This window comes from Biomphalaria glabrata, chromosome 2 (assembly GCF_947242115.1).
Source record: "Biomphalaria glabrata chromosome 2, xgBioGlab47.1, whole genome shotgun sequence".
In the NCBI taxonomy this organism is placed as follows: domain Eukaryota; kingdom Metazoa; phylum Mollusca; class Gastropoda; family Planorbidae; genus Biomphalaria; species Biomphalaria glabrata.
The window spans coordinates 19157693-19446050 of record NC_074712.1 but is presented as its reverse complement, the minus strand read 5'-3'; the positions used below and the strand labels follow the sequence as shown (position 1 = coordinate 19446050).

At 36.2% G+C, this 288358-nt stretch overlaps 5 protein-coding genes across 19 annotated transcripts; 4 read left to right on the top strand and 1 right to left on the bottom strand.

Annotated features, from left to right (window-relative positions):
* The first annotated feature begins 3405 nt into the window (after positions 1-3405).
* Positions 3406-34423, top strand: LOC106052123 (glutamine--fructose-6-phosphate aminotransferase [isomerizing] 2-like). Of its 5 annotated transcripts, XM_056019580.1 has the most exons (23): positions 3440-3557; positions 4862-5032; positions 10592-10687; positions 11782-11889; positions 12297-12392; positions 12595-12720; positions 13352-13410; positions 14234-14368; positions 14470-14531; positions 15156-15235; positions 15997-16014; positions 18432-18540; positions 19154-19317; positions 20102-20295; positions 20638-20758; positions 21423-21580; positions 23386-23500; positions 24189-24316; positions 25085-25213; positions 26556-26594; positions 27306-27467; positions 30521-30599; positions 33207-34423. In XM_056019580.1, exons 3-22 carry the CDS (start codon positions 10681-10683, stop codon positions 30563-30565), a joined length of 2055 nt encoding a protein of 684 aa, XP_055875555.1. In that variant the 5' UTR covers positions 3440-3557; positions 4862-5032; positions 10592-10680; the 3' UTR covers positions 30566-30599; positions 33207-34423. The 5 variants fall into 5 exon arrangements, with proteins under 5 accessions (XP_055875554.1, XP_055875558.1, XP_055875557.1 ...); XM_056019579.1 differs by lacking the exon at positions 4862-5032 and having other exon boundaries at positions 3406-3557; XM_056019581.1 differs by lacking the exons at positions 3440-3557; positions 4862-5032 and adding an exon at positions 4555-4704.
* Positions 34424-36401: 1978 nt separating this feature from the next.
* On the bottom strand, positions 36402-55838 carry LOC106052127 (SUN domain-containing protein 2-like). 2 transcript variants are annotated; one of them, XM_056019584.1, is made up of 12 exons: positions 55453-55838; positions 55238-55258; positions 52922-52945; positions 43816-43839; positions 41784-41805; positions 40603-41033; positions 39975-40069; positions 39723-39807; positions 39036-39145; positions 38287-38454; positions 37490-37582; positions 36402-37217 (listed from the first exon to the last, which is right to left on the bottom strand). In XM_056019584.1, exons 6-12 carry the CDS (start codon positions 40976-40978, stop codon positions 37059-37061), a joined length of 1086 nt encoding a protein of 361 aa, XP_055875559.1. In that variant the 5' UTR covers positions 40979-41033; positions 41784-41805; positions 43816-43839; positions 52922-52945; positions 55238-55258; positions 55453-55838; the 3' UTR covers positions 36402-37058. The 2 variants fall into 2 exon arrangements, with proteins under 2 accessions (XP_055875559.1, XP_013062844.2); XM_013207390.2 differs by having other exon boundaries at positions 40927-41033; positions 55453-55829.
* A 21113-nt stretch (positions 55839-76951) lies between these two features.
* LOC106052126 (prolyl 4-hydroxylase subunit alpha-1-like) lies at positions 76952-104466 on the top strand. 6 transcript variants are annotated; one of them, XM_056019575.1, is made up of 15 exons: positions 76977-77192; positions 77623-77698; positions 81250-81449; positions 89244-89398; positions 90638-90799; positions 91486-91673; positions 93051-93102; positions 93215-93393; positions 93910-94083; positions 94870-94940; positions 95113-95212; positions 95446-95499; positions 98549-98614; positions 99225-99293; positions 101547-104466. In XM_056019575.1, the coding sequence occupies exons 3-15, from the start codon at positions 81286-81288 to the stop codon at positions 101712-101714; spliced, it is 1602 nt and encodes a 533-aa protein (XP_055875550.1). In that variant the 5' UTR covers positions 76977-77192; positions 77623-77698; positions 81250-81285; the 3' UTR covers positions 101715-104466. The 6 variants fall into 6 exon arrangements, with proteins under 6 accessions (XP_055875548.1, XP_055875549.1, XP_055875547.1 ...); XM_056019577.1 differs by having other exon boundaries at positions 77012-77126; XM_056019573.1 differs by lacking the exons at positions 77623-77698; positions 98549-98614 and adding an exon at positions 97995-98057 and having other exon boundaries at positions 76952-77126.
* A 5197-nt stretch (positions 104467-109663) lies between these two features.
* Positions 109664-128954, top strand: LOC106052125 (uncharacterized). Of its 2 annotated transcripts, none has more exons than XM_056019571.1 (8): positions 109664-109857; positions 110008-110041; positions 113436-113518; positions 115660-115786; positions 116859-116939; positions 118364-118525; positions 125674-125839; positions 128630-128954. In XM_056019571.1, the coding sequence occupies exons 2-8, from the start codon at positions 110024-110026 to the stop codon at positions 128821-128823; spliced, it is 831 nt and encodes a 276-aa protein (XP_055875546.1). In that variant the 5' UTR covers positions 109664-109857; positions 110008-110023; the 3' UTR covers positions 128824-128954. The 2 variants fall into 2 exon arrangements, with proteins under 2 accessions (XP_055875546.1, XP_055875545.1); XM_056019570.1 differs by having other exon boundaries at positions 109665-109857; positions 115660-115790; positions 116863-116939; positions 128630-128953.
* An 8710-nt stretch (positions 128955-137664) lies between these two features.
* LOC106051190 (uncharacterized) lies at positions 137665-255923 on the top strand. 4 transcript variants are annotated; one of them, XM_056019567.1, is made up of 7 exons: positions 137665-137874; positions 163218-163291; positions 173181-173325; positions 174409-174489; positions 176670-176831; positions 251612-251777; positions 255647-255923. In XM_056019567.1, exons 1-7 carry the CDS (start codon positions 137857-137859, stop codon positions 255838-255840), a joined length of 840 nt encoding a protein of 279 aa, XP_055875542.1. In that variant the 5' UTR covers positions 137665-137856; the 3' UTR covers positions 255841-255923. The 4 variants fall into 4 exon arrangements, 3 of the variants coding, with proteins under 3 accessions (XP_055875542.1, XP_055875544.1, XP_055875541.1); XM_056019569.1 differs by lacking the exons at positions 251612-251777; positions 255647-255923 and adding exons at positions 177637-177772; positions 184864-185242 and having other exon boundaries at positions 137667-137874; XM_056019566.1 differs by lacking the exons at positions 251612-251777; positions 255647-255923 and adding exons at positions 177607-177772; positions 184864-185242 and having other exon boundaries at positions 137668-137874.
* The last annotated feature ends 32435 nt before the right edge of the window (positions 255924-288358 follow it).

Below are 288358 nucleotides of genomic sequence, written 5' to 3'. Positions count from 1 at the left end.
CCCACCATAAACTTTCAAGTGGGGGGGGGGCGGTCCTATTTATTTGTAGAAATCACAGCTTGCTAACAGAATCAATTAAATATCTATATGATTAAAACTTTTTATTGGTATTTTAACAGGTCTTTATATTATGTCGTTCATCTTTGGCCGATTGGAAGGGGAGGAGCGAATACCTCTACTGCCCTTCCCATCTAAACCCTTTGAGTGGGGGGGGGGCGGTCCTACTTTTATGGAGAAATCATAATATGTGAACAAAATTAGTCGAATATCTATATAATATAAATAGGTGGAAGTGCGATACATTCAATCACCTTCCCTCCATAGGACAAACCAATACCTTTTACTTTTGTATTATAGTAAGAAATTACAAAATAAAAAAAAATCTGTCACTAATATAATTTATATATGCTATAAAGTAAATTCTTATATCGAGTCGCCCAACCCCTATTCTTTGATGCAAAATGCAATCATTAGCAGAAATTATAAAAAGGAGCGAGGATTAATCGTTTTCATTTTACCGCCCTTCCCCTTTCAAGACAGAGTTTGTGTAATTTCAGATGAATTTATCATAACTATTTTAAGAAAGACTTTGCTTTGGAAAAGTTATAATTCAAACGAAATTTTTCAATATATCAGTCACGGTTGAGATGAGTTCAAAAGCCAGATAATCTTTTCCTAGTCGACTTTTTCCAACCTTTACTCTATCTCATATTTTTCTAGTTAAATAAATTTAGGACTATAACTCACAATTTATGCTTACATTTTATTGAATATTATTAATCGAATTTTTTTTTTCGGCGGCGATCCTCAAACCCTTAATCTAAATATGTTGGGTATCTTATCTTTTGAAAGAACAAATCGGTTGTATTTGCAATGTATTAAGGGACTATAAATTCATATTAGAATATTTGAATATTTTTCCATATTATTCAAAAGGCCCTTTATAATAGAATGAAAAATGAGCTGTAGGTCAGGAGAATGCGTTACTGCAGTGAAGAATGCCAAAAAAACGCTTTTAGCGTTGAGGTTTCGCCCCGAACCTCACTGATGAATAATAAGCTGTAGATGTCAGGAGAATGCGTTTCTGCAGTGAAGAATGCAAGAAAACGCTTTTGGAGTCGGGGCTTCGCCCCGAACCCCACTAATAAATAATGAGCTGTAGATGTCAGGAAAATGCGTTTCAGCCGTGAAAAATGCAAGGAAACGATTTTGGCGTCAAAGCTTCGCCCCGAACCCCACTGATAAACAATGAGCTGTAGATGTCAGGAGAATGCGTTTCTGCCGTGAAAAATGGAAGAAAACGCTTTTTGCGTCGGGGCTTCGCCCCGAACCCCACTGATAAATAATGAGCTGTAGATGTCAGGAGAAAGCGTTTCTGCAGTGAAAAATGCAAGAAAGCACTTTTGATTGTCGGGGCTTCGCCCCGAACCCCACTGATTAAACTTACAGCGCTTTCCCAGACCCCCAAGCGTGTAAGAGAAAGGCCTCAACATGACTGGGTTTTTTTTTCGCCGAAGATTGAGAAACAGTCTTATTTTATTCTCATATATCGAATATATATATATATGCTGTACGCACGTTTGTGCATAGGGTTAGGGTTTACTGGGCGTTAGGGTTAGGGTTTGGAAAAAAAATCGCCCCCCCCACTCCAAAATTCTGGATCCGCCAGTGCATGCATGTTAACCAATGACTTAAATTCTGCCAAGTCATTGGTTTTCCTGGTTGGCTCAGGCAACCCATTCCATATGCTGTAATAGTACTAGGGAGAAAAAGCTTGTAATTTTTTTTCTAGCATATGGATCTAGGAATGTGCCTTTATCTTTGTGCCCTTCTGAGTATTTTATTAGATTTTGTTTTTGTATTTGAAAATTATGATTTAGTGTTTTTATGTATTGTTACGAATCTCACTATCCAGGCTCTCTGCAAACTGCACCATACACCACTAACTTAAAGAACTTGACAACTCAGGGCTCCAAAGTAACGTAGCACTTTAATGTAAATAAGTAACAGCCAATACTGTACAATTGGCAACACGTACACTGTACAAATATCTCTCCGATAACACCGTTCCGCCGTATCAACTCTTGCACTGGCCTCTCCGTCTCGTTCCGGGCTTGCACTGGGTTCAACAGTTCAGGACTGACTTCACACACTAGGCTCGTTGTGTCGGACTCGATCACAGACCAAGATCAAGAGCCGTTCGTCTCAACTGTACTTGACAGTACTCCGCACTGAACCGTCGTAATGCTCCGTACAGAACCACGCCGTTGAACTGTGCTGTAGTGAATCTTCTGTCGTGAACCCCTTTTCTGAACCGTCTTGACTGCAACACCGCCGCTCTTTATATAGGGTCCCTACTGGCCTTCTAGAACCGGACAGAACGCCGCTCGACGTTTCTAGGTGGTCAGATGACTACAACTCTCGTGACGCTACTGAGCTCTGTTCACGACGTCGATCCTTCCCGAACCATCCTGTTGACACACGACTCGGCTGACCGTCGTAACTCGTCATGGTTGACCGCTCGTCTAGCGCTGGCCTGGGGCGATTTGCGTCGTCTGACTACATTCACACAACTACCCCCATCTGTGCCACCACCAGGTTTATAACAGTATAATTGCTAGTTTACTTTTTTAAGTCTTCCTATCCTGAAGGCTTTCTGAATTAAGTGTACTAAATTAAAGTGTTAATCAAGTTAAATGTGAATATTCGTTGTTATGAATCTCACTGCTCTATTTTGTGTCCTGTTCCAGTTTCTTAATGTTATCTTGAGTTGAGGGGTCCCAGACAGAGGTTGCATATTCTATTATTGGCCTAACCAAGGTTAAATAACGTGTACATTTTAGTTTTATGCTCCTATTTGATTTATAGAAAGTTGTTTTAATAAACTATAATGCTTTGTTTTTTTTTTATCTCATGTCATATATGATGTCATATGTCAAAATGCAGGGCCCCTAAAAAGGTCAAGCCCCCGATCCTCCAAATCCCTAGCTACGCCACTGCTAAGAGGATGAATGTATATATATAATATGTACAAACACAAAGAGGAACAACTGACTATAAAAAAAAAAATACACGCAGTTTAAAAAAATGCAATTGTTTTTTTTTGTTTGATATCATTAATTAACTTGCCAATTTTAAATTGCCAATTTCTTGATCTTATTTATAGGCATACCCATAATCCAGATCTAGATAGATATATATAACTAATAACTATATATTGTTACGCGAACTGTCACAGTTAATGGACAGAAGCCACTTATAAAATTTTATTCCGGGTTTAGACGGCCCCTTCGACATACACGGAGCACGTTTTAGATCTACTTTGACGATTTCACTGACCTATATGCCGAACTAACAATCTGTGTTTTTAATTTTGTATAGGCCTGGCTACTTTTTTTTTTTTTTTTGGCTTCTCTAGGAAACAGGAAACAATCCTTAATCTATAATAATACATCGTCGTTGACTTGAAATAGATCTAGATCTTAGATAGGATCATAGGACATAGGTTGATAGGTCTATAGATCTATATCTAGTCTAGTTATCTAGACCTAGAATAGGTATTAGTTTGGTATTAGTTTACGTGACTTACCTAGTCTAGATTATTTATATTCTTCTATAGAATCTAAGAATGCCAGTATTGATGAGTATTGAGTCATTGACTCATTGAGTATAGAGTGAATAAAGTATTAGACAGTCACAGACTATTATATTATTATAATAAATTATATTATAATTATTATAGTATAAAAACTATATATCTAGATCTATATAATTATAATAATAATTATATTAATAATAGTAGAAATTATCAATCAAGTATGGGTCCCAAGCAGTGCTTTTTTTGTAAAAATAAAATAGTATAGGTGCTGGCACTGCTGGTACTCAGTGACGATGAGTGATGGATTGCCTAACTTTAAACTACAAATAAATTAATAATAAATGTTAATATAGATCTACAAGAAAAGTAATTCTTTTTGTAGTGTATCCATCTAGAATCTAGACTAGTCTACTCTAGAGTTAGAGATTATATTCTAGAATCTAGAATTCTAGATCTACTATAAATATACAACAGAGTGACAGTTTTGAGTTTACACTCTATCTACAGTGTATCTACTATCTATCTACTGTTACAACACAATAAACTGACTACACTTATTAATTTGTACATCACTGTACTAAAGTACTAAACTCTACTATCTGCTTCACTTGAGGACTCACTCCACCCGGATTGACTTCATGGTAGACTAACAGTCCCGGTCTCCTCGCTGTCCTGTACTGAACTCTTTACACACTCTGTCTCTGGTCCACAAAGGCTTTCGATCACATCCGTAACTCGGTCATATTTGCATGTATACTGTACTAGTACTGTCCTTTGTCTATTGACACAGTTGACTGCCATGCTTGTGTTACATGTGTCAGTTGGTCACAAACAAAATTAACTCTATCGCTTTGCCAATACAGTTACAGCTGTAGTCTATGGTAGAAGTAGAGAGACTGTCTCTAACTAGACTAGATCTAGAGTCTATTTATAACAAGACTTAACTAAATATTACCTAGCAAAAAACTATAGATGCTACATCTAGATCTAGTACTACAGGAGCTTATATCTATATAGTATATATACCTTATATGTATACTACATGTAGAGAGCAAGCTTACTACTAGCTAGGTTTATAAAAGTCTGTGTCTTAACTGTCTGTGTAGGTATGTCAGCACTGTTCAAATGGATTTGGTATTAATTGAAATCAGATTTATTTTGGTCCACTATTACATAGTTGAAAACCTAGTCTAGCCATTATGTTAATATTAAAGATCTAGTAGGCTAGTAAGTGTTTTTATTTCATTTTACGAATCCTAACAGCCTTCCTTCTACATGCTGGAAGATCAATCAGCTGCTAAAAATATGAAACTGAAGTGTCCTGAAATACTGATTATTTTGCTTCTCGTGAAAGAAAGACAACCTACATCAGACTTCAAGGGATTGCAGCACAAAAAAACAACAACCCCTAGATACTTCTATTTGAAATCTCAGGTGACTTTTCAAAGCATCTTGGAGGAATAAAAGAATAGCTGAAAGAATTTTTGGACACATTGATAAGATGTCAACAGCATATGACATGCTTATCAGTGGTAAACAAACATCACACCACTTGACATGCAGCGTACAACAACTATAAGATGTATACAAACAAACATCGTAATTGAGAATATTGTTTAAAAAAAGTTAAAAGCCAGAAACACCATGGAGCTATCATCTCAGAAGAATAATCTAAACCTGAATTTCTTGTTAGAATTACTAAAAAAAAATAGCACTCAGGTTTTTGAGTTATTTGCTTATAGCTAATAGAGATGAAAAGTCACAGATAAGCAACTTGAATGCTGTGGAGATTAAAAAAAAGGAAGACACAGGAACTTGTCTACCAAGGCCTCTAACACAATGTATGATGTTAGAAAGCTGAATAGTCTCTCCAAAAGTACATATATTCATTTAATATTAAGTATATTTATTAAAGAACTGGTTCTAAATGCCTTCTAGATGAACTGTCCCAGTTAGTTTTCTCAATGCATCCTCCTAGTTTTTCTACAGCCTCTTCCGACCACATCTTGACATTTTTATTACTCATTTTGTTGTTTAATGAGTAGGTTTGTAATTAGGTATCTGACCATACTAGTGTATGGTCAGATTCCTCAAGTGGTAACAAACTTTTTACTTTTGTTAGCCTGCTTAATGTTTACGTAACATTTGTTGAGCGTTCTACCTTGCCTTGTGGGGAGGGAGACATACTGGCAATAGTTTGGCAGTGTGTTGTCTATATTTAGGTTGTTGAAATCTCCAGTTATGATACAAACAGAGACTGGGTGTTTTGATTCTACATTGTGAAGCACATCAAAAATTGCGTCCGACGCAATCGGCTGTATCAGCCATCGGTGGTATGTACACAACAATAATACACACCTGTGTGAATTCTCTAGGCAAGTAGTAAGGCCTAAGTGTGACACACTTAAGTTCAATGTTAGGGTCACAAATTGTATTCCTGATGTTCACATTCTTGGCGTTGCAATATTCCTTGTTTATGTAGATTGCGAGTCCTCCTCCTTTTGACTTCCCACTATTAATTGTTCTGTCTGCTCTATAAATGTAAAATTATCGTGATCAACAGAAGAGTCCGGGTATCATATCATTGAGCCAGGTTTCAATGAAACACATTAAGGAACACTCTCTAAATTGATACAGATGTTCACAGCAACTCATCACATCACATCCATTTAAACATTGAGAACTGACATAAATGAACTAACAGAAACTGTTAACTCGTATCTATTATTCTATGGAAACAATAAGTTCTGGATGACCAAAAAAATCAAACACCTTATTATTGAAAAGAAAACAAAGTATAAGGCTAGCAACGAAGAGTTCATAAATGCTAAAAATGCACTGAAAAAGCAAAAATTGAAGGGAAAAAAACGTACCAAGAAAAAATTGAAAATTTCTTTGGAAATAAGTCAAAAGCACGCTGGGAAGGATTAAAGAAAATAACAGGCTGTGCCTCAAGACGAGAACGATTTTCAGTGGATGATGAGGAGAAATTCGCCTACGAACTAAATGATTTTTATTCTCGTTTTGACAAAGAAGATTTTGTTGACCTACAAAAATAAATTTTCAACACTCTGACCAAAGGAAAACAAGAACCCTACGTCAATTTTGTAACTGAAGATGAGGTGACCTTTATTATTTAGAAGGGTAAATGTAACAAAAGCTTCTGGACCAGATAAAATTAGTGGCAAGCAGATCAAGCTATGTGTGGAACAAATCTCTTTTATCTTCTCTCACATCTTTAACCACTTGTTGCAAACATGTGAAATTCCACACATCTGGAAAACTTCAGAGATTGTACCAGTAGGCCTACCAAAGAAACCAATTATAGAATAGCTTAAATGACTTCCGCCTAGTAGCACTAACACCTATAGTTATGAAATGTTTTGAAAAATATATGCTTAAACAACTTGTAGCAAAAGTCAATAATAGCCTAGACCAGCGTGTGTATTATATTTATGTTACATAATTAAGTCACAATTTGAAATGTATGACTAAGCATGGAAAACGTTAGACTACAGTCTTTGATATAGTAAACTACATTGCTAAAAAATATTGTTGTAACAGCACTCTCAAACAAGCCAATGTCATTACGAATGTTGAGAGTGTTTCTGATGTACCAGTTCAGGAATTCTAAGGACAGACTTTGCAAGATCACAATGAATAACATCTTCAGCGTCAGTCTATCATTCAGTCTATTTCTGAATTTAGACTTGATAACTAGAAAACTGTTTCGCAATGATATGTTGTTAAAAATGGAAGAAGAAGGCGCAAAACAATCTCAGATAGAACGGAAGATGTCAGCAAGCACTTGATTCAAAATTGTGGAACTAACATTCAAAATAAATAATTTTTAGCTGCATCGCTATTGATGTAATGCTGGTGGCAGTGTCTTCTTTGCTAATACATATCCATGAATCCTACAGTAAGTTTCAAAACTGACATCCGAATTTAGATTTTTTGACTCCATGAGCTTTAAAACTAAAAAATTGGATGTCCTTATTGCAAAAGCTTAGACGTCTTTGTTTGCTCTGACTTCATAAAGCCAGACCGCAAAAAATCATCATTATATTTACTTTTCTAACATTCTTTTGTTCAAGATCCATGTTCATGGAATGTTCCGTAATGAATATTTTACCTTCAATAACATGGACTAGAAAACAATTATGTATTAATAGTTCCTATTACTAGTTTCAAGATTATCTTAAATCTTCACCATTGAAATAATGTTTGATTCCGCAATGGAGTTATTCAATGTGTTTGAAAAAAGAAGTAACTACCAAAGGAAAGAAAAGGCTACCTTCAAGCAATGATGTTACACTCACTAAAAGTGCTCTCTGTATCGTCTAGTAAAAAGTTTGTGTTTTAAACTATGTCTACCCCAATTTTTATTTCGTTTAATTGACGCTTCACAATCGTTTAATGAGGTATCTGAAATTTCCTAATCTGCCCTTTACTTTATACCTTAGATTGTAATTGTAGACCATCTATGGTACAAATGTATTTGTTACAGCACGTAGGAAATGACCAAACAAAATATTTCAATGAAAAATTGACAAAAAAACAAAATTTCCGATGGTCTTAGACGACCCCTGGCAAATAGTCATTCGACCCCCAAAGGGGTCACGACCCACAGGTTGAGAACCCCTTGCCTAGACCCTCACCAGTTTGCATATAAAACAGCCAGGGTAACTTAGGGTGCAATTCTATTGCTTTTGGACCTGCTTTATAAGCATCTCGATACACCCAAAATATATGCACGAGTGCTCTTCGTAGATTTCTCCTCGACTTTCAATACCATACAGCCACATCTAATAATAAACAAACTGAGTAACTTAAATGTCAGCCCATATGTACAAGCATGGGTTCTAAACTTTTTAACCCAACGTCCTCAGTATGTTAAAGTCAACACCACCAAATCGTCAACTCGAGTACTATGTACAGGTGCCCCACAAGGTTGTGTAATTTCTCCTGTACTGTATACTCTTTCCACTAATGACATAAGAAGCATCTATGATTCAGTTAAACTCATTAAATTCGCTGATGACTCTGCCATAGTTGGTCTTATTTCATGAGATGAAACTCAGTATCGAAGCATGATAGATGAGTTTACAAACTGGTGCACTGTCAACTATCTAGAACTGAATGTCACAAAAACTAAAGAAATCATAATAGATTTCAGAAAGGAAAAACAGATGATACACAAACTCAAGATAAAGACCACACCAATACAACAAGTGCAATCTTATAAATATCTAGGTGTCATCAAAGATAACAAGCTCTCAAGGGAAGACCACCTTGGAACTCTGGCAAAGAAAACAGCCCAGCGACTATTCTTCCTATACAAACTCAATAGCTTTAAACTAAACAGGAAGATCTTAGACAATTTTTACAGTGCGACAATGCAAAATCTGCTAACATATGGAATAATTTGTTGGCAAGGCAACGCTTCATCTAAACTGTTGCACTGCCTAGAAAACATTATAAAGAGGGCATCAAAAATTACACGCACAACATTAGCATATTTGAATGAACTTTATGAACAGAAATGTCTAAGAAAAATCGGAAAAATCTTGGAAGACAACAGCCACCCGCTCCATCATAACTATGTCAGGTCGTTGCGAAGTGGGCTACTACAGTCAATCAAGACAAGAACAGAGCGGTACAAAAACTCGTTCGTACTTTACTCGGACAGACTATATCAATGCCAGCCATTGATCAGGAAACATGAAAATGACCAAGATGCCTGTGTGTAATCACTGAATGAACTCTTTATGTTGTGTCTGTTCTATTTATGTGTATATTTCTGTTGTGTTGTCTTTATATGAGAAAAGAGTCCTTGTAATCACAACAAATTTTCTTATGGATCAATAAAGCAGTCTAAGTCTTAGTCTGTCTTAACATCCCGTCAAGCTTCATCTAGCTTCCTAACAACCTTCACTTCCAGAATCTATGTGAATTGGTTCCTATGTACTATTTTAGTTTTTGGAAACTTTTGCTTCGCCTTCACCAAATCTGTGTTATATGTTTTAGACTCTTAATGGCAGAGTTGGAAAAAAAGTTCAAATCATGGAGCTGGGTTTTAAAAGTTAAAAAATATCACAAAGGAAGGCATTGGCAACAGAGTCAATATTAAAGCACTAGGACCTTATAAGGAACTACAACTCTTTTTAATAGAAACAGTACCAGAGTACAAAAAAAGAGTCAGGCAATGTATGAGACACATAGAATTGTAGGAAATAGAGGAATTTTGTATGAGTCAATACATTTTGACAAGAGTGAAAAGGTGGAGACAAATTATAGCCCCTTTTATTTGTCTCATGGGAATACTACTTAGTGTAGAAAGATAAACATATTTCTGTCTTTCTCCTCCTATTACTGTGAATACAACAATCTGTAGAATTTACTCTCAAATTTGTACTTAAGCCATAAATGAAATTCAACTTTTGCTGGCATAGTAGAATACAGAAACCACTCATGTTAATTCCAATTTTATTTGGCTGTGAAGAAGATGTTATTCTTCAAAAATCTTCATAGTTTGAGCATGATTTAATAGGTCAAGCTGAGAAGGATTTTTGAAAATGTAGTTAAATGTAGCATCATCTTTACATGTACAATGTAGGACTGGAAATAAAATTGAGATTAAGATTAATAATTAGCTGTTACTAGAAAGTCAGATATTTATTTGATCTGATGGACTTCTATGCAATACATTTGGCAGCAACTTAATAGCGGATCCTTCACTGTTGATTTTTTCTCAAGGTTCAATCCTAAAGCCTAAAGCACCGCAAGGCAGCAGAGATTTGAAAGAGTATCTCTCACCTATTTGAGTTGTCTCACTACTAGATCTCACTGTATAAGAGACTAAGTACCAGTTGAAGCACTTTTGTCTGGCTATACATTATAGCATCAATTTGTGTCATTTTACTTTTTGCTTAGATACTTTCAAAAACAACAGCTAATATTTTAAAATCCAATTTTCATATCCAATGACAGGTTTAAAAAAACATTAACAAACTGAAGACAACAAAAAGCTTGAGCACTTGATAGTTCAGTTCTGGTGAAGTCAATCAAAGAATAACAACATGTGTGGTGAGTACAGCAATAATAAATTATTACCATGTTGGGCTCACTTGTCATACTCTGAACTGTCAACACTCGTAATATAAACAGTTTATAGTGCTACAATTCATACTCTGGACAATCATGTTCACACTCCTAAGTGTATCAACCATTAGCTTTATTATGTATATCAAGTTCTCCTTTCAGTCCTTTGTAATCTATTGGGCAAATGCCATAAAGATCATCTGTTTCTGTGGCCCAAAGTTAATGAGGGTGTCATGTGACCAGCACAATGACTTACTGCCTTTACTTTTCCCCAGTTAATGTCACTTACTCCATTAGAGCTGGGTGGATTCAGAGGCACCCTAAAGATCCTGAATTTAAGTCTTCATCAGGATTCAAACCCGGGACCCCCTAATTTGGAAGCCAAGCACTTTACCACTCAACCACTATGCCTCCATTACATATATATATATATATATATATATACTATGGACAATCATGTTCACACTCACAAGTGTATCAATCATTAGCTTTATTATGTATATCAAGTTCCCCTTTCAGTCCTTTGCAATCTATTGGGCTAATGCTGTAAAGGTAATCTGTTTCTGTGTTCAATAATTTACATGCCCAGGTCTCTGTCAAATTTTCTCACCCATTAGCTTAACATAACAAATTACTTAGTGGGGTTTATGAGCAAATATTTAATTTAGATTTAGATTAAATTATTCATTGTCACAATGTTTCAACAATTGTGTAACATATTTGTTGCATACATATCAAATATACTCCTTTACAAGGTGCAATGTTGCACGAGCTAAAAAACAAAATGCTTCACACCTTGCCATCTAAGCAACAATGACCTCATTGGCATCATCTTTGCCTCAAACACATCTTAGACTGACATGGCTCAACACTGAAATTTTGCTAAACCAAAGTTATCTCTCTATAAATACACAGACTTTAAAAAAAAATAAATTTTGATAAACAAAAAAATAATGTCAATAACTTAGCCTAAATGTGTACAACAGACATTGTTGAAAACCAGCTCACACTATGGCAAGAGAGTCAGGGTAAAATGACAAATAACAAAACAAACTTGTAAAAACTTATTTTTTCCTTAGGTATTTTTGCATATCTCAATTATTTGGTGCCTGCAACCAGAAAAGAAATATTAGATATACTCATCAATGGCTTGAAGCGCATGGAATATAGAGGTTATGACTCTGCAGGTAACCTAAATACTCATAAACTTTGATTTTAAATATAGTATAATTTTAGAACTTGGAGCTGGTCTTCTGACTCCAAGTGATAACCATTACCTAATAATGAAATGCTAGTTTGTAAGTATAAAAACTATTAGTATACTTTTTTTATAGCAATGCAGGATGTTAACTTTATATAAACATTGTTTCACTTTGATATCATATGAAAGTGGTTGTCATCACATTTCAATGAACTAACTACCATAGCTTTTTTTTTTCTTTGTACCTGATGGACACAGATCCTTTTTTTCTCTACTTCTCTTTTTGTTTTTCCTTTTACAAAATAAAACAAAATTCACAATTTTTGCTAACAAAAACACAGAGCAATCTAATTTAAGACACAATTTAAAACCCATTGTGTCATTGCTGTCTAGGTATAGCAGTTGAAGGCTCAGACAGTGAAGACAACTGTTCTGTAAAGATCATCAAACAAACTGGGAAAGTTGCAGCATTAGAAAAGTTGTTGCTTGGTGAGTCTGTTCAAACATAAACTAGGTTCTTGTGTCGTAGGAATAAAAGCAAAAAAACTAAATGGAAGAACAAGAAAAAAATATAAATTACTATTTTTTTAAAATTTTGTAATAGTTTATTTCTTTCTCTATAATAATGGAAAAGTTGTTGGTTGCAGTGTAGCATAAAACTCTTATTAATCCACTCTTGTCTTTCTTTCAGAGACTAAAGATTTGGACTATGATAAGATTTATAACATCCATGTTGGTATTGCACACACCCGTTGGGCTACACATGGCCAGCCAAGTCCAGTGAATGCACACCCTCACAGATCTGACCCTAATAATGGTGAATATCTATACAGATACAATTTATAACAATGATGTAAATTTCTGTTGTTGTTGTATGTGCAATCAGTGTTTATATGATAAGAAAATATATTACATTAATCACTAGTTATGCTCCTTTTCATTCAGTCTGTGTTTAATTTTTTACAAAGCTTGTATCAACTCACTTTGTCTGTCTTGTAAAAAGTTTGAACATGTTTTTTCCCATTTTTCCATTCTCTGATCAAGTTAAAACTTTGCACAATTATTCATTGAACCTGACAAGACATGAATCAATCAAAAAAATTAACCAATTAGTTAATTATTTGTTGGGGATTAACTATTTTGTATGACCTCAAAATAAAGGGAATACATGCTACTTAAAGAGAGATATGGATGTATATATGGATTTAATCCCCTTATTACGTTTTGACACATTTTTTTCTCCCACGATCAAGTTGAAATTATGCATAATTATTCATAGTCAATGACAATACACAAATCAATCCAAAAATTAACAAATTAGTTAATTAACTTTGTTTTATATAGCAGACAAGGAGTAAATGCCAGTAATTAGCAGTTCTTTCCCTTGGATAAGCTTTGCTTTTAAAAAAGTTGTTATTTTTCCTTTTGCTTATTTTTTCTACCATCAGAGTTTGCCATTATCCACAATGGGATTATCACCAACTACAAGGACATTAAGTCTTTTTTGGTAAGTACATAGATTTAGTCTTTAAATGAACTTTTGTGGCATATCCCATATTTGTGATAATGGGCAGGGACATTGTCACATTAAGGAAGTCAGCAAAGAAGATTGATACAAATGATGGTCAAGGTCAAGGCCTGTTTGATGGGGAAAATGTACAAAAATAAATACAAATAATGTGTTAGAAATGTAAACGAAAAAAAAAAGTTTTTTCCGATATTAAAATAGTAACCATTTTTTTAAAATTAATTAACTTAGCTCAGAAACAATGGCTATCATCTTACGTAATGTAATACCTATTAAATCAAGTTTAAAAAAAAAAATTAATTAATTAAAAATTTTAAATGCTTTCTAAACCAACACACAAAATTTAATGTTACATTGACCATATTTCCATTCTCCTTTATAGCCACCACCAACACATTTTACTTTCAAAATTGTAGATGAAATAAATGATACAGAGAATGAGAGAATAGGAACAAAGATTTTTTTAACCTTTTTATGATCTCTTTTGTTTTATACATTGCCTTATAGATAACACTATATGATAACATTATAAGTAAATTGACAAATAAATGCCTGGTGACATAAATGTGAATATCTATGAATTTATTTTAAAAATTTAACTGAAATAAATGATACAGAGAATGAAAGAATAGAAACAAAGTTTTTTTATTTTTTTTATGATATCTTTTGTTTTATACATTGCCTTATGTCCACTACAGATAACACTCTAAATAAATTGACAAATGCCTGATGACATAATATAAATGGAAATATCTATGAATAAATTTCAATAAAAGCTTGACTATTTATTCTGACACTGCAGTTACAAAAAGGATTTCAGTTTGAGTCTGAGACAGACACAGAAGTTGTGGCCAAACTTATCAAACATTTATATGACACCCATCTTGGCCAGAGTCTCAAGTTTAGTGAACTGATTGAGATGACCATTGCCCAGTTGGTTAGTTTTTCTTTAACTACATTTTCATTAGCTTCTGTATGTTGCATTCAATGCATTTCTTTTTAATTGTTTGAAATTATTGTTGGCACCCTCATTTGCAGGAAGGGGCTTTTGCTATAGCTGTCATGAGTAAACATTATCCAGGGGACATAGTGGCCACAAGGTAGGAAGCACATTCTTGACAAGACTTTCTTGCTTAAACATTTAGTTCATTTCTTTTTTTTTAAATTTAATGCTTTACTTACTTAGCTCACTCCAGCCAAATGAATAGCTAAGGTAAATGGATTATTATAGTTGACAGGCTTGAACAAGGTGATTTAGTTTATAATAAAAATAAATTTGACAGATTTCTATTTAGTGATGGTTAGAAGGGTTGTACTTGTTCATTCTATGTGTGCATGGTTCCTGGATTCATCCAAAATTTGTTTGGATTAGTTAGTATGTATAGTTCAAGACTTCAAGTTTAATGGAGACCAGAATCCAATCTGTGACAAATAGTTTACTGAATGTATAGGAACAAAGGAATAAAATTACATCTTCTTATTTCTTCCCATCTGAATGTCAGTAGCCCATTCGATTTTTGAGATTCTCAGGGACAGCTATTTTAATACAAGCATTAAACCTGTTAATTAATGTCAGCTGATTTTTTTTAAATTAAAAAAAGTTTAAAAAATCATTTTTATTCTTATACATATGTTTAACTCTTCATCTTGAGTTTGAATTTTATTTTGACAACCTGCATATTACATTGTGGGTAATTATTGTTCTATATTATAATTATCACTAGACGGGGAAGTCCACTTTTAATTGGTGTGAAAAGTAAAACCAAACTGAGCACAGACCATGTTCCTATACTGTTTGCCAAAGGTGAGCCCATTTCAGTCAGATATTGTATGTCAGTTGCTGCTTGTTAATAAAATTCTTTGCTTAGATATTTGTTAATTTAGTATAGAAAGCTTCTCATAGCAGATTTATTTTTAATGGCAAGACAAACATATAATCACCATCTAATTTTCTGTGTGTATTTGATTGTTTAATAATTATGTTAAGTTGTGCAAGCCTCTATCCTAAAAAAAAAATGAATTGTTAATTTGTTCTATTTTTTTAGCGGCATGTGTATTAAACATCTCAGCGAGATGTATTATTAAAGTTTGGTTGCATCAATACCTCTAATTACTGAAATCATCATGAACATTGTTTTCAACTGTTTAACACTTCTTAACTTACGTCATTTCTCAAATAGTCGAAAACTTGTTTGTTATTGGTTCACCATTTCAATTGTGTTCTGAACTGTTTGTACTTCATTTACTTGACCACATTTATCTTTCCATTCTTGTCTTTCCTTATCCTTACACTTCAACCAAAAGGTGGGGTGGGAGGGGGGGGGCAATGTATTGGATTATCTGTGGCTAGGTCTGGGGTCTGATAAAATGTTAAGGGTTCTTGTCGTTCAGTTACTTTTACTTCCACATTTCTAACCCACTTTTTCTGACCTTTACATCAGTTCATTTTCCAACGTTCATGTTAGGGTTTAATAAAAGCAAATATTAATGAAGTGATGACAAATAAATATTGATTAATAATATAATTTAAGGTTTTAATTTTGATAATTCTAATATCATTTGCAGCACCACTTCTTGACAAAAGTAAGGTTTATGCTTTGGGACTCATATTTAGTTTCTTATCTTGCTTCCTAAGATTTTTTAATATCTGCATATAGCTATTTTATAAACAGCTATAATACAAGGGCCTTTGCAAGTTGCTGTAATTTCTAAAGATTTTCGCTTTGAGTAAAAAGGTTTTAAGATCAGAAGGTTTAATAATCTATTTAAATTTTTAATTACCTTTTTTTTTCTTTTTTGTTTTGTTTTTGTGGAAGTTATAAAAAAATTGTATTAGTAATGATGTAGCAACCATTGTACTTTGAGGAAAGATGAGCTCTGAGTCAGTAACATTTAGAGATCTGAGTCAGTAACATTTAGAGATCTGAGTCAGTAACATTTAGAGATCTGAGTCAGTAACATTTAGAGCTCTGAGTCAGTAACATTTAGAGATCTGAGTCAGTAACATTTAGAGATCTGAGTCAGTAACATTTACAGAAATCTGAAAGAAAGAAGGGGGAAAAAATATAAAGGCTAAAAACCCCCAGAAGATATGGTTTAAAGCAGAACAGCTTGTTCTGAACTAATTTTGTTGTTTTTCAGGAATCCTTTACAAAATAGATATTTGTGATTAAGTTGAATATCTTGGTGTGTGTGGTGGGGGGGTGGAGGGATTGAACCTGGCTGATCTTAATGTTTCAGCTTGAAACAATTGAACATGGCTACATATTTGGAAAAAAAGATTTATACTACAACTCAACTATTACAATGAATGCTCATAAATAATATTTTGGATAATAATAAAATTTCTGACAAAATCATTTTCACAATTTTTAACTATGGAGAAAATGATTGAAACAAATCTAATCCTTTTGGGTGTGACGTTTAGAAAAACATTTTTTTTTTAATCTTCGATGCATTAATTAAGTTTTAGCTTTTTGTAGAGTACAATAGTGTTCCTTTAATTTAATTATTGACCCTTTTTTTTTTTGCCTATCAATTTTTTTTCTCTTTCTGCCCAAATAAATTCAGTTTCTAACACCAAAACTTAAACTTTTAAATAACAGACTTATAGTCGTACCTCTATGTTTATGTTCACATTGACACATCCTTTTATACATGAAGTAAAAAAATGTGATTACTAGACAGGAATTTCCTTCTAATGTTATCTCTGATATATCACAATTTCCTTTTTAAAAAAAGCCTTTGTTAATCCCTTAAAAACGACATAATGAACCTTTGTACCACACCTTGCTGAGGCTCATTGCCACACCTTGCTCAGGTTGATCTGAATGTTGACAGGTGTTTACATAGAGTTTCATATAATCAATCTAGCATTTTTTTCTTTTTATATTCTTTCACTTTTATCACCAACGGACACTGTGTTATTTATTTACATTTTTTATGGGTAAGTGGGGTATTATTAGGTATTATTTTTTTTCTATTCAGTCAATTTTTTCTAAGTGATAGCATTATATTTTTTTTACAATCTACATTTATTTTCTAAATTTGTTGACAATTTTTTTTTTTTACATAATTTATATATATGTTTTATATGTGCACATTAATTTTTTTTTTTAGAAACAGTTTCACTGCTTAAAAAAATTACACCCTGTATATAGCAATAAATGTATTTGTTCAGAGCTGACAAACTAACCTTCAGTATTTGATATCATTGAATGCTTCATACACCACAAAAACATTTGAGGATTGCGGCTAAAAAAATTTAATTATTGGAAATGGAATTAATCATTAACGTTTGAAATACAGGTTACAATAATTATATCGACTTTAAATGCTTTAAAAAAAATTTAAATAAATAATTAGCATTACTGATACTGAAGTTTACACCATTCTAATTTGTATGGCTATACAGAACTTGCCAACTAAAAACATTAATTTTTATGGGATTTCAATCAGTGAGTGAATGCATCTTTTGATAAAACTGTTATAATATTTAGAGAAAGGCTTAGATTTCATAATTGTATAACTTTGTTAAAATATTTAAAAGTAAGTATTTCACTAAATATATGTAATAACATCCTTCAAGACTGTACAAAGTCAGAAAATCTGATTTCTATACACAAATTAAAGTAAAAAATAGACAATCTGATTTCTATACACAAATTAAAGTAAAAAATAGTCAGACAATCTGATTTCTATGCACAGATTAAAGTAAAAACAGTGTCTAAGATTAATGCTAAAAATGACCTTTGTAATGATTTAAAACCTTAAAATTTCTTGTCATTAAGTGTACAATATTTACATTGAAATATTTGTTTAAAATTATGTGAATACATACACATACATTTTTAGTAACTATAACTGGATAATTTTTGCTTTTAGTTAAGAAACAAGTTTATAAAGTGACAGAATGTTTCTTGTTTGGTCTTTAAAATAATTTTTTCAGGTATGCTTAATTAGTTTATGTATATTTTAATCTTTACATATCTGCTAATCAGGTCATAGAGGATTTCTGGGTAGTAGTCGTGGACGTAGAGATGAGGATACTGAATACATGCCAGTGGGACCTCACAAAGAGATTGAGTATTTTATAGCATCTGATGCCAGGTATTATACAAATTATATTTACTTTGTTTCTTTATTTCACTTTCTTTTTGTATTTATTTTTCTTACAAACTTTTCTTACTACAATTTTTTTTTAATTTAATGACTGTGTTTTTTAAATATTTTTTCTAAACTTCTCTATGTTTTTTTTTCCCAATGTACTCTGGTTTTACATTTTTCTGCCTATTCTAGTGCTAATTTTATAAGTACCAGACCCTTTATTCTCTTTCTCTATTCTCACTGTCAATAGTTTTCTTAATTTTGTCTTATTTTTTTTTTATAGTTCAATTTTACTTTGTTCTAGAATAGTCTTTGATAGTCTTTGTCTTAACTTTTTGTATCCTTTTTTTTTCTCTGTTCATTTTTCACTTGTTCTGTGTTACCAGTTTTATATTTAGTTTCTTTTCTTTGAAATACAATATCACGGTTATATTTGTATGCAGTGTTACACATGTAGTTTGGATGAAGGCTGTTGATGTTATGTATTGTATTGCTAAATATAGCCAGTTTATGTATTGTTTTACTAAATATAGCTAGCTTATGTTATGTATTGTTTCACTAAATATATATATATATAGATATGTTGTCTATTTTAATATCTTTCCCTCTGTGCCAGTGCTTTCATAGAGCATACAAACCAAGTCATCTTTCTAGAAGAGAATGATGTTGCATCCGTCCATGAAGGTGTCCTCAACATACACAGAGTATCCAAGAGTTTAGATGACAGGACATTCAGGGAAGTGTGCACCTTGAAGATGGAGATTGAGCAAATTATGAAAGGTAACTGTGTGTTTTACTTAATAGAGTTATCTTTTCTTCTGTGCATGGCTTTAGCTTGGATTGTTTCATACTGAAAAGAAATCTTAAGAAAATTACTTTTGAGTAGCAGCCTTAAGCTTATTTTTTAAAATTATTTTGATTGCTTTTATGTAGTGTATCTTTCATGCTTCTGGGAGAAGGTTTCTGTGCTGCATTTAGGCGCTTGGCAAACACAACTCTGCTCAAGTTGAGATTTAAACTCACGCCCTCTTGTTAGGCTGCCAAGCCGTAGCCAAGTGGTTTTGGCCTTTCAGGCACACATCCCACATTTACTAGTTCATATTTATTGTTTTCTAAAGGCGGAATGTTGTTTAACAGATTTTCAACATGCACATCAACACTCTGATCTAGAATGTTTAACAAAAGTTTAGTGTTAACCAATTGTATTTGCACGCTGTGTATTTTGTTTGACTTTACTAGGCCAACTAAATATGTGTCTATTATATATGAGGAATTTAAAACTGAAAATAAAACAAAAACTTGTTTTTTTAACCTACAATTATTTGATTAGATCTTTCAATGAAAGTACTGTTGGTCTCCTTTCTACTAAGCTGCAGGCAAAACTCCTTTTTTTTAAGAGCCTTGTACACAATCACCAAAATTATTTTTGAGCCTACTAAATTAACCTGCCAATCACTGCAATGATGAGAGGTGCAGAAATGAAATATCCAAAGTTTAATTGAAATTTTTACTAGAAGTGCATCCTTAACTAATCTGATAGAGTGTTTACAATGTTGTGATACAGGAAGCTTCAGTTCATTCATGCAGAAAGAAATCTTTGAGCAGCCTGAATCAGTAGTGAACACCATGAGGGGGAGAGTGAACTTTGAGACCAAGGAAGTGGTGCTTGGAGGCATCAAGGACTACATGTCTGAAATCAGGCGCTGCAGGCGACTTTTGTTTATAGCATGTGGTACCAGCTACCACAGCGCAGTGGCTGTAAGTATAATGACTTCAAGAACTGCATGATTTTTTTTATAGTTTTTTTTTTAAATAAATAAAAAATATGATCTAAATGTCATTTGAATAACTATAACTATATGAAATTAAAACAACAAACAAATAAAAACCCTTAAGTATTCTTTATTTGATTTAGAATACTACTTTTCATAAAAAAATATAAAGAAATAAAAAGAATACAAATTCCAGTTCAAGCTTATTGTTTCCTAAAAATGGTTTTTAACATTTAAACTGGCAAACTCAAACTTTTTTAGAGATATTTTTAGGAGAGAATAACCAGAGGGGAAATAATTCAATGTGGAATTATTATAAACTCTGCAGACTCGTCAGTTGCTGGAGGAATTAACTGAACTTCCAGTGATGGTTGAGTTGGCAAGTGACTTCCTAGACAGAAACACTCCCATCTTTAGAGATGATGTGGTCTTCTTTCTGAGTCAGTCAGGTCAGCATGAAGCTGTTTGGTTACTGTTTTATATCAGCTTTTCTTTTTTACAGACTTTTCAAGTTAGACTCTTTTTAACTATACAACATAATGATTCATGGAGACAGTACACCTAAGAAAATAAAAAACAACAACATAGGATTGTATGATAATAGTACATTATTGTGATAACTTGTTTGAAATCATGTGGCAGCTTATTAGTCTACTTCACATCTGAAGAATGTGTGTTCAAATCCTTGGATTTGTATATAAAGATGAACTTGTAACTGCTAGTTTGGTTTAGGTATCCTGAGTTAATGAGTCTGAATGGCTATTTGGTATTCTAGAAACAATTTTTTTAAAGGTATGTGACAGCTAAATTTAAAAATTGGAGCTCGTAATTCTTACAACACTCTAACTGCTAGCTTGGCTTAGGTATACCGAGTTCATTTGTCTCGAAATGGGTATTACGGATTCTACATACAAATGTTAAGACAGCATTTGTCTCTCTATAGATCTCAAAATACCTTCATGTTCTGTTGGCAACACACAATTTTGAACAAGATTTTAATCTTAAAAGGACTTTTGTTTATACCAACACATTTGTACACTTCTGACACACTTGTACACTACTGACACACTTGTACACTACTGACACACTTGTTAATACAACTTATATTTTCAGGTGAGACAGCTGATACTCTCCTTGCCTTAAGGTATTGTAAACAAAGAGGGGCTCTCATTGTTGGCATCACAAACGTCGTAGGATCTAGTATCTCTAGGGAGTCCAACTGTGGTGTGCATATCAATGCAGGTCCTGAGATTGGTGTAGCTAGTACTAAGGTCAGCATACAACCTTTTATTTCTCCAATTATTATTAATTTAGTAATTGTAAATCTGACTTGTTTCTTAAACAAAATGTTTGTAAGATTTTTAAAGTAATAATTTCATTTACTAATTGTGACATAATGGGGAAATAACTATTTTTGATTACTTGTAAAGACAGGAGTGATTCTCTTACGTAGTTTATAAAAGGCCTTGCAAACTGTGCTTAGTTGCCACTTGCTCCTGAGTTACCAGCTAGACCACTTGACCTGTGTTGTGAATAGTATTTTCTTATGTTAGTGGTCGTGTGTCATGGGGTACTCAGAGAAGTGTGCCCTGCTCTGGAGATCTTTGGGCTAAGTATATCTTTAGTATTATTGTATTTTATATAATGTATTTATTAGTACATATAGCCTCAAATGATTTCCAGGCAGTATATTTTTACCCTGATGTTCTGCATCCTGGGGTACTCCCAAATGTGACATATTTTTGTAACCTTTCTCTGAGGGATTCAACCTGTATTGAATCATCAGTTGGGGCTTTACATATTTTTATAGCCTTGTCTCTGAGGGATTCAACCTGTATTGAATCATCAGATGGGCTTTACCGAACGGATGTCTATAGGTGGGATTCTATGAAGCTTGTAGGCTCATAGGTTTCCCTGAAGCCTATAGTTCATCATGACCCTTTTGGTTTTTTTTTGGCTAAAAATGGCTATTGTCAGCCTGAAGCCTGTAACCCCAGAATGGTCAAAAGTGGTCATGTGTTGTCCTGAGGCCTTTATTTTTCTTCACTGATGTGTGATCTCCAGAATGTGACGATAATGTAACATATGACTAGGTCTGTGTGCCATACTATTTTTGAGTATCTTTTGTTTACTTTTTTGTTGTGTCGGCCTGTGAGTTGATGGCCATTTATTTACACATTTATTTTACTCATGTAAATAAACTTTGTATATATGTTTACCTGCGACTTTGTAAAGTCTTTTGTTGCATACATTAGTTAATTGTATACCTGGAGGTTATACTTAATAACCTAGGCAGTTCAAGAAGGGACCAACATGCCAGCACACTTTTAACACTGATCTGTTGATCTAAACTATCCAAATCTAGCTATAATTCTAATTGAATATTTTTAGCTATACCCACTAATAGGTAAATTAATTGATCAAAATTTTGTTATATTGAGTGGGGTGCTCTTTTAGAATCAATCCCCATTAATATGTAACATGGGATACTCTTACAAGCAACCTCATTTCATTTGTGACACTAATCTAGTCCTATAGCTTATTTATCATTAAAAAAATATTCAAATATCAAGTTACAATAAAATATAATTTTTTAGCATTGAGCTAAAATTTCTTTAAAAAAAAAACAAAAAACATGTCTTAATAAATTTGTCCTAGCCTTAGATTTCAAGATATTTGTGTTGTGTAATCTGTTCTTCATGTACATTCATCATTTGAATTCTATAAAGAAATTGGTTTCTAAAGCACATCTTGTATTCTATTGTATGTATGTTCAGTGGCTTATGGTCAAACCTCTTTTGTGAGGCTTTGGAAGGAGGGAATATCTAGGGGAAGGCTTCTGGGGTGCTTTTAACTGGTCAGCTCAAGTAGGATTGGTAGCCAAGTGGTTTATAATACTCAGCAACATCCCACATTCTTAACAAGTCTAGTGAATAAAAGCTTCAGATTGATTGGGCACCTGATAGTACCACCCATTCATCATTGTAATATCTACTAGTATAGTATGAATTTATCAATGCAATATGCAGTATTATTTGTAAGTCTTATTATAACTATCTAAACTAAATCATTGCAGGCCTACACAAGTCAGTTTATTGCCCTTGTTCTCTTTGCTCTTGTCATGAGTGAGGACAGAATCTCCATGCAGCAGAGAAGGCATGAGATTATTGAAGGCTTACAGTGCTTGCCAGGTTAGCTATTTATTACTATATACCAATTGTCCACTTTGTTTTTTACAGGTCCTAAATTATAAAAAAAAACAAAAAAAAAACAAATGTCAACAGTTAATCAAATTACTATAGTTTTTTTTTTTTCAGACATGTTTTAAAAAAAAAATAATTTTTTATTAAAAGATCTGCATTGGAATTAGAAATGTATTTAAAGAAATAGTGTATACAAAATCTTTGATTAGTTCACCTCATCAGACAACCTGTTTTAATATTCATAAAGGCTTTTGGAAAACATTCCTTGTTCCATATGATGGTAAAAATTTGTACATATACTCTTTCTTCCCTAGTGCTGTTAGAGCATGGAATGGGTTGCCTGAGTCAGCCAGGAAAACTATTGACTTGGCAGAGTTTAAGTCATTAATTAATGTGCATGACTACTACTAGATTGACCTAGGGACACACGTTGGATGTAATCATCTTCTTTTTTGAAGTAACATCTGTATTTTATAAGATAAGACAAAGATTATATTAAAATCTAATCATAAATAACAGTCCTAGTCCTATCAGCCCTAGTCCTATCAGCCCTAGTCCTACTGTCCTACTCCTATCATAGCTAAACCACAAGTTTTGAAAATAAATTTATTTCTAAAATGTCAGTTTGTTAAAAAAAAGTGAAAGCCTCACCACATTTGGCATTTATTTTCTACAGAGCAGATCAAAACAGTTTTGGCCTTAGATGAGAAAATCCACAAGCTTGCCAATGAGCTGTACACCCAGAAATCTCTTCTTGTTATGGGGCGTGGTTATAATTATGCAACTTGCTTAGAGGGAGCATTGGTGAGAATAGCTTTTATTTTTCTTTGTTAACATAAAGAAAGCTCTTGAAATTGAGCAATGAGAACAAAATGTTTTTAATTTTATGTTTAGGCTATAGAGCTTAGGTTTTAAGGCTAGACAGTCAGGCCTGATTTTTTAGGTTTTAGAGCTAGCTTCTGAAACAGTCAGGTCTGATTTTATAGTAAATATCTGTGCAAAATAAAAAAATGTTCATTTAAAACCAAACTGTGATTTTTTTAATCTAATAGATTTAACTCAGGATAATCTGCATTATAATTTAATAAAAAAATAAATACAAATCATATCTCACAGGATCTTGGTTAGAGTTAAAAAAATGAATTTACTTAAGTTCACTACAGTTCTGTGCACATAGCCAGATACTGAACTAGGTTTTTGTTTTATTTTAAACATCTTGGATGACAGGGCTAGGAGGTTTAGGTTCAGAAATGAGATTATTATGTTTTTGCCCAAACCTTCTAGTGGAGGTCCAGGAAGGACACCGGGCAAGATTTGAACTGGGGATTATCTGGATCACAGTCTGAAGTGCGTACCACACAAACAGTTTTATTAGCTTTAATACACTTTCTAGACCGCTTTCATTATACATTTATATGTCTATAGATAACACTCATACTGTCTAGCTTAAAATGTATCTGAATAATCTTGGATGCATTGAATAAAAACTTTAAAATGTTTGCTCTGCTGGACCAATGAATTATTTCAGTTGTTATAGTCTCAATGTACTCTTGGATGTTCTCTCCTGTCTAGAAAATTAAAGAGCTGACCTACATGCATTCTGAGGGTATACTTGCTGGAGAGTTGAAGCATGGACCACTGGCCCTAGTAGACAAAGCCATGCCTGTACTGATGGTCTGCACCAAAGACAAAGTCTATTCTGTAAGAGTTACTGCAGTTTTAGAAGAATAGTTTTTAGTTTATTTGTGTTTCATTTGTTGTTTTTAACTGTTTTTCTAACATAGCTATTAGACTAGAATATAAAGACTATTGAGAGAAGAAAGTATTATGAAACTGAATGGCTCCCACGAAGACTTCAAGTATTGATCACCGACTAAGTAACAATATCTGTCTGAACAGCCAGGTCCCTGTAAAAAAGCCTTTTAGATCATTAGAATTATCTGGACATGTTTCACTACCAAAGCAGGATGTTTTGGCGCGAAGGTCCTTTTGGCGCAGCCGTTTTGGTGCATGGGACATTTTGGCATGAAATGTTTTGGTCACATTATTTACATTCATTGTATTACTTCTTTACAAAGAATGAGACATATCTATGTTTTGTATGTGTGTTTGTGTCGAACGTATTTTTCATACACAGAACAAGAGATATTTTTTTCCGTTCTTTTTGGTATTTAAGTTTGTTATTTTATTATTGTGGAATCACTAATATTACACAAGACCAGGCTGCCATCCATACTTCACAGTATGCGTGCATGAAATAGTTAAAGTTATTAAGACTTTTTTTTTCTTGTGGAAAAGGGGGGGGGGGGTAGAATGTATACATTGTTTTTCTTGGCATAATATAGTGAACAAATCTGTTTATAATACATTTTTAAACACATTTTAAAGTGAAAAACATGAGTAGTTTTTTGTGCATTATATATAAGTTATTTGTGTAATTATTTTTTATATCTGCTAACAAAACTTATTAATATAACTATAACAAATCTGTTAATCAATGTGACTTATCATTTACTGCATGTAAATGTGTGTTTGTGTTTCACATCATTATCTACATCAGTATCTTAACTTGTTTGGAAATTAAACTTATTTGTCAATTCTTTTTTTAAAATGTCTTTTGGAAAGAAATTGAAGAATGTCATACAGTGCGCTTAGCAGAACTCACATATAATTATAGGGGAGGGGATAGCATGTCATTACCATTCAGGAATCTGACTTATTATATATTCATGAAATAAGCAAAACCTTTATAAAAAAAATTCACTGGATGGTGTAAGAATTCATACTATGTATACAGTATTATAGTAGAGAGAAATAAACATTGATATAAAAGCAACATGCTTATCATCAAATTATTTCTCGCGCCAAAACGTCCCATGCGCCAAAAGTCACGTATCGTTCACTACCTAGTGTTACATGGTTTAAAAGTTTCTAACCTCCACTTGTGCTGAACTATAAGGCTTATAGGGTTTCAGCGTCTATTAAAACAATCTATTCGTTATTCTTTTGTATCATTTTATTGATTCACTTTGTTTCTTTTCAGAAATGTGTCAATGCCTTAGAGCAAGTGAAAGCCAGACATGTAAGTATTAACATGACAGGATAATTTTTACTTTAATCTACGAGAAAAAAAAAGAGATTAGCTCTGTATTGTCTTAGCCTTACTTCCTTTAGTCTGTTGGACTATTGTTGCACCATGCAAGATTTGTCGACGGCCTTTCTCCATTCCTCCCTGTCTTTTGCCTTGGATGGAACCTCTTTCAATGGCAGGCCTGTCCATTCTTTTATGTTGTCTTCCCATCGCTTGTCTCCATTGAGGATCCATAAAGCAATATAATCTGAAAAAAAAAAAAAGCAGAAACATATTAGATGTTCCTCTGGAAATAAAAGAACACAGACATGTTTGTAAATTTTTTTTACATGTTTTGGATGTTCATTCAGAGTTGAAGATAATTTACTTCCTAGTCCAAACCTCCCACAGAATGACTGGGGATGGGAGAAGGCAAGGTTTGAACCTGGGACCATCTCCATAAGGCCAAACAACAGTCCAGGGTGCTAACCGCACGACCAGGCAACCATCCATGTCCATGACATGTCAGAGTTACCTTCAACAGGAAACTTTAAAAGTTACTTAATGCAACTCTCTGCAACAATAGTAGCCCACTAATTCAAATAGTTGAAAGTCCTTAAAATATTTTTTTTTATTGTATTGTGTTATAGTTATATTTGTCTCAATAGAACTTAGTATTCAAAAGTAATGACTGATAATCCAGTCTTTTTATGTCTTCTTCAGGGCAACCCAATACTTATATGCACAGAGGGGGATAAAGAGATTCAGTCCATGTCTAACCATTACGTGGAGGTGCCCCACACCATCGACTGCTTGCAGGGAGTCTTGACAGTCATCCCAATGCAGTTGTTGTCTTTGCATATAGCAGAGCTGAGAAAGCTAGATGTAAGTACACAAGGGAGGGATTACATTTTCTTTGTTCTTTGGGTTAATTCTCTTTTAATTTATTTGTTTCATTGAAATTAATAGACCTCCCAGGATCTATAATGTAAAACAACAATGCAAAAACAAACAAAATGATTGAGAATTAGCTTTAATGTTAGGTAGCATTTCAAATCCATTTCCACCTATTTAAACTAGTGATTTCATTTTGATTTATAAATAAAAGTAGAAGGAAATGGTCCATCTTAAACGATGGAGTAGATTCATAGGAATCTAATATACTCAAGCAAATACTTGATACATATAACAAGAATTTAAGGTGTCTATCCTGGCTACAATGGATACTTCAGTTGAGAAATTTGAGCAATTAACTGCTATGCTGGCCATGAGATATTTTTGTTCGCCTTTGGCTAAAGAAACCTATCAACTTTTAATCCCCTGCCCCATAGATTGCTAAATTCGAAAGGGAATTCATTTTTTTTTTTTTAATTTTATTTGCCATCAAATTTGTGAAAATGAAAAATGTGTAGCATTGTATTCAAAGCTAATGTTTTGTTGTTTTTTTTTGTTCCATTAACATGTATAACCAAATAACTTTATAGATTAGAACTTTTAGTCTGTATGCTTAAGTACTTTTGCTCAGTGTTTGTTCTCAAACTTAAAACAAACAAAAAACTATTGATACAGTAGTGTTGTTATCTAAAGTGATGTTTTGATTCTGTTGAAATGAAAGTTTTCAAGTAAATTATTGAATTTATAAGAAGATAAGATGATAACCATTGTATGGGAGAGGGGTTGGGTCAAAGTCCCTTGATTCTATAAACTAGTGATATTTTACCATAAAAATATTTTTGAGTGTTCAATTTTTTTGCCTCTTAATATATATATATATATATATATATAAAGAATAATGTTGTGTACTTCTATCTTTTGTTATTTGTCTGTTGGCAAAACTGAAATGAGTCTCTTATTGTAAACTGTATTTGTGCTTTTGTTTCCTTTAATTGTTTTCTTAGTATATCTGCTTTTTGCTTACAATTTGTTTAACTTGGTTTTCTTGGTCTTTTAGTGTGACCTGCCTAATGGTAGATTTGTTTCTCACCTTCACATGTACTAATAATTATTTTGTATATACAATAGGTCAGTGATAGAATGTAGGTCAGTGATAGAATGTAGGTCAGTGATAGAATGTAGGTCAGTGATAGAATGTAGGGTAGCGAGAAAGTATAGGTCAGTGATAGAATGTATCACTATCACTACTTTTGCCCCGAAAATATTTCAATTGCAAAAGTTCCCATTTTCAATTTAGGCTTAACTATTAACTATGTTGATTATGTTTGAAAAGAAATAAAACATAAAGAAAAAACTCTTGCAAATATTTTTGCATTTTTGTCCATATAGAAAAATTTGCCATACAGCTGGTTAAAGGCAGATTGAGCAAGTCTTTGTATACTAGACTATTTGCACATTGTTCAGTATGTTGTCCTTTTTTTTTTAATGATTACATGGTGTCCAACTTCACAGTGAATGAAACCCTACATTAACGTTAATTAGTCTAGATGGGCTGTGCTTATTCAGATATTTAGCGTGGAACAAACTTCCAATCTTCCAGACTTAAGATAATTTGTCTTACTTGAAACAGCTTTCTACTAAGAGAAGTTGTGTTTATATTGGCAGCTTGTTTATATTTTTGTTTTACACAATTTATGATCAAAGATAAGAAAGCAAAAGTAAAATAGGTCTTCAGAATACATTTGTTAAATGCAGAATGTGTTACTTAGCATGCTGATCACAATCAATAGCACTTGTCTTTCATTTCTGCTTTTATATGGCTTGTCAAAAGATTCAAATCTAGTTCTACTGCACACACAATGAACTTGGTCTATGTTCATAGTTATGTCACTTAATCCCCTGACACTTCATTCACTTAAGCCCAATAAATTAATGCCCCTAGTCTTTAATCCAAGAAGTATAACTAATATATAATTATCAAATTAATGATGTTAAAATGAAAAGTAGCTAGTAAAGTACCCCTTTTAGACCTTGCGATCTACAGGTCAGATGATGTAAAGGTCATCTGTTTCTATGGCCAGTGGTTAATTTACTAGGCCCAATGTTTCCTGTTGGACCTATTGTAGACCTACTTCATGAGCTGAATTTTGAGGTTGGACAGATGGAAATGTCAGGATGTTAAAATAAGTCAAAACTGCAATGAGCAGCATAAACATAGAGATGTTTGTGAGATTAAATGAGTGAGAATGGTGTACTATAATCCATACTATAACTGCAGCAATACACAATGCTTTTTAAAAGAGATTAAATGTCTGAGGATTAAGTGACAATTGATTCCTGTCTAGTATGTGTGTGTTGTGACACTATGTTGTTCACATTGCTAAATTGCTTTGATTCTTTTAGTCATTAACATTATTATCCAAATTTGTGCTGTACAGAAAGAAATTTTCATATAACTAATTGTTATTTCATTTTTAATTTACAACCATTTTTCTTAATTCACCATTCAATCAGTTCACCATTTAGTTAGTTCACCATTCAATCAGTTCATCATTCAATCAGTTCATCATTTAATCAGTTCACTATTTAATTAGCTCACCATTTAATTAGTTCACCATTTAATCAGTTCATCATTTAATCAGTTCAATATTTAATTAGCTCACCATTTAATCAGCTCACCATTTAATCAGTTCACCATTTAATCAGTTCACCATTTAATCAGTTCACCATTTAATCAGTTCACCATTTAATCAGTTCACCATTTAATCAGGGCTTGGGACTGCAAGGCATCGCACACACAAATGTGGTGTAGTAAACAACAAAAATTTAAACTTCAGTTTCTTTTTCTTTTTTAATTTTATCTTACAAGAATCCAGATATTTTCATGGCCCTCTACAAGAATTCAAACATGTTGCATTCGACACGAATTTTCATGAGTGTAATGCACTCTGTTGAACACTGGACACTTAGAGACCTGGAGCTGTGAAATAGAAATGTATTTGTGTACTTCTCTTTAACATTGACTTGCTGTTTTCAACTCCTAGGTGGACTGTCCACGAAACCTGGCTAAATCAGTCACTGTGGAATAAATTATGCTAATATCAAGGTCCATCAGCTCTATCTGTAAGATTGTAGCACGTTTTAATTTGAACTCTGTGTTGCCTTTAACTGTTGTGTGTGGAGAATTCAATTCAAAGATCAAGCATTTTCTAAGCATTATTACTTAATTATAAAAAAAAATATAATTAATTGACAATTTTGTAACATTTTTGTTACATGAGAGTGTCAAAACACTGCAGGTAGACCAGTATATAGACTTATCCAAGTTTTATATCTCAATGCTTTTAAATCACATTTGCACAAGGAATATAATCTTACTCGTCATATATAAACCTGAATTCATCAAGTTTTACTTACAAGATTTGATTATTTCAAGTTTGACTTACAAGATTTGATTATTTCAAGCTTTACTTATAACATTTGTTTGGCTGTATATTTTGTTTGTTGGTAGTTCAAATGATAGCTAAGATAAAAATTTCATTTCAGAAAACCAAATTTTTGTTTCTATGTCATGTTTTTGATTGTATGCTAGAATTGTTGTCAAGGCTGAAATAGAGCATGGCTTGCGAACAATGGTGGCTCTTCCACTGTCCTTTGAAGTGTTAATCATGAAAGGGAGTTCCAAATCTGGGCATAGAATGTCTAATAATGTACTTGTATTTTCTAAAACATTTTTGTTATTGCTTTTCATAGTTAAGCTTTCTCACTTATTTGAATATCTTTCATATACTGTGGAATACAAATTAATTTCACTGACATTTACAATCTGTAAATCTTAATTTGATTATCCCCTGAGAAATAATGAAAAACTACACATTTCGAATAAAGCATCACATTTGTGTGAATCTATTCTTTTAGCATATGAGCTCAGAGTCCACTTTGTATTACCTGATTAGTAGGGATTAATAAAATTAGTATTTGAAAAAATTTAATATTTAACCAGTAAAGTTATTTATTAAAGATATTTCCATCAAGTATTTTAGATGATCTCCCTTGCTAGTTGGCTTACATACAGATGTGTACACTGGCTCGGAGAAGACAATCATTATTGTTGTCTCTTTCTGTTTAAATCTATGACAGGAAGTGTGACTTCGGAAATCTCTGTGATAAAGTAATCCCATTGTATTGTGGACATCACTGATGTTTTTTTTTGTCATTGTGATGTGTCTATGTCATTGGAAACATCACTGATGTATTTTGTCATTGTGATGTGTCTATGTCATTGGAAACATCATTGACACTTTTGTCATTGTGATGTTTCTATGTCATTGGTGATATCATTGATGTCTTTTTGTCATTGTGATGTGTCTATGTCATTGTGATATGTCTATGTGATTGTAGACATCATTGATGTTTTTTGTCATTGTGATGTTTCTATGTCATTGGTGATATCATTGATGTCTTTTTGTCATTGTGATGTGCCTGTGCCATTGTGATGTGTCTATGTGATTGTAGACATCATTGATGTTTTTTGTCGTTGTGATGTGTCTATGTCATTGGAATGTGTCTAAACCATTTAATGCTGGTGGTGCCAAAACCTCTTCAAGCTTAATCCTATTGTATTGTGTGGTATTGACATACAGATGACAGAGATGGAAGTTGGTGGGAAAAATGTGACATTGTATAGCATGTTGCATGACATTTTTTGGATCACCTGAATACATCAAACTGATTTAAAAGTTGCCTTATCTTGAAATCTGCATGCAAAGTTTTGTGTGTGGCTTTTTTTTAAAGACAACATTAAGTTGCAATACAAAAACTATTTACAACTAAGCTATGTTCACCACCTCTACTTATCTCTTAGTCTGTTAAACTGTTAGGACATCCTATATCACAATAGGAGACCATTACAGCATGGACAGAAGCAAAAATAACAAATTCTTGAATTCACTCAATAACATTAAAGCTACAAAGTCAGTTTCACATTTCAAAATAAAGTATTTCATGTACTGTCTAAAATGTATAGATACTGATTAATAATAGCATGGAATAGGTCTAGTTGCTAACTGTGAATGGTAAAAGAAGATACCAGTACACAAGTCAATTAAAAGTAAGGTTAGACAGCTATTGAGATAGGGATACTTTATTATTATCAACACAAATAGATATACAACTAGTGAAATGGGTATTTCATTGTAGTTCAGCAATTGTCAGGTGAAAGCTAATTCAAAAGGTGCACTATTCAGGTAGTCTAATGTTTCAGTGAAAACAGAGTTTATTCATGTGTCACTATATTAGATTGTGCTTTTATTACTTCTTAACATGTATTTTTTATGTCTTTTGCATTTTTTCTTATGCTTTATTTTCATGTTTTGTTTATATTATCCTTAGGCTGTTGTTTTTGTTTTTGTGTTTCTGTTAATTTGTCTTATTCATGTTTTTCACATGTTTGTGTGTCTGTTTATTCTTGTATTTTTGTCTTATTTTTTCCTCATGTTTTCTAGTATTTTTACTGTCATGCTAGACATTTTATAATTGGCAATGGCTTTTTGTTTTATTGTATCTTTTATGTTTACATTATTTTATTATTTCTAATTTTTTTAATAACTTAATTAATAATACTGTTTAAAAAAACTTTTTTTCACCTGGCATAATCCCTTTATCCAAAGCAAAAAAACAAACAAACTCTTCTAAAATAATCTGATAGTTTTTAATTATTTTTCTTTACAGACGGACAGACCTCGTCACCTCCTGAAAACATACACAAGCTAAACAAAAGCTAAAAAAACATAGATCTATTGCTCACAGAATGTTAGGGTTTTAGTCCTTACAATTATTACTAATAATTTTCATGAAATGAAATATGAGATAGAATTACTTTCAAGTCAATTTGTTGAAACATCATCAGTTAAAAAAAAAAGATTTGGCAGGATTGGATAGCTGTAAGCTTTGTTACTAGTATAAAATTGTTAGAATGGAAGTTTTCTAAGATCACAAGAAAGTTAACATTATTATTACTATTTTAGTGTTTATATATGCTTATGTTATACATTTGTAATCTTTTATGTTTTTGTTTTGTTTGCTTATGGGGTAATGTAATATTTTATTTTAAGCATTTTATTTGTATGAGGTGATCTTATTCTTTCTTAAACTTTACATTCAGAGTCTAGCCTAAGACTTTCAAGGTTAGATAACTCTGGTGTACTCTTTCTTTATTTCTGCTAATGGGAATCTCTCTCTTATTTTCTTTCAATTTTTAAATGTTTTAACTTGAACTTGTTTAACCAAACTTGACCTATTTAAGTGATTTCATGCATATGTTTTATCATGCTGTCTTCCAGTTTTTTTTTTCTTTTAAAATTATTTTGTCATTTTACATTTTTAGTGTTATTTAGCAAATATTTTAGAACATTTATCAAAGTATCTTTTTTTTTTTTGGAGAGTAAGTTTTAGTTTCCATTCAGCTCCCAGCAGCTCAATAGACAAGACTTGATGACCAGACCAGCTCAGTCATTTTGTTTTTTCAAGCTTCTTTTTCTTACAAAAATATGTGTTTTTAATTTAAAATGAATATTTTATTTTGTATAAAAACAACAGTGAATTAAAAAAAAATAATTTTTATTTTCATTATTACAATTATCTATGTCCATTTGGAAGTTTGACAATTGTTATGAGACTATAAACAAAACCATTGTTGTTTTTAGATTTGTTTTTCTTTTTAACTGTGTTATTAGATTTGTTTGCCTTTTATCTGTCTTATAACTGTTATGTTCTCAAAATGCCTTGAACCTACAATTTCTTTGTTAATAGTGCTCAATACATTCAGTTATTGCAATTCATGAGCTACTAAACTTCTGATCCAACTAGGACTGCGATTTGTTAAAGGGAAACAAAGTTCAAGGTTATCCCCCTTTATTGTGTCCATTTTTCTCCAATTTTTTTTTTTTCTGATTATGATAATAACAAAACTGTGCATTTGCAGTAGAAGGGCAAACTATTCTCAGCTGCACACACACACACACACACACACAGTTTTGCTCAAATGTGGAGGAACTATGTCCTCTGTTTTGAATTGTTAATTAGCATTAGGCACTTTTTTTTTAAACCTAGATTTCATGTTTGTGCAGGACCAACCTAATCATTAATTTGACAGTGATGTCATTGTTGGTTGTTTTATTCTTGTTAAATCTTTCTTTGAACTGGCTTTTTAAAAAATCTGGCAAAATGACAGTAATTGATTTGAACAAAATTGTCTTACTTTAGTAAAGCAAAATAAAGTACAATTTCATCTGTCTGAAAACAATTTATTTTGATAGCACTTACACTCATATTTTGGTAGCACTTACATTCATGTTTAAATTCAACCAAAATGAAGAATCTCAAGCTCAAAATCACTATTTATTTTTATTCAACTTTATGATTTACTTTTACAAATATATACATTTTTTTTGTTACCCTTAAAGTTGATTAATTCATGAATGGATAAGTTAGATTTTGTTTGATCAGTTGTCAAAGTGGCTATAAATATCTTTGCTAACTACTGCAGTGCAACAGGAGTTCAATCTCAGAGGTTAGTGTATTAGTGAAGATTTGATTTTGTACTTAACATGTTTGTGTTTTTCTTTGATTTATATTTACTTGATACATACTATTTATTTATTGAATAATATTGAATGTTGTTTATCAGAGATTGTAGTTGTATTTGCGTACTCTCTTTTCTACATTAGCATTCATCATCAAAGACTTTATAAAACAACCAAATAAATGAAGGATTATTTTCAAGCTGACTCAACTATTCTTTGATCCTAGCACAAGTCAGTAAATATTTCTTGACTTCTTAGACCTTTTTTTCAACCCTATGAAAGAAAATATATACATTCTGATGTGAACTAGATCTCTCCAGTAGTTCCAACATTAATGAGTCAGGAATTAACAAAACATGTCCATTGAGTGGATCTGATGACACTTTGGTCAGCTTAAGACTTTCACAATGATGGCATTGTCAAATGATATTACAACAGCTGTATTTTATTGTCATTCTAAATACTTTAAATTGTTTGTTGTCAGTTGTATAAAGTTGTTTAATAACATGATGTAATTGAATGTATACTTTTTTTTTTCTTGGACCAATCAAATAATCTTATAAACAACAAAATAAATGTGCTTGTGTTTGTTTTTTGTACACAGTGTACGCTTATTAATTATTCAAGAGATATAGAAATATTTTAAATGTCATCATTCTTATGTATTTTTATGTGTAATGCATAATTGCAGTTTCCTTAAGGATAACAAAGACTATTAAAAATTTGAATTAAATTTTAGACTCATAGGAAATTGTAAAACTAAGATTAGAATAAACATGACACCACATTTAGATAAAAGTATCCTTTCAACAGTTTGAACATTCTTACACTAACCTCAGTAACTAAGAATCAGTAGGATAGTATTTCCTTGTAGAATGTTCTCAGGTTGAATTAATCATAACAGAGCTCTTTCCTAATATTTTGTATAACTAAATGCCTATTTGTATGCCTTACTGAACTCTACCTTATAGATACACCAGTACCAGTAACTAAATCTTTTAATAGAGAAAAAAGTTGTTATGGTTTCAACAATGAACACAATAGATTCATTAGAAAAATTCTGCTAGAAAATAATAATTTTTTTTTATAGAACTATGAAAAGAATATCAAGAGAACCCATGACTGTAACATTAATTTAAATCATAACATAATCCATATTTCCTTACAGGCCCAACTCCTCATTCCTTAGCCTTATATATACATTTCCATTACATTGTGTACGTAATGAGCTGGAAGACTAACCCAATGACTTTTTTCTGACTTTGTACTATTTTTATTTTTAATTTTTAGACAATATCTCAAGAGAATGAAAATAAACAATGACTTACTAACCAAACAACTCTTGGTTGAATAGTATTAAATATTTATTAGCAAAATGAACTTATCCTAATTATGAATCTATGAGTGTGTATAGAGAATTGAACATAATGCACAGCAGGTCACATTACATTGGTAGCACAGGATACAAAACAGTGGAAGAAGGTGAAATATTCACTTAGTGGATAGAAGGACGACTCGGAATAAACATTAGACTTACACTAATGCAGAAAATATCGCAGTTCTTGTATAAATGCTTAGTTCAAATGGTAATAATACTAAAGTCATGGTATGGTAATGAAAAGAGAGAATCAAGTCTGTTACTTGATGCCATCGGAAGTAGAGTGACATAATTAGTTGCTTCAGTAGACTATTAAGACACCCCAACTAGAAGTATACTATTGCTGTACATTGGTTTGTAAATATCAACAAGAATGTAAGGGTGAGAAGTCATGTAAAAAATTGTGGTTATAAAATGAGTAAATGTTTTATAACAATGTCATCCCTTTTAGTGTGAACTGCTCCTAGCAACTACATCATGTATAAGATGAACATATAAAAACACAGTGATGCTGAAATAGATGAAACTCTGAGGAAATAAAATGCCAATATGTATTTGAAGACCCAATGACTATAATTAGTATCAGCTCTGACTGTATTGCAGAGGTCAGAGTTCACAAGGTCAGGCAGAAGGCTGTGGGTTCCCGTGCACTCGAAATCTGTAAATGCATGTGTACTCTTGATTGCCGTAATTGTTTAAAATCTTTAATGTGATAATACTGATGATAAGTTTGTTGGGTCCACATTTCTCTGGTGTTTCTTTCATCAGACAGTTTGGGTCCTGTGGGAAAAAAAAACAAAATTCTTGAGAGTGAAAATTTAAAAAAATATTCCCCCTCCCCTGCCCCTCAAATTTTTTTTTCCACTTAGATTTGAACTCAGGCTACAGTTTATATACACAATGCAATAGTACACAATCACATTGACATCCCAATATAGCAATGATGTAAGAATATTTCATACCAAAATTATTTTTTTTCTTATTCAATAGCAAATTATTACCAAGTAAAGAGCATTGTCTTACTAAATAGGTTAACTTGTACAAATGTGTACCTTTATGTGAAATAGTTGGATTGGATTTTCACCAATTTTATATGTAAATGATCCAAGAATGACATCTGGTGAATCTAAACCTCTTTCTTTACCCTATAGGAGGATGCAATACAAAATATGTTGAAACAGTATGACTTAGTTACTATAAGGATTAGTTGATTCCCATACTCAATTATCATATATTATTAACTTCTATGTGTTAATAGTTGAGATATTATCTAGTGTTAACTAACAATCACAGGCTCATACACACAATATTCATGTATGGCCTTACAATAATTTCACAATATTATATTTACTGATCATTTACTGATCATTAATAGTGGAGTCATTTCAGTCACCTAATTCACATTCATGTCTTTAGTATTTTTGTCTTTTTAGCTACTACATCTCAAAGTGTCTCTACAAATCAAATTTTAATAGTGATCAAGAGAATAAACTATTCATCTTTTAATTATATCAAACTGCTAATTATAATTTAATTTAGATAGCACTGTTAACAAACATAGTAGCGGAATTTCTAGGGATTGTTAGTCAAGTATGACCAGATTCTAGTTCTACATATCAGACTGTAACAGAATGCAATGGCTAATTCATCTAAACATGCAAACATATGGAACTATAAGCCAACATAAACCTAACGAAGGATGTCATTATCTACTCCTTTGAAGGCTGGTATGTAATGTATAAAATAAGATCAAACTTTTCTTAAGCAGCAATATTAAAAAGATCATGCCTTTAACAAGTGACTAGTTAGACTGAAAAAAAAAAAGAGTAAACTGTAGAACTATACTGACAATGATCATAAAATCCCTGGGTGCTGAATCCAATCTGCCAGCAACAGAAATTTCTTTTGGAATGTGTTCTAGGGTAACAGCGGTTACAACCACTGGCATAACCAGCTGTATGGTGACAAAGCCAAAGTTACCATTCATGGCCCAACAATTGCCTGGCTGAACATCTGGCTGTGACAAGGAACACAATACATTCATTATCGTTATAAACAGCTTTTGTATCACAACTTTATTTTATGATCACAAAGAATCTACAAGATACCCATCACAAAACTAACAGAACTCTTTTGTTCCAAGTACAATGAAATCACTAACTGCAACCAAAGATTACTTTGGTATTTATCATTTCTCCCCACCATTGTTATCCTCTCTTGTTTCATTTTATCCATAAATATTTTCTATTTAAATCAAAAGTAATTCTTCTTGTCATAATTGTAAGCTACCTGTGTGTTTGTTTCCCAACCTGTAAGGAATCATTAGAAACCCCTATATCTAATGATATCAATACTAAATACTTAAATAATCAATTGAATTTAATTAAATCACCCCAGTTGCACATGACAATCTGAAGTAGTTAACATGTAAAAAAAGAATAAGCATATAAACTTTTTTCTTAACAAAAAATCTGTTACAAAATACATGGTTTAGTTAAGGGAGATGTCTTCTTTACTTAAGGGAGACATTTTCTTTACTTAAGGGAGATGTCTTCTTTAATTAAAGGAGATGTCTTGTTGTCCAAGTCAAAACCTGACCTGAATGACTGAGCTAGGAGTTGAAGCATGGTACCAGGTAGGTAAATTGAAAACAGAGATCATGCCGAACTTGGAGTAGTAAGTTTCACTGCTGCATAAAACTGTTGCACCTAAAGTTCAATAAAACATTTTTAAAGTTGAATGTAAAGCAGCAGAAAATAATATTTGATGCTAGTATTATATGACTTTCGCTATCAGAACATTCTGAAACTTCTCTAATGCCTATCAGGAATTCTTGACAAAGTATTGCTTAGTTAATTTAACCTCCAAAACATTTCAAACAAGACTGCAGATGGAACTTATGTGCATTACAGCCCTCATATGTTTTAAAATCACGTATGCTGGCACAGGACTACAATGCAATGCTTAACCCACACCATGGCCCCACTAATGAGAGTGGTCACACCCCCAGTTGAAAATAAAGGATATCATCCTACTGCTCACCTCAAAAATAAGGACAAACTATCTGCTTGGAAACAATTAGAGTAAAATAATTTGGTTTATGTATTCTTATGACATGAATGCAGAGAGACTTATTTTTTAAACTTTACCCTGAACCTCAAATTAATTTCTCTCAAGTGAGTTAAAAAAAAATTTTTATACATTAGAATTGCATCAAGCTTTGTGAAACCGAGTCATCTCATTGCATTCTTTAATTTTACAAACAAAATAAGAAGAATGTCTCACCAGAAGACTCAAGAGCATAATCAGTTATACCTAAACGATCAGCACTGTATTTGTACAAGGCTTCTTCAACAATTTCTTGAGTGGTCTGAAACAAGAATAGCCCAAGATTCTTAATTGAATATTGTATTCATTTATTAACAAAACTATAATAATTTTTGTTTAGAATTCTGCATATAATATCCATTTATCCTTTATATAACAGATACTGAAATGAGTGTACCAGGGTCATTAATACAAAAGATATATACTCACCTTTAGCCATGAAGAAGGTAAAAATGTTTGAGCCAATATACGTAACAGTCTATAAAGCTGATATAGAAGTGTTAAGCCATACAGATACAAAAAACCTAGAAGACACCAAAATTTGTTTTTACTATATAATAATGCTTAATTACAATTACATTAAAGAACAAGACTCTATGACATTAAAAAATCACAAGGCTGTTTGACATTAAAGAATCAAGACTTTATGACATTAAAGAAACAAGACTTTATGACATTAAAGAAACAAGAGTAATGGCATCAATTTAAAAATACAAATGAAATTACTGAGCATCAAGAAAGAAATAAAAAATTAGACAAAGAAAAATTTTTTTTTGTTATTTTATCTTTATAATAACATCATTAGAACATCGAGAGATATATTACACATAATAACAACATTAGAACATCGAGAGATATATTACACATAATAACATCATTAGAACATCGAGAGATATATTACACATAATAACATCATTAGAACATCGAGAGATATATTACACATAATAACATCATTAGAACATCGAGAGATATATTACACATAATAACAACAATAATAGTATAAAAAAAAATATGCTCCCAATATCCCCCCCAGTAGTCGAGCCAGCACATGACCTACCAAGAAGTAAAAGAACACCTAAGATATATGACCTACCAAGAAGTAAAAGAACACCTAAGATATATGACCTACCAAGAAGTAAAAGAACACCTAAGATATATGACCTACCAAGAAGTAAAAGAACACCTAAGATATATGACCTACCAAGAAGTAAAAGAACACCTAAGATATATGACCTACCAAGAAGTAAAAGAACACCTAAGATATATGACCTACCAAGAAGTAAAAGAACACCTAAGATATATGACCTACCAAGAAGTAAAAGAACACCTAAGATATATGACCTACCAAGAAGTAAAAGAACACCTAAGATATATGACCTACCAAGAAGTAAAAGAACACCTAAGATATACAATGTACAACAACTGAAGTTCATGGGGTTTACTTTAGACAGCTGACAACTTAGTCTTTTGAGTAGCTCTCCAAGGGACCTGGCAAATAAAACCAAGTTATAAGATGTTGTCAAATAATAAAATAAATGTATAATTTAGGTGAAATTTTGTACAGCACATAGATTGCCATTGTATAGCAAATAGAATATCTTAACCTTTATCTAGCATTCACTTTTCAACAGAATATCTTAACCTATATTTAGCATTTACTTTTCACCTTTTTTTTAAACTATTATTTCCAATGGATAAGGAGTAGATATAATTAGTATGACAGTCGCAGATGTACATATCCTTTGTACCAATTAAAATAAGTATTTCTTAGTTGTATGCAAAATTAAGTGCCCCTTATAGATCTTTCTGTCTATGTGGCAGATAATGTTCAGATCATATGTTTCTATGGCTGACAGTTGCAAAAAGGTGTCATGTGGCCATCCCATTGATCAAACGCCTTTACTGTTTCCAAATAATCATAAAAATCTCCAAGTTTAAACACCCATCTACTAGTGCTTGTATGCAGCGTAGTACGAATGTAGAATGGTGCAAATACATTTTCAATACAACGAGGTAAAGGGAAGTAAAAAGTGGACAGGAAAAAATTATGTCCCTTTAAACTTTAAAGCAAGCCTGTAGTTGTTTGACTTTAAAAATGCTATGTCGTCAGACTACGAGCGACCACACCCCACCCACAATCCCATGCATAACAGTGATTCCTTTTTGATAATGATACAATCATTTAGAACTGTCCACATCAATACTCAGCCAGAATGAGACAATATTTTCTGTACTCACAGCCAAGACCGACCGCAACGTCCTGAAAAAAAAATTGTCAAGAAAGTAAAAAAAATATTTACCCTAACAAAATGTATTTTTTTTTAAAAGTAAAGTTCTCCCTTCAGACCATGTGATCTATAGGGCAGATGATGTAATGGTCATCTGTTTCTGTGGCTTAGGGTTAACAAGAGTGTCGTGTGGCCAGCGCAACGAACAACTACCTTTACTTTTACTCAAACTAATGTCAGGTACCCATTAGGGTAGCAAGACAGGACTCCTGTGGGGATGCCTAAGAGGGTGAGAATAGTGTAGGGTTGTAAGAGCTCACACAACCGGTTCATGCGCCGTCTTTCACGGTTAGCCTGGTAGAGAATAGGAATATGGAGGGGGTCCCGATGTACGCGGCATCCGGGCGAGTTTCTAGCCCGCGAGTCCAGAGTGACCGTGTCACTAGAAGTGAACGTCAAATAAAACACGAGTTTAACCCCGAGTCTGACCTCCCGCCAGACAGAATTGTGTACACTATGTTTGTAAGCCAGGCGCTTTACCACTCAGCTACCCCACCTCCTAACAAACCAAATATACAACAAGAAATGGCTTAGTTGAGAGCAAAATTCAAAATAGTTTCTTCCTACTTGGACAATAAAGATGCTCACTAATCAGCTACGGTATTAGTTAAGGCAGACAGGAAGAATCTATGAACTACAAAGTGACATCAACCACAGCCCTACCCCAATTCATGCAAAAAGTTCATTTAAAACATAACTTTTTGTGCTCACTACCACCCAATGCAGGAATTCCTGCTTGTAGCCTGAATATAGCCAGTAGGAACTTTGCTTAGTTTCTACATGTAGACAAAGAGATGAGAAATAAATGATGAGAGTCTAGTACTTTTGAATACCACCAGGGCCTGGCATTTAAATTTTGTTTCTTGTTACATCAAACTAATGCCAACAACAGGTGTATATATTCCTGCTCACATCAATCATGGCCAAAATGTTTATTGGAGGAATCAGATAGGAAAACAGAGAAAAGAACCCTAACCTTCAGTGGGTTCACAAATGACGAATCCAATGCACATGGTAAGAAAGATAGGTTCCCTTTGCCCCATCTGCCGAGCCAGTCCTCAAAACCATTTCACCCAGTGGGGAAAGTGTTCACATTGTGAAATTACTATACATTGTGTTTCTTAAGATGAGTGGATGCGGAAGTACTTTTTTAAACTTTAAAGACAAGCCTCTGATGGACTTTTCAGTTAACTTTGAATAATAACTACGTTGGGTGCGGTGGCTGAGTGGTTAAGCGCTTGGCTTCCAAACCTGGGTTCCTGGGCTCGAATCTCGGTGAAGACTCGGATTTTGAATTATTAGGGAGCCCCTGAGTCCAGCCAACTCTTATGGGTATTAGTTAGGGAAAGTAAAGGCGGTTGGTCGTTGTGCTGGCCACATGACACCTACTCGTGAACCGTTGGCCAAAGAAACGGATGACCTTAACATCATCTGCCCTATAGATTGCAAGGTCTAAAGAAAGGGAGACTACGTCCGAAGCTGATCCGAATTAAGAGAAAAAAAAACTAGAATCGAATCACTCACAGCTTCATATAGCATTCGTTATAGTTCTATTTTGATATCATTCAGTCTTATAATAAATTTCTGTACTTTCTAAATAAAATAATTTATAATTTATTAATTATTTATAATTTTTGGCGCGCTCTTCCAAAAACTTGCCATCACTGCTCTAGTTGGTGGATGACCTTCAGCGCAGATCCTCACGTTCCTAGCCTCTGGAAGAAATTATTTCCTTTGGCCAAGGATCTAAAGGGCTTTTGACAATTTGACATTGTGCTGTTACATTGTTCATTCATCACATTGGCAAAAACACAAAATTGTTGGTAGAAATGTTAAGAAAATATACAAAATAATAATTCCTAGTTCCTTATAAATGTCCATATTTTTAGTTGAAGCTATACATTTGTAATGTATTGTTTTCAAAGTGTTGTTTTTTTGTATGGCAAATGGTGAACTATTTTCGTGAAGCATTCTAAACTTACTAGCATTGCATCCACTTTCACAGCCTGGAGAAGAAAGGAACAACACATTTTACAAATTAGTTGTTAGTAGGGCTCTATTTAGTAAGTATTACAGACAAAAAGACAGGTTTTAATATTTTTAGTATGAATATAAGAAGTTATGTACTATTTCATTTCTAGGCTACCAAGCGGCGGTTAGTTTTTGACAGAAGAGGAGGGATACTTACTTAGGCGTAGCCAGGATTTTTTTCAGGGAGGGTTTTTTGTCGTACTAAAAAAAATGCATATTCAGAGGGTTATTCTCCTGTTACTCTTCTAATAAAAAATTGGAAGTCCAAAACCAAATCAGCTATTCACTGCATTTTATTAATGGAGCCCAGCAACTGGTATAAATTGATAACTATAGTTTTACTGTAGTTTTTTAGTGGACGAGGGTAAGGTAACTAGAAAACCGCTTCTGGCTACACTCATGAAACTTTGTATATGTAACTTTGCTTTTCCTTTCGATGGAAAGGAGGTTAACCTCAAAACCCTTCTTTGCTACTCTCATGTAAAAATTAGGTGACTGTAGTTTGCTTTAGTTTTAGATTAAAGGGGGTTGGGGGTTTAACGTCAAAAAAAAAACTCTGGAAAAAAAAGGGGTAAATTCAACCCCCCCCCCCTCTTGGCGACGCTCATGGAATTTGGTGACTGTCAGTTGCTTTATATTTTGTTTTATTGAAGAGGGGATTTTAAAATCACCCCTCCCCTTGGCTGCGCTGGTGTAATTGATGGTTTAACATTAAAATATTACCTACAATAAGCAAAATTAAAGAAAAAAATTCCACCTGCGGGGCGGCGGATTTAATTTTGGAGAGGGTTTGAGCCCCGACCCCCCTTTCAGCTACGCCCATGGATACTAAATTTAAGCTAGGCAGTGCTAGATTTACCTATAAGCAACATAGGCTATAGCCAAAATAGCTCCAGTGATATTTTAAATCATTTTGAAGAAAGAGCAAAGTGCTAAGTCTTCCCAGTAGTCAACATCGATGTCCATAGCTTTCTTTGTCTCCATGTCTTCACAAAGTGCTAAGTCTTCCCAGTAGTCAACATCGATGTCCATAGCTTTCTTTGTCACCATGTCTTCACAAAGTGCTAAGACTTCCCAGTAGTCAACATCGATGTCCATAGCTTTCTTCGTCACCATGTCTTCACAAAGTGCTAAGTCTTCCCAGTAGTCAACATCGATGTCCATAGCTTTCTTTGTCACCATGTCTTCACAAAGTGCTAAGACTTCGCAGTAGTCAACATCGATGTCCATAGCTTTCTTCGTCACCATGTCTTCACAAAGTGCTAAGTCTTCCCAGCAGTCAACATCGATGTCCATAGCTTTCTTTGTCACCATGTCTTCACAAAGTGCTAAGTCTTCCCAGCAGTCAACATCGATGTCCATAGCTTTCTTTGTCACCATGTCTTCACAAAGTGCTATGTCTTCCCAGCAGTCAACATCGATGTCCATAGCTTTCTTCGTCACCATGTCTTCACAAAGTGCTAAGTCTTCCCAGTAGTCAACATCGATGTCCATAGCTTTCTTTGTCACCATGTCTTCACAAAGTGCTAAGTCTTCCCAGCAGTCAACATCGATGTCCATAGCTTTCTTTGTCACCATGTCTTCATAAAGTGCTAAGTCTTCCCAGCAGTCAACATCGATGTCCATAGCTTTCTTTGTCACCATGTCTTCACAAAGTGCTATGTCTTCCCAGCAGTCAACATCGATGTCCATAGCTTTCTTCGTCACCATGTCTTCACAAAGTGCTAAGTCTTCCCAGTAGTCAACATCGATGTCCATAGCTTTCTTTGTCACCATGTCTTCACAAAGTGCTAAGTCTTCCCAGCAGTCAACATCGATGTCCATAGCTTTCTTTGTCACCATGTCTTCACAAAGTGCTAAGTCTTCCCAGCAGTCAACATCGATGTCCATAGCTTTCTTTGTCACCATGTCTTCACAAAGCTATGTCTTCCCAGCAGTCAACATCGATGTCCATAGCTTTCTTTGTCACCATGTCTTCACAAAGTGCTATGTCTTCCCAGCAGTCAACATCGATGTCCATAGCTTTCTTTGTCACCATGTCTTCACAAAGTGCTATGTCTTCCCAGCAGTCAACATCGATGTCCACTGCTTTGAGTACATCCAAAAAACTTGTGGGACGGCCAGATTTTTTTTCGCCTGTCGAGAGTTGTCAATAAAGGATGACTTTCGTTATACAATCATCGTCCATGACATCACCAAACGAAGGCAGCATTATCAGCGTATTGTTATAAACTTAGTGGTGGCACAGAGAGGGGTAGTGGTGTGTGTGTAGTCAGCCGACGCAAATCGTCCCAGGCCAGCGCTAGACGAGCGGTCAACCGTGACGAGCTACGACGGTCAGCCGAGTCGCGTGTCAACAGGACAGTTCGGGAAAGATCGCCGTCGTGAACAAGAGCTCAGGAGCGTCACGAGAGTTGTAGTCATCTGACCACCTAGAAACCTCGAGCGGCGTTCTGTCCGGTTCGAGAAGGCCAGTAGGGACCCTATATAAGAGCGGAGGCGACGCAGTCAAGACGGTTCAGAAAGCGGGTTCACGACAGGAGTTCAGAACACGGTCGACTACAGCACAGTTCAACGGTGTGGTTCTGTACGGAGCATTACGACGGTTTAGTGCGGAGTACTGTCAAGTACAGTTGAGACGAACGGCGTCTTGATCTTGGTCTGTGATCGAGTCCGACACAACGAGCCCAAGTGTGTGAAGTCAGTCCCGAACTGTTGAACCCAGTGCAAGCCCGGAACGAGACGGAGAGGCCAGTGCAAGACTTGATACGGCGGAACGGTGTTATTGGAGAGATATTTGTTATCGCAGAGCTATTTGTACTGTTCTACGTGCTGCCAATTTGTACAGTATTGGCTGTTATTTATGGACATTAAACCTTTACGTTATTTTGGAGCCCTGACTTGTCAAGTTCTTTAAGTTGGTGGTGTATGGTGCAGTTTGCAGAGAGCCTGGATAGTGAGATTCGTAACAACTGGTGTCAGAAGTGGGATCGGATCGGAATCGGATTGGATCGGATCTACTATGGCTCGTCTGAAACTGCTGTACGAACTTGAATTTAGAGTACTGAAGGAAGAACTCCGTGGACGAAGGCTGAAGGTATATGGTAACAAGGAAACTTTACAAGCACGCCTCCGAGAAGACATGTTGGAAGAAAAAGAAGATCCGGACACATATCTTTTTGAAGTCGAACCTAGCTTGCTGGAACAGCTCACCAGTATCATGGAGGAACAGATGGCAGCTATGCAGGGACAGATCGCCAGTAGCAAACAGGAGCAGATTGCAGCTATGCAGGGACAGATCGCCAGTAGCAAACAGGAGCAGATGGCAGCTATGAACTCGGGGCTGGAAAACACCAATTCCAAGATAGATGCCATGAACACCAAGATAGCCGCCATGAACCAACCCATACCTGCTGTGGAGGAGAGAATCATCAACTCAGACGTTCGTTCAGATGCTAAAACCAGAGAGAGGAGCCTTGGTGGTGATCATGAGGACCCATTGAAACCTGACGAAGCCGTTGAGAGACATATGCAAGTCGAGAGATACCAGCCAGGTCCGAACCTAGCAGACGTTGGTCCAGCTTCCAAGACTGGAGAGGAAAGTCCTGATGGTGGTAAAGAGAATCCAAGGCAGTCTGACGTTAACATTGATGGACATCTGAAAGACGAAAGTCATCGACAAGGTCTGAAACCAACAAGTGATTGGCCCGATACTGAGACGAAAGAGAGAGGTCCTGATGGTGGGGAAGAAAGCCGAATGGAGCCTGAAGCCGAAGGACCTTTGCACGAGGAGTGTTGCCAACCTGCCCCACGAACATGCCCTCCAGACAAGGCTGAAGATGATGATCTGTCCCACAATTCCCTGTCCTGTGGATTTGAAGCCCATCCCAGTCCTTCTTCGCAAAGCCCTATGAAGCCACCTCTTTTGCCAACGATCTTGGTATCCCCAGCCCTTACATCCTATACCTCTCCATGTGCCAAACGGCTGCCCTCAATACCGAACGACAAGAGAGCGACGCGACCACGACATCACTGCAGCCACATGAAGACCAACTGGTGGAGAAGAAGAAGGCTACTTTTGTTGAATGCAAGATGGATGACGATGCGATCACGAGGTCGATACAACCAGATGAAGGCTAACTGGAGGAAAAGAAGAAAACGTTTACTAAATTTGACGTGGGTGGCGATGAAAGCACGACGTCGAGGCAAACAGGTGAAGGCCAACTGGAGGAGAAGAAAGAAGCTGAATGCAACATGGATGGCTCCATCAAGCTCAAGAGGCAAGCCAACTGCCACCGATCGACCCCCACCTACAGCGATGAAACTTCACGGCCAATGCCATGATGTTCATTCTGTCCGGGACGGACAGATCTAAGGAGGGGGCAGTGTTATAAACTTGGTGGTGGCACAGAGAGGGGTAGTGGTGTGTGTGTAGTCAGCCGACGCAAATCGCCCCAGGCCAGCGCTAGACGAGCGGTCAACCGTGACGAGCTACGACGGTCAGCCGAGTCGCGTGTCAACAGGACAGTTCGGGAAAGATCGCCGTCGTGAACAAGAGCTCAGGAGCGTCACGAGAGTTGTAGTCATCTGACCACCTAGAAACCTCGAGCGGCGTTCTGTCCGGTTCGAGAAGGCCAGTAGGGACCCTATATAAGATCTTGGTCTGTGATCGAGTCCGACACAACGAGCCCAAGTGTGTGAAGTCAGTCCCGAACTGTTGAACCCAGTGCAAGCCCGGAACGAGACGGAGAGGCCAGTGCAAGACTTGATACGGCGGAACGGTGTTATTGGAGAGATATTTGTTATCGCAGAGCTATTTGTACTGTTCTACGTGCTGCCAATTTGTACAGTATTGGCTGTTATTTATGGACATTAAACCTTTACGTTATTTTGGAGCCCTGACTTGTCAAGTTCTTTAAGTTGGTGGTGTATGGTGCAGTTTGCAGAGAGCCTGGATAGTGAGATTCGTAACAGTATTGTAAAGATGATGGGAAGACCCGCTTGAGTGAGTATCTCAGTGTTACACACTCTCTCTTGCCATTTTCAGGATCCTCCGGAGACAGCACAAGTGAAATGAATTTAGTTTCGGCTCTTGCCGTACTGTAGCATGCTCAAAACACATGCCTTCTGGACCTCCATTTTGGTCATTGAAGTGAGCTTCCGGTTTTCACTATCTCTTGGTCTGAGTCAAGCAAAGGTCATCAAAGCCTTATTTTGTATCTTGTATGGCCATGTCATCTTGAATTAGACTTGAATTGTGGAGTCCAAGTAACAGAATTCATGCATGGTATTTAGCTTGTTTTCATCAATGAGGATGGAGGGTGGTTTTGTAGCGGCCCCAAAACGTTTGTTTTCTTCGTGCTAATGATAAGCTCATACTCTTTACAAGCCTGAGACAAGCGAGACATTAGTCACTTATGCTCTACCAGAGTATGTGCCACCGCCTCTGCGTCATATGCGAATAACATATCTCTAAAAAAGGTGGTTCTGATTTTTGTTTTGGTAAGGTGACACATGTTGATCATAGGGCGTAAAAAAATACAGACTCTGATCAGAAGTTGCAAAGCAATGGTGCTTTTAAACGTTATTAAATAAGACATTTTCAAAATAAATATAAAGAAAGAGAAAAGAAAAACGGTGTTTAAATTTAAATTGGTGCTAGCTTATCTCCCTCTAAGCTCTTATCTCCCTCTAAGCTGTGACTATGATCGTCCTATAGCTTCGTCATTTTGTGAGTCTGCTCCCTCTGAAACCACGTGACTACTTCATGGAAGTCTGATTCTCCTTGTAAAGTGTCGATCTTAGCAAGTTTGTCATAAGTTTTTTTCATAAGGATTTCTCTACGATTCGTTGTCAAAATTACACTTCACGTTTAAACATTTTTGTGTTTTCACTTTTGCTTGCTTTCTTTGGTTCACTACAGAGAATACTTCTCAGTAACAGCGTTAGTTTTTGGTAGAGACACACAAAAAGAAATCGACAATCTTTTGCATTTGTCGGTAAAGCACAAAAATTCTTCTGAAATAGGAAAATTTCGAGCATCGATCATTGTCTTCCTGGAATTCCAACATGAGGAATAGGACTTTGCCACAGTTAATCTCATCAAATAACTCATTATCATCGAATAGCAAATGGTGAAGTTTGAGCCCAAATAATCGCAGGCTTTCTGAAATGTTTTCCCAACAAAATGTGATTCTAATGTGTAGTGCTTCCGTGCCCACCAGACGGAAGGATCAAAACTCGGAGCTGCGATAGTCAAAGACGTTGACGCTGTCGAATTGGTGGCTTTCTCTCTCTAAAACACTCGTTACAATTATTATTAAAGTTAACGCTTTTTTTTTTAGCCAACCTGACGTCATTCAAAATAGTCGCGAGCGAACTTCATGGGGAGGAACATTTTCTTCTTTCCATGCATTGACAAAAGGGCACGATAGTAAGCCTGTGGGTGTCAGGTGTGTAAAAAGTCGTCCTGGCCAGATATACAGTGTCTAAGCAAGCATTGTAAGTATAGTGGTATTAACGAGGAGTTACTTAACACTCCCAAATTATTCAGAATATCGTTATCAAATGAAGACACTTGACGCAGGAGTAATGTTAAAGCTAACACGTTAGGAAATGTAAATCAACGTAATATTTATTTACAGTACAGTATGCTGTCTTAGCATGTTGTGTTTTTTTCCATTCTGGCGTAAAAATTGTCAATGTCTATCAGTAAATTGAATGTCAAGGACTAAATAAATAAAATAATGAGTAGGGGGTGTTTAGCTCTCCCTTAAAAGATAGGCCTGGACGTGTCTTTTACGCTAATATACACAAATCTGAACCTTGTACTTTTTTTCTGCAAAATAATTAGTTACTGGGCTATGAAATCTCGCGGCTTGTGTTCTATTTAGCAAAAGATCACTCGTTTAGGTGTGTGATCTTTAGTCCAGCTTACTAAATGAGATTGATATCCAAGTAACTCGGCACACGTGAAGAGGTGTGGCCTCTAGTCCAGCCAAGTGATTGAGATTTTTCTCTAGATAAGCAAACTCATTGTCCGTTACCCGTGCAGGGGTGTGGCTTGAAGTCAAGCCCGCTAATTCCAAGAGAATAGCTAAGGAAGATTTTCATTTTAAAACCCCTCCGAAATTTACTATAAAACACCCTCTTCAATATAAAAACGCAAATTACAACTGAAAATGCTATGAGCCAACTATCCGGCAGTGATATTCGACCGGAGCCGAATATGGCCGAATAAGAAAAAAGGCCGAATATTCAGCAGAAGCCTGAGCGACTATCCGGTGCACCCCTAATATATATATATCATGGGCGTAGCGAGGATTTTTTTTTAGAGGGGCTTCGGGGGATTTTTCTCCGCCATCTATCTATCTATCTATCTATCTATCTATCTATCTATCTATCTATCTATCTATCTATCTATCTATCTATCTATCTATCTATATATATATATATATATATGTTTGTGTGTGTGTATATAATTAATGTTTATTACATTCTGACTCTTCGTTCATTCGGAAGTCGTTTATTGTACCCTAGAATAGGTTATTCCTGGAGTGAGTGGAACAATTGTAGACTCCCCGCCCTTGATAGCAATGGGGTCTGGGGGAGCGCAGAGAGCCCCCCCCCCACCGCCAAGCACTATTTCCAGTATTGAAAGCATAAAAAATCCATATTCTGAGGTACCTACAGTGCATTATCCTGCTTTTAAAAAGTTTTATTTCAAAACATGTGCTCTTCTTACTGACTTAGATCCTCCCGCGCCGTTCGGCTCAGTGGGCGCAAGCTGTTTCCACAAAAATCTGTCACTAGCAATGTCGGAATACATGCCCCGCGAACCTCATGAGACGCTCTGTCACAACCTTACCAAGGGGTCGACTCCAAGTTCGGCATAGGATTTCCTTGATTTACACCCGATCTCTATAACTGACTCCTAAAATCCGTCTTAGTCATCTTTGTTGAGCCACATCTAGTCTTTTTCAATTTAGGCAGATGATTATCCACTGCACTTTATTAATGTAGTGCAGCCACTAGTAGAAATATGTAACCTCTCTTTGCTACGCTCTTGGAATTAAGTGACTGTAGTTTGCTTTAGATTTTATATCGAAAAAAGGAAGTTTTATTGTCAAAATCATCTGTTGGGGGATTTTAAACTAAAAAATCTCTTGAGTTTTTTTTTTAACAAATTCAAAACCCCATTTAGCTACGCTCATAGAATTTGATGGGTGTAGTTTTCTTTCGAATAATATTGAAGAGGGGTTTTCAATCTCAAAACTCTCTGAAGGGGGATTTTAAACTCAAAACCATCTGGAGTGGTTTTAAACTAAAAAAAAAAAGCCATCTGGAGGAGGGGGGTTCAAACTCAAAACCACCCTTTGGCTTGGCTAAGCTAAAAGAATTTTAGTGCTTAATTTACTTATTTTTTTATATTGAAAATGTATTATTTAGCACCAAACCCCGCTGAAGAGGGGTTTAAACTTAAAACCCCTTTGGTTACTCTCAAAGATTTTTGAGTGTGTAATTTGCTTTTTTATATTGCAGAGGTATTATTGCGTTTTTATATTGAAGAGGGTGTTTTAAATTGAAAATCTTCCTTAGCTAATCTCTTGGAATTAGGGGATTGTCGTTTGCATTTTTTTTTTTTGTTTTGTTTTAAACCATAACGATTCTAACAAAAAAATCAGTCATTTCGGGGAGGGGGTTTGAACCCCAACACCTCCCCGACTACGCCCATTATATATAATATATATAACAATTTATCATTGGGACAAGACCTAAGCTTAGTAAGCTTAGTAGAGCAAGCGGTATCCTAAAATAACATTCAATAATGAAAGAATGCTATCTTATAAATTATCGACATTTTTTCAAAAGATAAGATACGTCCTGCACATGTCCTGCATGCAAGTGAGAGACCTAAACTCTGCTAAGACATTGACTGATAAAGATTGATGTTATTTCTTATCTCTCAGAATAACAGAGATTGCATTCATTCATATTTGCTTTAACAAGAGCTTTTGATAATGTTTTTTTAAATGTATAAAATCTAAATCTACTCACTTTCGCTGGAGCTACTTGAACTAACTGAAAAAAAAATGAAAGCAGCCTTAAATCATTTATAAGTCATGTAATATATTGACGAGAGGAAACAAATGCCCAGTTAAAGAGAAAATAATGTTAAAATGTGTAATTTCTGCTTAAATTTTGATCTACTGTTTATATAGTTTACATATAATATATGTTCCTTAAAAAAAAAAAGAAATTTAATAGGCCTACTGGCTAAATAGAAAGGATTTTGACCTGGGATCTGAAGGATTTGTTTAACATTATTTGGACTTAGGTCCACCTACGCCGTTCGGGACTGAGGGTGGTAAGCTCTCTCCACATAAATCTGTCGTAGGCGGCATCACGATCTCTCCCCAGCTGGTGCCCACGGATTTTATGTTTCTAAGAAAGTGCGCTGAATAATGATTGCTATTGAAGATGTGAATCTTGGTCCTTAGGCTAATTGATTTCTTTTCCCAGATAGGCCGTCAATTTAGAAAAAGCTCCTGCTTTCGCCATCCGAGAGGAAACATTGTGATATGCACCTTCATCGCTTGTAGCCTAAATAGGGCAATTGTTCGATCTATACAAGCCCAATGCTAACTTGTTAACATGTAGCCAATACGCATAATTTTTTGGTTTTATCAAGAGACCGAGTTTGAGTTTGTCTCTAGTTTACCACGCCAATTAAAAAACAACAACAAAAAAAAAAAAACAACAACAATCAATTAAAAAACAACAACAATGGAAGCTGTATGCGGTGCCTTTACATATGAAGGATAATAATAAGATGAACGAAGACGTTGACAACATGCTGAGCTAGGATAATAGTCAAAGTTATTAAAACTTGTTTTTTGTGTGTGTGGGGGAGTATATTGCAGTAGTATATAGAGAACAGACAGTACAAAACCACCTCTTTCAGTATCTGTCATACTAACGTATCTCTCGAGTCATACAAAAGAAACTTTTCTTTCAGCTCAGGTGAAACCATATAGTTCTGGTATTCTAATGGAATAGTCAAAGTTGACCTATGCTCAGGCTAAGTGAGGAGCTCTTTGCATTTCATTTCTTCTTCGCTGAATTACTTTACGTAAAGTGTCTTTCTTAGGCAATTTTGCATCCACTACCGCTGAAGTTCCCCGTAGAGCGCTGTTTATGATACAAGATGGGATCTCTGTGGAAGAAGCAGCTCTCTTTCTAATTGTTGTTAAAATAGAGGCAGCCAGATACTGTGCAGCATCACTTCCATGGCTGTGCTGGCCTAGTTGATTTAGAATAAGGTCGTTATTTACAGCATCTGTGTGTAGACGAGCTCTACGTTCATTTTTAAGTTCACAGAAATTTTAACTGAAAACCTGGTGGCAGTCTATATAAACAATGGAAAACGTCCAGTCGAAGCGAGGAAAACATACAATATCGCACGTTTTTGAGGCATGTATGTATGTTGCTTATGCTTTGTATACGAGTTATTATAAGTAATATAATGCATTTTAAAATTTTGATTGTATGTCATTGTGGCGATAAGCCTTACATGACATATTGTCTTCACTACGACGCCGTTGTAATTGATGAGAATGCAGGCAGAATCCCATCTTGTTTTACACATTCACGCAGTCTTGTTCTGGATTAGCTTCTGCAAGATGACTTTGTCGTCAGGTACACCCAGCAGCACTGCATTGAGTAGTAACATGAATGTCAGAGCAAGGTATACTCATGGTCTTTGACTCATGACACCGCAGCTGAAATGCCGACTTGTGTCACAGAAGGAATTATAAGAGATTGTGGACCTCTGTAGTATCAGGAACAACAAAAGGTAAGGTGAACATTAAAGCTGACGTTCTTGGAAACTGGGTGACAAGTCTCCGCCTCATTAGATGGCAGTCGGTTGTACTATAAGAGAATAAGATGCTCGGTTTTAGTGACATGTTCTGTCGGATATTTCCGTCCAACGTTAAACTGACGAATGTTCTGGGAAACCTGGTCATAGATTCCATACCAACCATCATTTTGTCGTGAATCTTAGCAGTGCATCATTTTTTTGCTGCCATGAATTTTTTTTTACAATCATCCTGATTTAAGTTGATTTCAAAAGTTCAAAGAATTATGGGTCACAGCTTCCCATTTCAAAACTGAACCAACCAATGTCGAAAAGGTATAACCGGAAATGAAACGTTCAACCTTGATGGTAATTAATGAAGTTTGTGGCACTTCTTTGTATGAACAAAAAAAAGTACGGGCTAGCTTCCTAATATGCTAATGATTATGGCATGTCATTGATAATTTAAATATAATTAAAAAACAACATTACGTTTAAAACAGACCCAGGCTTACCGTCACAATCATCTGATTGAGCTGGAAAAAATAAATTGTCATTATTAAGAGTAACGCATATAAATAAGCTTACATATATGCTAATGGTTATGTGGTGCTAATGGTTATGTGGTACTAATGGTTATGTGGTGCTAATGGTTATGGGATGTCATTAATTATTTTTGATATACATAAAAAGAAATACTATTTCTAAGCTATAACAGACTCAAACTTACCTTCAACACGATCTGGAAAAAAGAAAAAGGAATAGACATTATTAAGACAAACGTTTCTAATGGGTAGGTCAAATAGGAACTTGACACTTTTATTTAAAGATTGTCATAGAGTGTCCTGATTAGCTGCAGTTCAGTAATCAAATCATAGAAAGAGAAAAAGAAAAACACAGTAAATGTAGACTAAATATTTTATATCCATATCTATAAGTTATCAGTAGTGGAAGCTTATAACAATTTTCAAACATTTTCGGCCTCTAGTTTCAGACCTTAAGGATAAAAGAGTTTCTCTCTCCCCCTTCCCAGATACATAAAGTCTATCTCGTAGGTTTGTCAGTTTTAAATTGCGCTTCCTTATAGATAGGAGACTTATTCACAAACTAGCGTCGTTGTCCCACCAGATTTATTTTGTGACGTACTGCGTACCGTCACCTTTTTCAATGTGGGGAAAAAGTATTAGGCATACTTTTCTGGCATTTTGACGTTTATTATTAATTTATTAGTAGTTAAAAGTTAAGCAATCCATCATTGAGTACCGGCAACTATTTTGTTACCAAAAAAAAAAGTACTGCAACTGCATATAAATATCTTTGGCTCATTGATTCATGATCTAGAATAAGATAATAGTTTGAGACCTTAATCTAGGAAGTGTGACTGCGCAACATAGAAAAAAAAGAGGAATTTCGAACACAAAACAAGAATACAAAGTCTGTGTTAAATTTAAAAACTTGGAACGAAACAAATAAAAAGTGAATGTTCAAAACTCAGATTCAGTAGGCCTAATGTAAATGAATGAAAAAAGGTGTTTAGTTATTCCAAGCCCGTCCAAGGACATAGCAAGGAAGAAATATGTAAAAAAAAAAGTTGAATTGGGAGAATGAAAGACAAACAAATCAGTGATGGCTTTAGATTATACTGAGTTTCAAATCCACAAAACTGAGATTTTCAAACTTCAACAAAAGTAGATGAGAAAAAAAAAGCGCTACTAAAATGCTACTCACCACGTTGCTGCAATGATTGAAATAATAAAAATAATGAAATATAAACTTAGATCAGATTATTATAAATTATTGGCCTTACTGCTAATCTGCTTTCTTAGTAAATTTGTTAAGAATTGCTAGAATTTGTTTCCCTAGTCTGATGATTGAAACACAAATGTAATCTGTTTAAATCGATATATTTATTCAGTGTATACAGTTCGTCGATCGTGGTTCGATGATGCCCACTTTTGCATTGGGGTTTTGTGCCCCCTCATGTGGCTGGTGAGACCTATGTGAGCCCGGAATGTTCGGCTGCACACTGGGCAGCTGGAGCTAGTGTCGCTGGCATTGCTTTTTTCCTCTGACGCTTTTCTTCTGCCAGCGCTGTTCTCTTGTCCTCTGCAATTTGTGCACCAGTTTTCACAGCGCGATGCCATGATGCTCTGTCATGTGCTTCTGCCTCCCAGGTAGCTGGGTCAAGGCTGAACGCTTTCAGAGAGGCTTTGAGGGTGTCCCTGAAACGTTTTCTTGTTTGCCTTGTGAGCGCTTTCCTTCCCTTATTTGGCAATACAGGAGTCGTATAGGATTAAGTATTAAAACTATGAACGAGCGGCATAATTTTTTGTTAATTAGCAACCCCCGAAAGGGGAAAGACGCTATTAGTTTTGTGTGAAATGTCTGTCCGTCTGTCCCGTTTAGATCTCGTAAACTAGAAAAGATAGTGTAAATCCGACATCAAAATATTTTAGACCATTCAAAGTTCTGATGCAACGGCTACTTTTTTCTTTTCTGAAAGCGAAAAAACCACTTATGCAAGCAGTTTTTTTCATAAAAATACACCACTTATACAACTATTAACTATTAAACACTCAAACACTTGAGGCTCTTTATTAGGGGAGACGACTGTTTTACATATTTTTAACACATTTATGCAAACGGTTGTAGATTTTTTGTCGAAAATTTTTGTTTTTATATTTGTATTGTTAAGTTATGTAAGTTCTGTTATATTAAGTACTATATTCACACACAAACAAATGTTTATTATTTTTTTAAAGAGAAAAAATTTATTTAGTATGCATGATAATTTAGACATAATTTAAAACGAATACTAATCTTGTAAACTGCATTTTTCTCACAAATTTCATATCCAAACTGGCGGTATAGATTTTTTCAATTCTTACGGATTCGAATTAGAGATTGAGCCTTTTCAAAAAAATTACATCAATTCTAAGACTTAGGGGAGGCGCTGTAGCTGAGCGGTAAAGCGCTTGGCTTCAAAACCGGGGGACCCGGGTTCGAATCCTGGTGATGACTGGGATTTTCAACTTCGGATTCCTTGGGCGCCTCTGAGTCCACCCAGCTCTAAAGGGTACTTGACATTAGTTGGGGAAAAGCAAAGGAGGTTGGTCGTTGTGCTGGCTACATGACACCCTCGTTAACCGTAGGCCACAAAAACAGATGAACTTTACATCATCTGCCCTACAGACCACAAGGTCTGAAAGGGGAACTAGTTAGGCCAAGTTCACATCTAACTTTACATTCAATTTCACCTATCCTTTGATCTGCTGGACCTTTGGGGCACTACACAAGATCTGTCAACCTTGTTTCTCCATTCTTATCAGTCATTTGTCTTTGATATAATTTCATTTGGATGTTCTTTCTGAAAATATTGAAGGCTGCCTGGGTGGACCACTTCGGGGGTCGATTTTGAGTTTGTGTTTCCACAGAAACTGTCTTTGTAACCTGGTTGTTAATTATGATGCCTATAAAAACTCAATAGTGAATAACAATTGGCAAATATGTCCTACTAAACATTTGACTAAACACGAGGTATTATGGTATTAAAGTCCTTTGCATCGAGGACTCCATTCTCGCTCACTAAATCCATTACAAATGCATGTTTCCACGTTTTGAGTTACTTCCGTCGAAAGGAGTTGAAAATTAAAAAGGCAAGGTACAATTTCTGAAACAAAAATAAAAAATTCTTGCCTAAAACAGAGAGTTAGCCATTTCATCCTCAGGCTCTTAGTCCATGGAGATTTTAACTCCATGTTTCTTAATACTCAAGACACTAAGCCTTTGCTTTTATGAGAATCCTTTTTAATGATGTCTCATTTGAGCTAAATCAGAAATCAATAACAAAACACACACACACACACACCTTCTTTTACCCGGAATAGCATCTGCATTTGCTAAATATATTGTAAATCAACTGTAATCATTATTAGTCTTAACAATATAATTATGGTTATGAATGTCATTAATTATTGGAAAAGATTTACACGTATGGCATAGCTTGACTCCAATCGGGAGGCCTATCTCCAATTTCAGGTTTGTAGATAATATAAACTTCAATGGAGAAATGCAGATATTACTTTAAAAACTGGGTGATGCAGCTAGAGCAATTTGCATAGAAATAAGTTTTGAAAAACAAAAAAAGCAAAGCACTAGTTTGTGGTGGAGTAATCGAGATATGGATTGGCAACGCTTCATCTAAACTCTAAACTGTTTCGCCGCTTAGACAGCCTTATTAAAAGAGCAACAGCCAAACGCTCAAACTACGTCACGTCATCGTGGGCGACTTCTGTAAATCAAGACCGAAACCGAACTGTACAAAAACTCGTTCGTACCTTACTCGGTCAGACTGTATCGGTCAGACTGTATCGGCCAGACTGTATCGGTCAGACTGTATCATCGCCACTCGTTGACCAGGAAACGTGAAAAAGATCAAGACGTCTGTGTGTAGTCACTGAACTCTTGATGTTTGTGTCTGTTCTATTTACGTGAATGTTTTTGTTGCTTTTATTTTGAGAAAAGAGTCCTTGTAATTTCCAATAAGGATCAATAAAGCAGTCTTAGTTTTAGCCTTAGATTTTGCATACAGTTGAATGACCAAATAAATTGACTTAGAGTCAAATATAACCACATATTAAGGATCAATAAAAGAGATAAAAACCAGCTTAGGCTTTGCATCCGCCGCCAAGCCTTAACTGAGAAATCTGGAAGAGTAACATCAGCTTCCATTAAAATTGCAACTGTTTTCTTTGTTAGTGGTCTCTGTACTCCTCTATGGTCGTGAACTTGGACACTGGACGCTAAGGCTGACGAAGAATTCAAGACTTTAATTAAATGCTAAATAAAACAATCTGGGTATCAGATACTCAAAAAAGAAAACTAACGAGTTAGCACTTTTACAAGTCAACACTGTGGCTGGCAAAAAGAAGAAATTCCTTGATGGTGTGAAGATACGAAAACAGAGCTGAAACTGTCATATTGCAAGACATGAGTGACATGAGTTACGTTCAAAAGTCATTCTGCAAGGTACAGTAGTGGTGGGGGGGGGGGAGCACTAATAGTCGTCGAAAGAAAAGCTGATTGGAAAATCTGAGAGAATGAACCGGCCTTTCTTTATATTGGATCTATCTGCTAAGAACAGCTGCTGACCAGGAGTGGAGGTATAGATCTATAAGTTTTTGCAAACTGTCATAGCACCTCTACGACGAAGGTCAAGGAAGGGTGATGCTACAATCATGTACATTATTGTTACTAGATTCTTTTATAACTCAATAATCTAGAAATGAATAGTCTTAGATTAGCTAGGATATAACTAGTTTAATTCTACATCTACCTCTGTTTCGTACCTGTGCCTGTGGACGTGGCGCTGGTGCACAACTGTGATTGTCGTGTCGCCGAGAACATTTAGATCCAGTTCCAGCAGCAGCTGAATCAGATCGTGTCCCAGATCTAGATCTAGATCTAGATTTAGCTCTAGGTCTAGTTGAAGTTTTAGGTCTAAGTCTAGGGTAACATTGACTTGCTGGAGGTTTTTTACATGATCTATATCTAGTTTCCCTACTCATTCTGTTCCTACGATAGGTCTAGATCTAGAGAGCGACAAGACAAATTCAATCTAGATTTAGAATAGATATATAGATCTAAATCTAATATGTATAAAGTATTTATATCCTCATAGAATTAGGAAACAATAAAAACATCAAAGAGTTGCTGTCATTTAATGTAAAATAGTCGCTTCCGGAATAGATCTAGCTCAAAATAGTTTGAAGCGGTAAAAAATATTTAAAAAATATATCGAAATCTTGATTCTACTAGTTAGGTTTTTCGACTGTAAAGTATATAATATATCTATCTTAGACTATCTAGATATAGATCTAGAAGAAAATATAAAAAAAATTATGTTATTTTAATAGTCTATATAGATTTAAATTCCATGCAAAATATGACTAGAATGGCTTAATTCATATTTGGAAAATAAAATGCCTATTGGATCTAGTTCTAAATACTGAATTACTCAGACATTAATGACTTCAAGAACTCACTGTACGCGGCCACGGGGAGATTTGAACATGCATTTCAGGGGTTTCCAGACTATCCCCTTAAGGGGACCAAAAGGGATGATAATGAACTTATGTACTTCCCAGAAATATATTTTGGAATTCAAAAGGGTCCTTCGGGAAATGAAATCGGCATTGACCAACTTAAGCCCTAAAAATATTTAAAGCCCTTGAAGGAAAGGTCAGTAAGACCAAAACAAAACAAAAAAAAAAAAGGTTTTTAGCCTGGGCAAGATTACTAGAGGTCCAGCATAAGGAAGACTTTTTATCAGGGGCGGACTGGCTATATGGGCAAACGGGCAAATGCCCGGTGGGCCGGTACCAAATGGGCCGGTCTGGTCGCGACCAAAGAAAAAAAAATTAAATGCAGACAACTTAAAAAATTAATTTTGTTTGAAATTCAATAAGACCAAAATTTAAGAATTACACTATACACTGTACGTGTTATCATTTGTAAAACGTTAGACCGTACTTTCTGCTATGCACGAGCGGCATGACCTTCAACACTACTTTGATGTCTTCGAGACTGTTTGGCCTGATCATTTTGATGGTCAGCATGGGCCTTTCATGGCACTCCTATTTTTGTTTTACTCCTTCCCTCACCCGTTTTTTTTGATGGTTCCAATGAAAGATAACGAAAAAGAGGGATGGGAGAGGTTAAGTTAGAAAACATTGATATAATTCGTCAAAAGGGGAGACAATTAGCTCGTTAATAAAACTTAATAGAAGTTAACTTAAACACATACACACAGCCGCGAAATAGCAAACCACCCAACTTATTCATAGCTCAATATGGGTATAACCGTATAAAGTTTCTAGTTTCAGCGATTTGAAAAGAAAAAAGTAAGTTTCTTGTTTATTTGTAATAACATAGATCTAAAAATACTACACTTAAGGCTTACAAAAAAAAAATTATTTTAATTAAAACATAAATCTAGATCGAAACTGATATTTATACCGTTATGATTATATAATTAATGGCAAACTTATGCTTAGTATGAAGTCATTGATGATGAAAATTATTACAATAATTTATATAGCGCTGTCACATCCGATATTTAATGAAAGATTCAGAATCATTTATATTTTAAATAATATATTCATATACAAATCGCGTTTTTGAGAATGTACTAGGACGAAACAGGAGCTTTTCACATTTAGAAGTACCTCTCTAATCGTTCTGCTTTCTCTTATCTTGTAAAGGAATATATATAGTTCGCCCATCGTAGTTCGATTATGACCACTTTGTCATCCAGGGGGCTGAGGGCCTTGCACTCGGGTTTTATGTCTCCTCGTGTGGCTGGTAAGACCTATGTGAGCCCGGAATGTTCGGCTGCACACTAGGCAGGTTATTCCAGCTGGAGCTAGTGTCATTGGCGTTGCTTTTCTTCTCTGGCGTTTTTCTTCTGCCATCTTTGTTCTCTTTTCCTCAGCAACCTGTGCGCCGGCTTTCACAGTGTCATGTGCCTCTGTCTGCCAGGTGGCTGGGTCTATGCTGAACCCCTTCAGAGAAGCTTTGAGGGTGTCCCTGAAGCGCTTTCTATGACCACCTTGCGAGCGCTTTCCTTAGCTTAGTTGGCCATACAAGAGTCGTTTAGGGATGAGGTGGTCTTCCATTCTGCATACATGTCCTGCCCATCGCAGCTGGGACTGCATCAGGATTGTGTGGATGCTTTGCAGACCCGCTCTTTGAAGGACTTCATTATCTGGTATTTTGTCTTGCCATTTGACATTCAGTATTTTTCACAGACATGTCGTGGTAGTGATTCAGTTTCTTTGCATGTTAACTGTACACTATCCATGTTTCTGAGCCATAGAGCAATGTAGGGAGGACGACGGCTCGATAGACCCCTAGTTTTGTATTTGTGGTGATACCACTTTAAAAGAATGGGTTGCCTGAGTCAGCCAGGAAAACCAATGACTTAGCATATTTTAAGTCACAGATCAACATGCATGACTAGATTGACACATGAAATGCGTAGGACCTAATTATTTTTATTTTTTTGAAGAAACGTCTGTAATCTATAAGTAATATCAAAAAGTTTGAATCTCATTAAGGCTGCTATTGTAGTGCTTATAGTTTTCAGACTACATCATGGGCGTAGCCAGGGGGGGGGTTTTGGGGTTCAAACCCCCCCCCGAAATGAAATCCCCCCCCCCTTGGGGGGGGGATCGGAATTTAGTGAATGATTTTTTGCTTTGATTTTGTTTATTTAAGTTGAGATTTTAATTCTAAACCATCAATTGCCCCAGCACAACCAATGGGGTTTTGAGTTTAAAACCCCTTACCAGGTGGTTTTGAGTTTAAAACCCCCTACCAGGGGGGTCCGAGTTTAAAAACCCCTACTAGGGGTTTTGTGTTTAAAACCCCCTACTAGGGGTTTTGAATTTTAAACCCCCTATTTGGGGTTTTTGCAGTTACCCCCCCCCCCCTCTTCTATAAAACAAAACAAAACAAAAATGCAAACGAAAATCCCATAATTCCAAGAGCACAGTTAAGGGAGATTTTGATTTTAAAACCCCCTCCAAAATTTACGATAAACCCCCTCTTCAATATATAAAAAAGTTAATTACGCACTCAAAATGTTATGAGCGTAGCTAAATGGGTTTTGACTTAGTTTTTAGTTTAAATCCCACTTCAGCGGGGTTTGAAGGTAAAAAAATACCTCTTTAATAATAAAAAAACAAAGCAAATTATACACTCAAATTGTTTTGAGTGTAGTCAAAGGGGTTTTGAGTTTAAACTCCCCTCCAGTGGAGTTTGAAGCTAAAAAGTACCTCTTCAATATAAATAAAAGCAAATTACTCACACTAAAATCTATGAACGCAGCCAAAGGGGTTTTGAGTTTAAACCCCCCGCCAGGGGGGGGGGGTTTGAAGCTAAAAAATACATCTTCAGTGTAAGAAAAAAAGCAAATTACGCACTCAAAATGCTATGAGCGTTGTCAAAAGTGGTTTTGAGTTTAAACCCCCATTCAGAGGGGTTTAATGCTAAAAATACCTCTTCAATATAAAAAAAAAAGCAAATTACACACTAAAATTATTTGAGCGTAGCCAATCCAATCGGGGGTTTTGAGTTTAAACCCCTCTTCTACAGATGGCGTTTGTTTAAAGTTTAAAACTCCTCCAGATGGTTTTGATTTTAAGATCCCCCTACAGAGCATTTTGAGGTGGAAAACCCCCAACAGATGATTTTGACGATAAAACTTCTCTTTTCAATATAAAATCTAAAGCAAACTACAGTCACTTAATTCCAAGAGCGTAATCAAGAGTGGTTACACATTTTACCAGGGGCTCCTTTAATAAACTGTAGTGATTAGTCATCTGCCGAAATTGAAAAACACTAAATGTGGCTCAACAAAGATGGCTAAGACAGATTTTAGTAGTCAGTTATAGAGATCGGGTTTAAATCAAGGAAATCCTATGCCGAACTGGGAGTCGAACCTTTAGTAAGATTGTGAGAGAGCGACGCATGAGGTTTGCGGGACATGTTCTCCGACAAAATGAATTACGCATAAGAAGAGTTGCAATGATATCCTAGTACAACTTGATGACACTCATTCATTGAGGTCCTCATGGCAGGTGGGAAGAGGTTTCAGACATTACCAGTGACAGATTTTTATGGAAACAGCTTGACGTCAAATGCTCTGAACGGCGCGGTAGGGTCTAAGTCAGTAAGAATAGCACATTAGGTTTTTGAAATAAAACTTTTTAATAGAAGGAAAATGCACTGTAGATACCTCAGAATATGCATTTTGTTGGCTTTCATTACCAGAAATAGTGCTTGGCGGCGGGGCTTCGCCCCGCGCTAGCGCTCCCCAGACCCCATTGCTAGTAATGGCAGGGAATCTACAATTTTATGGAAACAGCTTGACGGCAGATGCGCCAAACGTCGCGGGAGGGTCTAAGTCAGTAAGAATAGCACATTAGGTATTTGAAATAAAACTTTTTAATTTAGCAGGAAAATGCACTGTATATACTTCAGAATATGCATTTTGTTGGCTTTCAATATCAGAAATAGTGCTTGGCGGCGGGGCTTCGCCCCGCGCTGGGGGAGCTCCTAGCGCTCCCCCAGACCTCCTTGCTAGTATTGGCGGGGAATCTACAACTTTTCCACTAACTCATGGAAGAACCTATTCTAGGGCACAATAAACGTCTTCCGAAAGAATGAAGGGTCAGAATGCAATAAAGATTATTTACACACACACACATAAATACATATTAAAAAAAATCTCGGGGGGGGGGGGTCGGGGGGGGGGGAGAAAAAATCCCCCCCCCAAACCCCCCCCCGAAAAAAAATCCTGGCTACGCCCATGGACTACATACATGTATAAATAGAATACATTATGTAAGCCTACGAAAGCATACATCCAGTTTTCGATGCGTTATCAAACTTTATATATTTTGAATAGAATTAGGCTTACACCTATGTTAAAACACATAGGCGTAGCCGAGAGGGGAGGAGTTCAAACCATCACCGGCCTCAGATCTCATTGTCTGAAAGGGAAACTTTACTTACTTCCCCATTGCAGTCAACTTAAGCAAACTACAGTCACCAAATTTCATGAGCGTAGCCAAAAGGGGTTTTGTGGTCCCCCCCCCCCACCTACAATACAAAAACTAAATCATTTTACCTTTTTCTACCAGTCGCTGGACTCCACTGATTAGAAGATTTAGTTTTTGATTTTTTTAGCGGAAGAATAGCAGGCTAATTGCACTGTAGATACCTCAAAATATGCATTTTTTAAAACTTAAAATAACGTAAATAATGCTTGGATCCAAGGCATCGCCCCGGACCCCACTGGGGGAGCGTATAGCGCTCCCCCAGACTCCCTAGCTGTCCCTTGGCGGTGTATACTGCCTTTCACTTATTATAGGGAGTATTCTAGGGTAGAAAAAACGTTTGAAATAATGAAAGATAAGAATGTAATGAAGATTAATTACATATACACAGACACTAATATATATATTAATTTGGGAGAGGTTTAAAATCCCCCCCACACACACACACCGAAAATCACTTATTATAGGGAGTATTCTAGGGTAGAAAAAACGTTTGAAATAATGAAAGATAAGAATGTAATGAAGATTAATTACATATACACAGACACTAATATATATATTAATTTGGGAGAGGTTTAAAATCCCCCCCCCCCCCCCACACACACACCGAAAATATATGACAAGACATTTGTGGGCCGGTTTATATGGTAATGCCCGGGCCGGTTTTGATACCCAGTCCGCCCCTGCTTTTTATGTTACCCAACGCCTAAAGTGTGAAAATGTGTTTCTGAGCACCTTGCAGTCGCTGAGGATGTGTTCAAATGTTTCATCTTCCGTGTGACAGTGTCGACATCTAGGATAGTGGTTTTACCGGATCCTAGCGAAATAGGTTCCTATCGGACTTACTTTGACGGTTACACCAACACCCAACACTTTTAGTGGCTTAATGAAGTAGATACCTGACATTAGTTGGGCAGAAGTAAAGGCGGTTGGTCGCTGTGCTGGCCACACAAAACCGTTAACCTTGGGTGGGCCTCAGAAAGAGATAACTTTTATATCATCTGCCCTATAGATCGCATGGTCTGAAAGGGGAACTTTACTATTATAATACAGGTAGGGGCATATTACATTTTACAACTAATGATGACATTACACTCAAGGGCAGGCGTGTCAAACTCATTAAGGTGTATGGGCCGCATAAAAACTTACTATGACCTGAAGGGCCGCAGTCAAAAATCAGTTGGAAAACATAGCCTACTAGTTTTATATAAATAAGAAACAATACAATAAAATAAAATAATCAATGGTATACCTATACCTTAGTCATTATTATTATTATTTCGTCTATTAGAAATTACTATGATAGTATGATTACGAATTATTTTCGTTGTCCTAGGATACAAGTTTATTAATATCAGGTTTGATAGGCAACTAACACTTTCTTCGCAGATAACAAATTGTGATCAGATAATCTCGAACGGTGTTTTTGTAGCTTTCAATATGGAAAAGAACTGCTCACAGAGAAAGTAGCCAGAATTCTGTCTGCGAATTTCCGAAATTCAGCGACCGTTCAGATAAATAACTGTACAATTTTGGCACAACCACTTCTTTCAACAGAATCTGACTGCAATTCTATCATTAGCATTTTTATGAGCAAATGAAAATGGAGATACAAACAACGAAACTTCTTGCTCGTATGAAACAAAGTCACGAAAACGTTCATTGAAAGCATCAAATAACGATTCCAAGTGTAGGACATATTTACCACATGTTGCAGTCGTATTTAATCTTTTTAGTTCCTGGCACGTTGAGAAGTAAACAAGATTTTCTTGTGATATTTGGTTTATCCACAGTTGTAACTTTTCTTGAAAGAACTTCACATCATCTCACGCAGTTGTGACAATTTTGTCTTTACTTTGAAGTTTCAAATTCAAGTCTTGCAGGTGAGATCAACTGCTAATACCAAATTCCGAACCCATTTATCAGTTTGGAAATGTTCAACAGGTTCACCTTTAATGTTCAGAAACAATACAATTTCCTCACGCAGTGCAAAAAATCTCTTCAATACATTATGACAGTAGAGCCAGTGGACTTATGTGTAGTAGGTAACACAATCAAATTTGTGTCCAACGTATCCAGAAACAATGAAAATTGGCGATGATTTAAGCCACGGTCACGAATAAAATTGATAGTGACTGAAAATGGTTTTAGCACATGTCGGAACTTTAATTGCTTTGCACATAACGCTTCTTGGTGAATGATGCATTGAAAATTAGCAATTTTAAAATTAGCATCAGTCTCTCTTATTTTTGCAAGCAGCTTTGCACCATCACCATTTCTAACCCCAATCATGGTTGGTGTCCCATCCGTTGCTAGACTAGTTAGCTTTACCAAAGGTAAATTGTACTATAATATCACCTCCTATAATTTCTCAAAAAACATCCTCGCTTGTTGTGGTGTTATGCATAGAAAAGAGCTCAAGTAGTTCCTCGTGTATCTCAAAATTCCTGTCACAGGCCCTTATGAATATAGCCAATTGTGCTACACCCGTTACATCATGTGAGTCGAGAGCCAATGAAAAGAATTCAAAATCAGCTATTCTGTTCTTAAATTGTTTACACAAGTTGACTGACATGTCATTTATTTTATCTGCCAGTATGTTCCTAGATAATGTTATTTCTTTGAAGGCTTTCGCCTTTTCGACGTCGGCAGCTTTAACAAAACACCCCTTCATAAAATCACCTTCACTAAATGATTTTTAACAAATGTAAGTTTTAACTCTAACGTATTGGCTTATTTATTATGTGATTATTAACTATTAATAACAATTAAAAAGTGAACAAATCACTAAACTAAAGAGATAACTTGAAAGATAATTCGAAGTTAATAAGTAAACGAAATTTTGGAGAAATTATTTGTTTTAAAAAATCTGATCATTAAATAATAGTTAATAAGTTCAACGAAGTAGATTGTTAGTGTCACGAGTCGAGTCTGTGACCTATTTCGACCAGTGTCTAGAAGCGAGTTCAAACCAGTGCAAGTGTCCAGCGTAAAAAAGTTAATTTTAGATATCCAATCAAAGAAAGAGGTTAAGGGAAAAAAATAGCACACGTCAGCTTCTAGAAGGTCAAAGCTACTAAAATAATTATCTGAGAAGGTTCCATGATTCAGGAACGTACGATCAAAGAAAGTATAAATTAAGGGAAAGTCAGTTAGACGGGGTCCTCGCATAGTAGTAGTTCTTGTAGAGCGATGGTCCTCGCTCAGTCCTCGATTAGTAATACGTTTTGTGGTATTAGCGGGTCCATTAGTTAAAGTTTTATTAGTTGAAGTTGAAGTTATACTAAGTGAAGTTTCATGTATCATTTAAGTTTAATTTATGAAGTATCAAGTCAAGTTGTTATTGAATTGAGAAGTTAATTTTATGTGAAAGTTGAAGAAGTATTATTAAAGAAGTTTTAAGAAAATACAGAGAGATGTTTCTTTCTTCATTTCATTGAATTGTCAAGTTTGATAATATAATCCCCGGCCAGCCAGTCATCACAGTTAGGTTGTTTTGGGTTTGTTTTTTTTTTGCAGTAAATATTTTTGAAATATTTTTCCTGAAAAGTAGTGGTGACTGATAAACGCTTAATTTATTATTTTGATAATTCTTGAGGTGGCCAAGCGGGCCGCATGCAAAGTGGTCGGGGGCAAACGCTATGTTTGACATGCCTTCTCAAGGGTGTTATAAATTCTTAAAAGTCATCAACGACCATATTAATTAAATACATGTTTTATTCGGTCTTTTCTTTATACGAATGTAAATGGCATGTGAAATAATTTAACATTGAGAAAATCTAGTTCAGTTTCCATCAGTTATTTATCAGTTTCTGGAGTTTTTGTTTTTTCAGTGAGTAACTAATGTAGATGTGTCCTCCTGAGATCCGACATCTTCTTGGATTGAAGCACTATTTCTTAATTATTATAACTTACAAAATAAACAAAGGCCTAGTTTTTTCCAATAACACACTCCAAAAAATTGTTACAAAATCATTTTTTTAAAATAAATAATGAGATTCATCTAAAGATACAAACTGCTTGCATAGTTGGTTTTAAAAATTAAATATTTCGCTTTCAGAAAAGAAAGAAAGTAGACGTTGAATGGTCTAAAGTATCGTGATGTCGGATTTTCAATATCTTTTCTAGTTTACGAGATCTAACCGTGACGGACGGACGGACCACACAAAACTAATAGCGTCTATTCCCATTTCGGGGGGCGCTAAAAACGCATACAGAATAAATACGTTTTAAATGTGTAGAAAAAAAAACATCTTAAGATAGATAAGATAATTTTATTGGTCACAACAAATGGGAATTCAGTTTTACTACAATGTCCACACTACAACATTAAGTATACTTTTTTTTTGAAATTTTTATGTAATTTTTACCAGTAGAATCCCAAAGTCCAATTAAGTGAACACAAGTTTAAGTGGCCAGTATTTAAAACTGTAAATTTGAAATAGTTTTAAAAATTATTTTTGTAACCAGCAATGTTTAATCTAACATAATCACTCTATCAAATCATTACATTTTGTTTAATGCAGACTATTTAGAGTGAGATAGGAAATTGGAGACTCGATATATACCATTTTGAAAACAAGAAATCTAAAAATAATTGTAGAACTATTTTTCGCCAAATCAATTATTTATTGAATTCAAAATTTTTCTGTCAAAATGCAAAATCTTCGCAATAAATCGCGTAGTAGAGAATGTCCACATATATGGAAGTCAGGTCTCTGGAGGCCTTGAACTAAAAATGCGCTTTGTCACCCCTCCCCCTTCGGTCGCAATATCCATACCTACTGATCTGTTTACCTACCTGTAGCTGGGTTCCACTAATTACCTAGGCAAAATCTACGAGATTTCAAGCTTGAACAAATTAGAGCTACATATTTCATACGGTCCTTAACCCAAAAAATAAAACAAAACTTTAGTTAATTCAATGAGCGTAGCCAGGGGAGATTTGAGGTCCACCCACCACCCCCAAATAAAAAACTAACGCAAAACTTTAATATTTCTTGTAGTTAGGAGGAAAGAGGTTCAACAACATTTCCAATTGAAGTTGATGGGCACCATTAAAAAAAAAAAAGCAGATTACAGAAAATGCATTTTTTTAAATTACAAAATTACACTCTGTCTGTCTTGTAAAAAGTTTGTACACGTTATTTCGTTATTACCTAGTCTCGAATCAAGCTGAAATTTTGCATACCTATTTTCTTACCTGACAAAACAATAATCAATTTTTTTTTTAATTTTAATTAGCTTTTAGTAACTTTTTTGTTTTTGGTTTGATATCGAACAACTGAAAGAAATTGTATTAACTGATGTGATGGTATTAGTTGAATTATTCCCCTTTATACTTAACTTTAAAGTTTGAAACTAATAATACATAGGCTAATTATAAAACCTTCAATTTTCATTAGCACTTCTCTTGTACAGTGGTTAGTGTGTTGGATTCAGGAGGCTAGAGTCCTCGAGTTCGAATCCAAGTCGTTCAATTTATTTTAATAAATGCATTTAAAAAGCGATCATGGTAATATTCACCTAAATACCCTCTTTCTTTCTCCCATATCCTTTTCCTAACTAGTCCAGACAATTGATAGGATCATAGCGTTTAGAAAAAGCTCAGCCTAAAAGCATGAAAATGCGCTAAACAAAAACGGTAAAAATATTTATTATTGTTAGTCTAGAACTCTAGATCTATTACAAATTTAATTACATGAATGATCCAAACTAATTGATTCAATTGCACATAATATAAGCTTTTTATACTTTCTTGTTGAAATTCTGAGCACTTGAAAAAAAAAAAGTTGATGCTGATGGGTATTTACATACAGTCATTCCACGAAATCCGGAAAGAACTTATGCTTTCTTCAAGGGTACACAAGACTTGACCTGACTTACTTGACTTAGTCCCTTTGACCGAGACCAATCGTGACGTCGGAGCTTTGGCGTGGCTACGAAATTAGGACCAAACTGCCCAGAGGATATGACGTCGAAGGTCAGTGCTGAGGCCCTCTATAATGATTGGGTCTCGCTTTGATTCCAAGTGGAGCAATGGGCCGCTACAGTACTATGCCATCGGACTCTCCTCAGTGGGTCCATGCCCACCTTTCCTTCTTTGCTTCTTGGTCTACCGATCTCCTCCATCTTTGATTTACAATAATCTGACTTCCTAACAAAAAAATGAACGGACTTGGTGGTTGTAATAAACATTCTTTACGTAAATCTTAAAAAAGTATGTGTGTGTGTGAAAAATGGAGATTTTTTTTCCTCCCTCCTTTACTCCCCCCCCCCCGAAAAATAAGATAAGATAATATAACTTTATTGATCCAATCAAATGGAAATTCAGTTTGACTACAATTGACAATATCAGCGTAACTACTGTACAATAACAGTATAGATGAAAAATTCGAACATCATTCACACACGAAACACATACACATTCACAACCAGCACTTTATGAATTTGACTTCTATGAACTTCTCGATGACGACAGCTGATCTTGTAACACGCTACTCTGACCGAAAGTGGGATAAAGGAATTTTTAAATCTTTCTTTTTTAGTCCTAATGGAAAGGAGACGACCACTTCGTTCAGATCTGATGTAACAGTGGTTTGATGGTTACTTGATTCAGATCTGATGTAACAGTGGTTTAATGGTTAAATCCTGGCTACACCAATGAGTGAAGCGAACATGCTTAGCATCATAAAAAATTCTTACGAAATTTTGTTTAGCATTCGCAGCTTTAAAACTGATCACTCTGCTTGACAAACTATCAGACGCAGGGCCGGATTTAAGGGAAAGGGGGGGGGGCACCAGGGGGGCCTCCATAAGAAACGTGCCTCCACAAAAGAAATAAAGATATATTCGAATTTCGTCGGGTCAGAAACTTAACATTTTTTTTCGCATTTAAACGCTGGCAAAAATGTGATAAAGAAGTAAACGCTTTTAGCATGCTCGGAATACAACTCTTCATTTACGACAGTGCGTCTACCAAAGACCTTACCCTCCCATTAACTAAAAATATAGGCCTATCTATGAAACATATAATTTTAATGCATATTCAATGTTGTAAATTTGGAACTAGAGTCAGTGCGGTTAGCTCATGGTTTCACCCCCCAACCCGAACTTTCACGACAAAAATATCAATAAAAGCTATCGATGGTTTTTTAAACATATTATAGTGAGCTAATTACAAATTATACACCTTTCAAAATGAATGTTGATTCTATTTTAAAATTTCTTTGTATCTCTTTGTATGAATCGTTATTATTAAAATTAGAATTAGACTTAACTTCAACTAAACATGTTTTACTTTTTAGGCTTTAAAGACTTTTAGACTTTACAGAAACGGTTTTAAATGTTACTAGTGACGCCCACCTAGAGCTCATGCTCTCTTAGTCAGCTAATGAAATATGATGGAGCTCTGTGCACTGGCGGATCCAGAACTTTGGAGTGGGGGGGGGGGGGGCGATTTTTTTCCAAACCCTAACCCTAACGCCCAGTAAACCCTAACCCTATGCATAAACGTGCGTACAGCATATATATATATATATATATATATATATATATATATATATATATATATATATATATATATATATATATATATATATATATATATATATATATATATATATATTCGACATATGAGAATAAAATAAGACTGTTTCTCAATCTTCGGAGAAAAAAACAAAAAAAACAGTCTTTCTCTTGCAAGCTTGGGGGTCTGGGAGAGCGCTGTAAGCTTCTTCAGTGGGATTCGGGGCGAAGCCCCGACCCCCAAAAGCGTTTTCTTGCATTTTTCTCTGCAGAAACGCATTCTTCTGACAACTACAGCTCATTATTTATCAGTGAGGTTCGGGGCGACGCCCCGACGCCAAAAGCGTTTTCATGCATTTTTCACGGCTTAAACGCATTCTCCTGACATCTACAGCTCATTATTTATTAGTGGTGTTCGGGGCGAAGCCCCGACGCCAAAAGCGTTTTCTTGCATTTTTCTCTGCAGAAACGCATTCTTCTGACATCTACAGCTCATTATTTATCAGTGAGGTTCGGGGCGAAGCCCCGACGCCAAAAGCGTTTTCTTGCATTTTTCACTGCAGAAACGCATTCTTCTGACATCTACAGCTCATTATTTATCAGTGAGGTTCGGGGCGAAGCCCCGACGCCAAAAGCGTTTTCTTGCATTTTTCACGGCTTAAACGCATTCTCCTGACATCTACAGCTCATTATTTATTAGTGGTGTTCGGGGCGAAGCCCCGACGCCAAAAGCGTTTTCTTGTATTTTTCACTGCAGAAACGCATTGTTCTGACATCTACAGCTCATTATTTATCACTGGGGTTCGGGGCGAAGCCCCGACTCCAAAAGGGTTTCCTTGCATTTTTCACTGCAGAAACACATTCTTCTGACATCTACAGCTCATTATTTATCAGTGGGGTTCGGCCCCGACGCCAAAAGCGTTTCCTTGCATTTTTCACGGCTGAAACGCATTCTCCTGACATCTACAGCTTATTATTCATCAGTGAGGTTCGGGGCGAAGCCTCGACGCTAAAAGCGTTTTCTGGCATTCTTCACTGCAGTAACGCATTCTCCTGACCTACAGCTCATTATTCATTCTATTATAAAGTGCCATTTGAATAATGAGAAAAATATTCTAATATGAATTTATAGTCCCTTAATACATTGCAAATACAACTGATTTGTTCTTTGAAAAGATTAGATACCCCACACATTTAGATTAAGGTTTTGAGGATCGCCGCCGAAAAAAAAATTCGATTAATAATATTCAATAAAATTCTAGCATAAATTGTGAGTTATAGTCCTAAATTTATTTAACTAGAAAAATATGAGATAGTGTAAAGGTTGGAAAAAGTCGACTAGGAAAAGATTATCTGGCTTTTGAACTCATCTCAACCGTGACTGTTATATTATATATTCTTAAAATAGTTATGATAAATTCATGTCAAATTACACAAACTCTGTCTGGAAAGGGGAAGGGCGGTAAAATGAAAACGATTAATTCTCGCTCCTTTTTATAATTTCTGCTATTGATTGCATTTTGCATTAAAGAATAGGGGTTGGGCGACTCGATATAAGAATTTACTTTATAGCATATATAAATTATATTAGTGACAAATTTTTTTAAATTTTGTAATTTCTTACTATAATACAAAAAGAAAAAGTATTGATTTGTCCGATTGGGGGAAGGGGATTGCATGTATTGCACTTCCACCTGTTTATATAATATAGATATTCGACTAATTTTGTTCACATACTATGATTTCTCCATAAAAGTAGGACCGCCCCCCTCCCACTTAAAGGGTTTAGATGAGAAGGGCGGTGAAGGTATTCGCTCTTCCCCTTCCAATCGGCCAGCAGGTGAACGAAATTATACAAAGACCGGTTAAAATGCCAATAACAAGTTTTAATCATATAGATATTTAATTGATTCTGTTAGCAAGCTGTGATTTCTACAAATAAATAGGACCGCCCCCCCACTCGAAAGTTTATGGTGGGGGGGGCGGATTGATGCCATCGCCCCCTCCCGACCCTACCAAATCGTCCAAAATACTAGAAAGGGGGGGGGCGAATTAATCTAAAAATAGGTTGAAATATAAATAATTAGTATATATTATTAACATAAGTAATAAATTCGCATACAAATTGTGTGAATTCTATACTATAATTCGTCCGCCTCCCCCCCCTAAAAGGGGGGGGGGTCGGCCGAGTAGGGGGGGGGGGCGATCGCCCCTACCGCCCCCCCCCCTGGATCCGCCAGTGGCTCTGTGAGATAGGTTTGACGCGTATCCCCCACGAACCAAAGTTTTTCTGCATTTCAGAACTTTAGGAACTCATTCAAATGGATTTTCAGTGAACATTTTGCTCAAAGTAAGAAGATATCGGGTCAAATTTGACGTTGTTGTGAGACGGGCCAATATTAAAGTGAGAAGGCATTCGATGCATGACGCGTAGGACGTAATCATTTTTTTAAATAAAGTAACGTCTGTATTAGATAAGATAAGATGCATCGGGGTATGTAAGCTTCTAATGGGTTTGATCTTTCAGTTATCCTCGTGTTTAGACGTCTGGTAATGGTACGCCAATCTGAGGAAATGTGTCCGTTTTAACATAAGCAAAGCAGTCGTCACAAGAATTGTATTAACGAAGACCTATCAAACTGGTTTCTTCGAAAGAACTTTTCCATCGATCTTGTTGCTTACGTCATTCGCGAAAAAAAAAAAAGTCCCATTAACATTGTTTTCTTAAAATTTATCGGAGGCATCCCCGGATATAAAAAAAAATTATTTGTTCGCACCCCTTTAGCCTGCTAGGAACGTAGCCTAGTGCTGTAGGCTCTTACAGTGAGGTCTGGGTCGGTTTTAAGTATGTGAAAGTAGTGAAGAGCGCATCTTAAATAAAGTTAAAGTAAAAAGGGCTAGGTCGACATTGAAGTTTTTTCTTGCCGTCAGAGCGCACTATTCATCCAATTAAAAAAAAAAGTCGCAGTTCAAATTTAGTGTAATAAAGAAGGAGGCACTAGCAGTGGCCAATGAGGGATGTTAGTAGTACATAGAGGGCACCGTGCGCACGTACGTCTGTAATGGTGGAGATCGTCTTAAGACCTTCTCCGTCATAAGTAAAACGTCTTACCCAGTAGCCTAACTGTTTATTTTTGATCACACAAAAGTCGTCAATGTATTTGGAACATTCAAGAAAGTCAACAAGAATCACGCTTGCGGAGACGTTTTGAAATGTCTTCTTCAAAAAAGTTATTTTTTTTTTATTTGATATTGCTGCAGACGCTGCTCGCAAAAACAGTTTACATTATTACATTTTATATAGAATATGAAATGACGTCTCTTACTTGAAATAACTTTAAAAAAAATATTGGTCATAATGTCATTTTCCATTTTAAATATTCAAAGATGGATTAATAACTACAATAAAAATACCACTTTTCTTTATGCCTCTAGAAAAGTTAGGCTAATTGACCAGCTTCCCCCTCCCCCTTTATACAAGGATGTTGCACCCTTGTAAATGATTACTAAATGCGCCCCAGTTTGAAAAACGCTGACTGAGAGGATGAAATGGCGTGACTTAGACCTAATTTAATAAATTAGTTTCTAAAACGCTTGATTTGGCCGGCCCATTAGACCTACATTACACCTACGTTTGTACGAAGAAAAACCAACAACATAGGCTACATCTCCGTATATCAAACGTTAAAATGATTGGGTATCTAGTTACTAGATCTATCACTTTTTTTTTTTTTATTTGTCTGATTTTGCAAAAGGGTTTTAATTTTTTTAACTTGGGTGTCACCCGGTGCGGCCCGCACCCCCTTAAATTGTGACGCCCCTGGTCTAGATAAAGTTTGATAAACAGGTAGGCCTAGATCTACGTATTAAAATTAACGTATTTTCGTTTCATTATTATAGTCTAGTTCAACATAAAAATAACACTGTGTGTAAATATATAACTTTTTGATATAAGAACTTTGTCGAGACTTTAATAAAATATCAGGCTGCAAAAAACTAGCCAAATAGATACGGTAGGCTTACTCTGGAGTTTGAGAAGCTCGCAAGTGGGAGAAAAAAAAAAGGTAAACCTGGTGACTAGAGTACACTCGAGTTCTACACAGCTGTGAGCAACATAAGAAACGTACAGCGCTTCTTCCCATTGGCTCACGTTTGTCTAGAAACTTTCCAGATTTTAGTCACGTAGGCACAGAAATCTGCCAACGTGTTCATTGCTTGAATGATTCTATATTACCACTGTTACGTGGATTTGGAAGTACAACTACTGGACTACTAAACTAGAATACTAGGACGTCTAGATCTAGATCTAGCCTAAATCTAGGTGTAGACTCTTGATCTATCATAAATCTTTATCTAAATCTATTTAGATTATTTAGACATAAACTCTATATTGAGTCTAGATCTAGATCTAAGTTCTAGTCTAGTACAAAAATCATTAATAATAATAATAACACTTAGACTTAGTAGATCTATCTAGATCTAGAATTAGAATCTAGTTTCACTTAGACTTATCACTTAACTTTAATTTTAACACTAAAATAATGTCACTAACAGTACTAACACTAGTAGTAGTAGTACTAGTAGATCTAAAATCTAATAATAAATAACACTAATTGTGACTAATAACAGTTACAGATCTAGATCTATCTAGATCTAGCAGTAGATTAGTCTAGATTTAGAAATCTAAGTCTTAATACTTAATCCCATTCAATCATTTTTTTTATCAAGCTATTATTTTTATATAAATCTAGACTCATTCAATTCATTGGATTGGCTATTCTTAATTGTATAACTAGGACTGTCTGTCACTAGGTCTAGGGCCAGGGGGTAAGTAACAATCAACCACTTATTAAACGTATTTATACTTATTAGAATCTAGATCTAGATCAAGAATCTAGATCTAGATTATAATCTATTTCAAAAAATCTAGATATCAAGACTCTACTAATTTACTAATATAGTTATTATATAGAATCTAGAAGTAACTATTTATACTTATTTATAGATTCTAGATACCAGATTTAGATCTAAATATAAATTTTATTTTTTATTCTATAGTCTATACTGTCTATAGTATAGCGCTAGGCCTATATTCCTATATTCTATATCTATTATTATGTATTACACTAGATGACTACACTCTACTCTCTAGTAAGTAAATAAAGTTTGTAAATATTGACACTCATTGCGGAAATTGCCTAAATATTATATAATATATGATTATTATGATAGAGTTCTACTAATATTATATATATATATAATATATATATATATATATATATATCTACATATAGATAATCTAGTTATAGAAGAATCTATTAGATTTAGGAATCTAGATCTATAATACACTTCTATACTAGAAAATCTATATAGAAGTCATAGTATCTCTATACTTTCTAGTCGTCTTAATTCTAATCTAGGTCTAGATCTAGGACTAGAGTCTAGACTAGTCTAGAGATATCTAGAACTAGATGATCTAGATCTTGTAGACTATTATCTAGATCTACTTCTAGATCATTAGTAGATCTAGATTCGATAGGGCCCAATAGACAACTGAATGAGGTCCACAGAAAGATGAAAGTTGTTTTTTTTCTTCGTAAAAGCCAGTTTATCCCATTGAATAATTTAATTACTAATAAATTCCCCCTCACTATTGTTTTTAAAATGTTTCTATTATAATCAGTCTTCTATGATGCCGTGAATGAGTCAATGTATGATTGTTGACACAGCTTGGCAAAACAAATATCAATAACAGTCATAGTCTTGATACATAAGTCATGTAATATATCAAAAAATACTTATTTTACAAACATATTAACACTGGGTTCGATTTCTATACCATTTATAAACTTTATTATAATGCCTTTCAAGGTCTAGTAGGCCAAGTTTCGTTTTAAAGTTTCTTACCCACAACCCTGAGACTCCACGACATACTGACATAAGTATGGGTATCAATTAGTACATTTTATGTCTGATTATTAATTTAGACAGTGTTGCAATTAGTATTAGTTACATAGTTTTTCACATGCTCATCTGTTAGATTTAGGATGAATATTTTATGTGTAATCAGACATTTGAAGAAGAATGAACTGAGGCATGATGCTGTAAGAGAGGCAGCACAATCATATTTATATAAAATTTACAAAGTTATAAATATGCACCCAACCTGAAGATTCCAATTCAGATTATTTATAAATAGATTCTGTACAAAGACAACTGATCAACAACGATGTGTCATTTGTTTGATTGTGATTCACTGTGTTACCAAATTTAGCTTAACTAAAGTGCCATCTTGTAAAAAACTTGTTAACGTCATCAAACGTTAATTGACATTGTATGCCAATCAGTAGAAAATGAATATTATTGCAATGTGCCAACAGTGAATGAAAAAGCTTCTAAGTTTTCATATATTAATGCAAATATCGCGGAGCAAAAAAGCACAAATGGTTGTGGAGAGTTTGATTATGCGCCAGATTATGCAATTCGGACAGACTAATCAGGCTGTGTCGGGGGTCCGCTATAAATATCGTCTTCTATGGCATGTGAAGGGTCCCTGAACTAAAAAAGTTTTGAAAGCCTCTGTTTTAAATAGATAATATTATTAGATCTAGAGATTTTCTAGAATAGATTTACCTTCTTGTAGTTTTACTACATCTAGAAATCTTCTTTTTATTAAGTCATTTACAAACTTTTCTCTCTACTGTCAATAAAGGGGACTAATTCATCTTATTGTAATTTCAGTAAAGTAAAATTTCTTTCCCTTCTTTGAGATACCAAACAAAATAATTAATTACAAATAGTTAATAAACTAATTGGTTAATTTTTTTTAATTGATTCTTGTGTTGGGATGTAAAAGAAATAATTGTGCAAAATTTCAGCTTGATCCAAGATTGTGTGTGGGAGAAATAATGTGTACTAAGTTTTTACCAGACAGACAAGGTGCGTTGATATAAAGCTTTGTAAAAATTGATAGATTTTAAATAGATATATATCTATGTACTCTAAGGCTAGAGATCTAAATCTCTTGATTTAAAATCTTAGTAGTAGATATCTGATCTAGACCTAGATGTACTTCATGAAGCTAACCTTCATGATTACCTCTATAATACTAGATTTATCTAGATCAGACTTTTAGTAGATCTAGTAATTTATCTATGACTAGATCTTGATTCTATACATCCTGATGTGTTTATTGTCTAGATCTAGTACATGTCACTCAACCCTAGTTAGCTAGGTCTGGCTGTGACAGAGGCAAGGAGGGGGGAGGTGCCCCTAACATTAACAAGGTCCCAGAAGGAGCCCCGCTGCCAACATTTTCCTGCATTCTGAACTAAAAAAAAACATCATTCTCCTGACACCTACAATGCACTATTTCTCTTAGCAAGAGGAACATAGGTCTCATTTATAAAGTAATATTAAGATAAGGTGGGCGTTTCAGCTACAAGTTTAAAAGCCATTTTAGGCAGTACATGTATAACATGTGTACCTTTGTAATGACTTGACCATCTTACCATCATCCTTAGTTCAGCAAGACATCCTGTGCCTGTTTTGGTTAAGCAAAAGATGTCAACAGAAAGTTTTCTGTCTCTAGGGATAAATTTGACCATTCTGACATTAGAAATATGGGTAGTCTGTTTAATTCTACATTAGAAATATGGGTAGTCTGTATAATTCTACATTAGAAATATGGGTAGTCTGTATAATTCTACATTAGAAATATGGGTAGTCTGTATAATCACATTGTTGAAGGCATATTTTATTTAAATGTCTTTATATTCAAAAGAACGCTTTGAATTAATTTTATTCCAGTCTCGTCTGATGAAAACTGTATGAAAAATCCTACTTGAGAAAACATCGCTTAATTATTATTATTATTTATTTTGCGCATTGGTAATAATGTGGAATTTACTTTATTTTTAATCAAATATGGGCTAATATTCTACAGTGCAAATACAACAGAATTTTAAAAAATCAAAGATAAATTTGCTAACCCCACTGCCCACAGTAAGTGTCCCACTTTTTAAAGAAATGCTGTTTAAATGCGGGTAAATGCTTCAATACTACTACTAGCCTTCAATTTATAATATATACAGAAGATCTATTTCTCTATATATTTTATATATAATTCTATTATATATATCTGATCTGATTATTTTGTTACTAACTTTTTCCACATCTGTTCAAAGGGTGGATGAAAATATGGGAAATAACCTTGCAGTAACATTAAAAAAAAATTATTATTTAACAAAAAAAAAACCCATGTAATTTCTCTTTTAAAGTTAATCTATGTTTATGAATAAAATGAGTGAGATATTGATTGAGCTAGAGATTTTAACCTTTTATGTGCACAAAACATTACTGTTGAATGTTTGTTTCAGAGCAACAGCTACTGTGACAAATTGAGAAGGACAGTCATGTATTCCCTTATTTTCTTAGTTTTCCTTCTGGTTCAAACTAAGGCAGAACTGTTCACCTCAAGCGCTCACTTACAGACAGCATTGTATGCAGAGAGAGATATTGCAGATCTCCTGAAATCTTACATTCAGAGAGAAGAAGACAGGTTGTCTAGGATCAAACAGTAAGTTTTTGTTCTTAATACATATCAAATTATAGCTTTTTTTTTTTAAAATATCTTTTTGACAAGTTTTAATGTTGGATGATGAGGGTTAATTTCTAGTTTCAGGACTTAGTTGTTGAGCCACATTTTGTTAGTTTTTTTTTGCTTGAAACATTTGGAGTAATGTATAGAGTTTCAAAATCTGTAAAGTACTTTCAAGATTTTATTTTCCCCCCAAAAAAAACACAAAAAAAAAGAGAGATACAAGAAGCTTTACCTATTGATGATCAGGAAATGTTTTTTACTATCGTCAACCTTGATGAAAGAATAGAAGAGTCTCAGTTATAATTCACTCTACTCTTTTTTTTTCTTGAAAACTATAACTTTATCACTTGCATAGTGTCAGCATTTGTTAAGTTTGTACATAAAGAAAACAATTACTAGATATATTTTATTTTCTGTGAATGAACTACTGGGTTTTTCAATTTATTTACATGCACCTTGAGCATACATGTGTTTTTTTTAACAGGGAGTTAAATAAACATAGGAAACTAGTCGACCCACAGCATAGCATATGCCGCTATTTTGCAGGGCCAGCCTAAGGCCACTGTAAACCATGCGACAGCAGTGGGCCCGCACTTTCATAGGACTCGCGCTTATTTTAGGTGTAAATTATTAAATTAAGCCATTTAATAACTTATAACAGATTTCCAGCGGCTTCCTGATTTACCAGGAGCTCCTGGAAATCTCCTGAAATTGCAAAATATACAAAAAAGTCCTGGAAATCTCCAGAAATTTTAAAAATCTTTTGAAAACTCATAAAAATCTCCTGAAATATAGAGACAAAAAATTTACATTTTTGGGGTGTCATTCAATTTGGAAAACGCCAATCCTAAGCGCGATAAAAAAAAATGGCATTATGCAATACCCTTAATTGTGAAATCTGGTGAAAGAAGCTTCTCGTGCCTCAAACTAATGAAGAATTACTTGAGGTCAATAATTCTCGAAGATAGATTGAAAAATTTAGTAATTCTTGCTATTGAGTGTGATCTATGTAGGAAACAGAATTTTTATGATATACTGTATGACTTTGTTACACGCAAGACTCGTAATTCTGTACTTAGTAAAGAATGAATAAAATGCGAAGACAAATTTATTTTCTAATACAAACTCTTAATTTTCACTTATTATCCATATCCTTACCCAAACTTGGCCCTGCAAAATATGTTTCGCATAGGGCCCCACAATGGTTAAATTTGGCCCTTCTATTTAGTGACGAGTGAATACAGAGTAGATTACTTGTATCCCCCCCTTTTTTATTTGCCGCTAAAGTAACGTGGAGTAACTTGAAGAAATAAAAGAGTGATCTTTCCTTTACTTCTTGTCCAAACTGTTGAGCCATGAAGAGAATTATATATATAGATAATTATTAGGTGCTCTAAATGTGTTCCAGAGGAAGTATTTCCAACTGACAAAGTGCAACAACCCACAGGTTTCTTAAGTCCTCTAGTGCTTGTATCCTATGCAAAAGATAGTTTCTGCAGATATGCATGCCTAAGCTTTTTGGTAGAAATTTGGTCTAGAAAATTAATGAGTTAATACTTGTATTACAACAAAATAAAGTGGATAGTTGAAAATTTGTATCTTTTAATGCTAAAATTAAATAAATGGAGGTAATAATAGTTACTCTCAAAAAGCAGTTTTTCAAAGATTTTACCCTTCATGCTTATATACTAGAAATAAATGGGGAGGTGTAAGATGGTTATTGTATTGTAGCCTTTATGGATACATCCAAAAGAAATAGAGGTGGAGAGAAATGAATCTAAAAATATAATTGTTTGTTTCAAAATAAAGTTGAGATATTAGTTTTTGTTTTCTTATATCCTCTACAGCTACAATAAATATAGGTAATTAAAGTAATTCAAACAATATCAACACCCAAAGCTAAAAAGAATAAGCTTTTGAAAAACACTTTGCATAAAAACACTTTGTTAAGATACTGATTTATACATAAGAAAGATGTGCTCTAATAATTTTCTATCAGTTTTATGCGAAAGCAACCCTATACAATTTATATGAAAAATGAGTTCATGTGGTTTCTCTGTATGGGTAACAATAGAATCGATTCCTGGTCTTATAAGTCAGTAGTTTTCATTTGACTTGCAAGTAAAATAATTCACATTGTTCCATGAAGTCAGAGTTGGCCTGATGGAATAAAAGGGCGAATCTTTAAAGAATGTGCTGAACAACTAGCTGAACCTTTCCAAGATATTTTTTCTACTTCATTACTAAACCATGAGGTACCACCTGTGTGGAAGTCATCTATAATTGTACCTGTGCCAAAGGTTTCCAAACCGAAGGAAATGAATGACTATAGACCTGTTTCACTTACTTCCATTGTGTCTAAATGTTTAGAAAAATTGGTTAAAATGTTTCTTCTGAATGACCTTTGTAATAAGTTAGACCCTTTACAATTTGCTTACCAAAAGGGTAAAGGTGTAGACGATGCCATCCTAAATATTTTAAACTGTGTCTACAAACATCTGGACTTACCGAACACTAAGATTGTTCTTTATTGATTTCTCATCAGCTTTTAACACTATACAACTTCATTTACTCATTGAAAAGATGAAAGCGTTGCAGATTAGTCCATACATAATATTATGGGCTAATGAATTTTTGACCCAGAGAGCTCAGAGGGTTAGGGTAAACAATGTTATATCTAATGAACGCATAGTTAACACAGGGGCGCCCCAGGGGGCTGTGACATCGCCATTGTGGTTCATTTTGTACACCAATGATTTTCAATCTGATAGTTCTTGTTGCTCCTTCACAAAATTCGCTGATGATGCGGCTCTTCTTGCCCTGCTCTCAGAGAGCTCAGACGTAAATGAGTATTTCAAAGAAATAGAACACATTGAAAAATACTGTAAAGATAATTTTTTATTATTAAATGTACAAAAACCCAAAGAAATGATAATCAATTTTCGTAGGGACAAGAAGGAAAATGATATTGTTTCCGTAGCTGGAGAGACTATTGAAATTGTGCAAACCTTTAAATACCTTGGTACTATCCTAGACAATAAACTAAATTTTACTGCAAATACTGATTATATCAGCACAAAAGGGCAGTAAAGATTACGATTATTAAGAAAACTGTCCTCGTTTAATGTTAGCGAAAAGGCCTTGGCTATGTTTTATCACGCTCACATCTGCAATATTTTAAGTTTCAATATCACTGCCTGGTATGGCAATCTGAGCATTAAAAATAAAAATAAACTTTATAGAATCCTAAATGCTGCTGGCAAAATCATTGGCAAAAAACAAACCCCATTTGGGCAGTTGTTTGAGACAAACATCTATAAAAAAGCTAACAAGATCCTCGAAATAAAGAATCACCCTTTGTGTCAGGATTTTGTGATTTTACCATCACAAAAGAGATACAAGACGGCGATAGCAAAGACAAACAGACACAAACACTCTTTTGTTCCCCTAGCAATCAAATCATCAAATAAGAACAATCTGGTATAAACTCTGTCACATGTAAATTATGAGTGAGTCTGGTGTGAACGTACACTTCGGTTTCTTATAGTTATGTTTTTTTGTTTGGTGTAATGCACAAATTGTAAGACAAATTTCCTTACGGATAATAAATATTATTATTATTATTATTATTATTATTTATGCAAATGAAGACAAAAGTTCTCAACCTCTGCACAAATAGCTATCTTGAACAAGGCTGGGCATAGATCTTATCTTGAGCTAGCCTGGGCAAAGATCTTATCTTGAGCTAGCCTGGGCATAGATCTTATCTTGAGCTAGCCTGGGCATAGATCTTATCTTGAACAAGGCTGGGCATAGATCTTATCTTGAGCTAGCCTGGGCAAAGATCTTATCTTGAGCAAGCCTGGGCATAGATCTTATCTTGAGCTAGCCTGGGCAAAGATCTTATCTTGAGCAAGCCTGGGCATAGATCTTATCTTGAGCTAGCCTGGGCATAGATCTAGATCTTATCTTGAGCTAGCCTGGGCAAAGATCTTATCTTGTGCTAGCCTGGGCATAGATCTTATCTTGAACAAGGCTGGGCATAGATCTTATCTTGAACAAGGCTGGGCATAGATCTTATCTTGAGCTAGCCTGGGCAAAGATCTTATCTTGAGCAAGCCTGGGCATAGATCTTATCTTGAGCTAGCCTGGGCATAGATCTAGATCTTATCTTGAGCTAGCCTGGGCATAGATCTTATCTTGAGCTAGCCTAGGCATAGATCTTATCTTGAACAAGCATGGGCATAGATCTAGATCTTATCTTGAACAAGCCTGGGCATAGATCTTATCTTGAACAAGCCTGGGCATAGATCTTATCTTGAGCTAGCCTGGGCATAGATCTTATCTTGAGCTAGCCTGGGCATAGATGTTATCTTGAACAAGGCTGGGCATAGATCTTATCTTGAGCTAGCCTGGGCATAGATCTTATCTTGAGCACGCCTGGGCATAGATCTTATCTTGAACAAGCCTGGGCATAGATCTTATCTTGAACATGCCTGGGCATAGATCTTATCTTGAACATGCCTGGGCATAGATCTTATCTTGAACATGCCTGGGCATAGATCTTATCTTGAGGAAGCCTGGGCATAGATCTTATCTTGAGCTAGCCTGGGCATAGATCTTATCTTGAACAAGCATGGGCATAGATCTAGATCTTATCTTGAACAAGGCTGGGCATAGATCTTATCTTGAGCACGCCTGGGCATAGATCTTATCTTGAACAAGCCTGGGCATAGATCTTATCTTGAACAAGCTTGGGCATAGATCTTATCTTGAACAAGCCTAGGCATAGATCTTATCTTGAGCACGCCTGGGCATAGATCTTATCTTGAACAAGCCTAGGCATAGATCTTATCTTGAGCACGCCTGGGCATAGATCTTATCTTGAACAAGCCTGGGCATAGATCTTATCTTGAACAAGCTTGGGTATAGATCTTATCTTGAACAAGCCTGGGCAAAGATCTTATCTTGAGCACGCCTGGGCATAGATCTTATCTTGAACAAGCTTGGACATAGATCTTATCTTGAACAAGCCTGGGCAAAGATCTTATTTTAAGCTAGCCAGTTCATGCAGTGGCATCATTCTGTGTTAGTCTTGACATCACCAACTAAAATACTTATTGTGTAAACTTAGTCAAACTTGCTTTTTGATAGCTAGCAGAGTTGATGGGTGGACTTGTGTGTGTGCTTGAGGGAAGTGACATTTTGGCTCTTCAATTTAGATCTAGTAGGAGTATATCTGTATTTCACATGTAACATACACTATCAATTTGGCATACTTTGATTTATGCTACATCTATAATTAGAGGGCTTCACTATTTTGTCATTGGATCAGATAATTTTTTTTTTTTGGTGATATGACATTCTTAATCTTTGGCCTACTTTCCCTGATGTGTATCATAACCCCCTTCTTTTTTTTTTCTTTCTTTTTTTTTTGCCTTGTTTGTAAATGTTTTTCTGCATTAATGCATACACAAGATAGTTCTGGGTGACAGTGATATAAATCTATCTAGATCTAGCTGGAGGGTGGCTTGCTTCACTGATGTCAATTAAAAAAAAAAAAACTTTCTATTCTAACAGCTTCCCAAATTAATGTGTAACAAGCTGAGAACGCTACAAGTTATGAGACTCAAATATCAAGTTATTTGAGCTCTTTTATAAATTCATGGGCACTGTGTGTGTCTTTAACTTTCTAATGGTATTTGAATAACCTATTAGAAAAAAGTAAACTCCATAGTTGACTGGTGGGTTGGCTCAGATAAAGAGTGCTGTGAGGTCTACCAATTAGATCATAAAAAGACTGTTGCAAGCTATTGTGTAAAGGTTATCTAACTCCTCCATCTCATAGGACTGTTGAAATTGAAGCAAATATCTGAAAAAGATTAAGTCCTGACATGTTATAAGTTAAATCTATAAGCTGTTATACAAATCCAAAGTACACTTAAACTTTAAAGCAACTTGTAACCAGCTAAATATGCTGTCTACTAATAGTTTTATTATATTAAATTATATAAAAAATCTAGATTAATTTTCTGCTTCAAACAAACCTTTGCATACACTAACCATAACTGAGTGCCTTGGTAAGTCATTTATTTTAGTCTTACTTAAAAAGTTGTTCATCTTTTGTATAGCCCCATGGGTGCTCTATTCCACAACTTGGAACGTCCAGTAGAGACATTTTAACAATTCCATAGTTTACCCTTGCATAATGTTGTTTCATTTTTTAGGATTAGTACTATTTCAGTGAATGCAATTTTGAGTCGTAAGAATTATCCTACATAATCTGCATCTAAGATCAATGAAACTAAAAGTAAATCTATGCCAACTGTCACCATGGCTTGGCAGTGGATTAGGTTAATGGACACATACTCTTGTTTCAATTGAGTGTGTAGACTAGTTTTCTGGACATATATATATATATTGCTAGCTTACAATACGTATCACACACAAACACCATTTAGGCCCAGTCGATAGACTATCCTTGATAGGTGTTTCCAACAAGTACTTGGTTCAGAAGACTAGCCATACCACTGACCTGTACAGCTTGTGAGTCACATTGCTCAGTAGGTGTTGGATTCAGTGAAAGGAGTGGAGACAGTCCTGTGTAGGCAGGAGGGGTACAGAGCTTGAGAGGAGTGAACTTGCTTGACCTTTAACCCTATACTACTAAGAGCTCAGACTGCAATTAGTTGTTTTATTTTTTAATAGTGTTCTAAACAAAGAGTGGCTGACATGCAAGTAGATTGAGTTGAGTTGAGTACCAATTGAAAGATTAACTCCAAATCAACAAACCATTGTAAATTGTTTACACTTTGTTTTTAGAACATCTTATTTGTTAAGTATAAAGTCTTTGAATTATTTGGTTTAATCCTCTTAGTCCTTATGCTTCCCCTAGTGATATAATACATTTTAGTTTGTCTATTCTTTGTGTGCTGTCTCTAGTACTTTGTACTATTTTAAAATGTCATCTTCAATTACACTTACATTTTAATAGCCAAAGACATTTATTGGAACTAATTTCTGAATTAAAACAAGTTGGAAGTTTTCTCATGGTAGCTGATAACACAAAGAAAGTTGTCTTTATATGTTGATAGAACTAATCCAGTTTAGATGGACTAGAACATAAGATTACATTGTAGTTGTGTGACTAGCGGCCACTAGGGTCACTTGACAGTGTCCTTCCCATCACTCATGGCAGCTGATGAGAGGCTATTACATTTCTGGACATGAGTGTGACACAAGAATACTTCACACTTGTTCAGCCCTGGAGGTGCTGCTACTGGAAGCCATTTTCAATTACTGCCCACTTCCCCAGCTTGATGGATTGTAACATGACCCTGTCTTCCATCTGATCACATCATTCTGAGCTTGTTTGTGTGTGTGTGAGTCTCTCATTTCTGCAAAACCAGACATTGTTAATAAGGCAGGTTTATAGAAGTGATATAAACTATGACAGTCTAGCACAAATGTCTTTGGTTGAATTGGAAGGGGAAATTCATTAATAATAAAAACACAACAAAATCCAAAATATAACATGAACAAATGGAGGTGGTGTAGAAAAATTATTTTGTTTAATAAAATCCTCTTTTTTAATGATCCCAATGCTATGTACTCATGTGAAAATGGACTTGACTTATTCTAGGCTATTGAGTTGCCATCTAAGTACTTTGTTGCTTGACCTCACATATATGGATTTAACTTGTTTAAAGCATACTATTTTTTTTTGTTCACCAACATTAGTTTTTATTTCCTCTTTTCTTTATTTGCTAGACTGGCTGAAGATTATGAAGAGCACAGCAAACTGGCTTTGCAGAACCTGGACAAGTATCTTGGAAACCCCATCAATGCTTTCCTCTTGATCAAAAGGTTCACACTGGACTGGGACCGAGATGTTATTCCTGTCTTGGTCAACAACAGTTGGGATTGTGAGTGGATGTAATCAATACTTTTTTCATTACCTGAAGCCATCTCTGTAACATGGGATGATTTGTTTTGTCCCTCTAATGTTTCCCTCCGATGATGTCATGCTCCCCATGCACTCAATCAAAGTCTAGCTTTGTCTGAGAGTTTTATTTCCTGTCTGATTCTGTTTAATTCTGTGTTGTTGTTTTTCTGCCTTTGGCCTTAAAGCAAGTGGTCCTCAACCATTTTAGCAGTCACTCTTTTTTTTTTACTTCGTATAAATTCAAGACTAAGTATTTGGATAAAAGAGGAAAATAATAAAGCAATGTTACTGGGTTAAAAAATGCTTTAAATAATTGCAACTTTTTTTTTTTACCTTCTAAAATCTCACTTTGTAGTAGTTTATGTAAGGTATTTGTTTTTGAATCAGAAGATTAAGAAAGATTTTCAAAATTTTCTTGAATTTGAAGTCCCAGCAAATCTGACACATATGGAGCTGTTTTATCTACTGGGTGTCAATAGTAATTCTTTTTTTTTTTTGGCGTGCACATTCCTTTTGAGAATACATTTTCTTTAGGCTTAAAGTAAACATCTTGTCATATGTGACTATTTTATCATGAATATTATGTTTTCTTTTTCCCCACAGTATGAAACTTTATAAGATTGCCATTAGTGGACATAAGCTGTTAAGGATTAGAAAATATAGAGTAATTTAAATATAGAATTGTTCACTTTAGTTAGCATCAGTTAATTAGTGATGTGATGCACAGAATAACGTGCTAGAATAGCTACACATTAAGTAAACATTTGGCTCTAGTCTTTAGTGGAGTAACCATCATTATTCTAGTGTTAGTGAAATGATGGCTAATTTTAGAGTAAACAACAGAATTTGACTATGATAATCCTCCTTTTATCTCTAAATAAATATTAGTTGATGTTCTGCAATCTGTTTCAAGTATATCTTAACTATTGCTTTGTTTTGATGTGTTGAAATCTCTTACAAAGTACTACAAAATACTTTAGTATTTTGAACAAATCAATAATTTCTTCAAGATCTGCAAACTAAAGAAAATAACAAATAGAACGAAAGAAAACATACTCATTTTTTACACCCACTATTGAAATATAAAAATTTCACTTATAGCTATGCTGTTAGGAAAGGTGGGGTGGTTGTGGGTAAATAAATATAAATGAAAATACAAGATTTTTGTCTACGTTTGTGGTGGCACTGATTGCCTAACATGTATTCTCTATTACTCTAGCCATGTACAAAGAAATAGAGCAGGTGCGGTCAGACTTGCCAAGCCATGAGGATCTGAAAGGGGCTGCCTCTGCTCTGATGCGTCTGCAGGACACTTACCAGCTGGACACTTCTAAGGTGGCCCAAGGAGATCTGAGAGGAATAGTCTCCCCTGTGTTATCAGGTACTTAATCAGTTTCATTTTTAGATTGGCAAGGAAAGGATAAGAATGGGCATTAAAAACAAAGTAAAAAAAAAAATACTTATTATTTAAAAAAACAACAAAAACTAAATGAAAGACATGAACAAATGCATGTTGGGAAAAAAATTCTATTAGAGCTGGTTGGACTCCTCGCAACTTGATATATGGTTACTGTTGCCAAATAAACATTTGCTTGGGCCACTTTGCAACAAAGTAAAATGTTCAGTAACGTAATTGAAAAAAAATTTTTCCCTGTTTTTTTGGTTCAATTTTTTTAATGTCTGGAGAATTGTTTAAATCATAAGATAGAATTATATTTTACAATTTGGAGTTGCTTTGTACATTTTGTTTGATCATGTCTTGCTCTATTTAGTACAATTATGCATTGGTTTGTTTAGTTAATATTAGCCAATCTGACTTAATATATTTGTACATGTATGCATTGGTTTGCTAATATTAGCCAGTCTGACTTAATCTATTTAGTACATTTATGCATTGGTTTGTTCTGTTAATATTAGCCAATCTGACTTAATAATGCATCTTCACTCAAACTAAACTTTGCATTGACACAAATCATAAATCCATTCATATTGTAGTTTGTGTTTGCTAGCTCTGTGCCATAACTTGCATGTTCTTGTGTTTTAACACTTTCACTTTCCTAACACCAGCCGAGGAATGCTTTGAGCTGGGCCGCCTCTCTTATAACCAGGGTGACTACTACCACACTATGCTGTGGATGGAGCAGGCCTGGGACAAGCAGGAGAAGGCTGGGGGTGAAGGGAGCAAAGATTTTTTGGAAGACCTGGAAGACGCAAAAGTTGAAATCTTAGATTACTTAGCATTTTCTTATTATAAGGTGAGTGTGTGCTGTATCACTAGTGCCTGTGCTGTGTCTTTCAGTAGTAGGCTTGAGACTTCACTGGTGATGTGGGATCTTTCAAAGTTTAAAAAAGGCATGCCTATTGGATCAGTTATCTTTTTAAAGTTTGAATATGTCATTTCTTTTTTGCATCAAGATGTTTAATGAGGAAGCCTATAATTTTAGCTTTATTTACTAATATTGTGTTTTATTGTTTGATAAGCATCATCTAATATAGGTGAAAGACACAGTCTTACTCATCTAAGGAATTTTACAAACAAAAGCATGTAGAATGTTTCCCTTGATAGACTCTAGAAAAAAATGTGTGCTTCATATATCTCACCATGAGCAGCCATGTCAGTAGGAAAGTTCTGGATTATTTGAATGGATATGGTGAACTAACATGTGTAACATACTCTGTGCATCTGTATCTGAGTATGAGTTGTCTAACCCTGCATGAAATCTAGGCTGAAGCACCTTGCCTTGTGCTACGCTGTTTACACTCTGATCTCAACTTGCTTCAGCCGATGAATGCTTCCTCCTGGGACGTCTCAGTTACATAGAGAATGACTGGTACCACAGTAACTTGTGGATGCAGGAAGCATTGGTCAGGGAAGAGAAGGAGGAGATCAAGTCAGTCAGCAGGGCTGACACGCTGGACTACTTGGCTTACACATATGCTGCGGTGAGTGCTTGAAAATGATTGTGTGTTGCTTACCTCACATCTGGGCGATTTGATGTTGGATGTGGCCACTCTATGGTCTCATAGCTACTGTTCAACTGCTGGAGGTTTATTCCTTATCAGTTTTGTTTGTTGTTTTTTTTTTCACCTTTTTTTTGCTTTTCTTTGTTAGAATTGTTTCAGAAGTTTGGAAATATCAGTTTAACACAGGACACTTATATCATGTTCTGATACTTGGATATTGCTAGCACATAGTGAAAGTGTTACAATAGGGAAATCATTCAAGCACATTCTGTTTCTCCAATTTTTTAGAGATTTATTTGTACATTGTTAATTAATTTAAAAGTTTGGACCTTATGCTAGGTCACTCTCAAGAATCAATCTATTAAACATTATACACTGTCACCTTATTTTTCATTAAGAGACTAAATAGTATTAAGATAAACAAACTCAAATGATTTTCTTAAAACCTATTTTTTTTTTTTTTTGAGCTATTAGTTAGATAGTTAAAAGTCTACGGCATTGTGTTGTTTTAGATTAATTCAAACTTCACTAAGTTACCCAGCATTTTAGAATAATGGAGTTACTAATTCAATATTTGTAAAGTACAGATTTATCACATTTATAGTTAGGAATATAAATAATTTGAAATAATAGTTTTGTTTTCACAATCTATATCATTTTACTTTCAGCTGGGTGATGTGGCTCAAGCCCTGGAACTTACCAAGGAACTTTTAACCTTAGGTTAGAATTGTGTGCAGTTATGTCTATAATTATTTGAATAGTTATTTGTTATAATACTGAAATATGTTCAAAAGAAACTATTGATGATGAGATACACCATGCCCTCTTACAGATCCTAACCATGAGAGAGCATTGAATAATAAAAAGTATTTTGAAGCAATGCTTCGTGACGAGCCCAGGAAGACAAGATCAGCAGAGGAGAAGCCCGGATACCAGTTAAATCGAGATGAGTACAGAAATTCAGAGGAGTTTCTGACTTATGAGGCTTTATGTCGAGGAGAAACTACCATGGTAGTTATATTAAAACTTTTGACTCTAACTTTGCTAAGTATAGATCTAGTTCATGTCCCAATATTTATAATTTAAACCGATCAGAACAATAAAAAAAAAATTGTTACATTATTTCCATTGAAATTGTAGCAGCAGTAACAAATTAGGAATAAAAACAAGTATATGACTAGTAGTAAAACTAAATCAGAGACTGTCCTTGCAATAGGCAGCTGTATAAAACGTCATAAAGAGTAAATCTCAAAGCAGTTCTATTTTTAAGACAGTTATTGTCATTAACAAAAATTACACCCCCTATAGTAGCAGATGTGGAGGATTTGATGCTATTTTCCCATTGCTCAGGCATTAAAATAGCCTATAGTCTAAGCAGCAGAAAGCTGATTACAAGAATAAGAATGTAAGAATATTTTTACAAAAATATTTGCTTCTTCTCAAAAATGTTTCAGTTTGATAATATTTCCATTTATACATTTATGTAGTTTTAATTTTATTTTAAACTATGTTTTTGTTGGTCTGCAGCCTTTGAAAAATGCCCATCTATTGACCTGCAGATATGTCACCAACAATCACCCTCTATTATTGATTCAGCCAATCAAGGAAGAGACTGTTCACCTGGATCCCTGGATTGTAGTATATTACAATGTAATGAGTGATGAGGAGATTAGCACAATTAAACATTTGGCTACCCCAAGGGTAAGGTGAACAAAAAACCCAACCGAAACTGAATGTGCTTTTGAAATTTCTACATTACGTTGTATTATAGCTCTAGAAGTCTTGAGGGTGCAAATAGTAAAAAAAAAGTAAAGTTCCCCTTTAAAACTTTTGCCATCTATGGTGCAGTTGATGTAAAGGGTCAGCACAATGACCTACTACCTATACTTATGCCCAACTAATGTCAAGAATACATTAGAACTGGGTGGACTCAGGTGCCCAAAGATCCCAAAATTTAAAGTCCCAGTCCGCATCAGGATTTGAACCCGGGACCCCTGTTTGGAAGTCAAATGCTTTACCACTCACCCACCCTGCCTCCTTAGGGTGCAAAGAGAAAACAGTAATCTAAAAAAAAAACTAATTAATAAATTGAGTGTAGATGTCGACTATTCTGAATGATGAACATTAATTGCACATTTAATAACATGTTTCATTATTGTTTATCTATAATGATTGACCTTAAAAAAATGATTTTGATAGTTAACCAAAGAAAAGAATGTTCCATATAGTATTGTGTTCCTTTACAGCACAAGTGTATTGTAAATGTTTGTATGATAAACACATTTTATATTCTGAATGAATTAGCACAGTTATGGGGTTTTAAATTATGTTACAAAAAGTTTAACTATGTGTCAGGAGGCTTTTTGTTTTGTTAAGTCAGGTTTGCATACAAATAGATTAAATGTGACTGTGTCCATTCCTGTTTATATCTTCATGAACCAAATGGAATGAGTTGACTTAAAATGTGTTTCTACTTATTCTCTACAGTTAAATAGAGCAACAGTGCAAAATTCTAAGACTGGAGCTTTAGAGACTGCCAACTATAGAATTAGTAAAAGGTACGAGGAAACATCTTTGCATTCTTTTTCCTTTATGAATTTTACATTCTAATAGTAAGGATTTTGTAAAATTGTTTTCTAAAAGTAAGATTTTCAAAGGCTATGTATTAATGTTTGCATTTTAGAATTAAGTGTCAAATAAAACATTAAACTATACAATATTTTTCTCTAGTGCTTGGCTTCGTGGAGAGGAGCACCCAGTTGTGGAGAGACTTAATCAAAGAATGGAAGCTATCACTGGATTGGACTTAAATACAGCTGAAGAGCTGCAGGTGGGTGGGGGGGCTGAGTACTTTTTATGAGTCTATATAGGCTTACAGGCTTTAATTATTTTTGTAGACTGACTAAAAGACTAAGTAATAAAAAGTTAGGTAATAAAATTGTGCTATACTTGAAAGTAAGGGGATTGTTGGGCTTAGGAAGTCAGTAGTAACTTGTTTGCCTTGCATTTCTGAACATTTTGTTTGTAGTTAATTTATCTTTATTATTTTATATTTTGTTTCAGATTGCTAATTATGGATTAGGTGGTCATTATGAGCCTCATTTTGACTATGCAAGGGTAGGTACATTTTTATAAACAATTTTATATTGTTGACTTGTAAATTTGTATGTGCTTATGGTGAGGTCTTGTGCATCTTTTTTGAAGCCAAGCTTTCTATATAACTTGATCATATTGTGAGGGAATTTTTTTTAGTTAAATTATACCTTTTACTTTGTTTGTCTAAATTGATGATAATTATTAGAGATGCAAAATTAACTCTTTGACTCCAGAATTATTTAGTATGTTTGAACAGTATTAATATTTTCACCCTTTCGGAGATTGAAAAAAATGTTTAAGTTTATTTAAGGGCTACTATACATACGTCACGGTTCCAGTTAGTACTCAAGGAACATTTATGCCAAGTTTTATCAAGATTGGTCAAACGGTTTTGATTTTTATGTGCGACATACACCCATACATACATACATAAGCCTTACTTTCTGCGTTATAGTATACTAGTCGACCGGCGGTGTAGCATACGCCGCTATTTTGCAGGGCCGGCCATAGGCCACAGCAACCTATCCGACTGCAGTGGGCCCCACACTTTCATAGGACCCGTGCTAATTCTATGTGTAAATTATTAAATAAAACCATTTTATAACTTATAACAGATTTCTCGCAGCCGCCTGTTTTACCAGGAGCTCCTGAAAATCTCCTGAAATTGCAAAATATATGAAAAAGTCATGGAAATCTCTGGAAATTATTAAAAATCTTTTGAAAAGTCATACAAATCTCATGAAATATATAGACAAAAATTGTCATTTTGGGGTATCATTCAATATGGAAAACACCAATACTACAGGCGATAAATAAAAATGGCATTATGCATTAGCTGTAATTGTGTAATCTGGTGAAAGAAGCTTCACGTGCCTCAAACTAATGAAGAATTACTTGAGGTCAACAATTCTCATAGATAGATTGAAACATTAATGTATTGTTGCTATTGAGCGTGATCTATGTAGGAAATGAAATTTTCATGATACATTCTATGACCTCGCTACATGTAAGGCTTGTAAAGTTCGTGAAATAACTCTATCCGCAGAAATAAAAGAGTGATCTTTACTTCTTCTTCTCGTCCAAACTCTTGAGTGAAGAAGAGAATTTTATCTATAGACTAGTTGGATATTGCCTGTGGGCCTCAGTTTGTGTATTACTAATCTAGTGGATTGGTTTTATATATATGTCAAACTAAGATAATGTTCCTTTCAAGTTTTTGTCTTTTGCCACGAAAATAAGTTTTGCGAAAATGGGTTTACCCGTTAAGCAGATACATCCATATCTATTAAAAAACGAAAGTAGCGCGAGATGAATGAAATATAAAGTACAATTAAAACGGGTTTACCCTATTTGTTAAATAAATGGGATTATAAAGTACGTCAGGATGTCTAAATTCGCAAATATAAGGAACAAATTTATGTAAAAATACTTTTGAAACACAAATTTGAAGGTTAATTTTATTAAATAATGAAATCAATAGACTATATTTGTATTTTCATGTGTCAAAGTAAAAAAACTATCTGTGCAAAGTGTAGTTCTTAAAATTAGATCTAGATTCTTTCGTTTTAAAACCCATAAAAAGGAAATGACATGCTGATGAAAATTTTTTTTTTCAATATTTCTTTTTATTTTCACCTAACTTGATATATAAGACATTTAAAAACACATCAAATGATTGTCTTTAGCTCATTATCCATATCATTACTATCCAGATCAATCTAAAATAAAATAGAGCTTTTTAAGCCCCCACTTTATAAACATCTCTAGCACTGACGCGCACTAGGGCCGGGTCAAACCAATGCTAGGAGTGTCGTTATGGAGTCAAAGAGTTAATTCAATACAGTTATGATGGAAACCTTTTACTATTTCTTTTTAAAAAAAACCCAACAAAACTGTTAGATTGTTGTAGGTTAAAAGTAGCTCTTTCAGGCCTTCCAGTCTATGGGGCACATGATGTAAAGGTTATCTGTTTCTTTGGTTGGTGGTTAATGAGGTTATCATGTGGCCAGCACAACTACCAAACTGGCTTTATTTTCCACAACTAATGTCAGATACCAATAGATTTGGGTCAGCTCAAGAAAAGAAAAGATTTGAATAAAGAATTAGTTATTTATCATATTATTTTTCACTGGCACAACTTGTCACCTCACACAGTAACAAATGTTTCACTCTTTGATGTGCTTCATTACTTGTTAAGTTCATCACCTGGGAGTCTGTGTTATCTCACTCCATTTCATTCAACTGTATATCACTTGAATCATTGGAGCCAATCCTTTGACATTGAATCATCAAGCCAAGTATCATCTCATTACAAGACTGAAGAAGTTACGTTTGTGCTACTCTATCCCTTCAGTCACACAGCTTATTGGAGTCAGTCATGTCCCCTGGACTCAATCATGTAACCTAGTCTTAAAAGAAACATTTTTTGACCCACTCTCTCATTTTGTTTGTTTTCATATGGGACACAAAAATCTAAAGATTTTAAGGAGAGGCACACATTGTATGTTGTCTTTCAGGGAAGGAGGCTTAGTGCATTTGAGCTGGCAAATGGGAACCGTGTTGCCACATTTCTAACCTATGTAAGTTGTGAAATACAAAACTTGCAGTGCCTTTGCTTTGTGTGTCTTGTAATGCACACAACATGAAACATAAGATGCTCAATGTATTTCTCCCAGTCACCATACTGTCAGCTACTAAATTTGTTCTGTGCATTACAAAGCTTTGTCACACAGCTGCTGGGTGCTGATGCAATAATGAGACAGTCAGTTGAAGATTTAGCTTTACATATTGCAATAATTCATCAGGCATAGTATTCAATTTGTATGTAATGGGAGGGGGGGGGGAGTAATTAGATTAATTTTAATTGATTTTTACATTTTTCTAGCACATTCCTGTTGAGTTTTTGATATTTTTAGACTTGATGAAGCCAATAAATTCTTAACCAGTCCAGGAGAAAACATGTTAAATTATCAGCTGACTGTTTTATTATTTTAAAACATTTATAGTTCTAGATTTAATATTTAGGCTAATTGTACATTTCTTACTCCTGGCTGCATGGATCATATTGTAGAAAGAAGAAAAAGATGCTTTCAAGTCTCTGGGAACTGGTAACAGAATAGCCACTTTTTTAAACTATGTAAGTTTCTAGATCTGATAAAAACTCAATATTTTCAGCAGATGATGTTTTGACTTGTTTTCATTATTTGAGGACATTCAAATAACAAACTAAGTTGTACACTTCCAATAGTTAAAGTGGCATGCTGGGAAGGCAGTGGATAGGCTGGACTGTCAAATAAAAGTGTAATTTTTTAAATATAAATCAGTCTGGCTGTTTGGTTATTCATTGATTAAAAGCCTTTTTTTTTCAATTCACCCATATAAATGAAATTTTAAATTATTTACAAATTTAATGCTTTATTTATATTTTGTGGTATTGCTTTTTATTTCATTTGTCTACTGTACCCACTCACTGTTTTACATCTAGGCAAAGTTACAGGTACACATAATATATATAGCCGTCCTTAAATGTCTCTGAATATATTGTTATTGAACTATAAATGAAAGTCTTTCTGATCATGTTGTTTTAATGTCATCTTCCTTACCATTAAGGACTTTAAACTGCCCCACAAAATACATAAAGAACGATAGAGCCTAAAAATAAAAATATCTAATTTGTAGACAGTGTTTTTTTTATTTTTCTACATTAGATATGATCAGTTTACTAAATACATTATATCTCTCTTTAGATGTCTGATGTTGAGGCTGGTGGTGCTACAGTATTTCCTTACCTTGGATTGAAACTATTTCCTAGAAAGGTTTGTATTACTTGGAAAAACATGTACAGATTCAATGTAAAAAAAAAAAGGATCTCTGCAACAAAAATGACTTGTCTATTCCTCTTCTTCTTCTAGCCAGCTTTTTACTGCTAAGCTGTGAGCTCTTTTGCAGACTGTGCCAAGGAAAAATAGTATGCTGGGCTGTAGTGGTAGTAGAGTCTGCCTAAGGTGCATTAGGAAGGGGCATTCAAAAAGGATATGGGTGCAGTGTCTACAAAGGGGGAGTTGTGGGGAGTTTTTGTTATTAAGATGGTAATGTAACAGAGGTGTGTGTCTTGTTCTAAGTTGAAAGATAGTAGATTGCTCTTTGTGGGGGAGGAAGTTAATACTGTCCCGTTTGTTAGGCATGGTCATTTCTTTGTACATGACTCTGCCTGTTTCCTGATGCCAATTGATTGAGCCACTCCTCTTTGTGATTATTGACTAACATTGACCTTAGGGTGAGGTACAGGTTTATCTGGTTATTCCATAGATTAGCATGCCTTTGATACTTCATCAGCCTTTTTATTTCCCATGATGCCAATGTGTCCGGGAATCCACTGTTTGATATTTAATTTTGACATCATCTGATGTATTATCTTAATTAGTGTTATCAACTCTCTTGGGCTGTTTGGGGTGCTGCTGTTAAGTGCTTGCAGAGTGAATTACGAGTCTGAAAAGACAACAATTTCTGATGGTGATTGTACTCCTTCATGTAATTTGTTTTCGACTGTCTTCAATGCTATTGTAATTGCCTCAATTTCGGCTTGGAAGTTTTAGCAGTAGTCATCACAGGGTGCACTTATTTCAAAGTTTTTATTTTTGGGGAAGGCACCAAGACCAGCATTGATGGTGGCTTTAAAGGCCGATCGTCTGTCTATATATGGATAGCTGTCTTTGGATAACTTTCAATTGTTTCAAGCGTGCCTACTTTGAGCTCCAGTGGATTAAATTCTTTTCTTACAGTATTATTTAATAAATGTGATTTAATGGTTTGTTGTTTGTAGTTAAGTCCAGGAGTTATGTTTTAAAATCTGGTAATTTTTTCTCTGTTTTTGAGTAGATGGTGTTTTAGGGCTAGTCAGTGAGTTGGAGCAGAGTTCTTTGCTTTTTTTGCTTGTTTTTCCTATTTCTCTGTGTTAGTAGTTTATTAGGATGGTCGTCCTCCAATCCTCTGTATCTCTCAGTAGCTTCTAATGCTGCGCTGTTGGGCCTTAACTTAAGAGGTTTACTATTGGAGTTTATTTCACAGGCTTCTGTAGGAGTAGTTCTCTTACTTACACTGATAAGATGCAAGGCTTGGTTTTGGATTGTGTCTAATGATGATTGATAGGTTTTGTTGGTGGCTACTTTTATGGATAGTTATCCATTACAGATCTGACGTATACAGTGTATAACTGTCTTAAGGTTTTCTTTTCAGCTCCCCATGATGTTCCTGCTAGGTGTTTACTTTTATTTTTCTATAAAAGTGTGTAGATTGAAGAAGTAATAATGAGAAAGCCAAGACTTAGCAATCTTAAAGTTACTATTGCAAACCTCTGTGTACAAAGAAACTTAAGTAGTGTAACAGATGAGGCTTAAGAATAGTTCTTAGAAGTTTGTCATTGGAGTGAAAAAAACAACAAACTTAGCTCTTGCCTCATAATTAAGACAAATGACATCATTACAATAGCATGTAAAGCAAGAAGACACATTAAATAGTAGCTATTCAGAACAAAGCCCCAGTCTTATAAAAAAAAAAATAATTAACAATAACCCATAAAAAAAACATACCCAAAAGTAGATTTGTAAAAGAGAAATCCTCCACCCATTTGCATTGGCTATCTTGTCTCATGACTTAAGCTATCTAGCATTTTGTTCAAAGCTTATATCAACCCACTCTGTCTGGTACAAAGTTTGTACATGTTTTTTCTCCCACACCCAATCTCAGATCATGTTGAAATTTTGTACAATTATTTCTTTTACCTGACAACACAAGAATCGATAAAAAAAATTTTACCTATCAGTTAATTAAATATTGGTATTAATAATAAGTTGTGGTATAAGCTGAGTTAGTCACCTTTATAGGGCGCTGCTTTAAATTGTAATGAACAATCTATAACTATACAATAATTTTCTAGTCATAGAAAGAAAAACAATTGGTAAAAATATTATTAATTGGACAGATTTATTGTTGTTGGTCTAGATCTATTACAAATTTATTAACACGTAGAAGCTTTGTTTTTTTTTTTTAAAGTATTTTTATTTTCTCAGGGCAATGCAGCATTCTGGTATAACTTGTACAAAAGTGGGGAAGGCATTTTTAACACACGCCATGCTGCCTGTCCAGTGCTGGTTGGCTCCAAGTGGGTGGCCAACAAGTGGATTCATGAAAGAGGCCAGGAGTTTAGGCGCCCCTGCAGCTTAAGTGAATATGAATGACAGCAATTAGATTCCTTTTAACATAAACTTTTAAAGAAATTCCTTATGAGCGATGTCAAAACCACTATTATATTTTTACTTTCTTTTTGTATGAATTATTAGATGAAAGTGTGTCACTGATTGTAATTCTGTTCAACTAAACCACTGAGTGATATGTATTCACTTAGACTCTTTGGAAGAACATTTTCATGAAGTTAACTTTGTTCAAGCTGTCTTTCTTCTCTTTTAACTTATACAGACATGGCTGTGTAGTAGAATCAACATTTTTCCGTCCAGTTTTGAAAATTGATTCTACATTCTGTCTTTTTTTTGGAAGGCTTTTTTTTTAAAATCTTAGATTTGGTAAAACATCAATTTATTTGGATAAAATTGTGTTGACATAATGCATGATTTATAAATTGTGCTAAGAAAATGTTATATCTAAAAAAATTCTGTCCTGTAGTTCTTTGCTTTCAGAAGCTCTGAAATTTCTTTACCTGAAATGCTACCACTATGTAGAGTTTTATTGTGCTCTAGTTTTAGATTTTTTAAAATGCTAGACATTGATTGTCATTGCTTTCATTCCAAATGTGTGTAAAACAAAAAATGTGACTCATTTTCATCTGCTGAACTTTGAACACAGTCCAGGTAAAATTCTTATATCCAGCTACTAGTTAATGTCAAGTTTCCTCAAGTCTCCACAGTCATGAATTCTCACAGACCTACTTAAGGGTTGATTTGTTTTTGGAATAGTTTTATTCAAACTGAGACAGTCATTTCAAATGTGTGACATGTCAGTTTGACCATATCAGAAATTGTTGTACATTGAGAAACATATTGTGAATTTTGTAGAAGCTTTTCTTAGAACTTCATGCCATGTTTGTGAAATTTTACTGTTACTTCAATGTTTGTGACCACATGAACAACACATTGTTAGGTTGTACTCCCTAAACTGGATTGGTTTTTTTTGTTTTTTGCATAGTTGAGCCTCATTTATTGAATTTCTATTGTGAACAATTTTTTAAAATACATTGTTATACATTTTTTATACTAGACCTGCTGAATATTTGTATTTGACTCTTGTGATTAGCACTGCTGAAGTTTTCTTATAGAGTTTTAACTAGGCTCAATCTTTTATCATGGTGCTATGTTGCTGATCTATATTGTTGAATATTTTGATATGAATGAGTTTTCAGATATGTCCTTGATAAGCTGTTAGCCAAGTAATTTTGATATAAGCATTGTGTAAGAATTGGATTGATTAAAATATTTAGACTTTACTTGGTAAGCTAATCAATTAGTTACTTTAATTAAATGATATTCACTTTATTTGGCCATTTTGCTTTCAGTCTTAATAATTGGCTCATTGCTCAGCAGCCTATGTAGCATCACTGTGCCATAAATCAAACTTTATTCAGTTCATGTTCTTCATTGTGTGTTTTGTGTTACTAACTTCAATATTCTTAAGTGCAAATAAACTGAAAGAAAAATGCTCTATAATTTTTTAGCCAACATACTTGCACTACTTTCCATTTGCCTTAATTACCAAAGAGAAAATGTGAGAAAAAAAAAAATCAAAATTAAGTATCCAATGTCACAAAATTTGGTTTTGTTCTTGCTTGAGTGTTATGGAAAGTGAGTAATCATGTACATGGTTAATATTTTGTACTGATGCCAGAACCATGTAGTATTTTTCCATTGACTTTGTTTCAGTTTGTTTTCCCATAGATAATTTATGCATATTATTAAGGATAATGGAAATGTGTGTGGTAAAAAAAAAGCAACGGTGATTACAAATGTTGTGCATCAAGGATTGGCCTCTTTAGTCACACAAGAAGTTGCAAAGGGAAAAGATCGTCTCTCTCGGGAGAGATGTAAAATGCATGCCATAGAGAGAATGGAAATGTGTCCCATCTTTATCTTCTTTACTTACAGGTGTGAGCTGCTTGTAAATTGATTACTCTAGTAAACAGCTAGTTAACATTATTTCTAAGGATGTCACACCTTTTAAGAAAAAGTTTTTTTTCCAAGAGAAATATCTTTGTAAAAAAAATGTGTTCATTTAGATGTTTATTATATGAATTTCTTTTCTATTTTTATAATAATACAATTTCCATTTACACTTTTTTTGTTTCTATGTTATGATGTCAGTATCAGCTAGTTTATTGTAGTTTATAGTTAGATTGGTAAGTGTCTTGCTGTTAATGTGACAGTAATGGTACCATGATTATTTATTGTACATTTGACTATTTGATCCACAAATAATATTGTTATGTTTTTTGTAGGAGCTTTTATGAATGAAACATGATATCTTTTTAATATACATCCATCATTTGAGGATGTTTGCATTTGCAGTGTCCTTTTTATATGACCTAAATCTCCACTTTTCATAGGCTAGTGAAGTAGTGATCTGACCTAGGCCAGGGGTGTGATTACTTTTCAAAACAAGAGTTCTTTTTTTGTTGCTGATTAAAGTTCAAACTGGAACTTTTTGCTAAAAGAATTGAATATTTTGTATTCCATTCCTTTAACTTCCTAAGCAGGGGTACATGAATAGGCACATAATTTGTGAGACAAACTTGCTTCCATACTTCATAGGTTGAAAAAGGTCCCATGGTCAACCAGTCTATAGCAATATTCTCTTGTCTTCCACTGTTAACATAAACTTGATTTTTTTTTACTTCATTTTATCAAGAGAACAAACATTGAGCACTTTGTTTTATCTTCTGCTAGTATTCTAAAAATCCGAATCAAATAAAAGATCCAAACGAAATCAGTGAATGTTATTGTTCTATATGTTGGTTGAGCTTCTTGCTGCCTTCATTGGTTTGAATGTTTCATTAGCTTACAGTTCTTGAAGTGGAGCTTACCATCGGAGTCACGGAAACTTTTGGCATTCTGAAAGCAAACCTTTTTGTTTTTTAAAAGTAGAAATAGAATTTGGCAGTGGCGTTACTAGGGTGCGTTAAAATGAATATTGATTCTATTTCAAATTTTTGGGAGTATTTTTTTCTATGAATCGTTACTATAAAAAGTAGAATTAGACTTCAACGAAACATGTTTTCTTTTTTTTAGGCTTTAAAGACTTATAGACTTTACAGAAAAGGTTTTACATTTTACTAGTGACGCCCAACTAGACCAAAAAACAAAATACTCTCCTGCTCTCAGAGCTTTAGAAACTCATGGCTTTCTATGAAAGTTTTCTCTAAGTAAGAAGATTGCAGGTCAAACTAAATTGAACTAAGATGTTATAAGACGGGCCAATATTAAAGTAAAAGAGGCATTTGATGCAGCGAAGTATTCAGTTTCTAATGGGCTTGGTCTTTGTAAGTTCATCCTCATGATTAGCAAGACGTCTCGTAATGGGCCTGACTGAATAAATTGTCCGTGAGAACGCAGTCGCTACCAACATTGCATCAACGAAAACGTACCGGGTATTAAAAACTTACTTGGACATTTTCTTGTTGCTTACGCCCTTCACACAAACATAAGTCCCAGTGTTTTCTTACACTCTATCTTAGGCGTCCCCAGTTGTCGAGGAACTTGAAACCTTATTTCCAAAAGTACCGTTGTAGGACACCAGTACACGAAAGTGTCCATTACAAACAGTCCAGGAGAACATCCAAACCTGTCACCGAAGTTCAAGGGGTGGGTTGACCTTCAACCTCTTCCCAACAATAATATTTTTTAAAAAATGAAGAAAACTAGTTACCACATAAGTGTTACAATGGGGGGGGGGTTCATAGGTTTAACCCCCCCTCCCCAATAGAAGACTTCACACTTTATGTTTTCCTTCTAGACCCTGGGCTCCATTCTTAAAGTAAATCTGTGAGAAAAACAAAAGCAAACTACAATCATCGAATTCCGTGTGTGTGTGTGTGGGGGGGGGGGGGGGTTGTATATTTCACACATTGATCTATTTTCCAACTAGTCTCTAGGCTCCATTCATAAAGCGAGTGGAGAGTAGTTTTGAAATTTTACCTGCAATTTTGTGTTTGTTACAAGAAAAGCAGGAGAATCTGTTGTAGATGTTTTAGATCAAAGCATTGTCTGTTAAGTTAGGGGCACTTTGTCTTCCTTGCAGCTTGACTTCGTTTTACAGCATTGTACCTCAGAATCTTGTTCTTAGTATTCTCCTGTTCTCTGAGAAAGTGAGAGATGAACTTGTAGACATTGAAGGGGGCCCTCAATAGACAGCTGAATTTGCATGGTGTCATCCCTCCACTGAATTGTTTGTTCGTGGTAGATTGTCTAACATTCCATAATGTTTTCGGAAATCTTGGAGTCACTCTTCCATTTAGTCTCTGTAGACCAGTCTAGTGTGCTTCCAATCGATTCCCTACAACACCTGGCCGAGCATCATTTAGTTCTTCCAATGCAATACCTAGGCAGGTGGAACAGTTGACGAGATCGCCATTTTAAATTAATCCTGACACACTTAAGTTTGCTAATGTAGCGACAAAAGACGCCCTGGTTTGATTAAAGAGAGCTGCCGCAGATATTCAAGATGTTTTTATTAGACTATAACACACACATCAACATAGACCTAAACCTTCAAAGGAGTCACCACATTTCAAAAACATATTTGTTAGCAAGTTATGCATTTTAAATAAAAATTGTAAGTACCCTTTTCCTCTGCAAATATGGCATACGTCCAAATCTAAAGATTTTAAAATATTGAAGAAGATAAAGACCTCAACAAAAAAATGCTGCCCAGGAACTTCACTTACTAAAATCCCCTACATCATTTATTAGCCCGCGCTTTTTTATTTTGCGCTATTTTGTCAGGAAATGTCGCGTTATTTTGTCGGCGCAATATTGACCTCACAGTTTTAATTAATTGATTATTTTTTCTGGGTAGGGCACGTATCCCGTATTGGAGACGAACGTATGCCAAAGGCAGTCTTTTTTTGTGAGCTAAAAGGTGGTCGACGTAACAGAGGCGCCCCACGGAAACGCTTCAAAGACCAGCTTAGGCGTCAACTTTCCTTGGCTGACATAGAAGAGACACTTGGTTGCATGCGGCCTTAGAACGAGACAGCTGGAGGTCACTCACGAAGGCAGCGGGATACACATTATAGACCAAAAGAAAATCCGCTGCCAGGACAAACGCAAACAAAATCAAAGCAAAAAAAATCAGTCACTAAGTTCCGCCCCACCCCCAATGATTGAAACCCCCCCCCCCCCCCCATTTTACCCATGTCTCAGATCCATATAGAAGGGTTGAGAGAACCATCGCTTGGTAGACATTGATTTTTGTAGGCAGGCGGAGCGATTTATTCCGCCAAACTCTCGCCTGAAGGCGTCCAAAAGCGCTAGACGGGTATCAACTTCCCTTGAAAGCGAGGCGTCATTTGATACTATACTACCTAGATATGTGAAGTGGTCTACCACGTTAAGGGGCTGTCCGTTTACGGTGATCCATTGGGGCTGAGTAGGTTTTATTGGGTGACTTCTGGAACATGATTCCCGTTTTAAGAGGTTTATAGATAAACCGAAAGAGGCGGCAGCATATTGCAAATTCGTTGACCGCGTTCTGGAGATCATGTTCATTGTGAGCTAGCAGGGCGCAATCATCGGCATAGAGAAGCTCCGTTATGATTATCTCTTTAGTCTACTAAGCTAAAAACCTAACTTCATAGTTGTTAGGTATAGTACTATAAACTTATTTCACATCAATTCCACGAAATATTTGGTTTAACTATGAGTTAAACTGTGTCGCCTCTAGATGTAGACTGAGTAACTACCTGCATCTACTTACAACAGAGTGGTAGCTGATGGATTACTTACTGAGCAGTTCTGAGCAGCTTTCTTCATCTGCTCCCATGTTATTCCAGTTCCCTCAGCTTCACTGATAACTGACCTCTTCCAGGTTTGCTTGGGTCTGCCCACTTCCCTTTCCTTGTGGGTTCCAGTCAAGTGCCTGCCTTGCAACACCGGTAGCTGGTTTTAGCAGGGTGTGTCCTATCCAGCTCCATTTTCGTTTTGTGATGTCTTGGGCTATGGGCTTTGTCTAGTTCTCTCCCAAAAATCGATAGTAGTTAGCTGATGGATGATACAGTGTAATTCCATGGTTGGGCTGGAATGTTTGATAGCTGATACGACCGACAAGCACATAACAGAGGTCTGACATATTATCTTATATAATACAGACGTTACTTCAAAAAAGAAGATGATTACCTTCTTTCACCATCTATAGCAGTGGTTCCCAAAGTAGTCTTTCGACGATGACTTCCAAGGGAGAGTGAAAATATGAATTGGGGTCTATGAGATGTAAACGGGGGTCCAAGATGGTGGGTCCCAATCTTTTACATTTTAAATCTGATATTCGAATTAAAAATTGTTCATTTATTTTTCATATCTTATTTGAACAGCTTAATTTAGTCTACAGGTGGCCAATACTTAACATGGCCGAATCTAATAAAGAAATGCAGACAGTATTTATTTGATATTTGGATTCCTTCCTTCCATGTCCAACAAGCTATTGAGGTAAATCGTTATGTGTCTTTAAAGTTGTACGTATTAATGGCGCTATGAAACTATCTTAGCTGGATGATCCACTGACCCGATGTCCATCAGATAAAATAGATACAGATTCGAAATACTTTCAAAACACTCAGAGAAATAGTTTATCTATGAAACAAGTCAGTTAAATAATCATAGCCCTATTTCCGCTGGATTAACTGTTGCTTTCAAATTAGATTTATAGAATTTAAAAACTCCGAAACAGTGTCAGAGAGTTTATCATTAATTAAGAACTTTCAACATTGCTTGCAACAGTACAATTGTTTTCAATAAAATACATAAGAAATATATTTTCTAATGTTGATAGGACTGTATCATTCATAATTTTATAATAATTAAGTAAAAAAAAAACATTGACAAAGTAGTTTCATAATTTTTTTTTAGTCGAGGCTTGACGGGCCATTTGTAAACAATCGGGCCACATTTTGGCCGGGGAAACGCTGTTGCCGATCCCTAAATCTACATGATTAGAAACTTCGTACCTAACGTGGTGCAGGCTGAAAACAAATGGGTCAAATACGGGTCAATACAGGTCAAATATGCATTTTAGGGACGCGATGGTGGTCTCCGAGTACAGAGCTGACGTAATTCTTCTGAACAGAGACATTGAAAGCGAAGTCTAAATTTAGCTCCCCGAGTACAGTCACTTAGCAGCAATACAATTTATAGAGGGCAAAACGCATTTGTTCATGTGTGTTGTCAGTGACATTGCCCCAAAAGATACCGGTTGAGAACCCTGGACCATTAAGAGCATTAAAAAGACAGTCCAGCGGGTCCAGATAGAAATTATATGATTTCGTTTTGCATTTGAAAGTAGAAATGGATTAAGTAGGGGGGGGGGGCTGTAAGATACATTTGTTCTATAACATAAACCATTGACTTCAGTCGTTATCAGAAATGAAGAATTTAATTGTAAATAAAATAAATGAGAAATGGACGAGCTCTCATCCAAATCACAAAAAAGATGACGCTTACTATAAGCTATCCCGACAAGACCAACGTCTAATCTTTCGACTCAGGACCGGACACAACAGAATGCGACAACACATGTACCGGAAGCTCAAAATTGGAACCAGTGAAATCTGCCCATGTGGAGTATCACCAGAAAATGCCGACCACGTCCTCCAAAACTGCTCTCTCTACCAAGAGGCCCGTATAAGACATTGGCCCCAAATCACCCCAATAGAAAGAAAACTATATGGAGAGCTCCCTGATTTGGAAACCACTGCGCAGTTCATCTCATGTATTGGTCTAGTCATATGAACACTCCAACATAACAATGAGAACGATGAAGAAGAAGAAGTCGTTATCAAAAGTAATCTGTCCGATTGATCGTGTGCTTGTGTGTTCATATGTGTTCCTTCGTTGGTGTGTGTGTATGCGCTTATTCCTTTATCAAAAAGACTTTTTATCAAGACAAAATAAAGATTTTTGTTGTGTTTTACAGTGGGCGTTTGCAGTCCTGAACTTTGGTTATCAGAGCTGGTTATCTATTGTCTACACTAGCCAGTTAAGAATAAAGAAAATGATCTTTATCGATGTCTCGATTATACTGAAGTCTTCATTCGATGTTTGATTTAAATTTCTTCCAAAACCTAGGTCCAATGTGAAAGAATTTATTATTTTATGACTAAACCAAGTGAGTTAATTGTAATATTGGTGTGTGTGTGTGTGTGTGTGTATGTGTGTGTGCTTGTGTGTGTGTTTTAAAGATACTCATCGAAGACATTTTAAGCCATCACTTATTTCTTAAGTGTTCAGTTTCCGTAATGACTTTGTTTATTTTCAGATGGATTATTTATAACATGAAAATCACGAGAATGGTAAGTAGATTGTTATTGTATATTAGAAGACGATCATTCCACAATCATGTGAAATGTACATGTCTTTTTACCTCGGATAGGCGAATTGAACTTGTGTCGGTATAGCAGACCTAACTTTTGAGGCTATATTTCTTGCTAGCCATATGTTACCCACGGCCTGCGGATTGTAATGTGCGTATCACTGTCGATATAGTCACTGAGAGTGTTTTGGAAACAATTAAACGAAATAATAATGCTATAAATAAAGCGAATGCGTGAATGTAAAAATAATATGAATGGAACTATAAAAATAGCTAATCGATTTAAATCCATTTAAAAAAAATAAAAAACATTTGCTTGTAGGCCTACATATATTTGAATAAAATATGAAATGAATGGAATTTATTTTCTATGTTCATGTGTTAAAGTAGAAAGTAGATTTATCATCTTTGAATTATATCTAGAGTTAGAGATAGATCTAGAGTTGGATATATGCTTCGAAAGATTTTCTTTCTGCGCGTGCTTGGAGCCTTCGCTCTGCGCATGTGTGACCTTTCTGTCTTCTCTAATGAAAGAAGCGAGCGATGAATTGGATATAAAGCACGTCAGGATGTCTAAATTCGCAGATATAAGGAACTAATTTATGTAGAAATGCTTTTGAAACACAAATATAAAGGTTAATCTTATTAAATAATGAAATGAATGGACTTTGTATTTTAATGTGTCAAAGTAAAAAATCTATCTTTGCAAAGTGTAGTTCTTAAAATTTGATGTAGATCCTTTCGATCTTGTCTCATGTAAACATGGCTATATGAACTAGATTCCCGAAATAGTAATAGTTTCATAGAGTTGGGCAACGTTGTTTTTATTTTTGAGCGTCTTAAGTTTTGAGGGCTACTTTACATACGGCATTGTTCCAGTTAGTATCCAAGGAACATATATGCCAAGTTTTATTAAGATTGGTCAAACGCTTTTGATTTCTATGCGGGCCATACACCCATACATACATACATACATAAATACATACATACATACATACATACATGCATGTTCTGTGTATTTTATTCATAATATGTTTCTCAGCCATCATTGCTGAGCCACGTTTAGCCTCTTTTCGACCTTTTTGGATGACTTCCAGGTATGGCAAGTGTAGGTGGCCGTTGGGACAGTGGTGGTGTTGATGAGATAATGAAATAAGCTCATTATTTGTTTCCCAAAATAGGTCATAGTTTTGATAAGAAGGCTTCTTCTTTCCCTATCCGACATGCAACATCGTAATATGCATTTCCATCCCTTGGGATAAAGCTGGTTAAATAGTTCAACTTTTCTATTTATTCAGGCTCCGTTTAACCAAGTTTAACGGCATGCTAGTTGACCTGTAAATAATACACATAACTTTGGTTTTAGAAACGTCCATCAATCTAATCACACACACACACAAAGAATAACCACCACTAAATCGTCTAGTATCTAAAAAAAAAAAAAAAAAAAAATTGTACAAATACAATCACGACATGATATATGTCTGCTAGTGTATCACATAGGTTAAGGTAAGGGTGACAGTCTCACCAAGGTACTTGAGTTTGGACCATCCTCTATTCCTCTAAGGCGCCCCCCATTCCTAACTTACACTAGAGAAGTCGTGAGTGTCTGCCTCTTTAACACTCGTTGTTTATCCGGCATGTCAAATATCTGACAGCTTTTTTTCTAAGTGATCTTGCTCATGTGCAGAGAGAGATCAGCGATTATTTCTCTCAATAATTGATAAGCATACCACATGTAACACTTTGTTCCCATGTATTTGTCAAGTTCCTCTTCAATCCTAGCGATCCATAGGGTAGATCAGTGTTTCCCAAACTTTTTCTCTAACGGACACTTCGCAGATCTGAGTATTTAGCGGAATACTGCTTATTTTAGAGACATTAATTCACGTGGTGGCCTGCAAGTTAATTATTCCAGCAGTTCGTGACACTAACTATTCAGGCCTTGCGGAACACAGTTTGGGAAACACTGGGTAGATGTTGTAAAGGCCATCTGTTTCTGTGGCCAAGTGGCGTAGTAAGTTACCCGTGGGCCCGGGTTCAAGAATATTTTGGTGCTCCCCCCTCTCCCCAATAAGACCAATGTGACAATCAGTATATTGACCAAAAGACACTCCAATGCAAGTAGAGTAAAATAATCTAATCACGTTTGAAGTTCAACTCTAACGCCAATTGAAAGTCAATGTTTGTTCAATAACAGAATGAAACAAGTTAACGGTGTTTCAAATGAATAAAGAAATGTTTCATGATTTCTAGTCGACTATTCTCCACATTTACAATCCTAAACTACTTCTAGGTGTCAAACGTTGAAACATTGATACAAACTTGTATCTAGTTCTACGTCCCTTATTTCACAGTAAATAGATCGAATATTATTTACAACCATTTTTCTGGCCTTCTAAGTAGCAAAGTAAGAAACCAGCGCGAAAGGCTTCTTTGGATACAACAACAATGCCCTGATGGAAAGCAGTTCCTTACATTAAAGCTATAAACAATAGTTGATGTTTTTTTGAAGACAATATACATTTTGGTACAACGTTCAGAATATTTTGAGGGAGCTATTTATAAATTCTGTTTATTAAAGGTTTTTACTAAAGTGTATTTATTTGTTCACTTTTGTGTGCCCCAAGTTTTCATGACGGCCCCAACTGTTCATGAGTCATGGACGCAAGCGTAATGAGCCCCTTTTGCGCCATTGTTGCTACGCTTCAGGCTGTGGGCCCCTAATGGCCGCGGGCCCGGTTTCATTGAATCCCTTCCCGCCAAGGATGATACGCAACTATCTATGGGCCCACGGTTAACGGGCGTGTTATGTGGCCAGTACAATGACCAACCGCCTTTACTTTTACCCAACTATAGTCAGGAACCGTTTAGAGTTTAATTAAAGGCGCCCTAAAAACCCAGAAATTAAGAATCTCAGTCTTCCCCAGGATTCAAACCCGTGATCCCTTGGTTCTTAAGCCAACCGTTTTACCACTTTACCTTGTTTCCCTATATATTTTACTTGAATTTTATGTTTGCATACAGCGCGATAACCCAATTTGAATTCTCTTTATAGCGTTGGGGAAATGGACCGTTTATTTATAGGAACCCTCATTCGTCCATTTTAAATTGATGCAGATAATAATCTCGTTTGCACATATTTATACATGGTGGTTCTTATTAATCAATAAAACAAAACATTCCGTTATTCAGACTTTCCGAGCTAAGAAATCTCATTGAAAAAAAGTATGGAGGATGTGTGGTCTGAATTTTTTTTTAATCTCATTTTTTTAAATAAAAGTTTCTTCCTCGTATAGCTTTAGAAGTACACCCCTATTGCACAGACCGTTATTATATATTATTTAAAAAAAATGTTTCCATTTTTTTTTCAGAGAGTTATCCAACTTAGAAGTAGCAGACATTCTTATGTGATTATATTTGTTGTCTCCCTTGTAACTATTATCTTTGTGTTTCGGTGAGTTGATTACATCAAAACGAGTGTATTAAAATGTATTTCTTGTTCGATATCATTGATACTTATTTTGATAAACATTTTTCTAATTTACCAAATGAATGACTCCTTTTGTAGCCATTTCTGCTGCTGTAGTTGGTGGTTAGTGGTTGGTGTGCAACTTTTGACTGTCGTTTCAATGGTCACAGGTTCGAACCGGTATAATTTTTGTACCGGTTATTTCTCCGGCTTCCCATTCTTGGATGAAGTTCAAACTTCACATAATTATTTATTGCACCTAACAAAATATAAATCAATCTAAAAATTGAATAATTATTTAATTAATTATTGGTAATTAATTATTTTGTTTGGTATCGAAAAACGGAAATAAATGCTATGTATTGAGAGATGTAGCTATATATGTAGAGTTATTGCCTTTATTACGTGTTGTACGCTCTTTAAACCCTAACCTTGCTCACATTTAGTCTATAGGAGTCAAATCTTGTTTCATCATCATCACGGGCGCAAGTAGCTTCAATAGAAATCCCCAGCATTGGTGCAGGAAAGAACCCTGTTCTGAGTACGGGGCTTCCTTGACCTAAAACATGGTGGGCAAACTACGGCCCGCAGAACGATTAAATCCGGTCCGCCACAGGATGTGTTAAAAGGCTTAAAAATAATAATTTCAGTCAAGCTTTTGATACAACTTGAGAAACCAGAAAACTCTGAAGTCAAACAGTTAGATGTACGACATGTTTGTATCAAATTTCGATGAACGTTTCTCATGCCTCAGTCACGTGACTGTTGATTGGGTGTTTAGTCCATGTAAACGTTTCCGAAATATAAAACTAGTCGTCAATGTAAAAAGTTTGTCATGCTTGCAAATATTATTTGTTCCAGTGCGCTTAGGTACTCACCCCAATCCCACACAATCTGTAGGTTCTAATGCGCTTTACTACACGAACATAAGATAACTTAATGCTGACAGTGAAAATGTTTGTTTGTAAAATGTTTTACATGTTTCGGATGTTCCTTCAGAGTTGAAGATAGTTTACTTCCTAGTCCAAAGCTCCCGCAGGACGAGGGGGGATGGGAGCGAGCAGGGTTTGAACCCGGGACCATCGATAAATTCAAACGACAGTCCAGCGTGCAAACCGCACGACCAGGCAGCCATACCGTTTTCGTAAGAATTAGGAGACGGAACATCTAAAAGTATCCCTCTTCCATGAGAAGAATGAGAAAATATGTCATATTTCAAGATTCGGGATGGAATCGAATTTTCCATTTTCCCAATCTTTTGTCCAATGAACCAATTAAATGATAAGGTAGAAACAAAAACAAAATTAGTTTGTTGATGATATTACACTCAAGATTTCAAGCATCAACTTCGTCTGTTTGACTATAATCTAGCGAAAAGTGACTTGCCGCATTCATCTAGCTAAAAGTGACTTGCCGCATTCATCTAGCTAAAAGTGACTTGCCACATTCATCTAGCTAAAAGTGACTTGCCACATTCATCTAGCTAAAAGTGACTTGCTACATTCATCTAGCTAAAAGTGACTTGCCACATTCATCTAGCTAAAAGTGACTTGCCACATTCATCTAGCTAAATGTGACTTGCCGCATTAATCTAGCTAAAAGTGACTTGCCACATTCATCTAGCTAAAAGTGACTTGCCACATTCATCTAGCTAAAAGTGACTTGCCGCATTCATCTAGCTAAAAGTGACTTGCGCATTCCACGAGGATCAATTCAATGAAAAAAGAGTAAGTTTTATGAAGATAATTTGAGACAATTTCCAGGCGAAATCCAGTTTTCCAGATTTAATAGCTCATGTTTAGAGAATGTGTGAAATCTTTGCATCTTTATACATTTATAAGCAGCTTTTTTTCAGTATTGATACTTAGAAAAAGCTTTGATAGATTAACCTTAGTTCACTCGTAAGAAAAACTACGCCTAAAATTGAACTAAATTATGGCAAACTGTTATCCAAACAATTGCATCTTCATGTATCGCATTAGTTTAATTTTGATATTAAATCGAATACTGGATTTAATTTATTTTTTTCTAGATGAAAATAAATTATGGCCCGCCAAATTGTTTAAAGTGAGTTTTTGCCCATCACTGACCTGAACTATTTCATCTATTTTTCTGTTTCACTGTAGCTCCAAGCTTCATGAGGATACACACAGCGATATCCTGCTCAAAGAAAGAAATGATTTATCTCACAGACTGAATGATATCTTGAGGCTATATGGTCAACAACATTGTGAACTATTGAAAATGAAAATGGTAGGTTATTTCTGTAAGCTTAAGCTATATTAAGAAACCCAAAATGATGATGGTGCCAGTAGATATTAGGCGCAGCGTTTTGGTGCGAGCCGATTTGGCGCAGCGTTTTTGTGCGAGTGGAATTGTTATGTTATCTCGTTTGTGTCTCTTGAATGAATGCGATGAGTGGATTGCATGCGCCTGTGTGCGGGTTGTAGTCATGTCTGCGCTGAGTTCGAATATATAGACAAATCACAGGAGACATCACAAGAAAGATGAACGTATAATAACACGGGGGGGGGGGTAGGGGGGAAATTGGGGGGATTTTTTCTCCCTCCCCCCATATATATGTATTAGGGCCGGACTGGTCATAGGAAGTAAGTAGGTAATTCAACTAATTTTGTTCACAAACTCTGATTTCTCCATCAAAGGACCTCCCTTACCCCACTCAAAGGGTTTAGGTGGTAAGGGCAGTAGATGTATTCTCCCCCCCCCCCACCCAATAGGCCAACAGGAAAACTACATAAGATAAAGATCGATTAAAATATCAATAACAAGGTTTAATCATGTAGATATTTAATTGCTTATGTTTATGTTAACAAGCTGTGATTTCCTTTAATAAATTGGACCGCCTCCCCCACTCGAAAGTTTATGGGGGGTGGGGGTGGGTGGGATTGATGCCATCGTCCCCTCCCCACCCCACCAAATCGGCCAACATACTAGAAGGGGGGAGGCGAAATAATCTAAAAATAGGTTTAAATATAAATAATTAGTAAATATTATTATCATAAGTAATAAATTCGTATACAAATTGTTTAATTTCTATACTAAAATTCGTCCGCCCCCCTCCCCTAGGATGCCGAATGGGGGGCGATTGCCCCTACCACTCCCCCCCCCCCCCGATACACCAGTGCCTCCATGACATATTGTAAGCCAAGAACAATGACATAATTTAAGATATGAACAGTTGAAACGGTCAAGGGGAAGTGATCTATTGTCCAAGGTTCAGCTTAATCTCAGGAGTCTGAATACCGAGACTTAGACCAAAGTCAAGGAAACTTGATTCAATTATTTTTTGTTTTTGTTCCTCAAGGAAGATTCTCGAGTATCTCAGCGTGGCGGTTGGTGTTGGTCAATGAGTAGTCCAGACAGCCAAGAGCACAAGTGGGATAAGGTAAAACAGATCATCGCAAGATATTCAACGATACATAAAATCTAAGAATAATCCGAGACACGTCTCTCTCTCTCTCTCTCTTTCCCTCACTCACACACACTCTCTCTCTCTCACTCACACACACACTCTCTCTAATCATTCGTTCACTCCAGACATTAATGTCTCATTATTATATATTTAATTATTATCTTTTTTTTTTGGCATCTTTATACACTCAAAGAATGTTTTATCTATTTTTGTCTTTCAGGGATTGTGGTGGTCAAGCTGGTCATCGTTCTAAACGAGAGTCTTGAAAATGCTGGTATTTTAAATTCTGAATGTAAAGACTTCTCCATTTCTTGATATTAGTTGCTGGAAGACGTGTTGGTCGTTGTGCTGACCACACAACACTAACGTTAATCCTTGTCCAAACAAACACACACCTTTTTTTATCTTACGCTAACTAGAAAGGTAGACAACTCTGAAAAGGTAAAGAAACGTGTCGAGAAGTAGCCAAGATGACTGAGAGGATCACGTGAGACAAGAGGTTCACGTGAGACAAGAGGATCACGTGAGACAAGAGGTTCACGTGAGACAAGAGGATCACGTGAGACAAGAGGATCACGTGAGACAAGAGGTTCACAGAATGCTTGCAAAATGCGACTTATAGACTGTTATCGACAATTAATTGGCCAAGAAATCTTATTTGGTTAAACTGTCTGTGGCATTTTACGTCTCGAGAGACGATCTTTTCCCTTTGCAACTTCTTGTGTGACTAAAGAGGCCAATCCTTGATACACAGCTGGGATCGCAGGTTGAGCATATGTAATCACCAGGCGCCGTTGCATTTTCATTCTTCTTTATGCTTCTGTAGTGTATGCAATCCGTGACCCTTCCTTTATGCTCTCTCTCCATGTGGATCTGTCCAGTGCCACCTCTTCCCAGCTGCTAGTGTCGATTTTGAAGAGCTTCATGTCGCGTTTGCATACATCCGTATAACGTAAGAGTGGGCGACCAGCGGCTCTCCTGCCTTCTATTAGGTTAAACTACTGACAGCAAATTTGCTTAATCCATTAATTCATTCATATACCTCATATACACCTCTTTCCATACACTCGTCTCCTTCCTCTGTCCATCCTTCCATTCGTTATCAAACCCTATCACACATTCTGTTATCTTTTCTTTTTCTACAGATAATTGTATCCCTTTGAGTCTCAGAACTTCCTAGAAGCTAATAGTCCACTTCCTCTCGTTCTTCGGTTCTTTGTCAAAGGCTGTTATTTGGCCAGCACAACAAACAACCACCCCTTTCTCATCCCACCAATGATTTGAGTGACCTCATATAAACAGGGCTCGAACCCGCGACTTTCTGATGCTTAGACACTCGACCACCCAATTCCTACATTTTTCAAAAACATATGTTTAATTATTTTTTTTTATTTCAGGGCTTTGCTAATGCCCTAAGCTCATTTCTGAAAGGTAAAACAGTGGGCAGTTTCGGGGATGGGCCAGGCGCTTACAAATCATACCTGGACTCACTGGGAGAAGTGAGAAACTATACAGCTTATGACGGAGCCCCATACATTGAGGACGTCACCAAAGGTCTGGTAGGTCATGTGATCGGTAGTATTTTTTTCCCCGTGGCAACGAGCTATTGGTCCAAACTGCCTCCAGGCTGTGAAGTTGAAGGTCAGTGCTCAGGCCTGCTATAACGATTGTCTCGGCCTGAAGATTCTATTTGAAGTCGTAAAAGCGATGGCTACATTTGTATTGACAATATAAGTCGTGTGACAATATAACAACATAACAACTACATTTCTCACAAATAAAAAAAAAATATATCTAATAATCCATTATTAAAATGGTCAATGTTTAAAAGGATATAATTGCATATAACAATACCAAATATGACAACGCCTTAGTGAAGGGGAAAATGAAGTAGGTATCAAACAAACAGCAGATGTGTTCCTCCAGTGCTGAGAAGGCAGCGTGGAAACACCTCACCTAAAATTATCTTTTTATTTTTAGCCTTCACTATTGCCCTCGAATAATGTAGGACAGACGCAGCAGGTATCTTCAATATGTCTGTATAATGTTTGCGTATAAGAAATAAAGATGTATTACTATCAGCTGGTCACTGGTATACAAGTAGGCCTACCTCCAAAGTACACATGACTTTTCACCATAGACTATATATATACAGGACTGCCAACTGTGCGCACCACACCTATATTATTCAATTAAATAAGTCCCGTACACCGAGGCGTCCTTGATTGCAGTGTAGTGTTAGAAGAATGACTTCCGGTGAATTAGTTTACTATATAAAGAAACCATTACTAAAGATAAACACTACGTTCAAAATATTTCTTAGTCATAATTTTGGTAACAGTGCGATAGACATAGCCAGATTTTATAACAACAAAATCTGATTTACCAACTTAAAAAAAGAGCATTTACATAGATAATGTTCTAACTAGTTTATATATATATAATTAAAAACCCATTAAGCACTTTTTTCCTAAAACAAATGATAGTAGTCTGTATGGTCGTATATGTAGATATAGTTTATAGCCATAGGTCACTAAGTCTGGGTCAAAGTTTACATGTTTACTACGTGTACAATTAATTTTTATTGAAGTAGGAACAATGATTCTAGAATTCTATTAAGTGAAGAAAAAATTTGTAACAATCAATTTTTTTTTATGGCTTTTAGAATAATTGGATGTTATTTAGGATTTAATTAGCTGAAAGTTTTATTCATATTTTTCAATAAGTCATAAATACACGATTGCTTGTAATTTTTAATGGCTTCATTCTCCATTAATATATATATATATATAGTGATGGGAACTAAACTAAATTTTTGTTAGTTAAAACTAAGTTTGAACTAAAAAAAAAGTATTTAAACTTTTAGTTAATCACAAATTGAAAAAATTAGTTAAACTAAACTAAGAAACTTTAGTTAAACTTTTACTAACTATTTTGACCTTTTTTAAGGACGAAACAGCCAAACATGAAAAATATAAAGCACAACCAATCTCTTTAGCAAAATGTAATAAACATTTATTTGTGCACATGAAAAAAGATTTAAATGTCTTTATGGGATAGATGTAGATCTTAATAGAATCACTAGAATGATACTATTATAGTAAGAAATTAGAAGTAATTGTCCAAGTTCTAATATAAGTTACCTTTAGAAGTAATGATAAAACTGCATGTTGACTCTCTAACTAACTCTAGATTCTAGAATATTCTGGATCTAATATCTTCTACAAACGAAATGATCAGAAATATAATCTGGATCTAGAATTAGATCTAGCTACTAGACCTAGATCAAATAATTAATATTTTAATCTAAAAATAATCTAAGAAATACTAGTTACTACTGATACTACTACTACTAGATCTAAAATCTAGATAGAGTCTCGTAGATATCTTAGTAACTCTAGATATTTTAGATTATTATAATTATGATTATAACTAGATATGGGTAATTAGATCTATATACTCTAGTAGATCATACTAGATCTAGATAGTAGATATAAGTATAATTATAATAGAAGTAGATATAGATCTAGTCTAGATTTAGTTAATTTAGTATTAGATCTAGATTCTAGTAGTGACGACTATTATTAGTTAGTATTATAGTCCTTATAGATCTATCATCTATGCATCTTAGGTCTTAGTATAATATGTAATCTAGAATAATCTAGATCTAATTCTAGAATAGTAGAATCTCTAAACTTAAACTAATAGATCTAGTCTAATAAAGTTACCAAATTTTAAATTTACATCTAGATCTAAGACTACTAAGAGTTAGACTCTACTTCAGACTAAAATAATTAAATATAGACTATTATGACTAGATCTATAGATCTAATAGTAGTAATAGACTAGACGTCACTAGACTCTAACTCAGTCTAGATCTATCTAGTAAAAAGTTTTAAAATAAAAAGAGTCGACATTTCTTTTAGATCTATAGTAAAGAAAAATAGCCTGCAGCTATACAGGAACACACTGGTGTTTAATAAAAAGCAGCAAAATGTAGATCTATAGAAGCAAGGAATTATCAGGATTTATCAAGCAGTGAAACTTGCTAGAAATATAATAAACACGTTTATTTTTCTCGCCTTTCAAATACCTTGAATTGGCGGGAATAGCGGCCATTATAGGGTAAAGGTCAAAAGGTTTTCTAATTACATGTGCACCCTCTAGTTTATTCTCATCTCTATTATTCATTATATATATTCTCCAAATTACATAGATCTAAATATTTATTGGTATGTATGTTAAAAAAGTTTGTTAAATTTGTAATTAAACTTTTTAGTTTGTAACTAAAAAAAAAATAATTAAACTAGGATTTTCACTAAACTTTTTTTTTTTAATTAAACTTTGGCCTTAACTAATTTTTTTTAGTTAAACTAAAAGTTAGCAACTTTTTAGTTAACTTTTGCCCATCACTATATATATATATATATATATATATATATATATATATATATATATATATATATATATATATATATATATATATATATAAAAGTTGGTAAAGATGTCAGTGTGTAGGCTCAGGGACTCACTATTGTTATTTTTTTTTGGCTGACTCACTCACAGACTTAACTTCTATCACCCATTATAGGCCTATAGGCTACCTAAGTAATAAATGACACTCTCAAAACTGTATTATAACCTATTATATCAATTTAGAGAGTGTTCCTTAATGTGTTTCACTGAAACCTGGCTCAATGATACGATACCCGACTCTTCTGTTGATCTCGATACATTTTACGTTTATAGAGCAGACAGAACAATTAATAGTGGGAAGTCAAAAGGAGGAGGACTCGCAATCTATATAAACAAGGAATACTGCAACGCCAATAATGTGAACATCAGGAATAAAATTTGTGACCCTAACATTGAACTTATGTGTGTCACACTTAGGCCTTACTACTTGCCTAGAGAATTCACCCAGGTGTGTGTTGTTGTTGTGTACATGCCACCGATGGCTGACACAGCGACTGCGCCGGAAATAATTTTTGATGTGCTTCACAATGTACTATCAAAAGACCCGGACTCTGTTTGTATCGTAACTGGAGATTTCAACAACCTAAATATTGACAACACACTGCCAAACTATTGCCAGTATGTCTCCCTCCCCACAAGGCAGGGTAGAACGCTCGATATACATTAAGCAGGCTTACAAATGTAAAAGTTTGTTCTCACTTGGAGAATCTGACCATGCATTGGGCCATCTTATACCAAATTACAAACATACTTTTAAAACTACAAAGAAAGTTATAAAAACGGTCAAGATGTGGTCTGAAGAGGCTGTAGAAAAACTACGAGGATGCATTGAGAAAACTAACTGGGAAATCTTTATTGAGAACTGTCCAGACATAAACGAACTAACAGAAACTGTTAACTAATATCTATCATTCTGCGAGGAGTTAACAATTCCAACAAAAACAATACAAGTCTATGGAAACAATAAGCCCTGGATTACCAAAAAAATCAAACACCCTATTACTGAAAAGAAAAAAAAGTATAAGGCTAGCAACGAAGAGTTTATAAATGCTAAAAATAAACTGAGAAAAGCAATAATTGAAGGGAAAAAAACATACAAAGAAAAAATTGAGAATTTCTTCGCAAAGAACAACTCAAAACAATGCTGGGAGGGATTAAAGAAAATAACAGGCTGCGCCTCAAAACGAGAACAAATTTTAGTGGCTGATGATGAGAAATTCGCCAACGAACTTAATTATTTTTATTCTCGTTTTGACAAAGAAGATTTTGTTGATCTACACAAAGAACTTTTCAACACTCTGTCCAAAGGAAAACAAGAGCCCTACGTCAATTTTGTAACTGAGGATGAAGTGACCTTATTATTTAAAAGAGTAGACGTAACAAAAGCTTCTGGACCAGACAAAATTAGTGGCAAGCTGATCAAGCTATGTGCGGAGCAAATTTCTTCTATCTTCTGTCATATCTTTAACCAGTCATTGCAAATTCCACACATCTTGAAAACTTCAGAAATCATACCAGTGCCTAAGAAACCAAAAATAGATTGCTTAAATGATTTCCGCCCAGTAGCACTAACACATATTGTTATGAAATGTTTTGAAAAATATATGCTTAAACAACTTGTAGCAAAAGTCAATAACAGCCTAGACCCTCACCAATTTGCATACAAAGGAGATAGAGGAACTGAGGATGCCATTCTATTGCTTTTGGACCAGCTTTATAAACATCTCGATATACCCAAAACATATGCATATGCACATATGTCCTCTTCGTAGATTTCTCATCGGCTTTGAATACCATACAGCCACATCTAATGATAAACAAACTGAGTAACTTAAATGTAAGCCCTTACTTACAAGCATGGGTTCTAAACTTTTTAACCCAACGGCCCCAGTATGTTAAAGTCAACAACACCAAATCGTCAACTCGAGTACAATGTACGGGTGCTCCACAAGGTTGTGTACTTTCTCCTGTACTATACACTCTTTACACTAATGACATAAGAAGCATCTATGACTCAGTTAAACTCATTAAATTCGCTGATGATACTGCCATAGTCTTATTTCAGGAGACGAAACTCAGTATCGAAGCTCGATAGAAGAGTTTACAAACTGGTGCACCGACAACTTTCTAGAACTGAATGTAACAGAAACTAAAGAACTTATAATAGATTTTAGAAAGAAAAAACAAACTATACGTGAACTGCAAATAAACACTACATCTATAGAACAAGTAAAGGCATATAAATATCTAGGCGTTATCATCAACAAGCTTTCATGGGAAGACCACCTTGGAACTCTGACAAAGAAAACAGCCCAGCGACTCTTTTTTCTATACAAACTCAACAGTTTTAAATTAAACAAGAAGATCCTTGAGACATTTTACGGCGCGACTATACAAAATCTGCTAACATACGGAATAAGTTGTTGGCAAGGAAACGCCTCATCTAAACTGTTGCGACGTATAGAAAACATCATTAAAAAAGCATCAAAAATTACACTCACAACATTACCACATTTAAAGGAACTTTTTGAACAAACGTGCCTAAGAAAAATCGAAAAAATCTTGGAAGACATCAGAACTACTCTAGGTCGTCGCGAAGTGGGCGACTGCTGTCAATCAAAACAAGAACGGAGCGGTACAAAAAACTCGTTCGAACCTCACTCGGTCAGACTCTATCACCGCCACTCATTGATCAGGGAACATGAAATGCACCAAGATACCTGTGTGTAGTCGCTGAATGAACTCTCTATGTTGTCTTTTGTATTTATGTGTATTTTTCTTTTGTGTTGTCTTTATATGAGAAATGAGTCCTTGTAATCACAACAAATTTCCGTAAGGATCAATAAAGCAGTCTTAGTCTTAGTCTTAGTCTTAGTATTGACTATTTCATTAATCGCTTATTTAACTAATATTAATAGTATACAATGTAAAAAGAAATTGTCAAATATGATGAAAAGAGAAATATATTATCAAAGCTGGCATTATCATTCAAACATCGTGAATGTCATAAAATAAGTTTATACCGGAAGTACCTCGGCTCACATTTTGGAGTTGAACGAAACTTATGCTTAGTTACCCTTAGTGTTGGCAGTCCTGTATATATATAGTCTATGCTTTTCACAAAGACTCAAGAACACTGTATAACAATAGAGGCTTATTCGATTTTTTTTTTCATCCAACAAAGAGATGTAGTCTGTGTTGTCTGTCCGTAGCTAATCTAAATAAACGACAGAATGATTGATTAAAAAAACCTGCTTTTTTATTTAAGCTATTCTAAACTTGTCACAATTTAGGTCGTGTTTTATGTGGCATTCAATGTCTTTCTGTCTGCTGCGTCTCTTAGAACACAACACGGTTTAACTATATAGAGGAACAGTTCCTTTATTTCTGCAGTTATTTCATGCAGTTGACACTTTAATAGGTTCATGGTAAATACATTTATGAAGAAAGAATTCTCTCTCTTTACGGGTTCGGACAGACTCAACTTAGTTGTTACAAATTACTACTTAAAAAATAATTTCCTTATTCTAATTAAATTTGCTAAACTAAATAATGGGTCACGCAAACAAGAAAATGCTACTAAAGCAAAAAAATAATATTGTGGCATTTGTTGCCTATATTTATTTAAAGATGATTATTCTATTCAGTGCTACAGAGAACGGTGCATTTCGGATTGATATTACTTGCTATAATGGAGGTCTAACTGATAGTTGATTGTACCGTCTTGTTTTTTTTTGTTTTAGCCACAGACTACGTACTGACATACAGTTTGGGAAAGATTGTTTGAAGCAATATTCATTTATAATCAATCACGTTATGGTTTCATATAGACTGTAATGCATGGACATATAAATCTTTTCAAATATTCGCAAGTCACACGTCAAAACGTCCAAAGGCCCACAACACACGTCCAAATGTCCAAGCCACACGTCCAAATGTCCACAATACGATTTCAAATGTCCACACATGTCCAAACATTCGTACCACACTACCCAATATCAACACTACACTTCCAAATGTCCACACCACATGTCGAAATGTCAACGCCACATGTTTAAAAGTCCACAACACACGTGGTCACAGCTGCTTTAGGAATTATTGATTCATTTCTTATCAGGTGAAACAACTGGCTCATTTCTTCCTTCTGAATGGCGAAACCTTTCGAAATGTAATAAAACGCCCATTGATCATTGGGTCTCTGCGTAGTCATGTGATTTATTGTACTTTTCAGGTAAAATTCTTAGATCTGACATCCCCCCAGTACGATGTGCCCATCTTTGACTGGGTGCTGAGTATAGAGGTCGGCGAACACATACCGCCCCAGTACGAGGACACTTACCTGGACAATTTGGCCCGGCACGCGAGAGAAGGCTTGATATTAAGCTGGGCAAGCCCAGGTGAGGAACAAATCCTGTTGATAACAACTGACTTTAATCTTAGAGTTACACATCCTAATGGCCGCAGTATAATGATGCAGTTATAAAAGTATTAAGCATTATGATGAATATAAACACATATAAGTGGTAGGCTTCTGAAACAAGGGACAAGGCCAGCCTTAGGCATGGGCAAACTAGGCAGTCCCCTAAGGTCTCCAATTAGTATGGGCGGCATTTATTTGTTCATTTATTTGTCGATTTAATTAAAGACTGGCAGGTTTGTAATAAATGCGTAATTTCCTTTTTTCGTTTGTGCAAAATGTCCGTCTGTCACACTCAGATCTAAAAAAAAACAGAAGAGAAATGAAAATATTATTTCACTATGCGATGCGGCTTGCAAAGTTTATGTGCAAGGGCTACTTTTGGTTTTCTAAAAGCAAACTGTTTAGTCTATAAAATTAATTATGCAAGCAATTTTTTTTCATAAAAATACACTAAATCTAAAACAAAGCATAAATGTAAGGGAGATAATGTTAAACTATGTTAACAAAGAAAGATATATATTTTTTTAATTTTCAGTATCACTAAGTCTAGTATATTTATAAAATGTACAAGAAATGTTCACAACAAATACAAATATTAGTTAGAGGTGTTTTTCTGATCAACTAGCTACTAAAATTAAAAGAAAACATTTATGTTTGTTTATTAAGGCTAAGAATGCACTTCGTATGTAAATATCACGCACATTTTTTAAAATGGACTAATTGTCCAGCGAATCTCGTTCAGTAGCGTTACGGCGGCGTCAAGACATGGAAGTAAACTAGTTCCCGCAAAATTATTAAATAATCAGATTTTATTTATTTTTTGTTTAGTGCCCCCATCAATGCGTTTTGTCTGTTGGTCGGTCTGTCCGTCACGTTTACATAAAAAAACACTATTAGCTATTGAAAATCTGATTTAACCTTTAATGTTGCAAATTGGAAATTAATAATTTTGTTTGGTATCTCAAACAAGGGAAAGAAATTGTAATTGACCGAAGTGGTGGTATGAGCTTAAAAGTAAATAAGATAAAAACAATACATAACTATTCAATCTTCTATAGTCATTAGCGCCTCATTAGCCGAGTGGTTATTATGTTGGCTTGAGGTGTGATATGTTTGATGAAGATTACATTTTTTTTCGTATGTCTATATTATTTTTAACTTACAACTAAAGCGAAGTTCGTATCAAAAATCTTTTTTAAAAACAACATTTGAACCAGTATTTCATTAAATGAGCTAATTAATAAATGGAAAATATATTTTAAAATGAGACATTAATACTTTTTTCATTATGAACTTAGATGCATTTTTTTAACCACTGCTCCAATCTATGTCTCCTTCTTAAAAACTTACCCCCCCCCCCCTGAAGCTTTTCATTTAAAAGTGGTGTAATTTTATGAAACATCTGCTTGCATAGTTTATTTTAAAAATTAAATGGTTCACTTTCGGAAAAAAAAGTAGCTGTTGTTTCAGAACTTTGAATGATGTAAAATACACATTTTGTTTCTGTCACTTCCCATTCTCAGATCAAGTTGAAGCTTTTCATCATTACTCATTATACTTGACAAAACATGAACCAATCAAAATATTAACCAATTTATTCACTAATTATTGGTAATTTTGTTTGATATTGAAATGATACAAATAAATGCTACCTAATAGGGGATCTGGATACATATTTATTCCCTTCAAGGCGTTTCGTAACGCTTTTTCATCCCATTCTCGTATCATGTTAAATTTTGCAAAGTTATTCATAGTCTGACAAGATACAAATGAATCCAAACAAAAACAACAACAAAAAACAACAACCAACTAAGCAACAATTAGTTAATCAATTAGTAGTAATTATTTTTTTTTTATAATGCAGACAGGGGAATAAATCCTGCCATATTGAGAGAAATGGCAGCAGTTAGCTTTTCTTTCCATTAGATAAGCTTTGTGTGTGTTTTTTTTTTCTTATTCTGTTTGTTACTTATATAAAAGGTACACTACTGTCAAGTAACAAAAAAAAAAAATGAAATGTCTTTTGGTTTATCGATATATACAATTACATTTTTCGCCTCATCTTAAATTTCTCTTATGGAGGGAGATGGGAGCCCACCAACATATTCTTGACTCCAGGCCCATTGGTACGTAGCTACGCCACTGAATAGATCGTGTGAACAACGAAACATCAAAGTTTTTTTTGTTTTTTTTTTATTCAATGGATACCAGCTCATATAGAACTAGAAGGAAATGAGAAGGCTGACACACTCGCCAAGAGTGGGAGAACTAACTCACAAATAAACTCTACACTCTATCCAGAAGAAATGAAGAAATTAATTGTAAATAAAATAAATGAGAAATGGACGAGGTCTCATCCAAATCACAAGAAAGATGACGCTTACTATAAGCTATCCCGACAAGACCAACGTCTAATCTTTCGACTCAGGACCGGACACAACAGAATGCGACAACACATGTACCGGAAGCTCAAAATTGGAACCAGTGAAATCTGCCCATGTGGAGTGTCATCAGAGAATGCCGACCACGTCCTCCAAAACTGCTCTCTTTACCAAGAGGCCCGTATAAGACAATGACCCTAAATCACCCCAATAGAAAGAAAACTATACAGAGAGCTCCCTGATTGGGAGACCAAAGCGCAGTTCATCTCATGTATTGGTCTAGTCATATGAACGCTCCAACATAACAATGAGAACGAAGAAAAAGAAGAAAAAAAGTTTTTTTAGTGGCCACGTAAAGCTATTCTTGTTTTTTTTTTCTTCCACAGGACAAAATGGTTTGTCTCACGTGAACACAAAGCCTCTAGCAGACGTGGTCCTCCAGATGAACAGAAGAGGCTTCACTTTGAACGTCAAGGCTGGAGAGCTCCTGAGAAATGCTTCGACTTTCTATTGGCTAAGGAATAATGTCAACGTGTATCACAGGGCTTCAATAACCTCCCTTGATGAGCTCAGAGCTTGAGAGTAAAATAAAGCTAGATTTAAATAAGATACTGCTACTCTAGTACTTCAGTCGTCTTTAGCCCCCCCCCTCCCCCCCCCTGTTGTGACAGGTGCTGCGCTGTTGATGTTTTCAAGAATTGCATTTACGTTCATTAATTTATTTATATAAGTAAAATAAAAATAATACAATTCGCTTCAAACTTTTTTCTTTTTTTTTTCTGTTCACTTACGTTGATAAGACCATATAATAATAAATTGTAATAGTAATTATAATAATATTAACAATCTTTATTATCCATGTAGGAATTCATTCCATTTCTGCATTTAAAAATACAATGCATTTTTTAAATACCTCTTAAGTAGTTCATTACAGTAAAGACAGTAATAGAAAAATATTGACATATTTTTTTTAAGGGCGGAAAAAAAGGGGGGGGGGCAGGAATCTATTAGACAGTATTGAGACGCACCTTAGTTGACGGACCTTGAACGCGACATTTAGTGACGTCACGGATTTGTGGGTTCTAGTTTATGTATCGTATTATTAGTCAGTTTGTGTTAGGTCTTCGAGACAACAACATCTCATTACGGACAGAGACTCTACTGAGGCTTTTGTGCATTAAACTTTATTCAAGTCACTAATGGTCTGGACTTCGTCCCCTAACCTAACTGATCTGTATATTCTTGTTCATAGGTAGTTTAAACGCATCTATTAATGAAGTCATATTGTTAGAGTTTTCTCAAACTTTAATTTGTGACGACGTCATGTAAAAAAAAAAATCCTGTTCGTCCCCCCCCCCTCTTTTCAGCCTGCTGGGAAGTCTAGCGGAGAACTGCTAGATCAACGTATATCTTGAAAACAAAAACGAATAAAATCGAGACCTTCGTTAGGCCAATAATAGAATATGCATCCATAGACTTATATATTATATCTAGACTGGAAAGCGGGAACAGATTCTTATCTGCGGCTGGTCGATTCACAGACTTATATATTTAGATTTTTATGTACGTAACTCATTTTGTAAGCTCTAAGGGAAGTCACCTCAATTAATCCTTTCTGTCTTAGAAAAGTGATGATCTTTAGTTTTCAAAGTTTAGAAATAATGCAAATTGTTTCTCGGATTTTCTTTTGAATGGGCTATTAATCACAGAACTATATATTCACGCTAATATATGAAACAAAGCTATTTCCTGTTAGTTTCCATTGTTTCAAAAATCCTAGATCGAAATAATTCATGTTGATTTATATCATCTTATGTATATTTAAATAGATTGGTTACCTAGATCTTTCTAGATTATGTATCTAAAAATTGGAAGATAATAACTATGAGACGAGAGTATTATTTTTGATGTTCAATAGGGTTTGTTGGACTAGTCCGTTTCGTTTCTTTGATTAAAAAGTATTGGGCCAGAAGTCGCTTTTTTTCCTATATATCTTTGTATTTTTCAGTTCTCTGAAATTTTAATTAAACTGACATTATTATGCTAAAAATTAAATTATATGTTACATAGGTTAGGGTTGAAAATAAACTTTACTTCTTGTAACTACTTTACAAAACAACGCCTTGTTTCAACTTAAAAAAAAATTCACATTTTTTGTAGTTTTAATAGATGTCCATGTCCTGTCTAGATACAATACATAAGTTTATGGTTGAAACTTTGCACAACTATTAATACGTAGAAAAAAGGGAGATACATTTTGCAGTACTGGGAGTTATTGCAGTAATAATGAGTTTCTTTCCCTAAAAAAAAAAAAGCTTTCACCACGCAATCTTTTACTCAGTGACAGTTTTTACTCAAGCACTACATAACAGAAAAAGAAGAGGTAAATAAAAGGATTGGAAGTGCATTAGGGGCGGACTGGCTCTATGGCAGGGGCGTAGCTAGGAATTTTCCATCTTTTGGGGGCCGGGTGGCTTGACTTCTTTTGGGGCCCCTGCATTTTGCGTAATATTTAATTTTTAATGTAAAAAAACACTCTCAAGTGGGGGCAGGGGTGATTTTCAAATTCTCCCCCTCCTCCCTCCACCCTAGCTACGCCACTGCTCTATGGGCAGGTGCGCAGGTACCCAATAGGACCGGTAGGGCCTTGGAAAAGGAGCATGAGTGCTAGTAAATTGTTTTAAGATGCTAGTTATACTATTCTTATTCAAAGCAACACTTTGAGCCTCGCCATTGAATAAGAACATCATCTTATATTTTGTTAAAGTCTTATACTAATGTCAATCATTGTCGTAAATAGTCTACATCCGCGTCTAGAGTGCTTCTAGTGGACATTAATTCCTTATACACACTAAACGATAAAGAAGAAACTTAAGGCCTTTATTTCTTATAGAGATCGACGTTAGTGTGAATATGTTCGTATCGATCTATGAAGGGACCAGCAACAACGTTCAAAGTCCTGTAGATGACATATCCAGTCACATACGATACATACATTTTTATTGTTTGAATGGAAATGTTGCATGGTCTCAGGTTGGTAACGCCACGAAGTCCTTGACAAATCACAATTATTATCTTGAAGTTTAGCAACGTGTTGATTGGAATCAAAAGAATCGAAAACGAAGCAACAGAAAATAAGTCAGATAGAAAGCAACTATTGATGGAATCCTGTGCAAACAAATGTAGTAAAAATATTAATGTTTTCATCAACTTTATGATGACAACATTTATGAATGAACAGGCTCAACGCCATTAGAAACACTAATATCAAGACTTAATTTGAAATACAAAGAGGTTTTGCTAAAATATAAAACACTCTTGACAGCAATTGTTTTACTGAACGTAAGGATATTAAATTACCTTCCAACAAGTGGACTTGATGTTCTGTTGTGTGTGCAGTCATTTCTAAGATGCAGACAGTTAAACTAGGTTTTCATGTTATTGTGCGTTCTACAGGGCAGATGATGTTAAGGTCATATGTTTCTTTGACCGGTTAACAAGCAGGGTGTCACGAGGCCAGCACAACGACCAACCGCCTTTCACCGCCTTTCAGTTATCCCTTAGTCTTTTGGACCGTTGGGGCTCCACACAAGATTAGTCAACCGTCTTTCTCCATTCCTCTCTGTCTTTTTCTTTGGATAGAACCTCTTTCGATAGCAGGCCCGTCTATTCTTGATCAAATTGTGTCACCGAGCCTAAGGTGTGATATATCTCATTTGAATAATATGTTTCACTTGTAAACACTAATACTATTTATTCATCATTCTTGTCCTAATAGTCATCCATTCATTAAATTGTTAAGCATACACTCTTGTTGTGAACTCATGTAAGTTAAACATACACTCTTGTTGTGAACTCATGTAAGTTAAACATACACTCTTGTTGTGAACTCATGTAAGTTAAACATACACTGTTGTTGTGAACTCATGTAAGTTAAACATACACTCTTGTTGTGAACTCATGTAAGTTAAACATACACTCTTGTTGTGAACTCATGTAAGTTAAACATACACTCTTGTTGTGAACTCATGTAAGTTAAACATACACTCTTGTTGTGAACTCATGTAAGTTAAACATACACTCTTGTTGTGAACTCATGTAAGTGAACTCCCCGTTATCATTACTAGTGTTCATGTTGAACGATTGTTGTTCAGTTGAATGTCATTTTGTCGATGTTTAGTTTGACATATTGTTACTCTTTGCTTTGGTTTATGCTGTTCGGTGGTGGGGAACCCAGCATGATAAGTCATACTCTAGACTTGTAAAACCCACTCTGACAGATATCTGGGTGGTTTTTAACCGTAATTGGTATTTAACAGCATTTTACATAAAAACGGAGAGGGTACGACCCGAATTCCAACGTGTGGCTCACGCCTCCTTGCTCACCACTCTGATAGTGAGGTACTTATAACTAAAAGAAGATTGTATAGTTATATATTGTTTGTTTCAATTTAGAGGTTCGCCCGTAAAGGGGACTAAATCTGCTTAAACCACAATTTTAGTCTAGTACAATTTCTTTCCCTTGTTTTAGATACAAAAAAGTGACAAATAATTAATTTTCGCTAGCTAATTAACTTATTTTTTAAATTTTTAAAAATTGATTCTTGTGTTGTCAGGTAAAAAAATATATTTGTGCAAAATTTCAGCTTGAAAGAGACAGACAGAGAGACAGACAGACAGACAGGCTTTGTAAAAAAATGATGTTAATTATTTTTCAGCATTTTAAGGATGATTAATTTGCAAAGAAATTCAACACCACACTTGCAGAGTATAAAACTATTCCAAAATAAAAGTTTATTTTTTAATTTTTATGGTTTTATTTCATTGAATGACAGGAAACTGGATGACGGATAATGTATTGTGGACTTTCGGGAAACGAATCCAAAAATAGCTAACTTGGTTTATCCTGTGTACAAAAAGTATTTAAATAAATTAGATCATACTTTTGTCACTGTACAGTACCGTAGAATTCATTATTTAAGCACGCTCACTTGTGGCTTAAAGAAATATGTATGTTATATTTATCTTAAATCTGGTCATTTTGTATGCGCCCAGGATTGTGGTCTCGATGGTCCCAGGTTTGAATCTTGCCCGCCGCCATCCTCCGCAGTCCTGTGTGAGATTTAAACTAGGATGCAATATTTCCTTCGAAAGGAACAGCAAAAACATGTTAAACAAAAAAATATTTTATTTCTTTTGCCATTCCAACAACAACCAAAACAAGATTACAAAAGACAGTTTGTGTGAAAACACAAACTCAAAATCGGCCCCCGAAGTGATCCACCCAGGCAGGCTTCAATATTTTCAGAAAGAACATCCGAATGAAATTATATCAAAGACAAATGGGAGATAAGAATGGAGAAAGAAGGTTAACAGATCTTGTGTAGTGCCCCAACGGTCCCGCAGATCAAAGGATAGGTGAAAGTGAATGTAAAGTTAGATGTGAACCTGGCCTAACTAGTTCCCCTTTCAGACAATGTGGTCATCTGTTTTTGTGGCCTACGGTTAACGAGGGTGTCATGTAGCCAGCACAACGACCAACCGCCGTTACTTTTCCCCAACTAATGTCAGGTACCCATTGGAGCTGAGTGGACTCAGAGGCGCCCAAAGATTCCAAAGTTGAAAATCCCAGTCTTCACCAGGATTCGAACCCGGGTCCCTGGCCTAACTTATACTTATCTAACCCTATACTTGTCTTAAAATTGATCTAATTGTTTTAAAAAAGTTCAATCGCTTATTCGAATCCTCAAAGAAAAAAAAAATACTTTCGCAATAAATAAAAGTTCAGAAAAATGAAATTTACAAATTAGCTTTTTCTCTTAAAATAGCTGCTTGCATAACTGATTTTAAAAATTAGATTTTTCTCTTTCAGAAAAAAAAAAGTAGCCGATGCATCAGAACTTTGAATGGTCTAAAATATTGTGATGTCGGATTTTCAATATCTTTTCTAGTTTACGAGATCTAAACGGGACGGACGGACAGACGGACAGACATTTCTCACAAAACTAATAGTGTATTTTCCCCTTTCGGGGGCCGCTAAAAAAACAACCCCAAAGATATTTGATAATAAAGAAATAATAATTTCATGTCACGATATGTACAATCATGTAAAAAAAAATGATCATAGAATGTATTTGGTTAAAAGTGATTTTTTAGCGTCCCCTTAAGAGGAATAGACGCTATTAGTTTTGTGTGGTGTGTCTGTCTGTCCGTCCGTCCGTCCATCCGTCCGTCCCGCTTGATCTCAGAAGCTAAAAGAGAAAATGAAAATCAGACATCATGATATTTTAGATCATTCAAAACTTTGATGAAACAGCTATTTTTTTAATTTTCCATTTAATTTTTACAATTATCTATGCAAGCATATTTTTAAAAAATTACACCACTTTTATATGAAAAACTTCAAGGCATGGGCGTAGCCAGGGGGGGGGGGCCCGGGGCTTTGAGTTTAAAACCCTCTACCAGAGATTTTTGCAGTTAAATCCCCCTCTTCTATAAAACAAAACAACAAAAAATGCAAACAACAATCCCCAAATTCCAACTGCACAGTTAAGTGAAGATTTTGATTTTAAAACCCCCTCCAAAATTTACGATAAACCCCCCTCTTCAATATAAAAAAAAAGCAAATCACACACTCAAAATTCTATGAGTGTAGCCGAAGGGGTTTTGAGTTTAACCCCCCCCCCTCCAGTTGTGTTTTCAAGGTAAAAAGTACCTCTTCAATATAAAAAAAAGCAAATTACACACTATAAAATCTATGAGCGTAGCCAAAGGGGTTTTGAGTTTAAATCCCCCTCCTCCAGATGGCTTTTTCTTTAAAGTTTAAAACCCCTCCATATGGTTTTAAGTTTAAAATTCCCATACAGAGGGTTTAGAGTTGAAAACCTCTCTCTTCAATATTATTTTAAAGCAAACTACAGTCACCAAATTCTATGATCGTAGCTAAATGGGTTTTGAATTTTAAAAAACCAAAAAAAACTCCAGATATTTTTTAGTTTAAAACCCCTCAACAGATGATTTGACGAAAAAAGCTCCAGTTTCGATATAAAATCTAAAGCGAAATACAGGCATGTAATTCCAAGAGCGTAGTCAAGAAAGGTTACACATTTCTACCAGTGGCTTGGGCTCCATTAATAAAGTGTGAATAGTCTTCTACCGAAATTGAAAAACACTAAATGTGGCTCAATAAAAGATGGCTAAGACAGATTTTAGGAGTCAGTTATAGAGATCGGGTCTAAATCAAAGAAAGCATATGCATAACTGGGAGTCGAATCCTTAGTAAGGTTGTGACAGAGCGTCGCATGAGGTTTTGCGGGACATTTTCTCCGACAAAATGAATTACGCAAAATAAGAGTTGCGGAAACAGCTTGCCGGAAAATGCACCGAACGGTGCGAGAGGGTCTAAGTCAGTAAGAATAGCACATTAGGTTTTTGAAATAAAACTTTTTAATAACAAGATAATGCACTGTAGATACCTCAGAATATGCATTTTGTTGTCTTTCAATACCAGAAATAGTTCTCGGCGGCGGGGCTCCGCCCCGCGCTGGGGGAACGCTGCGAGCTCCCCCAGTCCCCCTTGCTAGCAAGGGCGGGGAGTCTACAATAAGCAATAAACGTCTTCCGAAAGGGTCAGAATGTAATAAAGATTAATTATGTACACACAAACACACACACATACATATTTTTTTTCCGCCGGTTTTGGGGGGGGGGGCGGGGAGGAATCCCCCAACCCCCCCCCCCCCCGAAAAAAAATCCTGGCTACCCCCATGCTTCAAGGGATCAAAGTTTTTTTAAAAAGGTCATATACTTCTTCATTAATAACTCAAGCTTCATTCATAGATTTGCGCATTGTTAACAACAAATTTTTATCTAAGGTCACAATGGCAAAAGTATCAATGTATTATTATACAATATATTTTCCATTTATTAACTAACTCATGTAATGAAATACTGATTGAAATATTGTTGTTTTTTTATACGAACTACGCTTTAGTTTTAAGTTTTAAAAGAAACGAGCTACAGTTTTGACATATCCTCATTATACACTAGACAGTCTAAATGAGACTAAATAGAGCCCAGATCTAAATATATTGATAATAGATATATTATGAATGTAGAAGTGACCCGCATACGAACGACATAGTACACCATTACCAGGTACCAAATTTAAATGTATAGGCCTACTATTCCTGATCATAACATTGGCCTAGGTCTAGTAATTTTTAGATTAAACGTGCAAAGTTATACGAGTTCTAGTCTATATCTAGATTCTATAGTTATAGATCTAGTTCTAGTAGTTCGAGATCCAGATCTAGTTAGTATGAGAAACGGAAGGGGGAGATATTAATTTTTATTTGCGAGGGAGAAAAGTTTTAATTATTGTCACCCAAGTCATTTCTAGCTCACTACCATATTTATATATGTTTCTGCTCACTACCTAAAGTAGGTCAAGAATTTTTTTTTCGTGTTGCCAATGTATCTAATTTTGCAAGAAGAATAAATCTTTATTAGTTTCTCTTTATTACATGTGGCATTTTATTGATTTTGAATGTATGGATAAGGTAAATGATTATTATTTAAAAAAATATAAGTGTACGAAAAATGAATATATTGTTATAACCTTGCCATGCACAACGCCATCCAAGATAGTACAGAAGGTGCGCACTATTAGAGACAAGACTAAGTCGAATGTTGACAGTCAAAGAATAGAGAACGATTTCTGCCCTAGAGCCGAGATGAAGATGCTGTGTTGAAGGCAGATGTCCTATGTGTTTGTCATGTCTCCATGTAAATAAACATCTAGATCTTGTTGAGTTGCCTCCCTTCAGTTATTACAATATAAAGGCGCAGTGGCTGAGTGGTAAAGCGCTTGGATTCCGAACTGGGTTTCGTATTCCAGTGAAGACAGGGATTTTTCCATTCGGGATCTTCAGTACGCCTTGAGTCCACCCAGCTCTAATTATTTGTACCTGACATTAAATGGGGAAAAGTAAAGGTGGTTGATCGTTATTCTTGCCACATGACACCCTCGTTAACTGTGGGCCATAGAAACAGATGACCTTTACATCGTCACTAGGTTCGAAAGGTGAACTTGACTTAATGAATATATAAAAAACAACACTTGTAATTGAAAAAGTACTTTTATGTTTGATGAGAATTTATTTTGAAAAATGTAAACTTTAAAAGAGAAAAATTAATTTAATTTAATATTTATTTTATATTATAATAGTTATTATTATTATTTTAGTGCCCAATGATTTTTATATAATGATTTTTATATGTTATTACTTTCAACTATGAAAACAAGACTATGGTTTGAATATTCCTGGTCCATTGGTGAATTCGATGGGGGCCGCCTCTGAGTTTGTGTGATAACACAAACCCTCTGTTTAATCTCTTTGTAATCTTGTTTTATTTAAAAACGCGAGTCACACCACGATCTTATCCTGGCTGCAGTGTTTACTAGCAATCATCCTGCACACTAGTCGCTCGTAGACAGACAATCAGCGTGCGCGTGTCTAAACTAATAAATATTATCATTTCTTTCGCTTTCGAAATATAAAATAGCTTTTGAAATCTTTCTCTTGAGATAGTAAATTGTTAAGGCCAGACCATGAGTAGTCAACAATGGGTAAGTGCATTAATAATAACATATAACCTTGTTGAAATTAGTAATATTTGAGGGGAATTCTGTTGAACATAGAGCAAGATAGTAAGAACATGGGAACATTATAATTAGATGACCAAATGTACGGGGAAACAAGAGAACAAGATACAGAAGTCACTAGCTAGTCGACTTGAGACTGGGTCTGAGATATTAGTTCAGTTAACTTAGTATACATATAGAAAGAAGTCAGTTAATTTGATAGTCATTTAGATACAAGTCAGTTAATTTAGTAGTCATTTAGATACAATTCAGTTAATTTGGTAGTAATTTAGATACAAGTCAGTTAACTTGGTAGTCATTTAGATACAAGTCAGTTAATTTTATAGTCATTTAGATACAAGTCAGTTAATTTGATAGTCATTTAGATACAAGTCAGTTAATTTGATAGTCATTTAGATAGAAGTCAGTTAACCTGGTAGTCATTTAGATAGAAGTCAGTTAACCTGGTAGTCATGTAGAGAGAGGTCAGTTAACTTGGCAGTCATGTAGAGAGACGTCAGTTAACTTGGCAGTCATGTAGAGAGACGTCAGTTAACTTGGTAGTCATGTAGAGAGACGTCAGTTAACTTGGTAGTCATGTAGAGAGACGTCAGTTAACTTGGTAGTCATGTAGAGAGACGTCAGTTAACTTGGTAGTCATGTAGAGAGACGTCAGTTAACTTAGTAGTCATGTAGAGATACGTCAGTTAACTTGGTAGTCATGTAGAGAGACGTCAGTTAACTTGGTAGTCATGTAGAGAGACGTCAGTTAACTTGGTAGTCATGTAGAGAGACGTCAGTTAACTTGGTAGTCATGTAGAGAGAAGTCAGTTAATTTGGTAGTCATGTAGAGAGACGTCAGTTGACTTGGTAGTCATGTAGAGAGAAGTCAGTTAATTTGGTAGTCATGTAGAGAGACGTCAGTTAACTTGGTAGTCATGTAGAGAGACGTCAGTTAACTTGGTAGTCATGTAGAGAGAAGTCAGTTAATTTGGTAGTCATGTAGAGAGACGTCAGTTAACTTGGTAGTCATGTAGAGAGACGTCAGTTAACTTAGTAGTCATGTAGAGATACGTCAGTTAACTTGGTAGTCATGTAGAGAGACGTCAGTTAACTTGGTAGTCATGTAGAGAGACGTCAGTTAACTTGGTAGTCATGTAGAGAGAAGTCAGTTAATTTGGTAGTCATGTAGAGAGACGTCAGTTAACTTGGTAGTCATGTAGAGAGAAGTCAGTTAATTTGGTAGTCATGTAGAGAGACGTCAGTTAACTTGGTAGTCATGTAGAGAGACGTCAGTTAACTTGGTAGTCATGTAGAGAGACGTCAGTTAACTTGGTAGTCATGTAGAGAGACGTCAGTTAACTTGGTAGTCATGTAGAGAGACGTCAGTTAACTTGGTAGTCATGTAGAGAGACGTCAGTTAACTTGGTAGTCATGTAGAGATACGTCAGTTAACTTGGTAGTCATGTAGAGAGACGTCAGTTAACTTGGTAGTCATGTAGAGAGAAGTCAGTTAATTTGGTAGTCATGTAGAGAGACGTCAGTTAACTTGGTAGTCATGTAGAGAGAAGTCAGTTAATTTGGTAGTCATGTAGAGAGACGTCAGTTAACTTGGTAGTCATGTAGAGAGACGTCAGTTAACTTGGTAGTCATGTAGAGAGACGTCAGTTAACTTGGTAGTCATGTAGAGAGAAGTCAGTTAATTTGGTAGTCATGTAGAGAGACGTCAGTTAACTTGGTAGTCATGTAGAGAGACGTCAGTTAACTTGGTAGTCATGTAGAGAGACGTCAGTTAACTTGGTAGTCATGTAGAGAGACGTCAGTTAACTTGGTAGTCATGTAGAGAGACGTCAGTTAACTTGGTAGTCATGTAGAGAGACGTCAGTTAACTTAGTAGTCATGTAGAGATACGTCAGTTAACTTGGTAGTCATGTAGAGAGACGTCAGTTAACTTGGTAGTCATGTAGAGAGACGTCAGTTAACTTGGTAGTCATGTAGAGAGAAGTCAGTTAATTTGGTAGTCATGTAGAGAGACGTCAGTTAACTTGGTAGTCATGTAGAGAGAAGTCAGTTAATTTGGTAGTCATGTAGAGAGACGTCAGTTAACTTGGTAGTCATGTAGAGAGACGTCAGTTAACTTGGTAGTCATGTAGAGTGACGTCAGTTAACTTGGTAGTCATGTAGAGAGAAGTCAGTTAATTTGGTAGTCATGTAGAGAGACGTCAGTTAACTTGGTAGTCATGTAGAGAGACGTCAGTTAACTTGGTAGTCATGTAGAGATACGTCAGTTAACTTGGTAGTCATGTAGAGAGACGTCAGTTAACTTGGTAGTCATGTAGAGAGACATCAGTTAACTTGGTAGTCATGTAGAGATACGTCTGTAATTTAGTAGTCATGTAGAGAGACGTGAGTTAGCTTGGTAGTCATGTAGAGAGAAGTCAGTTAATTTGGTAGTCATGTAGAGAGACGTCAGTTAACTTGGTTGTCATGTAGAGAGACATCAGTTAACTTAGTAGTCATGTAGAGAGAAGTAAGTTAACTTGGTAGTCAGGTAGAGAGGTCAATTAACTTCACAGTCATTTAGAGAGACGTCATTGATTCGTTTTACAGTCAACCTAAGAGAGGTGAAGAAAATGGAGTTTTAAGAGAGCAATCATATCACTGCCTGCTGAAGTAACATTATATAATTCAAGCTATAGAGCATACGTTTTTAATTGCGTCTCACCGCCTTGTACTATGCTCCTCATATATATGCATTCATGTTGCACCATTGGTAAGCTGTAAGTTGATGTAAGTAAAGATCACGTGTACCTAATGAAGAGCTCAGCTGATTATGTGTGCTACACAATTCTACAGTCGCAAATAAGAAAGTTATCCACTCTTTGGACTCTGGACTGTAAAGCTGCAGAAAAGCTACGTTACAAGCATTTACAATAAATAAAATTTTTGGTCCTGACCACTCTCTTGTAATAATAATGAACACTAATTTTTTCCACTTGTTGTGGACGATGAAATACGAACAATTTAACCTCTTACCTATATTAAGTACAGGTAAACTAAGCCCCATTTTTAAGATCAAAACCCCAAAATGATTTTTTATTCTCACTTTCTACCAACCACGTATTTGAAAGACATTTTTGAGTCAAAAGAACAAAACAATATTTTTTTTCTTTCGCTAAACACTTTTTTGGTGTGTAACTTTCTTTCGTTCCATTGTGTTATTGAGGTATATTTCTTCATGTGATTTTCTTCTCTCTATATAATGCTTTTGTGGTTTCATGTCTGGTAAAAAGTTTGTAAACGCTATTTCTTTGACACCCAAGCACGGATCAAGCTGAAATTTGCAGTTATTTCTTGTACCTAAAAACACAAAAAATCAATTAAAAAAACAACAACCGATTTGTAAATCAATTATTGGTAATTAATTTTTTTTTTTGGTATCACGAAAAAGGGAAAGAAATTGTACTTGAATGTAGGGGTGAAATAAGCTGAATTAGTCCCCTTCATAGGTCACCACTTTAAAGGTAGTCTGTAAATAACAATAGAACAATATATACAGCAGTGGGGTACGGGAAGACATTGGAAGGGGTACGCGATTACACTCTTCGCAAATGAGCTTGAAAAACCATTTCCTTGATTGAAACAGAATTGAAAGGACAACATTTAACATGAACACAAAATCCATGCCAGATTTGTCGCACGCGGAAAAAGAGCAGTTGTTGAAATTGACTTCAGACTTCTTAACTATAAATAGACGTCCACATCTATCTGATTACAAATGCAACATGTGTGTGTATCCAGTTTAAAAGAAAACAAAATGTTGAAATACACCTTGTTGCCTTTTCCAACTACATATTTACGTAGAACTGGTTTTTCAGCATTTGTAGACATTAAGTAACAAAAAAAAAAAAAAAAGGGAAATGACTATGAGACGTGGAACAGAATGTCAGATCGAAATAATCATGGAACAAAATTAAACGATCTGTCATTTCAGCACAAACAATTGTATTCTTCTCATGCAGCTACATTTAGGAACAAAAAAGGAAGGCGGGGCTCCTCAATTATAGAAGGGCTAGACACATGTCAAATGTTTGGGAAACATTGCTATACAATCTTCTATTTTCATTGGCACCTCACTAGCAGAGTAGTTAGTGTGTCAGTGACGGCTTTAGGGAGAAAGCATAAAATAGCGCTAAACAAAAACAATTGATAAAAATATTTCTATTCGCAGAGATTTATTGTTGTTGGTCTAGATCTATTAAAAATTTAATTACATGACTAATCCAAACTAATTGATACAACTGTTGTTGGCCTCCTTCAGTCGTAGGAACGACTAGGGTTCATCTCGGAAAAAAAATGTATTTGACTGTGGAGCCCTATTTTGGAGAGACACTCCCGTCCACAAATATCGCAGGTCAAGGCGGCTTTCGCTTTGGTGGTAGAGGAGCTGGCCATTTCTCGTAAGGCACGCTTTTCTTCCAAAGCTGAGGCCCATGTTTTTGTCACTGCCCAGAGCTTTCTTGGCCACTGTCTTTTTCCAACGAGTGCGGTCTAAGGCTATGTCTTCCCAAGTTAAGGGAATTTTGGAGAACCAAGTTTTTGTTGAGCCAGACGCAAGTTGCCAGTAAAGTATGATTTTCAGGATGCGATTGTCCTCCATCCGGCGAACATGTCCGAGCCAGCGCAGGCGACGTTGATTGAAGACTGTAAAGATGCTGGGATGGCCCGTTTGTGCAAGGATCTCAGTATTGCACACTCTCTCTTGCCATGTGATATATTTAAGATCCTTCGGAGGCAGCGCAAGTGGAATGAGTTTAGTTTTCTCTCTTGCTTAGAGTAGGTAGTCCATGACTCACCGCCGTACATTAGCGTACTCTGAACGCATGCCCTGTAGACCTCCATTTTGGTCGCTGTTGTGAGCTTCCGGTTTTCCCAAACTCTTGGTCTGAGTCTAGCAAAGATCGATGCAGCCTTCCCTATGCGTTTTTTTTTATCTCCTCTTCTAGAGACAGGTCATCTTGAATTGTAGATCCAAGATAGCAGAATTCAATTATGGCATCCAATTAGCTATCGTCAATTATTCATTGTACCTGACAAGACAAGACATAAATAAAAAAAACAACAACAAAAACAAAACAAAACACAACAGCAATGGGTTTTTTGCTGCACATACAAATTATATATGTGTCCGACGCGAATAGCCCAATTTTTCAGTAAAAGAAATTATAAAAGTCATTTATCTATAGAAGAAGTTACGAAGGTTATATAATATAAAAACCACAGAACTATATATACTACAATAAATATAGGTATTTGCTTTCTATTTACAATTTATTTAGGTAGGTGATGTTTTACTATTACACACCAAGAATCTTAGTTAAGAAAAACTGAGGTTCGTTTTGTTGTGTAACGGTATTTGCTAACACCGTATAGATCTATATTACATCTCTTTATTAGTATAATTAAATCTGTATATTAAATTCTGTAGGAATGGATTGGTAAAATAGTAGATACAGAGCTACTAATTATAAATGACCTTATATATTTATGTTAATAAATTAAGTGGAATAGATCTATTGTTCTAGAACTTTAGAATCTACATATTTTTTGGCATCTCGTACAGTACAGCAGACAAATTTACAAAAGCCGTCAAGTCGCAATAGGTTCTGCGTATATGTATACAGTTCACTCCACTCACGGTTCTGCGTATAATGTAGGCGTATTCATATCACCACATTGGCACATGTGATTCGTAACTGTCGGACTATAAGAAGTCCCTCTATACTAGTCCATACCGGCGTTCGCAAGGACGAACTCATCATTAATCTTCGGAATCAGTGACATTGTCATTAAGTAGACTCTATATCTACATTTCAGATCGAATCTAGTTTAGAAAAAACAAATCCTGCGGGCGCCCATGAGGAGCAAGTACACAATTTTCTATTGGAAGTAATCGACATGTCACCATTATGTCTAATCTTGCCTTTTTGTCCCACATGAAACTGCTTGAGAATGGATAGGAGCGTAGTTGGGCATCTGAGCCTGGCCAAAATCCTCAATTAACCATTGACCGTGTCAAAAGCCTTAGTGAGGTCCATGAAGGCAGCGTATATATAGATTTATATAGTGTACTAGACTTATATCTAGTCTAAAATCAAGACTTTCTAAGACTCTAGATCAGTGATTCCCAAATTGGTCTATATAGACCCCCCAGGGGGTCTGCGAAAGGGAAAAAATAAATTGGGAGTCTACGAGATGTCCACGGGGGTCTACGATAATTGATTTCATTTAAGAAGGTCGTGACTTTAATTTTTACATCCCAATAATGTTATTCTTTCATACACCAATATATTATGTTTACCTAATCCATTAGATATTTATCCTGCTATTCAAACGAAAAATTGTTGTTTTAATTTCTATACTTATTTAAATAGCTTAATTTTGTCTACATGTAACTAGTGATGGGCAAAAGTTAACTAAAAAGTTGCTAACTTTTAGTTTAACTAAAAAAAAAATAGTTAAGGCCAAAGTTTAATTAAAAAAAAATAGTTTAGTTAAAATCCTAGTTTAATTAATTTTTTTTAGTTACAAACTAAAAAGTTTAATTACAAATTTTACAAACTTTTTTAACATACATACCAATAAATATTTAGATCTATGTAATTCGGAGAATATATATAATGAATGAGAGAGAGGAGAATAAACTAGATGGTGCACAGGTCACTAGAAAGCCTTTTGACCTTTACCCTATAATGGTCGCTATTCCCGCCAATTCAAGGTATTTGAAAGGCGAGAAAAATAAACGTGTTCATTATATTTCTAGCAAGTTTCGCTGCTTGATAAATCCTGATAATTCCTTGCTTCTATAGATCTACATTTTGCTGCTTTTTTTTATGTTAAACACCAGTGTGTTCCTGTATAGCTGCAGGCAAAGAATTTTGCTTTACTATAGATTAAAAGAAATGTCGACTCTTTTTATTTTAAAACTTTTTACTAGATAGATCTAAAGTTAGAGTCGAGTGACGTCTATTCTATTAGTATTAGTCTATTACAACTATTTAGTACTATTAGATCTATAGACATAATAGTCTATATTTAATTATTTTAGTCTTAAGTAGAGTCTAGTAACTCTTAGTAGTCTTAGTCTTAGCTCTAAATGTAAATTTAAAATTATACTAATTCAATAATATAGATCTATTAGTTTAGAGATTCTACTATTCTAGAATTAGAGTCAAGATTAGATCTAGATTACTTATTAGGCCTTAAGACCTAAGATGCAAAGATGATAGATCTATAATATTAATGACTATAATAAGCCTACTAATAATAGTATACTAGATCTAATACTAAATTAACTAAATCTAGACTAGATCTGCATCTAGTTCTGATACAATTATAGCCTACTTATATCTACTATCTAGATCTATTAGATCTAGATCTAGATCTAGTATTATCTACTAGAGTATATAGATCTAAATACCCATATCTAGTTATAATCATAATTATAATAATCTAAAATCTCTAGATAGCAGATAGATATATACTAGACTTTAGATTTAGATCTACATCTAGTAGTAGTAGTAACTAGTTTTTCTTAATTATTAAAATATGAATTATTTGATCTAGGTCTAGTAGCTAGATCTAATTCTAGATTCAGATTATATTTCTGATCATTTCGTTTGTAGAGGATATTAGTAATTAGATCCAGAATATTCTAGAGTTAGTTAGCGAGTCAACATGCAGTTTTATCATTACTTCTAGAAAGGTAACTTATATTAGAACTTGGACAATTACTTCTAGAGTCTAATTTCTTTCTATAATACTAGTATCATTATAGTCTAATCTAGTGATTCTATTAAGATCTACATCTATACCATTGTGACAAGTCAAAAACTCGCTGTCAGAGTCACTCAAAATTATCACAGCATTAATTATTATTTTTCATTATTTATTTATTTTATTTTAATTATTTCCCCATCCTACCCCTAAATTATTCACCCGCCACACCTTTTCCGCTCCAGGCTAGACTTAGTTGACCACATTGGAGATAGTTAAGGCGCGTCCTTTCATTTATCTTCCCTTGACCGGGGTAAAGATACACACAGACTCCTTGATCTTATCGCAGGATGTCTGACAGCCGCAGGGGGCACCACCTTGTGTGGAATGCAAGTCACTCCTCCACCCCCCTTTTCTCCTATGTCTCTCTTTGATCTAGGAGACCACGAGGACAAACACGCCCATTGACCTCCCAATGTGCGAATCCCATCTCTTGTCGGACTTCGCCCACGTGTAAGATAATTCTAAGCCTAGGACATTTCCTGTGTCCGCCCACATTCTCCAGGCCTGTATATAAGGTAAATCAAATCAAGTCAGACTCTCTCTCCTTTCTCATTATATCTGAGCTATCGAGTCTGGACTATATCATTTATTCCCCCTCCTAGAGGAATACCTGGTGCCTCCCTCAGGTGTCTGCCTTTTTATCTATTGGATTAATCACCTATTTGCTATCAAGAGTTACCTGCCTCTTTATGTGCTTTGTGCTATTCAGCACTGCACTTGCCTACTGAGATCTACTCAACTCCACTACTCGGCGCTATCGGCATTGCCCGCCTATTCGACAGCCCACCTGTCAAGCTATTAGGTGCGACGTCCCTATACATTCAGATCTGTGTGAGACGTCATAGCTACGCCAACCCTCTGCAACTCACTGGACATATCCTGTCAACTACGCTGCCCACGGCAGATCCGCTCTGCCCGCAGTAACCTTGTGCCCACGGTAGCCGGCCACCCGCCCTACTGTGCCCACTACAGATATTAGATTTTGGGGAGTGAGACTCCACAAGAACTATATCACCGGCGTCCCTCTATCCGCTACAGCGCCACCTCCAGCTGCAGAACCTCAAGCCAGGACACAGCCAGCTGCGACATCAACAGGAAAACCAGCTAAGTCAGAGGACAAAGTGACATACTCTCTTATTAGGTGCAAGAGTGATGATTAAAGCTAGTATTATTTAGAGATAGAAGCAAACCCTCCCCCTTTTTATTCTTATATGTATATTTATGTAAATAAATATTCTTCATTTTTAACTTTTGCATCTATCTTTCATTGCTTTGTCTCGTTGCGTGTCTGCTCCCGATTCATATGCTGATAGGTTGGTGTGTGATAGCTTTAAAAATAATCATCCCCTAGACATAAAACGCGCCAAACACACATCACATTTCCCCACCTGTCACAACCATAAAGACATTTAAATCTTTTTTCATGTGCACAAATAAATGTTTATTACATTTTGCTAGAGATTGGTTGTTGTTTATATTTTTCATGTTTGGCTGTTTCGTCCTTAAAAAAGGTCAAAATAGTTAGTAAAAGTTTAACTAAAGTTTCTTAGTTTAGTTTAACTAATTTTTTCAATTTGTGATTAACTAAAAGTTTAATTACTTTTTTTTTAGTTCAAACTTAGTTTTAGTTTAACTAAAAAAATTTAGTTTAGTTCCCATCACTACATGTAACTAATGTTTCACAAAAATAATGTAGATTTTACAACTTTGATTATTTAAAATTGGGATTCATTCCTTCCTTGTCAAACAAGCGGTTGCCTAAGTGCCCTTTTATGACGATATGAAACTAATTACACTAGAAGATCATTTGAGACAATGCCACCCTGACAAAACAGATGAAGATTTAAAAATCTTTCGAATACTTAAAGATAAATTTCAGAAAAGACCCACAGAATCTCTTAGACATCATATAGAGAAGATGATGGTTTGTGAGCGGCTTACAATATCTCTTTACTTATCGCAAAATACGGAAAACACTATAGATAAAACATTTATTTTACCACCTGTTGTAGTTTTAAAATCTGTTTTACACAAACCTATATCTGATTATTATTAAAAGTATTTCTTTAAGCAACAATATAGTTCATGGACTCATAGGTGGCATGAGTTGTAAAATTAAAAGCTTCTTATGCAATTCTTTTCAAACGAGTTTGGGATCAGGGGCGTCGCAGGCTCTGACAGGGTGTAGTGCTTTGTGTCTGCTCCTTATTTTTTTTCAGGGACGACCCACGAAACCTTTCCCATATTTGATATAGCTGCGAGGCAGCAGAGTTTTGCATTCATTTTTCCTTCTGCTAGGTAGGTAAAAAGCCAAGGTTAATGAGCCCTTCCCGCTCGAAGCTTACTGGTTGAGGTGACAGTTACTAGCTTTCGCTCCTTCTCCTTTTAGTAAAAACAGTTCCCAGCCCCAATATTTGAGCCACACTTGAAAGATCAAGAAATACACGAGAAACTGCTCTTTGCGAAAACTTTTACAATTAAGGCCAATTAATTAATTAATTAACTAATATTTAATGTTTGAAGGACTACTTAATAGAACAAGAAATTCCTATATGAAATATAATATTCATAGCAACAGATGATAAACTTTCTATAAAAAAACAACATATTTCCAGCGTGTTTAGTGATTCCAGTAATAAATATTAATTGTTATTTAATTGGTTTAAATTTGAATTTTATCAATAAAAAAGATAGATTTCTATAACTTACAGTGTCGCTTTAAATTAATTTTTCACTCTTTAACTAACTACAGTTAGAAATTAGTTGTTTTTTTTAAATGTTGATGAATTTAAAAATACAATACAAAATAAGCAGGGGGTCTACCGAAAATCAGAAAACATGGCAAGGGGTCTACGAGACAAAAAAGTTTGGGAACCACTGCTCTAGATCAAGACTGCCTAGAGTACCAATAAATTCTGATTATCTTAGATTCTGTTTCTACTATATTTATAACCTAGACATATTTTCTAGAAGTAGATCTATACTGATTCTATAGTTACAATTGGAATTCAACGTGAATATTTATGATTATATAGATATAAATTATAACTAGATTTGATAGATCTTTGAATATTATGACACTCCCTTTTGCGTGTGTGAGATCAATTTTTCAAAGCAACTATAATTAATGGACTTCATCTAAAACAAGTTCATTCATATATTCACATGCGATTTTTTTATATTTATAAGCTTAGCATTATTTCGGACCAATTCCCAAATCACTAAATTGGAAACCTTGGAGAGGCACCCACTCAGAACAAAAATCCACAAAACTGGCACAAAAAAAAAAACGTCTCAAAAGGATCAATTTCATACATGAATCTCTAAACCTAAAAAAGAAACACCAACTTGAAAAAAATACTCTGGAATCCTCGATACACTATAATGAATCTCCACCTTGGGACGAAAGCCCTCTTCCTACTATAAGGGACCATATTGAAAACATAAAAAGAAAATCTGATTACAGATCAACAGAGCTCAAGGAAATAGTGAACTGTTTTCTACATACCAATTATCCTAGCAATCAGTGGATCAGAGTTTACACGGATGGCTCAACCCATAAAGCCACCACAAATGGAGGAGCTGGAATACTTATCGAATGGCCAGATGGAGGAAAACTAGAAAAATCCATTGCAACTGGAGAGCTCTCTGACAGTCACAGAGCAGAAAGGGAAGCACTAGCACTATCTTCTACCATGCTAGCAAATCATCCAAGTTCCCCTCACAGTCAAATTGACTTTCTAACCGATACGAAAACAACCCTCCAAAGCTTGCAAAACTCTGATTCCTCTTATATTAAAAACCTCCGAACAGCATTTACAAAGCTCAACAACAACAGCAAAAAAACTGTTATTCAGTGGATACCAGCTCATATTACTAGAAGAAAATGAGAAGGCTAACACACTCGCCTAGAGTGGGAGAACTAACTCACTAATAAACTCTGCACTCTATCCAGAAGAATTGAAGAAATTAATCGTAAATAAAATAAATGAGAAGTGGACGAGCTCCCATCCAAATCACAAAAAAGATGACGCTTACTATAAGCTATCCCGACAAGACCAACGTCTAATCTTTCGACTCAGGACCGGACACAACAGAATGCGACAACACATGTACCGGAAGCTCAAAATTGGAACCAGTGAAATCTGCCCATGTGGAGTATCACAAGAGAATGCAGACCACGTCCTCCAAAACTGCTCTCTTTACCAAGAGGCCCGTATAAGACATTGGACTTAAATCACCCCAATAGAATGGAAACTATATGGAGAGCTCCATGATTTGGAAAGCACTGCGCAGTTCATCTCATGTATTGGTCTAGTCATATGAACACTCCAACATAACAATGAGAACGAAGAAGAAGAAGAAGAATTTCGGACCAATGTCTCACAGCGACTGATAAAAGAATTCGAGTATAAACATCAGGAGAAAACACGACCGCTTATTTCAAGAAAACATTAAGAAATTAAAACAGACACAAAATAGACAGTGAGTTTCATAAGACAAGAATATTCACAATTGATTACAGTAACACCTTTTTAAATAATCATTAAAAGTTTTAAAATCATAATTTTTAGCGGCTCCCGTAAGGGGAAAAAGCCGCTATTAGGTTTGTGCAAAATGTCCGTCTGTCCGTCTGTCTGTCTGTCCGTCTGTCCGTCTGTCACACTCAGATCTCGAAAACTAGAAGAGATATGAAAAATATTATTTCATCATTAAATGCGGCTTAAAAAGTTTAGGTTCAACGGCTACTTTTGGTTTTCTAAAAGCAAACCGTTTAATTTATAAAATTAATTATGCAAGCGATTTTTTCATAAAAATACACCAATTCTAAAACAATTACGTAAATATAAGGGAGGCAATGTTACAATATGCTAACAATGATGGACAATTGTTGTGTATTTTCATTATCACTAAGTCAAATATATTTTTAAAATGTACAGGAAATGTTTTTCGTTTAGTACCCCCATCCGAATAAAAGAAGATTATTTTTGTGCGTTTTGTCTGTTGGTCGGTCTGTCCGTCACGATTAGATTAACAAATAACACTAGAGGCTATTGTAAATCTGATTTAACCTTTTCTTTTTAAATCAGAAATATTGCAATAGTTTTAAGTATCTATAATAGATTGTTCCGGATGTTTTGTGAAAAACAAATCAATGCCAATGAATATTTGTTTGCTCTTCTAACTTATATTAGATTTTATTTCCATGCTTAAACGTTGCAAGAAACACATGATCTTTAATATATCGTTCCGGTTTTTTAATGTAAATAGCATATAAATGCTAAATAAAAATATCTATACTGATTTATATTTCATTAACTATAAAGTTGTTCCGGATCTTGTTTTATAAAAAAATAAATTATGTCAAATGATTGTTTGAAATCGCATAATTGACTAATATTACACTTATGTTCTTTGACACTACGTCACTATAGTTTATTTATCAATATCAATTGTTCCGAATTTTTAACTTAAAACAAATTTATGTCAAATAATTTTTTTTTTTCAAAAATATCGACAATAGGTTATTCAGGGTTTTAAAATAAGAAAGTAATTTACTAGAAACGATGATTGAAAATCACTTTTTAGACTTATTTTACAGTTAATTTTTTTGCCGAAACATAATAAAGGTTGTTTAATCGGTAAAGCATGTTCCGGATTTTGTTTCGAAAAAGAAATCGACCTACATTACCTTAATTTTCTTACAAATCGTCGCCAAAAATGATCCGAATTTGATATGAAAAATCTAATAACGCTAATAAATGTTTCAAATCCATCTTCTAATAAATAAAACAAATAATTTTCTCATTTACGAAAATTGTTTGTTCCGGATTTTTTATGAAAAATAGTTTAACTCTATTTATGTAAAATCGCACTTCTCTCTTACACTACATTTAACTTTCTAACCAAAACGTTAGAAAATCTAATTATCGTTGATATTATGCTCCGATTTTTAAGGAAAACAACTTCGTAACACCAAAGTATGGTTTGAAAAAATCTCCATAAGACTATGGTACATCTAATTTTCATAACAGACCATCCCACAAATTTAATAAACGGCATTTGATTAATCTGGAATTCTTATTTTCTCTCATAAATATATATAAACATCCGGAACAATCTATTATAGAAACTTAAAGCTAATGCGATGTTTCGGAAGGGAAATTAATTTTAATCAGATTTTCAATAGCTTTTAGGCTTTTTTTTTCTCGCTATTAACATAACGGACAGACAGACTGACAGACAAAACAAAAAAAAAGCGTCTTTAATCCTTTTATATATATATATATATATATATTAGGTCTAACTAGTCCATCAAATGAAATGCTAAAAGATCTCACTCGGTGCACCAATGTCTATGAACACTCGACAAGCTGCTCGTATAGATGACATTTTTTAGTCTAACTAGGACGTGTGACGTAATGGAATTTTTTTCCTTTGACGTCATATGGAGTTAATTCTTTAAATGAAATGCTAAACGATCTCACTCGGTGCTACAATGTCTATGAACACTCGACAAACTGCTCGTATAGATGACATTTTTTAGTCTAACTAGGCCGTGTGACGTAGTGGATTTTTTTCCTTTGACGTCATATTGAATAAGTTCTTTTAATGCTAAAACAACTCGGTATAGTAATGTTTATTAAACCTCGTAATGTGACTCGCATTTTAAAGACATAATAGTTAGATTTAGATCTAATCTAGATTTTTTGCACTAGATCTAGATTTTTTTACACTAGAGCTAGATTTTTTCCACTAGATCTAGATTTTTTTTTCTTACACTAGAGATAGATTATTAAAACTAGATTTAGATTTAAGTTCTAATTAAAATCATTATAGAATCTAGATCTAGAATTTGTTGGTCTAGTTTAGAATGTTTGTTGTTTTACATGGACGACGGGGGATAGGAACGGGCAGGGTTTGAACCTGGAACCATCGATGAATCCAAACGACAGTCCAGCGCGCAAACCGCACTACCAGACAGCCATAATTTAGACTAGATCAAGATCTATAATTTAAATTTCTAGGCTTAAAGTGTAGATTTTTATTTCTAAAGTCTAGATTGTCAATATGTCAATATTGCAATGTTATAAAATACTAAAACTAATGTACTATTTTAATATTTCATATTGCAATTAGTCTATTAATTGATTATCTAGTGTTTTTTTATATAAATCTTATCTAAATTATATCTACATTATCCCAAATATATATTTTAGATCTAGATCTAGTAGATATAGATATTAAGAGTGCTAAATTAGTAGTTTAATTTAGGTAGATCTTTATCCTCATTCTAGTTCCATTTAAATGAAAATGGTCAATTATCTAAAATCGCTCTTCTGACATATTGTACATATCCGGTAGTTGTCATTCCGTAATGTGTAGGTATATTATCAGTAGTAGGCTATTAGTTTGTAACCAGTTTGTCATTAGATTAAGAGCAATGCCTGGTCATGCGGGTAGCGCGCAGGACTGATTATCTCTACGGTCTCGGTTTCATACCCTGCTCTATGCCATCCTCAGTCGACCATTGAATATGCGGATCCGACAGGGATCCGTATCGCACGGGGGCCGCCTCTGAGTTTGTGTGGCAACACAAACTCTCTTTGTAATCTTGTTATTTTTACAATTATTTTTGTTTATGAAATTGTGTATCGGAAAATGCCATGTACTTGAAGTAAGTTAGTCCTTAAAAAAATACACAGGTCTTGGATAAAAGACTCAACAAATAAGATACTGTTAATGCGTAGTTTCACGCGCTAGTTTCAGGTCTTTTTTATTTTTATAGCCTCTATCGGGTTTTATCCCAACTACGCGTATTTTTGTGCAGATTTTTTTTCTCTGTCAGGCACACTTAAAATTATAGCATAATAATGTCAGCAGGGTGGGGGTTCTTGGAGGTTCAATTTAGTGACTGATTTTTATCTTTGATTTTTTTTTTTAGGTGAGATTTCAATACTAAACCATCACTTGCCCCAGCACAACCAACGCCTACCAGGGGGTTTTGAGTTTAAAACCCCCAACTAGGGGGTTCGAGTTTAAAACCCCCTAACAGGGGGGGGGTTTCGAGTTTAAAATTCCCTACCAGGGGTTTTTACAGTTAAATCCCCCTCTTCTATAAAAAAAAAATGCAAACGACAACCCCCAAATTCCAAGAGCACAGTTAATGAAGATTTTGATTTTAAAACCCCTCCAAAAATTTAGGATAAACCCCTCTTCAATATAAAAAAGCAAATTACTCACTCAAAATTCTATGAGCGTAGCCAAAAGGGTTTTGAGTTTACCCCCCTCCTCTTCGGTAGGGTTTGAAGCTAAAAAATACCTCTTCAATATAAAAAAGCAAATTACGCACTCAAAATGTTATGAGCTTAGTCAAAGGGGTTCTGAGTTTAAATTCCCTTCCAGTGAAGTTTGAAGCTAAAAAAGAACTCTTCAATATATAAAAAAAAGCAAATTGCTCTAAAATCTATGAGCGTAGCGAAAGGGGTTATGAGTTTAAACCCCCGCCAGCGGGGTTTGAAGCTAAAAAATATATCTTCAGTGTAAGAAAAAAAAGCAAATTACGCACTCAAAATGCGATGAGCGTTGCCAAAAGGGGTTTTGAGTTTAAACCCTACTTCAGAGGGGTTTGATGCTAAAATATACCTCTTCAATATAGCCAATCCAATTGGGGGTTTTGAGTTTAAACCCCTTATCTTATCTTATCTTATCTTATCTTATATAATACAGACGTTACTTCAAAAAAGAAGATGATTACGTCCTACGCGTCATGCATTTAGTCAGGCTAATTAACTAATGACTTAAATTCTGCCAAGTCACTGGTTTTCCTGGCTAGCTCAGGCAACCCATTCCACGCTCTAATAGCACTAGGGAAGAAGGAGTATTTGTACAAATTTGTCCTAGCATATGGGATGAGGAATGTGCCTTTATCTTTGTGTCTTTCAGAGTATTTTATTACATTTTGTTTTTGTATTTGAAGATTATGGTTCAGTGTTTTATGTATGATTGCTACTTTACTTTTGAGCCTTCTGTCCTGAAGGATTTCTAAATTTAGTGATTTTACTAAAGGTGTTACTCTAGTCAAATGTGAATATTCGTTTGTTATGAATCTCACTGCTCTATTTTGTGTCTGTTCCAGTTTCTTAATGTTTTCTTGAGTTGAGGGGTCCCAAACGGAGAATGCATATTCTGTTATTGGCCTAACCAAGGTTAAATAACATTTTAGTTTTATGTTCTTATTTGATTTATAGAAATTTCTTTTAATAAATCCTAATGCCTTGTTTGATTTTTTTGTAGACAGTTTTTCATTTATTATAACACCTAGGTATTTTGCGTTTTTAGTCTGTTTTACTGGTTTGCCATGAGTAAGATAAATGGAATTAATTTGTTTTAGTTTTTTTGTTACTCTTAACAACTGACATTTTTCTGGGTGGAAAGACATGCTCCAATTTGATTCCCATTTCTGTAATTCATCTAATTCTCTTTGTAAATTATCTGTGTCTTGTGTTGTTTTTATTGTTCTATATATTATGCAATCGTCTGCAAATAACCTGACTTTTGTTCCTGAAGTAATGCAATTTGGTAAATCATTTATGTAAATTAAAAATAGTTGTGGACCCAAGACTGTTCCTTGAGGTACACCTGAGTTTACTCTCCTACAGATGGTTTTTTTTAAAGTTTAAAACCCCTCCAGATGGTTAAGAGTCTAAGATCCCCCTACAGAGCATTTTGTGGAAAACTTCTATCTTCAATTATATTCTAAAGCAAACTACAGTTACTAAATTCTATTATCGTAGCTGAATGGGGTTTTGAATTTAAAAAAAACTCCAGATATATTTTAGTTTAAAACCTCCAACAGATGATTTTGACGATAAAACTTCTTTTTTCGATATAAAATCTAAAGCAAACTACAGTCACTTGATTCCAAGAGCGTATTCAAGAGATGTTACACATTTCTACTAGTGGCGGGGCTTAATTTATAAAGTGCAGTGAATAGTCATCTGCCGAAATTGAAAAACACTAAATATGGCTCAACAAAAATGGCTAAGACAGATTTTAGAAGTCAGTTATAGAGATCGGGTCCAAATCAAGGAAATCCTTTGCCGAACTGGGAGTCGACCCCTTAGTAAGATTATGACAGAGCGTCGCATGAGGTTTTCGGGACATGTTCTCCGACAAAATGAATTACGCATAAGAAGAGTTGCGATGACATCCTAGTACAACTTGACGCCACACATTCATGGAGGTCCTCATGGCAGGTTGGAAGAGGCTTCAGACATTACCAGTGACAGATTTTTATGGAAACAGCTTGACGGCAAATGCGCCGAACGGCGCGGGAGGGTCTAAGTCAATAAGAAAAGCACATTAGGTTTTTGAAATAAAACTTTTTAATAGCAGGAAAATGCACTGTAGATACCTCAGAATATGCATTTTGTTAACTTTCAATACCAGAAATAGTGCTTGGCGGCGGGGCTCCTAGCGCTCCCCCAGACACCTTGCTATTAATGGCGGGGATTCTACAATTTTCCCACTAACTCCAGGAAGAACCTATTCTAGGGCAAAGTAAAGAATGAAGGGTAAGAATGTAATAAAGATTATGTACACACTCACACACATAAATAAAAAAAATTCGAGGGGGAGGGTCGGGGGGGGGGGGAGAAAAAAATCCAACCCCCAAAACCCTCCCCGAAAAAAAATCCTGGCTACGCCCATGATATATATATTTGGATTTAGTCCCCTTAAAACACGTTCTGACAGGTTTTTTTCTCCCATTTCCCATTCTCGGATCAAGTTGAAATTTTGCATAATAATTCATAGTTGATGACAATACCCGAATCAATTCAAAAAATAACCAATTAGTTAATTAGTTATTAATTAATTTTCTTTTCTATAGCAGAAAGTGAGATAAACCCTGCAATTTTCAGACAAATCGTATTCTTTTTCTTTTCTATTGCTTGTTTTTCTGTTACAGTTCCTGTCAAAAAAGGCAGTACTTAAAAAAAAAAAGGTTGACACGTGTCGATACGGCTGTCAAATATAAGTGTCATAAAAATGGAGGAATTCTTGGCCAATACGCCATAAATGATTTTCGCCGTAACGGGAAAAAACTCAAGGTTGAAATTGTTCGAAGGGCATGGTAGTTTTCAGATAACACCGTGCCGGTTTAATTGCCGTACACTTGTCACTGAACTCCAGTGTCCATACTTGCCGTACACTTGTCACTGAACTCCAGTGTCCATACTTGACCAGTTGAACTACGAGTCTAAATGAATGCTTGTTTTCAGTCTATAATAGAGCTATGAGAGAGTTGTGTTTTCAGTTTATTTTGCCTAAGTATGACCTTTTTAGGGGGCGCGGTGGTCGAGTGGTTAAGCGCTTGGCTTCTGAACCTGAGGTCCTGGGTTCGAATTCCGGTGAAGACTGGGATTTTTAATTTCGGGATTTGTAGGGCGCCCCTGAGTCCAACCAACTCTAATGGGTACCTGACTTTAGTTGGGGAAAGTAAAGGTGTTAGGTCGTTGTGCTGGCCACATGACACCTTATTCTTTAACCGTTGGCCTAAGAAACAGATGACCTTAACATCGTCTACCCCATAGATCGCAAGGTTTGAGAGGGGAAACATTTTACTTTATATGGCCTTTTTGGTTTTCATTGCACTGTGAGAATGGTTGAGAGTGATTCTGAACACATTAGTACGTTGGTCGAGGACAGAGTTCTGCTATGGTACATAACATTATTCTAAAAACACCACACGGCTATGAGCAAAGTTTCATCTTTGATATTTGCCTTGATACGCATTTTGAAGCATTTATTTTGTAAATGTCTTAGAATATGAAACAATGTCTTTTACCTACAACCTTTACATTTTTGAAACACTGTTATTTGACTTAGTTAATATTGAAACATGGATTTGTAGCTTCTCAGCAAACCTATTTATTGTGACTTGAAAAAGTGAATTGACCGCCCCCATTGTCAAGACGTGGCGCCTCGATTTTTTGATGTATGTTTGTTTGCGAATAGGAAGGGGGTCGGAAGCATGCCAATATTATGATCTCCGGTGTGAATCCGACCTTATATAGCTTCTATGTTTTACACGGTTCTTTCAGAATGGAAGATTATTACATCCAAACCCAATACTTCAACAGCTAGTGACGGACAGGGTTAGAACTCGGGACCATTGACACGACAGTCCAGAGGATATACCAAATGGCCAGCCAGCCATCCAAAGTTCGCAAAATGCATTCATGAAATAGTCATTTTTTTTAATTTGGTGTGTGTGTGGGGCAGGTGGGGGAAGAATGTATTCTACATATACTATAGCATAGAGTATTAAAAGAAAAGGTCATTGTAAAAAGTTTTGTGTTTGATAAATAATGATCAAAACTTCTTGCCTAAAAAGCTGGGGCCAATAAGATCCGCGATAAAGATCCGCGATAAAAAGACTGCGCTAAAATGGGAATGGAGAGGGGTAAAATCTTTCATTTTAATTTCATTCTGATATTATTTCTGAAAATATTGAAACCTGCTTTGGTTGACCAGGAGCAGATTTTGAGTTTTGTTTCCACACAAACTGTCTTTGTAACCTTGTTTATTATTGGGTTCCAGCAAACAGCAGAAAACAGAAACTCATTGCCAATTTCAAATGGCAACTATTGTTTTGCTTTAGTTTTTTTTTTATTGGAAAAGGGATGTCACGTTGTAGATTATCTTGATCTGTATCACACCATCAATGATCGTGATTGCCGAGGATTCTAAAGTTGTCAGTTGATAAGATGATCATTTAGAAATTGCTAGTTGATAGGATGATCATATAGAAGTTGCCAATTGATAAGAGGGTCATCTAGATCTAGGAGTTATTATTTGACAATACGATCCAAGTATGTTCTATATTCAATAAAGAAACCTCTTCGTCTAAAAACAATTACTTTAATTCAGAACTTGAAAAAGCTATTCACAAATAATTACAATGGTTAAATGTATTTGAATATAATAACTGATCTACACAATAATATAACTGAGTCCTAATACAAAAGGTACATGTTCTCTATCTCACGTTTCATACAAGATTGATGTTATCACTAACACGTTCCAAAACAAGACTGATTAAAAAAATATAGAAATTTACAAAGCTTTGGGCGTTTTGCCATGTGACTCGTATCTCATTGCCGCTTGGTTGAAATCTGACCAATAAATGCAGCAACAATCAACAATTAACATTTCGAAGCCAATCATATACATTCTGAAACTGAATGTAAATGCATGCCTGGTTTTACCCGAGCCAGCTCAACTTCTGCCGATAAGCTAATAGACTGTTGCTAAATATAGATACAGTGTACGTGACACACACACATATATATATATATATATATATATATATATATATATATATATATATATATGTGTGTGTGTGTGCTGTTCGCGCATTTATGCATAGGGTTAGGGTTTTCTTGGGCGTTAGGGTTGGGGTTTGGAAAAAAATCGCCCCCACTCCCACTCCAAAGCTCTGGATCCACTAGTGCTTGGAGCTGACACACATCAGACGTAGACAATGGACCAAACCTTCAAGTCTACAAAAGATTGGTGTGTTCATGTACATATATATTTTTTTTTTTTCAAATCAATAGAACTCAATTTTGAATGCTAAGAAACCTTTGAGTCGTGTGTGGGAGAATTCCTTCTGAAGTAATTTTTGTCCAAATAAATTTTTTTGACGTCATTCGAAACAATTTCAATTATAAAAAGACGTAAGCCAAATTTTAAGAAATGTAATGGGAAATGTTTTCCTAACTATAAATATTCATGTCTCGTACCGTGGCCACTACATAGCAGTCGCAGCGCAAACCTGTGTGTCATCAGTCCTAGTGTGTCAAATCGCCGTACTGGAGTCATGGACTCTAATCTACTACGTCGCATAGGACGCACATTTTTGTTACTCAAATCACGACTAGATAGCGAGGTATTCCGAAATATTCGTCGACTTGGCATCGGGCGTAAACTGCCGACAGTTCGTGGGTCTAGGGCTGGGCGTCTTATTCGCCTATGGTATAACCCATCGCAATTCAACTCAACCGATACTTGTCACACAGTTTCCAGGACTCTTAACTGTGTTGTTAACCCCACCCCTACCCCTGTCATTTCTTCAACGACAGAGTTCAGCAGTTCCCTAAAAAACTGTGTTGTTAACAACCCCACCCCTATTGCTCCTCACACAACAGAGGTCAGATGTCCCCATCAAAAACCTATAATTCGTGATATAACTCCTCCGGTGTCTTCAAAATGTGCTACGCCTCTGGTGACTACATCCTCCAGTCTGCTTAAAATAATGCACCTGAACGCCCAGTCATGCAGTAACAAAGCTCTTGAGCTTGCAGACACCATCACTGATGATAGCTACGACATCGTTTTCCTTAGTGAGACATGGTTTAAAGAAGTTGGTGATGAGCCAAGAACCACTGAGCTAACGCCACCAGGCTTTATTTTAAAGAGTCTCCCTCGAAAAACAGGCAGCGGAGGTGGTCTAGCAATACTGTACAGAGATAGTCTAGCCAAGTATGTAACAATAAGACCTGACAGCTCAACGTACACCACCTTTGAGATGTGCCAGTTTCGCCTTTCCCACCACAGTAGAACACGGACTTTTATTTGCCTGTACCGCCCACCACCAAGCAAGAGAAATAAATTGAGAAAAAAAGTTTTCATCGAAGAGTTTCAAGACCTCCTTGACAGTCACATATCAACAAAAGATCTATTTGTCATAGGCGATGTGAACTTGCATTTTGACAGTGAAAATGAGACCTACGCGATGTCGCTGAAAAATGCGCTAAAGGATCGCAACTTACACCAACTGATAAATGTTCCGACACACATCAAAGGCCATACTCTTGACTGGATTGTTACAAATGTAAGTGAGCTTATAGCCAAACTCAATCTCTCAGACCGCGGCTTGTCAGATCATTTTCTTGTACACTTTGAAATGCGCCTATCAAAAGCAAAAAAGCCAAAGAAAAACGTGACTTTCCGTAAACTTAAAGGCATAGATATTGCCTTCTTCAAAATGGACGTGACCTCTTTGCTGTTGCAACAGAGCAACACAGACGTTCTCAGCAATTACAATTCTTGCTTGAAAAAGTTGATGGACAGCCATGCACCTCTTGTCACTCGTACAGTCTCAGTTAGGCCATCTGCACCCTAGTTGACGGAAGACATAAAGACTGCCAAACTTATTCGCCGACGTGCCGAACGTACATTTCAAAAGACAGGTCTGACGATACATCGACAAATATACATACTAGAAAAAAACCAAGGTTAACCGTATGATTAGAGACGCAAAAGCTAGTCATATTCGACAAAAAATCGAAACTTCTAATTCTTCAAAGGAGCTATTTAGGATCGCCGCTGAAATGTTAGGGGGAGCAAATAACGAACGTTTGCCGTCATCTATCCCAGTATCTGAACTTCCTGATTCCTTCAATAGATTCTTCATTGGGAAGATTGAGCAGATTAGAAATGACATGCCATCCCTCTCATCACAGCTTGACCACTCTCCAATTTTTCAAAATACTCCTTTTTGCGAGTTTCAGCGTGTATCTGAAGATTATGTCAAAAGTACTATTTTAAAGATGCCAAATAAGTCATGTGACCTTGATCCTATTCCAACTTCCTTGCTCCTTGAATGTTTAGATGAGCTTGTACCTACAATTACTAACATTGTGAACTCTTCACTGACTTCAGGCATTGTACCACAGCAATTTAAGCATGCACTTGTCAGACCCTTATTAAAGAAATCCAGTCTTGACCCGGAAAGTCTAAAAAACTATCGCCCGGTATCAAATCTTCCCTTCCTGTCAAAGCTTCTGGAGCGCATCGTGTTAGCGCAAATTCTTTCTCATCTTGAACAGTATTGTCTCTTGGAAGAATTTCAATCTGCATATAAGAAGTGCCGTAGCACAGAGACAGCAGTGGTCAGGGTACTAAACGACTTACTTCACAATTCCGACAAAGGCCACATATCAATACTTTACATGCTGGACTTGTCCGCAGCCTTTGATACGCTAGACCATGAAATTATGATGGCCAGATTCTCTGCAACTTTTGGTTTAGCAGGAGTCGTCCAAAAGTGGCTTGGATCCTACCTGACGGAACGCACCCAAAGTGTAGTTGTTAGCGGGACGGAATCAACAAGCTTACTTTTGAAGTACGGAGTACCCCAAGGATCAGTTCTAGGCCCAGTACTGTTCACTATGTACACATATCCACTCAGCGGTGTCATACGGCCAACCGGCATCTTATACCATTTCTTTGCCGATGACTCACAGTTATACGATTCATCAGTACCCTCAGAGGTGTCGCATCTGGCAGAGAAAATCAGTAGTACCGTTGAAAGGGTGAGCGATTGGATGGTTGAAAATAAACTCAAGATGAACGAAGACAAGACAGAAATAATTAAGATTGGCACTAGGAACAATGTCTCAAAAGTTGAAAGCACAGATTCTCTCTTTATCACGAACTGCCATGTTCCTTTTGTCCATGTAGTGCGGAATCTTGGAGTTTTCTTCGAATCAACACTATCTTTCGACCCACACATAAGTCAGCTCTGCAAAGGTCTTATCTGTAGCTGCGCAGATTAGGCCAGATCCGACCATATTTAACAACGAAGTCAACAAAAACGCTAGCTGTGGCATTCATACTCTCCCGCCTTGAATACTGCAACGCCGTGCTAGCAGATATACCTGATGACAAAATAGCCAAGCTGCAACGTATACAGAACAACGCCGCTCGAATAGTCCTTAAAAAAACTAGACAAGATTCTGCTACTACGCTCTTGTGCACGCTCCATTGGCTTCCCGTGAAAGCGAGAATCGATTACAAGGTCGCCACACTTTGTCATCAGTGTAAATATAACAATGAGATGCCCTTGTACCTTAGGGAACTGATTACTCCATATGTCCCCAGAGAGCCCTGCGCTCAATGGACTCAACGCTTTTAGTAGTGCCACGTTTCTCCCTCAAAAGCTACGGTCTGCGTGCTTTTTCAGTTCACGGACCAAAGGTTTGGAACTCACTCCCCATTGATCTCAGACAGACAACATGCTACACCACTTTTAAGAAGAACATTAAGACCTATCTGTTTACAACTTTTTTAGATTAACTGTCATTTTAGCTCTCGTGTTTTTGTTTGTAATGTTATTACAGCGCCTTGAGCCTACATTTTGTTTGTTAACAGCGCTTTATAAATAAGATTATTATTATTATTTATAAATAAATTATTATGTCTGAGATTTAGGAAAATCGTTAGAGTGCTTTTCTAAATACTAATAGCTTTACATCTTTTTCTGCCTATGAAGAGAATTCATGCTAATAGTAGAAATAAAAAAATATATACATATAAATCATCACCTAAAGAAAATAACCAAGTGTTTTAACTATGACCTGGATAGATGTAAAAGTCCAAACAACACCTTTAAATAATTTCATTTTTTTCTGTTCTAGAAATGGTTCGCAATTGTTATTGTTGTGATCTTTATCTGCCTTTTTATCAGCGGCCAGACTAAACAGTTTTACAGGTAAGGTAACATGTTTGATAATATTACTTATAGCTGAAGGGCTGGGGCTAGATGGTTCGAATCCTCAGAGCAAATAAAAAATTGGGGTCTTTTGAAAATATAATTTACTTTCTACATTTACTATGCATTTCCACGGTTAGCCCAGGGACCAAGGCGAAATGTATTTCATGGCCCCAAATTAAAAAAAAAAAACACCGAAAAAAATGCAATTTACTAAAAACCTACCAGTATGATCTCAATCTAAATAAACATATAATAAAAATAAATAAACACACACACACACACATTTATATATATATATATATATATATATATATATATATATATAAAATATATATATATATATATATATATATATATATATATATATATATATATAGATAGATAGATAGATAGATAGATAGATAGATAGATAGATAGATAGCGTCCGTAAATTTCGTAAACATTGGGGTTGGTCTTATAAACCTTTAACACAGATCAATTTTGATGGCAGCAGAGTCTCGAACAAAAGGGGAGTAATCCAAAGACTGGGAGATGTCTAGTTGGAGGAATCTTATTATCAGACTGTTTAGGTGTTCTTTAGTCATAAACATTCTAATACAAATTCTTGAAAGGCTGTAGCGACATTTCAACAGCAGTATTAAAACCATAATCGTGATTAAAAGTATTTATAGAAACCGAGACAGTATCCGGAACATTGTTTAAACATTTTTGAAATTCATTGGGTCAATATATTCAATATATTCATTGAGCGTAATATTCAAATCCGCTCAACATTTCATTAAATTGTTTTGGTCGAATTTTGAAATTTTTTGATGTTCTACAGAAATTCCAAGCGACCAAAGAGACGTTCCATTTGCTCAACAAGTGCTGTCAACTGCTTGATCTAAAATCATTGAAAATTTCACTCCATTTATTTTTGTTAAATCTGCCATCAATTATTTATTTATGCTTTATTGATCGGACTGTCGTCTCAAGCTTGTGTCAACTTGAAATGAGATTTCTAGTTGAATTCCTAATTCTTGAGCCGATTCACTGGCTGAAATGTTGATTGGATTCAAATACATTTTCATTTTATAAGCGGCCCCCGAAAGTGGAAAAGACGCTATTAGTTTTGTGTGGAATGTCTGTCCGTCTGTCCATCCGTCTGTCGTCCGTCCCGTTTAGATCTCGTAAACTAGAAAAGATAGTGAAAATCCGACATCAAAATATTTTAGACCATTCAAAGGTCTGATGCAACGGCTACTTTTTTAAAAATCACTTATGCAAGAAGTTTTTTCATAAAAATACACCACTTTTATAACTATTCACTATTAATAGTAACATATGCTGGAGGCAATTTAGTAGGCGAGATGACAATATACCATATTTTTAATATATGTATGAAAACGGTTATAGCTTCTTTGTCAAAAAAATCTTTTTTTTTTCATTTGTATTGCTAAGTTATGTAAGTTCAATCATACTAACTACTACATTTACACACAAAAAAATGTTTATTTTTTTAAGCGAAAAAAAATATTTTGTATGCATATAAGTTGGTCATAAATTAAAACAACAATTAATAAGTAGTTTTTCATATTATCGCGTTAACTGTTGCGTTCACATACCTGTGTATTTTTTATGAAAGTGTTTTTTTCTTGAGAAATGAGGGATTATCTTTTTACAAAATACAAACATCTTTTTACCAGAGATCGTTTTTTATAAAGACAGAAATGTTTTATTCTTGAGGAATAAGAGATTTGCCCTTTACAAAACAATTAGATCAATTAGATATTCATTATAAGACATCAGTTAGGCCAGGTTTACATCTAACTTCACATTCAATTCACCTATCCTTTGGTCTGCTGGACCACTGGGGCACCACACAAGATCCATCAACCTTCTTTCTCCATTCTTCTCTGTCATTTGTCTTTGATATAATTTCTTTCTGGTGTTCTTTCTCAAAATATTGAAACCTGCCTTTTTAACTGCCTGGGTGGACCACTTCGTGGACCGATTTTGAGTTAGTTTGTGTCTCCACACAAACTGTCTTTGTAACCTTGTTTTTCTCTTTCTTTTTTTTTTTTGTCTTGATGCGAGATTTCTCGATTACGTGCATAAAACGTTAACGAATTCTTGCTTTATAAATTTATATAAAATTTATGCTTTCAATATTTAAGTACAAATAACAGGTATCTTGTATACAGCGTACATGTTATGAGGCTATTGTATTGATAATTAATAATATGATAATTAATAACATATCTTTAGTTAGGCTATTTTTTGGTGTCACCATGTAGATAAACGTATACAAACTTCATAACCTATCAGTGTTTAGGCTCAAGTAGTAGTAATGGAAACAAGAAATATTTTTTTTAGTTCACAATTGAAGAAACTTTCCCTATTTTAATTGGTGACATAATTAACGCCCTTGTGGTTGACAGATGCGACGTATTGCTGATTATTTGCAATGATTCTTTTCAAGGACATGGGCGAGATATTGATGAAGGTACACCCCTCCTTCAGGGCTTATCTATTATTTTTTTCAAGACAGAAGGAGCCATATACACCCCTCTTCCAGGACGCATCCACTGTCTTTCGAGACACAAGGAGCCATATACACCCTTCTTTCTTGGTGAGTCCATTGTCTTTTGAGACAGAAGGAGCCATATACACCCTTCCTTCTAGAGGAATCCATTGTCGTTAATATTATGTTCCGATTTTTAAGAAAAACAACTTCCTAACAACAAAGTATGGTATGAAAATATCTCCACAAGGCAAGGAGCCATATACACCCTTCCTTCTAGGTGAATCCATTGTCTTTTGAGACAGAAGGAGCTATATACACCCTTCCTTCTAGGTGAATCCATTGTCTTTTGAGACAGAAGGAGCCATATACACATTTCCTTCTAGGTGAATCCATTGTCTTTTGAGACAGAAGGAGCTATATACACCCTTCCTTCTAGGTGAATCCATTGTCTTTTAAGACAGAAGGAGCTATATACACCCTTCCTTCTAGGTAAATCCATTGTCTTTTGAGACAGAAGGAGCCATATACACCCTTCCTTCTAGGTGAATCCATTGTCTTTTGAGACAGAAGGAGCCATATACACCATTTCTTGTAGGTGAATCCATTGTCTTTTGAGACAGTAGGAGCCATATACACCCCTTCTTCTGGGCGCATTCACTGTCTTTCGAGACAGAAGGAGCCATATACAACCCTCCTTCTACTATCTCCTGCAAAGTCAAGATAGCTGTGTGATCCAGTAGAGTTTTAGATGGAGCTAAAAGAGGGAAAAGATATCTATTAAAAAAAAAATCATAATTTGACCCTAATTAGCATCAGATAAACAATGCAAGGATCTCTAGCATGGACATACTCTGGTGTATACTTGTATTAGTCTATACGACATTAACCATTGCCTATGTAACAAACGTTGGAGGTGCACGAAATTATTAGCATAAGAGATTTCTCATTCTGTGCTGATACTTTGATCTTTACCATGTTTAATTTACCAACGCTAATCTCATTTGCAAGGTTTTTTTTTAATCTTTAATCAAATATATTAGCCTAGAAATTCTATATCTAGAATCTACAACGATTTTAATTAGAATATAAATCCAGATCTAGTTTAAAAAATCTAGATATACTGTAAACAAATCTAGATCTAGTTTTAAAAAAATCTAGATTAGATGTAAATCTAGCTATTATGCCTTTTTTTTATTACGAGTCAGATCACGAGGTTTAATAAACAATACTATACCGAGTTGTTTTAGTATTTAATTTGAAGAATTCATTTCATATGATGTCAAAGGAAAAAAATCCACTACGTCACAAGACCTAGTTAGACTAAAAATGTCTCATCAATACGATCAAAATGTCGAAGGATCATAGACATTGGTGCATCGAGTGAGTTCTTTTAGCATTTCATTATATCATTTATAATTATGCCATATGACTTCAAAAGTAAAAAAAAAAAAAAACTACGCCACACGCCTATTTAGACTAAAAATGTTTTCATCAATACAATCCAGTTATCGAAGGTTCATATACATTGGTGCACAGTCTTTTTTAGCGTTATATTTTTTTAAAATCCATTACGTCACAATGGGCTAGTAACAAAATATGTTTTTAATAGCACGAGAGATTTAACGAGGTTCAAACTTTTTGGTGCACCGAGTTTTAATAGAATTCATTAACAGATATATATATATTAGGATTAAAGCCCCATTTGTTGTGCGTTTTGTCCGTCAGTCTGTCTGTCCGTCATGTTAATTATCTAAAATCAAAACTAAAAGCTATTGAAAATTTGATTAACCTTTAATTTTCATTCCGAAACATCGCAATAGTTTTAAGTATCTATAACATATTGTTCCAGACACTGGCGGATCCAGGGGGGGGGTCGGACGAACTTTAGTATAGGATTCACACAGTTTGTATACGAATTTATTACTTATGTTAAAAATATATACTAATTATTTATATTTCAACCTATTTTTAGATTATTTCGCCCCCCCCTCTAGTATGTTGGCCGATTTGGTGGGGTCGGGAGGGGGCGATGGTATCAATCCGCCCCCCCCCCCTACACTTTCGAGTGGGGGGGGGCGGTCTATTTATTGGTAGAAATGACAGCCTGCTAACAAAATCAATTAAATATCTATATCCTTGTAACTTGTTATTGTTATTTTAACCGATCTTTATATTATGTCGTTCCCTGTTTGCCGATTGGTGGGGGGGGGGGACGAATACCTCTTCTGCCCTTCCCACCTAAACCCTTTGAGTGGGGGGGGGCGGTCCGTTTTTATGGAGAAATCATAGTTTGTGAACAAAATTAGTTGAATTAATATATACATTTTATATTATGTCGCTCCCTTTCTGGTATTTTGGCCGATTCGGCGGGGTGAGGGGGAGGGGCGATTGCATATACTGCCCTCCCCACTCTAGCCCTCTGAGTGCTGGGGGGGCGGTCCTATTTTTGTGGAGAATCATAGTTTGTGAATAAAATTAGTTGAATATCTATATAATATAAACTACGTATTGATATGTGACCCATTGTAAATATGTCGTACCACACTCTAATCTCAAATTGTATCATTAGTAAATTTAAATGAAAAAGGGTTGTACCAGGTGGGAGGGGCGATACATGCAATCGCATTTCCCCCATCGGACAAATCAATATTTTTTCTTTTTGTATTATAGTTAAGAAATTACAAAATTTAAAAAATCTGTCACTAATATAATTTATATCTATATTATAAAGTAGAATGTGAGGGGTATGTATGTATGTATGTATGTTACTTATAGACATCAAAACCGCTTGACCAATCTTGATAAAACTAGGCAGGAATGTTCCTTGGGTACCAACTTAGACCGTAGTGTATGTATTGTAGCGCTAAAACAAACTTACGACCCTAAAAAAAATAAAGTTGTCCGACTCTATTACAGCTATAGTATTTTATGGATCTAGGCCATGTCTACAATGTTGACATGAGAAAAGATAGAAAGGATTTAGACCTAGATCTAATTTTAAGAAATACACTTTGCGCAGATAGTTTTTTACTTTGACACATGAAAAGACAAAAGAAGATCCATTGATTTCATTATATAATAAAATTAACCTTCAATTTTGTGTTTCAAAAGCATTTTTTACATTAATTAGTTCCTTATATCAGTGATTACAGATTTCCTGACGAACATTCTTTCATTAGACAATTCCGTAATGAATCGCGTACTAAATATTAATTCGTTTAATTGTTTACTTTATAATCCCATCCCTAGATCTAAAACTCTAATCCAACTCTAAGATGATAAAACTTCTCTTCGCACAGATAGTTTTATACTTTAACACATAAATATATTAATTAAAGTCCATTCATTTCATATTTTGATCAAATAAACATTAAAATTTGGTTTTCTAAAGCTACATTCGTTTACGAAAGCTGCGAAGCCGAGTTGAGATAGGCCTAGATCTATATTCATTCATGAATCGCGTACTAAAAATTATTTCGTTTAATTGTTCACTTTATAATCCCATTTATTTAACAAAGCTATCGCTCTTTTCGTTTTTAATAGATAAGAATGTATCGACTTCGGGTAAATCATTTTCGCAAAACTAATTTTATTTTCGTAGCGAAAGAGAAATAACGTGAAAGGATCATTAGCTACGTTTAACATACATCTAAATCCAATCCACTAGATTATTCAAAAGCAAATGTTTTAATTTTAAAAAATGGATTTAAGCCTATTAGCTATTTCGATTTGATAGCTTCATTCACACTATTTTTACATTGACACATTCGCTTTACTTATTACATTATTATTTCGTTTAATTGTTTACAAAACACTCTCAGTGACTATATCGAAAGTAATGCGCAAATAAAGACCCGCGGGTCGCGGGTAACATGTCTAGTATACTATAAATTAAATTCTTATATCGATTATCGAGTCGCCCCATACCTATTCTTTAATGCCAAATGCAATCATTAGCAGAAATTAGTAAAGGAGCGAGGATTAATCGTTTTCACTCTACCGCCATTCCCATTTCCAGACAGAGTTTTTGTAATTTCACATGAAGTTATCATAAATATTTTAAGAAAGACTTTGCATTGGAAAAGTGAGAATTCAAACGAAATTTTTCAGTATAAGAGTCATGATTGAGATGAGTTCTAAACTCAAATAACATTTTCATAGTCGCCTTTTCCCAACCTTTACTCAATCTGATATTTTTCTAGCTAAATAAATTTGGGACTATTACTCACAATTTATACTAGAGTTTTCTTGAATACTATTTATCGAATAAGTTTTTTTTCGGCGGCGATCCTGAAAGCAAAAATCTAAATACGTGGGGTATCCTATCTTTTCAAGGAACAAATCGGTTTTATTTGCAATGTATTATGGGCCTATAAATTCAAATTAGAATATTTTTCAAGTACAACATTATTCGAAAGGTCGTTTTTTAATAGTATGAATAATGAGCTTCAAGTCAGGAGAATCGTTTCTGCAGTGAAGAATGCAAGAAAACGCTTTTGGCGTCGGGGCTTCGCCCCGAACTTCATTTATGGGTAATGAGTTGTAGATGTCAGGAGAATGCGTTTCTGCAATGAAGAATGCAAGAAAACGCTTTTGGCGTCGGGGCTTCGCCCCGAACTACATTGTGAAGAATGAGCTGTACTTCTCAGGAGAATGCGTATCTGCAGTCAAAAAAGCAAGAAAACGCTTATGTCGTCGGGGCTTCGCCCCGAACTTCAAACGAGAACCTTATAGCGCTGCCCCATTTGTTTTGTTTTTTGCCGAAGGTTGAGAAATGCTGCTTTTTTTATTCTCACATTTATATATATATATATATATATATATATATATATATATATATATATGTGTGTGTGTGCGTGCGTGTGTGTGTGTGTGTGCGTGCGCGCGCGCTGTATGCACGTTTATGCGTAGGGCTAGGGTTTACTGGGCGTTAGGGTTAGGGTTTGGAAAAAAATCGCCCCCCCCCCACTCCAAAGTTCTGGATCCGCTAGTGGTTCCAGATGTATGTATATATAGATAAAAAAAATAGAATTCTAGATAAATCGTATACCGTTAATTAAATTTTTGGAATGGTCTCGTATGAAAGTTAAATGTTCCATAGCCTTGTGGAGATATTTTCATACCATACTTTGTTGTTAGGACATAATATTAACGATAATTAGATTTTAAAACATTTAGCTAAAAAATATTAAATGTAATGTACGACAGAATTGAGATTTTACATAAATAGAGTTAGAATGTTTTTCATAAAATCTGGAACAATCGATATTCGTAAATGAGAAGTAGATTATTTGTTTTATTTAATAAAAGAGGGATTTCAAGCAGTTATTTGTGTTAGTAGATTTTCCATATAAAATTTGGAATAATTTTGGCGACGATTTGTAAGAAAATTTAAGTAATGTATGTTGATTTCTTTTTCGAAACTAAATCCGAATCATTCTTTTACAGATAAATAAAAATTCTGTAATTATGTAAAGAAAGTCTAAAAGTGTTTTTCATTAAACGTTTTTAGTAAACTACTTTCTGATTTTAAAATCCTGAACAACCTATTGTCGATATTTAAAAAAAAAATCATTTGACATACATTTGTTTTAAGTTGAAAATACGGAACAATTGGATATCGATATTTAAGCTATAGTGACTTATTGTACAAGAATATAAGGATAATGTAAGTCAATGATGTTATTTCAAATAACCATTTGACATATTTCTTTTTATAAAACAACATCCGGAACAACTTCATAGTTCTTCATAGTTCATAGGAAAGAAATTACATGTAATATAAGTTAGAAGAGCAAACAAACATTGGTTGGCATTGATTTGTTTTTTAAAAAAACATCTGGAACAATCTATTATAGATACTTAAAACTATTGCAATGTTTTGGACGGAATATTGAAGATTAAATCAGATTTTCAACAGCGTTTAGTGTTTTTTTTTTTGTTTTTTTTTTTATATAAACATGACGGACAGACCGACCATAAATCAAAACTCATAAAAAATAAGCGGCTTTTATCCTGATGAGGTCACTAAACAAAAAGTAAATAAAATCTGATTATTAAAAATGTTTTAAGACATTAGTTTAGCACCATATCATGCCGCGGCGTTACGCTACTGCACGAAAGTCGCTGCATAAAAAGTCCATTTAAAAAAATGTGTGTGATATTTACACACAAAGTGCATTCTTAGCTATTAAAAACAAAGTTAGAAGAGCAAACAAATATTCGCTGGTATTAATTTGTCTTTCACAAAACATCCGGAACAATCTATTATAGATACTTAAAACTATTGCAATATTCCTGAATGAAAAATTAAAAGTTAAATCAGATTTACAATAGCCTTTAGTGTTATTTGTTAATCTAATCGTGACGGACAGACCGACCAACAGACAAAACGCACAAAAATAAGCTTCTTTTATTCGGATGGGGGCACTAAACAAAAAATAAATAAAATCTGATTTTTTAAAAAAGTTTAAGGAATTGGTTTAGCACCATAGCATGTTGCGACGTTACGCTACTGCACGAAAGTCGCTGCATAAAAAGTCCATTTTAAAAAATGTGCGTGACATTAACATGCAAAGTGCATTATTAGTCTTTATAAACAAACAAAAAGGTTTTCTTTTAATTTTAGCGTTTTTCCTTATGGAAGCCGCTAAAAATTTCAATTATCTATATAAAACATTACTAAGGGACGTAGACAAGGGACATTATTATATTTATTTCAGTATTTCGCCAAAGACAACATAAGTAGGCTCCCTTACATTATTAACCTACGACGATACTCAAATAAAATCCTAATTAAACGTGTTATGCTTTAAAAGAAGGTTCATAAATTGAAACAATAACAAAACACAAAACGCTATTTATACTACTTTCTATAATAGGCAATACTCCCTTTATACAACTTATACAGCGATTTAATTTCTTTTCTTTTATAACAAATACATGTTAGATTACGAAAACAATGGAACATTTTTTTTACTCCGCCCCATTTCCCCCTTCCCCTCCTGGTTAAGCAAATGTAGGTCTAAAGATCCACTGTATACTATTCCAATGATAGGCTTTCAGATTTAGTGTTAGAAGACGATGCGCAAAATGTTCCTGAACATTAATTTATTAAAGTCTTCAAGGAATAATGCCTACATGCGGAAATAGCCGAAGACGTGTAGTCCGTTGAAGACAAATTCTAACGGTCAAGTTTTCAAGTGCGGCCAACGAGCTAGCAATTCTTTACCCAACGCTATACATCAACTGTCAAATTTCTAGCAAAATCGTTAAAGCTATTTTCTAGATACATATCCAGGTTCCATACAGGTTCCATGAAGTTATGAGCTGTATAGATGTATTGATAAAATACGTAATTATGTTTTTCTATTGCAACAGGAAGGATGATGTTAATGTAGTTCGTCAGACGATACAGGATGACGTCAGTCACATAAAGAAACAAAGAGATACTCTTTCACGTCTGCTGAACCAAATGAAACAAATGTACGGCCAACAAAGTTGTCAAATGATGAAACTTCAAAAGGTAAACAAACTTGTCTAATCTAATATTTTTAAGTTACGACATTTCTGCCTTGATAAACAGTTTTACTGAAAGTTTAGGTCAAAAGTAGTTCAAGTATTTTTTTTATAAGGTATTTGGAAAAATAGAAACTTTGAAAGATTATTTTTTATAAATTGTGTTACAAAGTGCGTTAACTTTCTACATTTTGTCTTCATTCTTTGATTTTGTCTTCATTCTTTGATTTTGTCTTCATTCTTTGATTTTGTCTTCATTCTTTGATTTTGTCTTTATTCTTTGATTTTGTCTTCCCATCGCTTTCTCTGCCCACCTCTTCTTTTTTCCTGGTACTGTTCCCTGAGGGAAGGTCTTTGCGAGTCACATGAAACTTGCGATATGGTCAACGTGGGGTCCAATTGCCATTGTGATCGTGTTCCAAATCTTCTCATTTAAGATGTGATTTGATAATACTTAGTATTCATAAATTACTCTCAACGTGGCTAGCGTTAGTTTTCTACTATCTTTTGCACTCTTCAATACCTTTGTTAATATAACCAATATCCTCAGTTAAATAGTAAGACCACAGTGATCTGAATGTATCATTATTTCTATTAATAAAGATGGAATATCTCTAAACGTCATAAATACTTTGTTCTTAAATACAGTTTTCAATTGATATTCTGTTTGAAGAATGAAACTCCCGTACACGATATAACTAGTTAAAACAAGTATTTTTTTCTTTATTATCTGTGACTTTTAAAATTCGGAAATCCAATTTTTATCTTTTTTTTCTAAAGTAGACCAACCTGTAGCTATAATTAATCGAGTATTTTGTTTAAAATTTGGTGATATTTCTATACAGCACAAACCTTAAGCATTTATTTTTGTGAACAATATTTTTAATAATAATTGTTATTATTATTAAAATGTGCAAAAAAAAAAGATAATAATTTTAAATCAACTATTAGACCTTGAAAAATAAAGGACACTACAATTCGACGGACACGATGACTTAAACCTGGGATTCGCTGTTGTTTTTTTCTTTTGATTTATAATTTTAATTCGTAGTTTATAGGTCGATGTCTTAACCCTAACTCTTTCTTTCAGAATGATTCCAAAGTATCGGCTAACGGAGGATGGTGCGAGGAAACCAGCAGACCTAACAGCAAGTCACATATAACAGATCCGGTAAGGGAATACCCGTGCACAGACAGTAGGGAACTATCCATAGGAAAGATTACTTTATTTCTTGTAAATACAGTATGGAAATATTAATATGAAAAGCTACTTTATTTCTTGTAAATAAGGTATGGAAATATCCATATGAAAAGCTACTTTATTTCTTGTAAATACAGTATGAAAATGTTCATATGAATGGCTACTTTATTTCTTGTCAATGATTTACCAACTTGTCAAATTCTTTCTTTCCACGCTTCACTTTGTCTTAATGTTTCTTTAGGCGGGATTGAGATAAAAGTCACGTTTGCATTTTGCCATCGCATACATCTGGGTATCAGATACCAGGAAAGGAAGATAAATGAGTTTGTACTTGTACAAGTCAATACTCTGGTTGGCATAGAATTCCTTAATACTGGGAAGAGACGAAACATGAGCTTGTTTGGGCATAGTGTAAGACATGACTCACTGTCCAATGCCATCAATCAAGATACAGTGGAGGGAGCACAAAGACAAGCTGGCTGGAGAACATCAAAGAATGGACCGTCTCTGTCTTGATATCCTGCTAAGAACAGTTGCTGACCGTGAAAAGTGGAAGGATTTGGTTACGCGAACAGTCACTGCACCCCAACGACGAGGCTCAAGGGACAGATGAGATACATCTTTAAATTTAATTCATACAACTCGCTCATCATTAGCATATGTATGGTAGTGCTGTTGAGAACTACTCATCAAGATCTGTGATATAATGTTTCAATTGCATTTGTTTTTGGGTCAAAAGGCCAAAGTTGAAAGATCGTTTTCGCTGGTTAATGAACAGCATTTTTCTCACAAAGAAAAAGCTTCAGAAAATATTACGCATGGGGTTCTACACATTTCTGTGCTCGAATGATGAAGTGCAAAAGTCACATCGTCAGAGAAATATGATGCTTTATATATTTATGAATAGCTTCTGATTATATCTCGTTTCCTTAAACGAATTCTAGACCAAATCTTTTTTGATATATCTGTCAAATATTTTTTACCCTCTTTTTATGTTTTAGTATTTCTTTACAATACCTCCATTCAACTTGAACCTTCGTGGAAACTAAAACATAAAGCCTTTGCTCAAAGCTAAAAAAAGCTATAAAGTGCTTTGTTGTTGCTCAACGAATTATTTTGTGTATGTCAGGTTTCAAAGGTTGTCATGGCCGGGGGTGTCAATGGGGATAAGCTCCCATTGTCTATAAAATACTCCTAAATGCATGCGTCTCAGATAGCCTTTGACAACTAAGTCCAGCACCTGGCCTGCTCGTGTGGCTTAGATACTAAGCCCGGCGAAACTGCTCTTACTAACAGGTGAAGGGGTGAAGGCGGATACCTGGCGTTACAAAACCGGGAGCTTTGGGCAGATAGAGCTCGTCAGCCTAGTAAGGCAGTTCATCTAGGAGAGGGGTACTCTGACTTCGGTAACAAGGCTTCAGGAGACAACCTCGAGGAAAAATCAGGGGTGAAGCTCCTTAGGCGTTGGGAGTAGCAACTTTGAAATTCCCTCCGACAGCTTCTGCAACTAAGTTGGTGCCAAATGTAACGCGAAGCGTTCCTTTCGATCTCATCAGCAAGGTCAAGAGAGGGACCATTACATATGGGTCACCCATGACCTCTTATCTAAGGCCCAGGAATGCGCCCCGGAGAGGATGATTCACCTGGGCGCATCCATTGTCTTCCGAGACATAAGTAGCCATATAATGTCAAGTAAAAAAGTTCACCTTTCAGACCTTGAGATCTATGGGGCAGATGATGTAAAGGCCATCTGTTTATGTGGCCCACGGTTGACGAGGGTGTCATGTGGCCAGCGCAACGACCAACCGCCTTTACTTTTCCCCGACCAATGTCAGGTACCCATTAGAGCTGGTTGCACTGGCGAAATAAAAAATTCCAGTCTTCACTAGGATTCCAACCAGGGACCCCGATTCAGAAGCAAAGCGCTTTATCGTTCAGCCACAGCGCCTCCTTTTGAGTGTGAGTTCTTTTTTGTGTGTCTGTTGTTTTTTTTTTATAGTGGTTTTACTATATGGATTGTTTTTGTTTTTCACATATAAAAAGAGTGGAAGCAATCCTAACGCCCATGCCTAGGTAGGGTCAATAAAGTAGCGGTCTTTGTCTTACATTCTGGTACTGATGAGTCATAATCAATTACCATATTTTTGCAGGAATTTGCTACTGCTCTTAGCAGGTTTTTGACCCAAAAAACAGTCGGAAGTTTTGGAGATGGGCCAGGAACATACAAGAAACTCTTGGATAGGCTTGGTCAGGTGAAAAGTTATTCTTCATTCGATGGGGCGCCATTTTGTGAGACCGTTACTGGAGGATTGGTAAGTGGGTAGTTCTTTTTTCTGTGTAATATAAAAACTTGACAATGAAAATGGCTCCATTAACAAAACAATTTTGTTATTCTAAAATTCACGACCAACTTGACATATTTATGTTAACTGCCAAGGAAATGTATTATACACTGTGGGCCGTAGTATCTAGCATTGAGTGATGGTCAGATGTGGACAACAGGCCGTAAATTGTGTACAACTGATCTAGGTCTTCGCGTAACGTTCGCTCTGTTATTTACTTAACACAAGAATGCCATTGTCTAAATCCAGTATAGCCATCAGTGGCGTAGCTAGGGTGGGGGATTAGGGGGAGAATTTAAAAACCCACCGGGCCTCAACTTGAGGGGAGGGGGCAAATAAGTGTCTTTTACATTAAAAATTAAATATTACGCAAAATGCAGGGGTCTCTAATGAGATCCGGGCCCCCAAATGATGGAAAATTGCTAGCTACAACCCTGATAGCTATAAACATAGAACTATTCAAATATTTAGTTATAAGTATGTCAATACATTCAGTTTCAAAGAAATGGTTCACTCGTTCACAGCACATTAACCAAAAAACAAATGCACACTTTTATGCGCAATTGAACTATTACAGGTCAGGGCGACTAGTTTTAACTTGTATGCTATGCGAAAGAGCATGAATTGCTTTGATGTGTCCTATTGATCAGAAAAGTATTAGTATTATCGCTAGCATAACTTTAGATAGTGACTTTAAGAAAATTAATTTTTATTGATAATATTGGTATTGTTAATGATAATTTAGGTGAGTTTTTTAGACTTGACTGCCCCACAGTACGGCCTTCCTATCTTCGACTGGATCGTCAGTATTGAAGTAGCAGAGCACATCCCGGCAAAGTTTGAAGAAATTTACCTGGACAATCTGGCCAGACATGCACGCGAAGGAATCATTCTCAGCTGGGCTGTGCCAGGTAAGCTTGGGAATCATACATATTGATAAAGTTCACGTGTGTGCTTGAAATTTATTATCTCTGTCTTCAGAACTAAGTCTGATCACCCAACTCCATTATATTGCTGGAGCTACTTTGTAAAATAAAACACTTTTATTCCTCAAAATGGAATCACGACAAGAAAATATAGAAAAATACTTTGAAAACTAGTGATAGGAACTAAACTAAATTTAAAAAGTTAAACTAAAACTAATTTTAAACTAAAATAAAGTAGTTAAACTAAAAGTTTATTATGAATTTTAAAATATAGTTAAACTAAACTAAGAAAAATTAATTAAACCATCCAAACTTTCAAAACGTTTTTTTTTCAAGGGGGTGATCTAGACCTAGGTAATCATCTGACTTTGCCTGAGTAAAGTTTGATCTAATTCTTTTAGCATTGTAGAAATGTTTCTCTATAATAAAATCAGTAATAAGAACGTTATTGCACACACACACACAAAATAATTTTAAAAAATGTAAATAAATATGTGTGCTTGTATTTTATCTTTGAATTAAAACCTTTAGAAAAGAAGAATACTTTAATTTTTTAAAACGTAAATTCAATTATTATATAACGGAAATTTTTACTTATACCGGTAAAGTTTGAAATCTCATCAAATAAAATAGATACAGAATTTCACATGAGATGTCGTAACCAGAGAATATATAGAAACGAAATTGTTGGAGTTTTATGAAACATTTGCCCTTCTAACTATTTTAGTGTAAATACATGCTTGACCGGTACGTGACGTTTTGGCGCCGCCGTTTTGGCCCCGCCGTTTTGGCGACGGGACGTTTTGGCGCCAGCCATTTTGGCGACGGGACGTTTTGGCGCGAGATATCATTTGACGATAATTTAATAAGCACGTATCTTTTATAACAATGTTTATTTCACTCTACCATAATATTGTATGTATAGTATGAATTCTAACACCGTTCAGTGAATTGTTGTTGTTTTTTAATTATAAAGGTTTTGCTTATTTCATGAATATAGGTCTATAATAAGTCAGATTCCTGAATCGTAATGACATGCTATATGTGAGTTCTGCTAATCGCACTGGATGACATTTTTGGATTTCTTTCCAAAAGATTTTTTTTTATTTGACATTAGTGTAATATACGAACAAGCTAAGTGTCACACTGTAATATAACAAAAACCATGTTAACATCTAAAGCTCTATTACGCTGAATGACGACAACAAATCCACACATAGTAAAGATCAAGACACGGAATGTGGTCAGTACAAACTCTAACGTGAAAAGATATATTTTGAGAAATTGGGTAGGGGTGATTTGGGTGACACATCTCACATTGACGCAGGTAGAGTTAAACAAATGAAGACAAGACCAGCACCGAGCACTGGTCGTTGGCGTCATGCGTCTGGCGATCATCTCCTTGGGAATGGTCATTACATGTGACACCTATCCTCCCCCTCTCTTCTGCTCACATTTCACTCCTTGTATATACTCTTTCCTCCACCCCTCCCCTCTCTCACGCGATTTTTGTTTTTAATTTTAAAGTAATTTCTGAAAAAACTTTTTTGAAAATAAAAGTGTGCCTCTTAATAAACACACATACACAAGCCAAAATGTTTATTAAAGAAAATGATGTGAAAAACAAACACACATTTACATTTAGTACGTGAAAAATATGTGTTAACACAAATACTCATGCAAAACATAGATATGAATAATTCTTTTAAAAGAAATAATACAATAAACGTACATAATGTATTTCGCGCCAAAACGTCCCGTCGCCAAAACGGCTCGCGCCAAAACGACCTTCGCGCCAAAACGGCGGGGCCAAAACGGCGTCGCCAAAACGGCGGCGCCAAAACGTCCTGCTTCGATGCTTGACTAACCAAGCCAATGTGTTACTTTCTTGTTTAGATCACTCACCTAACACTATTGCATAACCGTTAAACGCGCTAGGAAAATAATGCGGAGTTTGTCTTGTCAGTATGGACTGCACACAACAGTACACTAGGCCTACATGTGCACGTCTATCCGAACAGGTTGTTTTAATCAGTCGGTCACATGTACAGTCGATATACTTTTTGGGCAGGGAGGGTGTGTAACTATTTTAGTGTAAAGATGGAATTACGTACATGCTTGACTAACCATGTCAGTGTTATTTTCGTGTCTGACCACTCCACATTGAGCAAACACTATTGCATAAAGCGCAATAAAATAACACAGGGTGGTCTTGTAGTGTCATCGGATACACATGTACAGTAGGCTATACTAAGCATACACGTGGACGTCTGTCTGTACATGTTAAAATCAGTGGACACAGTCTATTTACTTCCATAACTTCTACCAGCATCTTACTTTACCCTCTTCAAATCCAGACTAACAAAATAATTGTTAACTGCATCATTTTTTTTTTGGATAAAGTTGTTGATATCACGTGACCAGAAAACAGGGATGTTGTATTTTAATCGCTACCACAAGTTGAAAAGTTTTACAAATTTTAATTAAACTTTGTAGTTGTAACTAATAAAAAATTGATTAAACTACGATTTTAACTAAAATATGTTTTTCTAATTCAACTTTGGCCTTTTTTAAAATTGTTTAGTTAAACTAAAAGTTTCTAACTTTTTAATTAACTTTTGCCCATCACTATTGAAAACAAATCTAATAGTTTGGATCAGTCATGTAATTAATTTTGTAACAGATCTAGATTTAAAAACAAAGCATTTATTATAAAAAAAAATTTTTTTAAAGTAGAACAACTTGAATTTGAACTTATTGTTCAACCCTTCTCAGGCTTCTCAAGCCAACACGATAACCAGAAGGTAGTGGCGAGCCTATGAACGAAGATTGTAAAGTTATCTATTGTTTCTATAGTGTCGTCCTATTGTTTAGGTTTTGTTTACTATGACCCAGACCTATAAAAGGGACTAATTCGGCTTTTACCATCACTTCATTCAAGTACAATTTCTTTTCTTTGTTTGAGAAACCAAACAAAATAATTAATTACCAATAGTTAATTAGCTAATAAGTTAATTTGTGTAATTTTTTAATTGATTCTTGTGTTGTCAGGTAAAATAAAAGAATCGTGCAAAATTTCAGCTTGATCCGAGATGGGGTGTGAGAGAAATCACGTGTACAAACTTTTTACCAGACAGAGTGAATTGATATAAGCTTTGTAAAAATATTAAACAAAATCTACACTAACACAATGTAATTAAAATTTTAATTTGACAAGTAGATTCACAAAACATAGACACAATAAAACCATGTTCTAAAACTCAACAACACCGATTATTCTCTTCTTTTTTGATATACCCAATAATTCCCAAGAAATAACTCGAAATCTTTTTGCTAGTACTATGGAAATTTCAGTGTCAAATATGAGCAAGGTATCATATTTGATCGACGCTATTTAATCATAAACAACATATTTATGCAAACAATTAAACCTTGATGCGTAATTATGTGTATCTTCTCGAATTATTTGCTATAAAGAACTCATTTTTATCAGAGACATTGACGAAGATTGACGCATACATTACGTGACAATATATTCGACGCGGGTGTGTGTGTGTCGGAGGGGATAAGAAAACCGCCAAGCGTGACGAAGGACGAGCTCCGACCTTGAGGAAGATTCAATGGCGGACTGGGTGTCAAGGTCGGCCTGGGCATTTCTATACAATCCGACCCACAAAAGTACATGCCATATAATAGGCATCGAATTATACATATCCTCAAAATCATTATGCTAAGTTTCATAATGTGACAAAAACTCCGTGAACTCTGTTTTAACTAAATGACACTTTAAATAGGATTTTTTTTAACGTGAAAAAAAATCATGCTACCATATAGGCCTGTATTAACATAAGCATGTACTTGATATATTCACATACAAAGGCTCGTTAAAATCCCCCATCAACGAACTATTAGACTGTGGATTACCCCTAGATTCATGATACACCCCTGTTATAGATGCAGAATTTTTAAGATATAACATTTATTGACAGGGGTGTATCATGTCACTATGCTGTCATTTACGTAAGGAGCTTGTGAATATAAAATATAATAATATATAAATAATATAATAATATAAATAATATATAAATAATAATATAAATAAATATATAATATATGCTTGTGCATATAAAAGATGTGTAAAGAATAGGCTGATAAGCATCATGACAAAAAGCAGAACATTTCATGGAGATGGCTGTTGATAAAGACAATCTACGAGTAAAGCCATAGCTCTCAATACTTATATATATATATATATATATATATATATATATATATATATATATATATATATATATATATATATATATATATATATAAAGGTTACAAAGACAGTTTGTGTGGAAACACAATCTTGAAATCGGCCCCCGAAGTGGTCCACCCAGGCAGGTAAAAAGGCATGTATTAATATTTTCAGAAAGAACATCAAAATGAAATTCTATCAAAGACAAATGAAAGAGAAGAATGGAGAAAGAAGGTTGACAGATCTTCTGTGGTGCCCCAGCGGTCCATCAGACCAAAGGATAGGTGAAGGGGAATGTGAAGTTAGATGTGAACTTGGCCTAACTGATGTCTTTTAATGAATATCTAACTGATGTAATTGTTTTGTAAAGGGTCAATCTCTTATTCAAATCCTCAAGAAAACAAGATTACAAAGACAGTTTGTGTGGAAAACATAAACTCAAAATTTGCCCCCGAAGTGATCCACCCAGGCAGGCTTCAATATTTTCAGAAAGAACATCCATATGACATTATATCAAAGACAAATGAGAGATAAGAATGGAGAAAGAAGGTTGACAGATCTTGTGTAGTGCCCCAACGGTACAGCTGATCAAAGGATAGGTGCAAGTGAATGCAAAGTTAGACGTGAACCTGGCCTAACTGGTTCTCCCTTTCAGACCTTGTGGGACTCTAGGGCAGATGATGTAAAGTTCATCTGTTTTTGTGGCCTACAGTTGACGAGGGTGTCATGTAGCCAGCACAACGACCAACCGCCTTTACTTTTCCCCAACTAATATCAGGTACCCATTGGAGCTGGGTGGACTCAGAGGCGCCTAAGGATTCCGAAGTAGAAAATCCCAGTCTTCACCAGGATTCGAACCCGGGTCCCCCGGTTCGGAAGCCAAGCGCTTTACCGCTCAGCTACCGCGCCTCTCCTGGCCTAACTGAAGTCTCATAATTGATGTAATTGTTTTGAAAAGGCTAAATCTTTTATTCGTATGTTAAAAAAAAAAATATTTTCGCAATAAAAAATTTTGCACAAAAATGACGTTTACAAGATTACTATTTGTTTTCATTAAGGTCTAACTTATAATGCATACTAATTAGCCTTTTCTCTTTAAAAAGCTTCTTGCATAACTGATTTAAAAATTAGATTTTTCGCTTTAAGAAAAAAAAAAAAAAACTGGCCGTTGCATCAGAACTTTGAATGGTCTAAAATATTGTGATGTCGGATTTTCAATATCTTTTCTAGTTTACGAGATCTAAATGGGACGGACGGACAGACGGACAGACATTTCGCACAAAACTAATAGCGTCTTTTCACCTTTCCGGGGCCACTAAAAACATTTCCGTAAAAAAAACAAAAAACAAACACTTCTTAGTAAAGTATACTATCTCTGTAGTGCAACACTGCAGTTCACGCGATAATATGAAAAACTACTTATTAATTGTTGTTTTAAATTATGTCCGATTTATATGCATACTAAATAGATTTTTTCTCTTTAAAATGTGTAAATGTAGTATCGATATGACAGAACTTACATAACTTAGCAATAATAAAAACAAATAATAAAAAAACAATTTTTTTCACACAAGATCTAAAACCATTTGCATAAATATGTTATAAATATGTTTAAATGCCACCTCACCTTCTAAAGAGCCTCTAGTGTTTGTTACTATTAATAGTGAATAGTTGTAAAAGTGGTGTATTTTTATGAAAACACTGCTTGCATAAGTGATTTAAAAAAAAATTATTATTTAAAAAATTAAATTTTTCGCTTTCAGAAAAGAAAAATGTAGCCGGTCTAAAATATTATGGTGTCAGATTTTCACTTTCTTTTCTAGGTTACGAGATCTAAACGGGACGGACGGACGGACAGACATTCCACACAAAACTAATAGCGTCTTTTCCCGTTTCAGAGGCGCTAAAAATGGAGAAAAAAAAATGAGACTATTTAGTATAAATTGCTTGTTGTTATATCCAAGTATCCAAGGTCCATTCTTTATAATCCATGTATAACATAAGAGAATAATGTACTTGATCATACTCATATAAGTAGGATTGAGTAAATCACAGTATTATCTAACATAAGAACTATACTGACCAACACATTAAGCATGACTGGAAAATGTTGGACTTGTAAAGTTAACTTAATGAAAGAGTTGTAAAATAGTTTAATTTTTTTATTTGGTGTAGCATTCTCATTAATTATATTTTATGAGGGAATTTCGCACATATTTAAACACTATATTTATATTGACATTTGCTTGAGATCAGAGGATAATGTACATTTCAGATGTAATACTTGGCAGTCCTTTTTTTTTTAAGCATGTCCATTTCGTGTGCAATCTAGGCAAAGTTTAAAAAGGCCAGTTAGTATGTCGACACGCGGACTGTCATAGAGGACTAACATAAATTCCATATATGCTGGAGGCTGGTGGACAGACTTTGGTTACAAATTTAGACGACGGAAGAAAACTGATATATACTTGACAGACTTATGGTACATATGTAGACGACGGAAGAAAAGTGAGATATAATGGATAGACTTATGGTACATATTTAGACGACGGAAGAAAAGTGAGATATACTGGACAGACTTATGGTACATATTTAGACGACGGAAGAAAATGGAGCTATATTGGACTTACTAAAATTGTATACATAAATAAGACGGACGTATAAACCAGACATGTGAGAAAGACTGTTGCAACACACCTGCAAGACAATGTCCAAACATAAACCACAAACATTGAATACATTCTATTTTTACTCAGATTATGTTTCGCTTGAGCCGATGATGTAATATATTTATACATATATTTCTGGTATTTCTATTTTCTGGTAACTATTTCAGGTCAAGGGGGATTATCTCACGTCAATAACAAAGCCATATCAGATGTCATCAAAGAAATGTCTAAAAGAGGTTTCCATATTGACATCCAAGCTGGCGAGCCACTCAGAAAAGCTTCATCTCTTGTATGGCTTCAAAAAAATGTTCATGTTTATTATAGAACTTTCAAAGAGACTTTGAGAGAGCTGGATGCTTGATTTCATTAAGAAAATACAAGTTTGTGTGTGTGTGTGTGTGTGTGTGGTGGGGCTTTTTTCTATAAAGAACTTGTTGCTTAATAAAGAGAACATAAGTATTTTTTACAGATTTAATTTGGTACCAATATTTACATGTCAATAATATATGTGACTCTCGTTTTGTATTAAATAGATATTTTAAGACACAGTTATGTTTTGTTTTGTTTTAAATCTGGTTTATAAATTTGTTTTTTTTTTGTATGTTCTCAATGAACTGAGATTTTTTTTCAAAGTTTTTTTTAATTATGTAAACAAGAACACTTATTTCAAAACAATATACAGACGTAACAAGTTAACATTGAGTTAAACCAGGGATCCAAGTGCATTCATATGGTGAGTCTTCCGTTCCATGACCACGTGACCATTACACTTTGAGCGTTTCGATGCTAGAAGTGGTGAAATCAAGACTGAACGTTCGCCTTTACATTCCACGCAGAACTGAATGATTGCTTCATTGAACAGACGAAACTAAAACATTTGCCATCTTTGACCTGCGGAATGAGTGTGTAGTCTTTGTTTTTTATTACAATTTCTATATGTAGTTGTGGAACAAAAAAGAAACTAGAATTGAGTTTCGAAAATATTTCCCAGCATGGGATTAAAAAAACGTATACTCAGATTGTAAACAGATAAAAAAAATGTTGACAATGTTGGATAATCAAAACTAGAATCTAGATGATACACCTGATTGCTAACTTTTATCATTTCTAAATTTTTGTACTGCGATTATTTGAACACTATTTATACGCGTGTTTGAAAGACAAAGAAGTCTGATGATTTCCCTTGTGTAACAAAAATTGCCCTACTACAGCAGTCATATTTATGACTTAATTAGAGTCTGGGTTTGAAAACGTTGAAACATGTTTTCCTATTTAGTTTTTAAAACATATTGTAAGGACTCTGCCTTGCGCACTGCCACCTTACACAATGCAGTGCAACATTTAGTACTTGACAAGAACACACTGATAATAAGGCAACACAGATTGTTGTGGTCACTGACTCAAAATCTGAACTACAGGCTTTGCAAAGCCCCGGACCATGGCCCCCCAATATCAACATTGTCATCATGGCTTCACATAACATTAAACAACACTATGGCACCCCTGTAATTATGCAGTGGGTACCGAGTCACATAGGTGTCACTGGCAACACAATTGCAGACTCTTTGGCCCACCAGGGAGGGCAAATTCCACCCACTGATCAGGCTGTAAGCTTTCATCAAGCCCTGGCTATAATACAAAAAACAAAAATGGGAAAGTGGTTTGAGTGCTGAGACAAGTCCCAAAAAGATCGTGGAGTCAGGGAGCGCATGAAGCGCCCTGACCGCACTTCCCCGTGGTGGAGGCTGTCCAGGCATGAGCAAGCTATTATAGCACAGTGCAGGACAGGCCACTGTCCTGTTGGCTCATATTTCTCGCGGCTATGGCCAAATTTTGATTCACGGTGCCCCCACTGCGGGGAAGAAGAGGAAACCGTGCCTCATATTCTATTTGACTGCCCCAGACTTTTTTTTGCTGATCTCCGTCTCGACAGGTCTGGGAAACCCAAAATTCTCGACCTGTATGTCGACATTTATGCACTACGCAAGACAGCAGGATTTGAGCCTCTCAAGCCCTCACTCTAATGGAATTTGATGATAATTATGCAAAGCACAAAGCGACAAGACGTAATTAAGGAGTCTAGTGTAAGTGAAATAGAGAACAAGCTAAATATAAAAATACTGTGCGTTTTTTTCGAAGGGATAGAACTCCACACTTACTACTTTGAATCTCAATAATGTAGAAGTTATTTTTAAAATATCAAACAAAATAATAAATTACTATTTTATAATAAACTAATTGGTTAATTATTAAAATCGATTCATGTATTTTTTTTTGGTCAAAAAAAAAAAAAACTGTTTAAAGTTTCAACTTTATCCGAGAATGAGTCTAAGTGAAATAACAATGGGACAAACCCTACATACATAGCCATATATGTGAATACAGAAGGATTAATTTCCTTTGCTGGTATCAAACACAATAATTAATCACCAGTTATTAATTAACTAACTGCTTAGTTATTTTCTTTTTATGAATTCACGAATTGTCTTCGACAATAAATAGTTTAAAATTTTTTAAAATTTCAACTTGATTCGAGAATGGGTGTGGGATAAAAAATTTTTTAACAGATTAACAGACAGACAGAGTGGATCTAAGCTTTGTGACAGACAGACAGAGAGGTTCTTAGCTTTGTGACAGACAGACAGAGTGGATCTAAGCTTTGTGACAGACAGACAGAGTAGATCTAAGCTTTGTGACAGACAGACTGAGTGGATCTAAGCTTTGTAACAGACAGACAGAGTGGATCTTAGCTTTGTGACAGTTAGACAGAGTGGATCTAAGCTTTGTGACAGACAGACAGAGTGGATCTAAGCTTTGTGACATACAGACAGAGTAGATCTAAGCTTTGTGACAGACAGACAGAGTGGATCTAAGCTTTGTGACAGACAGAGTGGAGCTAAGCTTTGTGACAGACAGACAGAGTGGATCTAAGCTTTGTGACAGACAGAGTGGATCAAAGCTTTGTAAAAAGACGCCTTCTTCGTCCTGCCATATAACTGGCGTGTGAGCATTGAGCTACTTATGGGAGGTTGGTCTGGAAAGTGAGGCTGGTGAACAAGTTAACCTAAGAAGAAAACTCCATGTGCGAACTCAAGGATTGATAGACACCGTTGGAATAAGTCATTATAAAGAAACATCCTTGAACGCTTCCTCGTTATCTACATCTGAGTTCTCTCCTATAAATTAACTAAAATAATTTACTTTACGAGTCGACCCGCGGAGTAGCATACGCCACTATTTAGTGACGGGTGAACACTTCCTGAAAGACACAGTTGTTGGGCAAACGACTGTGTGCGCATGCCTGGAGAGCAAGGAAGGCACGTGTGCGGGCAGGAGGGGGCGGAGGAGGATTAGAGATTCGGCGTGCGTGCGTGCGTGGTGTTTAGCATTTTTGTTTTATAATTTGTACATACAGACACAATCATTTACGCATCAATTTCCTTTATATGGGGAAATATGCTTTAAAACAAGCAAAATAGATTGCTTAATACAAAAAAACAAAACTTATTAGATAAAGTTATCTATTGGAAAGAACTGCTAATCACAGCCATTTATCTGAAGAAGACAGGGTTTATTTCACTGTCGAATCCAGGGGGGGGGGAAGGGCTGTAGGGACAATCGCCCCCCCCCCACTCTGCCGTTGGGGGCGGACGAATTTTAGTAGAGAAATACACAATTTATTTACGAATCCGTTACTCATGTTAATAATATATACTATTTATTTATATTTTAAACTAATTTTGGATTATATCGCCACTTCCTTCTAGTATGTTGGCCGATTTGGTGGGGCAGGGTAAGACGATTGCATTAATTCCGCCCCCCCCCCTCCGACCCTTTCTTTCGAGTGTAGGGGACGATCCATTTTGTTTTTACATAAATCACAGTTTGTTAACATAATTCGTTACATATCTATATGATAAAAGCTATTTATTAATATATACTGTAATAATTCTTTATCTGTAAGTCGTTCCCTTTCTCGTATTTTGACCGCTTCAGGGGCGGTCGGGAGTGGGGGGGGGTGGCGATTGCATCTACTTCCCTCACCACTTTTAACTTTTGAGGGGGGGCGGTCCAATTTTTAAGCAGAAATCATAGTGTGGGAACAAAAGTAGTTGAGAATCTTTATAATATTACTTATTGACATTATGTATATTATAAGGGTCACGGATTGCAGATGTCATACACAACAGAATCAGAAAGAAGGGTGAAAATGCAAAGGCGCCTGGCGATTGCATCTGCCCAACCTTCGATCGCAGCTCTTTAGTCACACAAGAAGTTTCAAAGGGAAAAGATCGTCTCTCGAGACGTAAAATGCCATAGAGATTGCCCGCGAATCATGTAGGACAGACGCAGCAGGTATCTTCAAAATGTCTTTATAATGTTTGCGTATAAGTCTAAAGAAATAAAGATGTATTACTATCAGCTGGTCACTGGTATACAAGTACCTCCAAAGTACACATGACTTTTCACAAAGACACAAGAACACTGTATAACAATAGAGGCTTATACAATTTTTTTTCTTCCAACAAAGATGTGTTGTCTGTCCGTAACTAATCTAAATGAACAATAGAAAGATTGATAAAAAATCTGCTTTTTTATTTAAGCTACTAGCCATATGTTACCCGCGGCCCGCGGGTCTCAATATGCGTGTTATTGATATAGTACATTAGAATAGTTTGTGGGAAGCGTGGTCGAGAGGCTGAGTACGCTTGAACTTGGCTTGGCTTGGCTACCTATGATGGGGGCTCGAGGCTCGACAATAATAATTACAAACAATTGGCAATGTTGGACTAATGCGTTTCGTTTCTTTGATTAAAAACTATGATCATAAATTGTGCCGGAAGTGCCTTTTTCCTTATATATCTTTTGCATTTTTCAGTTCTCTTTTTAAATTAAACTGACATTATTATGCTATAATTTTAAGTGTGCCTGATAGAGAAAAAATTCTGCACAAAAATAGGGGGAAAAAAGAGATGACCTGAAACTAGCGCGGGAAACCACACATTTACAGTACCTTTTTTGATGAGTCTTTTACCCAAGATCTGTAGGTTTTTATAAGACTAGCTTACTTCAAGTACCCGGCATTTTCCGATACACAATTTCACTCTGAAAAATAATTCAAGAAATAAAAAATGCTAAGCTTATAAATATAAAAAATCACACGTGAATATAAGAATGAACTTCTTTTATATCAAGTCCATTATTTATAGTTGCTTTGAAAAATTGATCTCACACATGCCATGGGCTTTGTCATAATAGTCATAGATCTATACAATCTAGTTATATTGTGTAATCTATATTATCTATATAATCATAAATACGTTGAATTAAAATTGTAACTATAGAATCAGTATAGATCTACTTCTAGAATATGTATCTAGGTCATGGGCGTAGCCAGGATTTTTTTCCGGGGGGGGGGGGGGGGGGTGGGGGGATTTTTTTTCTCCCCCACCCGACCCCCCCCCTCCGCGAATTTTTATGTTTGTGTGTGTGTGTAAATAATCTTTATTGCATTCTGACCCTTCATTCTTTAGGAAGACGTTTATTGTGCCCTAGAATAGGTTCTTCCATGAGTTAGTGGAAAAATTGTAGATTCCCCGCCAATACTAGCAAGGGGGTCTGGGGGAGCGCTAGGAGCTCCCCCAGCGCGGGGCGAAGCTCCGCCGCCAAGCACTATTTCTGGTATTGAAAGCCAACAAAATGCATATTCTGAGGTATCTACAGTGCTATTTCCTGCTATTAAAAAGTTTTATTTCAAAAATCTAAGGTGCTATTCTTACTGACTGAGACCCTCCCGCGCAGTTTGGCGCATTTGCCGTCAAGCTGTTTCCATAAAATTGAAGATTCCCTGCCATTACTAGCTATGGGGTCTGGGGAGCGCTAGCGCGTGGCGAAGCCTCGCCACCAATCACTATTTATCGTATTGAAAGCCAACAAAATGCATATTCTGAGGTATCTACAGTGCATTTTCCTGCTATTAAAAAGTTTTATTTCAAAAACCTAATGTGCTTTTCTTACTGACTTAAACCCTTCTTCGCCGTTCGGAGCATTTGACGTCAAGCTGTTTCCATAAAAATCTGTGACTTGTAATGTCTGAAGCCTCTCCCCACCTGCCATAAGGACCTCAATAAATGAGTGGCGTCAAGTTGTACTAGGATATCATTGCAACTCTTCTTATGCGTAATTCATTTTGTCGGAGGACATGTCCCGCAAACCTCATGCGTCGCTCTCTCACAATCATACTAAAGGGTCGACTCCCAGTTCGGCATAGGATTTCCTTGACTTAGACCCGATCTCTATAACTGACTCCTAAAATCTGTCTTAGCTATCTTTGTTGAGCCACATTTAGTGTTTTTCAATTTCAGCAGATGACTTTTCACTGCAGTTTATTAAGGGAGCCCTGCCACTGGTTTAAATGCGTAAGCACTCTTGAATACGCTCTTGGAATTAAGTGACTGTAGTTTGCTTTAGATTTTATATCGAAAAGAGAAAGAGAAGTTTTATCGTCAAAATCATCTGTTTGGGGTTTTCCACCTCAAAATGCTCTGTAGGGGGATCTTAAACTCAAAACCATCTGGAGGGGTTTTAAACTTTAAACAAACGCCATCTGTAGAGAGAGGGGTTTAAACTAAAATCCCTTTCTGGCAACGCTCATAGCATTTTGAGTGAGAAATTTGCTTTTTTTCTTACACTGAAGATGTATTTTTTAGCCTCAAAACCCCTTTGGCTGCGTTCATAGATTTTAGTGTGAGTAATTTGCTTTTATTTATATTGAAGAGTCACTTTTTAGCTTCAAACTCCACTTGAGGGGAGTTTAAACTCAAAACCCCTTTGTAGTCAACAGCTTAACAGTTTATCAAATGTGATAGCAGAACCTATTGCGACTTGACGGCTTTTGTAAATTTGTCTGCTGCTCTGTACGAGATGCCCAAAAAAATATGTAGATTCTAAAATTCTAGAACAATAGATAAAAAAGAAACAAATAAAAAACTTCGAATGGATGGTTTTGAGGTCATACGATGTGAATGAGTAGGCAATGGCACCGTATTAGTTTCAAAATCAACAATCGCAAAAAAAGAAATAAAACAAAAAAAAATTCTAGAACAATAGATCGAAAAGAAAAAAACTTCGAATGGATGGTTTTGAGGTCATACGAAGAGAATGTGTGGGCATTGACATCGCATTGGTTTCAAAATCAACCACCGCTGGAATTCGATGTCGGAATAATTTAAATCGGCACTCGCTGAACCTCCAAGAAAACATTTAACATCTATATTTAATTTATCTTGACATAATTTGTTTAGTATGGGAATGAAACCTAGGACTTGTGTGTCATTAGTGAGACGCTCTACAACTTGTTATTCAAATATGTGCAGCATTTTTTTTTAAATAAATGATTTAGTCTTTAGTCTTTTACAATACCTAGATCTGCATGTGTCTCATTTCAAACCTAATTTCAGTTATGTGTGCTTCTTAAAACAAGATTAGTTCTAGGCAGTGCTATTTATTATACAAGTCTCTCTTTGTTCGTATGAGCATGGAAAGAAATACATAATGTTGCTGTCTCTTTATTTACAGTCAAAAACTATAAAAATCATATAGGAAATGTTTACGTCGGATCTATTCAGACAAGGGTAAGGAGGCAGGATCTTTTGCTTTGATTGTAAACTACCGCATCAGGGCCGGACTTAAGGGAGGGCAGAATAGAGACTGTTTGAGTAGAAGACTTGACGACCATTTTCCCTGTAAGCAAAAGTTTAGACGATTTACTAAAGCGATATTCAGGGCGAAGCTCCGCCGCCAAGCACTATTTCTGATATTGAAAGCCAACAAAATGCATATTCTGAGGTTTCTACAGTGCATTTTCCTGCTATTAAAAAGTTTTATTTCAAAAACCTAATGTGCTATTCTTACCTACTGAGACCCTCCCGCGCCGTTTGGCGCATTTGCCGTCAAGCTGTTTCCATAAAATTGAAGATTCCCTGCCATTACTAGCAATGGGGTCTGGGGAGCGCTAGCGCGTGGCGAAGCTCCGCCACCAAGCACTATTTATGGTATTGAAAGCCAACAAAATGCATATTCTGAGGTATCTACAGTGCATTTTCCTGCTATCAAAAAGTTTTATTTCAAAAACCTAATGTGCTTTTCTTACTGACTTAAACCCTTCTTCGCCGTTCGGAGCATTTGACGTCAAGCTGTTTCCATAAAAATCTGTGACTTGTAATGTCTGAAGCCTCTCCCCACCTGCCATAAGGACCTCAATAAATGAGTGGCGTCAAGTTGTACTAGGATATCATTGCAACTCTTCTTATGCGTAATTCATTTTGTCGGAGGACATGTCCCGCAAACCTCATGCGTCGCTCTCTCACAATCATACTAAAGGGTCGACTCCCAGTTCGGCATAGGATTTCCTTGATTTAGACCCGATCTCTATAACTGACTCCTAAAATCTGTCTTAGCTATCTTTGTTGAGCCACATTTAGTGTTTTTCAATTTCAGCAGATGACTTTTCACTGCAGTTTATTAAGGGAGCCCTGCCACTGGTTTAAATGCGTAAGCACTCTTGAATACGCTCTTGGAATTAAGTGACTGTAGTTTGCTTTAGATTTTATATCGAAAAGAGAAAGAGAAGTTTTATCGTCAAAATCATCTGTTTGGGGTTTTCAACCTCAAAATGCTCTGTAGGGGGATCTTAAACTCAAAACCATCTGGAGGTTTTTAAACTTTAAACAAACGCCATCTGTAGAAGAGGGGTTTAAACTAAAATCCCTTTCTGGCAACGCTCATAGCATTTTGAGTGAGAAATTTGCTTTTTTTCTTACACTGAAGATGTATTTTTTAGCCTCAAAACCCCTTTGGCTGCGTTCATAGATTTTAGTGTGAGTAATTTGCTTTTATTTATATTGAAGAGGTACTTTTTAGCTTCAAACTCCACTTGAGGGGAGTTTAAACTCAAAACCCCTTTGTAGTCAACAGCTTAACAGTTTATCAAATGTGATAGCAGAACCTATTGCGACTTGACGGCTTTTGTAAATTTGTCTGCTGCTCTGTACGAGATGCCCAAAAAAATATGTAGATTCTAAAATTCTAGAACAATAGATAAAAAAGAAACAAATAAAAAACTTCGAATGGATGGTTTTGAGGTCATACGATGTGAATGAGTAGGCAATGGCACCGTATTAGTTTCAAAATCAACAATCGCAAAAAAAGAAATAAAACAAAAAAAAATTCTAGAACAATAGATCGAAAAGAAAAAAACTTCGAATGGATGGTTTTGAGGTCATACGAAGAGAATGTGTGGGCATTGACATCGCATTGGTTTCAAAATCAACCACCGCTGGAATTCGATGTCGGAATAATTTAAATCGGCACTCGCTGAACCTCCAAGAAAACATTTAACATCTATATTTAATTTATCTTGACATAATTTGTTTAGTATGGGAATGAAACCTAGGACTTGTGTGTCATTAGTGAGACGCTCTACAACTTGTTATTCAAATATGTGCAGCATTTTTTTTTAAATAAATGATTTAGTCTTTAGTCTTTTACAATACCTGGATCTGCATGTGTCTCATTTCAAACCTAATTTCAGTTATGTGTGCTTCTTAAAACAAGATTAGTTCTAGGCAGTGCTATTTATTATACAAGTCTCTCTTTGTTCGTATGAGCATGGAAAGAAATACATAATGTTGCTGTCTCTTTATTTACAGTCAAAAACTATAAAAATCATATAGGAAATGTTTACGTCGGATCTATTCAGACAAGGGTAAGGAGGCAGGATCTTTTGCTTTGATTGTAAACTACCGCATCAGGGCCGGACTTAAGGGAGGGCAGAATAGAGACTGTTTGAGTAGAAGACTTGACGACCATTTTCCCTGTAAGCAAAAGTTTAGACGATTTACTAAAGCGATATTCAGGGCGAAGCTCCGCCGCCAAGCACTATTTCTGATATTGAAAGCCAACAAAATGCATATTCTGAGGTTTCTACAGTGCATTTTCCTGCTATTAAAAAGTTTTATTTCAAAAACCTAATGTGCTATTCTTACCTACTGAGACCCTCCCGCGCCGTTTGGCGCATTTGCCGTCAAGCTGTTTCCATAAAATTGAAGATTCCCTGCCATTACTAGCAATGGGGTCTGGGGAGCGCTAGCGCGTGGCGAAGCTCCGCCACCAAGCACTATTTATGGTATTGAAAGCCAACAAAATGCATATTCTGAGGTATCTACAGTGCATTTTCCTGCTATCAAAAAGTTTTATTTCAAAAACCTAATGTGCTATTCTTACTGACTTAAACCCTACCGCACCGTTCGGAGCATTTGACGTCAAGCTGTTTCCATAAAAATCTGTCACTTGTAATGTCTGAAGCCTCTTCCCACCTGCCATAAGGACCTCAATAAATGAGTGGCGTCAAGTTGTACTAGGATATCATTGCAACTCTTCTTATGCGTAATTTATTTTGTCGGAGGACATGTCCCGCAAACCTCATGCTTCGCTCTCTCACAATCATACTAAAGGGTCGACTCCCAGTTCGGCATAGGATTTACTTGACTTAGACCCGATCTCTATAACTGACTCCTAAAATCTGTCTTAGCCATCTTTGTTGAGCCACATTTAGTGTTTTTCAATTTCGGCAGATGACTATTCACTGCAGTTTATTAAGGGAGCCCTGCCACTGGTTAAAATGTGTAACCACTCTTGAATACGCTCTTGGAATTAAGTGACTGTAGTTTACTTTAGATTTTATATCGAAAAAAGAAGTTTTATCGTCAAAATCATCTGTTTAAGGTTTTCCACCTCAAAATGCTCTGTAGGGGGATCTTAAACTCAAACCCATCTGGAGGGGTTTTAAACTTTAAAAAAACGCCATCTGTAGAAGAGGGGTTTAAACTCAAAACCCCTTTTGGCAACGCTCATAGCATTTTGAGTGAGAAATTTGCTTTTTTTCTTACACTAAAGATGTTTTTTTAGCCTCAAACCCCCCTGGAGAGGGGTTTAAACTAAAAACCCCTTTGGCTGCGTTCATAGATTTTAGTGTAAGTAATTTGCTTTTATTTATATTGAAGTGGTACTTTTTAGCTTCAAACTCCACTGGAATTCGATGTCGGAATAATTTAAATCGGCACTCGCTGAACCTCCCAGAAAACATTTAACATCTATATTTAATTTATCTTGACATAATTTGTTTTGTATGGGAATGAAACCTAGGACTTGTGTGTCATTAGTGAGACGCTCAACAACTTGTTATTCAAATATGTGCAGCATTTTTTTTTAAATAAATGATTCAGTCTTTAGTCTTTTACAATACCTAGATCTGCATGTGTCTCATTTCAAACCTAATTTTAGTTATGTGTGCTTCTTAAACAAGATTAGTTCTAGGCAGTGCTATTTATTATACAAGTCTCTCTTTGTTCGTATGAGCATGGAAAGAAATACATAATGTTGCTGTCTCTTTATTTACAGTCAAAAACTATAAAAATCATATAGGAAATGTTTACGTCGGATCTATTCAGACAAAAGGGTAAGGAGGCAGGATCTTTTGCTTTGATTGTAAACTACCGCATCAGGGCCGGACTTAAGGGAGGGCAGAATAGAGACTCTTTGAGTAGAAGACTCGACGACCATTTTCCCTGTAAAAAAAAGTTTAGACGATTTACTAAAGCGAAATTCATGGCGAAGCTCCGCCGCCAAGCACTATTTCTGATATTGAAAGCCAACAAAATGCATATTCTGAGGTATCTACAGTGCTATTTCCTGCTATTAAAAAGTTTTATTTCAAAAATCTAAGGTGCTATTCTTACTGACTGAGACCCTCCCGCGCCGTTTGGCGCATTTGCCGTCAAGCTGTTTCCATAAAATTGAAGATTCCCTGCCATTACTAGCAATGGGGTCTGGGGAGCGCTAGCGCGTGGCGAAGCCCTGCCACCAATCACTATTTATGGTATTGAAAGCCAACAAAATGCATATTCTGAGGTATCTACAGTGCATTTTCCTGCTATTAAAAAGTTTTATTTCAAAAACCTAATGTGCTATTCTTACTGACTTAAACCCTACTGCGCCGTTCGGAGCATTTGACGTCAAGCTGTTTCCATAAAAATCTGTAACTTGTAATGTCTAAAGCCTCTTCCCACCTTCCATAAGGACCTCAATAAATGAGTGGCGTCAAGTTGTACTAGGATATAATTGCAACTCTTCTTATGCGTAATTCATTTTGTCGGAGGACATGTCCCGCAAAACTTATGCGTCGCTCTCTCACAATCATACTAAAGGGTCGACTCCCAGTTCGGCATAGGATTTCCTTGACTTAGACCCGATCTCTATAACTGACTCCTAAAATCTGTCTTAGCCAATTTGTTGAGCCACATTTAGTGTTTTTCAATTTCGGCAGATGACTTTTCACTGCAGTTTATTAAGGGAGCCCTGCCACTGGTTTAAATGCGTAAGCACTCTTGAATACGCTCTTGGAATTAAGTGACTAGTTTGCTTTAGATTTTATATCCAAAAGAGAAGTTTTATCGTCAAAATCATCTGTTTGGGGTTTTCCACCTCAAAATGCTCTGTAGGGGGATCTTAAACTCAAAACCATCTTGAAGGGTTTAAAACTTTAAACAAACGCCATCTGTAGAAGAGGGGTTTAAACTCAAAACCTCTTTTGGCAACGCTCATAGCATTTTGAGTGAGAAATTTGCTTTTTTTCTTACACTGAAGATGTATTTTTTAGCCTCAAACCCCCCTGGAGGGGGGTTTAAACTCAAAACCCCTTTGGCTGCGTTCATAGATTTTAGTGTGAGTAATTTGCTTTTATTTATATTGAAGAGGTACTTTTAAGCTTCAAACTCCACTGGAGGGGAGTTTAAACTCAAAACCCCTTTGTAGTCAACAGCTTAACAGTTTATCAAATGTGATAGCAGAACCTATTGCGACTTGACGGCTTTTGTAAATTTGTCTGCTGCTCTGTACGAGATGCCAAAAAAAAAATATGTAGATTCTAAAATTCTAGAACAATAGATCACAAAGAAACAAATAATAAACTTCGAATGGATGGTTTTGAGGTCATACGATGTGAATGAGTGGACATTGGCACCGTATTAGTTTCAAAATCAACAATCGCAAAAAAAGAAATAAAACAAAAAAAATTCTAGAACAATAGATCGAAAAAAACAAACTTCGAATGGATGGTTTTGAGGTCATACGATGAGAATGTGTGGGCATTGGCATCGCATTGGTTTCAAAATCAACCACCGCTGGAATTCGATGTCGGAATAATTTAAATCGGCACTCGCTGAACCTCCCAGAAAACATTTAACATCTATATTTAATTTATCTTGACATAATTTGTTTAGTATGAGAATGAAACCTAGGACTTGTGTGTCATTAGTGAGACGCTCAACAACTTGTTATTCAAATATGTGCAGCATTTTTTTTTAAATAAATGATTCAGTCTTTAGTCTTTTACAATACCCAGATCTGCATGTGTCTCATTTCAAACCTAATTTCAGTTATGTGTGCTTCTTAAAACAAGATTAGTTCTAGGCAGTGCTATTTATTATACAAGTCTCTCTTTGTTCGTATGAGCATGGAAAGAAATACATAATGTTGCTGTCTCTTTATTTACAGTCAAAAACTATAAAAATCATATAGGAAATGTTTACGTCGGATCTATTGAGACAAGGGTAAGGAGGCAGGATCTTTTGCTTTGATTGTAAACTACCGCATCAGGGCCGGACTTAAGGGAGGGCAGAATAGAGACTCTTTGAGTAGAAGACTCGACGACCATTTTCCCTGTAAACAAAAGTTTAGACGATTTACTAAAGCGATATTCAGTTTTTTTAAAAGCGTCTGAAAAGCTGTGCGGACTAGCATGTGTGTTATAACTCTTGATTAGAGCTTAACAGTTTATCAAATTTGATAGCAGTCTGGGTGATAGCACACAAATTAGAGAATGAATTAGACATAGCTTAAGGGACCATTAAGACAAGCTCGACTCGAGCTAAATAGGAGATGGCATAAACACGGCTTGGTGTTGGACCGAATAGATGTTGGAATACAAGTGCCAGTGCTTTTTGTGCCTAAACTATAGACAGTATTATAAGCGCAAATTTTTAAAAGCACGGGATAAAAAGATATTATTAATGAAAATCTATTCGTTTTAAGACAAATTAGGAAGTAAGAAGCATGTAGTTAAATATTGGACTTTTAGTGTTATGTTAAATTTAATTTAGGTGACGGCCAGAGTCGGTAGTTCTATGGGGTGCAACCACTGCCTGCTACACAAGTATCTGAAAACGCTTCCCAGAAGCCCTAGCTTGCGTTTAATAATTCAGAGTTCCTAATCCGATTCTTCTTCTTCTTCCTCGTTACCATTGTTATGGTTGAGCGTTCAGATGATTGACCAATATATAAGATGAACTGCGTAGTGGTTTCCAAATCAGGGAGGTCCCCATATAGCTTTTATTCTATTGGGGTGTATTGGGGCTAGTGTCTTATACGAGCCTTATGGTAAAGAGAACTTTTTTTCAAGGACGTGGTCAGGATTCCCTGGTGACACTCCACATGTGCAAATTTCACTGGTTCCGATTTTGAGCTTCCGGTACATATGTTATCTCATTCTGTTGTTTCCAGTCCTGAGTCGAAAGATTAGACGTTGATCTTGTCGGGATAGTTTGTGTCACCGTTGTTATTTTAGATAGTATGAATGTGGCTGTAGTTATGTTTGATGCCGTGCTATTATTGTCGGTAAATCAATGTAGGCGTGGTGGTGACATTAGGTTCATGTTATAAATCACAGAATAAAGAAATGACGCTGGATGTAGCAGACACAAATAAGTTTAATATAACATCACATGGTGAATACGATATACAATTCGACCCAGGAATGGTCAGTATTAATCCAACAGAAATATCACCAATATAACAACTTAGTAACTATTCTATAACCAACTACTTTAAACATCTAACTCTACTGCTTGTATATTAAGTGACTCTATCAAGTGCTTGCTACAAGATCTCCATGTTGCCTGACTGCCTTTTACTCTCTGGTTCACCTAAGGTCAAAAGTGTTCACCCTAGGGCAACATGAGTTGTGAATAAGATTCACAATATTGAATTAACATTTACAATATAGAATTAGGGTTTCTACTCTATGGCACCAACTTTGAGGTGGTGACAGTTTGTAATAGGTATCATCTTTCTTGTGATTCGGATTAATCCGATTGAAAGTCTGAAAGTTTGTCTCTGCTGCTACAGGTTACACTGAATACACAAAGGACAAAAGAACAAAGTTGGCATAAAGGGACTTCGATAGGTTCATGGTGACAATATTTATGAAGAAAGAATTCTCTCTCTTTACGGGTTTGGTCAGACTCAACTTGATTGCTACAAATTACTTCTTAAGAAATAATTTCCTTATTCTAATTAAATTCGCTTAATTAAATAATGGATCACTATGCAAGCAATTTTTTCATAAAATGAACCAATTCTAAAACAATACATACATGTAACGGAGATAATGTTAAACAATGTATTTTCAGTATCACAATGTCAAATATATTTATAAAATGTACACAACAAATATAAATAACATTTACAAGTGTTTTTCTGGTCAACAAGCTGTTAAAATTAAAAGAAAACATTTATGTTTGTTTATAAAAGCTAAGAATGCACAAAGTATGTAAATAACACCCACATTTTTTTTTTATGGAATTTTTTTATGAAGCGAATTCCGTGCAGTAGCGTTACGGCCGCGGCAAGACATGAAACTAAACTAGTTCACGCAAAATTTTTAAATAATCAGATTTTTTTTTTTGCTTAGTGCCCCCATCAGGATAAAAGCCGCTTATTTTTATGCGTTTTGTATGTTGGTCGGTCTGTCCGTCACGTTTAGATAAAAAAAACAACAACACTAAAAGCTATTGAAAATCTGATTTAAATTTAATGTTCCTCCCGAAACATTGCAATTGGAAATTAATAATTTTGTTTGGTATCTCAAACAATAGAAAGAAATTGTACTTGACAGAAATGGTGGTATGAGCTGAATTAGTCCCCTTTATGGGTTGCCGTTCAAAAGTAAATTTGATACAAACAATACATAACTTTTCAATCTTCTATATGTGAGCTGGCGATCCTAGATTTAATTTTTTATCTATTTTTATCTGTATTTTAAGTTTTGTAAACTATCTAGGCTAGTGCTGAGTGCATGCCTGTCTCCCGCCAGCTCTTTTACTTTAGAAGTTAGTTGTACGAGTCATGACCTGGCTCTATAAATAGAAAGTGTGCGGTCAATTCTTTTTTTTTTCCGGTGTTGACCGTTGGTCAGTGTGATCATGTAGAAGAAATAGTTATTTAATTGTTGTGCTTATTTTCAGCTGGGACCGCCTGTAAGTTGAGAAATTGTTTTATTTTTACTTGATTAGGATTGATGGTTGTTAGATTGTTGTTAGATTGTTGTTAGATTGTTGTTAGATTGTTTAGATGTAAACGGATTAGTGCCGTGCATCTCAGGCTAATTACTTAGTTAGCCATTGTCTATGATGGAACCGGAAGGTCCATTAAGCTGGATAGCGTCACCCCTTCCCCCCCCCCCTTAGCTATCCCTAATAATCCCCTTATTGTTTTTCTATACTATGTCTATTTGTAAATATTATCTTATGTTTCTTATGTATTTTTATTAATATTTTATTGTTAGGATAACCGCTCTATTAAGTTGGCAATTTGTCCTACTTTTTAAATGAAAAAGATGGCTGCGCCCTAAGCATCGCTGTCATGGCGGCTTTTGTAGAGCCAAATCTAGCTTATATTTATGGTTGTCTAGCCTGACCTGTGTTGGTTGTGGCTTAGAAACTCATGTATTGCTTTTATTAGCTACATGTAGGTAATTGACATTACCTCATGCTTGTATTGGGAGTATGCGCTAGACTAGGTCTAGACCAGTCTAATTCAAGTAGTTCATTATTATTTTATTTTTCTTATCTGAATATTGTTTATATTTGTAATTGCAGGCTATAATTCCTGTCGTTACATCTACTGTAACTGTAGTTACGTCTACTGCTGTCGTTACGTACTGCTGCTGTTACGTCTACTACTGCCATTAGTCTGCCATCGCCTCATTGTACCTTTTTTGTATATTTTAAGCTTAGGTCTAGGGTAGTAATTGTAGTGATTTAGTTAGATAGTTGGTTTGGTTAGTTTGTTAGTGTTTGTAGTGGTGTAGTAGATTTAGAGGGTTTTAGTTAGTTGCGGAGTTCAGTTGTAGTGTTAGTGTATATGTTATATTTATTTGTGTATGTAAATAAAGTTTCTTTTTGTTTTATTTATCCTAAAGTAAAAGTTTCGTTATTGCTTTCTAATAGTTTAATTTAATTGTGCTGTCTGGTTGCTTAGGTGACTCTAGCCCCTTGGTCGCAGACCGAGGTGCACAGATTGGGCCCACCCAGTAGCGCAAACATCTGCCTACTGTATAAAATTTAATGTTGAGCAGCAGTAAGAATAGGTCCCCTCCCACTCGCGCCTGCCTGACCTGCTACATATAGTCATTAGCACCTGACTAGCCGAGTGGTTATTATGTTGACTTGAGGTGTAAAATGTAAGGGAACGATTACATTTTTTTCCGTATGTCTATATTATTTTTTAATTTCCAACTAAAGCGAAGTTCATATAAAAAATCTTTAAAAAAACACATTTGTACCAGTATTTCATTCAATGAGTTCATTAATAAATGGAAAATATATTTAAAATGAGACATTAATACTTTTTTCATTATGAACTTTGCATGCATTTATTTTTTTTTTTTAAACTTCAATTTATGAATGAAGCTTGAGTTATTAATGAAGTCTGTCACCTTCTAAAAACTTACCTCCCCTGAAGCTTTTCATTTAAAAGTGGTGTAATTTTATGAAAAATCTGCTTGCATTGCTTATTTAAAAAATTAAATGATTTAGTTTCGGAAAAAAAAAGTAGCCGTTGCTTCAGAACTTTGAATGTTCTAAAATACACATTTTGTTTCTGCCACTTCCCATTCTCAGATCAAGTTGAAACTTTTCTTAATCACACATTGTACTTGACAAAACATGAACCAATCAAAATATTAACCAATGTATTCACTAATTATTGGTCATTTTGTTTGATATCGAAATAGAGTGAATAAATGCTACCTAATGAGAGATGTGGATATCCATATATTCCCCTCAATTCGTTTCGTAACGTTTTTTTTTCTTCACATTCTCGTATCTTGTTCAATTTTGCATAATTAATCATAGTCTGACAAGATACAAATGAATAAAAACAACAACAACAACAAAACAACAACAAAAAAAAAACAACAACTAAACAACAATTAGTTAATCAATTAGTAGTAATTATTATTTTTTTTATAATGCAGACAGGAGAATAAATCCTGCCATATTGAGATAAATGGCAGCAATTAGCTTTTCTTTCCATTAGATAAGCTTTGTGTGTGTTTTTTTTCTTATTCTGTTTGTTACTAATATAAAAGGTACACTACTTCAAATAAAAAAAAAATGAAATGTCTTTTGGTTTAGCGATATATACAATTACATTTTTTGCCTCATCTTAAATTTCTCTTATGGAGGGAGATGGGAGCCCACCAACATATTCTTGACTCCAGGCCAATGGGTTTCCTAGCTACGCCACTAAATATATCGTGTGTACAACAAAACATCGATGTTTTTTTTTAATGGCCACGTAAAGCTTTTTTTTCACAGGACAAAATGGTTTGTCTCACGTGAACACAAAGCCTCTAGCAGACGTGGTCCTCCAGATGAACAGAATAGGCTTCACTTTGAACGTCAAGGCTGGAGAGCTCCTGAGAAATGCTTCGACTTTCTATTGGCTAAGGAATAATGTCAACGTGTATCACAGGGCTTCAATAACCTCCCTTGATGAGCTCAGAGCTTGAGAGTAAAATAAAGTTAAGATTCAAATAAGATACTGCTACTCTAGTACTTCAGTCGTCTTTAAGGGTCATCTGTTTTGACAGGTGCTGTGCCGTTATGTATTCAAGAATGTCAAGAATTGCATTTATGTTCATTAATTTATTTATAAAAATAACATAGAAATAATAAAATTTGTTTCAAGCTTTTTTCCTTTTTTTTTTCTGTTCACTTACGTTGATAAGCCCATAAAATAATAAAAACAGCAATACCTATTAAAAAATTAATAACAATCTTTATTATCCATGTAAAAATTTATTTTTAATTTCTGCATTTAAAAATACAATGCATTTTTGAAAATAGCGCATAAGTAGCTCATTACAGTAAAAATTCTCTTCATGGTTCAACAGTCTGGACAACAAGAAGTAAAGGAAAGATCACTCTTTTATTTCTACAAGTAGGACTAGAGTTACCCAACGTTACTTTAGCGTCGATAAAAAAGAGGGTAAGGGGAGAACAAGTAGTATTCACCCGTCACTAAAGAGCAGGGCTGGACCTTACAACTTTCATGGAAAGTTCAATCTTTTATGTCTTCAAGTCGGATTAGAGTTAGCCCACGTAACTTTAGCGGCGAAAAAAAAAAGTGAAAAAGGGGGGGGGGGGCCGAGAACAAGTAATCTACTCTGTATTCACTCGTCACTAAATAGCAGGGCCGGACTTGTGGGGCCGAATGCAAAACGGATTTTGCGGGGCCAAATTTGGGTATTGATACGGATAATAAGTGAAAATTAAGAGTTTGTATTAGAAAATAAATTGGTATTTGCATTTTATTCATTCTTTACTACATACAGAATGTCTTAACGAGCCTTGAGTGTAGCAAAGTTATAGAGTATATCATAATAATTCTGTTTCCTACATAGCCGGAGGATTTCTAGCTACCCGTCGCCTCAGCGTGGCCCTCCGGTGGAAACATCCAGAGGTGGATCTAGACAGGCTAAGAACGAGTAGCGAACCAGGCCTTCTAGCAGGTCTCCCTGGGTGAGCTTTTGTTTTTTTTATCTCACTCGGGGTGGGGATGGAACAAGTAACCTGCAACCCAGTCCAAAAAGTCCGCCACGCCGTTCCACAAAGGGGGTCGTCATCAGTTCCGGATTGCTGGATTGGCGGCCCTTGCACGGAACAGTGGCGGTTACAGTATAGGAATATGAGACAAGCTCCCCGCAGTTAGCGCTGTCCCTGACACTTATAGCGGGTGACTTAAGACTCGGGGACGGTGCGCTGTGTACACGGCACGGCCCGGTTTAACCAGTCAGTCAACCAATATGGCCGCCTACCGTTGGGTGCCCTCAGACAGGACAGGGGTGAAGAGCCCCATGTTCAGGCCTGGTGGTTGGATAAAAGCCTTTCTAACCATCAACGGGATAATGGCGCCTACGGCGCCGATTCCCTACTGGACTTCATCGAAGGTTTCCTACATAGATCACGCTCAATAGCAAGAATTACCAAATATTTCAATCTATCTTCGAGAATTGTTGACCTCAAGTAACTCTTCATTAGTTTGAGGCTAGATTCCACAATTACGGTTTTGTATAATGCTGTTTTTTTTTTATCGCGCGTAGGATTGGTGTTTTCCATATTGAAGGAATGACACCCCAAGATGACTATTTTTTGTCTATATATTTCAGGAGATTTTTATGAGTTTTCAAAAGATTTTAATAATTTCCGGACATTTCCAGGACTTTTACGTATTTTTTGCAATTTCATGGGGATTTTCAGGAGCTGGCCTGGTAAATCAGGGTGCTATGAAAGTGCGGGTCCCACAGCCGTCGCATAGGTTGCAATTGCCCTGCAAAACAGCGGTGTATGCTACGCCGTGGGTCGACTAGTAGAAAAATATTGACATTTTTTTTTTCAAAGGCGGAAGAAAAAGGGGGTGGGCGAGGAATCTATTATGTTAGACAGTATTGCGACCAACCATAGTTGACGGAGCTTGAACGCATATAGTGACATCATGGATTAGTGGGTTCTAGTTTAGGTATCGTATTATTAGTCAGTTGGTATTAGGACACTTCGAGGTAACAGCATCTTATTACGGACAGGGACTCGACTGAGGCCTTTCTGCATTAAACTTTATTCAAGTCACTAATGGTCTGGGCTGGGTTCTTTTAACCTAAATGACCTGTAGTCTTTGTTCATAAGTAGTTTAAACGCATCTATTAATTAAGTCATATTGTTACAGATTTTGTTTTAGAAACATCTATAGTTAGATTTACCTACAGCCTACATCGGCGAACGCTGAATTGCTGTGCAGACCTCCAGTTCATGTATTCAATGACTGGACTTTCACTCTATTTTGTTATCGGAACAAAAATTCAGCAAGGTAGATTTTCATTAAAGTTTTGTTCCTAAATGACAATCGCCTCCCCAGTCTTTGGTCATTTCGAATGCAAGGATTGAGCCTGCTTGACAATTTAATTAAAAAAAGACAAAGGAAGCGATATTAAGAAGTGTGGGGCGAAGCAGGGGTAAGAAGACAAGATAAAGTTACGAGAGAAAGACGACAGATGTACTTAGTGGCAACAAGCATACGAGGATTGCTGTCTGTGTTATGTACTTCAGACTGTCGTCACGAGTGGTCCCGTGTTCAAACCATGCCTATCTTCCGCCATTACAGTTTGTCTAGGACGCTTTAATCTACGATACTTGACAAGCTGCCATCATTTATGAGAGCCAACGGCGTCTACTAATAAGGTCAGAATAATTACTATTATTCAATTTTTTTATTTAGTAATTATAGTTGTACATATTGTCAAAGATGAACACATAACACAAAAGACAACAAAACGCTTGGATTAAACACCGAAAGTCAGCGCTCCTGCCTGAATGCACCACAGTATGTTGAACGAAAAGCCTCGGAGAAGTTAGCGTTACTAAGAAAGCTGGCCAGCACAAAGAGGGGTGCCAAAGCTTACATGCTACGCACATTGTACTTAGGGGCAGTCAGATCACAAATTGAATACAGCTATACAGTTCAAGTATACGCTAGTAAAACTGCCCTCGAATCACTCGACCGGGTACAAGTCTCTACGGTTCATTTGTGGCACCTTGAGGACAAGCCCAACAAACGCTTCTGAAATCTTAACTAACGTGGCACCCTTACATCTTAGGAGGGAGAGGGCAGTACTCACGGCCTACGAGCGCTACAAAAGGGCGACTCTAGGCTACCCACCTCAATTTTAGTGCGACAGTGGAGAGAGAGAGGAACCGCATCAAAATGCGATCGTTCCGTCATATTGCGGCCAATTTGTCTTACTCAGCTGGGCTCTCCACTGATAGAATCCCTATTAGGAGAATTAGTACGTGCCCTCCGTGGAGGAGATTGCCGGCCCCACAAATAAACCTATCCCTGTTAGGGCAAGAGGGAGCCACCAATAGGCGATTAACACCTGCCATTCTCCAAAATTTTGCATCCATATCCATAAAATCCTACCCATCAGATGTCATTTTCTGTTATACCGATGGGTCGGTAATGAGGGATCCCGACAGATCGGGGTATGGGGCCCTTATCGTCTACCCCGACCGGACTGAACCAGATAGGCTCTCTGGTCAATGCGGCTATGCCGCATGCTCCATGGATGCCGAACTCACAGGCCATTCGAGGCCATTAGGGCCCGAATGCTCCAACGCGAGACTAGCGCCACTACGGTCTCCAAGTTATGGGTGGCGGCGAAATAGGGTCACCCGTAATAGAAGAGGCAATCGGCGCCGCAGATAACATCCGCCGAGCTATTGGAGCTGTCGTTTTTATGCAGTGGGCGCCTTCACATTGCGGCGTGAGGGGCAATGAAACGGCAGACGCCCTCGCAAGGGAGGGTGCAATGGCAGTGTCAAGCTGAATGTCACTGGGTATAACTCTAGTGTGTAGTGACTTGTTGAGATCTCTTCTTGCCTCGTAATTATCAAACCTTTGCTCTGGCCACTTCAGCCATCGCGTAGCATTACTGTGTACTAAGCCTATGACACACTTACATGTAGATATCTAGAACGTAACTCCACAAATGCAGACGAGGAAAGTTTAATTACACAAAATAAATAACAATAAATACTGGCAGCTCATGCCATGTAGACAAAGTAATCACATCAATGATATATTAACAATATCAATCCAAAGAAATCTTTTAAGTTAACACTTGATCAAATTTGTCACAGTACACATTACAGACAGAGAAAATTATATTACAGCCACTCTCTGCTGGAGTTCTTCACTAACTGATTAACATTGACCCTTATTTTAGAGTCCCTAAAACTTATTCTCGTGCTTTCAGCACGGAATATTAAAATAGGTGACTGAGTGTCACTTCATGTCACAGGGGTTCTAAAACTGGACTGTGACAGGCAGCCACACACCTCGAAGCACCAAGCACGTACTTACAAGCAAAGGCACAAATCCGAGCAATCATTCATGAGAAGTGGTTAAAGTCCTGGGAGGAATCCTGGCAGCGCATGCGTTACCCAGATCGCGACGATCCATGGTGGCGACTGAGGAGGTCAGAGCAGTCAATAGTTGCGCAGTGCAGGACGGAACATTGTCCTATTGGGGCATACTTTGCCCGGTACCGCACTAACTTTGACTCCCGATGCCGTCACTGTGGAGAGAGCGTCGAAACAGTGACGCATGTCTTGTACGAGTGTCCCCAGCTCCGCGAGATAAGGGGGGACTTGCCTGTGCAGTCATTCGACTTGTATGGTATCTATGAGGCACTACGCCTGACGGCTAAGTTTCTTGCCAGAGCACTACGGGAGGATTAGTCCTTCCTGCTCTGATTTTTCAATAGGAGTTCATCTCAGGTGAAAGAAGCTTCTCGCGCCTCAAACTAATGAAGAATTACTTGAGGTCAACAATTCTCGAAGATAGATTGAAACTTTTGGTATTTTCAAACAAAAATATTTTATAATATACTGTATGGCTTCGCTACACGCAAGGCTCGTAAAGTAATTCTTTAGGTAGTAAAGAATGAATAAAATGTAAAGACGAAGTTATTTTTAAAGTACAATTTCTTAATTTTACTTATTATCCGTATCCATACTCAAAATGGGCCCCGCTAAATCCATTTCGCATAGAGCCCCACAATGGTTGAGTCCGGTCCTGCTATTTCGTGACGGGTGAATAGTACTTGTTCTCCCCTCCCCTCTTTTTTTTTCGCCGCTAAAGAAACGTGGGATAACTCTAGTCCGACTTGTAAAAATAAAGAGTGATCTTCCCATGACTTCTAGGTTACAATGATTACGTCCGGCCCTGCTATTAACTGACGGGTGAATACTATCTCCACACCTTTCTTTTTATCGACGCTGAAGTTACGTGAGGTAACTCTAATCCAACATGCAGAAATAAAAGAGTGATTTTTCCTTTACTTTTTCTTGTCCAAACTGTTGAGCCATGAAGAGAATTATATATATATATATATATATATATATATATATATATATATATATATATATATATATATATATATATATATATATATATATATATATATATATATATATTGCAGGGTCGGCATTAGGCCACTGCAACCTATGCAACCGCAGTGTGCCCCGCACTTTCATTGGACCCGAGCTAGTTCTAGGTGTAAATTATTAAATTAAACCATTTTATAACTTATAACAGAATTCCCGCAGTCTCCTGATTTACCAGGAGCTCATTGAAATCTCATGAAATTGCAGAATGTACACACAAAAAAGTCCTGGAAATCTCCGTAAATTATTAAAATCTCCTAAAATATATAGACAAAATTGTCATTTTGGGGTATCATTCAATATGGAAAACGCCAATCCTACGCGCGATAAATAAAAACGGCATTATGCCTCAGCCCTAATTGTGTAATCTGGTAAAATAGCTTCTCGCGCCTCAAACTAATGAAGAATTACTTGAGGTCAATAATTCTCAAAGATAGATTGAAACATTTGGTAATTCTTGATATTGAGCGTGATCTATGTAGGAAACAGAATTATTATGATATACTGTATGACTTTGCTACAGGCAAGGCCCCTAAAGTAATTCTGTACGCAGTAAAGAATGAATAAAATGCATAGACGAATTTATTTTCTAATACAAACTCTTAAATTTCACTAATTATCCGCTTCCCTACCCAAACTTGGCCCCGTGAAATCCGTTTTGCATAGGACCCCACAATGGTTAATCTCGGCCCTGCTATTTAGTGACGGGTGAATATACATAGTAGATTACTTTTTCTCTTTCCATGACTTCTTGGTCACAATGTTTAAGTCCGGTGCTGCTATTTAGTGTTTGTAAAATGTTTTACATGTTTCGGATGTTCCTTCACAGTTGAAGATAGTTTAATTCCTAGTCCAAAGCTCCCGCAGGACAAGGGGGGATGGGAGCGGGTAGGGTTTGAACCCGTGACTATCGATAAATCCAAACGACAGTCCAGCGCGCAAACCGCACCAGGTAGTCATCCGTAGTGAAGGGTGAATACTACTTGTTCTCCCCCCTCTTGTTTTTTCGTGGGGTAACTCTATCCGCAGAAATAGAAGAGTGATCTTTCCTTTACTTTTTCTCGTTTAAACTCTTGAGCCATGAAGATAATTATATATATAGATATAAAAATCGATATAATTTCAAAACATATTACATAGTAAGTGACAACTACTTGTACACGAGTGGCGGGTGGGGGTGATTTTTTTTGCGAACCCTAATCCTAAGTGTTTCTCAAACTTCGGTGAAAAAAAAAAGCCATGTTGAGGCCTTTCTTATAACAGCTAAGGGTCTGGGGAAGCGCTGTAAGCCCCGACGCCAAAAGCGTTTTCTTACATTCTTCAATGAAGAAACGCATTCTCCTGACGTCTACAGCTCATTATTCATCCTTTTAAAAGGCCCTTTTAAATAATGTTTTACTTGAAAAATATTCCAATATGAATTTATAGGACCTTACTGCATTGCAAATACAACCAATTGGTTCCTTGAAAAGATATCCCACATATTTGGATTTAGGCATTTAGGATCACTGCAGAAAAAAAATATTCGTAAAATAATATTTTAATAAAAAGCTCATTTGTAAGTGATACGTTTGTAACTTTGTTTTGTTAGTATTATAATTCAAAGCTCTAAACAAAAAATTTTGGAAGTAGGAAGAGAAATTAAGTGGACCAATTAGATTCTAATGTAATTTTTTTTTCATTTTTAGGATTCTGGCATATATTGTGAGTTATACTCCCAAATTTATTTATACAATAGAAAAATATCAGTATGAGTAAAGGTTGAAAAAAAGGTGACTAGGAAAATAAAAAAGTCTTTCTTAAAGTCTTTCTTAAAATAATTATGTATATCATGTGCAATTACATAAACTTTTCTGTTCTAAAACGTCATGTTTTCGTCTGGAAAGAGAAGGGGACAGTAGAGTGAAGACAATTAAGCCTCGCATTTTTCACTATTAGGCGATATTCGGCTCCGGTCGGATATCACTACCGGATAGTAAACCGGATAGTAAAAAGTACACCTATTTAATATGCATAAAGTGGACCTCGTTCCATTAATGTCTGTTGTAGAATGTATTAATGTTTATATTAAAACACAATAATGTGCTTAAAAATAGGGCCATTATGAATATGTACCAACATCGTTTATTATAAAGACAGAAATGTTTTATTCTTGAGGAATAAGAGATTTGCCCTTTACAAAACAATTAGATCAATTAGATATTCATTATAAGACATCAGTTAGGCCAAATTCACATCTAACTTCCCATTCACTTTCACCTATCCTTTGGTCTGCTGGACCGCTGGGGCACCACACAGGGTCTTTTAACTTTTTTATCCATATTTTCAATCATTTGTCTTTGATAGAATTTCAACCTGATAATATTGAGACCTGCCTTTTTATTTGCCTGGATGGAGCACTTCGGGGGCCGATTCTGAGTTTTTGTTTCCACACAAAATGTTTTTGTAACCTTGTTTACGATGACGGACGGACAAACAGACCGCACAAAACTAATAACGTCAATTTCACTTTTGGGAGCCATAGCCTATAGGTTTATCATGTGTACAAAAAGTATTTTATGAAAATAGATCATAATTTTGCCACTTTTCAGAACCGTAGAATCAATTATTTAAGCACTTTCGCTTTTAGCTCAAAGAAATTTGTACTTTAGATTTATTTGACGTCTGCTCATGTCGTCTCGATGGTCCCGGGCTTGAATCTTGCACGCGGGGGTCTCCCACAGTCCAACGGGAGGATTGGACCAGGATGTAATGATTAGTCGCTCGTAGACAGACAATTAGCGTGTGTGTTGTGATAGTAAGTATATGTGTTTTGCGTGGCTGGTAGTGCAGTGTGTGCCCCTGTGTATGAAATGACCAGTAGACCTTGAGTGTACATGCTTGAGTAAACAGCAGTGTGTCAGGGACAGTGTGTAAAAGGAAGTCGGAGTATAGAGAACAAGTGGCTGGAGTAAAGAGCATAAATAAGGACGAATAAAATCATTGTGTTTATTCAAGCTCGTGTTGTTTTAGTCTATTACATGTTTGTCTCGACCAATAAATGTCCTGTGACACCTTTAAAATGCAAAATTGGCTTTGGAATCTTTCTCTAGAGATAGTCAATTGTTAAGGCCAGACCATGAGTCGTCAACAATTGGTAAGTAAATTATTAATAAAAAAATAATAACCTTGTTGAAATGAGCAATATTCAAATTGAATTTTGCTGAACATAGAGCAAGATAGTAGGAACATTAATAATAACATGAGCTGATGTACAGGGGAACTAGAGAAGGAGATACAGAAGTCACTAGGTAGTCGACCTGAGACTGGGTCGGAGATCTTAGATCAGTTGACTTAGTAAGAAGTCAATTAACTTGGCAGTCATGTACAGAAGCTAGCTAATCTATTAGTCACGTAGAGAGACGTCAATTAACTTAGCAGTCATTAAGAGAGAAGTCAGTCAGCGCCCGCAAAGAGGTGCGAGGTGTCACACCTGCACCTTCTGGATTCTGAGTAGCCAAATTCTAGCCATTTTTTATTTGCAGCATCAAATCAATTAACTTCAAAGTAGCAACTGAACAATTAGTGGTTCCACTGAATTACAGTTGTAAGGATAAATCAATGCTTTAGTACTCTAGCTTAAGCTTACCCCATCAAATCAATTAACATGATTAAAGTAGTAACTTAACAAGCAGTACCTCTATGTCACAGTCCAGTTTTAGAACCCCTGTGACATGAAGTGACACTCAGTCACCTATTTTAATATTCCGTGCTGAAAGCACGAGAATAAGTTTTAGGGACTCTAAAATAAAGGTCAATGTTAAGCAGTTAGTGAAGAACTCCAGCAGAGAGTGGCTGTAATATAATTTTCTCTGTCTGTAATGTGTACTGTGACAAATTTGGTAAAGTGTTAACTTAAAAGATTTCTTTGAATTAATATTGTTAATATTTCATTGATGTGATTACTTTGTCTACATGGCATGAGCAGCCAGTATTTATCGTTATTTATTTTGTGTAATTAAACTTTCCTCGTCTGCATCTGTGGAGTTACGTTCTAGGTATCTACATGTAAGTGTGTCATATGCTTAGTATACAGTAATGCTACGCGATGGCTGAAGTGGCCAGAGCAAAGGTTTGATAACTACGAGGCAAGAAGAGATCTCAACACATCACTACACACTAGAGTTATACCCAGCAACATTCAGCTTGACATTTGCTGGCCAGTCGGGTGTATATCTTTACATAACGAACTCATGACATAAGAAGCCAGACATAAGAATACACAGGACTATTTCTCTCCCGCATGGCGTCCTAAGAACTGATACTAAATCGACAGATCCAAAACCTTCTATCCACGGCAAAACAAGTCACTATTGTTCCAGATAAGTCTATTTTTATTGATAGATCTAATAACTACATTTTGGATTTGGGGTATAAGCCAAGAGAAGACACCAACGCACATCGTGTCCAACACTAAATCCTAAAGCCTGTTCCATGTTTTGCTTATGGCCCAATGACGCTGACCTCGATATCAACTGTAAACAAGAAAAGGCTGTGTAGCACTGTGTTAGACTACAAAATAGGTCAACATTTGTTTACGATCTACGCTAGCATCTCAAAGCTTATACCAAGACAACACCTCGACATCCAAAGAGACAACAGAAGTGCCAGAACGTGGGTGAACCTCTAAGCAGAAGCAGAATCCCGTGTGCGGCTTACTATTAAGTCATTTCCATTGGATTATTTTATTTCTATCGACATCTTGTTCCAGTTTCAAGTACCTTTGGATTAGAACAAGTCATCGTGCTTGTGACAAGAGGGACAATAAGGGTGGCTACCTTATTTTTTTTTATTAGAGTTAGTCCCCTTTATTACTTGATTTAAGTCCCTGTTAACTGTGTACAATTGCCACTTCCTCTTCAGTCTTTGAGCTGACCACTGTCCATTATTGTGAACTAAATTTCCATAATGTTTATATGATAGTTTTTATGTTCTGCTCTGACTGTGTTAATCAAGAGGAGTGTGCCACTTTATAGGAATGTATCTTCCACTAACGAGCTAAGTAGACTTTATTTATTTGTTGTTAATAAGTTGGTTGATGTGAATATTATGTCTACTTAGTCTCTTATCCTTTCCTGTACATGTTTTTTTTTATAAAGACCAGATTTTGGTCGTAAAGTATGTGAAAGACAAACTTTTGTCTTGAGAAGAGACAGTTGTGTGTCTCATGGACTATTTTGATTCATGTATTATACTATTGTAATTCATTGTTTGTCTTGAGAAGAGACAGTTGTGTGTCTCATGGACTATTTTGATTCCTGTATTATACTATTGTAATTTATTGTTTGTCTTGAGAAGAGACAGTTGTGTGTCTCATGGACTATTTTGATTCCTATATTATATTATTGTAATTCATTGTTTGTTTTGAGCTGAGACACTATTGTGCCTCTGTTATGGCAGTTCTATAATGGTGTTGAACTGAACCGGCCCTACTATTTTGATTTTTTCTTCATTATTTGACTTGCCTTTGTTGGCCCTTATGCCCATTTTCTTTTAATGATCTTTTTATTATGTTCCTTAATAAACTCTTTATTAGTTGTAATGAAATCTCAAAGTTATTACTTGTATGTCTTAGTAAGTTATATATCTAGAGGTTATAATTAATAGCCTAGATAATATAATTTGGGACCACGAAGTACCACTGGACTAGCTTGCCAGTACAGCAGAGGTCACTGGTCTTATGACCTATATTAATTCTAGGTCACATGGGGGCTCGTGAACAGTGTGAAATAGTTTTTGTTTTTGTAAAGACCAGTGTGACTTCCCTAGAACCGTACTGAGATATTACAAGGACAGTAAACATAGTTGTTTTATTGGAGTAATTTTTTTTTATTGTATACTGTCAAATTTTGGAGTTATTTGATTTCATTCTTTTTTTTTGTATTTTTTACATTTGTTTTTCTTCTGTACCAGTATTATTTTAATTCTTCAGGTTTCTAAATCCTGAAAATGTCTGGAAAACAAAGTGAACTTCTGGACTTGTACGAGACAGGAAGGAAATTAGGTTACCAGAAGGAAGAACTTGAAGAATGGGTTGCCAGAGCTATCCGGCAAAACGAAGAAAGGGACGCAAGAGCAGAGGAGAGAAGAGAAAAGTTCAGAATGCAGGAAGAAGAAACACAGTTCAAAAGAAAAATGGAGGAACTGCAGGTGACAGCAAAAATCAAGATGGAGGAACACGAATCTAAGGCACGAATTGCAAAGGAGTCCAAAACAGCTGAAGCCAACGACGAACCCAACATCAGAAATACAAGGCGCACAAAAATGCAGAACTTTGTTGAAGGGACAGACAGAATGGATTCATTCATCCATAGGTTTGAAATGCTGATGAGGCTGGAAAGCGAATCCCAGAAAGAATGGGCCAGAGAACTCCTCAGCCTAGTGGGTGGAAGAGCACTAGATGCGCTGCAGGTGCTAAATGACAAGGACGTTGGAGACTACACCTTGCTGAAAAAGACTCTACTAGAGTTTTACCAATGCAGTGAGGACGACTATAGAAGTAAAGTCCACGCTCTGAAACCACCGAACGACGGCAATGAAACAATTTGTCGGTGAGGTGAAAGCTACTTTCGAGAAATGGTTTCAGTCCTCAGGCATTGAGGAATCTTTTGAGAACTTGAAACAGTTCATCATAATAGATAAAATAATTTCGTCGGCTGGGGAAAATCTCTTTGCATTCCTCCAAGAAAGAAAGCCCAGACATGTGGACGAAGTCCTGTGCCTATGCCAAAGATACGTTGCTGCTCATCCTGGCGAAAGTTTGCAAAAAGCTCCTGTGGATCAAGCAAGTGCATTGTTTGCCACAACGGAATCCAAATTTACAGAATCTAGTACAACAGATTCAAGACAGAGTATAAGATGCTATACATGTGGTAGATTTGGACACGTGGCGAAACAATGTAGAGACACAGGCAGAAGAATTTATAAGAAAAAGGAAGTAGTGGCTTATGTAGGCGGGCTAGATAACAACCTGTCACCATATGTCAGCCCTGCAATCGTAAACGGCCATTACATCCAGGCAGCCCTAAGAGATACAGGGGCCACAAAATGTGTAGTGTTGGCAAAGTTAGTGAATCCTAATCAATATTGTCGGAAACGTTGCAGAGTTCAAGGTTTTGGTGGCCACATTAAGAAGTATCCGACGGCCAAAGTACATATCAACTCCCCATACTTCAACGAATATGTGGAAGTAATAGTGGTGGATGAAGGACCATTTGAACTGCTGATAGGAAATGTTCCTAACATTGGTTTTCCAACAGAGTCTCAAATTACCAAATGGAAACAAACTTATAGCTGGTGGCCGAGACAAGTAGAAGTAGAGGATATGGAACAACTAAACCGATGTCATGAAAATACAAATGTTGTACAAGAAACGATACACCAAGTAGAAACCAGGCAACAAAAACTAATCCGAGAACAAAGAAATGATAAGAAAGATACTGACCAGATAGATGAGAAACCCAAACTTTCAGTTGACGTTTTCTGTAATCCATTTCAAAACGGCATACCATCAATAGCTGACCTTCGTGATAGCCAGATGAATGACAAGGAAATAGCCAACATCATCCACAAGCTACAAGGTGGCGATACAAAAATAGGCCAACAATATGCCATGCATAATGACATTCTTGTCAGAAAGTGGACAGAAAAATCATCACTTAATGGCAGCACTGACGAACAGACCCTTAAAATTATTGTCATACCTAATGTGTTCCGGTCTGAAATATTAAGGCTTGGTCATGACATCCCTATGTCCTGACACTTAGGGATTGACAAAACACGGCGACGCATATACAAACATTTCTACTGGCCAGGCATTAACAGAGAAATAGCTGAGTACTGCAGATCATGTCATGCCTGCCAAATCACGGGAAAGCCTAATCAATCGCCTCCAAAAGCGCCTCTTCAAGAGAATATAACACCAAAAGAACCATTTTCACACATCCTTATGGACTGTGTTGGTCCATTGCCAAGGTCAAAACGAGGGAACCAGTACCTTCTTACCATAATGTGCAAGACTACGCGCTATCCAGAGGCTGTACCATTGAGAAACATCAAGGCAACAACCATTGTGACAGCATTGTCAAAATTTATCACAACGTTCGGGTTGCCAAAGGTTATACAGACCGACCAAGGCAGCAATTTTATGTCAGACGTCTTCCAACAGGCACTTCGCCAGATGGGAATTGAACACTCGGTTTCAACGGCATATCATCCCGAAAGCCAGGGTGCCATCGAACGCTTTCACCAAACACTGAAAAACATGGTGAGAACGTACGCTGAGACCGAGACAAACACTTGGGATGAAAACATTAACTTCTTACTTTTTGCTCTACGCGATGCCCAGCAAGAATCGACATAGTTCAGTCCATTTGAACTTGTGTTTGGACACACGGTACGAAGTCCATTGAATATAATTAAAGAAAACTGGATACCAACTCAGGAGGAAACGAAAGACTTGAGTGTAAATGTTAGAGATATAAGGGACAAACTCTTTAGAATTAATGACTTGGCTTATAGCAATCTTAGAGAAAGCCAAAATAAATCCAAATCTATTTATGACAAGAAGGCCAAACAAAGACAGTTTAAAATAGGTGACAAAGTATTAGTGGAAACGGCAACGGAAGGTGATGCCCTTCAGAAAAGGTATGATGGGCCATACGAGGTAGTGGGCTGGAGTGATCGTTAAATGAACTTGTGTGTTACCCGTGCTTGTAATCGTGCTAGTATTTGTAATCGTGTTTGCATTATCGTGGTCTGTGAATCGTGACCAGTCTGTACTGTGTTATTGTGTGTATCAGTCGTGTTTTATTGAAATAAAGCCTTGTTTCTAAGGTTATGAATTGACTTAGTATATTACAATTTATTTCAATAAAACCATTCTTAAATGGACAAGTTTTTTTTTTTTTTTGGATGCTGATCCTAGTTCAACTAATGCTTCTGTTACATGGAAACATTGGATTTCTTGTTTTGACAGATTCGCAACGAAGGTAGGGGCTAGTGAAAGTGAACAGTTTGACCTGCTATGCAACTTTGTGTCTCCATCCTTATATCAGTATATTTCTACCTGTTCTAAATACTCAGAAGCAAAATCTATTCTTGAGAATTTATTTGTGAAGGCCCCTAATGAAACATTGGCCAGACATTTTCTTGCAACTTGCAAACAAGAAGTCGATCAAAGTCTTGATCAATTTGTACACAAGCTGAGAGTGATGGCCAGAGATTGTCAGTTCCGAGCTGTCAGTGCTGACAAAAATGAAGAGGACGCCATTCGCGATGCCTTTGTTAGCGGCATGCGTTCGAGTGTAATTAGACAGAGGCTACTTGAGAAAAGATTCCTTGACTTGAAAATGGCTTTAGATATTGCCAAGACTCTCGACATGGCCCAAAAAGAATCCAGTTCGTTTAGTACTCCTTCTCAATTGGTAGAGTCATCTCTTTCGTCATCGGCAATCTCAACCGAAGAAATGGTGGACTCAGAAACAATCGCAACAGTGAATACTAAATGTTTCTTTTGCGGAGGTAGTCGGCATCTCAGAGCGAAATGCCCTGCCAAAGACTGCATGTGTCCTTCGTGCGGGAAAAATGGACATTTTTCGAAGGTTTGCAGGTCTCGCAACACTCCTATAACCAAAACAAAAGTCAAAACATCTCTTAGCCACGAGATTAAAAGACAATCTTGTAAAGATTGTAGCTGCATTAAGGACTCTACATATCTAACATCATTAATTGCTACTTCGTCTGTACCTGGTTTAACTAAATCAACAGTACACATCTCTGTAAATGGCGTGAACCTAAAAGCCCTAATTGATACAGGTAGCGGGGAAAGCTACATTTCTTCAAATATACCAAGAGAGTACGATTGGTCAGTGACACGTTCAAAGCACAAAATTTCTATGACGTCATCTCAACTGTCAAGTGTCACAAGAGGCCACATGTTTGCATCGCTAAAATACAAAGGGGAAGTTTACAATCAATTCAAACTTTCGTTACTAGATGAACTTTGTACTGATATAGTGCTTGGGTTAGATTTCCTCGCATTACACAAAGAACTGACAATTCCATTCAACGGTGGTCGACCTGCATTTCATGTCTGCTCGCTCAATGCTGTTAAGGTAGAGGCACCACAATTGTTTGCAAATTTATCCCCTGATTGCAGACCTATTGCTACTAAATCTCGTCGTTACTCCTTCCAAGACACACAATTTATTAAAGCTGAAGTTGAGAGATTGATACGAAACGGTATCATTGAACCTTCTAAATCACCTTGGAGAGCTCAAGTCCTTGTCACGACCAATGAGCGGCACAAAAAGCGAATGGTCGTTGATTATAGCCAAACTATAAATAGATTTACTTACCTGGACGCTTACCCCATGCCTAGAGTGGATGAAATGGTGGAGAAAATTTCCAGGTATGAAATCTTTAGCAAACTGGATCTGGAGAGTGCTTATCACTAAATACCTATCCAACAGAGCGAAAAGAAGTACACAGCCTTCGAAGCTTGTGGTAAACTCTACCAGTTTTGCAGAATACCCTTTGGGGTCACTAACGGTGTAGCTTGCTTCCAGAAAACCATAGACACTATTATAGAAAAAGAAAAGTTGTCTGACACGTTTGCCTATGTCGACAATGTAACAATATGTGGTACAGATGTAGACTCCCATAACAAAAATCTGTTTCATTTTCAGAAGGTAGCTCTGGAATACGGAATAACTTTCAACGAAAGTAAAAGTGTATTTGCTACTAAGAAGGTAAAGCTGCTTGGATATGAAATATCCAAAGGGCATTTGAAGCCGGACCCTGATAGATTTCAAGCTCTGCGAGATTTGCCACCTCCAAAAGATCTGAAGTCTCAGAAAAGGATTGTAGGACTTTTGGCATATTATGCTCACTGGATACCAAATTTCTCCGACAAAATGTATCCTATAATGAAAAATCAAATTTTTCCTGTACCTACGGAAGTAAAAACAGCGTTGGAAGACTTGAAAGAAGAATTGCAGAAAGCAGCAATTTTCACCATAAAGTATGACCATCCTCTAATTGTGGAAACTGACGCTTCTGACATCGCAGTAGCTGCCACTTTAAATCAGGGGGCAAGACCTATTGCATTCTTCTCTAGAACTCGTTCACCTACTGAAAGGCATCAATCTGCCATAGAGAAAGAAGCCATTGCAATAATTGAAGCCATACGCAAATGGAAGCATTATTTGTGTGGCAATCATTTTACCCTTATTACGGACCAGCGGTCTATTTCATACATATTTAAAGACACTCATGACAAGAAAATTAAAAACGATAAGATACAAAGGTGGAAATTGGAACTGGCAAGCTTCAAGTTTGATATACAATATAGACCTGGGAACGCCAACACAGCAGCAGACACCTTGTCTAGAGGGCACTGTGCAACCATGACGAAACAAAGTAGCCTGAAGACGTACCATGACTACCTGTGTCATCCAGGTGTCACTAGACTTCTACATTATGTCAGGTCAAAGAACTTACCCTTCTCGGTTGAAGAGGTCAGACAGACCATTCAACAATGCAGAACCTGCAATAGAATTAAACCGCAATTTTATAAGGAATTTGCAGGTACGCTCATCAAGGCCACACAGCCGTTTGAAAGAATAAGTGTTGACTTTAAAGGTCCTTTGCCATCAGCTACTCGCAACAAGTATTTGTTAACAATGATTGACGAATATTCGCGGTTTCCATTCGCTTTTTCCTGTCCTGATATGACATCTAAGACAGTAATAAAGTGCTTCGACCAGTTATTTTTCCTCTTTGGAACACCCAGTTACATCCACTCTGATCGTGGCACATCATTTATGTCCACAGAAACTACAGAATATCTACATTCTAAGGGCATAGCCACTAGCAGGACAACGCCCTACAATGCCAAAGGAAATGGGCAAATAGAAAAGCTGAATAAAACATTGTGGCAGGCTATCTTATTAGCATTGGACTCAGGGAAGTTGGAACTATCACAGTGGGAATCTGTGTTGCCCCAGGCAGTTCACTCAATTCGATCATTACTGTGTACTTCTACTAATGAAACTCCACACGAACGGATCTTCAAATTCAACAGAAGATCGCCAACGGGAACATCCTTGCCTACTTGGCTACAGAACCCAGGCAAAGTATTACTAAAATCCCCTGTAAGATCTTCAAAATTTGACCCATTGGTACAAGAGGTTGAACTTATTAGCTGCAACCCACAGTACGCCCATATACGATTTCCAAACGGCCGGGAGGAGACAGTGTCGCTTAGGCACCTGGCGCCCAAGGAAAGTTCCATGAACGACTATTTCGAACCAGAGAACGGTATTCTGCCTCATGAGGTCGGTGACTCTTTGGATCTCTCACCAGGGAGTCGCTACGTGCCTGAAACTATCAGTAATTCACAGAGTCCCACCCCAATGATGTACAACCAGCCAGAAGTCATCAGTGACTCACAGGGGAGCCACCCAATGCCAGAGGCCAATATTGACTCGAGTCCCGTACAGGACAGTTACGACTTGCAAGGAGAAAAGTCTACACCAGAGATACCTCCGGATCCTTCCCTTCATACGCATGGTTATAACCTAAGACCCAGAAAGAAATAAAGGAGGGGCGCATGGTTATAACCTAAGACCCAGAAAGAAATAAAGGAGGGGTGAATGGAGTGATTGTTAAATGAACTTGTGTGTTACCCGTGCTTGTAATCGTGCTAGTATATGTAATCGTGTTCGCATTATCGTGGTCTGTGAATCGTGACCAGTCTGTACTGTGTTATTGTGTGTATCAGTCGTGTTTTATTGAAATAAAGCCTTGTTTCTAAGGTTATGAATTGACTTAGTATATTAAAGTATTATTGGAAACGGCAACGGAAGGTGATGCCCTTCAGAAAAGGTATGATGGGCCATACGAGGTAGTGGGCAAGGAAAGTGGTGTCAACTACACCGTACATGTCCCTGGTAAGAGAAAAGGAAAAATTCGCTGTCACATAAACAGGTTAAAGAAATTTCACGAAAGATCCTCAGATCAGGCAACTGTACTAGCTATTGTAAAGAGTTCAGTCCCCATGGGAAAAGAGAACCAGGTATATGCAGATACCGTTCTCGACAAAGAAATCCCTACAGTTAAGATAAAAAATTCTGAAGCCCTGTGTAAGTTGTCAGAAAAATTAGCACATCTAAGTCAACAAGAAAGGGAAGCAATCAGTGATTTAATCCAAGCGTACCCACAGTTGTTGTCTGATGTGCCTAAGCAGACAAACTTAGTGGTACATGAAGTTAACGTAGGGGATGCAACTCCTGTGAAGCAACACCCTTACAGACTACCTCTCGCCCAATCTCAATTCTTAACTTCTGAGATAAACTATATGCTGGAAAATAACATTATAGAAAGAAGTGAAAGCCCATGGAGCTCACCATGCGTGTTGGTACCTAAACCTGATGGTACATATAGATTCTGTACTGACTAAAGAAAGGTGAATCTAGTGACCAAAGCAGATGCATTCCCAATTCCCCGCATTGATGACTTAATCGATCGAGTTGGACAGGCCACCTATGTAACAAAAATCGATCTCATGTCCGGGTATTGGCAAGTTCCTTTATCGGAGGAGGCGAAACAGGTTTCTGCCTTTTGCACTTTTGATGGCCTATATCGGTACAAAGTTATGCCTTTTGGTATGAAAAACGCTACAGCTACTTTCCAGAGGTTGATGAACAAAGTTATTGCCGACATTCCAAACTGTTCGGCCTATCTTGATGATTTAGTCATATACCATGATGATTTTGATGCTCATCTGGCTTGTCTAAGGACTTTATTTCAAAAGCTGAAGAACTCTAATCTTACTATTAATCTTAACAAATGCGATTTCTGTAGAGCAGAAGTACAATATTTAGGCTACATTGTGGGTAACGGGAAAGTTAAACCTATTCAGGCTAAAGTGGAAGCCATTCAAGAGTACCCTGTACCTAAATCTTTAAAGGAGATCAGAAGGTTTTTAGGTATGACAGGATACTATCGTAAGCTTTGTTGTAATTATTCAATTATAGCTGTCCCATTAACTGACCTCCTAAAAGGGAAAAGGAAATTTCAGTGGAACACTTCTGCTCAAAGAGCTTTTGAAGAGCTGAAATGTGTTCTCAGTACAGCCCCAGTTTTAAAAGCAATTAACCATTCTAAATCTCTCATTTTGCATGTTGATGCATGTGACTCTGGGGTGGGTTCGGTCTTGACCCAAACCGATGAAACTGGTAATGAACACACAATATCATTCTTTTCCCAAAAATTTAAGTTGCATCAGATGCATTATAGCGTGGTAGAAAAGGAAGCACTGGGTCTTGTTTTAACAGTTCTTCATTTCAGCTACTATGTAAATAGTAATCTGTATCCTGTAACAGTATACACAGATCATAACCCCCTAACTTTCATTAACCAAATGAGGGGGAAGAATCAAAGAATATTGAGATGGAGTTTGACTCTCCAACCTTTTGATCTAAATATTGTACATGTAAAAGGGAAAGAGAATGTAGTTGCTGACGCTCTGTCAAGAGTGTAGATAACATAATACAGTTGAAGACAATCAGTCTACTGATACTTTTGTATTGTAAATAATGTTACTCAGACTTTTTCCTCTCCTTTGGATTAGAGGTGTTGTATAGACAAAGGATGATAATGTTATAAACCTGGTGGTGGCAACGATGGGGGTAGTGGTGTGTGTGTAGTCAGCCGACGCAAATCGCCCCAGGCCAGCGCTAGACAAGCGGTCAACCGTGACGAGTTACGACTGTCAGCCGAGACGAGTGTCAACACGGCGGTTCCGGAAGGATCGACGGCGGTCCGGGAAGGATCGACGTCGTGAACAGAGCTCAGGAGCGTCACGAGAGTTGTAGTCATCTGACCACCTAGAAACGTCGAGCGGCGTTCTGTCCGGTTCGAGAAGGCCAGTAGGGACCCTATATAAGAGCGGAGGCGACGCAGTCAAGACGGTTGAGAAAAGGGGCTCAATACAGCAAGGTTCACGACAGAAGGTTTAGAAAGGAGGTTTACGACAGAAGGTCCACTACAGTCCGGTCGACTACAGCACAGTTCAGCGGTGTGGTTCTGTACGGAGCATTACAACGGTTCAGTGCGGAGTACTGTCAAGTACAGTTGAGACGGCTGGCGTCTTGATCTTGGTCTGCGATCGAGTCCGACACAGCGAGCCTAGTGTGTGAAGTCAGTCCCGAACTGTTGAACCCAGTGCAAGCCCGGAACGAGACGGAGAGGCCAGTGCAAGACTTGATACGGCGGAACGGTGTTATCGCAGAGCTATTTGTACTGTTCTACGTGCTGCCAATTGTACAGTATTGGCTGTTATTTATGGGCATTAAACCTTTACGTTATTTTGGAGCCCTGAGTTGTCAAGTTCTTTAAGTTGGTGGTGTATGGTGCAGTTTGCAGAGAGCCTGGATAGTGAGATTCGTAACAATAATATTAAGCTGATGTAAATTTTGTTTTTGAAAAACTGTATCCTTTGTAAACAAGTTGAATGCCTTGTGCATCATATAATTTCCCCACAAGAGCATTTTTAAGGGGGGAGGTGTGACAAGAGGGACAATAAGGGTGGCTACCTTATTTTTTTTATTAGAGTTAGTCCCCTTTATTACTTGATTTAAGTCCCTGTTAACTGTGTACAATTGCCACTTCCTCTTCAGTCTTTGAGCTGACCAATGTCCATTATTGTGAACTAAATTTCCATAATGTTTATATGATAGTTTTTATGTTCTGCTCTGACTGTGTTAATCAAGAGGAGTGTGCCACTTTATAGGAATGTATCTTCCACTAACGAGCTAAGTAGACTTTATTTATTTGTTGTTAATAAGTTGGTTGATGTGAATATTATGTCTACTTAGTCTCTTATCCTTTCCTGTACATGTTTTTTTTTATAAAGACCAGATTTTGGTCGTAAAGTATGTGAAAGACAAACTTTTGTCTTGAGAAGAGACAGTTGTGTGTCTCATGGACTATTTTGATTCATGTATTATACTATTGTAATTCATTGTTTGTCTTGAGAAGAGACAGTTGTGTGTCTCATGGACTATTTTGATTCCTGTATTATACTATTGTAATTTATTGTTTGTCTTGAGAAGAGACAGTTGTGTGTCTCATGGACTATTTTGATTCCTATATTATATTATTGTAATTCATTGTTTGTTTTGAGCTGAGACACTATTGTGCCTCTGTTATGGCAGTTCTATAATGGTGTTGAACTGAACCGGCCCTACTATTTTGATTTTTTCTTCATTATTTGACTTGCCTTTGTTGGCCCTTATGCCCATTTTCTTTTAATGATCTTTTTATTATGTTCCTTAATAAACTCTTTATTAGTTGTGATGAAATCTCAAAGTTATTACTTGTATGTCTTAGTAAGTTATATATCTAGAGGTTATAATTAATAGCCTAGATAATATAATTTGGGACCACGAAGTACCACTGGACTAGCTTGCCAGTACAGCAGAGGTCACTGGTCTTATGACCTATATTAATTCTATGTCACAGTGCTCATCTATTCATATCACTATTGTAATTGTCTATTGAACTATTAAAGTTCATATTTTTCAAGTGCTTATAAGTGGATTACTTTGTCTACAACCGGATTTCTATAGACTATTGGATACTACCTTATTATTTCAACGGATTATTAGTGTTACTATTTTGCTGGAGTACTCAAAAATTGGATTACTATTGACTATTTGAAGATGGAAGATCTACAATAAGAAGCCCTTGTAAGTTGAAATGAGTTTTGTATAAATATATTGATTGATACACTATATAAATATAAGTATTGGTGACTATTAGATATAGTCAGGAGATATTATTTAACAGAATTACTCACATTGTTTTCTTTATGTTAACTGTTTCTCGTTTGATAAGTTCTTCTAGGGTCTATCCTATTTGTTCTTTAACCTCTATAAGGCCCAATGCGTTTTAGGCTCTCCTTGTTGGTACGGAGGTCATAGAATATAGTGGAAAAATATTTATTTAGCTGTTGTCTTGTTTGTATTTCTGTCAGTGTACTTAATCTGTATCTATATTGTTGTTTGTTTTAAAGTCATGTATCCATATATCTGTATTTCTCCTGTCGCATTTCTACTTTTTATCAATTTCTTTAAAGCAGACTGTGTTGTTCTCTATATTGTTTCTGTGTTTGTCCTTTTCACTTATACTGTACATATATTTTTCTTTCTTTTACTAATTTACATTGTTTTTTACTATTTTACTCTGGCACAACAGCAGACATGTATAACATATGTTGATATTTATGAGTATTGAATTAGAATACTTTATAATACTGAATTGAGTAACTCATGAGTAAATCTAGACATTTGTTTGACAATTCTCATTACATTCTTTCATTACATTATAAACATTGATTGAATTTTTTTATTATTGTATAATACATACATGTAAAGTAAAATAATTGACACACATTGTATTGATAAGTGTAACACAGTACATTTTTTCTCACTTAATTAACTATTTTGAGCACACAAAGCATTAAACATGTCTTCCTATGACAAAATTTTAGAGCTAGTGAAAGTCATGGAACTAGAGGGTGATAAAAAGAGGGAATTCATAGAAAGAGAGCTAGCAAAATTAGAAAAGAAAGAAAAAGAAGATAGGGAGGATAGGAAACAAAAAGAAAAAGAAGATAGAGATAGAGAAAAAGAAATTAGGGACAGAGAAGAAAGAAATGCAAAGAGAAATCATGAGAAAGAATTAAAAGAACTAGAAGCTAAACAAAAAGAAGTAGAGGCAAAACAAAAAGAAAGTCAGGACAAAGTAGAGTTAGCTAAACTAGAAGCTGCCAAAACAAATCCCAACATTATAACCCAACAGTCTACAACAAAGCCATTCATTTCTAAATTTCATAAATTCAATTCCAAAGATGAAACACTTGAAAACTATTTGGTCCAATTTGAGCATATTGCCTCCACTTACAATCTTAACAATGAGGACATGGCCAAACACCTACTAGCAAATTTGTCGGGAGAACCCCTCAACATCATTTCCACATTAACAGTAGACCAAAAGAAAGACTATGCGGCAGTAAAGACTAGATTACTAGAGCACTTCGGGAAAAATTCGGACTTCTATCGCAAGCTGTTTAGGGACACTAAATTAAAGAAAGATGGGGACTTTAATAGAATAATATTTTATATGAGGACGAATATGATAAAATGGTTAGAGCTAGCAAAATGTGACATCAAGGACCCGACACAAATCCTAGACATGCTACTTATTGACAATGTTCTCAACAACGTGACAGATTTGGTATTCACTTTTCTTAAAGAAAAAAAGATCAAGACAGAGACTGAACTGATAACCAACTTAAATTTATTTAAAGACAGTCACCCTGGACACACCATTGACAAAAGAGACCTACACCAACTTGCAGCCACAGCAACAACATCCAACAACAACAGCAATGATAAATACAAATGGTCTAACACCAAGACTTGTTTCAATTGTGGGAGAAGAGGTCACGTGAAAAACCAATGCAAAGCTCCTATAAACTACAATAACAATTACAGATACAGAAGCTACACTAATTTCTACAATCCAAACAGCTATAATCACAACAATAATTACAATAATAGACCATATAGACCACACCAGAGTGCAAGTCCCAATAAAAGAAGAAATTTTACAAACAGCTGCCAACACAATAACTATAATAGCAACAACAGACAATCTAGAAGGGACCAATTTAACTACCACACAAACAACCACCCAAACAACTACAATAGCGGAAATAGAAACAATAGAAACAACAGTGGCAATAACACCAACACACATAGAGAGGAAAATGTAGCTTATATGCAATCAAACAAGTCTAAAATAAAGGTCTTTCCATCCTATGTCAATCTTAAGGAAGTGGGATCAATTCGTGACAGTGGAGCCACGGCATTCATAGTTAAAGCCTCTTTAGTTGAACCAGGACAGTATCTAGAAAATACAGTAAAAGTGACCTATGCAAACATACAAAAATTTGATATTTGTAAGATCGCTAAAGTTCCAATATTATCCCCCTGGATTACATGAGAACTAGAAGCCATAGTCATGGACACCGCAGCACAAGATCTAATAATAGGCAATGTAGAAGGTGTAAAAGATCCAACACTAGAAGAAGTTATGCAATGGGCGGAAGATGGACAAAAGTATTCCCTTTACAAACATGAGGCATTATTAGTTGAAACCAGATACATAATACATGAAAATGAAGCAAGTGAAAATAATGACATTAAACACATCAGCCAGGACATTCTAATAGAGTAAATAACCAGTACAAATCACTTAGAACCAAGTAGTAGTAGTCAACTAAGTCAACTTAACATACTACACATTTTTCAAATAGGTCATGACACTTTATTGTTACATTTATCTCTTGGGTCATCATGACACTTCAATTGCTATTGACCTATTATGCTTATGATCATTAACAGATCATCTATTAACTCATTGTATTTTATTGTCAAGTTGTAATATGACAAATACCAGATGTGTTTATTTTGTGTGTACATATTTTGTTTTACTACTGAGCATGCACAGCAATGTAAACAATGAGATGTAAACAACAGTGAACTACTTGAACTGTTGACCTGAATTTTTTTTCAAAACAACTCACAGATGTAAATATTGTTGAATTTTTTACACACTTGAATACTACAATGAGATGTAAACAACAGTGAACTACTTGAACTGTTGACCTGAATTTTTTTTCAAAACAACTCACAGATGTAAATATTGTTGAATTTTTTACACACTTGAATACTACAATGAATGTTTACAAACATGAAAATTTTTTACTATTGTACTTCAATACTACACTCAGGCTATTTATAGTAGTCTTATGCAAGGTCAACCTTGAACTTGATTGACATGTCTCTATGAATCTTTTTTGATGATGGCAAAACTTAGAATAATATTTTGACACAGCACATCACAATTGTAAATAAATATGAATTTTTTTTCTGAAATCTTTTTGAGTAAATTTACTCAGTGTGTCAAATGATACACATTGGTAATGTTGTGCAGCTATAATTATATGAAAATATTGGATGTGAAATAACTTAATTTTTTTTCTTTCCTTTTTTATATTGATTAGCATGTGATTGCATGTACAAATTTTGTCAGTACAAATGTATACATAAAGCTGTTAACACTTGATGGAGATTAAATCTTTTAAAAAAAATTCTTTGATAATATTTCATAACACTTGCATAAGAAAAGAATTGTGGATACTTTTCATTACAATTAGTCTGATATTTCAGTGATTTTGCTCTCAGTGAATTAAGTATATAAATCATTATACATTTTGGACTCAGTAATTTATATGGTGTTGTACATAATTACTAAGATTATATAAGATGATATGAACAATTGAAGTGAACTTACAGCACTTGATGGAATAATGGACTAAGCTCATATATATATTTGTACAGTGATATTGGTGTAAAATATACTTGTCAAAGATTTTTGGACAAAAATCTTTTTTTGGAGTGTGGGGCGTATGTTACAGACCAGTTTTAGAACCCCTGTGACATAAAGTGACACTCAGTCACCTATTTTAATATTCCGTGCTGAAAGCACGAGAACAAGTTTTAGGGACTCTAAAATAAGGGTCAATGTTAAGCAGTTAGTGAAGAACTCCAGCAGAGAGTGGCTGTAATATAATTTTCTCTGTCTGTAATGTGTACTGTGACAAATTTGATCAAGTGTTAACTTAAAAGATTTCTTTGGATTAATATTGTTAATATTTCATTGATGTGATTACTTTGTCTACATGGCATGAGCAGCCAGTATTTATCGTTATTTATTTTGTGTAATTAAACTTTCCTCGTCTGCATCTGTGGAGTTACGTTCTAGATATCTACATGTAAGTGTGTCATAGGCTTAGTACACAGTAATGCTACGCGATGGCTGAAGTGGCCAGAGCAAAGGTTTGATAACTACGAGGCAAGAAGAGATCTCAACACATCACTACACACTAGAGTTATACCCAGCAACATTCAGCCTGACACTCTACCGCAGTACAGTTGTAAAAATAACCCATTATTGTTATAAGCTATAGTAAGCTAAAAAGGAATTGATCGCCGTTAATGCACACCTTAGTATAAGCTTGCAATTCCTTGTACTATAAAAAGTGTGAAATATTCTATGGCACTTCAGTCGTGACGAATTGTTTTTATTTGCACATAATTGAAAATATAATATTTACTTCAGGCTTGGACCATGATACATAACGTTGTTAGCGCTCGATAAAATAGCAGGTTAAACACGTCCGCTACTTTACGATGGCATATTCTCCATAACACAAAAATTAAAGCTACTACTTTGAGACATAGTTGGTGTCAGGTTTAGGATTTATTTGCGTTTTTAACTAGCTGTATACTATTAAGGTCCCGGGGTTCAACCTGACAAGAACATCACTCCCACGCAGTCGTACATACAGTAAACAACAAGGTGAATAGTTTAAATAACAACAAAAATAAATGAATTTAATTGTATGAAACATATATGTGTATGTACAATGAGGATGATAAATAGACAATGTATATATTAGATATATATATAGATATATATAATAGGTATATATAAAGATATTCAATAATTAATTTAAGCACCTTTGCTACTGCTATTAACTTGTCACCCTGGCTTTATGGTCCACCAGACTCTGACCGACTGGCGTCACAACACTGCCAACTTCGGTAATAGTAAGGTTAGACCTCAGATAATCGCCAATTCGACAATGACAATGAAAAAGACTGCAATATGTATTTCTGAGACGGCAAGCGACGCCCACAACTCCAACACTGGCACCCCTAAACAGGGGTCCCAAAAATCCAACTGAATAATAAGTCCGAGAAACTGGTACAGACAAATAACGTTTTACGGGCCAACACACCGTCCGCTACAACCAAACTCAGAGGGTGAACTGCCTCATGACAAAGAATGACCGATAGATATCACCGGACTTTGTGACGTAGCAAAACAATTCAAAACAAAAAAAATACAAGACATTCTCGTCTCGTACACGTACTACCAGTAGAGGAAATAAAAAAAAACAAGAGTTAGGAGAAAGAAATAGACACTTGTCTATACTACGCGACATCCCCCCTCCTCGACGAACTGGAAATTTTGAAAGAAATTCCAGTCATCAAAAATCCTATCGAAGACAAAACTTTGTAGAAAGAACAAGGAAGAACAAAAAGATCATAAGTGCATCTATGTGACATTTCAAAATGTAATAATGGAAGAAAAAAAATGATGGGGCGTCACCAATTAATGAACCAATGAGACACAATACACGTCAAGATAGAAATCCAATAACAAAGAAAAGTCGATTACCTTGACTTTTACGGTGACCCATATCAACTTGGGCCAAGAACCGAGTTATATTACAACATCATATTTACAAATACAACATTAATATAATATACCAAATTATATTCATGGTAAATAAATACACATTATATTCTTGAAATTAGTATCATTTGCATAATAGAAAACACAAGTTCAAATGTTATAACACATAGAAACATAAGATAAATGGCGGATGGAAGTCTATATCAATCTTGAACAAAGATCAGCCAGCAGATTGTTCTCTCCCTTTACGTGGACAACGTCAAAGGAGTAGTCTTGTAGCATCAATGCCCATCTTGTGATACGTGCAATGGTAAAGTTTGTGCTCCTGAGATACGATAAGGCCTTGTGATCAGTCAGCAGGTGAAATGTTTTACCTGCTAAATACCTGTCCAGTTTCTTAACAGAATATACTATGGCTAATCCTTCCCGTTCAATAATAGAGTACTTCTGCTCCCGAGGCAACAACTTACGGCTTACGTACTTTATGGGATGTAACACACCTTTGATACACTGACAGAGAATACCAGAAATTCCTTTATCTGAAGCATCGGTCTGAAGAAAAAAAGATAGAGAAGGGTCTGGTAAACGAAGAATAGGATACTTACTCAGACAAGTCTGCACTCTATTCAATGCCTCCGCACACTCATAGTTCCAGTCCACTCTTATAGACTTGCCCCGACGTAGTAACTCTGTAAAGGGGAATACTAAATCCGCGTAACTCGGAATAAATTTGCTGTAATAATTTATCAGACCAATCAAACTACGTATTTCTTTCTTTGTAGTGGGTGTTTTAAATTCCATGATCTTTTTTACATTGCTAGGATCAGGTTTGATAACTCCTTGTCCCACATTATGACCCAGAAATTTAACACTAGTGTAGCCCACCTCAAGTTTATCTGGTTTTAGTGTAAAGCCGTTCTCTCTTAGAGCGCAAAAAACATTTCTGACACTCTTCGAGTGTGATTCCCAGTCTTCACTGAAAATACAAATGTCATCGAAGTAGAACAATACATTTTCTACTCCCTTTAGCATACTCTTAACAACCTTATTAAAATGACTTGGAGCACCGCTCAACCCAAAGGGTAAGTAGTGGAACATATAATGCTCCCCAAGAACTCTAAAGGTTGTAAAAGGTTTGCTCGTTTCACTGATCGGAATTTGCCAGTAACCCTTTGTTAGGTCCACCAATGTAAAGTACTTGGCTTTATACAACATGTTAAACAAATCTTCTTGTTCAGGAATTACCTCAGCAGGTATTTCAGTAATATTATTTAATTTTCTAAAATCTATACAAGGGCGGAGTGTGCCATCTTTCTTCTTAATTATAACAACTGGCGCTGCATAAAGGGAGTCCGTCGGCCCTATAATTCCCAATTCTAACATGTTGTCGATTTCTCGCTTCACTTTCTCTTTCATATGAATGGGCACCGCATATGGTTTCAGAGCTATAGGCTTCTTATCAATCAATTTAATTTTAAACTTTTCGACAGTAGCCCTGCCAGGAACATTGGATATAATGTCTCTATACTCTGTTAAAATTTCATTTATTTGCATCTTTTGCATATGGTTCAAATTGGGGTTAATTTTGACCTGTGTGAAGACATCCTCGTGAATCTTCTCTTTCTGCGTAATTTCTAGCGTTGGAATGTTAGGTAGCATATCATCATTATATTCATCCTGCTCAGCAACGTCTTCCTCCCCTACAACTGAAACCATATTAGCTGACAAAAGTTCATTTCTATTTTCATCTGCAACAATTAGATTATCTCCCTTCTTTACCCTACAGTGGTATTTCATAAGTCTGTTTATATGATATATCTTTGTCATATTTTCTTTCTGGATAACATAATTAAATTGGGAAATCTTGTTTAGAACATTATACGGGCCCTGCCAAAACACGGACAGCTTACTGTCTCTGTGTGGTTTGAGGACTAAAACACAGTCACCCACATTTATATCACGCCTCGATGAGTATTTGTCATATTGTTTCTTGTATTTGTTTCTGTTTGCCTTACTGTTGAAATTAGCAATAGCAGTCACCTCAGATAATCGTGTCTTCAAATCCAGTAAATAACTGAATACGTTCTTGTACCCATTTTCCTCTTCGTTATTTACGAACACTTGCTTTAAGATAGCCAAAGGGCCCCTCATTTGTCTTCCGTAGACAAGCTCAAATGGTGACATTCCCGTTGTTTCGTTAGGAACCTCTCGGTAGGCGAACAGTGCTGCGTTGACTTTCCGGTCCCAATCACAAGGGCTATCCTGACACACTTTCCTTAGAAAGGATTTTAAAGAAGAATTAAGTCGTTCAACCATCCCATTAGAGCTCGGGTGGTAAATGGTAGAATGCACTGGTTTGACAGAGAAAAAATTACAGACCTGATTGTACAATTCCGAAGTAAACTGTGGGCCTTGATCACTTAAAATTTCAGTCGGTAGCCCAATTCTACAAAAAATACTAGTTAGTGCTTCGATAACTGTTTCTGTGTTTATATTTCTCAGTGGTATCGCTTCTGGCCATCTCGTAGCAACATCTACTACTGTCAAAATATACCTATTCTTATTGTCAGTTAACTCCAATGGGCCAATAATATCTGTTGCAACTTTATAAAACGGAGTGGTAATAACATTCATTTGGCCAAGCTCCACTCTGTCACAACGACGTGGCATCCTAGCTTTCTGACAAATATCACACGACCTCACAAACTCTTTTATGTCTCTATCTAAACCTTGCCAGAAAAAATATTTGTAGATTTTACTTTTAGTCTTTCTTAATGACAAATGTCCTGCCAACATACTCTCATGAGCGGTTTTCAACACAATTTCTCTCTTAGCTGAAGGTACAACTAACTGTCTTTCTTCCTCACCAAACTTTCCCCTAAACACTCTGTACAATAGTCTATCAAACACTTTATATTCCACACTTCCATTCTTCTTATTATCTACACAACTGTCCACATGTCGCTCCCATAGATCTTTTAAAGACGGATCACTCAACTGTTCACATAAAAATTCTTCGCTTGTACCTAACACATCTCGACATTCTTCCAATACTCCACAATCACTTACAGTGCCGCCCTCAATGTCCTTATTTGTCATTGACCTAGTTACTGCTGAGCAATTAAACTCATGACTCACATTACTGTCAACATTCCCAAGAATTAAATCTGCAACCGGATCTTTAAAGCAAGCTACGACATATTTACCGACAATGTAATCCGACTCAATACTCACACATGCCAATGGATAATCCTTCACTGTCCCATCAACAAGTTTTAATTTATAAGTACCAGGAATCATATCTTTCTCACCAACTAATGAACTTCTAATTCCTATAACACTCGAACCAGAATCTTTCAAAACAGACACACTTATCCCATTTACTCTTCCCTTTTCAAACTTCAGCTTACCCACAGACTTATCACGTAATGTCTTATCCACATATGAAAAAGTTTTTCTCTTACAGGGGGAAAAATACTCATCTCCTTTCCCTAAAGTACAATTTCCACAATTTTGAATATTGTGAGGACCACTCAGTCATCTATAAGAACCTCCTGGGCCTTGATCTCTGTTTTGGTATGCCCCAGTACCACCCGTTCTACTGTGCCTGTTATTGTAAGAATTCTCGTATGTAGCATAACTTTGTCTCCCAGCACTATTGCCGCGGATTCTTCGACCGTTACCATCAAACTGCCTTTGGTAGCGACCTTGTGATGCATTTCTACTGGGCCTTTGTGTGTTAGTGGAGATTGTGGGTGCGTTCCTGTATCTAACATCAGAAGCAGGACTAGAGTTAAGTTGCGAACGTTGAGGGCATTCTGACGCTTTGTGGCCTCCCCTCTTGCACTTAAAACAAATAATTAAGTTACTCTCAATCCCTGGACTTCTATTTCTCACGGCTCACGACACGCTGCCGCAACATGCGCACTTTCTTCCTTACAAATAGACACATCTGACCCCGACTCACTACATGCTGCTGCAACATATACACTTTCTTCCTTACAAATGGACACATCAGAACCAGCTACCTTAAATCCTTCTATAACTTCTAGCATATTATCTACTGTTCTGTGCTTGCTCAAAACTAGTTGCCTGTATACGTCACTCGAAACACTTTCTAAGATCCTATCTTTGATCAACAGGTCTTTTAACTCCTCCACCGTTTTACCGACTTCGGCCATCTTGCACCAATTGTCTAATGCTGTTCTCAATTCTGTTACATATCTCCTAAAGTCGTTTTGACTTGGCAGGTTTCCGCGTTGATATCTGCATGGCGAAGAAGTGCAGTCTTGACTTCTTCATAATTCTCGCTAAGGAACAGACTGTCCCTTAGCATGAAGTTTCTGAGTGCGGTGGTCAGTTTATATGACAACAGCAAGGACCACTCTTTTCTCTCTATTTTGCACCTTGCTGCAACGGCCTCAAAGTGTGTTAGGTAAGCTAGGAGGTCGTCGTCATCTTTCATTCCCTGGAAACTCTTGTCAAGCCTGTCTAAGACATTCTTGTATCGCACATCCCCTGACTGTCCTGCCGCCCCGCCTGCCTCTGGCGCAGACTTTTCTTTAAGCCTAGCCAGTTCCAACTCCTCTTTCCTCTTGATTGAATCCTTGGCATCTCTTTCCATCCATCTTTCGTGCTCCTCGCGTTTGGCCTTCTCATCACGTTCAAATCTCTCTTCTTCCTCTTTCTTTCTAGCCTCTTCTTCTGCCTTCGCCTCTTTCTTTCTAGCCTCTTCTTCTGCCTTCGACTCTTTCTTCAACTTCTCCTGCCGCTCAAACCTAGCCTCTTCCTCTGCCTTCGCCTCTTCCTTATCTCTATCATATTCAGCTTTCCGTTCCTTCACATATTTCTCTAACCTTTCCCCTTCGTACCCCATAGCACGGCCATCACTAATAAATTGTGACGTTACCGTTAACCTGGTTTCCATGGTCTAAGTGCCTTACTGTCTTAAGCTAAATCAACTAATACTATTATTATTATTACTATGATATACTATAATATACAGACATAAGATGTAAACTACAACCTATGAGTGTGTCGTATGGCAAAGAAAGAGAAAACCTATCTGAGCAGTATCCAACGTCGGAGAGAAAACGCCTCAATCCAGGCCGATGCGTAGAAAGGTAGCTGCTACAGGGACTTCCAACACACCAACACAGGAACGATGGCCTCTAACACCGGTATCAACGGTCAATCCCCACACACTTGTCTGTTGTCGGGAGCGAGAAGACGCTCGTCACTCGGTCATAAGTGAAGCACAAAATTACATGAAAGAACAATTAAATAAATGAATATAAATCACAATTTTGAAATATCAACACCTATAGTCATAAGAAGATGAGTTCAAAATCATAAATGATGAATTTAGCATTGGTACAATCCTCAATATCAACAATCAACACATATGGTAATATGGCGATGAATCCAAACAAATTAATGATAAATTTAACAATGTTTCAAGCCTCTGCTACTTTTGATGTCAAAACAATTATGAGAAGTACACAAAAAATTTTTTTTCTTCAGCAAATTGTACCCAATAACATCAAGTATAAATACAATAAAGGGGTATTAGGCAGTATATAATTTTTTTTTTATAAGATAACAAGACTAGATAAGACAATCTATGACCTAGTAGTCACAGCCGGACTCTGAGCCCCCATTTGTCAGGTTTAGGATTTATTTGCGTTTTTAACTAGCTGTATACTATTAAGGTCCCGGGGTTCAACCTGACAAGAACATCACTCCCACGCAGTCGTACATACAGTAAACAACAAGGTGAATAGTTTAAATAACAACAAAAATAAATGAATTTAATTGTATGAAACATATATGTGTATGTACAATGAGGATGATAAATAGACAATGTATATATTAGATATATATATAGATATATATAATAGGTATATATAAAGATATTCAATAATTAATTTAAGCACCTTTGCTACTGCTATTAACTTGTCACCCTGGCTTTATGGTCCACCAGACTCTGACCGACTGGCGTCACAACACTGCCAACCTCGGTAATAGTAAGGTTAGACCTCAGATAATCGCCAATTCGACAATGACAATGAAAAAAACTGCAATATGTATTTCTGAGACGGCAAGCGACGCCCACAACTCCAACACTGGCACCCCTAAACAGGGGTCCCAAAAATCCAACTGAATAATAAGTCCGAGAAACTGGTACAGACAAATAACGTTTTACGGGCCAACACACCGTCCGCTACAACCAAACTGAGGGTGAACTGCCTCATGACAAAGAATGACCGATAGATATCACCGGACTTTGTGACGTAGCAAAACAATTCAAAACAAAAAAAATACAAGACATTCTCGCCTCGTACACGTACTACCAGTAGAGGAAATAAAAAAAACAGAGTTAGGAGAAAGAAATAGACACTTGTCTATACTACGCGACAGTTGGCAACTTACAACCCCATGCAAAAAATTCTCTTCGGGCGCCTATGAGCCAGTGATCTATTGTACAGTCAACCTAAGAAAGGTGAAGAGAATTTAAGAGTTTTAAGAGAGTAATCTTGGAAGTAGACAAGATATCATATTTCCTAAATTACCTGATTGATAATATCAGCGGACGTTAATTTGTTTGTCTGTGAACAGTGTCATTTGTTAATAAAATTGCACTAAAAAATTCTACTCCAATCATAACTCGAGCAATGTCTTTAGCAATATTAACTCATGGCTCTGGCTATTATGAGAGCCACCAAATACAAAGTCTCAAGGGCTGCTATGTTTTAATTATGCTACTTGAATCAGCCTTCAAGACTATAATACTAGATTACCTTATCGTCAAAGCTCGGAGGCTCGTTCGGCCTCATACATATGGCAGAGATAACTTCATTAGAAATGACGCATTTGTCACCCCCACTTTTTAGTTTATTTTATTAATGCTTGACTATCGTTTCATAATTTGTGTGATAATAATGTAATCTAAGTAATGCCCCTTTACTCCAATACTAGAAATGCAAAAGCATACCAAGCATGGTACAAATATCTTATCTTATCTTATATAATACAGACAATACTTAAAAAAAAAGAAATTGCTTGTTACAACACGTAGAAAAAGAAACAATAAAAAAGGAAAAAAAAAACAGTTTTCCGAAGGTTGACCCATGTGACTAAATGAGTGCTTGTTTTCATTCTATCAAGTAGCTATGAGAGAGTAGTGGTCTAAGTTTATTTTGCTTAGGTATGACCATTTTGGATTTCATGACAATGTAAGAACGGCTGCCAGTGATTCTGAACAGCTTATGGCGTTGAGTGAAGAAAAAACATTATAAGTCTACACAAGATCACACTGCTTCGAGCAAAGTTTCATCTTTGATATTTGCCATGGCACGCATTTCGAAGCATTTATTTGTAAAGGTCTTACTTAAAATATGAAACTATGTCTCTTATCGACAATCTTTTAATTTTAAACCATTGTCCTTTGACTTAGTTAATATTCAAACCTGGAATTGACACTTCTTAAAAAATAATTTTTTTTGTCTCTTGAAAAAGTAAATTGTCAAGACGGTCGCCCCTCCTCCCCCCTTTTATTGGTATGTCTCATTTGTGTATGGGGGAGGGGGGGGGCTGGAGCATACTAATGTCATGGTCTCCGATATGAATCAGACCTGACATAGATTCTATGTTTTACATGATTCCTTCAGAATGGAAGATTATTACATCCAAGTCCAATCCTTCAACAGCTAGTGACGGACAGAGCTAAAAATCGGGATCATTGACACCAAAGTCTAGATGACATACAAAGCGACCAGCCAGCCAAACTTCGCAATTTGCATTCATGAAATAGTCAAAATTATTGAAACTTTTTTTCGGTGTGTGTGTGTGGGCATGGCAAGGGGTGGAATGTATACTGCATATGCTATAGCATAGAATATTAAAGGAAATGTTCAATGTAAAAGGTTTTTCGTTTGATAAATTATCGTCTGAACATGTCGCCTAAAAATCTCGGGTCAATAAGACGCTAAAACGTCTGCGCCAAAAAGTGTTGTGCCAAGACGTCGCGTACCTTACCTAATGGTTGCATTATGACATCGACAATTTCTGGGTAGGGCCATGCCATGCTACTGGTATAGGGTTATCAGACACACACGAGACTAAAGGAATAAGGAAATGAATGGACACCATTTTACAATTAATTAATTAGATCACTGTATTCAAGAAAATAGCCAACTAACGATTTTTTTTCTTAGCGAGGAGGGTGACATCCTGAGCTAGCCGCACCGAGTGACATCGGCCCTAGTGAGGCCACTGTCTCCTACTAGTATTGTGGCTTAACAAAAAGAAACACGAGCTAACGAGAAATTTTATAGCAAGAATTATGTGTTGTTTTTTTTTGTCCTGGGAAGAGGGGGTACTGCTAGTACTGAAGATCTTCTCCTGTCTGGAAGATAAAATGTGGACTAGTATTTTACCGAGGATATTAGTTGCTTATTTCTTGTGGTAAATTCTATCAAGCAACCAACAATCTTAAACACAGCAATCTTCTATCAATCAAACAACAATCTTAATCGCATCAATCTTCTATCAAGCAACAAACAATCTTAAGTGCAGCAATCTTCTATTAAGCAATCAACAACCTTCTAGAAAGCAATCTTCTATCAAGCAACCAACAATCTTAAACACAGCAATCTTCTACCAAGCAACCAACAATCTTAAACACAGCAATCTTCTACCATGCCATCATCTAACAAACTATGTTCTAGCCAGCAATGTCCTAAGACATTTCTCTCTATCACCTTAAATGTTGTTAGCATTGGACTCAACACCCATGTCATTTATAACTTGACATTTATACCGAGGGTTCATGAATACAGTACCTGCCGGTCAAAGGTGTCATTGCTGGTACAAAAAAAAGAATGAGCTATGTACCATGGACTGAGGTGTGAATTATTTTCTTTTACACATACACGACACACACGTGTATATATATATATATAATTTCACTACATCCAGTCTTTTCACTTTTCCGGACGTGCTTGTACACTAGAATAAGCTCTTCCTGGGGTTAGCTGAGCGACAGTAGACACCCCGCCGTTGTCTGGGCGCTGTGAGCTCCTCTAGGGGGTTACGAGGCGCAACCCCGTTGCAAAGCATTATTTCCTGTATTTGAAATGTAAAAAAAAATGCATATTCTGCGGTGTCTACTGTGCAATATCCTTCTACTCTTCTGTTAGAAATGCTTTGGTTGAATATCAAATCTGCTTTTCACTGCACTATGTTAATAGAGCCCAGTGACTGGTAGAAAAATAAAGCAATGTCTCAAATGTTTTATTTCTGGTACCTCAAATGACTAGTTTGCTTTTTTTTTAAGTCCGTGGCTTGAATTCTCGTTGATTTTATTAGCGGCCCCCGTAAGGGGAAAAAGCCGCTATTAGGTTTGTGCAAAATGTCCGTCTGTACGTCTGTCCGTCTGTCACACTCAGATCTCGAAAACTAGAAGAGATATGAAGAATATTATTTCATCATTAAATGCTGCTTGAAAAGTTTAGGTGCCACGGCTACTTTTGGTTTTCTAAAAGCAAACCGTTTAATTTATAAAATTAATTATGCAAGCGATTTTTTCATAAAAATACACTAATTCTAAAACAATTAGGTAAATGTAAGGGGGGCAATGTTACAATATGCTAACAAAGAAGGGAAATCTTTTTGTGTATTTCCAGTATCACTAAGCCAAATATATTTTAAAAATGTACAGGAAATGTTTACAACGGACATAAATAATTGTTAACTGTGTTTTTTCTGGTCAACTAGCTGCTAAAATTAAAAGAAAACATTTCTGTATGTTTATAAAGGCTAAGAATGCATTTTGTATGTAAATATCACGCACAATTTTTTTAATGGACATTTTATGCTGCGACTTTCGTGTAGTAGCGTAAAGCCCGGCCATGGCATGGTGCAAAACCAATTTCATAAATTTGTTTGAAAAATCAGATTTTATTTATTTTTTGTTTAGTGCCCCCATCAGAATGAAAGAAGAGTATTTTTGTGCGTTTTGTCTGTTGGTCGGTCTGTCCGTCACGGTTAGATTTTTAAAAAATAGCACTAATTAAAATTTTTTAAACAAGCAGATTTTATTTTTTATTTTTTTTTTTTTGGTTTAGTGCCCCATCAGGATAAAAGCCGCTTATTTGTGAACGTTTTGTCTGTTGGTCGGTCTGCCGTCACGTTTAGATTTTAAAAAACAACAACACTAAAAGGAATTTAAAATCTGATTTAACCTTTAGTGTTCCTTCCGAAACATCTTTTTATTTTAAGTATCTATAATAGATTATTCCGGATGGTTTTGTTAAAACAAATCAATGTCAACGAATGTATGTTGACCTTCGCTCCAAAACGTTGGCGCCAAAACGGCCTGCTTCGATAAAATTTATCTTATCTTATCTTGTGCTGAGGGGTCCCCAAGAAAAGGCTATCGGCTAAGCAAGATGGTTTGTAAAGGTACCTGGCATATTCATTTCTAGCTACTAAACCATAGACTTATATATATATTATATCTAGACTGTACATGGAGATTTTTTAACACTACCAAAAAATTGGAAAAAGTTGTAGAAAGTTGGATCAAGACGTTGTTTTGTAAAGTAGTTAAAAGAAGTAAAGTTGTTTTTTTTTCTCAACCCTAACCTATGTAACATATAATTTAATTTTAGATCTAGATCTAGTTATTGAACATCAAAAATAAGAGTACTCTCGTCTCATAATTATTATTTTGCAATTTTTAGATACATAATCTAGAAAGATCTAGGTCAGAGGTTTTCAACCTTTTAATATTGGCGAGCCCTTTTTACAATCCCTCACTATGCCGCAACCCCCCCTCCTCACACACACACAGCAATAGAAGAATAGACAAAAACAATCCTTATTTTCGATTGTCGCGACCCACAGGTTTAGAACCCCTGATCTAGGTAATCAATCTATTTAAATGTACATAAGATGATTTAAATCAACATGAATTATTTCCATCTAGGATTTTTGAAACATTATCTCTATGGAAACAAACAGTAAAGGCTGTTGGTCGTAGTCCGTAGTGCTGGCCACATGAAACCCTGCTCTTATGTGGCTAAAAAAACAGTTTGTTATTATCCGTGAAGAAATTAGTTAACAATTGTTCATTATCCAAAATAATAGTATAAACAGTTTATAATGATAAAGAAAGAAATTTAATGAATATCTAGTTCATGAAGCTGTCACTGGCCTTTGATTTCTCATTCTAGTCAATTCTTGTTATATTTCATGATAGCAAGGAGTCTTTCCAGTGAGCCTCTCTCACAAGGCTTTAAAACCTAGATCTAGTGGGATATATGACGATTGTAAATTTGAAAACACTCTTGATGCTGACACTTGCTTTTCATCAGCAGTCAAACAGTAAGTCTTTAAAACCTAGATCTAGTTGAATATTTGAAGTTAATTTCAAACAACTCTTGGAGCTGAGACCTCAGCAGCAGTCAATCAAACGTAAGCACTGAACCAAACCTTCAAGTCTACACAAGAAGGGCGTGTTCATGTACTTCTGTTTATTTGCTCAAATCAATTGAACTCATTATTCAATGCTAAGAAACATTTGAGTCGCGTGTCGGAATTCCTTCTGAAGCAATTTTGTGTCCAAAATTTGTTGACGTCATTCGAAACAATTTCAATAATAAAAAGACGTAAGCCAAATTTCAAGAAATGTAATGGGAAATTTTTTTCTTAAAGATAAACATTAATTGTCAATAGTTTAAGGAAAATCGTTAGAGTGGTTTTCTAAATACTAATAGTTTTACTTCCATACATCTTTTTCCACTCATGAAGAGAATGCAAGCTAATAGTAGGAATTTTTAAAAATGTTTAATTAATTACCATAAACTCATAAAAAAAAAAAGATTAATTACCTATTTTTTAAATCTGTCTATTTGGAATTATAAAATTCTCGAGAAGGCTTATAAATAAAGTATTTTTGTTTGTTCTAGAAATGGTTCGCAATTATTGCTGTTATGATTGTGATCGTTACTGGCATTTTTATCAGTTGCCAGACAAAACAGTTTTACAGGTAAGGTAATAGGTTTGATAATATTACTTATGGCTGCACACTGGAGCTACTTGGGCACTAGAGGGTTCGAATCCTTCGGGAAAATTGAGAATTAATGGCCGGCAACATTTAGCCATTGGTATTTCTATTTACTCGGCCAATGTAAAAAGGTGCGCGAGGAAATTTTCATTAGAGATATCTGTCACAAGACGCTAGCAGTGTGCTGGCGCCTGCTTCAACTGGTCGTTGTCTAAGGCGATTCTGGAGGCCTGACTGTTGACTCTGGAACTGTGTATTGGTCTTTAGTGGCCTTAGCCCTGTCGCGATTTAGGTGTTTGTGTATATAACTCACATATAACACTGAACACCAGAATCATAGTTAAAAACACGTAGCGTATATCACTTTATTGATATAGATTCATCCACAACGTTAAATATACATTCATCAATGAAAACTGGTACAAACTAAGATGGCTGTACACCTTCGATTGAAATATATTATTTTTAAAGTTGAAAATATTAGGGAAAACAAACAAAGCGGACACTTCGACCGTCTGCTCTACAAAACCCACACTAAGTGCCCCTTTGTCGCCAAGTCCCCAGGTCACCTTCCCTCATTGTAGACCAGGTCACCTGGTCACGTAACAATAAAATAAATATTAAAAGTATTTTTAAAAAGTTTACAAAGAGAGTTTGTGTTACACAAACTCAGAGGCGGCCCCCGTCGAAGTCGGATCCCTGTCGGATCTGCATATTCGCAAATAATATTCAAGAGGTGATTTAATTTTGATGGTCAAAAGTAATAATGTTTCAAAGATTCATTTGCCGTAAATTTAAATTAAATAAAAAATAGTAGATTAGCTTTAGTATATTAAAACATTGCAATATTGATCAAAACGTTTGGAAATGAAAATCTACACTTTTTTTTTACACGTCAAAGGAAAAAAAAACACTACGTCACACGGCCTAGCTAGACTAAAAATCTTCTTCATCATTACGAGCCATTTATCGAGTGTTCATAGACATTGGTGCACCGAGTGCGTTCTTTTAGCATTTCATTTAAAGAATTCATTCCATATGACGTCAAAGGAAAAAAAACACTACGTCACACGGCTTAGTTAGACTAAAATATGTTTTCATCATTACGAGCAATTTTCGAGGGTTAATACACATTGGTGCACCGAGTGCGTTCTTTTAGCATTACATTTAAAGAGTCATTCATATGACGTCAAAGAAAAAAAATTCCATTACCTCACAATAGGCTAGTACCGGTACCATAAAAAATTTCTTTATTTACACGAGATATTTAACGAGGGTTCATAGACATTGGTGCACTGAGTTCTAATAGAATTTATTTAAAGAGGATCAAAGCCGCATTGTTTTTGCGTTTTGTCTGTCAGTCGGTCTGTCCGTCATCTTGATATAAAAAAAACAACAACTAAAAGTTATTAAAAATTGATTAACCTTTATTTTACGTTTCAAAACATCGCAATAATTTTTAGGTATGAACACAATTGAAAAGTTTATATAATAGATTGTTCCAGATGTTTGTATAAATAGTAAAAGAAAAAGAGAATTTCAGATAAATGTAATACCGTTAATTAAATTTTTTGGATGGTCTCGTATAAAAATTAGATGTACTACAGCCAAGTGGAGAGATTTTCATACCTTACTTTGGTGTTTGGATTCTGTTTTCCTTAAAAATCGGAACATAATATTAACGATAATTAGATTTTTTAATGTTTTAGGTAGAAAGTTAAATGTACTGTAAGAGAGTAGTGAGTTAAAAAATTTTTCATAAAAATCCGTAAAAACATTATTTCGTAAATGAGAAGATTATTTGTTTATTAATTAGAAGAGGGAGTTCAAACAATTATTTGGCGTTAGTAGATTTAAAAAAAAATTCGGAACTTTCTGGCGACGATTTGTAAGAAACAAAATCCGGAACATTCTTTATCGATTACAAAACTTCTATGTTATGTTTCAGCAAGAAAATTAAATGTCTAAAAAGTAATGTTCAGTAATCAATTCTAGTAAATTACTTTTTTTTAAAGCCCTAACAACCTATTGTCGATATTTTTAAAATTTGTTTAAAGATGAAAATACCGAACAATTTGATATCGATAACCAAATTATAGTGACGCATTGTCAAATAATAAAAGTGTAATATTAGTAAATTATGCGATTTCAAACAATCATTAGGCATTATTCATGTTTTATAAAACAATATCCGGAACATTTTTACACTTAATGAAATATAAGTCAGTATAGAGATTTTGATTTAGCATTAATATGCTATGTACATAAAAAACGGAACAACATATTATTGATAATGTGTTTTTGCAACGTTTAAGCATGGAAATTGAATGTAATATAAATTAGAAGAGCAAACAAACATTTGTTGGGGTTGATTAGTTTTGCACAAAAAAATCCGGAACAATCAATTTTTAGATAATTAAAACTATTGAGATGTTACGGGAGGAAAATTAAAGGGTAAATCAGATTTTCAATTGCTTTTAGAGTTCTAGTTTTTTTAATCTAATCGTGACGGACAAACCGACCAACAGACAAAACGCACAAAAATAATCTTCTTTTATTCGGATGGGGGCACTAAACAAAAAATAAATAAAATCTGATTTTTTTTTTAAAGTTTAAGGAATTGGTTTAGCACCTGATCATGTTGCGACGTTACGCTACTGCACGAAAATCGCTGCATAAAAAGTCCATTTAAAAATTTGTGCGTAATATTTACATACAAAGTGCATTATTAGCCTTTATAAACAAACAGAAATGTTTTCTTTTTAATTTTAGCAGCTAGTTGACCAGAAAAAACATCTTTAACTATTATTTATATTTGTTGTAAACATTTCCTGTACATTTTAAAAATATATTTGACTTAGTGATACTGAAAATACACAAAAATTGTCCATCTTTGTTAGCATATTGTAACATTGCCTCCCTTACATTTACGTAATTGTTTTAGAATTGGTGTATTTTTATGAAAAACTCGCTCGCATAATTAATTTTATAAATTAAACGGTTTGCTTTTAGAAAACCAAAAGTAGCCGTTGCAACTAAAATTTTGAAGACGCATTTAATGCTGAAATAATATTTTTCATATCTCTTCTAGTTTTCGAGATCTGAGTGTGACAGACGGACAGACGGACAGACGGACATTTTGCACAAACCTAATAGCGGCTTTTTCCCCTTACGGGGGCCGCTAAAAAGTACTTATTTCCCTTCCCAATACTAAAATAAATTTAATTCAATTAATTAAAATATACTAAAAACATAAATAATTGTATTAGATTTAAAATAAAAATAACAGTAAAAAAAAAAAAAAAAACATTCCACAATAACTAAGGCCATGATGGCGGGTAAGGGGTCAGTTAGGTCAACATTCCATAGCCAGGCCCATAGTGGACTGGCGTTGTTCTGCTACACACACACAAAGGGGTGTGGGCACACAGAGGTTTGTGACAATGTCTCATTTTGTGCTGATACTTTGATCTTTACCATGTTTAATTTACAAAAGTTAATCTCATTTGGCAAGTTTTCTTTTGTCATTAATTGAAGAAAGAGACACACACACAATCTAAAAGGAAGTTCCATAATGCGTCTCAAACACAAGTGGCTACAATACTGGTGGTAGTAATTCTCCCCTATTCTGTTATAGTAACTAATAGTAAAGTTTTTTCCCCGAGTTGCCACTATTAGCTATTGTTGCCAATGGTGAATAAATTGAATCATATTTATCATGACAGCCTTTTAACGCCATATGTTTAACCATACATTTTATTTCAATTTCAGAAAGATCCCCTCATTGATTATTGAAATTATTTTTAAAAAACTCAAATGATCTATATAAAGCATTACGAAGGGACGTAGCCAAGGGACATTATTATATTTATTTCAGTATTTCGTCGAAGACAACATAAGTAGGCTCCCTTTCATTATAAACCTACGACGAAATCCTAATTAAACGAGTCATGCTTTAAAAGAAATTAATAGAATAGAAACATCCACCTCCATGAGGTTCATAAATTAGAACAATACAATATTTATAACACCTTATACAAAATAGGCAATACTCCCTTTATACAACTTATAGAGCGATTTTATTTCTATTCCCAATTGCACAATGAATATGTGTTTCATTAAAAAACAATGGAACACTTTTTATACTCCGCCCCATTTCCCCCTTTCCCCTTCCTGGTTAAGCAAATGTAGGTCTAAAGATCTACTTTATAATATTCCAATGATAGGCTTTCAGATTTAGGGTTAGAAGACTATGCGCAAAATGTCCCTGAACATTAATTTATTAAAGTCTTCAAGGAATAATGCCTACATGCGGAAATAACCGAAGACGTATAGTCCGTTCAAGACAAATTCTAACGGTCAAGTTTTCAAGTGCGGCCAACGAGCTAGCCGTTCTTTACCCAACGATATACAGCAACTGTCAAATTTCTAGCAAAATCATTAACGCTATTTTCTAGATACATGTCCAGGTTCCATGAAGTTATGAGCTGAATAGATTTATTGAACAATACGTAATTGTGTTATTCTATTGCAACAAGAAGGATGATGATAATGTAGTTCGTCAGACGATACAGGATGACGTCATTCACATAAAGAAACAAAGAGATACTCTTTCACGTCTGCTGAACCAAATGAAACAAATGTACGGCCAACAAAGTTGTCAAATGATGAAACTTTAAAAGGTAAACAAACTTGTCTAATCTAATATTTTAAGTTACGATATTTCTGCCTTGGTAAACAGTTGACGAAACAAACTATACAGTAAATAAGTTTTACTGAAAGTTTAGGTCAAAAGTAGTTCAAGCATATTTTTTAAGGTATTTGGAAAACTAGAAACTTTGAAAGATTATTTTTCATAAATTGTGTTACAAAGTGTGTGTTCAGTTTCTACATTTTGTCTTCATTCTTTGATTTTGTCTTCATTCTTTGATTTTGTCTTCATTTTTTAATTTTGTTTTCATTCTTTGATTTTGTCTTCCCATCGCTTTCTCTATCCACCTCTTCTTCTTTTTTCCTGGTACTGTTCCCCGAGGGAAGGTCTTTGCGAGTCACATGAAACTTGCGATATGGTCAACGTGGGGTCCAATTGCCATTGTGATCGTGTTCCAAATGTTCTCATTTAAGATGTGATTTGATAAATAATAAATAAAAAACTCTGAACAGGGCTAGAGTTAGTTTTGTACTGATTAGGTCTCTTTGTTTTACCAACCCTTTCAACACGCTCTGATACCTTTGTTAATTTTACAAATGTCCTCAGTTAAATGGTAAAACCACGGTGGTGTGAATGTCTAATCATTCCTATTGATAAAGATTGAATATCTCTTAACTTCATAAATACTTTGTTCTTAAATACAATTTCCAATAAATATTCTGTTCGAAGATTAAAAGTCCCGTACACGATATATCTAGTTAAAACATGTATTTTTTTAAAATTATCTGTGACTTTTTAAAATTCGGAAATCCAATTAATAAATATTATATTTTTTTCTATAGTAGACCAATCTGTAGCTATACTTAATCCTGTACTTTGTAAACAATTTGGTGATATTTCTATACAGCCTAAAACTCAAGCATTCATTAGTGTGTACGTTTTTTTTAAATAACGAATTGTTATTAGTATTAAAATGTGCATAAAATTATAATAATTTTAAACCCACTAATAGAACTTAAAAAAAGGACGCTATAATTTGACAGCCACGACGGTACTTACAATGACTTAAACCTGGAATTCTCATTTTTTTCCCTTTTGTTTTGTAATTTTTAATTAGTAGGTTATAGGTCGATGTCTTAACCCTAACTCTTTCTTTCAGAATGATTCCAAAGTATCGGCTAACGGAGGATGGTGCAAGGAAACCAGCAGACCTAACAGCAATTCACATATAACAGATCCGGTAAGGGAATACCCGTGCACAGACAGTAGGGAACTATCCATAGGAAAGGCTACTTTATTTCTTTCAATACAGTAGGAAACTATCCATAGGAAAGGCTACTTCATTTCTTGTCAATACAGTAGGGAACTATCCATAGGAAGGGCTACTTTATTTCTTGTCAGTACAGTAGGGAACTATCCATAGGAAAGGCTACTTTATTTCTTGTCGATACAGTAGGGAACTATAAATAGGAAAGGCTACTTTATTTCTTGTTAATAATTTACTAACTTATCTAATTCTTTCTTTCCACGCTTCACTTTGTCTTAATGTTTCTTTTGGCGGGATTGAGATAAAAGTCACGTCTGCATTTTGCCATTGCATACATCTGGGTATCAGATACCAGGAAAGAAAGACAAATGAGTTTGTACTTGTGCAAGTCAACACTCTGGCTGGCAAGAAAGGAAGAACTCCTCAAAACTGTGAAAAGACGAAGGCTGAGCTGGTTCGGTCCTATTGCAAGACATGACTCGTAATCAAAAGTCATACTTCAAGGTACAGTAGAGGGAGCACGACGATAGGATCATCAAAAGAATATCTGCGGGATGACATAAAAGAATGGACCGGCATCTCTCCTGATATTCCACTATGAACAGCTGCTGACCGGGAAAGTGGAGAGGTTTAGTTACGCGATCAGTCACTGCACCCCTACGATGAAAGTCAAGGGACAGATGAGATACATCTTTAAATCAAACACTATTCTGGTTTGAACATCCAACTCGCGCATCAATAACTGTGTTGCTGTCCAGAACCAATCACAAAGATAGGTGATAGGATGTTTCCATTTCATTTCCGGTTAAAAAAGGCCAAAGTTGAATAATCGTTTTCGCTGGGTATTGAACAGCGTTCTTTTCAAAAAGGAGAATCGCAAGAAAATAGTACGCATATAGCTCCACACGTTTATGTGCTCGAATGATGAAGGGCAAAAAGTCAGTTCCTCAGAGAAATATGATGCTTTATATTAAATACGAATAGCTTCTGATTTTATGACATGTTTCTTCAAATAAATTATACACCAATCTTTGACGTGAAAAGTTATTCTTCATTTGATGGGGCGCCATTTTCTGAGACCGTTAGTGGAGGATTGGTAAGTGGGTAGTTTTTTTTTTGTGCAATATAAAACTTGAAAACGAAAATGGCTCCGTTAACGAAACAATTTTGTTTCTCGATTGCTTTAATTTTTAAATTCTAGAGAAAGAGTTATTCCTAAAATTCACGACCGACTTGACTTTATCATGTGAACCCTCAGGGGAATTGTATTATACATTGTGGGCCGTAGTATCCAGCGTTGAGTGATGGTAAGATGTGGACAACAGGTCGTATATTGTGTACAACTGATTTAGGTGTTTGGTTAACATTTGCTCTGTTATTGAATAAACACAAGAATGCATTTGTCTAAATCTAGTAGAGCTATAAACATAAATATTCAAATATTGAGATATAAGTATGTAAATCATAGACATAAATAAATATAGACTGGAAAAAGGAAGTAACTTCATGTAACTTAAAAACATGTATATCTATTGTATTCGGATTTTCGAATTATGAAAAGTTGCATGATCTTCATTCTTAGAGATTAAACAAAGCTACACTGCCTCCTTATTTACAATATATATAGGTGTGTATCAAAGTTTAAAAAGCACTTTTTTACTGCTCATAAATGCTTTATAATAAAGTACACAAAATTGCAAGTCACAAATTTTCGTTTCATAAAACTCTTTAATTGGCCAGACTATATTTATTTATGTCTATGATGTAAATACATTCGGAATTTCAAAGAAACTGCTTTGTCTCGTACGCACATTTTGATAACAGCACATAAAACAATTGCACACTTTTATGCGCAATTGGACTATTACATGACGAGTAGTCTTTCACTTTTATACTATGCGAATTAGCATGCATTGTTTTGGTGAGTCTTCTTAATCAAAAAATGTAATAATGTAAAATAAATGTGCGTTTCGAAAGTATTAGTATATCGCTACAACAACTATGGATAATGAGTTTTTAAGAATTTATATATTTATTGATAATATTGTTATTTTTAATGATAATATTGCTAATTTTAATGATAATTTAGGTAAGTTTCTTAGACTTGACTGCCCCACAGTACGGCCTTCCAATCTTTGACTGGGTCGTCAGTATCGAGGTAGCAGAGCACATCCCGGCCAAGTTTGAAGAGATTTACTTGGACAATCTGGCCAGGCATGCACGTGAAGGAATCATTCTGAGCTGGGCTGTGCCAGGTAAGCGTGGGAATCAAACCGAATCATACATATTGATAAGGTTCATTTGTGCGGTTGAAAATGATTATCTCTGTCTTCAGAACTAAGAATGGATGGAGCTACTTGTTGAAGGAAAAAAAACAGAGCAGAAATCCTCTTAGTGAAATAAAACACTGTATTCATCAAAATGGAATCACGACAATAAAATATATGCTAAAAAACACTTAAAACAAGGTTACATAGACAGCTTGCTTGGAAATATAAACTCAAAATCGGCCCCGGAAGTGGTCCACCCAGCAGGTAAAAAGGCAGGTTTCAATATTTCATAAAGAACATCATAATGAAATTCTATACATCACAATGAAAATCTGTAAAAGACAAATGACAGAGAAGAATGGAGAAAGAAGGTTGACAAATCTTGTGCTGTGCTCCAGCGGTCCAGCAGACGAAAGGATAGGTGAAAGTCGATGTGAAGTGACATGTGAACGTGGCCTAACTAATGTCTTATAATTAATATCTAATTGATCTAATTGTTTTGTAAAGGGTCAATCTCTTATTCAAATCCTCAAGAAAAAAAAAAAACATTTCGTAAAAACAAAAAATTCCTTTACTTAAGTATTGTTGTAATTCTCTCTAAGGCAGGCACTCAACGAAAGACAGGTTGACAAGAGTAAACGATGTATTTATTTAGTATAACTTGTATAAGCATCAACAAATAGTAATAGTTACTAGTTAGACTTGGACGTCTGCTATAAAGTCACAGGGAGTAATATGTCTCAGTTCTAAGAGTCCTACTTCATATCAGAACACAGAACAGACCACCGACACACTTCCCAGTGTCGATCCAGGTCTCCCACACAGTTTCCTAGTATCACACAGGACAGCACTCAGCACCAGACTGTTCAAACTCCCACGACTTTTAGCCGGCTCACAACAGTCCTTCTTCCTATCTCAATATGTGTTTCACTAGTCGTGTTCAGTAGTGCTCAGATGCGTACCATTAGTGTAGCGCAGGAGCGTGGTTACAACAGTATTCTATGACCATAGCACTGGCGGATCCAGAACTTTCGAGTGGGGGGGGGGGCGATTTTTTTCCAAACCCTAACCCTAACGCCCAGTAAACCCTAACCTTATGCATAAACGTGCATATATATATATATATTTATATATGAGAATAAAAAAAGCAGCATTTCTCAACCTCCGGCGAAAAACAAAACAACTGGTGCAGCGCTATAAGGCTTCCTAGTGGGGCTCGCGGCGAAGTCCCGACGCCAAAAGCGTTTCCTTGCATTCTTCACTGCAGAAACGTATTCTCCTGACATCTACAGCTCATTATTCATCAATAGAGTTCGGGGCGAAGCCCCGACGCCAAAAGCGATTTCTTGCATTCTTCAATACAGAAACGTATTTTCCTAACATCTACAGCTCATTATTCGTCAATGGAGTTCGGGGCGAAGCCCCGACGCCAACAGCGTTTTCTTGCATTCTTCAATGCAGAAACGCATTCTCCTGACATCTACAGCTCCTTATTTATCAGTGGGGTTCCGTGGGGTTCAGTGGGGTTCCGACGCCAAAAAAGATTTCTTGCATTCTTCACCGATTTTTTCCATGAAAAGATAAGATAACCCATATATTTAGATTTTGGCTTTGAGGATCGACGTCGAAAAAATAATTATTCGATAAATAATATTCAATAAAATTGAAGTATAAATTGTGAGTTGTAGTCCCAAATTTATTTAACTAGCAAAATATCAGATTGAGTAAAGGTTGGGAAAAGGGACTATGAAATACGAATGTGAGTTTAGAACTCATCTCAATCGTGACTCTTATACTGAAAAATTTCGTTTGAATTCTAACTTTCTTAAAATAATTAGTATAAATTAATTTGAAATTACATAAACTCTGTCTGGAAATGGTAGGGGCGGTAGAGTTAAAACGATTAATCCTCGCTCCTTTAATAATTTTTGCTAAAGATTGCATTTGGCATTAAAGAATATGAGTGGGGCGACTCAACTAATTTTGTTCACAAACTATGATTCTCCATATAAATAGGACCGCCCCCCCCCACTAAGAGGGCTAGAGTGGGGAGGGCAGTACATGCAGCCGCCCTCCCCCCAACCCCACCGAATCGGCAAGATACCAGAAAGGGATTGACATAATATAAAATGTATATATTAATTGAATTAATTTTGTTCACAAACTATGATTTCTCCATAAAAGTAGGACCGCCCCCCCTACTCAAAGGGTTTAGGTGGGAAAGGCAGTAGAGGTATTCGCCCCTCCTCCCCCCCCAATCGGCAAACAGGGAACGACATAGTATAAAGATCGGTTAAAATATCAATAACAATTTCTAATCGTATAGATATTTAATTGATTCTGTTAGCAAGCTGTGATTTCTAGAAATAAATTGGACCGCCCCCCCCCCCACTCGAAAGTGTATGGGGGGGGCGGGATTGATACCATCGCCCCCTTCCGACCCCACCAAATCGGCCAAATACTAGAGAGGGGGGGGGCAAAATAATCTAAAAATAGGTTGAAATATAAATAATTAGTATATATTATTAACATAAGTAATAAATTCGTATACAAATTGTGTAAATTCTATACTAAAATTCGTCCGCCCCCCCCCCCGGGGGGCTTCGGTCGAGTGGGGGGGGGGCGATCGCCCCTACCGCCCCCCCCCTGGATCCGCCAGTGGACCATAGTGTATCATTAAATGATGCAGTTCACGCGAAATATGAAAAACAACTTATTGATTGTTTTCATAATTTATGTCCAACTTATATGCATACTAAATAGATTTTTTCTCTTTAAAAAAAGTAAACATTTTTTTGTGTAAATGTAGTAGTTAGAAGGACAGAACTTACATAACGTAGCATTACAAATTTAAAAAAAAATTATTTTTGATAAAAAATCTTAAACTATTTGCATAAATGTTTAATTAATATGGTAGAGATTTATTTGGATCAGTCATGTAATCAAAATTGTAACAGATCTAGACTAAAAGAAAAGCATTAAAATACAAGATTACAAAGTTGTAAATTGAAAGCAAGCACTCAACAGACGAAGAATAACAGTGATAATAAATGAATAAATAAATGAAACAAATAACACACACACTAACCAACAGGATGTCAGGTTTACTTAGATCTAGTTTTTCTTTTCAAAATTAGCCGACATTCACCATCATGTCTCTATGTCCTTATGGAAGGAGGACGGACAACGACCAGACTGGCAGCACATCTCAGAGAAAGAAGCTGCCACCAAAGCATCCTGGGCTCAGTGGGACTCGCTGACGGGTCGTTAATTGTGTCATCAATAGGGTTTGGGAATCCGCAGTCTTAGTCGTCTTCAGCTGATGTTGCCTAAAGTGAGGGTGACTGAAGTACTAGAATAAATGCATAATAACTCCAGTGGATCTCATCTTGGTGTAAACAAGACTTTGGAAAGGGTTCGACAGCGTTTCTACTGGTTGAGATATCGAGAAGACGTGGAGAAATGGTGTCGAAGATGTGACGTCTGAGCGGCATCAAAGGGCCCGCAACGTAAAATAATAGGGCATATGCAGCAGCACAACGCTGATATACATGGAGTGCACTAGTACCCTGTTTCACACGAGCATTGATAATAGAGGACAGGACATAGAGGCACGATGGTGAATGCCGGCTTATTTTGAAAAGAAAAACTAGATCTAAGTAAACCTGACATGCTGTTGGTTTGTGTGTGTGTGTTATTTGTTTTATTTATTCAATCACTATCGCAACACACGTGCAAGACAAAGTACAAACATAAACATTGAATACATTCTCTTTTTACTGGGATTATTTGTGCTTGATTCTACTAGGTCATATATTTATAAATATATCTGATATCTCTGACGCCTATTTCAGGTCAAAAGGGATTATCTCACGTCAATAACAAACCCTTAGCAGATGTCATCAAAGAAATGTCTAAAAGAGGTTTCCATATCGATGTCCAGGCTGGCGAGCCACTCAGAAAAGCTTCATTATTCGGCTGGCTTCGAAACAATGTTCACGTTTATTATAGAACTTTCAAAGAGACTTTGAGAGAGCTGGATGCTTGAGTTCATTAAGAAAACACAAGTGTGTGTGTGTGTGTGTGCTTTTTAAAAATAGAACTTGTTGCTTCATAAAGAGTACATAAGTACTTATTAGAGATTTAATGTCAATAATATATGTGACTCTAGGTTTGTGTTTAAACAGATTTTTTAAGACACCGTTATGTTTTGTTTTGTTTTAAATCTGGTTTTAAAATTTTTTTTGTATGTTCTCAATGAACTGAAATGTTTTGTCGAAGATTTATTTTTTATTATGTAAACAAGAATTTACCAGAACTACAAGAACTTACCAGAACTACAAGAACTTACCAGAACTACAAGAACTTATCAGAATACTAATTTCAAAACAAGATACAGACGTAACAAGGTAACATTGAGTTACACCAGGGTCCCAAGTCTACTCACATGGTGAGTCTTCCGTTCCATGACCACGTGACCATTACACTATGAGAAGCGTTTCGATGCTAGAAGTGGTGAAATCAAGACTGAACGTTCACCTTTACATTCCAGGCAGAACTGAATGTTTGCTTTATTGAACAGACGAAACTAAAACATTTGCCATCATTGATCAGGGAAATGAGTATGCAGTATCAGTATGGAATAGCGGAACAAAAGGAAGACTCAAATTGCGTTTTAAAAATATTTCCAAGCATGTGATTACAAAACGTATACTTAGATTGTAACAAAAAAAATGTTGAAAATGTTGGATAATCAAAACTAGATTCTAGAATGAAGATGATACACATGAAAGCAAACTTTTAACATTTCTAAATTTATGTACGGCGATTATTTGAACACTATTTATACATTATTTTAAAAGACAAAGAAGTCTGGTGATTTCCCTTGTGTAACACAAAAAAATGCCCTACTACAGCAAAAACATATATGACTTTATTGAAATCTAGCCTTGAAAACGTTGAAACAGGCTTCCTATATATTTTTTACAATAATGTAAGAACTCTGCCATGCGCACTGTCACCTTGCACAATGTAACGCAACATTTAGGGCGGGGCAAGTAGACACTGTTAAAAATGAAAAGGTTCTTCGGCACAAAGCGACAAGAAATAATTTGGGAGTCTAGCGAACAGCGAAATAGAGGACAATCAAATATATAAAAATACTGTTTTTTTTTTAAGTTTATCTAAAGGAAAGAGCTCCACACTTACAACTATGAATGTCAATAATGTAGAAGTTATTTAATTTTTTAAAATATTAAACAAATTAATTAATTACTGATGAATAGTTGACTAAACTGTTATTTTATTAAATTGATTCATGTATTTTTTAAAATAAAAAAAAAACTTTAAAGTTTCATCATAGACTTATATTATAGACTTATATATACTACTAGATTGGAAACTGGAAATACATTTCTTAACCACGACTGATCGCTCGTGAACATGTTGTAGAAAGTTGGATCAAGGCGTTGTTTTGTCAAGTAGTTCAAAGAAGTCAAGTTGTTGTTTTTTTAACCCTAAACTATGTAACATATAATTTTAATTTTTAGATCTAGATCTAGTAATTGATTATCAAAAAAAAATCACAATTTAGTGTTTGCATTTAGTCTTTTAATAAATAAGATTATGCATCTAAAAATTGCTAAATAATAATTATGAGACGAGAGTAGCCTACTCTTATTTTCGATGTTCATTTACTAGATCTAGATCTAAAAATTAAATTATATGTTACATAGGTTAGGATTGAAAAAAACTGCAATTCATTCCTTAAACTACTTTACAAAACAACGCCTTGATCCAATTTTCTAAAAAATTTTCACATTTTTTTGTAGTGTTAAAAAGTCTCCATGTCCAGTCTAGATCTAGTATATATAAGTCTATGGTTTCAACTTTATCCAAGAATGAGTCTAAGAGGAGTAACGTGTACAATTATCAAATTGAACGAATCCTACATACATAGCCATATCTGTGAATACAGAAGGATTAATTTCCCTGGTTGGTATCAAGCAAATTAATTAATTACCAATAATTAATTAGCTAACTGCATACTTTTTTTATTAATTCACGTATTGTACTCGCCAATGGATAGTTTTTAAAATAAAAAAAATCAACTTTATCCGAGAATGGGTGTGTGGTACATAACGTGTTCAAATTTTGTGACAGACAAAGTGGATCTAAGCTTTGTAATAAACAGACAGAGTGGATCTAAGCTTTGTAATAAACAGACAGAGTGGATCTAAGCTTTGTAATAAACAGACAGAGTGGATCTAAGCTTTGTGACAAACAAAGTGGATCTAAGCTTTGTGACAGACAGACAGACAGACAGAATGGATCTAAGCTTTGTAACAGACAGATAGAGTGGATCTAAGCTTTGTGACAGACAGTGGATCTAAGCTTTGTGACAGACAGAGTGGATCTAAGCTTTGTAACAGACAGAGTGGATCTAAGCTTTGGATGGCTGCCTGGTCGTGCGGTTTGCGCGCTGGACTGTCGTTCAGATTTATCGACGCTCGAGGGTTCAAACCCTGCCCGCTCCCATCCCGCTTCGTCCTGCGGGAGGTTTGGACTAGGAAGTAACTATCTTCAACTCTTAAGGAACATCCGAATTATGTAAAACATTTTACAAACATTTTTGTGACAGACAGAGTGGATCTAAGCTTTGTGACAGACATAGTGGATCTAAGCTTTGTGAAAGACAGACAGAGTGGATCTAAGCTTTGTGACAGACAGAGTGGATCTAAGCTTTGTAACACACAAAGTGGATCTAAGCTTTGTAACAGATAGACAGAGTGAATCTAAGCTTTGTAATAAAGAGTGGATCTAAGCTTTGTGACAGACAGACAGAGTGAATCTAAGCTTTGTAACAGATTGACAAAGTGGTTCTAAGCTTTGTAACCTGAGATGAACTCCAATTGGTGACAAGGCAGGGAGACCTAGGTCTCCCGTAGTGCCCTTGTAAGGAACTCTGCTGTTTGGCGTAGTGCCTCGTAGCTTCCATACAAATTTAGTAAACCACTAGATACGTCCTCCCGCAGCTCGCGGAGCTGCGGACACTCTTGCAAGACGTGCGCCACCGTCTCTTCTGATTCCCCGCAGTGTCGGCAACGGGCATCAAAGTTTGGCCAGAACCGGGCGAAGTACGCACCTATGGGGCAGTGTCCCGTACGCCACTGCGCTATTGTTGATTGTTCCGACCTTTTTAGCCTCCACCACGGGTCCTCTCGATTTGGGCGGCGCATGTGCTGCCAGACTCCCCTGGCAGTGTTGGAGTCATCCCAGGATTTTAACCACTTTTCATGTACCCACTCTCGTATTACTGTCGTAGCCTGTTGAAACGTACTTGGCGATTCGAAAGCGGGCACGGCCAGCGCTCCTTCTCGTGCTAGAGCATCAGCCACTGCATTGCCCCTCACGCCGCAGTGCGAGGGCACCCACTGCATAATGATGACAGCTCCAATAAGCAGGCGGATGTTATTTGCGGCGCCTAATGTCTCTTCCACCAATTTGGACTTTCCCCCTAAGCCAGCCATGGCTTGGAGGCAGGACTGGGAATCGGTAACCATTACAACGGTAGTCGCAACGGTTATCTTTTCGCGCAGTTTTTGGAGCACGTGATTTAGGGTATTCGTAATCGCCGTTAGTTCAGCATCAAAGCTACATGCGGCGAGGCCGCATGTGCCTGACAGCTTTTCTGGGTCCAGGTCTGGGTAACAGATATAGGCCCCATACCCAGCTCTTACGGGGTCCTTCATGACCGACCCGTCTATGTAGCAATATATGGCATCGGCCGGGTAGGTCTTTAGTGTTTCCAATGCCATTTTCCTTAGTAGGTCCGGGTGTGTGTGTCTTTTAGTGGCCCCCTCCAACCCATTTATAGTGAAATTTATGGGAGGGATGGGCTGTCTCCTCCAGGGCGGGCACATGCTTATCCGTCTAATTGGGACCCGGTCAGTGGAGAGGCCAGCTTGTGCACTCAAATTTGTAGCGCAGTGCATAAATGAGGTCCGTTTGATCCTATGTTTTTCTCTCCAATGACTGACTAAAGTGTGGGTCGGGAGCTCTGGTTCGCCCCTTATGTAGCGTTCCAGGGCAGTTAGCACGGCGCGCTCTCTCCTCAGGCTGAGAGGAGCAACGTTGGACATAATTTCTGCAGCGGAAGTTGGGCTCGTTCTATAGGTGCCGCAAATGAATCGGAGAGCCTGGGCCACGATCGAGTGATTCGAGGGCCGTCTTGCTTGCGTACACCTGCACGGGCAGGCTGTACTCAATTTGGGACCTGACAGCCCCTGTGTACAGTGTGCGGAGCGTGTCAGCTCGGGCGCCCCACTTGGTACTGGCTAGCTTTCTGAGTAACCCCAACTTCTCCGAGGCCTTTCGTTCAACATCCTGGATGTGCAAGTGCATTGAGAGCTTCCTATCTAGTGTAACTCCTAGATATTTTGGCATGTTTTCACGTTGGAGTCGCAGCCCACCGAGTTGGAGCTCGAATGGGGCCCCAAGAATGTCGATTCCTAGGCTGAACAGGCACCAGGTCGTTTTGGCAACGTTTATCTGAATCTGCCATTATGAACAATACGAGGAGATGGTTTGGAGGTCGGCTTGTAATTCTGCCTAAAGTTGGTCAGCTTTCTTCCCGGTTGACCAGAGGACAATATCGTCAGCATATAGCAGTTTGCGACACCGGAGTGAGCTGGGCAAATCATTAAGATAGGCCATGAAAAGGATACACGAGAGGGCGGATCCCTGGGGTAACCCTCTTATTGGGGTATTTTCCCCACTTAGAGAGTACTGGAACTGTGTTCGTGTTTTCCTCTCCGTTAGGAACTGTTTTATCCAGTTGTAGGTCCGCCCGCGTACGCCCATGGCTCTAAGCTTAAGATAGAGGCCTTGCTTCCACACCCGGTCATAAGCCTGTTTTAGATCAATAAAAACTGCGTATGTGCTCTCGGACCTCTGGAACCCGTCGGCCACCTCCTGCATGAATACCGTGACCTGGTCGATCGGGCTCAAGCCTGCCCTAAAGCCAGCCTGCTCTGGCGCTAGGATACCGACACTCTCAAAGCTCCACACGAGTCGCTCGCTGACCATCCGTTCTACTATCTTGCCGATAGTGGATGTCAGGGATATGGGTCTGTAGGACTCCACGTTAGTCGCGTCTTTGCCCTTTTTTAGTATTGGAACAATGGTAGCACAGCGCCAGGCCCTGGGTAGTCTGGACTCTACCCAGGTCCGATTCGCAAACTCAAGGAGTTTTTCTTTCGCAATACCCCCAAGATGTTTTACCATCTCAGGAGTAATCTTGTCTGGCCCCGGATCCTTTCTGTTTTTACACTTAGCTATCGCTCTGTCCAGCTCAGCACGGCAGAAGGGCGCATTGCACGTGTCCAGGTCTTCCAACCCATCCGACTCCCTCTCGAGTCTCTTACGCTCCTTGTTGAGGGCTATAGACGTGGCAGACTTCTTTTCGGACTTGCTTATCGAAGCGAAATATTTGTTAAGCAAGTCGGCCATTTTTTTATTTTTGCCTCTCGATCCCCACTGGGTGACAATAATGGGGTGGCTGTACGCTCCGAATCTTTGGCCTCAAGATTGCGAAGAAGACGCCAGGCTTTGGAAGTATCCCGAAGATCCAGCCCGGCACAGGCATCACTCCAGTGGTTCGCTCGTACACGTTGGGCCACCTCGCTTGCCTTCCGGCATAATGCGTTAAACTCCTGCGGCATCCAGGAGTCCCCTTTTTTTGTGCTCTGCGCCTCGCCCGTTTCCTGGCCGTGACTATTCGGTTTGATTCTCGGGACCAGGCGGGTCTATGCCTTATGACGGGATAGGTCCGCGGGATATGCTTCCTAGCCGCACCCAAAATCGCTGCAGTGATTTCACCGTATTTTGTGTCGACTGTCCCTTCCTCCATCGCGATACTCGACAGGGCGGAGTCGACAGCCGCCCCGTATGCTGGCCAGTCAGCCTTAGTGTAGCTCCATTTCTTGGGCCGTTTAGTGGCTACACCCCTGGCCTCTGAGAGAGCAATAGTAATTTCTATGGGTTTATGATCGCTTCCAAAATCCTCAAGCACTTTGATTGTGGTTTTCCCCTCTAGATCAGCGGAGATTAGTGTTAAATCAGGTCTCGAGAGAGACCCGTTGCCAGTGTGTAGGAGGGTTGGCGGGCTATGTTTATTCTGCATGCAGAATAGATTTGTAGTGTTTAGGATTTCATGGACTTTTTGGCCCGAGGAGTCGGTTGCGTCATAGCCCTATGCAGGAGATTTTGCATTTAAGTCCCCAGCTAATAGAGTTTTAGTTAAGATGTTCTTATTGCCGAGGTTAATGGCAAGTTCATGTTTAGGCGGATTATAGCAGTTAATTACCGTGAATTTTCTTCCAGCTTTGAAAATATCAAGCGAGATGGCGTCGGTTCGCCCGCTTTGAGGGCCAGGATTTTGAGAAACTGTCATGCCGTTCCTTACATATGTGATAACTCCACGGCACTCATCGCATTTACATTTATAAGCCGTATAGCCACTAATGTGGCTACTTCGTTTCTTGCCTACAAGAGTCTCCTGAAGTAGTGCGATATTGTTATGACCCTATTGGCGGCGCAAAAGGATTAACTATAGGCTCAGCTGACACACACGTGAGTCACTCAGGTCAGCGGGGCCATGGACAAGGGACAGTACTACGATTACACGATTACACGCAAATATGACCAATGTTATGGTCATGTGATCGAAAGCCTGCGTGTACGAGGACACAGTGTGTAGGAAAGCGGCAGTTCAAGACCGGAGAGCGTCGAGACCGGGACTGTTAGTCGGCCATGAAGTCGGTCCTGGTTGAGTCCTCAGGTGTTCATGTACAAGTCCAGAAAGAGAGACAGTAGAGTTTTGTACGGTGATGTACAGAGTGACATTTTAGTTGTTGATGTGTTTGATGCCAATTGTCTAGTATGGGCTGTTATCTACTTATTCACTCTTTATTAAAGTACCCGATATTGTGGAGCTCTTGTTGTCAAGTTCTTGATGTGTTGATGTGTTGTGTTGTGTTTAGCAGTGTTTACAGATGGCCTGATTAGGAAGAGAGGATCGTAACACTGGTGTGTTGAAGTGGGATTTCCTATGGCTTCTGTAAAACTGCTAGATGAACTGAATCTGAAAGAACTGAAACAAGAGCTGAAATGGCGAGGACTGAAGTACTACGAAAAGAACAACGAAACTCTTAAAGAACGTCTCCGGCAAGCCCTAGTGGATGAAGAGGAAGATCCGAACACGTACCTCTTTGAACTCAAACCCGATGTTGTAGAGCTCTTGATCACATTTCAAAAACAGATGTTGGCTGGCTTTCAGAATGTGATCAAGGGTGACTCGCAGAAAGAAACAGGTGAAGAAACAAGAGAAGAGACCGAGACCAATAGTTCAACAATCGCTTTTGCTACAGACGTCCATGACGTGAGTGCCTCCATCAGCCAGATAGAACAAGACAACGTCGTGTCTTACCTCAAGCCTGTAGCTTAGGACATTAAAGACATCTGTCAATCTGCCAGTGCTGATGAGAGGAACTCAAATCTTGATGGCTGCACCCAGATGTTTGGCAAGAACGTTATGTGTCGAGCTCCGAAGGGAGAACGCCAACTCCAAGAAACCCATCGGCAAGGTCTGCACCCAACAGACGTTTGTCCTGCTGACGAGACCATAGTGAGAAACCCTGGTTCTGGTCAAGTAAGTGAACTGGAGCCTGATGCTGAAGATGAGGGTTCTTCGCAAGTGGAGTGCTGCCAACTTGCTCCACTAGTTTGCCCTCCGGACAAGCCTGAAGATGATGTGTGCCACTATTTCCCCTCCTGTGGACCTAATACCCATTCCCAAAACCCATCTCTTGAAAGCTCTATGAAACAACCTGATAGGCCAAAGATCTTGGTGACCCCAGTCCTGACATCTTATCCCTCCCCATGTGCTGGATGGCTGCCTTCAGTAGTGAGCGACCAAAGAAGACGATGGTTGCTGAATCCAAAGTGCATGGCGATGCAACCACGACGTCTGTGCAACCAGGTGAAGGTCAACTGGAGCAGAAGGAAAAAGAGACATACGCAGACTACAGCACAGATGACTCCATCGAGATGGCAATATAAGCCTATTGTCGCCCCCACCGATAAACCTCCTCCTGCATCGATTCACCTCCACTGCCCATGTCGTGTGATAGATTTTGTCCGGGACGGACAAATCTGAGAAGGGGGCAGTGTTATGACCCTATTGGCGGCGCAAAAGGATTAACTATAGGCTCAGCTGACACACACGTGAATCACTCAGATCAGCGGGGCCATGGACAAGGGACAGTACTACGATTACACGATTACACGCAAATATGACCAATGTTATGGTCATGTGATCGAAAGCCTGCGGTACGAGGACACAGTGTGTAGGAAAGCGGCAGTTCAAGACCGGAGAGCGTCGAGACCGGGACTGTTAGTCGGCCATGAAGTCGGTCCTGGTTGAGTCCTCAGGTGTTCATGTACAAGTCCAGAAAGAGAGACAGTAGAGTTTTGTACGGTGATGTACAGAGTGACATTTTATTTGTTGATGTGTTTGATGCCAATTGTCTAGTATTGGCTGTTATCTACTTATTCACTCTTTATTAAAGTACCCGATATTGTGGAGCTCTTGTTGTCAAGTTCTTGATGTGTTGATGTGTTGTGTTGTGTTTAGCAGTGTTTACAGAAGGCCTGATTAGGAAGAGAGAATCGTAACAATATCTATTGCCCTCTCATGGAGGAGTTTCGTGAGCTCTAATATCTTAGGTACTAGACCACAGATATTGAGCTGAAGTACTTTTATCTGGCTAAGTCTATCGCTCCCTAAGGTTTTAGGACTGGTAGCGACAGACCGTTGTAATGGTTGATGATTTGGAGGACCGATGGTCCTCGCTTCGTTGGTCGTGTTTGGTTGGGCCTTTTGGGTTGTAATGGTTGGTTGGGCCTGGTGCGGGACATGATCACCAGGTTGGTGTGGTTGGCTAGCCACACCTTGGCTACCGTTCTTCCGAGGGAAGAACGAATGCAGTGTAGCCTGGGAAGAGGGCTTCGTCCTGGGAAGGGGAACCTTCGCTGATTTTTCGTGGTTCGACAGGTTCCGCCGGATCGGAACCACGGGGCGAGTAGTAGAGGATTTTTCGTTGTCGGGCCTGCCGCCCGCTACCCGCGCGACGGAGCCTGTTTGGGTCTGCTCGTACCCGGGTTTTCTGGTTTGTTGTGTATTATTCATGTTTGTATAGAAGTCGAAGACCGTTGGCGGCCTTAGTTATTGTCGATTAGAAAGTAGTGTACACAGGGCCTGCAAGAGGGTCCGAAATCTTTGGGTGCGGGAAGTCCGCACCACTGGTCACCACCTCCGTATGGCAAGAGCTCACCTACAGGAGGAGTGGTTGTGTAAGGATTGTTCGATATCCCCAGTATCGAGACTGCTTATTGGGAAGCGCGTTCCTCTACTACCTCACAGGGGACGGGCTAGATAGAGCCTTGCTCGTGGACGCCGACCAGTCCGTCCGACGCAGCCCGCTAAGGCCGTGTCAGTCAGTCCAGTCTTTGCCCAATGGGAGACCCGCGAATCAGCCGAGTCCCAGGAGAACCCGACCAACCCTCGAGTTGGTGTCCAGCGCTATCCGCTTTTCGGAGATCCCGTTAGGTCTCTTACTCACCGTTGCCCCGGGGCCCCACAGGGGGGGGGGGTGGACATAACCCCTTTGAATTCCTTTTACACTTGCCGGCTGCTCATTCATCAGCGGCAAGCAACCAGTACCCTTGACCACTCCTAAGCGAGCAGGAGTGTTCAACCGGCGACCACGATGAGGTGGTACTGGAACGCCGAGCTTATGTAAGCTTTCTAACAGACAGAGAGAGTTGATGTAAGCTTTGTAATAAACAGACAGAGTGGATCTAAGCTTTGTGACAGACAGGCAGAGTGGATCTAAGCTTTGTAACAGATAGACAGAGTGGATCTAAGCTTTGTAACAGTCAGACAGCGTGGATCTAAACTTTCTGACAGATAGAGTGGATCTAAGCTTTGTAATAGACAGAGTGGATCTAAGCTTTATGACAGACAGACAGAGTTGGTCTAACCTTTGTAACAGACAGATTTAATCTAAGCTTTGTGACAGACAGATAGAGTGGATCTAAGCTTTGTAACAGACAGACAGACAGAGTGGATCTAAGCTTTGTAACAGACAGACAGAGTTGATCTAAGCTTTGTAATAAACAGACAGAGTGGATCTAAGCTTTGTAATAAACAGACAGAGTTGCTCTAAGCTTTCTAATAAACAGACAGAGTGGATCTAAGCTTTGTAATAAACAGACAGAGTGGATCTAAGCTTTGTAATAAACAGACAGACAGAGTGGATCTAAGCTTTGTAATAAACAGACAGACAGAGTGGATCTAAGCTTTGGAATAAACAGAAGGAGTGGATCTAAGCTTTGTAATAAACAGACAGAGTGGATCTAAGCTTTGTAATAAACAGACAGACAGAGTGGATCTAAGCTTTGTAATAAACAGACAGAGTGGATCTAAGCTTTGTAATAAACAGATAGAGTGGATCTAAGCTTTGTAATAAACAGACAGACAGAGTGGATCTAAGCTTTGTAATAAACAGAAGGAGTGGATCTAAGCTTTGTAATAAACAGACAGAGTGGATCTAAGCTTTGTGACAGACAGGCAGAGTGGATCTAAGCTTTGTAACAGATAGACAGCGAGGATCTAAGCTTTGTAATAAACAGACAGACAGAGTGAATCTAAGCTTTGTAATAAACAGATAGAGTGGATCTAAGCTTTGTAACAGACAGACAGCGTAGATCGAAGCTTTGTAACAGACAGACAGAGTGGATCTAAGCTTTGTAACAGATTGACAGAGTGGATCTAAGCTTTGTGATAGACAGACAGAGTGGATCTAAGCTTTTTAACAGACAGACAAAGTGGATTTAAGCTTTGTAACAGACAGATAGAGTGGATCTAAAATTTGTAACAGACAGACAAAGTTGATCTAAGCTCTGTGACAGATAGACAGAATGGATCTAAGCTTTGTAACAGACAGACAGAGTGATCTAAGCTTTGTAACAGACAGACAAAGGTGATCTAAGCTTTGTATCAGACAGACAAAGTGGATCTAAGTTTTGTAACAGACAGACAGTGTTGATCTAAGCTTTGTAACAGACAGACAGTGTTGATCTAAGCTTTGTAACAGATTGACAAAGTGGATGTAAGCTTTGTGACAGACAGAGTTGATCTAAGCTTTGTAAGAAGACGCCTTCTTCGTCCTGCCTTATAACTGGCGTGTGAGCATTTTGGGAAGTTGGTCTGGGGCGAAGTGAGGTTGGTAAACAGGTGAACTTAAGAAGAAAAACTCCATGTGCGAACTTAAGGAGTTGACAGACACTGTTGGAATAAGTCGTTAAAAAGAAACATCCTTGAACGTTTCCCTTTTTAAAGCATGATATATGTAATGATGGAAACGGAATTTTTAATAACACTTTTAGTTTTAGAAATCTAAACATGAACATGATAGACAGACGAACGGCCGGAAAGACATCACAAAACCATTAACTACTGGTCGCTAGAACCCTTCCTGGCCTATTATCTGTAGAGGTTCGAGTTACAAGGAAATAAACTGAAGTAATAATGGCCATGTTTCGATTGATACAAGAATATCGCGACGAAATAGTCAAGAAATGATTGAAAATCGAGACTTATGTCTTTAAGGGGAGGAGGACCACCACTAGGGAGCAAAATATCGATATTTAAAATTAAAAAATCGAACTTTTTTTTTATTTCATTATTTGAAAGTTTATCCATTTATCTACAAGTTTTGAACATTGAAATATGTAATTTTTAACTTTAAATATTGTTTTTAGTCATTTTTCTAGAGCATGTATAATGTTTATTTCATCTAATTCCGAATCTACATGTAAATAATACCCTTGGTAACGCATTGAATACTTTTGAGTAGTCATATTCGACCTAGGCATATTTGGCATCAATGAAACCGTCGTTTCTTACACTTTCCTAAAATAACCGTATCTCTGAAATAATATAAATAGCGTTTCGGCTTTGAACGGAAACCCGTGGTCACCGAGAGTGTAAAATATATTTATTTATAGTATCTTATTATTTCCGACAAAATGATTGGTCGACATTGGGCTTCCGCCCCTATCGACATTAGTTTGAACATAAACAAAACATGGTTGTTTACGTTTCATTGATGATATAGTTTTAGATGCTCTACCTGTTGACTTATTATTCAACTTCTAAATCTAGATCTAGCATGAAAACTAAAAAGAATAGACCTTAGTCTAGATTCGTCATTCTAGATCTAGACATTATAAGACTATTAGCCGGCAGGCTAGGCTGAGATGAGGCCCTATCGACATCGCTATATTGATTATTCATTCATATTCCCATCAACATGATCAACTAGATCTAAACAAAAACATCCTTACCACATGATAACTGGTGCCTCTCAATCAAGTAGGCCTAAAGCCTATCCAAGCTTGCAATGCACATGTGATCTAGATCTAGCTGGATTATCAACAGTTTCACTACTACAAGATCTGATCTAGACTTAGACCTAGATAATAACTAATTTTCTTCTCTACAAGTTCTAGTTCTAGTCTAGTTACCACTTTGACATTCACTTTGGAAACAAGACTCAACTACCCAGGTAAAATAATTTTTATTATTGAAATAGATCTAGATCTAACTATTCTAACTTTCGATATAAATGTTATCACTATTGTAGAAAAAACAAACATCAATGGATCTATTTTTTTTTTTTACTGTACATAGGGCTGGGCTAATTCTAGACTATATTATACAATACAATACTTAAATTTCTGGATATAGATAAATAAAAAAAGAAATCACATTGTATTTCTTTGATATTATTAAAACTAACTTATATTTTTTTTTTAGAAAAACTATTTAAAAATAATAATTCAGCTGACTTTACAATCTTTTTTTTATTTTTATTTTAAAGGTTCTTCGGCATTGATGCAATCAACTGAAATTTTATGGAAAAGATCAGGGCAGAAGTTAACACAGAGATAAACAACCTTGTCTGATGGAAACACCAGAAATAAAAAAATTATCTTCCCTTTACTTCTTGTCCAAACTGTTGAGCCATGAACAGAATTATATTAGATAATGTATAGATAATAATAATCTTTAATATCCGTAAGAAAGTTTTTCTTACAATTTGTGCATTATATCAGACAAAACATTACAAGTATAGAAAACCAAAATAAATATTCACACCAGACTTACTCATAATTTACATGCAAAAAGTTTATATTAGATAGTTTGATGTTATTTAATGATTTGATGGCCAAGGAGAAAAAAGTTTTTGTGTCTGTTTGTCTTTGCTATCGGTGTCTTCTACCTCTTTTGTGATGGTAAAAATCACAAAATCCTGACTCAATGGAGGATTTTTTATTTCTAGAATCTTTTTTGCATTCTTATGAATGTTTTGCTCAAACGGCTGCCCAAATGAGGTTTGTTTTTTGCCCATGACTTTACCAGCACAATTAAGAATTCTATGCATTAAAAAAAATATTTTGAATGTTTCAGGTTGTGATATTAAAATATTGTAGATGTGAGCGTGATAAAAACATCGCCAAGGCCTTTTAACTAAAAGTAAATGAAGACTGTCTACCACGTAGTAAGGTTGCGACAGAGCGTCGCATGAGGTTTGCAGGACATGTTCTCCGACAAAATGAAGTACGCATACCAAAAGTTGCGATGACATGGAGGCCAATACGGAAAAGATCAAACAGGTACATCCTCGTATAACTTGGCACCACACTTTCATGGAGGTCCTCAGAACAGTGGACACCAGGTGGGAGGAGGCTTCAGACATTGCCAGTAACAGATCTTTGTGGATACAGCTTGCTTTCCTATGAACGTCGAGGGAGGACCTAAGTCTAAGTAAACTTTACGGAAAGACAGACTACATAAAATTAACTCTTTCTCTCCATAATTATTTTTCCACGTTTTGAAGGAATTCTTCAATTTGCTCATTACTATTTCACTACCCCTGTTATGATTGGGCTTTTATAGCTTTGTTGTTTGTTATCAGAAAATGTTGTATTTGGTATAGAATTAAAGGAGAATACATGCTCTTTTTATATAATGCAAAGTCAAGTTTAAAAAAATAAATTAATTAAATTAAATTAATGAGGTTAAAAACAAAGATGGTATTGTCGATGAGAAAAGAGTTAACCACAGCTTTTCCCGTTGTGTGGAAACTTTAATTGAAAAAAATGTTCTTTTTGTGTGCGTTTTTTTCCCAACCTGACATTTGATGTGATTCCATTTTTGTCACTTTCACTTCATTAAGAAATTTGAATGACATTAGTTCAACGTTGAAAAAAATTATTTATTCAGAAATTATTGCCTAGAAAAATATTGTATTGAATAATAAAACAAATCAAAAACACAACTTCAAGAATATTATCTCATTGGATTTTCTTTGTTGCTATTTTTTTGGTGGCCCCGTTAGGTTTGTGCAAAATGTCCGTCCGTCCGTCTGTCACACTCATATCTCAAAAACTTGAAGAGAAATGAAAACTATTATTTCACAATGCGTTGCGGCTACTTTTTTGTTTTCTAAAAGCAATACGTTTAGTTTATACAATTAATATTGTGCAAGCGATTTTTTCCATAAAAATACACAAATTCTAAAACAATACATAAATGTATGGAAGATTATGTTTACAATACGTGTTTTTCCAATATCACTAAGTCAAATATATTCATGAAATGTACAAGAAATGTTCACAACAAATATAAATATTAGTTGTGTTTTGTTTTTGGAACACTAGCTGCTAAAATTAAAATAAAACATTTATGTTTCTTTATAAAGACTAAGAATGCACTTTGTATGTAAATGTCACATACATTTTTTTTAAATTGGACTTTCTATGCAGCGACTTTCAGTAGTAGCATGACGGCCGCGGCAAAACATGGTACTGTACTAGTTCCCTTAAAAAGTTTTAAATAATCAGATTCTATTTCTTTTTGTTTAGCGCCCCCATCAGGATAAATGCTGCTAAATTTAGTGCGTTTTGTCTTATGGTCGGTCTGTCCGTCACGTTTAAATAAAAAAAAAACAACTAAAAGCTATTAAAATTTTTGATAACTGTTTAAAATCTTTCTTCTAATATTTATATAACTACTAATTAACTATTAAAACGTCCCAAGAACTTATTATCGAAAAGCGGTTGTTCCGGATAAAAAAAAAACAAAGAAAAACATTTGAACTCTTTATGAACATATAAAATCGAAATTCTATCTTACACTACATTTAATTTTCTAATTAAAACGCTACAAAATCTATTTTTCGTTAATAATATTTTCCGGGATATATATATATCCCGAATAGGGACATGTTCTCCGACAAAATGAATTACGCATACTAAGTGTTGCGGTGACATGGAGGCCATTAGGAGGAAAGCGCAAACAGGGACATTCTTGTACAGCTTGGCGCCGCACTTACATTGAGGTCCTCAGAGAAGTGGGCACCAGGTAGGAAGTGGCTTCAGACATTGCCAATGACAGATTTTTGTGGAAGCAGCTTGCCGTCCAATGCGCCGAAGGGCGGGGGAGGATCTAAGTAATTTAGAACAGCAGATGAGGTTTTTGAACTATAACGTTTTAATAGCAGGATAATGCACTGTAGATACCTCAGAAGAAGCATTTTATTTGGCTTTAAATAGCCGAAATAGTGCTTTGCGGCGGGATTTCGCCCAAAATCCCTCTGCAGGAGCTTACAGCGCTCCCACAGACCCCTTGCTGGCAAAGGCGGAGTGTCTACAATTTTTCCACAAACTCCAAGAAGAACCTAGTCTTGGGTACAATAAACGTCTTCCGAACAAATGAAGGGTCAGAATGTAATAAAGATTAATTATGTACACACACACACAAACACACACACAGAAACACAAACTCACACACATATTCTACATTTTTTACAATACATTATTAATAGTATAATACTAAAAAAAAATACAAGACCATGGGAGAATGTTTATTAAGGGAGATAACTATTTTGCCTATTTTAACACATTTATACAAACGGTATTAGATTCTTTGTTTTTAAAAAAATATATAATTTTATTATAAGTTATATAATTACTGTCAAACTATTTAGCTACATTTATCCAAAATTATGTACCTTTTTTTAAAGAGAAAAAATCTATTTAATATGCATATAAGTGGAATATAATTTAAAACAACAATTAGTATTGTTTCATATATACACGTGAACTACAGTGGCACGCCGGCCGTACATATTGGAAGGAAAAGTTGTATCTGTTGAGTCTTTCAATGAGAGATTTTCTCTTTACAAAACATAAAAATCAATTAGATAATAATTCAATAAGATTAGTTAGTATATGCTTACATTTAACTTCACCTTCACATTCCCCTTTCACTTAGTATGTTGGGCCGTTGGGACACCACATAAGATTGTTGTCTTTCTCCATTCTTCTCTGTCCTTTGCTTTTGGTAGCATTTTATTCACTTAAAGGCTGTCCTTTTTCTGATGTTGTCTTTGCATCGCTTTCTCTGTCTTCCTCTTCATTTTCTTCCTGGTACTGTTCCCGTAAGGAAGGACCTTATGATGTGGCCATAGAGTTTGAGTTTACGTTTTTTGCCTGTGGTTAGCAGGCCATCGTGGGGTCCAACAACTGTATAAATCATATTTCTACTCTCGACATTCATGATGCGGTTATTATAAGTGACACCTAGGATTTAACTAGAACTTCATCGAATACATATGAATATTAACAATCAAATGATAACAACATTAAATTAATAAATGTCCGTTTCCTTTGGTATCAAGTCATTAGCCGAACTAATACAACAGTAGAGGCAACACCTTTGACACAAGTACCCATCTTTCTTTATGTATCGACGGAGATAGTGTTATACTTGTTGACAGGGTTGTACTTGTTGACAGGGTTGTACTTGTTGACAGGGTTGTAGTCCGTCACGTCTCATCATCTGCTTTCACTATGGCTGAGGTTATAGATTTGAGTGTATGGTCGATCTACAGACTTTCTGGAAATGGCCCCTCTAGCCGCACAAGTTGCATGTAGCGTCACGGGCTGGACATCTAAAGCGTTGATGTGGGCTGTTTTCACAAAAGAAGCATCTTTTACTAGTCGCCGCACTCACCTCTTGTTCTAATTTTGTTGTTGGAGAAAGGCTCTCCACGTTGGCGCTCGCTCCACAGGGACTTTCAGAGTGGATGTTATACGCGATAGCATGGTTATGAACATATTCCAGTTGTCTTGCCTCTTCATAGGCGCACTGTAGAGTTAGAGTAGATTTCTCTAAGGGTCGCAGCCTTATGCTGTTTGAAGCCAATCCAGTAATGAAGGTGTCTCTTACGAAGATATCTCTGTGTTCTTCAGCGGTGACAGCTTTGAAGTCACAGTCTTTGGCCATACTTTTAAGCTTAAGTAGGAAGGAGTCAACGGTTTGTCCGTTCTCTTGTCGACAAAGAGTTATCATGTGCCGTGCAAAAATTTCGCTTTTAGGCTTCACGTAGACATTTTGTAGAACTTTGATTGATTCTTCGAACGTGGTACACTCACTTATGTACTGAAATACGCTCGAAGAAACGTAGTTTTCCAGTAATTTCTTTTTGTCCATCTCGCAATGAGAGACTGAGGAGATGAAATTCTCAAATGTTCTGAGCCAGTGCAGCCACTTCACGTCAGCCGATGGCGTGCTAGGTTCAATGTCTAGCTCTTTTGGCCTAAATAGACGTTCCATTTGTATTACTACTTTTACTTAAAGACTGAGAATAGTGTTGAGCGAAAATCCAAATAAGATACACGAGACACATAGATCCATAGAATATGAACATTTGTAGTTAAATAAATTGTAATAAGAAATAAAGAAAAACTGAGGATTAACCTAAAACAAGACTTTATTCAACTAGAACGACACATGAACTGACGAAAGAGACTTGGACAGTAGCACACTAAATCAATGTTGTGAACACATTCTCACGACGTTACACAAACATAAACAAATACTAACTATTTCACCACAGGGTTGTACTTGTTGACAGGGTTGTACTTGTTGACAGGGTTGTACTTGTTGAGAGGGTTGTGTTGACAAGGTTGTACTTGTTGACAGGGTTGTGTTGACAGGGTTGTACTTGTTGACAGGGTTGTGTTGACAGGATTGTACTTGTTGACAGTGTTGTGTTGACAGGGTTGTACTTGTTGACAGTGTTGTGTTGACAGGGTTGTACTTGTTGACAGGGTTGTACTTGTTGACAGGGTTGTACTAAATGACAGGGTTGTACTTGTTGACAGGGTTGTACTTGTTGACAGAACTGTACTTGTTGACAGAGTTGTACTTGTTGAGAGGATTGTACTTGTTGAAGGGGTTGTACTTGTTGACAGGGTTGTACTTGCTTAGAGGTTTTTGTTGACAGGGTTGTACTTGTTGACATGGTTGTACTTGTTGATAGGGTTGTACTTGTTGACAGGGTTGTACTTATTGAAAGGGTTGTACTTGTTGACAGGGTTGTACTTGTTGACAGGGTTGTGTTGATAGGGTTGTACTTGTTGAGAGGGTTGTGTTGATAATGTTGTACTTTTTGACAGTGTTGTACTTGTTAAGAGGGTTGTGTTGAAAGGGCTGTACTTGTTGAAAGGGTTGTACTTGTTGATTGGGTTGTACTTGTTGACAGGGTTGTGTTAACAGGGTTGTACTTGTTAAAAGGGTTGTACTTGTAGACAGGGTTGTACTTGTTGACAGGGTTGTACTTGTTGAGAGAGTTGTGCTAATGGGGTTGTACTTTTTGACAGGGTTGTACTTGTTAAGAGGGTTGTTTAGAAAGGGCTGTACTTGTTGAAAGGGTTGTACTTGTTGATTGGGTTGTACCTGTTGACAGGGTTGTACATGTTGAAAAGGTTGTACTTGTTGACAGGGTTGTGTTGACAGGGTTGTACTTGTTGACAGGGTTGTACTTGTTGAGTGGGTTGCGTTGAAAGGGTTGTACTTGTTAAAAGGGTTGTACTTGTTGATAGGGTTGTACTTGTTGAAAGGGTCGTACTTGTTGAGAGAGTTGTGTTGATAGGGTTGTACTTTTTGACAGGGTTGTACTTGTTAAGAGGGTGGTACTTGTTGAGAGGATTGTGTTGACAGGGTTGTACTTGTTGACAGGGTTGTACTTGTTAAGAGGGTTGTGTTGAAAGGGTTGTACTTGTTGAAAGTGTTGTAATTGTTGATAGGGTTGTACTTGTTGACAGGGTTGTACTTGTTGACAGGGTTGTACTTGTTGACAGGGTTGTACTTGTTGACAGGGTTGTACTTGTTGAAAGTTTGATGTTCATAGTTTCATATATTCGTGTTCTAAAAATATTGAAATTTGCCTGAGAGGACTACTTCCAGGGCTGATTTTCAATTTTATGTTTCCACACAAACTTTCTTACGTTAGCTAGTTGTTTTTTTTTAATGTTGCCAAAAGATGAAATTCATCGTTAAAATATTTACATTTTATTAAAGGTCAAGTCACTTTTAAAGACTACCATTTTTAATTTTTTCCTTCTGCTAAATTATTCCGCTTTTCCACAATTTTTCTTTTTTTTTTTTTCTAGTGGCCATTTTTTCCTCTAGTGCCCGGTTGGTGCTGTAATTTGTTACATAACATTCCTTAGAAGCAAGAATGTTATTGGCTGTGGTCTACTTTTGCAGCTGTAGGCTGATAAGTTACACTAACTCAAGGCAATTATTTTTAATGCATAAAACTACTCAAAATTGTCTGCCAAACTATCGGTCCTAAAATTTTACACACGTAACCTTATAGTACTATACGCCTTTTTTATATTTTATGAGGGTTGGTTTAAGCTTCAAGGTCATACCATGTCAAAATAGACCATTGTGATGTATAAAAGTAATTGTTGGCGCGTGCATACAGTTTGAAACTGGACACTTTATGGACACAGGAAAATCTTTGACTTTGAAAATGTCGCATTGCTTGCGTGTACATTTAATCCAATGGACATATCTGAAACTATTTTTTTCTCGTTCCCCTCCCCTTCCACGTGTTGTCTCCCTTTTTCCTTACACTGTTACCTGCCCTTAAGTAAAACTTTTGAAAAGGCAAAGCCTTAATAAGACACATGTGACCAGGACTTCAACAACGGAGTTTCGTCTTTTACTCTCCTTTCCACACACTGCCGTATTTAGACTTGAGATATTTTTTTTGCGAGGGGGGGGGGGCATAAGATATAGCTTGTGTTATCAATAGGTAAATCCTGCCCTATTTCCATGGCCCTGTCTCAATTCTGAATGTAGAGCTATTATGTCATTTGAGCGTCATAATGTTTGTCTAATTTTGGCTCCTGAATATCCACTCCATTACATTTTTCTTCTCAAGAACCGAAAGTAGTTTCAGAAAAAAAAAGGATCTTTCAAATACCACAAAAGAATGAAAAATTAAAAGAAAAATAAATCAATTATTAGTTAAAAAGTTTAAATGTATAGAGCTAGTTTGAGGTAGATATTTCAATGTAAACAAAGTAATCAGGCGAAAAGAGTGCTAAAGAGAAACTCCGTTGGTTTTTCAAATTTCAGTTATTGACACATTTAAATTTTGCATAAAAAGTTGTAATAGTAAGCATTTTATCCTTTTTTTTTTTTGAACGCTAAGAAACATTTTTTTTATATTTAATAAATAAATTAGATAGTAAATTCTTAAAATCTTAAAAAAAGGGTTCTTTGAAATGTAGTTTTTAGGTTGAGCATACGTCACTTCCTTCAAGAAAAATAAAAGGGAATTTAGATCTAACCAATCATATTGCTCCATTCTTACAGTTGCTGTCAGGCTTAGTGACGGCCTGGCGGATGTCCACTAGCAGATTCAGAACTTTATCTCTATTACGTGTACTTATCGTAATAATATCTTCATGTTAATTGAGAACTCTTGTAGTAGACGTGGTTAGGGTCAGAATAAGACGCCAACTGAATCTTGGTTAAACGCTCTTTGGGATATGCGACTGGTTTGACGAGAGCAAAAAGTCTAACTTTAAGAAATCTTTGAATAATATTTTTACTTTTAAAAATAATTATGTTAATTTATAGGTCCTAAGGACATTGCAAATACAACAGATGTGTTTCTTGAGAAGAAAAGATACTCCACAGATTTAGATAAAATCTTTGAGGGTCGCGGCCGAAAAATAATATTTAAAACATACTAATATGTAAGTTAATAATTTTGTTCCATACGCATGCTTGTAACTTTGTTTTTTTTTTTAAGAACTCTAATACAAAGCTCTGAACAAAACAAAATTCGAAAGACGAAGAAGAAATCAGGTAGAGTAATTAGGTTTTAATCTTTTTATTTTAATTTTTTTAAATTTCAGGACTCAACTATAAAATTGTGAATTATAGTCCAAAACGTATTTATACAATAGAAAAATCTTGGATTGAATAAAGGTTGGAAAAAGGCGACTAGAAATAAATCTGTTTTAAAACGTCATGTTTTGGTCGTGGCCGGTAGAGTGAAAACGATTATCATGTAAGAGTCGGCTGAGTGCTACTATCGCGTGACCAAATGATCAAGGTATTATTTTGTGTACCTTTCCATAGAACGCCTCCTCTCCCCCTCGTTACAAACTTTTGGACTGAGAATTCTCGGTCCCACGATATCCACTGCAACTCTAGAAAAAGGGGTGTCACTCAAAGGCATTTGACCCAGAGGAAGCTTCCCTGTTCGGCCTCTGGGAGATGTGCGTTGGCACATATCGCAAGAGGCGCAGTAGCGTTTTACATCGGCGCTTAACCCAGGCCAGTAAAACTCTATCTTGGCCTTCTTATACCCGAGATGTCCACCAAATAAAATTTCATGCCCAACACGCATAACTTATTCATGGTGATCCTTCGGAACGACTAACTGAGTGGTTTTCATTCCTTCTTTATCTATAAGTTCTCTATATAAGAGACCTTCCTTGTGGATAAACTTCTCAGAGCCCTATGTAGACTCTCTAGTTCTCCCAATACATGTCCATTCTCTCTCGAGAGTGGGATCTGACTGTTGGGAAGCTTTAAATACACCTGGAGATATACCGGTGGGTGGACAATGTAGCGTGGCAAGTGGTTTGACAGCCGCCTTTTCCCTTCTAGCAATCCCACGGGTAATAGCTGCCCCAATATCTACGGGCGAGCTTGGGGGAATCCACCCAAGCCTCCTCAGTAAAATGTGAGATATTGGACCCCTTGGCCTCACTCCTTTCCAATGTATCAACTACATTAGGTGAGCTTGGGCACATCATCCCAGCCACCTCAGCAGAAGAAGAGTTGTTGGAACTCTTGACCGCACTCTCTTCAGATTGTGCGTCACATAAATTAGGTGAGCATGGGGGAATCACCCCATTCATCTCTGCAGAGGAAGAGATCTTTGCACTTCTGGCCTCACTCTCCTCAAAAGTTACCTTAGCTACATCCCTCCAATTAAGATTAGGTTGGAAAGGATCTGCAGCGCCAGGTATGTTTCCAACTACACAATCATATAGTGGATGATCCAACAAATGGTCCTCCACTTCCCCAGTAAATTAAGGCGAATCTATCTGCACCATGGCAGTCGCCACCTTCAACATAACACTGTCGATGGTCTTAATCCACCTAAATCGACCAGTACGCTTAGGTGCCAGAGTAGATCGCACAACTACCACTGAGCTCCCAGTGTCACGTAACACTTTAATAGGAGTTCCGTTCAGGAACCTATCAGCTATGGGACGTCTTCTCCCTTCTTCTCGCCAGACCACAGGTTTCCTCCGCTTTCCCTTATGGCCTGCTTTGGGTTTGGGAGCGGTCGACATCCCTTCCTGTACAGCACCTACCGGACTCACCATCCGAAGGTCGCATGAAGTGGATTTGTGCCCTATCTTTCCACACTTATAACAAACAATTTTTGCATCCCCCTCGCTACGCCTTTTATCGTACCTGCCTGCCTGTCTACCATCTAAGCCTCCCCTTGAACTAAATGTTACCCTCTTATCAGTTGCATAATTGTTATGGGGTGTGGAACGACTCCCCATGTATCCTGGACTGGATCCTTCCCCCTTGGGTTTAGATATCAATGTTTCTAAACTCCTGGTCGCATGGGCCAGTCTATAGTTTTCGGCCAACTCTAAGGTTTGGTCCCAGGACGTGGGGTTTCTTTCCTTTAGAAATATAGTAAGCCCTTCTGATGCCCCACCCAATAGCTGGTCTATTAGCAGTAGCTAAAGAAAGCCTTCGAATGTCTGTTCGGCCCCAGACATTTGCACCCATTTATTTAGGTACCCTTTGATTCTCGTCCCAAAAGTTGATAAGTTTCTCCCCTTTCTATACGAGCAGTCCTAAATTTCCCTTTATACCCATCACTAGTGTATTCAAAGGATTTTAACAAGGCTTCCCTCAGAGATGGGTTTGTGCATGGCGTTCGAAGCTAGTGATGTAACTATCTAACTCATCCACCCATTCGTCAAATTTTGGGAGCTGTGTGGGTTTAATAGGATTACGGGGTGTATCTAAAGAAGAGCTTGTTGACGAGTTATCACTAGTGTCCGCTTGTCTATTTAACCTAGCTAACCCTATTTCCTTCTGAGACTCTATCCTAGCTAGCTCTCTCTCAGACTCTAATCTAGCTATTTCTAAATCTTCTTCGGCCCTTTCGGATGCAATCCGTGCTAACTCAACTCCTTTTGCCTATCTGCCTTCCGTGCTTCTCTCTCAGCCTGGCGTTTGGCCCTATCGGCCTCAAGTAACTTTAGCTCTAACTTCCTCTCATTCTGAGCAAACGAGAGAATGTCCGACTCAGGGACACCGATACTCCTACCTAGCGAAATGAACTATTGGAGGTCTCTTACCTTAGCCATTACAGAATTGAAAGTATGAAAGTTTTTATTTGATATTGAGGTAGAAGCTACAGAGAATTAGAAACTATGAGAGTATTCTAACGGCAATTTACTTACAGCAGAAAAGAAATAATTTATAAGAGTTCACAACTACATAAAAAGCCAAATAGGAAAATATATCTAAATAGCAGCCTTAAAATAAACAATGTGAACTATAGATTAACGCTAAACTCCCACTAGCAAGGACAGTATGGCGACAATAAGGTAACCACTGAATAAAAAAAATATATAGTGCAAAAAGTCAGCCTACCTTAAAGCATGGAATTTTAGTTAACAAAAAAAAACAACACATCAGCTGAAGATCCAGTCTCTTGCGCTGATCCGTCGACGAAACTTGTTTTTTAAATTTTTGATTAATTTGATTTTGTATTTAAAAAAAAATGAAATACAGTGGCATAAAAATTAATTTAAAGTCAATGTCACCACCACTGTAAGTAAATTATGTCTACACAATGTCTATTCACAACAACACATCAGCAGTATCGGCAGCACAATCTGGACTCGAGTCTAGTAAAGTAAAGTCAAAGTAAAGTCCTAGACCTTACGGGTGTAGACAGACTCAGGCTCTGGAGATGTAGACTAGACTGTAGTGGTTTCTCGGCTCGAGGTCTCTAGTATAGTCATAGACCTTACGGGTGTAGACTTAGACTTAGACTTAGGCTTTGGAGATGTAGACTAGACTGTAGTGGTTTCTCGGCTCGAGGTCTCTAGTAAAGTCCTAGACCTTACGGGTGTAGACTTAGACTATGGCGATGTAGGCTAGACTGTAGTTGAATAGTAGGCTATCAAGACAGTTACATCTCACTGGTTTCACTGGATTCTAGTATAATGGCTCTGCCCCCAGCGACGATTGTGGCTAAAGTATCCGAAAAATAAAATCAGCAACAGTTCCAAACGTACAGCAGTTGATCAATCCCAGACGAGCCCCCACTTTAGTTATCACAAGACGCTAGCAGTGTGCGGGAGCCTGCTTTAACTGGTCGTGGTCTAGGGTGGTTCTGGAGGTTCTGTTGACGCTGGAACTTTGGTGGCTTTAGCCCTGTCGCGATTTGGTGTTTGTCAATATAATTAACATATAAAAACTGAACACCTGAATATAGTTACAAAAACGTAGGCGTATAACTTTATTTACATCCAATATAGAATCTTTTAAATAAAACGTTTACATACAGGTACATCAATAACTGGTAACTAAACTCAGATCTCTAATGACTATGAACGTTAGATTCTGCTATAGTTTTCTCGTACAATCTTAGGAAGACAAGCATTAGCGGGAAATACGACCGTCCGCTCTACAAAACCCACGCTAACTGTCTGTTCGTTTCCAGAGCAAAAAACCTTCCACGTGGACTACACCGCAACACAGTAGTTACGTCCCCTTGCATCACCAGTGATGACGTAGGCCGCGCCAACTGCCCCTTTCCCCAAATTTCCCAGGTTACTCCGCCCTCGTTATAGCCTAGGTCCCCTTGTCACGTGACAACAAAATAAACAATAAAGCACAAAAAATACTTATTTCCCCTTCCAATAATAAAATAAATCTAATTTAACTAATTAAAATATATTAAAAACATAAATAATTGCATTAGATCTCAAATATAAATAACAATAAACAAACTTAAAACTTTCCACAATAACTAAGGCTATGGTAGTGGACTGCGGTTGTTCTGCTACACCCACACACAAACGGGTGTGGGCTCACAGCGGTTTGTGACATTGGGATCAGTTGAAATGATGTCTCTGAGTCTTCTACTCATCAGCAGTTGTGATGGTGAATACGGCAGTCCGCTTATCGGAGTATTTCTTTACTCAAGCATATCAAGATATGGATCTTTCCCACTTTTGTATGCTTTGAATCCTTTTCCTTTCGCACAAAAAATAAACTACTAACAATGACGTAATATCATATAATATTAGCACAGAATCTTCTCCATGCAGTGGAAAATTACGAATTTTTTGCCTATCTGGAATTCTGGTCAAGCTCCTGCTCCCAATTAATATAGTTCAGAAGAAACTACAAAAGTCTGTACTGCACATACGGGAAGCTGCTGAAGAAATTAGTACCCTTTCATGCTTTCTGAAAAATGATGATGTGAGCTTGCGCTCCCTATGCTAGTTTTATATCTATTTTTGTTGTATAGGTTAGATCTATTTTTATATATTTTATTTTTATAGGTTAGTGTCAGATTTTATTGTTGTACTTCCGCATATTTATATAGGTTAGTGCGGGATAGTACTACATGCTGTCAAAAAACAGTTGCGTGTACATTTGACCACTGGTCAGTACCATATATGTCTGTGTGACAGCCGAAGATCTTTGTGGTCTGTCGTCTAATTATTTTATTATTCTGTACCTAGGACGGGCTGTAAGTTTGTAACTATTTTTTTTACTAGATCTATGTCACATTGTGTGTAAGGTAGTTATTTTATTTTCTACTTGGACTATTTGTCATAATAGTTGGCAACATGCTGTATTAAAGATGGCGGCGTCCATCAGTCCTAATAGAATATAATATAGTTTTGCATTTATGTTTTGCAGGCTATTATTACTGTTGTGTTACTGATGAATATTATTGCTGAAAAACATGCTACTGTTTCTAATATTGCTGCTATGATTGCTGTTGTAGATCTATTCTAATTCTAGGGAATCTAGTGTTAATTTCTAATTTTGTTTCTGCTATAAACAGCTATTAATAGATCTAGTATTGTTATTGTTGCTGTAGATCTAGACTAGTGTTATTTTATTTCTTTATTATCGCCTTAGTAAACTTAGTTATAGGCTTAGTGGCTTAGTTATAGTCTGTTTCTTGCTTAGCTAGTTAGTAATTAGTTTAGTCTAGTTAGTAAGGTACTAAGACTAAGGTATTCTTGTTTTAGTTTTAGTTATGGATTGGTAGTAGTAGGATATTGTAGATCTAGACTAGTTTATTGTAGTGTGTTTGTGTAGATCTATGTCTAGTATAGTAGTTGTAGTGATTTAGTTATCTTTAGTTCGATAGTTGTTTTGATCAAATAGTGTTAGATAGTTGGTTTGGTTAGTTTGTTAGTGTTTGTAGTGGTTAGTCAAGTTAATGTATATATTATATTTTACTATTGATTTTATTTTATGTAAATAAAATTTCGTTTTGTTTTATTTAATTTGAAGTAAAGTTTCGTTATTGCTTCTTCTTAGTTAGTTAGTATAGTTTAGTATGTCTGGTTGCTTAGGCGACTCTAGCCCCTAGGTCGTAGACTGAGGTGTCAATGATAAAACCCACCCAGTAGCGCTAACATCTGCCTACTGCCAAATAAATTTTAATGTTGAGCAGCAGAGATTAGGTCTACCACACTCGCGCCTGCCTGACCTGCTCACAATGAGAAACTGACAAAAACCCAATCCATCGAAAAAGCAAAAGAAGGTAGTGAATACTATGGATTCCCTGTAATCAAAACAACCAGAAGAAAGAAAAGACTTGATGGGAAGTTGAGTTCTAATATAGGACTGTCAATAGAACTGCAATTCAAACGTGTTGCGACAGAAGTGCTACACAGATTTCACATGGAGATGAAGGGCAGATTCCAAAGCCTGGAAAGAAAATGGATACCTTTGGGTTTCCTCTTAGACATCTGTTGGATGATGACACGCTTATGACAAACTGTGTTACTTTTTCCTGTTTGTATGATGAAATACAGGCAAGTCGCTTGTTCAATGATGTCATTGATGCACGAAAACTTTTCATCAACAAACCAGTAATACAATTACCAATACACCTATTGCGGAAACAGGAATCATATGGTAATTACGTGTGCTCAAACCTTGCAACCTCCTCCAAATACCGCACAGGCCATTTCCATTGCGTTATGTGAGAGATCATTCTCAAAGCTCAAGTTCATCAAAAGCTATCTCAGGAGCACAATGACGCAAGAAAGGCTTATCATGGTTTTAATGTCAGTGAAGTCACAAATACTAGAAAGTATCGATTTAGATAATGTTATAGATGTTTCGCTGCACAGAATTCACGATGTTAAGCGATATGAATTGAGATTTGTAACTTGTGTATTATTTAGCTAATAAACAACGGTATTATTCATTAAAAGAGTCTTAATGATTTTTTTTTTTTAAGTTTACTGATATACTAAACCAATTTGATTTTTGGCTTGTATATTTTGTGAGTATATTATCTCATGTCATATGTCGAAAGTCAAAATGCACGGAACCCCACAAAGAGATCAATCCCCCTGGGCCCCCAAATCCCTAGCTACGCCTCTGATTATTACAGATTCTAGTCTAGATCTAGCCAGTTTGAATTATTGCCTAGATCTAGAATAGACCTAGTATCTAGATCTACATAGAGCTACTAATCTATAGTTACTATAGTAACAAACATAAAACTATTTGATTTGACTATTAAATTAATAGACTCATACTGTGACTGACTTTCTGTTTATTCAATTTATTTAAGCAAAATGATTTTTTAACCTTCAGAATGTATCCCTTGGCCGCCTTGGTCTATCAGACTACGAACGTTATAGCACACTCTGTTCATTTTCTTTGACTTCTTGGACTAAAAACTAATTCTAACAATTTGAATTGACAAGACGACTTCATACATTAAAGAAGCCATGTCAACAAAATTAGATCCACATAACAAACCCAAACCTATAGGTATATATTCCTATGTCTATGATTATGATACGGAGGCAAAATATTGAGAATATGGTAATTTTGTACTTTTCAAAACTGAAGATCACAGTCATTGGCGCCCGCAGGATTTTTTTGCAGGGGGGTGCAATTTGTCACCTATGGCTCAAAGTCGTAGCTTCAATTTTCTTATTATGAGAATATAACTGAAAAGTACTGATGCCCACATGCCTCCTCATATCAATGCAATATTAAGTGCACTGTAAATACTTGTTTCATGAAGTAAAAAAAAATTAAACATAGGAACAAACTATTTACAGTACAACAAGTTGTTAAGTTTATCAGTGTGACCCATGCCTCCCTACCGTCATCAAACAAAAACTGCAAACTTTGAATTTGGCTGCCGAAACTGTCAATAACTTTATTAATGAATTGCTTCTCGCCACCATGGACAAGCTGGCGATGAACAATTATCGTTAATGAAGAAACAAACGAGTTAAGATACGGAATGTAAAGCCGTGTTCTGTAATAACTCCCAAAAAGAGTACCTCAGCTTGGTCAAGTGGGTTTTCGATTATGCCATTAATGTGACAGACTGCAAAATCAGGAAAACTGGTTCAAGAACATGTGTAGTTTGTCTGGTTTCACTTGAAGCCGTTATTTTAAGATCCGCCATACAGTCTAAGATCTTCTCATAGTTGTGACTGAACTGGATTTGTATTTCAAAGTCCATTATGCCTCACGCAAAAGAGGCTAATTTAGCACAAACACTGTCTAGACTGTACATAATGTATTCGCTGAGAATGGCTTTAGTAACAGACCGTGCGTCTCTATGAACCACAGGGACAAAACCAAGAAAGTCTTCTCGAGGAAAAATAAAAAAAGCAAACAAAAACATGTATCATATTGTTATAACCCTGCCATGCACACAGTGGCGTAGCATCCATGGTGCGAAGGGGCTCAATGAACTCGGGCCCACAAGCAAAAGGGGCCCATAGCTGTGAAGTAGCAACCATGTTGCAAAGGAGCTCATTACGCTTGTGCCTATGGCTCAAGGCCTGTTGGGGCCCACATTAGAACTTAGGGAGAACATTTGTTTGTTCATTTGAAACACTTTTTAGTCGTTTAACTCTGTTAAGAAGTTGTAAAAACATTGACTTTTAAGACACTATTACTTATATGCAGTCCTCACTGAATCAAAAGTTACGACATAATTACTTTTTTAAGAAAAAGATACAATCATTGGAATGTCTTTAAATTTAGATTACTCATTTTTTGTCACACAATAAATTTGTCTTATTGGCTGGAGAGGAGCCCATCAAGATGTTCTTGAACCCGGAGTACTAGTGTGATATTTACTTGTGTAGCAGGCAGTGGTTACATCCTATAGTCCTCGCAGTACTGGTGTGATATTTACTTGTGTAGCAGGCAGTGGTTACGTCGTATAGTTCTCGCAGTACTGGTGTGATATTTACTTGTGTAGTAGGCTCTGGCCATCACCTAAATTAAAATTTAACCTAAAACTAATAGTCCAATATTTAAACTACATGCTTACATATTACTTCATAATGTGTCTTAAAACGAATAGATATTAATTAATAATATCGTTTTATCTCGTGCTTTTAAGAATGTGTGCTTATAATACTGTCTCTAATTCAGTCACAAGAAGCGCTGGCACTTGATTTCCAACATCAATTCGGTCCAACAACAAGCCGTGTTTATGGCATCTCCCATTTAGCTCGAGCCTGTCTTTATAACTCCTTAAGCTATGTATTATTGAGTCTCTACTGTTTTTGCTTTCACCCAGACTGCTATCGCATTAGATAAATTGCTATGCTCCAATCAAGAGTTATAACACACATGTGAATTCCCACAGCTTTTCAGACGCTCTTGAAAGAACTGGATATCGCTTTAGTAAACCGTTAAAACGTTTATTTACAGGGAAAATGGTCAAAGAGTCTTCTACTCAAAGCCTCCCTTAAGTCCCTCACTGCTGCGGTAGCTACGATCAAAGCGAAAAGTCCTGCCCGCTAACCCTTGACTGAATAGATCCGTCGTGAACATAACCTATATGATAGAGATAGCAACATTGAGTGTTTCTTTTTACACTCATACCGAGGATGGACGAACAAAGATAGACTTGAATAATAAATAGAACTGCCTATAATTATAATAATTTTGTTTTAAAAAGCACACATAACTGAAATTGGGTTATATGCCAAAATTTCGTACAACAAAGTATATGGCTCCTTTTGTCTCGAAAGGCAATGGATGCGCCCAAGTGAGTCACTGGTTTTGGCTTAATCTTGAGACGGGGTGTGGCTAATCAAGCCAATTCTAGAACGGCACACTTTGCCACAATTCATACATGTGTATGCCTCTGATTTAGGGCTAGCAGACAGGGCAGCTTTCTTTTTTTATTGATTAAAGCCGCTTCAATTCTTTTATTCTCAGCAAGGGTTGTCCCAGCACGCACAGTCTGTCTCCATGCACTCCGGTCTTGGCTATGTTTTCCCACATACTTTCACTGATGCCTGAGGCTCTCATGTCTCGCTTGCAGACATCTCTATATGTTAGTCTTGGGCGGCCCTTGGGTCTGATTCCTTCCACAAGCTCAGCATATAAGATATCTTTCGGGATTCTACCATCTGGCATGCGGGTGACATGTCCGAGCCAACGTATTCTTCTTTGTGTCAGGAGAGCATACATGCTGTTCATATTGGCCATTCTTAAAACTTCCTGATTGGAGACATGGTCCCTCCAAGAGATGCCCATTATGCGTCTCAGGCAGCGCAAGTGGAAACTATTCAATCTGTGCTCTTGGTACATGTATGTTGACCAGCTTTCACTGCCATAAAGGAGAGTGGTCACAACACAGGCGTTGTAGACTAGGATTTTGGTCGCTGTGGTCAATTTATCATTTTCCCAGACGCGTTTGGAGAGTTTTGCCAATGCTGTGGTAGCTTTTTCTATCCTTTTTGTCAGCTCGATGTCTAAGTCTAGGTTACTGACAATTGTTGAACCCAAGTAGGTAAATTCCTGCACCACTGAAAGGGTGTGGTTCCCAATTTGTATTATAGGTATTTCTGCGACGTCTTGTGCCAGGATTTCGGTCTTATAGTAAGGCTAAACTCTTGACAAGCAGCTGCTAAGGCGTTCACTAGCTTCTGTAGACCTCCTTGTGAATGAGATACGAGTGCCGCGTCATCGGCAAACAGCAGCTCCCTTATCAAGATACGACAAGAGGAATGCATGTAGATGGTCGGTGTCTTTAAAATAGCGCCGAGGAAAAAAAGCGCGGACTGTATCTCATATCAAATGTTCCTAATCTAAAAATCATATTTATCTGGGAGCAGCAGAGGTTTGAATTCTGAGTTTTCCTTCTCCCTCAGGCAGGAGTAACTCGTTAGCTTTAGGTGGCAACCCACTCGAGACAGCGGGTAGATTGGTCATGAGGCCATAATGTCCAAAATCTTTAAAAGCACTAGCTCAGATTTAACAATATCTGTTTCAGAACAGAAAAGAAATAAAATAGATTCTAGAACAAACATATTAGACACATGCACATCTAAGTATTGTAAAAGACTAAATCCTGTATTTCAATAACAATATCAGAATTACTGTTTTTTTGGTTCCCGGTCACTTCATCCCCGGTCACTTCATCCCCGGTCATTTCATCTCCGGTCACTTCATCCCCGGTCACTTCATCCTCGGTCATTTCATCCCCTGGTCATTTCATCCCCTGGTCACTTCATCCCCCGGTCACTTCATCCCCCGGTCATTTCATCCCCAATTAAATATTTTATATATAAATATGATTATGTAGAATGCTTTCTTTTTTACATTTTATGACATATTACTAATGCGTTTATAGTGTTTCCTCTTCCACTTTGTATTCTTAATGAGAAATCTAATACTATATGGTAAATCTGGATGTGTACTTATCTATAGCGTAATGATTAAAGGCCAAGGTGTAGTGCAAGTAGTGGGAATC

What these genes read in the sequence shown, in the direction of transcription:
- LOC106052123 (XM_056019579.1), top strand. An exon ending in GCTACCACAGCGCAGTGGCT is followed by an intron (nt 20,296 to 20,637) that starts GTAAGTATAATG and finishes TAAACTCTGCAG; the next exon opens with ACTCGTCAGTTGCTGGAGGA. An exon ending in CCAAAGACAAAGTCTATTCT is followed by an intron (nt 25,214 to 26,555) that starts GTAAGAGTTACT and finishes GTTTCTTTTCAG; the next exon opens with AAATGTGTCAATGCCTTAGA.
- LOC106052127 (XM_056019584.1), bottom strand. Translation starts at nt 40,978, where the DNA reads ATGAACTTCAGTTGTTGTACATTGTATATCTTAGGTGTTCTTTTACTT. An exon ending in TACCTTCTTCATGGCTAAAG is followed by an intron (nt 39,808 to 39,974) that starts GTGAGTATATAT and finishes TTCTTGTTTCAG; the next exon opens with ACCACTCAAGAAATTGTTGA. An exon ending in CTCCTAGCTCAGTCATTCAG is followed by an intron (nt 38,455 to 39,035) that starts GTCAGGTTTTGA and finishes TCCTTGTCACAG; the next exon opens with CCAGATGTTCAGCCAGGCAA.
- LOC106052126 (XM_056019572.1), top strand. Translation starts at nt 77,091, where the DNA reads ATGATTCTATATTACCACTGTTACGTGGATTTGGAA. An exon ending in AGGTTGTCTAGGATCAAACA is followed by an intron (nt 81,450 to 89,243) that starts GTAAGTTTTTGT and finishes TTTATTTGCTAG; the next exon opens with ACTGGCTGAAGATTATGAAG. An exon ending in GTCGAGGAGAAACTACCATG is followed by an intron (nt 93,394 to 93,909) that starts GTAGTTATATTA and finishes GTTGGTCTGCAG; the next exon opens with CCTTTGAAAAATGCCCATCT.
- LOC106052125 (XM_056019571.1), top strand. An exon ending in ACTATTATCTTTGTGTTTCG is followed by an intron (nt 113,519 to 115,659) that starts GTGAGTTGATTA and finishes GTTTCACTGTAG; the next exon opens with CTCCAAGCTTCATGAGGATA. An exon ending in AGGACGTCACCAAAGGTCTG is followed by an intron (nt 118,526 to 125,673) that starts GTAGGTCATGTG and finishes TGTACTTTTCAG; the next exon opens with GTAAAATTCTTAGATCTGAC.
- LOC106051190 (XM_056019567.1), top strand. An exon ending in AGTCACATATAACAGATCCG is followed by an intron (nt 174,490 to 176,669) that starts GTAAGGGAATAC and finishes ATATTTTTGCAG; the next exon opens with GAATTTGCTACTGCTCTTAG. An exon ending in AGACCGTTACTGGAGGATTG is followed by an intron (nt 176,832 to 251,611) that starts GTAAGTGGGTAG and finishes ATGATAATTTAG; the next exon opens with GTAAGTTTCTTAGACTTGAC.